Genomic DNA, 288,358 nt, shown 5'->3' with positions numbered 1-288,358 from the left:
TAGGATATGATCTATGCAGAAGACTAAGGTTCTTCGCAATAAATATATAAAAGGCTCTGGAGGGTGTATAATATGGAGTGATTGAAGGCTGTCCAATATGATCAATTAATAACGTTAAAAAAAATGTGGGAACCATGCAAAGTGTGGGATGCAGTAACACATTCTATGTTATGAAGGTGGGGAAGGGGACAGATAGTATAACAGGTTTAAAGAGTCACTGCTGGAAAAATGTCAATAAAGATTAAATTAAAAAACGTGTTCATAAATTGGCTTGTATTCACCTAAAAAACATCATTGCTGAAAAGACTGACAGCTCACTCCATGAATTAATATGCATGAGAAATCTGCTTGCACTGCCTTCAATGTATATAAATATCAACAGTAAGAAAGTTTCTTGATTGTGGGGAAAGCTAAGCAACAACCCATGGAAGTCTAACTACAACTATCACCAACTGGTAAAAAAAAATGACAAAACACCAAACAGCGCAAACTGCAACAAAAACATTAAAAAAAAAATTTCTGCGACTAGTTCACAATGGCAGAAACAGAAAAAAAAACTATCAAGAACATGAAGGCCGACAAAATCACCGGTCTCAACGACATCCACACTCAACCGATTAGACAATTCAGATCAGTAACAAGGGATTGGCCTTTCAAACTGTTCAATTTCTACACAAAAATAGATCATATACCCTGTAGGGGCAGAGGAGAAATGGACCATAGGAAGGCTTTAAACCACTTCCCTAACCTGTCAGTAGGTCAAGAACAGACATGGCAAAATCATCCATTGCCAAGAGTCTTTCTAGATCCCACCCTTCCTCCCCATCTCACCAAGAGGTTCGCCTTTTCCAGCGGTGGGAAGACGGAGCCCTGACAGCTCTTGCACCAGGGTCGCAAGGAAGCTCAGGGAGAAGACAAAGTCCTCGGAGGGGGGGGGGGGGATCGGGGGGCACGAAAGGAAAGAGACAGCCATTTCCCCACCAAGGCTTGGGGGGTGAGCCCGGGAGACTTCGCCTTAACCGACTACTACTGCCCAACGCTGCCTCACCTGCTCCACATCATCCGCCATCTTTCAAATCAGCTGACATCAGCCCGCGTTTACCAAAACCTCGCGAGATTTGTAGACCAAGACTTTCACGTCTTCCTGTGCGCCATGCCTGATTCCAAGCCTCGCTCCGAGTTTCAAATCAACTCCACCCCTTCTGATGTAAGAGGTTACAACCAGAGCGAGGCGTGGAACACACTAGACTTTGTTTTGGGTGGGGAGAGTAAGTGGTGGGATGGATTTTCTTTGAAAGTGATTTGTTAAATTCCAGTATTTGCGGTGTTAGGTAGCCTCTATTCTTTATCCATATTAGATTAATGCCCTCCTCGCAGTCTGGAAAATTGTTTACATTGAAGAGGAGGCGGTAGGAAGCGCAGCATATGACGTAATCTGGGAGGCAGGCTGTCTTCTTTTATGTTATGGTTGTGCACGGACTTCCTGTGAATGAGAGTTACACAACTCCTTAAAGAGAGAAAGCATGCAATGAGTCTGGGCAGATCCTCTGTAATTGTCCTGTGGTACTGCATGCATCCTTTTCTTTTTCTTGCTGCTGTGAACTTCAGCAACCTGCAACACTTCCTCTTTAAAACAGGAGTACCCAGCCCTCCTCTTCTGTGACACTACATGAACTCTGCAACACTCCTCTTCCCCTTCTCTAAGACTGCATGCAGCCTGTAGCTCCTAGGCCCTCTCACCTTTGGCACCAGCAGTAAATCTGCATGGCAAAGCGCAAAGCATCTGTGGATGCTTCTGCAAAAACAGAAAGCAAGAAAGCCAAGAATGGAATCAGTGCTCAGGGCAAGGCTAAGGCTGCTGTCAAACGAGAAATAAACGGTGAGTAGTAACCCTTTAGTACTGAACTCTACTAAATCATAAACTTTATCTGGAAAAGATACAAAAGTGCATCTCTAAATAGTTATTGGGTCACCGATGTCCATGTTTGGAACGAATTTTTTGTATTAGTTAATAGTAAACCCACAAAGTAGTCGAGTAGAAATGGTACATCTAAGTGTAACGAACCCTCTGGCCATTACTTTTATGCCCTAGGTGAACCCTTAGCGAGTTATAGCAGTATAGGTTAGTGAATGGGGGAGGTTACTATTGAAATGCAGCCCCTTCCTTTGAGGGTACTGGAATGACCATCCCTCTGGGAAGGTTTCTTAAGCAACTCTCTCCAGAGATAGACCCTTATGATTTGCTAGCAGTTAGGAAGTAGTGAGGAGATTTCTGTTGATTTTTCAGGCCTCATTAGAGAAGTCAGGCACATCCTGTCTGGGGATCCTGATCAGGATGGAGAGGGTATTCCTTCTAGTCCACTTGCTGGCTGTTTGGGATTTCCCTCTAGGTTGATTTTTCAGGTTGTGAAAGTTTTTCATAATAGGAGCTTTGTGAGATCTTGGGTATCATCTGGATTCAGGGCATGGGGAACCCTATATCTGGGGCTGCCAAGGTTAGGGGAGACCTGCCCTCCATATCCTCAACAAGGAAGGAGGTAGTGGTGACCTTCTGCAAGGAGGAACTCCCTGTGTTAAATTTTGTTGAAAGGGAAAGGATTTGCCAGGTTCTTATGGCCTGGACACTGTTAGAAACAGGATGCTGGGCTTGATGGATCCTTGGTCTGATCCAGTATGGCATGTTCTTAGTTTGAGATCTAGGTGGAAGATTTTTGGCTTCCTGCATTGGAGCAGGGTGAGCTGCCTTTTTCTAGGGACTCCAAAAGAGAGAGAGAGAAACCAGAGAAATAATAGATCACCTAAGTAAGAGCAAAGGAGAGATCACCGATGACACCCATCTGGAGTCTTCACCTCCTGGGAAGAGAGAGGGTTTGACTCTCTATGCCAAAGACTGTTTCCTATTCATACTCTAGATCAGGCCAGACATGTAGGTTTTGCATCCCTACCAGCAGATGGTGGCAGAGAATAAAAACTTTTCAGACTTAATAGAGAGTGCCACCTGCAGCCCCTCAGTATTTCTGTCTCCAGCAGATGGTAGAGGTGCACACCTGCAGTCTGAACTTAGTTCAAATAACTTATGTTATTTATTTTTATTTTTATCTTTATTTTATCTTTTTATTCTGTGAATAGGTATTCTTTTAAGAATGTTAGATACTATTTTATAGACAAAGTATTTTAGAAATATTAATAGTTAACGTTTGAATGTTTTATTTATTGTGATTATTTTGGTACAATTGTATTTTAACTGAGAAGTTTGGCACTTGATAAATTTTTATTATTTTTATTTTGTTTATATTATGTGCCTGTTGAAAATCTTTGTGATGGAACTGCTCTAAATGACGGTATACAAAATCTAATAAATAGTTAAAAAAAAGAAAAAAGTAATTGTTAAATTTAGATTAGATTTAGAAAAGAAGACAGATGAGGTGAAGACGGTGCTCCTAGAGATGTTGGGTTCCTTCGTGGGCCATCCCCTTGGTTGAGTAGGGTGAGCGGGGGTTTGGAAATCCCCAGCTAGGCTCGACCCTCAGTTCCAGGGGGAGGGAAAACCAGGGGCCCTTCTCACCCAGTCCAGCTGTCTGCAGCAGCCAGGAGCACCCAGAAGCAGGAGGCCTTTTTCTTTTGGCAGCAGCAGTTGGCATTCAACTCCTTCAGGGTGAAGAGGAAGGCGCACGACTCGTGCGATTTCAGCACCCGGGGCTGGGACAGTGTCGGCAGCGGCATCGGAGCTGCTTTTCTCTCACGCAGTTTATTTTTAACCGCAGGCCGCATCTCTCTTCATGCCGCCTCCTGCGGAGAGAGGGAAATTCTGTCAGGCCTGTGGGGAGAGGCAGTTGTGCCTCAGTGCAGCCCTTCTCTGCAGTAGCTGTGCCTCTGGAGGCGAAGGGGCCTCGACAGAGCGGGTATGCCAGGAATTCCCACAGGTGAAGAGAGGTCCTCAGGGTGCAGCTCCAGTAGTGGGCTCCGCCGAGGAGTCTGCGTTGGTAGAAGGCTGAGGAAATAACCCGAGGAAGCTGTAGCAAGGTGTAGCAGGAACAGCTGCGCAGAGCGATGAGAAAGCTTGGCTGTAGATGTGCGGTAGTGGCCCGACGAGCGGGGTACACCGCAGTAGAATCCAGCAAGTGTAGAAGTAGTAAACGATGAAGTACTCACAGAGAAATCCAGCGAACTCCGAGATGGTGGTTAGGCAGGAGACGCAGGCAGGAAGGTCCTCCAAGGAGCGGATAGCCGGATGTGCAGGTGAGCCCCCGAGAAGCGGATACTCAGTGTCTGGAACCACGGAGACAGGAGGTCCAAGTAGAGCGGAATTAGGTAGGTTGGTAGACCTTGCTAACTCTTCTTAGCCAAGGGCCGATCGGGTTAAGTACAGAAGGTATCTGACGTCATTGGGAGGGGATGCCCCTGAGGTTCCCTCCACGACATGTACTTAGGAGGTCCTTGCATGCGCGCCTTAGGTAATCCCTGCTTGGAAATGGCAGTTAGCCACACCCACGCTGCTCGGAGGACGCTGCGGAGGTCGGCGTACACTGACCGAGGCTGCTACTTGTCCCAATGAGGCAGATACAGGGAAAAAAGAGGTGAGCATCAACGGTCACAGTTTTCTGCAACCGAGGGGTGCGACATCTGGAAGTAATAAGGGACAGCTACCCCTTAGAATTTTCTCGCCCCCCCCTCAAAGAGGCTTTTGTGGTGTTCCATTGCGCTTTGCCTGTCAAGTGGGCAGCGGTGCAGGACACCCTTCTACGACTGCAGCAATTGGAATCCTCCCGGTGCCACAGGAGGAGCAGGGGCGAGGAAGGTATTCTGTGAACTTCGTTGTCCTCAAGAAGGAGGACTCCTTTTGGCTCATTCTAGATATGCAAAAGGTCAATGCAGCCTTGTGGGTGCCGCGTTTTCGGATGGAGACGAAACAGATAGTGATTGCAGCGGTGCGCAAGGGGGAGTTTCTCACATCCATGGATCTAACGGAGGCATATCTTCATATTCCCATCTGGGCAGACTACCAAATGTTTCTGCACTTCATGGCATTTTCAGTTTCCCTCTCTTCCTTTCGGGCTGGCTACTCACCAAGAACATTCACAAAGGTGATGGTGGCTGTAGCGGTGGCCCTCAGAAGGGAAGGGATACTAGTGCATCTGTACCTGGATGATTGGCTCATTCGGGCAAAGTCAGAGGTGGACTGTCACTGTTCCGTTTGATGAGTGACGGAGTGTCTAAAGTCCCTGGGCTGGGTGATAAACCTGATGAAGAGCCATCTGGAGCCGTCCCGGTTGTTGGATTATCTGGGAGCGCAATTCGACATCCAGTTAGGCAGGGTGTTTCTTACCCCAGAAAGGGTGAGCAAGTTGCAGTCACAGGTGATTTGTTTGCAGGATCTGGTGGTCCCCAAGGTTTGGGATTATTTACAAGTGCTAGGTTCTATGGCCTCTATACTGGATTTGGTGCCATGGGCCTTTGTTCACATGCGACCTCTTCAGAAAGCGCCTCTGTCCTATTGGAATCTGTTGTTCCCTGTATGTACTGGATCAGTCCAGACTCCTGGGTTTTGCCTCCGCACCAGCAGATGGAAACAGAGCAAGATTTGACTGGCTCTCCCCTATATACCAGGGTGCCACCCACAGTCAGTCAGTATTACTCTGTCTCCAGTAGATGGTCCGGGTGCTCCATTCACAGTCTGGAAAAAAAAAAAAAAAGGGGAGATAGGTAGTTTTGTTTTTGGTTTTATTGCTAATTTTGAATTAAGTTCTTCCTATTTAAAAAAAACAAAACCAAAACTTACTGAAGTAAGTCGGGCTCCCGCTTGTCAGTCTTCGACTCCCAGGGGTTGGCAGGTCCTGAGGGGACCATCCCCCCTGGTTGTGCAGGCGGCTGTGGCTAAGGGTCGAGGGCCCTAACTGTGCCTCGTAGGCAGCCCAGCATCAGGTGATACCGGAGAGTCCGGATCACTCATCCCAACCAGACCACTTCAGGACTCATCGGTGGACAGCGGAGCAGGTCAGGCGGCATTTTTTTCCTGTTAAAAAAAAACAAACAAAAAAAACGGCTTGATTTCTTTTGCGGTTTCTTTTCCCTTGTTGCTGCGGCGATCTGTTTGGGAGTATTTCTTTTTCCTTCTTAATCTTTTTTTTTTTTTCCTTAGTTTTTGCGGCGACCCGATGTCACGCGGTCCGGCCTGCATCGCGTGTGGGGTGGATCGTGCGCACCTCTCGCGAGATGGGCTTTTCTCGGCCTGCATCCCCGGAGACGAAGGGACATCCTCTCGCAGATGGGGGCCGGTGAGCGTGGGAAAAGCCGCCATTTTGGGAGCTGCTTCAATCGCAGCTCCGATCGCGGGAGAGGACACTGATTTTCCGCCCTCCCCTCTCCCCACAGCAGTCAGCTGCGAGGCTCGACCCGCCGGCAGCGGCTACAGGGGGAGGACTGAATGGCGATGTTGGAACGGATTCTGAAGATTCCTCTTCATCTTTTTCCTCAGATTTCATTTTAGCCATGCACAGAGCCTTTAAGGCTTGCAAGGCCTTAAAGAGACAGGCTCCTAAGTCAGGGGGATTCGAGGCACCCCCTTCCCCACCTAAGAGGCAGAACCAGACACTGGACCCCAGGAAATTTTCCAAGGCTCAACGGCCATTACGGGTTATTCCACCCCAGGAGGAATCGGACTTGGCTTCGGAGTCCCCAGATTCGGAGGATCCAGAGGAGACTGCCCTTCCCCCGCGGGAGGTTGAAGGAGTCGGCGACCACGCTCAGGGCTCTACATGGCAGAGTCAAGTCACTGGGGGTGACTATCCTAAGGTGGTTCGCCTGTTCCATAGGGAGGAACTGGGTCCACTAATTCCGGCAATCCTGGAGATTGTTGGGATTGCGGCGCCACCGGAGGAGTCTCGATTGGGCTCAATGGACCCGGTATTATTGGGCCTGAGTGGTCCTCCTACAGCCTTTCCCTTTCATTTTTCGGCTACGGATTTGCTTTTTCATGAATGGGATACCCCAGATCTGGGGTTGAAGGTCTTGAAGGCTATGGATAAGCTGTATCCTCTTCCGGAGGATGCTTTAGATATACTTCGGGTTCCGAAGGTGGATTCTGCGGTTTCAGCGGTGACAAAACGGAATACCATTCCAGTTACAGGGGCTACAGCTCTTAAGGACCTTCAAGATCGGAAATTAGAAGTACAGCTTAAGAAGATTTTTTAAGTCTCCGCCCTAGGGGTTCGGGCGGCGATGTGTAGTAATTTTGCCCTGAGAGCAGGGCTTCACTGGATGCAACAGTTGTTAGCCAATGAGGGCCTTTCAGAAGAAGAAGCGAAACAGGCGGGCTGTCTGGAAGCGGTGGTGGCCTATAGTACTGATGCCCTTCATGATCTTCTCCGTACTTCCGCTCGCTCCATGGTCTCGGCAGTTTCACCACGCCAGCTGTTGTGGTTGCGAAATTGGGCGGCGGATGGGGCATTCAAATCCCGTTTAGGTTCCTTGCCCTTTAAGGGGAAGCTTCTTTTTGGGAAGGAACTGGAGGATATGATTCAGTCGCTGGGCAAGAATAAGGTTCATCGCCTGCCGGAGGACAGGACGCGATCCAGGGGGTCCTTCTCTGCGCGATCTTGATTTCGAGAGGCTCGCAAGTCTCACCCAACTCGTCCCAACGTTTCTTCCTTTTGTCCCGCGCCAACACGCCAGCAGTTTTGGTCCCAGCCCTCTCGTGGCCGACGCTCTGGTAGACCTGGAGTTTCCCAGCCATCTTCCAGGGGGAAGCCTGCGCAATGATGGCTGGCAGGTCCTTTCCTCGGTGCCAGAGGTAGGGGGCAGATTGTCTCTGTTTTACGAGGAATGGACCACAATCACGTCGGACCAGTGGGTGCTGTCAGTGATAAGACACGGCTACGCTTTAGATTTTGCACACCGTCCCAGCCCGAGGTTCCTAATTTCCCAGTGCGGATATGCTGAAAAACAGCAAGTGGTCAGACTCACCTTGCATTGTCTCCTAGGCCTGGGGGCATAAGAACATAAGAACATAAGAAAATGCCATACTGGGTCAGACCAAGGGTCCATCAAGCCCAGCATCCTGTTTCCAACAGTGGCCAATCCAGGCCATAAGAACCTGGCAAGAACCTGGCAAGTACCCAAAAACTAAATCGTTCCGGTACCTCCACAGAACAGTGAAAGGGCCGTTATTCCATATACTTCGTAGTTCCAAAAAAGGAGGGTTTCTTTCGACCCATCCTCGACCTCAAGCAAGTCAACAAATGTCTGTGGATATCCCACTTTCGCATGGAGACGTTACGGTCGGTCATCGCTTCCATTCGACCAGGAGAGTTTCTGGCTTCTCTAGACCTGACAGAGGCGTACCTAAACATAGGGATCCGACAGGACCACCAGAAATATCCGAGATTTTTCGTCCTAGGGAACCACTACCAGTTTCAAGCGCTACCCTTCGGTCTTGCGACGGCCCCCAGAACGTTTACCAAGATCATGGTGGTGGTGGCAGCTTATCTTCGTCAGGAAGGCTTGCTAGTGCATCCATATTTGGACGATTGGCTGATTCGGGTGAAGTCTGAAAGTCTGTGTCACCGGCAATCCAACGGGTGCTACAGGTACTGAAGTCTCTTGGTTGGGTGGTCAACTTCGCCAAAAGTCACCTAGTCCCATCCCAGTCGTTGGAGTTTTTGGGAGCTTTGTTTGACACAAGTCAAGGCAGAGTTTACCTTTCCTTGGACCGCGGTCTCAAGCTGCAGCACCAGGTATCGTCTTTGCTTCAACCCGTCTCGACGGTTTGGGATTACTTACAGGTAATTGGTTCCATGGCTTCTACGCTGGAGTTGGTCCCGTGGTCAGTCGCGCACATGCGACCTTTACAGTCGGTCCTGCTTTCCCATTGGAGTCTCTTTTCCAAGCAGTTCCACCTTCCCCTGCCCTTGATGGAGTCTGCCTGTTCCAGTCTAGGGTGTTGGCTGTGTTCAAACCAACCTGTAAAAGGGTGATCCACTGACAGTGCCTGAATGGACATTGGTCACTGCGGATGCCAGCCTGTCCGGTTGGGGAGCCATTTGTTTGTGTCAGTCGGTTCAGGGGCGTTGGTCCCCAGCGGAGTCTCGGTGCTCGATCAACCGCTTGGAAACCATAGCGATTAATTCTATTCAGCCAGTTCAACCACTTCCCCATGTAAAAATGTTATTGCTAATGTAAATATCTATATCTAATGTTATCCTCTCCCTTTCTTCTCTTCTCCCAGTTCTATTACCTTGTTATTTGTAACTGCTTCCTTCCACACTAATAGGTTACTCAATTGTTCTTTGTACACCCCTGTTTTATGTAAACTGGCATGATGTGATTGTATCATGAATGCCGGTATATAAAAATTTTAAATAAATAAAATAAATAGCAGTTCGCCTAGCTCTGCAGGCCTTTCTTCCTCTCATTCACAGGAAGTCAGTAAGAGTGCTGTCCAACAATGCGACCACAGTAGCCTACATCAATTGGCAGGGCGGAACCAGGAGTCAGCCGGTGGCGTTGGAAGCTTGGCTTTTGATCCAGTGGGCGGAACTTCACCTATCAAGCATAGCTGCATCCCACATAGCAGGGGTCGACAATGTTCCCGGAGATTTTCTAAGTCGAAATCAGCTCGACCCCGGAGAGTGGGAGCTAGCGGACAGGGCTTATCAACTCATCTGCGACAGGTGGGGCACGCCATGCATGGATCTCATGGCGACTTTCAAGAATGCCAAGGTTCCTCACTTCTTTGCTCATCACAGGGACATAGGGGCAGAGGGCGTGGATGCTCTGGCGTTGGCCTGGCCGACAACGATTCTACTATACGTACTTCCACCTTGGCCTCTGATTGGAAGGGTGCTTCGTCGCATAGAGACTCACCCGTCAGATGAGATCCTGGTGGCTCCAGAATGGTCCCGTCAACCGTGGTTTGCGGATCTACTCAATCTGGTAGTCAACGGCCCACTTCGCTTCCCGCTTCTTCCGAACCTTCTTCATCAGGATCCCGTTTGTTTCGATCAGGTGGATCACTTTTGTCTAGCGGCATGGAGTTTGAGAGGAGGCATCTAAAAGGTAAAGGTTACTCGGACGCGGTCGTGACCGCTCTCCTGAGATCACGCAAGGTGTCGACTTCCCTATCTTTCGTACGTGTTTGGAGGATTTTCGAGTCCTGATGCGTCCAATGTTGGATTGTTTCCACTCAGGCGTCGGTTTCCAACGTTCTAGCTTTCCTCCAGGACTGTTTGTCTAAGGGCTTGTCCTGTAGTTCCTTACGGGTGCAAGTGGCAGCCGTGGGCTGTTTACGTGGCTCTATAGATGGGGTGGCATTGGCAGCGCATCCTGATGTTTCTCGATTTCTTCGCGGGGCCAAACATTTGCGTCCACTGGTGCGGCTTCCATGTCCATCCTGGAACTTGAATGTTGTCCTTAAAGCTTTGTGTGCACGTCCTTTCGAACCATTGAAGAGGGCGACTATGAAAGATCTCACGTTGAAAGTGGTATTTTTAATAGCAATTTCCTCGGCATGTCGGGTCTCTGAATTGCAGGCGTTATCATGCCGGGAGCCTTTCTTGCGGATCTCTGATTCAGGGGTTAGTTTACGAACTGTGCCATCGTTTCTTCCGAAAGTGGTGTCCTCTTTTCATTTGAATCAGTCTGTGGAACTTCCTTCATTTTCCGATTTGGATCGGTTGGGTCCTCTTTCCCAGGACTTGAAAAAATTGGATGTTCGAAGGACACTTCTGCATTATCTGGAAGTTACTAACACCTTTAGGACTTCGGATCACCTCTTTGTTCTTTGGAATGGGCCATGGCGGGGTAATATGGGCTTCAAGACCACGATCGCACGGTGGCTGAAAGAGGCCATTAACTCCGTTTACTTGCTGTCTGGAAAGCCATTACCGGTGGGGCTCAAGGCACATTCCACTCGGTCCCAGACGGCTTCCTGGGCTGAGTGTCATCAAATCTCACCACAAGAGATTTGCCGAGCAGCAACTTGGAAGTCGTTGCATACTTTTGCACGTCATTATAGACTCGATGTACAAGATCCACGCGGAAGGAATTTCGGGGAAGGCGTGTTGAGAGCGGGCCTCTCCGGTTCCCATCCCACGTAAGTACAAGCTCTGGTATATCCCAGGAGTCTGGACTAATCCGGTACATACAGGGAAAAGAAAATTAGGTCTTACCTTCGATAATTTTCGTTCCTGTAGTACCAAGGATCAGTCCAGAGCCCCGCCTGCTATGTGAATACAAGTTCAGGAGAGTCCGCTACTGCTATTTGTTGTGTTCTCCTCTGATCTGCGGATTTTTCCTGCTGTTTGTACCCTTCTTTGCGGGTCTGATTTTTTTTTGTTGGGGTCAGTGATCCATAGGTTAAGTTCCATTTCCTGTAGATAGTTAGTTTGGTTTGAGAATCATTCTGCTTTGACATGACGTAATACTGACTGACTGTGGGTGGCACCCTGGTATATAGGGCAGAGGCAGTCAAATCTTGCTCTGTCTCCATCTGCTGGTGTGGAGGCAAAACCCAGGAGTCTGGACTGATCCTTGGTACTACAGGAACGAAAGTTATCGAAGGTAAGACCTAATTTTCTTTCAGAGGAATTTCAGCTATCGTTACTGCTCCAGGAAGAATCCAGGTCCAGTCTCTTGTGGTGGCTGTTACATCTCAATTTGGAGAAAGGAGTGGATCTGGAAATTCCAGACTGGGTGGTAGTGACCACAGATGCCAGCCTCAGAGGTTGGGGAGCAGGAATCTACAGCCAATGGCAGTGGTCACTGGTGGAGGCATCCTGGTCAATCAACAGTTTGGAAACAAGAGCCAGCAAAAGTACGCCTATTCGCGTTTTTTGAAAATCTACCCCATAGTTACATTATAAATACTTCAATCAAGCATTATAAAAAACTTTTTATTGCAAATTATCAATACACCACGTAATATAGTACCACAAAAATGTATAAGCATGTAACTCTTAAGAGCTATCTATAAATGAGATTATAAAACCTCCAAAAAGACATGCTTATACAGACATAATCCCACGCATTCACAATCTCATACTTTCACATCTAACCCAATCACAAAAATTCAAATACAAAAGATAAATAATCAAAAATAATGCAATCGAAGCTTGTTATTGCATAATGTTAAACAGGTCGTATAATCTTCCAGTTTTCAGTAATACTTTTATAATCTTCATATATATGATTACCTCTTCAGACTTGTTTTGCAAATCTTGCCCTTGATCTTGCTCTTAGCATCTACCCATTTTTTCATGAAGATTACAGCTGCGACCTTGCTCATGAATCATACCCTCAAACTTGCTTTCAGCACTTTACCTGACAAGAGTTCCCTTGTTTCACCCGGACTGAGCAAATAATAGCACTAAAAATACATGTAAATAACAATCAATTTTATAAATTCTTAATTATGAATTACTATTATCTGAATGTTAGGAATTATTAGGTAGGGAATGGTTAATAAAACGGAAAATGTCATAATGCCTCTGTATCGCTCCATGGTGAGACCGCACCTTGAATACTGTGTACAATTCTGGTCGCCGCATCTCAAAAAAGATATAGTTGCGATGGAAAAGGTACAGAGAAGGGCAACCAAAATGATAAAAGGGATGGAACAGCTCCCCTATGAGGAAAGGCTGAAGAGGTTAGGGCTGTTCAGCTTGGAGAAGAGACAGCTGAGGGGGGGATATGATAGAGGTCTTTAAGATCATGAGAGGTCTTGAACGAGTAGATGTGAATCGGTTATTTACACTTCGAATAATAGAAGGACTTAGGGGGCATTCCATGAAGTTAGCAAGTAGCACATTTGAGACTAATCGGAGAGAAATTCTTTTTCACTCAGCGCACAATTAAGCTCTGGAATTTGTTGCCAGAGGATATGGTTAGTGCAGTTAGTGTAGCTGGATTCAAAAAAGGTTTGGATAAGTTCTTGGAGGAGGAGTCCATTAACAGCTATTAATCAAATTTACTTAGGGAATAGCCACTGCTATTAATTGCATCAGTAGCATGGGATCTTCTTAGTGTTTGGATAATTGCCAGGTTTCTTGTGGCCTGGTTTTGGCCTCTGTTGGAAACAGGATGCTGGGTTTGATGGACCCTTGGTCTGACCCAGCATGGCAATTTCTTATGTTCTTATGTTCTTAATTTCAAATATAGCAATCCAACTTTCACTGGTTCACTTCAAACTGCTGCATACAGAATGTCTCATTAATCTTAAATCTTACACAAAGGGGTACTTGGGGTGAGGGTGCCGTGAGGGGCGGGGGGGGGGGGGGGGGTTGAGGCCAGGTCTCTTTTTCTTTTTTTTTTTTTTTTTACTTGGGGAACTGGGTATTGGAAGGAGGCCAGGACCCTATTGTCGACTTGGGGGTTGGATATTGTAACATGGTGTCTAGGTCCCCTGTACCTCTAAAACACAGATTTATGAAAATCAGTAACCCCTGAACCATTTTGAACCTCTGAAATGACCTGTGCTCTGTCATTTTACTGCTGTTTTAAGTTTCATTTCATACCATTTTAAATTTTTTTCTCTTCTTTACTTATCTCTCCCATGGAACACCTGCAGTTGTTAGAACTGGGAAAATAGCCAGCACTTTTTTAAGATAAGAAACAGAGAATAGCCTTCATTACTGATGTATTCTAGCTTGGCAAAGTTCCTAGAATTTGTGTCTTAATTAACACCAAGCTCTAGACAAATGATGATGTCTTTTGACCTTCTGCAATTAGTATAGATAAAGGCCTATTTCAATTAATATTTCAAATATTTAATCATTAGGAGTTTTAGATGCTCGATATCTGTGGTACTTTGACATTTCTTTATCTGTACTCAGGTGCTCTTCTGTCAATTAGATAGATTGATGAAGTAAGATCAAGGCACACAAGTGTCTCGACAAAGCACAACTGATGTAAAGATCAAAGAATTGTTATAGCTAAATTTTCCTGGACATGTAACCTAACTTATATATGTAAATTGTTAAGTAATTAGATCACATGAGGTCAGATGTCTCTGAGATAGTTTAACTTGACTTATATTGAAATAGAATTAGTATAAGCTATAAAGGTCAGCAAGAGAAAGGGAATATATAACGTGAAATCCAGATGCTCAGGGTTGCTGTCCTATCCAGAGTTTGGCATGTCTGAGACCCTAGCAGATAGAGTACCATCGCATTTGGGAAGAAAACATTTACATTTTTCAGTATCGATAGCATGACTTGATCAATTAAATATTTTCCTCATGTAAAATAAAAATTATATTCTTTTTGAAGAATATATCTGAGTGATTAAGTGGCTCTGATCTCATAAATAATTAACTGAGCTCAATATATACTCAATATATGCTCAATATATACTCAAGACATGGCTGTTCACGCAGGCCTTTCCTAACTCCAACATTACTTAACTTCCTCCAATCAACATTCTTCGCTAGTAATAGCATTAATAGCCACCTCTTATAATGTTATTATATATATATATATAATTATCTGATCTTCATTTTCCTTCTTACTCCAAGTTATTGATTCCCTGTTACATGTAACTGCTTTTCTGCACCATTGTTCAAATTGTAAAGTTTATTGCACCCCTGTTTCTTGTGAACCAGCATGATGGGACTACCGTCTTGAATGTTGGTATATAAAAAAAACTTAAATAAATAAATAAAAATAAATGATGCATCGACTCTAAGGAGCACTGACGTGTTAACTATATGTGACATGGAGTTCTAAGATAAAGAGAGTAAACTTTAAGGGAGCTACTTACTAACGTCTCCCTTACTTAGAATTACCTATCAGAGCAGAACCGAGACATTGGAAGGAGGTCAGGACCCTAACTTTTATGTTTTAAGCTCTTATGGGGGAGGAGGGGGTTGGGGCCATGATGGTCTTTAGGAGGGAGGGGGGAGAACTGTTTCCACGTGCCTATAATTTTATATTTTAGGGGTATTGGGGCTATCTCGACTGGTGATCCTGTTTTGAGATGGAGGTCAGCACTGATCCCTGCTAAACTTCCCTATTTTGCTAGGTTTTTTTGGGGGGGGAGGGGAGTAGTGGCCCTTTAAGGTGATGGCAGTCCTGTAAGGTTGGGGCTGCCATCACGTTAAAGGACCACGTGCTGCTTTCCTTTGTCCTGCTGTGTTTAGCTGCAAGTCAAAAGAATGCGTCATACAGCCACAATGCTTTTTCGGGGGAGGGGGCCTCACTATCACGGGGAGGTGTCACTGTGATTGTGGAACCCCTCCAGTGAAAAAACGTTGCGGCTTGATGCATCTAAGGGTTAGATAGTGAGCCCTCTGGGGCCAGGGAAGATACCCACAGTACCTGAATGTATCTGACCTTGAGCTACAATGAAAAGGTGTGAGCTAAATACCCTAAAATAAAATAAATAAATAGAACTTATGAGCACAAATACTTAATATTTTTCCTGTTACCAAAGATGATCCTGATGATGTGTTTGAAGACAAAAAGCCCCCTGTGAAAAAGAATCCCCGCCAAGTTCCTGGGGAGAAAAGTGTGAAACGAGCTGGTAAGCCTGGGGATCTAGCATCGGGAGTGGAAGCCGTGGGGCAGAAAAAGGTAAAGGTGAAGTCCAGAGGCAAAAAAGGAGAGTCTGGAAAAAATGAAGGAAGCCAGAAGTCAGGAGAAAAGTCACAGTAAGTAGAAAAGAAAATGTTGCGTTGGCTGACAGATATATGTGCCCTGGTTCCACTGTTTTAAATAATCAGAAGCGTCCTTATTTGAAGTGAAGGGGCAGAGCATGGTTTGCTTTTAAGGGGAAAGCTACAAAAAAAAAGCAGGTAGCAGTCCGCTATGAATACCATGCAGATAAAGTACATTGTGATATCAGAAAATGTTATCAAAGTTCCACTGCCATTGACTAATGCAGTGCTTTTCAACCTAGTCTTCAGGGTACATCTACCCAGTCAGGTTTTCAGGATACCCACAATGAATATGCATGAGATAGATTTGCATACAATGGAGATTGTGTATGCAAATCTCTCTCATGCATATTCATTGTGGATATCCTGAAACCTGACTGGGTAGATGTACCCTGAAGACTAGATTCTGTGTTGTCTAGAGGGAGTATTAGTTTTCAAGGCTATTTTGTGGATTACTTTAGAGTAATGAAAATGAGCAAGCACAGAGCAATTTGTATTTAAACTGTTAATGTTACTGACCTTCAACTTGTAAGATACCAAACATTTTGGAAATTTGAAAGTTTGATCTAATTCGTCTCTGACTAAATGTATGAAAAAAAGGGTGTCTAAAACCTGTGACATTTTTAAACTGCTTTTTCTGCATATGATGTCTGTATCAGTGCATGCCACATTCCTCAGGAGACAAAGTCTGGAAATGATCCTGCTGCCTCCGGAGACTCTGAGGATGAAAGTGAAGATGACTGGGAAGAGGTAGAAGGTATTGCACCATCACTGCTGCAGTTTTAATTCTGGGTTCTGTCCTAATCGCCTCATGGCCAAGACAGAGCTCCTTATCTTTCCCCACAAGCCTACCTCTCCTCTTCCTCTTTTCTGTATTTTTGTGGATTTATACGGTCATCCTCCTGGTCCTCCAGTCTGTAACCTAGGATTCATCTTCGACTCTGCTCCCTCCTTCTTCACACACATCCAAACTCTGCTAAAACTTGCTTCTTTCTCTAAAACATCACCCAAATCCAACCCTTCCTTTCTGACACACTACCAGAACCCTTGTCCACTCTCTCATCTCCTCCCGCTTTAGACTATTGTAGCCTGCTCCTCACAGGTCTCCTGGCAAGCCAGTTCTCTCCACTACAATCAGTCCTAAATTCAGCTGTGTGACTTATCTTTCGCTAAAGTTGCTACAGTCACATAACATCTCTTCTGAAGTCACTTCATTGGCTCCCTGTTCCCACATACATTTCAAGGTCCTCTTTCTCACTGCCTTCACTCTGCAGCTCCTCACTACCTCTCCTATCTTATCTCTCTCTGCACCCCTCCTCACGTACTCTGCTCATCAGACAAGTCACTCCATCTGTGCCCTTCTCCTCTTCCACCAATTTCTGACTTCATGCTTTCCTCTGGCGCCATGTGTGTGGAATAAACTTCCTGAACTGGTGCATCCTGCTCCCTCCCTTGCTGTATTTAAATCTTATCTAAAGACCCACCTTTTTGAGGCAGCTTTTAAATCTTAGGTCTGATTGTCTGCTTTTAGCCTCGTTAACCAACTTTCTTTTTCTTTTTCTTTTCTTTTTTAATATTGTCTTACATTATGAAATGCCCCGAGTCTCTTGTCCTATATGTTTGTCTTATTAGATTATAAGCTCTGTTAAGTAGGTACTGCCTTTTTTGTGTATTGTTTGTACAGCACTATAGAAGTGTTTAGTACTAGTAGTATTTGCTGCTGTCCCATTGCACCTCATCTCTTCATACTGGATGCAACCTTGGTGGTTCTCTGATTTTGTACTTTTGCTTGCTCTAAGTATATAATGGTGATACAGTGTCCCTGCTTGTTGTCTGTAGACACAAGCTGGGAGTTCTTTGCCATTTTCCAGTAGGGTTAATATGGTCAGGGACACATGATGTGCTTGGCTTGCTCCGCCTTCCAATGGCTGATTCTCAAATAGCTGACATCACATTTCTGTTGAATTGTTCTCACTAGTAGCCTGGACTCAGACAGCAGAGTGTACAGCTGCCATCAATGTGAACTATTTTGAATTAGGCCACTGGTAACATTTAGAGCAGGGCAAGAATTATGAATTACATTACCTGAGGGAAAAGGACCATTTCCACTTTCACTACCTGAGCATATTATTTTACTGGATTTTATTTCTAGAGTTCATGATAGTCATTTTTATTTTCTGATGCTAGAACTTAATATGTCGGCACCCAATGGGTTAGGAGTTGCTGCCCTTCCTGAGCTACTGTTACCCACTAATCCAGTGGAAATAGAAATTGAAACCCCAGAACAGGCAAAGAAGAGAGAGAGAAGGTGAGACTGGTTTCCCTCTCTTGCAAGTACCCTTGCTCATCCCAGAAAATGAAAATTTCCTAATTTTGCCGTGGAACTCCCTGTCCTTTGCCATTTCAGAGAGAAGAGGAAAGCAGAGTTTGAAGCGTATCTCCGCAGAATGATGAATCGTTTCAATAAGGGATGTGCGCGAGGACACACACAAGGTGGGGAATCCCAGTCCTGCCGCAGACATTTCAGTACATCTTATCCCATGTATGTCTGTCTCTTGTAGTAGAGTGCCACTGTGGAAGGTTAATTATGCATGTTGGTGTCCATGCCTCCTGTAGATAGAGGGAAACAGCCCCAGTATGGAATTGGCTTCCCCTCGCTTTTTCTTATAGCAAAGGCACCTATAAATAGGCACCTGTATCAGTCCTTGACCCCTTATGGGTTTTCTCCCCTTCTCCAGGTGCACCTGCTGTGCTTGCTTGGAAATGGCTTCTATCAGAACGGGGTGTGCAGCCTTCCCGACCTTCAAGCCGTTGCCCTTTCAATTGTCCCCGCTCACTTCACCAAAGTGCCGGTCAGTCGTTGTGGATGTTTTCTGCCTCTCGAATCTGCTCAAGTGGTGAGATCTTCAGCCTTCCCTCTGAGGCTGCCATTCATTAGCTTCAGACGTGTTGAGTTTGGGGGATGAAAACCTTTCCTATAACTGCAGCCCAAAGCACTTTGTAATTCATGGGGATGTTCCTTGTTTAAATAAAGTGGAGGTGGAAAGGTTAAGAATAATGAGGTTGAGTGCTTTGGAAGTAAGGGACACTACTGGGATTTGAAGAAGGATCTTGGTCTTCAAATATTTACATTATAGTAATTGTACAAGAATACAAAAAAATGCCAAATCCCATTCCTCGGCAGTAGCAGAATGCTATGTCTCCTGGGTCACATGAACTGTATTTGGAACAAGGACACAAAACTGATTTTCTGGCTCGACAAATGGTCAGTAGAGCAAGGCAAGAATCCAGATTGAGCCCTTACTTACAGGAAGTCTGTGGCAGAACTTTTTAAGACTATGACTTTTTAAATGAACCCAGTTATTACTTACTAGAAGTGGCTCTGATATTGGTAAAGGAATTTGCATATTTAGTAATTAAGCTTCCAATAGCATAGTACCACATTTCAGATGAAAAAGAGAATTGGCTTTTCCCTGAACATAACCAGATCAGTCCAGGACTTCTGGGTTTTTCCCTCCCTGCCAGTAGATGGAGACAGAGAAAGTTTACTGATACTGTACATAACCCTGTGTGCCACCTGCAGTCCCTCAGTATTTCTCTGTTTCCAGCAGATGGTAGATGGTGCAAAACCTGCAGTCTGAGAGAGAAATTTTGGAAAATTAAAAAAAAAAAAAAAAAAGTTTCGGAAAGACTTGATCTTATCTTCCCAGGGGACTGTCAGGTCCTGGTGGGGCAATCCCCCCCTGGTTTGAGGCAGACAAGCAGGGGGTTGGTGACCCTGCTGCAGACTCGACCAAGAGTGCGTGGGGCGGAAATTTTTACCCCGCGAAGTAGCAGTAAAGACCGCCCTGTCAACTCTGAACGTGAATCCTGGTAGCAAGAAAGTATATTTGCTTGTTGTTTGGCACTGGCTCTTTTAAACCCCCAAACCGCAGCGACGTTTTATTAGAGCAAGTGTGTTGCAGAGGCAGCCAGCGGTTTTCAGCCCTCTTTTATTTCTTACTGCCTTTGTTCTCTGGTCTGCTTGGCTGGCTCGCGGTCCATGTGCGCGGTTCATGCTTCAGGGGCTATGGCGTGAAGCCGTTCCTGCAACACATGTGGGGACCTTTGCAGGTCTGACTGAATCAGGAGGGCCCTTTGCTTGGGCTGAGTTGCTGGTGATGAAGGCGCTTCAGAGGCACTATCGTCATGTTGCAAACGCTCGCTGCCTATGGGTCGCAGAAAATGGTATAGTAGTCTTTTACGGTGAGTGCGAAAATGATGAGCATTTTGAGCCACGTGGTGGGCTTGGTGGCTGTAACGATGGGGGCAGGGAAGTCTCCTCCAATGCTTTCCCCGGTGCTGCCAGATATTTCCACAAGCCAGGAGGATGGCAAATTTGTGGATTTTTTCTGAATCAGGATTGTGAGTAAGGGAAGATGTTCCCCTGGACCAGATTAGATGAATCTCTATCTTTTTCTATAGACTTTGTCCTTCTCATGCATAAGGCCTATTTGGCTCATAAGTCTTGCAGGGGGGGGGGGTTAAGGCCAGTTCCAAGAGGTGGTCTACCTCTAAACTGGTGGCCAAGAAGGTCCATCGGGACAGTGTTCACAAGGCTTTAGGTCTTTTTGCCTCGTCTATGGAGGATATGGGAGGTTCTGATGACTCTGAGGATCCTGGGGAGGTTCTGGAGGGATCCTCGCTTAGGACACCTGTCCCAGGTGCAGATGCGGGGGCCGACCTGGATATTACGGAGGACCAGGAAGAGGTTCCTTTGGCTGAGGGCGATGATCCAAGAGTGATGCATCTCTTCCTCAGGGAAGATCTTTGGCCTTTGATTCCGCAGGTGCTTCAGGAACTCGGAATCAAGATGACTCAGGAGGACTCGGATTTGGAGGGAGCTGATCCTGTTTTGGACGACCTGCATGGTCCAACAAAGGCCTTTCCATTCCACAAGTCGGTGAAGAAGCTAATTCATAGGGAATGGGATACGCCAGAATCCAGATTAAGAGTTGGCAGAGCTATGGTCCAAGGTCATTCAGTCAGAATTTTGTTGGACATTGCGACAACCGTGGCTTATATCAGTCGACAAGGCGGTACCAAGAGCCGGATGGTAGCTCAAGAGGCTCAGGAGTTAATGATCTGGGCGGAGGCACACTTGGCCCAGATAGCAGCCTCTCATGTTGCGGGCAACGAGAATGTCCAGGTGGATTTTCTAAGTCGTAGACTTCTAGATCCGGGCGAATGGGAACTGTCAGAGTCTGTGATGCAGCTCATTCGCGAGAAGTGGAGTTGTCCACATGTAGATCTGATGGCGTCTCGCCACAATGCAAAAGCCCCACGATTTTTCAGCCGCAGACGAGACTACGGAGCAGACACTCTAGTGATTCCTTGGCCTCAGGGAGTTCTACTTTACGTGTGGCCTTTGGTGGGCAGGGTTTTGCACAGAATAGAGAGATTCCCAGGGAATGTCATACTGGTGGTTCTGGATTGGCCACGTCGCCCGTGTTTTGCGGATCTCGTCAACTTGGCCGTGGATGGTCCAATACGGTTCAGTCACCTCTCTCATCTGCTCCATCAAGGTTCCATATTTTTCGATCAGTCAGATCACTTCTGTCTAGTGGCTTGGTTTTTGAGAGGCAACTTTTAAGACGTAGGGGGTACCCAGAGCTGGTTATTACTATCCTTTGGCATGCGAGGCGAACATCTACCTCGTTGTCTTACGTCCGAGTCTGGAAGGTTTTTGAGGCTTGGTGTGTTGCCAAAGGTGTTGCTGCTTTGCGGGCTTCGGTGTCCCAGATGGTTTGGGCAAAGGCTTGGCATTTAACTCTCTCCGAGTTCAGGTAGCAGCTCTGATATCTTTGCGAGGGACAGGTGACGGAAGATCTTTGTCCTCTCATCCTGATGTTGTACGGTTTCTTCAAAGGATCAAGAATTTACGTCCTCCGGTACAAAAGGTCTGTCCTTCTTAGAATCTTAATCTGGTCCTTTGAGCTTTGTGTGAACCACCTTTTGAGCCTCTTCGTAGGGCGACTCTTAAGGATTTGACCTTGAAAGTTGTTTTCCTGGTAGCCATTTGTTCGGCACGGAGAATATCTGAGTTGCAGACTTTCGGATTCAGGGGTGTCCTTACGGACAGTTCCATCTTGCCTTCCCAAGGTGGTCTCAGCTTTTCATGTTAATCAGATGGTCGAACTTCCAGCTTTTCCCAATTTGAATGCTTCTTCTACTTATGCAAGGGAACTCAGACGTTTGGATGTTCGGAGGGCCTTACTGAGATATCTGGAGGTGACCAATGCCTTTCGGAGATCTGATCACCTATTTTTTTTGTGGAGCGGCTCGAAGAAAGGGCTCCAGGCTTCCAAAGCTACCATTGCAAAGTGGTTCAAGGAGGCTATTGGGTCAGCCTATATTCTTAAGGGCAGCCAGCTGCCGGATGGTTTACGGGCTCATTCTACTCGATCGCAAGCAGCCTTGTGGGCGAAGGCTCAGTTGGTGTCGCCACAAGAGATTTGTTGGTCAGCTATATGGAAGTCGCTGCATACTTTTTTGAGACATTATCACCTAGACGTCCGGGATCCGGAAACTCATTCTTTCGGTGAGAATGTTTTGTGAGCGGGACTCTCCAGGTCTGTCCCCGGCTAGGGGGCTTTGGTACATCCCAGAAGTTTGGAATGATCCTGCTAACCTGCTAACTTTCATTCCTGTAGTACCACGGATCATTCCAGAGCCTGCCCGCTTGATGGAGGTGGAGAGTCTTCCACTCAGCTGTGCTCTTTTTGCTATGCAGATTTTTCTTCAGAGCTTTAACAAGTGTTTTCAAGTTTTTTGCAAGTGAGTTTTTGTGCTTGTGTACATATCAATACTGAGGAACTGTAGGGTGGTACCAGTGCTTATCAAGCAGTGTCGGTTAAAATTTCTCTGTCACCATCTGCTGGCGTGGATGCATAAACCCAGGAGTTTCGAATGATCTGTGGTACTACAGGAACAAAAAAAAAAGTTCTGAAGATTGCCCCTTAGTGCATTGCGGAGCCTTTTTAGTTGACCATGAAAGAAAGGTCTCACAGTTGCATTGGATATGATGTGCTGTGAAGGACTTCAGCCTGGAACTGAGTTTATCTACAAAGTTAAGGGACAGAGTAGTGTGCGCCTGAAGGTTGTTTAAAAAACAGATTTTGACAGGCGAGAAGGTAAAAGAAAGTTTTGTCCCTCCAGGTTTCTTGCCACCTTCACCTTGAATCCAGAGCTGTCCCTAGATGATATGGAATCCCTGCAGTCCACGTTAGAGAGAAGGTTTGGGATCTACTCTGTGAGAGATGAGGGAGAGATGGTCCAGGTAGGTGCCTTTGGGATTCACCCATTCGTGGGCCACTGACTGGATTTAGTTGCTGGGTCAGCATGATGGCACTGGTCCAAGACCTCAATTCAGCAGAGGGACCTGGGATTATAGTAGCATTAACATAGATACTCCATTTCATTCTTCAAGGCACAGCAGAAGGCTACATGTACTTAATTTGTTATTTGTATTGATTGGATAAGTATGAACAGCAACAGCCAGTCAGGATTCATAGCTACTGCTCAAAACATGACATTGGGGGTTTTTTTCGCAATTATTATTGTGCTGTTTAACAAGTGACAGAGGTATACCTATGTAACAGATGTAGGGAATGCAGCCTACAGAAAATATATTGTCAAGCAAAGAAAAGAAAGCACAGAAACTAGAAGCTAAAAAAGCATAGTATACCAAGAAGAACCAAACTCAATGTATTTATATTTTTTTGGTCTAGCCTTTTGAGTTTCTAGCTCATTTGGAACTGGCCTCATCTGGGGCGACAGGCCATGAGCCTTCATTTCCACCTACCCAGGGTTTTTCTCAGTTTTTCGCCCTTCCCATCCTCAAATCTAATGCAATCATTGCAGCAACACTTTTTGGCCAGGGGCCACAGCTCCCTCTCTAACCTGGAATACATGCACCCTGAATTTGGAGCTCTAGGTCTCACCCCACTGTCCTGGTTGAGAACTCTGTCCCCATTGTTGGCATTGAATAGTGGCCTCCTCAGCCCTAGACCTTAGACCCAGGTCTCCTACATGGCAGAATGCAGCATTGAAATAGAGCCTTTAGGCCAGCCCATGGTTACAAAGGAAAACAAAACTCGGACCTGGCTGAGAGGTAGAATTTAATGTGAGCGAATGGGTGTTGTGTGATGCTTGGCTCTTTCTGGGAAGGTGGATATAAACTGTGCAGTGCCTTGTAGCACTGGGATAGTAGGGTGAGTGTCAGGTTATGATTCTGAGTCCTGTATGTTTTGGGAGGTTTCTGGTCTCATTTGACTTTATCTGTATTACAGATGTTTCTGATTATCCTACGAGCATTGCAGCTGGTGTGCCGCCTGGTGCTGTCTCTACAACCTATTCCCCTCAAAGAGCCTGCAGGAAAGGTACAATTCCCAGGACATGAGCAATGCTAGAATGTGTGGATCCACAAAATACCATTTACTTTAATGGTGTAACATTGTGAGACCATTTTATTGGCCTGTTTTCAATGTTCTGTGACATGGCTCAAATAAGGCTTTCTCAAGAGAAGCTTAAGGTGTGAATGTTTGTCAACGCCTCTTATAATAACAACAAAAATGGTATGGGGTCTGATTTCATTTCATGTTGGTAAGGCAGTAATTTCCTCTTGGCAATAAAAATACATGTACCACAAAAAAACCTATGATCAGCTAACAAAGGCCTCCTAATCATCCCGTCAGTGCGATCAGCCCAACTTACGCAAGTTAGAGAACATACAATATCCATTGCTAGCCCGAAGATTTGGAATTCACTTCCCACCTAATTACGATTACAACAAAACCTAAAGAAATTTAAGAAAGAAATAAAAGCTTGGCTTTTCACGAAGGCTTACAATGAATCTAACTGACCTACCCATTTATTTATTTTATTTATTTATTGTTTTTTTGTATACCGACATTCATGTGTACATATAACATCGATTCACAGTAATGGACAAATGCCAATTAAAACATTTGCAATTCAAAATTTAAAAGGAAATTATAAATACATAATATCAAAATATTATAAAATTAGCTGAAATTAACAAATAAAATATAGTATCAAAACTTAAATTAAAATTATTAAGAAAGACTAAAAAGAAATCAGAATAAGTTATTGGAAGGCTTGATAAAACAGCCATGTTTTTACTCCTTTCTAAAAAACCTTAATATCAGATTCCATCCTAAGGTCTTGTGGCAGAGAGTTCCACAATCGGAGCCCGGCTATCAATAGTGCTCTTTCACGTACTGTATTTAGATGCGCAGCTTTTGCTGATGGAATTGGAAGCAGCCCAGTATTGGTTGATCGTGTTGTTCTTGAGAGGATATGGAAATGTAATGTTCCCTGTACGTACCCGGATCAATCCAGACTCCTGGGTTTTGCCCCCCTCTAGCAGATGGAGACAGAAGTTTACAAACAAAACTCCGCCTTATCTAGGCTGGTGCCACCTACAGTCTGGCAGTATTCTTCTGTCTCCTAGCAGGTGGAGGGGGTGCAAAACCTACAGTCTGTGCTGAGGCCTAGTTAGTTTAAAAAAAAAAAAAAAAGAAGACAAAAAGTGAAAGTGGTAGTTAGGTTAGTCTTGGGACCGCAGTGGCTTGCCTGTAGGTCCAGTCTCATGCCTCCTGGGGAGTTGTGAGGTCCTGAGGGGACCATCCCCCCCTGGTTTCAGAGGCCGCTGAAGTGTGTGGGTTGTCTCACCAGCGTATCTTTCCTCACTGGGGGTGACACCGGGGAGCCCGGCTCACTCCCCCCAGGTGGTCCCGGAGCTGGCGGCGATCGGTAATTATAGTTTAAAAAAAAAAAAAAAGTTTTTTCTTGTGGTGTTTATTTGTCGCCAAAATTCCTTGTCTTTGCTTCCCGCCGTGTTCGGGGGGGGACGACAGTGAGCCGTGGGTCAGTGCGCCTCGCGGTTTTTGTTTTTCTCTCAGCTTTTAAAGTATTAGACATGCCGCGACGGGCGGCTTGCGGCACTGTGCGAGCACGCCTCTCCTGGGATAGTCTGTGTTTGAGCTGTGTTTCGGGGGGCGAAGGTGTATCTTCGGCCCCGAATGGAACCCGGGGACGAGCGCCATTGAGAGCAGCAGCTCTGGGGAACAAGCCCGGTTCAGGGGCAGGCCCGTTCCCACGGAGCGCAGGAATGGGCGCCATTTTGGGCTCCAGAGACTCGGCATTGGCGGGAACATCCGTCATTTTGTTTCCTCCAGGACCCGCGGCTCCCGCGCCCCCTGACAGATCAGGGGGAGGATGACTCACCTTATCATTTATCGCCCCAATGCAGGGTCCTGAGGGGGACAAACCTGCGAGGCCACACTGTCCAAGAGATTCGGAGGTCCCTGAAGGGGATCCCGCGGATTGGTCCTCCGACTCTTCTTTTTCCTCAGAGTTTGTATTATTAATGTACAAGGCATTCAAGGCTTGTAGATTAGCGAGGAAAAGACCACAGGGGTCTCACGATCCAGACCCTTCGCCAGGATCGGGGAAGCGGGCTAGGCCAGTCCAGGCGTCGGATCCCGCCGAGGGGCCCCAGCCTTTCAGACTGCGGGCCCCGTGGGGAGATCCGGATACCTCTACGAACACCGATGAGCCAGAGGATCAATAGGGGGACCAGGACCCGCCGTCCCAACCCCCGAGGGGGTTGAGGGGGACGGCGAGCAGTTGTCAGGTAGCCTGAGTGGTACCCATGGGGCAGATGGGGATGACCCCAAATTGGTATGTCTCTTTAGGCGAGACAAGTTGGGGCCCCTTATCCCGGCGATTCTTGGAGAGTTAGGCATACAGTTGCCGCAGGCAGAGTCCAGGCTGGGGACTACAGACCTGGTGGTCTTGGGTCTGAGAGATTCTCCATCCACCTTTATATTGCATTTTTCAGCATTGGATTTACTCTTCAAGGAATGGGATACCCCGGATTGGGCCTTAAGGTGGCTAAAGTGATGGATAAGCTCTACCCCCTGCCTGAGAAGGTGTTGGAGCTATTGAAGGTCCCAAAGATAGATTCGGCTGTGGCGGCGGTCACAAAAAAGATCACCATCCCGGTTACCGGGGGGAGGCTCTTAAAGATTTACAAGATCGAAAGCTAGCGATACAGCTTAAAAAGATATTCGAAGTCTCCGCACTAGGGATTCGTGCGGCTATCTGCAGTAATTTCTCTTTGTGAGCGGGACTTCGGTGGTACAACAGTTGTTGGCCAACGAATCTCTTCACCAGAGGAAGTGCTTCAGGCGGGGGCGTTTAGAAGCGGGTGATTGCCTATAGTGCGGATGCCTTTATGATTACTTCGCACATCGGCTAGATTCATGGTTTTGGGGGTGTCGGCGCGACGCTTGTTGTGGCTCCGCCATTGGGCGGCGAATGTGTCGTCTAAAAGCCAGGTTGGGTTCACTGCCATTTAAGGGCAAGTTGTTGTTTGGAAAAGAATTGGAGGATCTGATTGAGTCTCTAGGCGAGAACAAGGTGCATCGCCTACCGGAGGACAGACCAAGGTCTAGAGGGGCTCCTCCGTCCCGTTCGCGTTTTCGTGGAGGTCGTGTCAAGACAGCTTGAGCCGAGGAGTACCGTTGTTGGTCCCCTCCTGGACAGTGGTCACCACGAATGCCAGCTTGTCCGGTTGAGGAGCGGTTTTGTCTCCGAAAATCAGTACAGGGGATATGGTCCCCACAGGAAGCTGGTTGGTCCATCAATCGTTTAGAGACCAGGGCGGTTTGCCTGACCCTACAGGCCTTCCTTCCGCTGGTTCGAAGCAAGTCGGTCATGGTTCTGTCAGACAATGCAACCACGGTAGCCTACATCAACCGACAGGGGGGGACGACCAAGAGTCAACCAGTGGCGTCCGAAGCCCATCAATTGATAGCGTGGGCATCACGCATCTGTCAGCATTGCAGCCTCGCATATTGCCGGGGTAGAGAACGTTCAGGCAGACTTTTTCAGTCGCAATCGCCTAGACCCCAGAGAGTGGGAACTCGCGGAGGATGCGTTTCGACTCATCTGCGCACGGTGGGGGACGCTCGCCCTGGACCTGATGGCGACATTCAAGAATACCAAAGCTCCGCGTTTCTTCGCTCGTCGCCGGGAGACGGGAGGGGGAGGGCGTGGACGCTCTGGTGTTACCTTGGCCGACGGATGTTCTACTTTGTCTTCCCTCCATGGCCCCTCATCGGCAGACTCTGCGACGCATAGAGTTACACCCGACAGAAGTGGTACTCGTAGCTCCCGAATGGCGGTGACACCCTTGGTTTGCGGACCTCTGAAACCTGGCCTTAGAGGAGCCCATTCGGTTCCCGTATGTACCGGATCTTCTCCATCAGGGACCTGTTTGTTTCGACCAGGTCGAATGCTTTTGTCTAGCGGCATGGCTTTTGAGAGGCGAAGGCTGACGTCCAGAGGGTATTCGGATGCGGTAGTAACCACCCTCCTAAGGTCCCGCAAAGTTTCTACGTCATTGTCTTATGTGCGGGTCTGGAAGGTATTTGAGACGTGGTGCCTTGATCGGGAGGTGGTGCCTACTCGTGCGTCCGTTCCGGATGGTTTGCTTTTTCTCCAGGATGGTTTGGTAAAGGGTCTCTCGTGTAGTTCCTTGCGTGTTCAGGTGGTGGCACTGGCATCGTTGTGCGGTCAAGTCCAAGCGGTGCCCTTGGCGTCTCATCCAGATGTGGTTCGATTTCTTAAAGGAGCTAAACATTTGCGTCCACCGTTGCGATGACCTTGTCCTTCCTGGAATCTGAATCTGGTATTAAAGGATTTGTGCGGCGCTCCCTTTGAGCCTCTTCGCAGGTCCATTTTGAAGGATTTGACTCTGAAGGTGGTGTTCCTGGTGGCTATTGTCTCGGCAAGGTGGGTTTCCGAGCTGCAAGCCCTGTCTTGTCGGGAGCCTTTCTTACGGATTTCGGAGACGGGGTTGTCGCTTCGTACAGTTCCTTCCTTTCTACCTAAGGTTGTGACTGCCTTTCATTTAAATCAGATGGTAGAACTTCCTTTGTTTTCAGATTTGGACAGGGCAGATCCCTTGTCCAAGGATTTGCGGAGGTTGGATGTCCGACGGACGTTGTTGCGTTACCTGGAAGTTACCAACGCCTTCCGGGTATCAGACCACCTCTTTGTGCTTTGGAGTGGGCCTCGACATGGTAATGCGGCTTCCAAGACTACCATTGCTCGCTGGTTGAAGGAGGCTATAAGTTCTGCGTATCTGTTGCAGGGTAGGTCTCTGCCAGTGGGTCTACGCGCGCATTCTACGTGCTCCCAGGCCGCGTCTTGGGCGGAATGCCAACAAATAACCCCAGAGGAGATTTGTAGGGTGGCGACGTGGAAGTCCTTACATACGTTCGCCCGACATTATCGCTTGGATGTCAAAGCTCCAGGCAGCGAGGGCTTTGGAGAAGGGGTGCTCAGAGCGGGTCTCTCCGGATCCCAACCCATTTAAAGACAGCTCTGGTACATCCCAGGAGTCTGGACTGATCCGGGTACGTACAGGGAAAAGAAAATTGGTTCTTACCTGATAATTTTCGTTCCTGTAGTACCATGGATCAGTCCAGAGTCCCGCCCATCTGTTCTTTCCTGGAAAGGGAGAGTCCGTGCTGCTTGTTTTTTTTCTCGTTCTCAGATCAATCCTGTATGTCCTGTATCGATGGCTCGGGTTCTGTTCCCATTTGGGGATTTGTTGAAGCCGGTTGCTGTTGTTAGGTTACTGTATATAGTTAGTTTGGTGTTTTTTGGAATCCATTCTACTTTGACATTAGTAATACTGCCAGACTGTAGGTGGCACCAGCTTAGATAAGGCGGAGTTTTGTTTGTAAACTTCTGTCTCCATCTGCTAGAGTGGGGGCAAAACCCAGGAGTCTGGACTGATCCGTGGTACTACAGCAACAAAAATTATCAGGTAAGAATGTAAACCATTCAACTTTGTCGTATAAAAGTGATTTATGAATTAAAGAAAGAGCCTTGTGTTGAATCTGTAACAATGGGTAACCAGTGAAGATCTTCAAGATGGGAGTAATATGTTCAGCTTTTTTTGTGTTAGTCAAGAGTCTAGTAGCGGCAGAGTTTTGGAATAGTTGAAGAGGTCTTGTAGAATAAGCAGGTAGGCCTAAAAGGAGAGCGTTACAATAGTCCAACTTGGAAAAGACAAGGGCTTGTAAAAACAGTTCTAAAATCGTTCAGTGTAATAGAGGTTTTAGCCTCTTTAAGACATTTAATTTAAAATATCCATCTTTGATTATACTATTTATCCATTTTTTGAGATTCACTTCACAGTCCAGGATGATCCCAAGGTCTCTGACATCAAAAGAAATGGGGGTAATTTTTTGCAGATTCAAAAATTTCAGCTTCCTTCTGTGGACTTAACTTGGGCATATGTATAGAATCTCAGTTTTTTAGTGTTGAGGGAGAGACTCATCTGTGTCAGAACTTTGTTAATAGCAGATAAATAAATGTCCCACAGTTTAAAGTAGAGTCTATTGAAGATTCAATTGGTAATAAAATCTGAACATGATCAGCAGAGATAAAATACATAAGGTTAAGACCAGATAAAAGTTTACATAAAGGAAGCATATAAATATTAAAAAGTGTGGCAGAAAGTGAGGATCCCTGAGGTACACCATGAAGCAAGTTGATTTGTTCGGATTCTATATTGTTTAATTTAAACTTTATATGATCGATTGTCAAAGTAGGATTTGAACAACTGTAAGGTGATATATTTTAAACCAATTTCTCTTAGTCTATTCAAAAGAGTCACGTGGTTCACCGTGTCAAAGGCTGAGGAGATATCTAACATAATCAGAAAATATGTTTAACTATTATCAGTGCCTCTCAGCACGGTGTCTTGTAGTGACACCAAAAGAGTTTCTGTTCTATTGTACTTTCGGAATGCACATTAAGATGGAAAAAGAATATTATTTGTTTCTAAATGATCAAAAAGTTGGTTATTTACCACTTTTTCTAAAATTTTAGACAGACAAGTAAATTCGAGATGGGTCTAAGATTAGCTGGATCCGAAAAGTTCAATTGAGATTTTTTCAAAATGGGTTTTACTGTCGCACACTTGAGAAGATCAGGAAAAGAACCGTGGGTTAAGGAAAGGTTAACAATATCAGCAATGGGTCGAGCAATTATATTGGGGATTGTTTTTAAGAATTTAATGGGAAACTGAAATCAATAGGATGTGTAGCTGGGTTCAATTTCTTTTATAATATTTTCAATTTCGACTGAAGAAATAGTATCAAACTGATGACCATTCAGTTTCTGGGTTGAATGGGGAGTACTGTCTGGCCTTGATTCATCTAACTGGATGTTTTCTTACTAACGTGAGGGTTTCTTCACTAAAGAAGAGAGCAATCTCATTGCATTTTTGTAACGTGATTTCCTGTGAGAGGGGTTGGCAATTCTCATGAACCCCTATGTTTTATTATCTTATGTTTTTAACAGTACTAAACACGCCTTTCTTTAAATATTATCTTTTATTATTTTAGTTTTCAATTGTTTTATTATATGCTCTTACCTGCTTTTAATTTTATTTGATTCTAAATACTATTTTATTATGATGTTTCTATGCCTATGTAATTTTATGTATTTTGGTTTTATTGTATTTATCTTATTGAATTCTTTTACTGTTGTAAACAGTTATGATGGCTACACCGAATGATGGCATATAAAACAGTAAATAAATAAATAAATGCTTTTATCCATATTTTTTCAGGGCAAAAAGTCTACCCCAGCTAAGACACCTGACAGTGTGCCAAGGAAAAGCAAAGGAATAAAACAGGAGAAGACCCTATCGGAGGATAGTGATGAGGAAGAGGCAAATGAGAAGCCCAAGAAGCAGATCCCTTTGGGGTCAAGGAGAGCTGCCATGGCAAAGAGCAATAACAGGAGCTCCAAAAAGCAAAAGGGGCCCAAGAAGGGTGAGAAGAAACCAAAAGTAAAGGAAGAGGTGTCAGAGCCCAAAACTGATCATCAGAGACGGCTGGCCTTGAAAGTGTCATATGTAGAAGAGAGTGGAAGTGACGACTCCAGTGATTCAGATTTCGAGTTTTCAGAGAGCGAGGATAGCAATTTTTCTGATGGGAAGTATGGAACGCCATCTAGGATGCAGAGGAGGTCATCGGGGAGCCAGAAGGTAAAAGCAGAAAGGAAGAGTGTTGGAAAAGTGAAGACCAGTACACCAAGGACAACGATATCCAAGGTTCCAGAGACTGCTGAATACTCCAAGGTGAAAACATTATCACAAGACTCTTCCAAGAAGAGGAACAAGATCATTTCTAGTGACGAGGAGGAGGTAGGGTTTGTAACAATTTCTGAAGGCACAGACCAGTGGTTGGAGGTTTTCCTGGAACGTGAGAAGAAGTGGGTGTGTATAGACTGCATTCATGGTGTGGTTGACCAGCCCCAGCAGTGCTATAAATTGGCCACAAAGCCAGTGACGTACATAGTGGGGATTGACAATGATGGCTGCACAAAGGACATTACGCAGAGATATGATACCGCGTGGATGACCTCCACAAGGAAACGCCGCGTTGACCCAGAATGGTGGAGAGAGACGTTAGAACCTTATAGAAGCCCATTCACCGAACAGGAGAAGAAGGAAGACTTGGAGGTAAAGTGCCAGCCCTTCTGCCTCACTTAAGAACACAGCTAATCAGCCTATGCTTTATATATATCAAGGGTTTATATAGAATGGGAGGAAAAGGTCTCGGACATTGGTGTGATTAAGGCAACTGCAGTCACATTCCCAGTTGCTGAAAACTGGAAGAAAATGAACAATAAGAAAATGAAACAATCCTATTCTTTTGCTTTTATTATTTGCATTTTTCTAAAAAGGAAAAGATACAACAAGCATTAACTTGAAAAGAAAAATACAGAATTTCTGTTCATACCCAGATCAGTCCAGACTCCTGGGTTTTGCATCCCTGCCAGCAGATGGGAGACAGAGAAAGTTTTACTGGACACTGCTACATAACCAAGACTGCCATGTGCAGGCCCTCAGCATTTCTCTGTCTTCAGCAGATGATAGATGGTGTAAAACCTGCAGTCTGGAGTGAAAAAAAAATAAAATTAAGAGGAAGATTAGAAGATTCCTGGATCCTCCCTGGGGGTTCTGAGGTCCTGGTGGGGCCATCCCCTGTGGTATGAGGCAGACGAGCAGGAGGTTGGTTACCCTCCAGAAAGCTCGATCCGGAGGTCTGTGGGATGGACATCTGATGGGCCAGATCTCTCATCCCCCATGAGGCAGCATTGGGACCTGTTGGCAACTCTGCACATCAAGCCCATAGGAGCAGGGAAGTATCCTTTTTAGGCTGTTGTCCTGGGCTGGCTCGCTAAAGTTTATTGGGGAAAAAAAGACAGATTTGTTTATTTTGTTTAATTGCTGTGCAGAGGCCGTTTGCTTGTAGCGTTTGGATGTGCGGGGCTGGCATCCGGCATCCCTCCCTGAGGCAGGCAGGTCTCCCAAGGTAGGCGCGTTAGTCAGTGGCGGTGCGTGGCTCTGAGCCACATGATGATGGTGTGCAGCAAGACCTGCCTTGCTTTTGGAGGCTTGTGTTTACGTTTGAATCATGCAAGCCTGTGTTCCAGGTGTGTCTGGTGGAGAAGGCACTTCGGGAGTGCCTGCCGCATGCTCTAAGCCTGTTAGTGCATCGTGAATGGTCGGGCCTGCCACTGAGAGTTGCCTTTTTGGCGTGGGATCAGCAGTCATGTTTATTTCTAGTGCAGGACTGTCAATGTCCATGGAGGAGGCCAGGGATCCTCGCCGTGGCTGTCACCTGCTATGGCCAGCACCAGGGAGGACTAAAGAGATTCAGATTTAGAAGATTCTCCCCTGCATCATAGGGGAGGGGGCTCCGATGTAGAAGATTTTCCCCTAGATCAGGATTCTGATAAATCCCAGCCTTTCTCAGTTTTTCCTTATGCACAAGACATATTTGGCCAGAAAAGCATCAGGGGATCACTCTAGGTCCCAATCTCAGTCCATGGTTGGTTCCCAGTCAATGAAGGGGCCTGGCAGGCCAAGAGAAAATGTTCAGAGAGCGTTTGCCATGTTTTGGGCTTTTCCTCGCTGGTTGGTGACACAGAGGGGGACACTGATGACTCAGAAAATCCCGATGCAGTGACGGGGGAGTTTCCAGGTGCAGGAACATTATCGGATACAGCAAACTCGGATGGGGACCCAGTGGAGGGTTCCGGTGGCTGAGGGAGATGATCCCAAGGTAGTGCACCTCTTTCACAGAGAAGAGCTTTGGTCTTTCATTCCACATGTGCTTCAGGAGCTTGGAATTAAGGTTTCTCCGGAGGAGATGGACCTGGAGGAGCGGCTCCTCTGTTGGATTTTGTTGATTTAATTAATTTATTTATTTAAAATTATTTATACCGCTTTTAAAACTGGAGTTGGCCAAAACGATTTACAGAGAATACATACATAGTAATAAAAGAAATAAACATAAGATAAATTGCAGATTAAACGAATACAATACTAAAGATAAATAATCAAAACAAAAATAATAATACTAAAATAAAATAAAGCCTCGACATGCCTGTGATTACTTAAGTGGCTGGGTCGAAACTGAAGGCAATGAAGAACAGGTAGGTTTTAAAATTTTTCTTGAAATCTTTTGAATTAGTTATCTGCCTTAAAGACTCTGGGATAGAGTTCCAAAGAGAAGTTTTGCAAGGACCAGCGAAAGTCTTTCCCTTCATAAATTGGTGAAGAAGGTAGTAGTTCAGGAGTGGGACACTCCGGATCCCGGCTTAAGAGTTGGCAGAGCTATGGCAAAGTTTTATCAGTTGCCGGAAGAGGTGTTGGAACTTTTAGCACTCCCTAAGGTCAACGCTTCTATGTTGGCAGTCAGTAAGAAGTCCATCATTCCAGTAGTAGAATTGGCCGCTCTAAGGGTTGTACAAGATCGCAAGTTGGAGCTTTATCTTGAGGATTTTTGAGGTGTCGGCCTTGAGCATATGTTTTATGCAGAGGGCTTCACTGCAGTGGGTCCAGCAGCTGCAGGAGATGCATGCTGTGTCGAGGCTAGCAGCACAGCAGACTGAGCGCTTAGAGGCAGCTATGGCACACGGTGTGGAAGCTCTGTTTGACCTGATCAGAACATCTTCCAGGATTATGATGTCTGCGGTTTCGGCTAGGAGGTTACTGTGGTTACGGAATTGGTCGGCAGATGTTTGGTCCAAATCTCAGCTGGGGGCTCTTTCATTTAAGAGAAAACTCTTGTTCGGAGAGGACTTGGAGCATCTAGAAAGTCCAAAGTTTAAAAGTTACCGGAAGACAAGCCCAAAGGCAGATTCTGTTCTTGCACATTTTTGAGATAAATAAAAGATTTAGCCAAGTTAAAGGTTCTTCGGGCCCTCCAAGGCAAACCACAGTCAGACCTCAATCCTGGGGTCAGTCCATTTGAAATGGTCAGAAGCCATCCGGAGACAACCCTGATATAAGTGCAGGAGGTGTGAAGTTTTTGCAATGAAGCAAGAACGGTCAGTCTTCAGTTCCGGCAGTCAGAGGATGCTTGACGACTTTTATGAGAAGTGGACCAAAATTAAAACAGATCAGTGGATCCTAAGTGTGACAAGAGGTGGTTTATCTTAGAGAAAACTAGACCCCGGGGAGTGGGAGCTGTTGGAGGCAGCGATGCATCTCAGTCACAGGAAATTGGGATATCCCCATATGGACTTAATGGCGTCCAGACAGAACACCAAGGTATCTTTTTTTTTTTTTTTACAGCCGCCAAAGAGAACACGGTGCAGAAGGAATCAGTGCTTTGGTTTTGCCATGGCCTTGAGGAATTCTTCTTTACGCTTTCCCTCCATGGTCACTGGTGGGCAAGGTGTTGGGCAGATAGAGAAATATCCGGGCAACTTGATTCTGGTAGCTCCAGACTGGCCACATTGGCCATGGTTCACAGATCAATATGCTCGTAGACTGGCCGCTGAAGCTGAATATTCTCCACCAAGGCCCAATATTTTTGGATCAGGTGACTCACTTCTGTCTTGCGGCCTGGCTTTTAAGAGGAGACGACTGAGATGGAGGGGATATTCCACGGCAATTATTACCACCTTATTTCAGGCCAGGCAACCTTCCACATCCTTGGCATATGTGAGAATATTGAGAATCTTCGAGTCCTGATGTGCTGTTAATGGAGTGCAGCCTGTTCAGGCTATGGTGTCGCGTATTTCGGCTTTTCTTCAGGAGGGTTTGGTCAAGGTCCAGGAAGTAGCCTTGGGCTGTCTCTGGGGTAAGGTGCAGGGGTATCCTCTGTCTGCGTATCCAGATTTCATACGGTTCCTTTGGGAGTAAAGAATTTGCATCCTCTGGTATAAAAGATCTGTCCATCTTGGAATCTTTTTTTTTTCAACATACTTTTTATTAAAGTGAACACAGCAAACATGAGCAAAGGAAACAACACATCCACCAAAGAATACAGTTGCAGAGGCATAGAGCGAAAAGTGAAAAGTTCATATACATTATCCAATGAGCGTTGCTGCATACCATATTTTCTTTTTATGTCCCCCATAGAAAAGAGCCCCAGACACACACCCAGGACACCCTCCCCCATCCACCCCTAACCCTAGACCATGCACACTCTATTCATACCCAATCACACCAATCAAGCAACCAAAACAGTACCATATCTGACCGCTAGAGATATAGCCACGTGCAAAATCCCTCAGCAAGCTACCAACGTAAAACTTTTTCCCAGAACTGGAAATAACCCCTCAGATGCAAAGCAACTCGTTTATTGCTAGATTCCCTTTTTCTTAGATGCTCCATCTGAGCATGTTGGATCATGGCTTCCCTCCATTCCCGATAAGCAGCTATCTCATTGTTATGGCAACAAGATAGAATCACTTTTTTCGCTAAGGTTAACGAGACTACTACAAACCTCTGTCATCCACCAGGCAAAACAGGAGCATCAGTAAACAAATGCAAATAGAGAAGCCCACACTCCCAAGGAATCGTACATCCTAGCGTCTTCTCAATGGCACAATCTTTATGCCAAAAAAAGGCTCAATTTGGAACATTCTGTGAACATGTGGCAGAAATCCCCTCTAAGATGCAAACATTTTAGACATTCATCAGATTCCCAAAGCCTCATACGCTCCCCTTTATCTCTAGATATATGTGTGATGTAAAATTTTAAACTGAATTTCTCGGAGAGTAACTGGTACCAATCATCTGTATATCATTTCAAATGCTCTCTGGTTATCAGACTCCTCAAACTCAAGTCTCGGATCCCTACGCCATAGTTTGGCCAACGGAGCCATACGAGAGGAAGGCAGATATTCAGAGAGGAAGTGAACCCAGAGACCCACTTTATTAAATGTGGAGTAGTTTCCAAAAATGGCTCTTCTGCCTCTGAAAAAGAAGGGAGTACCACATTACCATTGCAGACCGTCAAAGCATAGTGGCGACACTGCAAATAAGCAAAGTAGTTTTCCATGGGAAGATCCAGGGACTCCTGAAGCTGCTAAAATGACCATAGCTTACATTCGTCAGAGTCTACCAAGAGTCCAAGGTAAGACAGACCCCTCTCTCTCCAAGCATAAAAAACCAGAGTGATCAAAACTGGCACGGAAGGCCGAATTGCCAGTGAGAGGTAAAAAGAGTAATCGAAGTGGATTTATGTCCAAGAGACCTCCACGCCTTGTGTAAAGCCCTCATCCAAAAAATGTCAAGAGTGAGACCCCAAAGGGAGGATTTTGGAAGATGGAGCACATACGTCCCCTGATATGGGCTTGCCATTCTGACAATAGCCCTTCCTCATCAAATTTATTATGATGCGAAGCCCAACCCTGAATATACTGCAGAAGACATGAGGCATCATATAAATGTATATCAGGTACTGCCAGACCTCCCTTTCCTTTATCCTGCATAAGCATATCTAAGCATATTCTAGTCCCTCTCTCCTTTGAAATGAAAGAGGAGATCATAGACCTAAATTGGGAAACATCAGATCTTTTAAACCAGAGAGGAAGCATCTAGAGAAGATAAAGCATCTTGGGGAGAATAATGGAAAAGATCTCCATCGTTCTAATAACCCTTGAACTTTCCGGAGAGTGGCACTTATATTCTGTATATATAAGCCGCATACAGTGCAATTAATATAAACACCTAAATACTTCATGCCCTCCATACTCCAAAGGAAAAACACCCCTCCACCTCATGATCGACTGGGAACACCGTAGACTTATCATAGTTAATTTTAAGTCTTGAAAAAGAGAAATACTTATTAATGTAGTCCATGATGTCGCTCAAGCATGTTTGCAAATACTGTATAAAAGCATATCATCTGCAAACATGCTTAGCTGCACCTGTTTCTTACCAATCTGTAGCCCCTGAAAAGAGACCAAATCACAAAGCAAAATAGCTAAGAGTTCTATCGCCAGAACATACAGCAATGGGGATAAAAAAGGAAAGGGGAGGACAATGTTCCATTAAACAGAAGTTGTGTACTCTGAGAACCATAGAAAGTTTTAACCCAGTTAATGAATAAGTCCCCAAAATTAAACCGTTCCATTACCCACCACATATGAGACCACTCTACCCAATCAAACACTTTCTCAGCATCTAGCCCTACTAAAAGGTCATCTTTTCCAGACTGGGCCTTTAAGTAGATGTCATCAGGGCTTTAAGTAGGTTCAAGGTAGAATGTCTATGAGAAATGAAATCTCTTTGATCCCTATATACCACTGTATGTATAACCCGATTAACCCAAGCAGCCAAGAAAGCTGAGACAATTTTAACATGATGATTTAATAAAGAAATAGGCCGATAAGAACCCAGGTGCATTGGATTCCTATCAGGTTTTAAAAGGAGGACCATGGTAGCCAAGGTTATTTTCGGGGGGCCATGAAGCCTGTAGTCAAAGCCTCTGAAAAAGAACACCTACAAAGGTTCAAAGACCCTTACCCCTAAAAGTTTAAAAAATTCAGGGCCTAGACCATCGGGTCCTGGAGATTTACCCAAAGAGAGCTTGTGCACCACTGCTCTGATTTGCCCCACAAAAATTGGCTCTTCCATCTTAAGTTTATCTTTGTGTGAGAGTTGAGGAAAAAGCCGACGAGAATAAGTGATGTCTATGAGAGAAATTATCAGGGTCACTCTTATAAAACTCCTGAAAAAAACTCTTAAAAACCCTGAGCACTGCCTCGGTACCCCCAAGCTCCTGATTGCCAAAATGAAACCTAGGGGCAAAAGTTTGAGCAAGTGAGCTAATAGCTTACCCGATTTGTTTCCCCATTGAAAAAGTTGTATTTATAATACAAAAGATTCTGTCTTGCCTTGGACTCCAGCAGCATATCTAATTCCTTGTGGGCCTCCCGTAACTGTTATTTAACATCAAGTGCTATGGAATTGACATGCATACACCTGAGTTGAGCCACCCGTTTAGATAAGGCTAATTCTTTTTGAGCAAACTGCTGCCTTTTCTGCACTTGATGGGCCAAAATATGCCCTTGAAATATGGCCTTAGCGGCATTCCAAAAAGTAACAGCTGACACATCAGGTGAGAAATTAAAGCTACAAAATTATCCCATCGCAATTTGAGATATTGAAGAAACTCCTTGTCGTGATAAAGCAAAGGAAACATTCTCCACCTCGAAGTATGTCTCCTCATATCAACAAAAGCTAATTTACAAGCAATAAGAGAGTGATCAGAGAAAGGCACATCATACATTTCACATGATTGTAACCGAGCAAAACAGGACTCTGATAATAGTATGTAGTCGATTCTGAAATAGACTTGATGAGCATGGGAAAAAAAAGAATACTTTCTATTCTGAAGGTGCTGCATATGCCAGCTGTCTATGACCCCCAGTTCTTGGCACAGAAAACCGATGCCAATATCCCACTTGTATCTGTTTGGGGGTTTTGAGAGGAGAGCAGTCCATAAGAGGATTGTCTGTCCACATTAAAGTCACCACCCACCATATACACATAATCTTCCCAATGAAGAATTTTGGCAACCAGAGAAGAGAAAAATGATGGGAATATTTATTGGGGGCGTAAACATTAACGAAGACTACTTTGATACCATATAACATGCCAGCTAAGAGCAGAAACCTGCCCTTGGGATCCGAGACCTGTTTTTTAAGGGTAAAAGGAATATTTTTACTGAAAAGAATAGCTACCCCCCTCTGCCTGGAGGAATAATAAGAAGAGTAACATTGCCCAACCCATTCCCTGTACAGTTTAGCATGCTCAAGATCATCCAGATGCATTTCCTGGAGGAAAGCTATGGATATTCTGCGCTTTTTAAAGTAATTTAGCCCATCAACGTTGAGTGAAGATATTAAGATATAAAACATTAGAGCTAACCTCCAGATCACAGACACTGATCAGAGAGAAAACCCAGAAGTGAGTCCCTCTATCAAAATCAGGTATAACAAAACCCCATTTCAGCAACTGAGAGGTCTAGCATTCAAATGCCCAGGGAAGCAGAATTAAATGCACAACTCCAAGCCAAGCACACAAACTCCACAGCCACACCCATGCATACACACAGCCATACCCACACACACTCTTCCAAGTAAATTCAAATGAAACAATAAACCCAAAAGAAACACAGACCCATGTACCCAACCATTACCCACCTTTGACGTTCCCATATAACTCTGAGTCCATAGCAAGAAAGTTGCCACACAGTCCATTGACACCGAGGGTGACTCTTCTCTCCACGGCGAATTCCCGCATGTCTCTCGGGACTGCCAAGATCTTGTCAATGCGGCCAAAGCCTGACTGGATATCCTCGCCAACTCTTACTCAAACGCGCTCACCTTGATCAGTACTAGGACAGGATAACATAGTATGCAAAGTAACTGGAATAGCGCCACACAAGGAAGAGCTGGAGCTCCGCAAAACTTGATGCTCAAAAGGAAAAAACAACACTAGCACAACAGCTCAAGTCCACGCCAGGGAGAGTGATAAGGGGGGTGAACAGACAGGCCGCCTCCATGGCTAGAAAAATGAAAAAGGGGTTGACAGGTCTCGCAAGCCAAAGTACACAAAAGTAGAGTCAAAAATAAAGTCAAGGCACTGTAAATGCAACTAGAGGCTCAACGTGATCAGAATCGCAATGCAAGGGGGAAGGAGGGACAAAGATAAAAATTATCCTCCAAAAAAATAATTCTGGTAAAAGACAACAGATTGCAAATAACCCAAAAACCGGGCATCACGGAAAGGACCCCCATCAGGCACAAATAAAACATTAGCGTTGTAAGGATTCCACGAACAATTTCGCTTCAGAAGCAGAGGTCAGCAGCTTGGTTTATTTATTATTATTTATTTATTTTATAACTTTTATATACCGGCATTCGTAAAAAAAAACATCATGTCGGTTTACATGTAACTGAGAAAGGAAATTACAATGATAGGTGGAGGAAAGATAGATAGTTAAGAGGTAAGTTAACTTTACTGTGGTGCCAACGTGCGTCACAGTTTAAACGAGATTACATGTAATAAACCATATTAGACAAAATTAGACATATACTAAATATAATAAACCATATAATAAACCATATAATAAACCATATTAGACATGTTAGACATATTAGACATATTAGACAGTATATATACATATAATAAACCATATTAGACAAAATTAGACAGTATTAGACAAAGTTAGACAGAAATTAATTATGTACAAGGGGAGGTGGTGCGAGGGGGTGGGGGGTGAAGCGCAGTGGGGAGGTGGGGAGGAGGGGTTGAGGGAGGCGAAGGGTGGCAGGGGAATAAAGGGGCAAGATGGGGGAGGGGGGATGGAGGGTAGGGTGGTGTAGGAGGGGGGTGTCATATACGTGATATGGCGATCATATGAGTAATTGTACAAGAGGCGAGGGAGAGGGGAAGAAAGTAAGAGGGGGAGGAGGAGGGGGTGGAAACTGTACAAGGGAGCTGTGGGTAGAGGTGGGAAAAGGTGCGTTGGTAACTGTAAGGAAGCTGCTTAGAGGAAGGAAGGTGGTGGAGGTGGGTGGGGGGGAGGAGTATGGGGGGGCAGGGGGCAGGGGGGAAACTGAGGGGGGGTGGGGAGGTAAAAGTGTTGCGATAGAGTCACAGTGTTGTGATAGAGTCACAGTGCTAGGGTTGTGAAGTGTTGGGATAGGTCTGTTTAAATAACAGGTCTTGATTCCTTTTTTGAATTGATTAAGTGATGGTTCTAGTCGGAGCTCAGTGGGGAGGGAGTTCCAGAGGGTGGGGCCGGCGCAATGGAGAAGGCTCTCTCTCTGGTGGATGTGAGGTGAGCAATTGAGGAAGGGGTGTAGAGGGTTGCCAGCAAGGGAGTTTCTGGTGGGGCGGTTTGGTCTGATGGAAGTGTGGCATACTCTTCGATCATGGGGAATTATTTTGTAAAGTGTGTTATGTATGATAGTGAGTGTTTTTGTATTGAGAGCGATAGGTGATTGGGAGCCAGTGGAGGTCTTGAAGTATGGGAGTGATATGATCCGTCTTTCTTGAGTTTGTGAGGACGCGGGCCATGGTGTTTGTAAGATTTTGGAGGGAGTTTGATTGTGGAGGAGGGAAGGCCTATTAGCAGTGAGTTGCATAAGCAAGTCTTGATAGCATGGTGGTTTGCATAACGGTACGAAGCTCGTGTGCGTGGAGGAGAGGCCTTCAGTTTTTTGAGGGTTTGAAGTTTATAGAAGCCCCCTTTTAGGAGCGATTTGATGTGGGATTTGAAGCTAGTTGTGTATCTAGGGAAACTCCTAGATCTCTGACAGTGGGCGGGATGCGTGAGATTTTGTGAGGTGTTTTTGATGCGTTTGGTGGTTGGAAACGCTGGGTTGATTAGTAATAATAAGAATTTCGGTTTTGAGGTATTTAGTGCAAGGTTGTAGGTTGGAAAGGAGGGAGTTGATAGATGCAAGGCATGTCTCCAGAAGTGCAGGGTTTTCGTTGAGGGATTTTGGATGGGGATAAGTATCTTGTACGTCGTCAGCGTACAAGAAGAATTTTAGTTCCAGTTTAGAAAGTAGGTGGCAAAGAGGGAGTAGATAGATGTTTTAAAGAGGGTGGAGGAAAGGGAGGGAGCCCTGGGGAACGCCTTGTGCAAGAGGAATGTGTGTAGATTCGGATTTATCGAGTTTGATTAAATACTTTTCTGTGGTCAAGGTAAGAGGAGAACCACGATAGGGCTGTGTTTGAGATGCCTATTTCTGCTAAGCGAGATATTAAGATTTTGTGGTTCACCGTATCGAAGCTGCTGAGATATCTAGGAGGGCTAGAATGTATGATTGGCCGTGGTCCATGCCTTTTAGGATGGTATCTGTTAATGCAAGTAGGAGCTTTTCAGTGCTTCGGTTTTTACGAAAGCCATACTGGGCGGGGTGGAGGATATTGTTGTCTTCTAGGAAGTCGGTAAGTTGTGTGTTGACCACTTTCTCCAGGATTTTAGAAATAAAAGGCAGGTTGGAAATTGGCCTGTAGTTTGCAGGGTCGTTTTGGTCGAGGGTGGGCTTTTTCAGTAGGGGCTTTACAATGGCGAGTTTATAGCGGGTCAGGAACCGTCCCGAAGGTGAGGGAGCAGTTTATGATATCCGCTAAAGGTCTTGCTATGACGGAAGGAATAGTGAGGAGGAGTTTAGATGGGATGTTGTCGGCGATGTGGGTGGCTGGCCGCATCTTTTTTAAGATGGATTCGACTTCCATCGTGGTAGTGAGATCAAGGGATGTAAGGTTAATGTTGTTGGTGGCGGGTGGAAGATCGATGGGAGTGGGGTTAGGGGGGAAACGAATGAGAATGTTGGAAATTTTGTTTTTAAAGTAATCTGCTAGTTTATTGCATTTCTCTATGCTATTATCTTCCTGGGGGGATGGAGTAGTGGATTTTGTGAGTTCTGCTACATAGGAGAATAGGGCGGTAGGATTGAATTTGTAGTTGTGGAATTTTTGCTGCATAGAAGTCACGTTTGGCGTGTAGTGTTGCTTGTCGGTATAGGTGTAGGGTGTGTTTGTAGACTGTTTTGAGTGTAGGGGTGGGTTGCTTAGGCCAGGAGCGTTCTTTGGATCTAAGGTCTTGTTTTAATTTTTTAAGTTCACTGGTGTACCACTGGTGTACCAGTGGTTTCTCCCCTGTGAAAGATTTTCAGCCGCACAGGAAATTGGAGCATAAAACACACCCCTCATTGAAATAGAGTACAATAAGGAGAAAATTCCCTTTGAGCCGCCCTTGCACCTTCGCTGAGAAATCAGGGAACAGCAGGAGCTTAGCATTACCATATTTCAAACTCAGATATCTTCCAGTAAGCCATAAGTATTTTGCTTTTGTCAATAAAGTTCAAATATTTGACGATGACTTGCTGCGGCCCATTGCCATCAGGGCCTCCCGCACCGAGCCTGTGGGCACGTTCAGCAATGAGAGATTTATTCGCAGTGGGAATATTGAGGGCCCTCAGGTAGCCATTGTTCACAAAAGTAAGTAATTCCTCTCCCTGAACAGATTCTGGAATGCCCACAATATGCAGATTATTACAACCGCTGCGATTTTCTAAGTAATCGAGTTTATCTTCATGTTACTTGTTCTTTCCCCTAAGCTCAGCAACGGTATTAGTGAGGGAGTCCAGGCGGTCACTATGATCACTCACCCGGTTTTCAGTCTCAGCTAAGGACACATTATAATCGCCCACCTTGTCCCGCAGCTCTTCAGCCAAAGCTTGTAGCTTCTATAGCTGATCAGGTATAGCTGTAGAGACAGCGTGGGTGAGGTTTTTAAGGTTGGCTTGAGAGAGACTCTCCACAGGAATCCCGGCTTCAGGATATATAAGGTCTCTGAAAACGCTAACTAATCGAGTTAGCAAGGATAAAGATTTGTTCTAAGCTACTCTGCCTCCTCGGACTTACCAGGGGTACCTGCTCCTCGGGGGCCTTGCTCTCTCTTTGTTTTCAGGTCACAGTCTGGAACCGGTACTCGCACCTCGAGGGCCCATGTTCCCAGACTGGTTGCTGAATACCTCTTCTGCCTGGAAGTCATTGCTGTCTACTACACCAGTGAGTCACCATCTCTCTCTCAGAGCTTTCCCTGGAACCAGGTACTCGCTCCTCGAGGGCCTAACTCATTCCAACACCTGGACTACTATGAGACTACTGTGTGAGTGTTACTATCAAGGTTCGGTACCGGAACTCTGCCTATTCACTATATTTAGTTTCTCTTCAGCCCAGCCATCCTGGGATCGCTGTTCCAGTATCTGAGGGACTTCAGCCCAGCCGGGCGCTTCCAGCTCACTACTGCCACCTCTGGTGGTTCAATATACTGTTTAATAAAAGAAACTAGTGTGTGTTTGTCTCCAACCTCTGAGCCCTGACCGGTGGTCCCTCTCGGGATGTTCCCCCGGGAGCGTGGTCATCTGCCACCGGCCCAAGGATCCACCCACAACTGCCACAAATAATAACAATTGATTATTTACTGTTTCAGATAATAGGATTAGGGGGCACTGCAATGAAGTTAGCAAGTAGCACATTTAAAACTAATCGGAGAAAATTCTTTTTCACTCTGCACAATTAAGCTCTGGACTTTGTTGCCAGAGGATTTGCTTAGTGCCTTTAATGTAGCTGGGTTTAAAAAGGTTTGGATAAGTTCTTGGAGAAGTCCATTAACTGCTATCAATCAAGTTGACTTTAGGAATAACCTCTGCTGATACTGGCATCAGTAGCATGGGATCTACTTAGTGTCTGGGTACGTACCAGCCTGGATTAGCCACTATTGGAAACAGGATGCTGGACTTGATGGATCCTTGGTCTGAACCAGTATGGCAGTTTCTTCTTAAAGAAAGGAACCAAGGTTTCTAAAGCTCCATTGCTCGGTAGTTGAAAGAGACAATTTTTTCAATCTATCTCTTTAAGGTTTGGACTGTCCCATTGGGTTATGGGCTCATTTCACAAGCAACTTCCTGGGTGGTGAGTCTGTTGGTGTCACCACAGGAGATGTGTAGAGCGGCCATGTGGTCGTCTGCCCACTTTCACTAAGCATTATTGCCTAGATGTGCAGGCGCTGGAGGAGATGAGTTTTGGTGAGTGTGTTCTGCAAGCAGGTCTTTCGGGTTCCTGCCCAGTATAGGGGAGCTTGGGTACATCCCACTTGTCTGGACTGATCTGAGGTATGAACAGGAAAGGAAAATTGGTTCTTATTTGCTAAGTTTCATTCCTGGAATACCCCAGATCAATTCAAAGACCTGTCCCCTAGATTCCGAAAGACTGTATTGTTGGAGTTAGTTCCTTGGAGCAGAAATTAATTTTGTATATAGTTGGGACCTTGGACCTAATTGTACTTGTGTTTTCGGTGTCCTTGGATGTGAGGGCTTCAGTTCAGTGGGCTCCAACCTTTCAGTGGGCTTCAACCTTTGTTCGCCCTATTAGGGGAATTTGTTATTTGAGGTAATTGATGACTCTATATTGGCTTGGGTACAAGTCAATACTGAGGGACTGCAGGTGGCACTCTTGGTTAAGCAGCAGTGCCTGAAAAGCTTTTTAGTTCTCTGTCTCCATCTGCTGGTAGGGAAGCAAACCTACTTGTCTAGACTGATCTGTGGTATCTAGAAATGAAAATAAGCAGGTAAGAACCAATTTTCCTTCGGTTTGTCAGCAAGGACAGGGATAGGGTTATAGCTGGGGAAAGAATTAGGGTTAGCCTTCCTTGCTAAAATGCATCAGCCGTCACAAATAAACACAAGTGGCTAGTTAATATCAGTACTAAGAGCCCAAGAGCCAAGCCCAAGTTGGCTGTAGTCCACTCTGTCCCTAAGGACATACCTAGCTGGATGCTTCCTTAAAATTAACTTTAGCTTATATTGCAGTAAATCTTAGTTCAGTTCTGTTCTGTGATCTAAGCTCTAAATTAATTATAGCTTCAAGCTAAGCTCCTGGACCAGCCACTACCAACGTCCATCACTGAGTTCAAGAATCACCCACTTTATGCACTAAAGAGGCATCTACTGAAGTATGAAGCTATCTATCCTGATACTGCTGCAATACTGGGATACTGCAGAGGAGAGGCTGTGTACTCCAGGTGAGGGCACTTCAGGGGACAGGGTGGGTTCCATGGATGAGGGACGCCACAGGGGAGGGCCAGGTATCGTGCACGAGGGATACTGAATGGAGGAGGTGCGGTAGAAAGAAATTGGGGTTAGAACAGATGAAATGCTATCAATAAAATAAACGAAACATTTTCTGGTGGTTCAGGTAACTTCTTAGTTTGTTAGGAGGGAGCTGCAATCTTTCATATTGATTTCTTGCTTCTCACTGGTTACTCTTACAGTAATTTCCTGTCTTATGTTGGCTGCTCCTAACTCAGCCTCGGAATGTGTTCTTATCTCTCATTGGCCACAGTTGCCCTGCCTCTCGGTGATTCCTTATTTCTCATTGGCTTCTTTAGGGACTGGCGTGCACACACTGCACTCCAGGGACACCTGGTTGAAGGATGCCCGTGTGGTGCGGATTGGGGAAGTGCCATATAAGGTAAAGAAAACAACAAAAATCAAATACTTTCCTAATATAGGAGCCCGGACTTAAGTCCAAGAAATGATCTTGTTACCTTCTCATCAGAAACAGCCAGGAGCCAGGGAGTGGCTTTCACTGAGTCACACAGTGCTTTTTGGGGGAGTTTTCACACACACCCCCAGCAGTTTTCTTCTGCTCCTTTGGGCTTCCATCTCCGTCGGGAACCCAATGGCCGGAATCTGGTGCCATGAGCCTTCATTTGCAACAACCCAGGAATTTTCCCCCTTTTTTAATATCTCCCTCCAATTTGCTCAGCACAGTTGTTGCAATGATGATCCAGGGCTGGGGGTCATGCACTGGGGCTCTTTCTGGAACCCTGCAGTCATGTGCCCTAAATCCAGCCCCATTGCACAATGACTGAGACTCCCCTCCACAGGGGCTGGAAACGCTGCCTCCAATCCCCGCTGACCCTGGGAAGCGAAAGATTTGCTTTAGATCTTCCCCTGGACCAGTCCTTGCCTTTCTAATGGTCCTAACTTTGAAACATTCTGGTGCATATTTTAAAGGAGTCTACACCCCTAGTGGATGCTGGTTATATCAGTCTACACTTTTAGTAACAATTCTAAATCATAAGACAACCATTAAAGGCCAAATTTAAGGATTAAGCAAAAAAGTGCAGGATGTCTTCAAATCAATTTGCCTGCACAGTTTTTAAATACTGCAGCTTTTTCTAAAAAAAAAAAAATAATAATTTTCTGCAATTTGACAGTTATGTGTAGAAAACACAATCGCAGATACAGATGTGTACATCTCTAGATCATGTTTTTATAGTTTAAAAGTGGCAGTGAACTCTGCTAGATGTCTAAAGTGAGATCTGAGATGCAGGATTTGTCTTGGTGCAGATGGTGAAGGGCCAGTCTAACCGGGCACGGAAGGCACGCCTAAGTGATCCAGAAAAGCAAGATTGCAATGACTTGGCGCTGTTTGGACTCTGGCAGACAGAGGACTACCAGCCACCAGTGGCAGTGGATGGGAAGGTACATGGAATGCCATGTTTTTCTCTGAGGGATTCCTTATACTTCCCTCTTTTGCAACTTATCCAACTATTTATACATTCGGGCCAGAAATGAAAATGGTAAAATGCCTGTGAAACCTTTGAGCTCTCTGAGGAGTTTGATTTAGATTGCATGGGTTACGTCACTTGTTTGCTTGTTTTTTTCCCCCCAGTTGCTTTTCACCTTCTGTTGAGACTTTCCAGACCTCAGTTCTTGCTCAGTAATTCTGTTCTTTCCCGTTTGTGTTGTCCTGATTCTGCTCTCTTCTGTCACAGGTCCCTCGGAACGAGTATGGGAACGTATATTTGTTCAAGCCCAGTATGTTGCCCATTGGATGTTCCCATCTGCAGGTCTCCAACCTGCACAGGGTTGCTAGGAAATTGGACATCGATTGTGTCCCAGCCATCACCGGATTTGACTTCCACTGTGGCTTCTCACACCCAGTGTATGCAAAATGTGTTGTATTATTTATGTTTTACACACTGGGACCTACATCCTAAAGGCTTTCTCTCATTTTGGGTCTGTGGGGAAAAATGCTTAATCCACTGGGCCCAAATCTGCTTCGGCTGGGGAGAGGCCAAGAAGGTAGTGGGAAGTCGAGGTGACTCCTGGGACCCTTTCCACATTTCTGACTCTAAACAAACATGTGCTTGACCATCAGTTTCTATACAGACCAAAAGTTGCCTACTTTTAGATCCTGTGCCTACCTAGATCCAGGTGTTTTATTCCTGGCTTTATATAGTGGAGCTGTGAGGTTCAGGAAGCCCCCTTTGGTTTCCTAGCATAGGGTGGCCTTCAAAAGCCACAAACAGGTCTGGTTTTCAGGATCTTCATAATAAATATGCATGAGCTAGATTGGCATACAGTGTAGGCAGTGCATACAAATCTATCTCATGCATATTCAGTGTGGATATCCTGTTTGTGGCTTTTGAGGACTGGAGTTGGCCATCCCTGTCCTAGTGGATTTCTCTTCCCTCTTTGCTAAGTTTTCCTGTCACTTGTATTGGGAGCTGTAGTCCAGGGCTTTCCAAACCTGTCCCCACAGCCAGTCGGGTTTTCAGGATATCCACAATGAATATGCATGAGATACATTTGCATATACTGAGTCTCCATGGTGTAGTCATTTCTTGAAGTGAGGCTGCAAACTACAGCTGTTTGGATGAGGCAAGGGTGGTCAACTCCGCTCCTTGAGCCACAAACAGGCTGGGTTTTCAGGCTATCCACAATGAATATGTATGAGATGGATTTCCATGCACTGCCACCATTGTATGCAAATCTATCTCATGAATATCCTGAAGACCAGACCTGTTTGTGACTCTTGAGGAACATTGCTGGCCACCCTTGGGATAAGGCTAGTACAATGGCGCCTATGAACATGATGTCACAGAGCTGTCGCTAAGACATTTCACCTACAGCAAAGTTTCTCAAACCTGTCCTAGGGGACCTCCAGCCAGTCAGGTTTTCAGGGTATCAACAATGAGTACATAGATAAAATCTGCATCCTATGGAGACAGTGCAAGCAAATTACTTATATATATTCATTGTAGATATCTTTAACACCTGACTGGCTGAGGGTCCTCCAGGAAGAGTTTGGGAACCATTGACTTAGACAGTGTGGTAGTATTTTCTAGAAGATCATTTTTATTTATATGCCCTGAAAGTTACTCGGGGTGCAAGGGGAAGCGCTGAGCGACTTTCTCAGAGTCTTTGCATGGGCCCAGCACGGCTATCGTCAGGTAAGGCCTGCTGCTGTCTCTTTTTTTTATCTTCTTCCTCCTCACGCATATGGTCACTCTTATTTGTGTCTGCCCTCCAGCACAGATGGCTATGTCGTGTGTGAAGAGCACAAGGAGGTACTCTTGGCTGCCTGGGAGAATGAACAAGCAGATATAGAAAGGAAGGAAAAAGAGGTAACCCACCCTTTCGTAGTCACTCATAAAGGAGCAAGGCACTCAGTTGTCTTTGCTCTGATACTTGAATAGTGGGTATTGTACTGTAAAGGGTTTTCCTTCGTTTCATGTAGAAACGAGAGAAGAGAGCGCTGGCTCATTGGAAACTGCTGGTGAAGGGACTTCTCATCCGAGAGAGGCTGAAGCAGCGGTACGGCAGTAAGGTAACTAAACGCTGGCTTTTTTTGTACCGTTGAGTCAATAGGGAGGATGCTGAATCACCTTCTGTGCAAAAGAGTGAGGGGGAAGGAGTGCTAAGACAGAATAGGCAGTGCCAGTCTTTGGATAGGATGCTATGAGCACTGCTGGCATCACCCATGAAGCTGAACAGCCAGGAGAGGCTGATTTTTGCCCAGGACCCCATTTGCCTAAGAGCCAGCCTGGAGAGCATGGCCCACTGTAAGAGCATCTCTTTGTACTTGATTGTTTTCAGCAGGAGGTGGCGGCATCTGCATCGACTGGAGGAGCTGGATTTTCTTCAGATGAAGAGGAAGCCAGCCTAGAGACCATGGCTGGCGATCTGACTGTATCCTGGCCCCAAAACCGTCAGGCTGAAGAACGGAAAGAGGTCAAACCACAAAAAAAGAGCAGGCGGGAGAAAAGAGGAGAAGCCAACCATTTGTTCCCATTTGAGAAGTTGTGACTGGATCAACAATTGATTCAGAGTCGATGTGTGTTTAGCAGTGTAATGAACCAGAAACGTTTCTAACATAACTTGTGCATAGTCTGAGAGATGTAATACTTGCATTTTTGTATATGTGCCAGCAGGCTACTGCGATTTAGCAGGAAGGTCTCAGAAAGAAGGCACATGCAGGGTGCTGCCTGTTGTACATAGCACAGACCTAGAGGCCCTTGCAGCAGAAGGGAGGCAATGGCAACCTAGTGCTAATAATTGGGGCTTTAGTTTGTTTTTTTTAATGGTCAACAGTGGCCACCTGCAATCTGGATTTCTGCCACCCTGCTTATGCTTGTTAGATTGAGAGAAAAATTCTGGTTCTAGAGGATGCAGCATTTCACACAATGCACAGCTCGTAAAATAGTCACTATAGCAGCGAAAACTAGCAATTCATGTAAAAGTGATTATAATGGTATCAAAGCAGGGCCGAGAAGTGCAGCTGTAGTGGACATTTAAACCACCGAAACAATGGTTTAGCACTTATTAGAGATAGATCTAAACAAAAAAATTATTTTTACACCTTTTTTTTTTTGGATAGAGAAAAAAATAAAACTCTTTAGAAAGTGCGGTCTCCCATGTGTTTTTTTGTGGCAGGTGCTCCCAGCAAGAAATAAGCTGGCATTAAACAAGGCAGGGCTTTGAATATGCTGTCTAATATCGATTTTTACAGAAGAGAGCAGTGGGCTTCTTATATTATGGAGTGAGCACCTACAATGCTTCAGTATTGTTTTTCCACTTGTTACAACACATTCAACCCCAGGTGTTGTGTCAAGTCTGCTGGCACTTAGCGATTTCATTATATCAGATATTTTTCCAGTGCTGTCTGTTACTGGATGAAGGAAGCTTTTTTTTTTGTTTTTTAGACTTTTTCCAGTCTGAAGGGTGGGCTCATGGTAGCAGTCAACGCTCTTGAAAGGGGTGGTGAGTGCACCGGGCCAGCCTCTTTCCCCCACCCCATCAGATTTGGGAGAATGCACAGCTCCCTTTACATCCCCTAACCCTGCCCTCTGTAGACGAGGTGAAGGGAACGTCCCTCCTAGAACTAACTTTCTGCCTCAGTTACAAACCTTCTCCCCACCGCGTCGGTGAAGCAGAACTTGGCTGGGACACAATTTCCAAAATGAAGGCTCCCTCTGCTTCCACCTTTGCCTTTGGTTTCTGAGGCCGTGCTCCACGTGCTGCAGCCTCGTCAGGTGTGGGGAGCAGTGGGAGAAGCCCCACTCTTACTTGCTTTCTAATCGTGGAATTTACACTAGAATGGGAGGTGGTGACGGGCCCATGGACCTGGGGGGGGGCAGGCTCCTCGCCGTTCTCACTGCTTGTAACCCAGACCTATGCAATGGAAGATTTCTTTTGGGGAGATGCTGTTGTCCAAATCAGCACCCTGCTCTTTCAAGGTTATAAACGCAGCTGCAATCTTTCCGTTTGGTTACAGCATACCCAATCTGGGGCCTGCTGTGGACAGTTATTTTGCTTCCAGCCGGACCCATTTTTGTAAAATTGCTTGATATTATAAGGACAATTTTCAGCGCTGTTTAACCAGGTCACTTATCCTTATCCTTATTGAAAAATAGTTCCCTTCAGAGTATGTGCCTATTTTTAGCCAGACTAAAAGGCAGGGTTGGTGCGTGTTGGGGGGGGGGGGGAGGTATGTTTTATTTATTGGAATTTATATGCTGCTAATACTAAAGCCCACAGTCGTTCACATTGTAAACACACAATGTAGTACATCAAAGATAAGACAAAACAAATCCATGGCTAAAAAATGTATAATAAAAAAAAAAAAATCACACTATAGCTCACGGAAGGGAAACAGCAGATGTAGGTTTGATGTTCACAGGAAACCAGCTGATCATCCACCCACAGCAACAGTTGAGGCAAAGCCTGCAGCTACTTTATGCACACATTTCATAGACAATCTTCAGCGGAAAATAGCCCCACTGATTCCCTTTAAAAAGCAGCTAGGAGGTGCATATGGACTTTAATATAGGGGGGTGTTTTTAATAAATTCCACAGTTATATTGCACCTGCTGAGACCACACCATACAATTACTAATCCTAAAATTGTTTAAAAAGAAATATTAAATAAATAATTCTTAGCATCCAGTCAGATGAATCCAGAACAAGTGAGTTATGCACGCCAACCAGCAGATGGAGACAGAGCAAGCTGACATCACAGTACATATACCCCTGCAATAAATTCAGCCCACCAGTATTCTCCATCTGCAGCAGATGGTTGACATGCATCTACCCACTGGGGATTGCTTCAATTTTAAGGTGAATTCAAGAAAGAAAATTAATACGCCGTTATCCTGCAGTGATACCAAATAGTCCCTCCCCCAGCTGATACTTCCTGAGGTTATTTCCATAGGCCCTCAGCAGTCCTTGGTCCAGTAGCTAGGTTTGCTGGCGTGGACTTAGCTGCTCAAGCACCTGAAAGGCAGCAGGTACAGGAAGCTAAGCACAACCGTGACGCCACATGCTCTTTCCCCCCTCAGCCTAAGAGCGCCTCTGCTCAGCCAGGTAAGGGTGAGCTCCAGTAAGTTTAAAACAAAAAAAACCTACACCCATACACAGAAACTTAGCTGGAGGTTTTACTGTGCCGGACTTTCTCCCGTCTGGTCTCTGAGTTGGCACGCTGTTCCAACAAGATCACATTGGATCAGGGGTCCTGGAGGTGATGAGAGAAGGTATGAGATGGAGTTTCGCAGTATTCCTCGGGCCATGTTCATGGCATCTTCCTGTCACTCCCCACAGAAAGCAGGCGGTGGAGGTTATATTGACAAGGCTCCTCAATCTAAGGGCTGCGGTGCCACTGCCTGCATCTCAAGAAAATACGGGACGATATTTCATTTATTTTGTTATGCCAAAGAAGGAGCACTACTTTCCTCCCATCCTGGACCTCAAAGGCGACAACCATCATATCCCAGTGAAGCATTTTCACATGGAAACATTGGGCTCAGTGATAATGACTGTTAAATCGGGGGAATTTCTGACCTCTCTGGATCTGGCCGAGGCATATCTTCACATTCCCATTGGACTAGAGCATCAACACTTCCTGTGGTACACAGTTCTGGGATGCCACTTTCAGTTTTGGGCTCTGCCCTTTAGTCTGGCTACCATTCCCAGACTCTTTTCCAAGGTAATGATGGTAGTTGCGGCAGCATTGAAAAAGGATGGAATCATCATACACCCACACCTGGACGACTGGCTGATTCAGGCCAAGTCGCTGGAAGAGAGCCAGCTGGTAACGCTCAAGGTGATTTCCCTTTTGCACGAGCTCAACTGGGTAGTGATCCTAGCCAAGAGCAGTCTTTAGCCTCCTCAGTCACTGGAATACGTGGGAGTTCGGTTCAACACACATCAAAGCAAGGTGCTCCTGCCGGAAGCTCGAAAACAGAAGTTGCTAGCTCAAATGCATCTATTGAACACTCTATGCCTGATGTATGGTCTTACCTGCAGGTCTTTGCCTTAATAGCAGCGACCTTGGAAGTGGTACCGTGGGCGAGGGGGCCATATGCGCCATCTTCAGTGCTCCCTGCTGTCTCTGTGAAATACACAGTCTCAGGATTATTCGGTTCAGCTCCACCTGCCGATGGAGGTCTCCTCCCAACTGCAGTGGTGGCCGCAGGCAGATCATCTATGGAAGGAAGTCTCCTTGTCCTCACAGGACTGGCTAGTACTGACAACAGATGCGAGTCTCTAAGGTTGGGGAGCTCACAGCGCTGGAGTGTAGAAGAGTCTCTCTGGCACGGTTGGAAGCTTGGGCTGTGTGGTTAGCATGTTTGCAATTCGGCAACAGGCTGCAAGGTCGATCAGTCCGAATAATGTCAGACAATGCAACGACCATGGCTTACATCAATCGGCAGGGAGGTACCAAGAGCCAGCAGGTGTCACTGGAAATAGATCAACTTATGGAATGGGTGGAGATGCATCTCCAGATGATCTGAGCCTCATACAGTGCAGGAAAAGACAATGTCAATGCAGACTCTCAGCAGAGAGAGTCTGGATCTAGAAGTGTGAGCGTTGACAGACAAGGCATTGCAGCTGATTCGGGATCATTGGGGTCTCCTATTCCTGGACCTGTTGGTGACTCTGCGCAACGCGAAAATTCCACAATTCTTCAGCCGCAGAAGAAATCTGAAGTCATTGGGGATCGATGCCCTGGTGCAGGAGTGACTGGAAAAAAGTTGGGGTATGCTTATCCTCCATGGCCCATGTTGGGCAGCAGATTGATGGTGCTCTTGGTCACTCCAGATTAGCCCAGGAAGCTATGGAATGTAGATCTGTGGAGGCTTCTGGTGGATTTGCCTCACATCAGAGACCTGTCCTTCACGAAGATCTGACACAATTTTATCTTATTGTATAGCCCTCGAAAGGGCTTGCTTGCTGAAACGTGGATACTCTGTGGCAGTGATTTCCACCTTACTAAGAGCTAGAAAGTTCTCCACTTCCTTGGCCTATGTGCGAGTTTGGAGAGTGTTTGAAGCCTGGTGGGCGGATCGAGGTGCTCTTCCTTCCGTGATCAAGATTCCACTTATTTTGGAATTTTTGCAGGATGGCTTGAACAAAGGCTTGGCTCTTAATTCCTTAAAGGTACAAGTAGCGACTCTCGCCTATTTAGGTATCAGGTAAATGGTGGATCTTTGTCAGCTCATCCTAATGTGGCCCATTTTCTGAAAGGAGTGAAACATCTTCATCTTCCCTGGAAGTTTCCGGTGCCCCTATAGAGTCTTAATTTGGTCTTGTATTTTTTGGCAGACCCTTCGTTTAGACCACTACATACTCTATCCTGGCGGTTGCTAACTTTGAAAACGATGTTTCTTGTGGCAATTTGTTCAGTGCATAGGGTTTCCGAAGTGCAGGCCTGGTCTTGTTGGGAGCCATGTCTCCAGGTGACTCCAGAGGTGGTACAACTGCATACTGTTCTTTCCTTTTTACTGAAGGTGGTCACTGAGTTTCACTTGAATCAGACCATCTCCCTGCCATTTATGGATAAAGAGAGAAATGGAGATAAGTATCATCTGTTGCGATCCTTGGATGTCAAGAGACATATTGTCAGGTATCTGGAAGTTACTGAGCCTTTTCGAAGTCAGAATGCCTGTTTGTCTTTCAAGTCAGTACTAAACAAAGAGAACCAGCCTCATGGGCTACAATAGCTCGCTGGATTAAGGAGGTAATCACAGCTGCATACGTGGATGCTGAGAAGCTGTTACCTAGTCAGGTTTGGACTCATTCCACTCTCTCCCATCAACATTTGTCAAGCTGCGACGTGGTCTTCCTTAAACACCTTTTCCAAGTTTTATCACCTGGATGTTCTGTCCTGGGAGGACACGGTCTTTTCACAGGCAGTTTTGTCTGGACTGCGGGCAGCCTCCCACCCTATTCAGGAGTAGCTTGGGTACATCGCACTTGTTCTGGATTCATCTGACTGGATGCTAGGAAATGAGAAATTACTACTTACCTGATAATCTCCTTTTCTTTAGGACAGTCAGATGAATACACCTTCCCTCCCTTGGCAGCCTTGTGGTTGCATTTTACTTCTCCTGTGTGCCTACATGTTACAGAGATTACTGGTAAGTGTAACTCCAGTCCCTAGTCTAGTTCTTATATGAGCTCAGTGTTGGCTGAGTATTGACATGGTTATCTGTTTTTAAATCAAGTTTTTGGACTAGTCTGTCCACAATTGCTTTTGCAGAGAATACTGGTGGGCTGAGGTGACTTCAGGGGTATATATATTGTGATGTCAGCTTGCTCCGTCTCCATCTGCTGGAAGGAGTGCATAACCCACTTGTTCTGGATTCATCTGATTGTCCTAAGGAAAAGAAAATTATCAGGTAAGTAGTAATTTCTCACTTAACAAGAAAAATTATTTCAAGTATCTTATCACTGCTTAAACATTACAAATATGATCATTGCTATAGGAAAAAAAATGTAACATCCACTCTCTCTCTCTCTCTCTATATATATATATATATATATATATATTTTTTTTTTTTTTAGAAAACCCATGCTGGATGGGTGAGGTCCTTATCCCTCTGAAGGGGTCTCACCCATCCAGCATGGATTTTGAAGGGAAGGCAGCTGCTGTTTTCTGGTCAGTCCAGACTTCTGAGTTTTGCCTCTCTACCAGCAGAAAGAGACAGAGAAAAAAAGTTTCACTGATACTACCATCTAATAACCTAGTGTGCCACCTGCAGTCTCTCAGTATTTCTCTGGCTCCAGCATATGGCAGAGGTGTAAAACCTGCAGTCTGCAATATAGATTAAAAAAAAAATTTTAGGTTTGCAGTATTCATGCCAAGGGGTTGTCAGGTCCTGGTGGGGCCATCCCCTCTGGTTTGAAGTGGATAAGCAGGGGGTTGGTGACCCTTGAAGGAAGTTCAATCCTTGACTCCATGGGGGTTGGACAACTGGTGGTCCAGTTCCTTCATTCTCCAGGAAACCCTTGATTCCTGTGGCAGCTCTGCATCTTTACATCCCAGCTCTTTTAAAGGGAAGTATCTCTGCCTGAACTTTTAGGGCCATTAAAGTTTTTACAAAAAAAAAAAAAAAAAGGTTTTTTTTATTGCTCAGGAAAGAACAGTTATCCGTGGCAGGCCAGGTCTCTGGCTGTGCCATTAAATGATTGCAGAGCCAGCCCCCTTTGTTTTACCTGAGGGTTCCAGTGCAGATGTGACCACAGTGGCGCGTGGCTCCGTGTGGCTAAAATGACGCATGGGAAGAACTGCCGTTCCTGTGGTTAGTCACGTTTGTGCCTGTGTAGGAGCGGCTTGTTTATCCGCAGCATTGACTATATATATTCAGAGACACAAGGGCCGCACCCATCCAGCATGGGCTTTGAGGGGGAGAAGTCGCCTGTACCCCTTATGAAGGACAATCTCTTATTTTAATGTGAAAAAAATTATCGTTACACTCCTACTCCTGACCATCTTTAAAACCTGGCAAGTGCCATAATTGCAATCCATGGATCTCCCCAAAAAATCCTGCCGGCCTTCTTTTAAGTCTAGATTCAGAGAAAGCTTTTGATCAGGTGGGCTGGCATTATTTATGGCATACTACGCACGACTTCGGTTTCTCCGCCTCCTTTACTGGCTGGGTGAAGTTGCTATAGGAGGGTCCTGAGGCCCAGATTCAAGTAAATGGATCATTGTCAGAATCCTTTCCAATTCAGCAGGAAACGAGGGAAGGTTGCCCAATATCCCCCTTTGTGTGTTAACGTTGGAACCCCTAGCCATTTATTTACGGGGTCTGCAGGGATTCTCTGGTATCAGAGTTGGATGTAAAGAACTAAAGCTTGGTTTATACGCCGATGATGTGTTGCTATTTACCAGCAATCTGGCACAAAGCGTGCCTCTTGATTACTGCAGCAAAGCTTTGGGCCTTTTTCCGGTCTGAAAATTATGGAAAAGTCAGAAGCATTCCTGCTCGCTGCATCTTTAAAAGATTCGTGGAAGACACCTTTTCCTTTTAAATAGAATTTACAGAGTTTAAAATATTTGGAAGTTTACTTAACGCATACAGAAGCAGAACTATACAGACTTAATATACTCCGGGTGTTAAAACGATTGTCCGCAACTTTTGATTAAATGGGCAGATTATCCTTTATCGTTTCGTGGAAGATGTGCGGTTATTAAAATGGTGATTTTACCTAAAATGTTGTATGTCCTCCAGATGCTTCCTCTATGGTTGAAAGCAAAGGGCATTAGGTTATTTCGATCAGCTGTCACTTCCTTCATTTGGAGAGGGAAACCTGCTTGTATTGCATATCCTTGTTTAATGTTTTAAAAAGACAGATGGGTGGACAAGCCTTGCCAGATTTAAGAGCCTATAATGTGGCTGCCCTATTAAGGCATATTCAAGGCTGGGTTTCCGGAAATTTCAAATTTGATCCCGATAAACTTTTGCCTGAACTAGCTGCCCCGTGGAATCCAGTTAATTAAGTTGCAATGTTCCCTCCCTTCCAAATTGCTTCCTCATACATGGGGTTTTTGTTTCAAAGCCATCCATAAATCCTGGAAACGGGGAGATTTTTGAACAAATGATCGCCCTTTATATCTCCTTTTTTTGAGTTTGACTGGAAATCCTGAATTTCCTGGTGGAAGTGATTCCAAACTGTTCCAAAAAAATGGAAATCTAGGGGCTTACATTGTTTAGGCCAGTTGATGGATTCAGAAACCATGGCATCATATTCTTTTGAACAAGTTGCTACTGATTGGGACCTCCCCAAACAGGATTTTTATGCCTATCTGCAATCCAGGCATTATTGGATGTCGATAGAAAAAGCGAACTTAGCAGTACTCTCCCTTTGCTGATCCACACCAAAATTTAATAGACTTCGCTCCTGGATGTCACAAATAACTGAAGAGAAACTAGCTAAATTGGCAGCATTGGGGAGTGACGACCTAGGGCTGATTGTAAATGATACAGATATAAAATCTGCTTTTTCCATTCTTTATCAGCTGCTAACTTGGAGGAAGCTCAGTTCAAGATTCTCCACTAGGCTTCTATCACCAGGACCCTGGGGGATCAGATGAAAATTCGGGCGAGGGACACTTGCTTAAAATGTGGTACAATGTACGGTGTGATCTGTGTCATATGTTTACCGACTGCTCCGAATACATTGTTTTCTGGACCAATATATTTACTTTCTTAAAGCAGTTATTACAGGTCTGGCAAATGGTTGTATCTTTACCTTTTTGATGATTCTGTGAAATTACCGGCAGGGGGTGCTAAATTGCTGTGCATTGCCTTAACATTGGCAAAGAAAATCCTTTTACTGACATGGAATGACGACAGGCTACCTAGTCTGGATATTTGGAGACAGGAAATGAGAAATTATGCCACTCTAGAACAATTCCATCTGCATAATTTTAGCTGCCCTGATTAAACAAAAAAAATGTTTTCTTATTATGGTCAAAAGCTTTACGTATGTTGTAAATCTTGGTTTGATTTGGCATTTAACCATAACCACAATTTTCTTTTCTTTGATTTGAATGCATGGTTGTGAGAGTGGGATTGTATGAATGTGATGTAATAGTTGGAAGAAAGTAGAAAGATACTTTGAACCTATTGGTTAAAAATCCACTAGCCAATGCATTCTTTCATCTACCAGAACTACCTTCAGCATTGTGTTATCGTTATTTTACTTGGAAGATTGTGTAAAACTTTGTTTTTATTACATGTGATTTGCATGATTCTGCCCATTCTGTTTGTTAATTGATCTCCAATAAAAGATATGGTCCAATTAAAAAAAAAACCAAAACAAAAAAATCTGGCAAGCACTTTCCCTTTGAGCCCAGGCAGAATCTGGTGAAGTAAAAGAGGAGGCAGAGAAGCCAATGGGAACAGAAAGGCAGCTTTGTATTTGCAAAAACTATATAAACAATTTTGAAAACTTCACTATTTTACATAGAAAAATAGTCATATGGCATTGGTTCTATCAAATTGCTTTATTTTGCTGTATCTGTATTCAAAATAAAAAAATACACAAGAAACCACATTTGTAATAGACATTTTACAAGCAGATCTGTGCTATAAAAAAAAACAAACCACCTTTCATTCATACAAAACTAGGAATTTAAAGGTGACAGATTGCTGGTGGCTCTGCAGGGGAATCTTTCACATCTGTCCTTTAGCAGTGTAAGCACTGTAAACCAGTTTTGCACAGCTCATGTCAATAAAACCTTGTCCATCCCACCCCCCCCCCCCCACATAGCTTTTTTTTTTTTTTTTTTTTTTTAAACTACAGTTAAAGCACCATGCCAGTCTTAGCTGGCCAGGGCAGAAGAGTTTCCCCACCACTGTACTGTGTTATAAAATGCTGAGTTTCAGGCTGAAAAGCGTAGGTATCGTTTTCTGCGACAGCTCCAATTCTGGTTCCGTTTTCTAGACCCTGCTGGTACCAGGGATGAAATAGCAACTGCCCGCCACACACACACACGGCCCAAAATTTACCTCATGGGACACAAATATGTAAGCAAAGGTTGATGCTTAAAAAAAAATCAGCAGTTCCAGCTTCTAGGATAAAAGCAGCTCAAAATAACATCCCCCAAAATGGATTTAAAAAGAGTACTTCTCCATGACTTGATGCAAGAGCTGGTTGTATGGAAATGCTTTGCCCAAGCTTCCTATTGTTAACGCACTCTGAGAAGCCAATGTCAAAGTACGTTCTTTGTTTTTTCTTTAAGGGGGTAAAGGGTGCTTCACTGGACAGCCCACGCTCCAGGGAGGCCTCGAGGAGGGCTGTCTGGGCACAGCCTCAGCACCCGAACACTTGCAAAAAGACCATTTTCATTATTTTCTCCTTGAAACATGTATTATGATTATCTTTTGTGATAGTTATAGCAGAATGCTGCTCTGAATGTGAAAAACATTTGTAATCAAAAATTATTTTGGATAATAAAGCTTAATAGAGCTTCCACGGAGCTTTTTAAAAATCTATAAATGTTCAAGCAATTTTTTTTCACACCCTTCCCTTTTATATTTGCAGAACTATAACAAAAAGTCTCAATAGTTTACCACAAGAAACAAAACACTTATCAGTACTGAACACTGAATAAAGTGGCTCTCTCTACAATTTTGTTGAACAGAGGAAGAGCAAAAGTAGATGAATACAAGTCCCTAGTGAACAAAAATGTTCAGTTCTGGCCAGAGAGAGAGACACTGAACTTCATGACATCACTTTACCAGGGGAAGGCAAAAATTTCATTTGGCAGACTGATCACAGTTTGCTAATCCCATCCATCTAGAAGCAAGCACGTGGGACTGCTAGTCTTAAATGCAGCCTCACAGGCCAAGTACCATAAGTTTAGGGCCAACATAATAAGAAAGATATGTTGAGCTGAAGTCCATGTATAGAAAGTAATGCACGCTTCAGCCTGAATTTTCAAAGCAAACTTATGCACACAAGTCCACTGTGAAAATTAGCAGGTGTGCGCGGAAAACTGTGAGACATAGGTGCACATGTATGCCTGTTTGAAAGCCGGTGTAAAGGTGCACATGAACATCTATGTGCATGCTTCTAAAATCAAAAGATTTCCCTTCCCTAACTCACCCCCAGCATACCTCTTTCAAGTACACATAGAAGCACATGCGAGATCTCGTCTGCACGTACTTTTACCTGCACAGTCCCAGGTGCAATTTTCAAAAATCTCGTTTACATGCTTAGAACCACATCACATGCACAGATGCTTTAGAAAATCGGTCCAACGTATTTTGGGAGGTGCCCATGGGTCTGCAGATCGCTACCATTTATTCTGCTGAAATGTAGTCACTTTTGGTGTCACTTTCAAAGAGTCCATACAGCGCTTAAAATCTGCGAAGGATGAGGAGATCTGCCCGGGTGCCTGATCTCTCACTTGCACTGTGTTCGGCTTCTCACACCAGTCCAGCACAATAAAGACAGCCTAGCCAGCCAGCAGAAGTCAAGTGTACAGTATATGGAGTGTGGAAGAATGCTATAGGTATGTAAAAATGCCACCGCTTGGAGAACTTTTTCAATTGATGCATTTACCCCCAACTCTCCCCTTTCCCATTTGCTACTATTACAGACAGAACATAAGAAGTTGACGGCACCGATTCTTATGTTCTATACCTAGTGGGGGAAAAAAGCTTTAATGAAAAGGTCCATACTATATCAGGGATCTTGCCCACACTGACTCGATTTTCAAGTGAAACATATGCATGTAACATTTAGGCCAAGAACCAGGTTAATTTGCAGAGTCTGCTTACCAGGAAACCAGATCTGTTTGGCCTCGAGGTCTATAGCCGAACTCAGTCTTAAAAACAGACAAAATTTTCCTGTCCAGGGGCACAACGTGCTCATTTTTAGTTGGTCTACTTAAATTTCTCATATTCAGAACACAGAGCTAAGTATAATTAAATTATCAGAAAGCAAATGACCAGGAGAAATACATTTCAGCAGAAGGCGCATTTACCACACTCGCAGAGGCTGGAATTAGAAGTAAAACCACCATGGTGCCGGATTTGAAAAATCCAAGACTCTACAACATACCTAGGCTGAACCCAAAGTGTAAAGCAAGCAGAATCTGAATGCAAACAAGTGGAAGATAAAATCCAGACAAAACAGTGCTAAGGGCCTTACTCTAAAAAGATCTCCTCTATTTTGTGCCCAGAGGAAAAAACTCAAATAAGGCCCTATATGTTGGCAAGATGTCTGTAGCTGGGAGTTGCTAGGTTACTCCATCCTTAAATAAGGTGCCTGAAACAGAGTCTGGCCTTCCTACCAGCACACAAAGTGCTGTTCAACTACAGAATCTTGCTGTTGACATTCTGTAGTTATGTTCACTTCTGAATTACTTCAACAAAACCCTTTTTAACACAAGTAATTATGGCTGATTTATCAAAATCCAGTTGGGCCCCACTTGGCTTAGCAAAGTGTTTGACCTTTTTTTTTTTTTTTTTAAACTTTATGGTTCCCCAGTCAACATGGCCACAGGACCCCGTTTTCAAAAGCACAGGCTGCAACTCTTGTCTTCTGAATTCCCAATATGCCACACACCAGAGTTTACATTTTTGTGGAAGGAAAGCTATTCACGGGAAAAAAAGAAATATAATCTTACACCAGTCCTTTTGATTCTGCAACTCCCAATCTCCTGATGGGACATGGCACTTGTGGAAGAATTTCTAGACCCAAGTGGCCCCCAGCAGGTGAGCTTGGGTCTGAATGCAAAAATCAGTCTTCAATGGCGCTTCTTTGGTGGCACCCGGAATTTGGCGAGCAAGATCGGAACCATAGCAAGGACCACAAGGAGCAGAGCCCAGAGGGGACGGTAGAACATCCAGCCAACCGCTACAGTTAGAAGGGACAGGGAGGTTGCCATGCAGACAGCAAATACTTTTAGCCCAAGCTTGACCAGGTCTCGAACAATAGGAAGCCAGTCCACTGAAAGAAAAATAAAGCAAACTCCTGGATAAAACGTATTTGCATAGATACATGATTAATTGCAACACTGTTTTGCCTTTGGAAGCCATCGTGCAGCTCAGACAACAACAATATTCCCTGTAAGGTGCACAGGACACTTTCCTCTCTCCCAGCAGGTGCAGCCCAGCTGCCTGCTGTTTAAACCATGTGGTGCACCGTAGTCTGTGGGAACTGCTGGCCATGTAAACTACCTGACAGGGAGGGGGAAAAGGTGACTGATCTCCCACACACCTTTGAGGGAAAGCTGTCAGGCACACCAAAGGTGAAATGTCTGAAACAGCAGCAATAATACACTTGACTGCAATAAGACCATTTGCTGACAATGCACGTAATATGAGCACATAGACATCAGCAATTTACACAGTGGAAAATACAGTTTCTTTGGCTGTGTTCAAATAGGATGTCACTGGACACATTTCTTGATTTCATGACACAGAAACATCTTTGGACAGTGCAGACGCTGGGCCAGGCTAAGACCACATGATGCCCCCAACGATCACCATCTAGTCCAACCGTTATTGGCTCTGGACAACTGGCCAAACTCCTGCAGTACCATATTGTGAGTAGTACCACCAACATGTCACTAAGAAACCAGCGCCCTCCTGTGACCCAGCCAGTGCTTCGGATGCAGCCAAAAGCATTTCAGTTGCATGTTCTCTGCTAGTAACTGAATACAATATCCGCAACGTAGGCATGGCCGGTGAAGGACTTACCCAAAGTATGAAAGATCTTGATCACGAGACTGATGCCAACAAACATCATTAGCCAGCCTCCTGCTCGGAGAGCCCAGGTCTTCATGCTGTTACTCTGGTGTTCTCTCTGAAAGAGCTCCTGAAACACAGGCACAGGATGCAGGGTCAGCTCTCTGGAGGGGAGGGGGAAGGGAAGGAACAGAGCTATAGGCAAGCACTTTGGCACCTATTGCCAAGTGAAAACGTGCACCCTCACCCTGAACACAAATTCATGAGCTGGGAGACTTTGTTAAATATGTGGTTTTCTTTAACTTAAAACATCACACTATTATTTATAACCTATAAAGTTGTCACAAGTGTGACCCTTTGGTGTGTATGGATGAGATCCCTAGCCTCTATCCAACCGATTAATGAAACTGGTATTGTGCCTTTCAAATCATAATGTCAAGCCTTATTTGTTTCTACTGAATTATATGATTTATGAATATTAAACTAATTAGGGTCTAGATTTCCTTAACAGCAAAGCAATCTCCCTCTACTACAAAGCACACTGTGATGCACCACAAAACCCGGCCAAAAACACAGTTGCAACCTTTGTAGGAAGCCTGCCAGACTCACACAGTAACAACTTTACTTCAGGCTTATGGGTCCGGTTAGCTAAAGCCCTCTGCACAACAGGCTCGCACACCTGGCTGACCCCACTTTCTAAACTTTTCAGTACATTTCTCAGTTTGCCACAAGTCCAGCATGTCTTGTCAGCTCTAAGCATCTCCTTCACGGCTGGGTGGTTTTCTAATCCAATCTTTTTCTTTTTATGAATGAGATCAGCACCTCCCCAACTTCAGAAGACCTTGCCAGGCACATTTGCAGCTCATGGTGGTTCTATGTACTTTCAAAGAGCAAACCCTCTCCTCTACTCCCTTCCCCCACCTCTCTGTAAAGTCAAACCTGGAAACATTTGCACTGTGGATGTTTAGCGCTATGTCGTGTAGCGCTATAGAAATGTTAAGTAGTAGTAAGAGGAGGAGTTTTGTGCGCACAACTTTTTCCTCCTCCAATCCCCACTATTTATTTATTTATTTTTTTTATTTAACTTTCTCTCTCTCACACATTTTCTCTCTCTCACATTTTCTCTCTCTCACATTTTCTCTCTTCCCTTTCCTCCCAGCTTCCTCCCCTTCTCTAACTATAAGTGCACAGGGCTTGTGCAAGGATTCTCACTCAGCAGGGAACAGCCCTCTGCTGCCTGCTCCAGTCCCACCCCTACCTGCAAGGCAGAAAAGGGGCTGGCGGTGAGGCAGAGTCTAGAACAGGCAGCAGAGAAGAAAAACGCCACACTGCTCCCTAATCCTGTCTCTACTATCCTCTCACAGGGAACAGGAAGGGAGGGTGAAATTTTGGAGTAAATGGAGCAGAACAAACCAAAGAAGAGCTATTCTGCACTCTAATCCAACCCCTTTGTGCTGCAGAGCAGTAATGTAGGTGTCCCTTCTGGGAGTTGTGACCAGGCTATAGCTACGGCTCTGGGAGAGACCATATGCTCCAATAGTTACAACACTGGACTAAGACTCCACTGACATTACAAGACCTAAGGCACTGTTTCTCAAGCCGGACCCTGAAGGTCTCCCTAGCCAGTCTGGTTTTCAGGATATCCACAATGAATATGCATGAGACAGGATTCGCATGCACTGTCAACTGTAAACCTCTTGCATATTCATCGTGGATATGCTGAAAAACAGACTGGCTAATGGGTACCACAGGGACCGACCTACAGTGAGCACCAGTGTCCTGTCATGGCTTGTTTCACTACTCTGATCTGAAATCAATGGTTCCTGTGCTATGCAGTGTAAGGGAGCGATGAGATATGCCTCTTAGAAACCTGGAAGCAAGTCAGAAAGGAAAATTGGTTCTTACCTGCTAATTTTCGTTCCTGTAATACCACAGATCAGACCAGACTTCTGGGTTTTGCATCCCTGTCAGCAGATGGAGTCAGAGACAGTTTTACTGACACTGTACATAACCTAGTGTGCCACCTGCAGTCCTTCAGTATTGACTTGTACCCAAGCCAAGATGACAGCAACTATAAGAATCCTAAATGCAAACACCTCTCTCCTACGAGCAGGAGGAAGGTGAAGTAGCAACAAATGGAAAAATGTGTTTCCCAAAAAATACCATGAGTAAACAGCCTTGAAAATCTCCAATACCTGCACTATATGCAAACCCACAGTGTGAGCGGCAGACTCTCCCTCCCCCCTTTAATGGGTAAATCTCTGGAATGATTTGCGGTATTTCAGGAACAAAAATTAGCAGGTAAGAACCAAATTTTCCTTCCTGTTCATAACCAGATCAGTCCAGACTCCTGGGATGTACCTAAGCTTTCTTAAACAGGGTAGGACCTGGAGAGTCCCACTGTGACCAAAACTTACTTCATTTTTTTTTTTTTCAAAACAAGGAGAAATTACTACTTACCTGATAATTTCCTTTTCTTTAGGTCAGACAGATGAATCCAGACCCAATGAGTTATGGACCTCTACCAGCAGATGGAGACAGAGCAAACTGACATCACAGTATATATACTCCTGCCAGTATTCTCTGCAAAAGCCAACTGTGAACAAACTAACAGAACTTGATTATTAACAGATAAACATTCCAGCACTCAGCCAACAGGAAAACACTGAACTCAAATAAAAAGTGTAATAACTTCAACATTAATCTAGGGACTGGATTGACACTTACCAGTACTGCCTGGAACACATAGCCACGCAGGAAGACCATAGCACAATGATTCAGCAGCCAAAGGTGGAAAACTGGATTCATCTGTCCTAAAGAAAAGGAAATTATCAGATAAGTAGTAATTTCTCATTTCTTAGCATTCAGATGAATCCAGAACCAGTACCCAAGCTACTCCCAAATAGGGTGGGAGACTGCTCGCGATCCAGTCAAAACCACATGTGCAAAGGCTGTGTCCTCCTGGGCCTGCACATCCAGATGACAATGCCTGGAAAAGGTGTGTAAGGAGGACTATACTGCAGCTCAGCAGATGTTTGACGGGAAACAAGAAACTAACCTCCGCCCATGACACTGCCTGAGCCCCAGTGGAATGAATCCTAACCTTACTAGGGAACGGCTGCTCAGCATCCAGAGACACAGCCGTGACTACCTCCTTAATTCAGCGGGCTATTGCAGCTCACAACGCCAGTTCTTCCTGGTTACTCCCACCAGGAGAACAAACTGCTGGTCGGATTTCTGAGAGGTTCAGACGCCTCTAAATATTGCAAGCTATGCCTTTCTATATCCAAAGGACACAATAGGTGATACTCCTCCACATCTCTCGCCTTGTCCAGAAATGGCAGGGAAAATATTTATTTATTTTTAACTTTTATATACCGACATTCTTGCATTAAATGCAAATCATGCCGGTTTACAGTGAAACAGAAAAAGCAGGAAAAAATTCCTTAGTCGAATACAATGAAACAGCTTAGTTAACAAAGGAAACATAAAAATAAATTTTTATATATACATAAAGGTTTGCACGAAGGGGTGCACAAAGGGGAGAGCCTGATTCAAGTGAAAATCCGAGACCACCTTTGGTTAAAAAGGAAGGAACAGCAGCACACAGCTGAAATCACCCCCAGAGTCACTCATAGAAACAGCTCCTGGCAAGATAAGGCCTGTAGCTCAGATCCTGGATGCGCTGAATAAACTGCCACAAGAACACCTTTTTCAAGGTCACTAACTTCGAGGAAGGTTATGCATCAGTCAGAAAGTAGGGCCTGCTAAACATCCACAAAGACACTGGAAACCAGAAAGGAGGACGAAGAAGCTTCACTCCTTTCAAGAAACAGGCCACAACTGGGCGAGCCAAAAAGGCCCACTATTCATGTGGAAGAACTCCAAATTAAGCGGGATCTGAACCGAGCGAGGAAGAACCCCCTCAATCTTCACACCAAGCCTCAAAACACTCGCCTAACCCTTACAAATGCTAAGGAAGTAGAGAACTTTCTTGCTCATAGCAAGATGATAATCACAGGAGAATATCCATGCTTCAGCAACTAAGTCCTCGCCAGGACTATACCGTAAGACAATATAGAGTCGCATCTTTGTGAAGAAGAGGTCCCTGTCGCAGTAAATCCTAGAGTACCGAAAAAACGGAGGGAAGAGAGCACCAGGCATCTTCGTAAGTCTGTATACTATGGCCTTCTGGACCAACCTGGTGCCACCAGAAGCACCATCCACCCGTGACTCTCAGTCTTCCGAATCACTCTGCCCAACATGGGCCTCTGGGGAAAGGCATGAGGGCCACTCCAGCATGAGGGCATCAATGCCTGTGACTGAAGAATCAAGGAATCTTCGCAATGTGATCCACTACTAGCTAAAATGCCTTGTTGACAATTCCCATTATCCTGTCTGCTGAGAAAATCTACTCTCACATTGTCTTTTCCTGCAATGTGTGAGGCTGAGATATCCTAAAGATGCACTTCCGCACATTCCATCGACACTTGCTGGCTCTTGGCTCCTTCTTACCAATTGATGTACGCCATTGTCTTTGCATTGTCCAACATTATCTGGACCTCTCAACTCTGCGATCTGTCTCTGAACTGCAAGCATGCCAGGTGAACCACATGGGCTTCCAGCCAATAGATGTTCCAAAGAAACCCTTCTGCATTCCAGCGCCCTTGCGCTGTCAGTTCCTGACAATGAGTACCCCAACTCTGGAGGTTCACATCTGTCGAGAGTACTAGCCAGTCTGGTGGTCTTAGGGAAATGTCTTTCCTTAGATGATCCATTTTGAACCACCACTGTAGTTGAGAGCAGACCTCTATCGGCAGGAGAAGCAAAATCAAATAATCTTGAGACTAGCTCCCACGAGCCAGCAAAGTGCACTGAAGAGGACGTAAATGCACCCTCACCCTTGGCACTACCTCCATGTTGGCCACCATCGATCCGAGCATCTGAAGAAAGGACTATACTGTTGGTCGATTCGTGTTTGTCAATATCCACACCTGTGCCACCAGCTTCTGAATATGGCTCTCCAGCAGGGGACACCCTGCCCTCTTTTTCGAGTCATACTGAACTCCAAGATACTCCAGTGACTGTGTTGGCTGAAGATTGCTCTTGGTTAGGTTCATGACCCAACCTAGCTTCTGCAACAAGATCACCTTGTTGCAAGACTCCTGGTCCAAAGCAGTCAGTCGTCTAAATACAGGTATACCAGGATCCCATGTTTTTCTCAAACCCGCCACCACCACCATAACCTTGGAAAAAGTCCTCAGGGCGGTGGCCAAACCAAAAGGTTGTGCTTGAAACTACCAAGCACTACCTTTTGTTTTCTGTGTTTCGCATCCCAAAAACGCGAAACACAGAAAACGCTGGTGCTCTAGTTGAAAGGGTATATGTAGGTATGCCTCAGACAGAACCAGAGACTTCAGTAAACTCCCCCAGCTGTACTACCATTATCACTGAGCGCAAAGTTACCATGCAAAAATGAGTTGCACATAAATGATATTTGACGCCTTAGAGATCCAGAATGGGCCGAAAAGATCCCTCCATCTTGGACACAATGAAATAAATGTAATAGTGGCTCGTATTATTATTATTTTATTTTTTGAGAAGTGAGTATGGGAACCACAGCCCGCAGGCTGAGAAGTCTCAATGTACATTCCAGTGCTTATCTCTTCTGCAGAGAGTTGAAGGAGACACAATATATATATATATATATATATATATATACTCCAGCATATAGTCTTCTCGTATCACTTCCAGAACCCACTGATCTGTTGTGATCTCGACCCACCTCCAATAAAAACCCAGAGGAAGGTTGGCACACTTTCATTGGGAAGCTACTACTACTATTACTACTAAACATTTCTATAGCACTACACGACACACTGTACAAATATAAAAAAAGACAGTCCCCTGCTCAATAGAGCTTACAATCTAATAAAACAAACATATAGGACAAGAGACTTGGTGAAAAGAAAAAGTTAGTCAAGACTAAAAGCAGACAGTCAGGCATAAGATTTAAAAGTGGTTTCAAAAAGGTGGATCTTTAGATGGGATTTAAACATGGCAAGAAGGGAGCATAACGCACCAGTTCAGGAAGACTATTCCAAGAACACGTCACAGCCAGTTGGACAGCAGAGAATCTGGAATTGATAGTACCGTGTTTCCCCGATAGTAAGACACCCCTGATAGTAAGACGTAGTGGGAATTTTAGGGGGGTAGGCTAATGTAACACATCCCCCGAAAGTAAGACGTAGTAAAGTAAAAGGTAGCCACGGCATAGCGCGGAGGAGGACGGTGGCGCCGGCTTCATTGAATTGTGTAGCAGAGCAGGAGGTCACATGGGCACAGCCAATGAGAGCTGTCAGAGACATAGCGTCATGTGTCTCCGGCAGCTCTCATTGGATGTGCCCCGCGCGATCTCCCGCACTGATATCGCGCTGTCTGCGAAGACACAGGATAGAGAGGTACGGTAGCTGTTGCAGCGGTGAGATACCGCCATACAGTACTTGTTCTGTGTCCTGTGTGCATAGCAGGGGGTAATATTGCCCCCTGTTGTTCACATAACACCTATAGTATATTGCCTATGTCCCCTGTTCGCATAACACATATACTATCCCTGTTTGGGATACTGTATGAGGCTGTAACCCTATGGGAGACTGTGATATGGAACCATAAGCAGTGCTTTTACCGTACGCTATATTTTTGCCCCTAGACATGAGCGCTTCCGGTTCCAGTGGTAAAAGGAAGAGCTACACCGTTAAAACCAAATTCGACTTTTTTTCCAATATAAGACATACCCTGAAAGTAAGACATAGTGGGACTTTTGGGGGTAAAAAGAAAGTAAGACGCTGTCTTATTTTCGGGGAAACACGGTAGTAGAGAAGGGCATGGATAGAAGTGACATATGACGAGCGGCGTGCACAAAAAGAGGTGTAGAAAGAGATAAGCAAGGAGAGGTAGTGAGATATTGCAGAATGAAGGCATTTGTGGGTGAGAAAGAAGAGCTTGAACTGTATGCGGGAGCAGATAGGGAGCCAATGCAGTGACTTCAGAAGAGGAGTTATGTGAGTCTAGCGACTGGCAAAAGATAAGTTGTGCAGCTGAATTTAGGACAGATTGCAATAGAGAAAGATGGCTTGCTGGGAGACCTGTGAGGAGCAGGTTACAATAGTCTAAGACAGTGGTTCTCAATCCTGTCCTGGGGACCCCCCCAGCCAGTCGGGTTTTCAGGATATCCACAATGAATATGCATGAGAGAAAATTTGCATACACTGCCTCCATAACATGCAAATTTTCTCTCATGCATATTCATTGTGGATATCCTGAAAACCCGACTGGCTGGGGGGGTCCCCAGGACAGGGTTGAGAACCACTGGTCTAAGAGAAAGGAGATGAGAGAATGGATAAGAGTTCTGGTAGTGTGTTATAAAGAAAGAAAACAACATGTTTTAGCAGTGTTTTGGGTATGCGTAGAGAAGAGGACTCAAAGGTTACAAAGTGATGGGACAGGGAAGACAACCGTGTTATCCACAGAAACAGAGAAAGGAGGAAGAGGGGAGCGGAAGATAAGTAACTCCGCTTTGGCCACATTGAGTTTAAGGTGGTGACAAGACATCCACTCCCGGAGCTTGCACCTTTCTCTGGGTGGTCTGAGATGAAGGACTGGGATCTACCCAAAAGCAGAGTAGTCTGAAAAGTTGCTCCTCTGTAGGGTCGAAAACAAATGAATTCCCTTGTGTGACCCCTCGTACTGAAGGCTCATGGCACCTGTTTCTCATCCTCTGGTAATCAAGAAACCGGAGATGCCCACTTATTGGCCATCTCCTCCAGTTCACTCCCAAACAAGAGGGAACCTTTAAAAGGCAACTTCATAAGGTTACACACTGAGGTTGCATTGGCTGACCTATTTCTCAGCCATAGCTGACGCCTAGCAGCTATCACCGAAGTCACTCCTGTGACTGAGGTGTGGACCAATCACAGTCTGCAGCTGCCAAAAAAGGCAGCTGCTGGTTCTAACACTGCCCAAGGTCTAGCGACTTCCTGGGAAAGCAATAAGCAAGAGCGAGCAACCAGGGAACAACAGGAAGCTGTCTGCAAACTCATTGCTATCGCTTCAAAGGCCTGCTTAAGGATAGCCTCAATTCTCCCACTGTGAGCATCCTTTAAGGCCATTCCTCCTACTGCGAGAATAGTCGTCTGCTTGGTGACAACACACACACACAAGTGCTTCCATCTTTGGAAAACATAATTGCTCTCACACAGCCGGGTACAGGGGGTACAGGCCTGCCAAGACCCGTCCCACTTTGAAATTAGCTTCGGGGCGCCCCACTCAAGATCAATTAATTTTTGAATGGCTTCCATAATGTGAGATCTTTCTTCGGCTCAGACACTGATTCAATCCCACCATCCTCAATGTCTGGGAATCAGGGCCGGAAACTCATCTTTATGAAAGACCTGCAACATAGTTCTAAACTGTTCCAATCTCAGAGGAATTTCCATCCTTCAGGGAAAAATGATCGGTTTCATCACTCATGCCATCAGGATCCTCATCGGAAAGACCGTCAGCTGATCCAGGCATGCTCCAAAGCTTACCCGCAACACGCGTGCGGAGTTTCACCGCCTACGACCCAGATCAGATAATAAAGGTTGGGACAGAGGACTGCGCCTGAAGAAGGCAGAGGGATCCGTGCCAAAACCAGGGGCACCTATTCTGAACACACTGAACTACCATCCCCCGCTGACAAACCAGTTAGGGGAGGTCCAAGTTATGCAACTTTTCTGGCATCTCTTTTTCCAGTCCTACACCAGGCTGGAAACAACTGGGTTTAGTAAAATCAGAGGTAGGCAATTCCTCCTGAGCCACCAAGCAACGCTGGCTCAATTATAGGGAACGCCCGGCTGAAACGCCTGAATATGACAAGCAGCACAGAGGGTAAGGCACTTAGATTTCTTGTCATAAGCGCCATCTGTCTATCAGTATGCTGAACAAGCATCTGAAAAGTGTGTGTTCAGTTGAAGCCGCCACAAAAAAATCTAGGCGTCCAAAATTTAGTATATGTGCTGCCAAAGCGAGCACCAAGCTTCCAAAATATAGGCATCCAAAAATTTTGGGACTCCACACCGTAAATCGAAGAGCACCAATGCTGCACCGCTTGGGTGCAGATATAAGTGCGTACTTAGTGTTTGGGTAATTGCCAGGTTCTTGTGGCCTGGTTTGGCCTCTGTTGGATACAGGAGGCTGGGCTTGATGGACCCTTGGTCTGACCCAGCATGGCAATTTCTTATGTACAAAATTAGGCGCACATATGGACGCTCCCAACCAACTGGCCGTCCAACAAAACATCCAGCTAGGCATCCGATTAAGCTCGCTATTGGAAGCACTCGCACAATCCAACGGAACTGAAGAGGGCAGCCTAATGATCAAGGAAAAAGTGTGTGAATGCCGCCACAGCCTACCAGACGGCAAACAAGAGAGAAGCCTGAGAGCGGGATGTAGGCCAAAGAGACGCTCAACCCGCCAGCTGCCTACGTCCCCCAACTCCCACAGAAGTGGGAAGGCATGTTGGATATGCACACTGAGCACAGAGAACAAAGGAGAGGGGAGCTCTACACAAAACTCACTCTCTGCTTACAACAACAACATTATTATTTATTTATTTATTTATTTATTTTTACTTGAGCTCGGTCCATCCCGGCCAAGAACAGAATCGGTCTCCATCTGCGAGGGGGAGAGGGCATATACTTTCACCGCTGCGCTTGGCTTCCTGCACCCGCTGCCTTTCAGGTGTTTCAACTGCCAAGTCTACGCCGGCTGAAAACCAGCTACCGACCAAGGCACTCCTCTGAGGGACCCCAGAAATCACCTCAGGAATTCTCAACTGGGACCATTTGGTATCACCACGGGAGAGCGGGGCGAATTAAATTTCCTTCTTCTTTCTCCTTCTAAAACTTGAAGCAATCCCCAGTACATAAGAATATAACATAAGATAATAAGATATGCCATACTGGGTCAGACCAAGGGTCCATCAAGCCCAGTATCCTGTTTCCAACAGAGGCCAAACCAGGCTACAAGAACCTGGCAAGTACCCAAACATTAGATAGATCACAAGCTACTGATGCTTATTCATTACCGTAATAGCAGTTTATGGATTTTTTTCCTCTAGGAACTTATCCAAACCTTTTTTAAACCCAGTTACACTAACTGCTGTAACCACATCCTCTGCTGAGTGAAAAAGAATTTTCTTTGATTTGTTTTAAATGAGCTACTTGCTAACTTCATGGAGTGCCCCCTGGTCCTTCTATTATCTGAGAAAGTAAATAACCGATTTACATTAACTTGCTCATGTCCTTTCATTATTTTGTAACTTCTATCATATCCCCCCCTCAGTCATCTCTTCTCCAAATTGAACAGCCCTAACTTCTTTAGCCTTTCCTCATATGGCAGTCATTCCATGCCCCTTATCATTATCATTTTGGTCACCTTTCTCTGCACTTTCTCCAGTGCAGCTATATCCTTTTTGAGATGCGGTGACCAGAACTGCACACAGTATTCAAGGTGTGGTCTCATGGAGCAAATCAGAGGCATTATGACATCCTCCATTTTATTTGCCATTCCCTTCCTAATATTCTGTATGGTTTTTTTTGATCGCCACAGCACACTGAGCTGACGATTTCAATGTAGAGAGATGCACATCCACCATCTGCTGGAGATGGAGAATACTGGCGGGCTGATGTCAATGCAGAAGTATATATATACACACTGTGATGACAGCTTTGCTCCGTCTATATCTACTGGCAGAGGTGAATAACCCACCGATTCTGAATTCATCTGTCTGAGCGCTAAGAAACTATACATTCACCAATAACCTAACCCTGGCTATAGGAAATAAAATGTATACTTCCCTGCTCCTCTGGGCTGATAGTACAGAACTATTGGCAGGTCCCAAGGCTACCTCATGAGAGATGAAGGATCTGGACCACAAGGTTTCTACCCCATGGATTCTAGGATTGAGGTACAGAAGGGTCACCAACCCCCCTTCTCGTCTACCTCAAAGAAGGTAGGATGGCCCCATCAGGACCTCACAGCCCTTTGGAAGGATCCAACAATCTTTTCTTCCTTCATATTTTTCCAACGCTCCAGCCTACAGGTTTTACATCATCTACTGGAGAAGAGAACCACTAGGGGACTGCGGGTGGCACACTAGGTTATGCACAGTGTCAGTAAAACTCGTTTGCCTCCATCTCCAGGTAGGGATGCAAACTCCAGGAGTCTGGACTGATCTGGGTATGAATAGGAACACTACTTCCTGCCTTGCAGCCAGTCACTTGCTCCACTGTACTTTCCTTAAAATTTTCTTTCCTTGGCCTTGTAGATTATGCCGATAGCTCCTAGACTGGTAACTGTCTGTCTTATTCAATCGAGATGCAGAATTCTGGTCCTGGAAAAGGTTGCAACACCTTTCATTGGAGTAACCCAGGAGTCAACCAAAGATGCTGCTACTCGTGAATTTTCCAGGCCACACAGGTCAAGTCTCACTTGAAGAAGTGGCCCTGGCAGTCTCTAAAGCTCAGGTAGAAATGCACACACCCCAGAGACTAAGGAAAAAAAAATGCCTGGCAAGAAAGTTCTCTTTAAAATCTGACTGAAGTATCATGGCAGCCTGGGGCATTGCTTACCTCGGGAGAGAAAGCCCCAAAGTACAGGATCTCCAGAGTATCTCCAGAATTGGTCTGGTAAGAAACCAGTTGATCATGACTCAGGCGAGCAATCACGCTGACCTTGCACAAGCAAAGGGAAGAAGGTTTGAGTGCCCTGTTTTGTTCACTGCAGCTGCTGAATCAAGCAGAGCGGCGTTAGCTGCATCCCCCACTTACAAAAGGCTCCAGCCTCAAGAACACTAGCAGAAAACACATGCAGGTACCAGAACATCATTATCCAGCATGCACCACTCCTAGAGGAAAATCTAACTCTTAAGTTTATTAAAAGTAAGCTTGTGGAGATCAAAGTAGTAAGTAGTAATTCCAGACTGGATTTCGAGCATCTTTTTCTTTTCCTTAAAAGAACTTTTGAAACAACTACTTTATTTATTTATTTATTGCTTTTGTATACCATCATTCTGTGACTAATCATAACAGTTTACAATAAGTAAAATAAAAATAAAATAACAAAATCATAAATTAAATTTTCAACATATATCATGACAAAGTAAAAACATTTCAAAACATTAAGAAAATGATATAAAATATAAAACCAACAAGCCGTAAAGCCCGTTAAAACGGGCTACATCCCTCTGTCTCTCACCTCCCCCCTCATTCTCTCTCCCCTCACTCTTCACCACCCCCCTCCCCCACCCACTCCTCTCCTCTCACTCAGTCCCCCCTCTCCCTCACTCCCTCCCACTCAGTCCCCCCCCCTCTCCCTCCCTCCCACTCACTCAGTCCCCCTCTCCCTCCCTCCCTCCCACTCACTCAGTCCCCCTCTCCCTCCCACTCACTCAGTCCCCCTCTCCCTCCCACTCACTCAGTCCCCCTCTCCCTCCCTCCCACTCAGTCCCCCTCTCCCTCCCACTCACTCAGTCCCCCTCTCCCTCCCTCCCTCCCTTCACCCCCCTCCATTTCCTCCCGGCGCCGTAAGCGCGACTTCCCGCAACCCTCACCCGGCTCCATTAACTCCTCCCGCTCCTGCCGGCAGATCTCGGGGGGGGGGGCGGGAGTGACACCCCCCCCCCCGAGATCTGCCGGCAGATCTCGGTGGGGGGGGGCGCGGGAGTGACCCCCTCCCCCCCCGAGATCTGCCGGCAGATCTGGGGAGGAGAAGCAGCGGCACTGCGCGCGCGGCGCCGCTGCTTCTCCTCCCGCTCCTGCGGCCCCACCGCCATTTTTTTTTTCTGATCGACATCCTTGCCCGCACATGCGCAGTAGAGCTGCGCTCTACTGCGCATTTGCGGGCCGTCGGTCACAGGCCATTTATAAGGTAGATAATTATAAGATAAATCATAAGTAAATAAAACAGATAAAAAGGTGCATGCCTCAATCAGAAATCTATTTAGCTTCCTTGCCTTAATAGTTGATAGCCAATTAATCAGATCCTTCAAAAGCCTTTTTAAAAAACCATGTTTTTAGATTTTTTTTTTTAACACTACATTTATCTGCTGCCATTTCTTCTGACTCAAGCAAAATGAATTCTGTTCTATGCTCTGAAAATGCTCCCAAGATAAATTATTTATCTTAAAGAAATACATTAGTTTCAGCAGGGCAAAAAAACCTTTACAAATGAACAGATGAAATTTGCACCACAACAGCCATTTCAATGCCAAGAAAGTCAAAGAGTTACCACATCTGGAGTGCCCAGGGGTGATGAATCTCCACTTAGACCCGCATAGAAGAAGGAGACCCGCAGATCTCCCACCTGCAGGGGAAACAACACAGTCCAAATCAGTCCGTGGCAAACAATTTTCTTAAGATTATTAGATGGAGTTAAGCTAATAGCATTACTAGGTTTCTTTAAAATGCTATTTTTTATCTCCCCTGCACAAACTCTCTCCTTATCATCAGGGAATCATCCTGCCGAACCTCTTTGCTCCTTCATATCCAGCTCGCATCAGAGTTTCACTGTATGCAGCCTCTCTCCTTAAAATGATAGCATGGGTGAGAGAGAAAGATGGATGGGAGCAGCACATGAAATCCAGCGATCAAACAGCTAACAAGGCTTCCCAAACCTGTCCTGGGGTCCCCACATCCAGTCAGGTTTTCAGGATATCCACAATAAATATGCATGAGAGAAATCTGTGTACACTGAAGAGCCAGCATATACAAACATCTCAAGCATATTCACTGTAGATATCCTGAAAACCGGACTGGCTGTGGGGTCCCCTAGACAGGTTTGGGAAGCCCTGAGCTAATAGAAATGAAAAATGGTGGCCAATCATTATGCAGCATCAAGTCTTTGAAGGTTTCCGTCACCAGATCAGAGGCTACATAATCCAAGGGAGCCATAAAAACTGATTCTGGTTACTGAATCTGATCACTTGTTCAGGATATGGCCACTAGGTTTCGAAGGGCTTTCTGGGATATGTGGCGCAAACACCGGACTATCAGCACACATCAGCCAGCATCTCAGTTTTTTATATTCCTGCTCGTTGCTGTGTTTTCAAGACTGAGGTCTTACTTGAGGACTCTTGTGATTCAAGCTGTGATAGAAATAATCTTCATAGCTGGTTACATCTGCATGAGGGCCCTGCAGTTTGGACAGGCTCATCTTCTTAAAATTGACAATCTTTCCTATAAGACCTAAAACAAACATGCATTAGGAGGATATCAAATTATCAAAGATACGTGCCTGCAACGCCATAAAGAAAGAAAAAAAAAAAAGAGTTTGTAACTGGATTTTCCCTCAACATCTATAGGTCTGTAAAATCATTAGGTGCAGCACGGGGGAACCTGTTCTGACATCTCCCTCTGTAAAGGAACCAGGAGCATCTTAACATTGCAGACTTACCTTACACCAGGTCAAATAAACTGAAGCCAGCTCACAAGGGATTTCAGCTCTGCATGAGGGGCCTGAGAGCGAGATTTCAATGCCGGGTCCTTTACTGAATATATGCCAGAGTCTACCAAAGGAATTCCCTCACTGGCGCCTATGTCAGGCCTCCAACTATCTGCCCCCACCCTCCCCCCTTCCTTCCACTCAGCCCCTGAACGTTTTGGCAGCACGACAAGCCGTTTTACCTAAAAGAACAGTCACCTCCCATTAATGACAACTTGGGGATTCCTGTCCAAGGAAGTGGCTGCTTATGGAGGCAGAATTGTTATTATTAAATGGAAGTTATTTCCAAATTTGTAAACTGCCTCTACTGAGGACGCTACAGGGCGGTGTACAACACAAAATATAATCAAATCATAAATAAAACTGGAAATGATAAAAATAAAACCCCACTATTTGGTACTTAAATACAGCCATCATGAAGTTTTGTTTTAAAATTAGCTGAATCAGCAGAGCTCAACCAGTGAGGGTGCCCCCGATGCATGTATTCTAGAATCAGGATTGGCTTATAGGAAAATTTATTCTTACCTGCTAATTTTCATTCCTGGAATACCACAGATCAGTCTAGACAAGTAGGTTTTGCATCCCTACCAGCAGATGGAGGCAGAGAATAAAAACTTTTCAGGCACTTTTCAGGCACTTTTCAGGCACTTTGAGGGCTCCCCCTGAACTGGGAGCTCTCAAATCCAGGGTAAAACTGAAAACGTCAACCTATATATACAATCCATACCTTCTGCAATACACACATACCGAATCAACAACGGTCTTTCGAAAATCAGGGGATGGGATTCTGGACTGATCTGTGGTATTCCAAGAACGAAAATTAGCAGGTAAGAACCAATTTTCCTTTCCTGTTCGTACCCCAGATCAGTCCAGACAAGTGAGAAGAACCCAAACTCCCCTATACTGGGCGGGAACCTGAAAGAACTGCTCCTTACACCCTCTCCCCAAACACAGCCTCCTCTGGAGCTCAAACATTAATCTGTAAGGCTTGGTAAAAGTGAAGCAAGGACCATGTCACTGCCCTACAGATCGCCTGTGGAGATACCAACCGACACTCCGCCCAAGAGGTAGCCTGCGCCCTCAAAAAGTGGACCCGCAAACCCTCTGGGGCCATCTGTCCATTACACAGGCTGAAAAAAAAGTCTCCTTTCACCATCATGCACCGGTTGCCTTAGAAGCTTTGTTTCCTTTCTTTGCGCCACTGAAAAGAACAAACAAATGATTTATTTACATCTTTTTATTATACCGACGTTCAAGACGAAGATTCTTATCACACCGGTTTACATCGAACCAAACCTTGGAAAAAGTTACAAACAACAAGTATCTTCGAACCAAATTTAGGAAAAAATTACATATAAGTAATAGATAATAAAGTAGAACATAACATATCAAGTGGTAATCAAGATAAGTACAGTAAAACCTCTAAAAGAGTATAGCTAACTTCGAACATAAACTCTGCACTTAGCTCGGATATTAAGGAAGGACAGGGCTATCAGGGAGGAGGTGGGGGGGGGGGGGAAGTAACTTGGGGTCGGGGAAGGGAAAGAAAATTAAACGTTATTACAGCAAGTTTTGCACGATAACTGCATCAGTAGTCCGTATTTGTGTCGCAGGATATTAAGGAAAGGCTTGTATGAATAACCAGGTCTTCAGTTTCTTTCTAAAGGTAAGCGGGCATTGTTCCTGGCGAAAGTCTGGGGGTAAATCTGAACGTCAAACACTTTTAGTGACTTTAATATACCGTGACAGAGTCCGATGCACATCCAACAAATAAAAACCCCATGTATGCTATTCCTTCAAGCCTTCCCTTAACTTTCTAAACCTTGCAAATGCCACCTAGTCAGACTTCGCTATTACTCGGCTAAGCGCCCTGCCTAACTACAGATTGTTATGCATTTATTTTTTATTTAACTCTTCTGTCCTTTGCTTCCGGCTATCTTAGCCCCCAAGTTCATCTCACCCTGTTTATTGTAACTTTGCCTCTCGTTAAATGATCTGTTAAGTTATACCCTCTCGTTACCTGTAAACCGATGTGATATGATACTGTTCATGAATGTCGGTATAGAAAAGATTTAAATAAATAAAAATAAATATTTCAGACGACAAATTCAGAAACACAAGAAGTTCCACCAACTGGTTAATTTGGAATGCGGCAACGTTGTTCAGCACAAATGAAGGCACTGTACGCAGTGACACATCGTTGTCTGTTATTCACAAGAAAGGCTCTCAACATGACAACGCCTGCCACTCCAAAATCCATCTGGCCGAACAAATTGCAACCAGAAACATAGCTGAGATCCTTTAAAGATGTCCTTTGTAAAGGCTAAAAGGGAGGGCCACAAAGTACTCTCAGAACCAAATTAAGGATCCAGGACGGACAGATCCTACGAACTGGAGGACACAAATGCTTTGCCCCCTTCAGAAATTGCACAACATCTGGATGGGAGGCCAATGGCTTTCTATGTACCTTACCTCGAAAACAAGCTAATGCCACTATCTGCACTTGTAGCGAGTTGTAGGCCAAGGCCTTCTCCAATCCCCGTTTCAAAAAGGCCAGTATCTGAGGACTATTCACCTGCAACATATCTAGGCATTCCTCCAAGCACGAAGCCTCAAATATTCTCCACACTCGAACGTAAGCAAGCAAAGTGGATGGTCTCCTAGCCTGAAGTAAAGTAGTGATAGCCGACTTCGAGTAGCCCTTCAAAAACCAGGCCGCGAAACAAAAGCAATATACCCGCTCTGAGAATATGGGCCCTTGCCACCGTAACCCTGACAGGTGAGCCAACCTGATAGGACCGTCTATTGTGAATTGAACGAGATCCACAAACCACAGATAAACGCGGCCACTCTGGCGACACGAGAGCCACCCTTCCTGGGTGTTTCCCTATGCACCACAACATTCGACCAACAAGAGTCCACTGCGGGAACACATACAACAGGATTTCTAATGGCCATGGCTGAACCAGCACATTTATTTCTTCTGAATCGACCTCCCACCTGCAGCTGAAGAACCGTGCCACCTTGGCATTGCTTCCCAAAGCCATCAGACCCAGCTGTGGACTGTCCCACTTGGACTGAATGAGGGTCAGGGCCTGCTAAGGTAATCTACCTGCACATTGTCTATCCCAGCTATGTGAGATACAGCTAGCCCAGCCAGAAACTGCTCTGCCCACGCAAACAGCACCCGAGTCTCTTGAGCCACCGTGTGACTCTTCATCCTGCCCTGGCGATTGATACAGGCCACCATCGTCACATTGTCCAAGAACATTCTTACCATCTGACCGCACACCTGTTGCAGGAAATAACACAACACTCTGAGCATTGCCCTTATTTCCAATTGATTGATAGACCAGGACACTTCTATTGGAGACCAAAGACCTTGGGCCATCAACCTTGTCAGACCACCCTCCAGCCCTTGAGGATGGCATCGGTGGTTACCACTACTAGCCCGGAGTCTCCTGCTCCACCCCTCTTTCCAAATTGTGGTGTGACAGCCACCATGAAAGACTGGATGTGGAGTCTCCATGTAGTGGCAAGGAGCGATGAAACTCCTCTGATAGTGGATTCCATCTGGAGAAAAGCACCTTCTCTAGAGGACACATGAGCGCAAACGCCCATGGCACATGTTCCAGCATAGATGCCATAGAACCCAGGATCTGCAAATAATCCCAGGCACTGGGCACCACTAACCGAACCACCTGTGCCTGCAGCGTCATAATTCTCTCTGAGGTAAAAAAACAACTTTGCCAAGATGGGTATCTAACCTCGCTCCCAGGTATTTCAATGACTGGGATGGAACTAGGTGACTGCTCGCTAGATTTATTATCCAGCCCAGCGTTTGCAACATCTCCATGGCCCGCCGAATTGACCAACTGCACCCAAATGAGCCAGTCATCCAGATAAGAGTGGACCAAAATCCCCTCTCTCAGAGCGGCTACCACCACAACCATCACCTTTGTGAACATTTGCGGTGCTGTCGCTAACCTGAAAGGGCTCGAAACTGGAACTGCTGCCCTAACACCACAAACTGTAGAAAACTCTGATGATGTGAACATATGGGAATGTGGAGATACACTTCTGTTAAATCTAAGGATGTGAGAAAGTCTCCTTTGCATACCACTGCTACTACCATCCTCAAAGTCTCCATATGGAAATGCAGCACAAGCAGTGCCACATTGACCTTCTGGAAATCCAGAATTGGACAAAAAGTGCCCTCCTTTTTTGGCATCACGAAGTAAACAGAATATCTTCCTTGTCCTTCCAGCGGCCCCAACACAATTGCGTCTAACCTTTGTAGCCGCTACAATGTATCCCGAATCACCTCCCGTTTGACATGGAAGGCACAATGGGACACTATGAAGGCATCTGAGAGCGGTCGAGAAAATTCTAAAGCATACCGTAGCCGACTCTTAAGTAGTCTTGATCCACCCCTCATAAAAAAAAAAAAAAGAGAGCGCTAGTCTCCCTGCAACTGCCTCCACAGAAGAGTGGACCAACCTGATCTCATTGTGAGGATTTAGCTCCTCTGGCCTCCTGAATGGAGCTATCTCAAGTTGTTTCCACGTCACCACAAAAAGACTGCTGCCTTCCTGAGCTCTGCTTCCCTGCTAACGAAGTAGCCTTGTTAAGAAGAATCTCCTCATATCTCTGAAGCATGAATGTGAAGGGAAGGTTTTCGTGCCGCTCATCTCTTTGATTCCCCCAAATGCTTCATCGACTGCTCCAACCTTTCCCCAAACAGTTTTCCTTTAAATGGAAGATTACACAGCTGTGACTTGGACCAACCATCCACTAACCAATTACGCTGAGACCATGCTTTGGGCAGACGTCCAGACCAAATCATACAGCGCATCTGCCACAGACTACTCGACTTCCAACCGGGCAGCCTCTCTGGAACTGGCTATCGGGATGGCACCCATATCTTGTGCCTTCTGCACCCAATGAGGACAGGCTCTTTGCATAAGGTTACCACAGATCACCACTCGAAAACTTAGAGCTGAGAGTTCAAACATCCTCTTCTTTTCTGTTAACTAAATTTATTGATTCTTCTAATTTTAAGTGTTCCTTTTTAGTACGTTTTGATTTATATTTTTATCTATTTATTAGCTCTATTAATTTGTTTTTATTTTTATCTCTGATTTTATTTATTGCCTTTTATATATTTATGTAATCACTATTGTTCTCTTTTACTTATGTAAACAGTTGTGATGGTTCCCTCCAAATGACTGTATATAAAAATCAATAAATAAATAAAATAAAATTTCCAACTTTCTATCCTGGGCAACCTTCGGTGCGGCCAATTCCCCCACCAGAATGGTCATCTTCTTGGTCACCGCCAACATCGAAGCATCCATCTTGGATAAAACCAACAGCTCCAAAAGTATCCTCCATCAAAAGAAATAGCTTTGCCAGTGCCCTGGCTATTTTGAGGCCTGCCTCTGAAGTATCCCATTCCCAGCTCACCAACTTCTTTGGCAATGGAAGGCCTTTGGCAGACCCTGAAGATCATCCAGGAGCGGATCTACTCCATTATCAGATTCCTCCTAGATAAATTTAATTCCCTGCACTTCCAGAACCTGGGGCTTAAGCAGTCTCAATCTCTCTTGGCAGAACAGGTGGACCACTCAAGGGTCATCCCCCTTCTGTGACTGGGACCTCCTCAGGATCATTTCCATCTTTGTTATCATCTGGGTCGACATCCACGGGTCTGTTCCCTGGATCTTCCCACAGATCATCACCCAGATCATTGTGCGGGTCATCAGAAACATCCAAATCCATAGACCTGTCATCTCCCGCCGCAAAGTCCAGGCCCAGCCGGCAGAGCAGACCCCCGACCCTCTGACCGAAGGTACCTTAGATCTCTTCAAGGTCTCCTGAGGTGTCAGGCCTAGATGCCGCTTACCTCCTGCTCCTCCTTTGGCCAGACAGACTTTGAGCAAGAGCTAAACAAATTCCTTCCGTAGAGAAATCCTCCACCACTGCTGCCGTCACCTGCCGAGGACTGTTCAGGCTCCTCTTCCTGCTCCTTTTAGTGTTAGGCGATTAATAAATTTTAATAAATGAAAAATGAAATGAAATGATCCCTTAGCCCCAAGTGAACTGCTGGAGACAGCACGGGAGGGGAATCCCAGGACACCCTGGGAGCTGGATGCTTCTTACAGTGCGTCCCTCTCTCGCCAGACACGATTCCAGCCTCTGCAAGGGCAAGAAGGCTTCAGGCAGACTAAGGGAAACATGACCCCTGGCTTTCAGTCCCCTGGGTGCTGCAGGCTAAAGCATTTTAGGAATCCCCAATGCTCCGTTTGTCCGGCTGAACCTGAGGGATGTCCAACAAGGATGCCTAACACCTCGGGGAGCACGTCTTCTAGATCTTCTTCCTCTTTTTTCTCCTATCTTTTTTTTTGTCAGACTGCAGTTTTGCACCTTTATCATCTGCTTTATCATCTGCTGGAGGCAGAGAAATACTGAGGGACTGCAGGTGGCTGTGCCTGAAAAGCTTTTATTCTCTGCCTCCATCTGCTGGGTAGGGATGCAAAACCCACTTGTCTGGACTAATCTGGGGGTATGAACAGGATGAGTCCCTGACTTGCCCACTAGTCAGTTTAAGAGCGGTATAAATCAGCCAGAGTGCAGTTACAATATTCAGACTCTCTTCCCAGTTTTGTAATAAGTTTCACCTTACAGGACATGAAGAGAATGTCTTACCTTTCGAAAGCGAAAATCTGCCCACCTTCACGTCAGCAGCAACAGCAGTGAAGGAATCCACAGCCATGGCACTTGGAAACAGAAGAAATCAGAAACTCATTTAACTCAATTAACCCACACTATACACCACCACAACAAATGGATAGGCTGCAGCACTGGTATGTGGCGGGTTTCATCTTTTCAGGCCATTTTGTTTGGCGACGCACTGTCCCGACTGAGTGACACACTTGCTTCTATAATCACTTTGCTCGATCAAAGAAAAGAGCCCAGTGTCCCTTAGAAGGAGCATTTAAAATTTACTTCTATTCACAGTATACTCCAGAGGACACAGGGTCGAAAGAGAAATCCTCACACTGGCTCCAACTCTGTATGGCTCCATGGTGAGACCGCACCTTGAATACTGTGTACAATTCTGATCGCCGCATCTCAAAAAAGATATAATTGCGATGGAGAAGGTACAGAGAAGGGCTACCAAAATAAGGGGAATGGAACAACTCCCCTATGAGGAAAGACTAAAGAGGTTAGGACTTTTCAGCTTGGAGAAGAGACGACTGAGGGGGGATATGATAGAGGTGTTTAAAATCATGAGAGGTCTAGAACGGGTAGATGTGAATCGGTTATTTACTCTTTCGGAAGGTAGAAAGACTAGGGGGCACTCCATGAAGTTAGCATGGGGCACATTTAAAACTAATCGGAGAAAGTTCTTTTTTACTCAACGCACAATTAAACTCTGGAATTTGTTGCCACAGGATGTGGTTAGTGCAGTTAGTATAGCTGTGTTTAAAAAAGGATTGGATAAGTTCTTGGAGGAGAAGTCCATTACCTGCTATTAAGTTCACTTAGAGAATAGCCACTGCCATTAGCAACGGTAACATGGAATAGACTTAGTTTTTGGGTACTTGCCAGGTTCTTATGGCCTGGATTGGCCACTGTTGGAAACAGGATGCTGGGCTTGATAGACCCTTGGTCTGACCCAGTATGGCATTTTCTTATGTTCTTAACTCATAGCTCCTGTTGTCTAGGAATTACCTGGGGTTTTGATGAGCAATCTCTCGATCAAAGTGCCTGCTGTTTATAACTTCCGATCTCCACTCAGTGTCTGAGGAAAACGGGAGACGTCTCTTAGCAATAATACCACTTTATGTTGCCCAAAGCTCATTCCACTGTACCACAAAGAACTTACTGTACGAGTATGTGGTTTCCTTCTTCATTTCACCTTTCTCCTCATACTCCCTGCAGTTGAGGAAAGACAGAAGACCGCAATCTCAGGACAGGATCAAATCTCACAGCAGCAGCACCCACCAGTGCGTGAGCCTTTTAGACAAAGAGGCAGTGTTTTTTCCACAGCAAGTCTCATGCATGCTGTAACCCAAGCTTGGCCCCGGCATCTCAAAATGTGCGGTGCAAGATTAAGAAAAAAAAGAGAATAGAAACGGAGAGAGGGAGAGATTGGTGGTGAAAGAAAAAAAAAATCCCTCCCCTTCTCCACGTCCCAGTCTCCATTGCTCACCTCTACCTTCCTCCTCCATCCCCAGCCCTCATCACTCATGGTCTCCGAAGCATCTGTTCCCTGTCGCTCAGTCATTTTCAGCCACGGTGCCTTCCTCTCAGGCTTCTCAGCCCTCATCACGAGAGCAACGCTGAACATACGGGCACCATGCGACTCTCAGAAGTTTCAGCCATGCAGTGCTGTTCTCGCGATGACAGCCGACAAGCCCGGAGAACACAGGCGCCGCAAAGTTCAGTAACCGAACCACATTAAGCAGGTGCGTCGGGAACAGGCTAGGACCCAGTGCTGAGACCCTGTACTGGGTCGTGAGCCTCAAAGTTATAAATCCACTGGTCAAGAGATACTCTGTGGTCCCAGAAAGATGTAGACATAGGAAGAAAGAGAAAATTCAGAAGATGCCATCATTTATCAAAACTCAGTATATCATCTGCAAGGGTCTGCTTGTTCCAAAGAGCCTTCGCTGACCCATTTGTAGATTCCTCAATAGAGACTGTCGTGTTGACGTGACCTCAGAACTTTGAGCAATGAGTATTACTTAAACAGCACTGGATTCTCACTCGCCTGCATCAGACATTAACCTTACTGTTAAAGGTACCTATGCTCCTACTCCAGATCCTTTATACTTCTGCAGGTACTACTCTTCCTAAACCTCCCTTCCCTCCTGCTCTATGTTCCAGGAAGAAGGAAAATATTATATTGATACTGTAACCCTCACAATATTCTGTACTGTTTGATTAAATTTGACTGCAATCCAATTTAAGGCCGTTCTTGGTAAAATGCATATAAATAGATAAAGGAAGATTCACTGTCTATCTTTTTTTTTTTTTTTTTTTTCAATTTATACTTTATTCAATTTCTTGATACATTTTCAATGAAAAAGAAATAACAGGAAATATTTTTGGAAAACAAACCAAAAAAGACTTTTACAAATCAATAAAGGAAATTTTTCATTATGGGGTAGATTTTAAAAGAAGCGCGATCAGCCTACTTTTGCTTGCGCATCAGACTCAAGCAAAAGTACGCTGGATTTTAGTAGATACGCGCGGAGCCGCGCGTATCCACTAAAATCCTGGATCGGCGCGCGCAAGGCTATCGATTTTGTATAGCCTGCGCGCGCCGAGCCGCGCTGCCTCCCCCCGTTCCCTCCAAGGCCGCTCCGAAATCGGAGCGGCCTCGGAGGGAACTTTCCTTTGCCCTCCCCTCACCTTACCCTCCCTTCCCCTACCTAACCCACCCACCCGGCCCTGTCTACACCCCCCCCTTACCTTTGTCGGGGGATTTACGCCTCCCGGAGGGAGACGTAAATCCCCGCGCGCCAGCGGGCCTGCTGCGCGCCGGGCCGCGACCTGGGGGCGGGTACGGAGGGCGCGGCCACGCCCCCGGGCCGTAGCCACGCCCTCGTACCCGCCCCCAAAACGCTGCCGACACGCCCCCGGAACGCCGTGACGACCGGGCCCGCCCCCGACACGCCCCCGACACGCCCCCCTCCGAGAACCCTGGGACTTACGCGAGTCCCGGGGCTCTGCGCGCGCCGGGAGGCCTATGTAAAATAGGCTTCCCGGCGCGCAGGGCCCTGCTCGCGTAAATCCGCCCGGTTTTGGGCGGATTTACGCGAGCAGGGCTCTGAAAATCCGCCCCTATATGTTTTACCAACTTTTAAGTCCACAAAATGGGAAGCCAATATAAGAAAAGACTTAGGAAAATTCAAACAATTTGAAAATTAGGGCCATTTTTCCATTTAGACCTATACATTATCCATTAAAGCTGTTACATTCCCTTCATCCACCCTTATCTAAAAGAAAAACTTCCAAATGTGCAGGGTCAAGAAAGACAAACTTATTCTTTTGGTGAATAATAATACATTTGCAAGGGAATTTGAGAAAGAAGGTGGCTCCAAGAGAAACCACCCTCTGTCTCATTGTTAGGAATTGTTTTCTTCTTGACTGCGTAGCCCTTGAGACGTCCGGAAAAACCTGTACTATTTGGCCACAGAATTTAAAGCCTCTATTTTTAAAATATTTCTGCATGACCAGATTTTTCTCTTGTTCCAACCCAAAAGCCACAATCAATGTGGCTCTTGTTTGGATATCATCCTCAGATGCCTCCAAAAAAGATGTTAAATTTGGACTTTGTGCAATTAATGGATCTATTCCCCCTTCAGGTTCTCCCCCCGCTCTTTTCATATTGGAAATATAATATATCTTAGAAATCAATAAATCATTTGGAATACCCAAAGTTTCTTTAGTATATTTCTTAAACAGTTCTTGTGCTGACAATAGCCTTGTAAAGGGGAAATTTAAGAACCGTAGATTTTTATTTCTCAAACTATTCTCTAAACCCTCAATTTGCTTATACATTATCAAGGTATCTTTAATAAATGTAGCACCATTTGTCTGCAAGGATGTAATTTGTACTGTTGAGGCAGACCCAATTTGTTCCAGCTGTTCAATGCGATTTCCATAGTCCTTCAGCGTTTCCTTGGTCTGGGCAAAGAAATTTGTGGATTGGGTCATAGATAAAGAGAGATTCCTCTCTATCTTGATAACAGCTCTCCATAAATCTAGGAGAGTAATATTGTCTGGATCCGGTACTGGGGGCAACAACATATCAGTTGTATTCACAGCTGTAATATTCCCACCTTCCACAGTAGCAACAGGACCCTGATCAGTTTGTTCATTCTTACTTTCCTTAATAGATCTTAAATCAATCAGACCCGGGGGAGTAGTAACATCACTAACCCCTTCTCTGACTGATAGTATGTTGGATAGTTGGTCTGGGGGGGGGGACTAGCTGTCGCACCCGACGAAAAGGAAATATCAGACACGACTTCCCTCGAAGTCTGACTCACCCTTCTCGCTAGATGAAAATCCATAGGTCCCTTTACTTCTTTTGATACCGGTGTTGATGCAGCCAGCTTCATTTTTCTTTTTTTCCCCATCCGTTCCGATTTAATATGGATGACACTCGGGCAGTTTTTCTTCCCAGGGGCGCGCCCCTTTGGCGCGCGGCTTCGGCAGCGTGCCAGCGGCTGCGCGCTGCTGCGGCTGGATTTTAATAGTCGCAGGAGTCCCTCCCTGATGACGTCGGGGGGGGGGGAAGGCAGAAGTCGGCTCGGTATCTCCCAGGCTCAGTCCCTTGTGCCCCTCTCCACTCGGGCAACTCCTCACAAGGCTTCCACTGACCTGGCGCTGCGGCTGGATTTTAATAGTCGCAGGAGTCCCTCCCTGATGACGTCGGGGGGGGAAGGCGGAAGTCGGCTCGGTATCTCCCAGGCTCAGTCCCTTGTGCCCCTCTCCACTCGGGCAACTCCTCACAAGGCTTCCCGATTCACTGTCTATCTTATCATGAAGGAAGCCATATTACAGATAATTTCAGTTTAGCAGTTAAAGTACTCACAAATACCCACTTTGACAGAAAATGTTTTTCTTCCAAAATACTATTGCTTGCGGAATCTCTGGCCACCAAGCAATACCTGGGAATTCTTATTACTGAATATACAGCAATGTGAGTGCTTTATTCGTAGGAGAACAAGTGCTGCAGATCTTCATTGCAAGGGGGGAGAGAGCACAGGTAGAACCTAGGATTTCAGGTTTTAAAGCTCCTAGCAATAATCGCTGGTATCAACGTAATTTGTTTCTCTTTTCAAATTAAAATTAAACCATTAAGCTTGCTTTCAGAATTCTTTAACAGGCTGCTAAACAATTCTGCTATATTTCTGGGAGGAGACATTTGGAGAAAGCATCAGACTGACATCAAGAACGAGGAATTTGATTGGCTCATACTGACCACGGTGTCACAAGCAACATCACATGCTGAAAGCAGCGGACACCAGAGATATCTATTTCAGCACTATCACTGGAATCACAGAATGGCAGTGGGGCCGCTGAAGAATTTCAAAATTAAGTTACGAATATTAGTTTGCCAAACGTATTTTTGTATATTGCGAAGCACACGGTATCTGCAGTTTTAGTTTTTTGGTTCAGCATTTTCCTCTTTGGGATTCCAGTGCAATCGGAGCTGGTTACTATGGGGGTAACAGTGTCATCAGCCTCCAGGCACAAACTACCCAGAGTTTCCCTCCACCTCCCAGCTCAGTCCACTGCAATGACTGTCTTCATTTTGAAAACCACAAACTGTGGCTCCCTCCAGAACTCGGTTAATGTAGACCCTAAGTCTGGCCTCTAGGTGTTGCCACTAAGCGATGAATACAACTTTTTCCCCATAGCTGGACCAGTGTTATGGAACACCCTCCCTTTATCTATACACATTCTAAAGGAACCCGAAAAACATTCAAAAAAAGCATTAAAAACTCAGCTTTTCAAAGCAGCTTTTCCTGCTGTCAATTAGATCCTTTCCCCTCCTCTTTCAGGTCAAGCTGACCAGCAGGCCCCACTGCTCTCTTGTACTCCCTATCTTGCTGCAGACTAGGATTGCTTATTGATGTTATATGTCCATGTCTTAATCTGTACATTTTGACCATTTTATTATGTATATTTTCATGTACTCCGCCCTGAGCTGTGGTGGGAGCAGGAAATATGTACTTTTAAATAAATAAAGTATCAACACTGGACATGAAGTAAAAAAGTCAAGCATCTGATCATCACCCAATACGCTGGTTTTGTCTTTTGCACTCAATAAGCCACAAATCACAATTTCCATCACTTACTTTGTGTCCTCGTACTCTATCCACTGGTACATTTCCACGTGACGCTTCAACTTCACACACTGAACAGATATCTTGTAATTTGGATCATTCAGGGGCTACGTCACACAGAAAAAAAAAAAAAAGATTACAGGAAAAGAATCTCAACCAGTTAGTTAACAGAACTCCAAAACTAGCCTAACAGCATGCACCAATCATCCTAAGAGTGTCAAAATACAGGCAGCAAGAGACAACTGTGCTGTTACAGAGTGGTAATGATGTACACCGAGCGTCAAGACCAACCAAAGGCAGAGATGAGAGAAATAAGAAAACAATAAGATCTGGTGTGTGCACGCGCGCGCATGTTCATTTTAACGTGGTCACGGGCAATAAAATTCAAAAATCAGTTACTGTGGTTTGTAGTTTTGATGTGAAATTCGCCTTGTACCACTCACCACGGAATTCTGTTCTAGTAAGACGACAGAACCGTATTTACCTTTGATGTCTTGAGCGGACCAGATAAATACACCAACTTTCCCTCATTCTGTGAAGCTGCACGGTTGATGTTATCCAGGGAAACCACAATGGAAAGACCCTCGTCCAAAGAGGCAGCTGTCTTCACGGCTCTTCCCTACAAGATATTTAAATAAAATCCTTTCATAAAAGACAATTGTGATTAATATCATGTACTGCATCCAGAAAGGACCACCATGAGCTTTGTGAACTCAATACTTCAAAACATCTATCCACAGCCACTATTACTGTTGCTCACTAAGAATAAGAGCCATCCAGAAAGGGAGACAGTGACATGGGTAGGAGAGGGACCGGCAGATAAAGTGACACACACAGTCCGCGACAGAGGCAGTGGCAAGGGCGTGGATTAGAGCTGAGGCACAGGGAGATAAAAGTGACTTGCCCAGGGTCACACAGACGGGCCGATACAGTAAGGTGTGATAGAAAGAGGTGCGTTAGTGCCGGGCGCACCCGCGTTTGCCACACGCACAGTTCGGATCACATACCGCTCAATACTGTATTTAAATGGCATGCAAATGCAAGCTGCGTCCAACGCGCGTCCATGAAGCGCAATCCATTTTACTGTATAGATGCTATACAGCGCCTATACAGTATCCTGGGTGCGCTGGTACCTGTCATTTCAAAGGACATTTGAAATGACAGGTACCAGGAAGTGGATCCCAACTTTAAGCAAAAGAAAACCTAAGGCGAAGCAAGGCACAGGGCGAAAAGCGACTCGACATGCTATTAAAGTATTGTAAATAAAGTGTAACAAAAGTTAACTTACTTTTTCTTACAGTGCTCTCTGCCCTCCTCCGGAGGCGCGCACCGCGGCTCCCCTGCCTCCCGGGGGCAGCCGGCGGCGAAAGCGGCTTCCAGCGGCCCCCCCCCCGGCGAAGATGGATGAATGCACGCCCATACTGCACGGGCGCTCAAGGTAGCAAAGACGCATGAACGGGCGTGCGTGACGTCACGGCGTACGTTCATACGCTTTCGCTGACTTGGGCGCCCGTGCACTACGGGCGTGCGTTCATCCATCTTCGCCAGCAGGGGCCGCTGGAAGCCGCTTTCGCCACCGGCTGCCCCCGGGAGGCAGGGGAGCCGCGGTGCGCGCCTCCGGAGGAGGGCAGAGAGCACTGTAAGAAAAAGTAAGTTAACTTTTGTTACACTTTATTTACAATACTTTAATAGCATGTCGAGTCGCTTTTCGCCCTGCGCCTTGCTTCAGGAGGAGGGGAGAGAGACCGGCAGCCAGGGCAGGTGTGCGGGGGCTGGGGGAAAGTTTGCCGCCTACCCTTACCCCTGCCTCTAACGCAGGGGTAAGGGTAGGTGGTAATTTAGCAGGTTAAAGACGCGGCTAAACTGCAGGTTAAAAAGGCGATAGTCGGGGCGTATGTTACTGAATGGGAGGGCATAGCTAATCGGATCGTTTATATACATATACGTGCCGCGGGCGGAAAGGGATACGCGTCGAGTAAATGAAGCGGTAAGGATCAGTAAAAACAGATAGTGAATCGTGGGTTAGACTTACGCGGCCAAATTGTGAGTACACAGCGGGTTAGAAACAGGGTAACTGCGGCCGCGCTTTACTGTATCGGCAGCTATTGCAGTTTTGTGGGCAGCTTCACAGAACTACAGCAACTTGCCGGGCAGAGAGAACTCACGTGGTGCTGCCAGAATTTGAAAGCTGCACTGGGCAGATAAAAGGATCAGGTAATGTCTCACTGCATCGCCCGCTCATTCAGCTGAGATAAAACCCTTCAGCATTCTATCCCAGGCCAGCACTTACCTCATTAGTAAAGAGGAGGTAGAAGGAGAGAGCAAAGGCCAAGAGTCCAATGAGCATTCCCCCTGTGGTCTCACTGAGACGCTCCAGGAATCCCGGCTTCGGCTTGCTTGTGACCTTAACATGTTCTTTTTTGCCCCCCGGCTCAGAAAGCTGAAAGGATAAAAACAAAACACTCACGTGGAACATTGTACAGCCGTTTCCATTCTGAAATGATTTAATGGCGGAGGAAGTAAGATGCGCATGGCTTCTTATAAACATCTTAATCATTTAAATAAAATATCTTCCATGGAGCCAGCACCACCCAAATTCTAAGAACTTGAATACCTGAAAACATGTTCTGTAATTTTGCTCACGAAAAGATAAAATTTCTGTATACGGCAAGAATTCCCATGGGCGGTCCCCTGCCCAATAACGAATTCAAACCTTCACTAAAAAACAACGAAATACTGAGCTACAAAGTAGCAACTGGGCCCCTCTACCTTAGCTCAGCAGTGGGGGAGAGAGGCACAGAACCTGATCAGGGATACGCCAGCAGATCAGGGGAGGAAGAAGCCACCAAGCCTGCCCAGCAGGGCTGCAAGATAGCAAAAACTTTTACTATATCTTTTAGAGATGTGCATTGTTTTGGGGTTTTTTTTTTAATCGTTTCGGGCTTTTCAAGGCCCCCCCCGCAGGAAATTCCGTTTTTCCCAGCGGTTCGGGGGCGGTGGGGGGCCCCCGATTTTCAGGTTAGTGCCACTAACGGATCAAAGTTAGTGCGCACTAACCCGAAAAACTAAATTCTTCCAAAATTTTGGAAAATTCCATTTGTTTTTCGGTTCCCCCCCGAACCATACCGAATTAGGAAATCGAACGCACATCTCGAATATCTTTGGAAACAGGCCCTAAAGTCAGCTAGCAAATAAATAAGACTTTGCTTGGGAGGGGAAAGAATGCCCAGAAAGCCATGCCTACGACTGATTTTCCTCACTTTCAGGCGGGCGGGCGGGCGAGCAGAGACACGCTGGAATTTCAAACCATGCATGCACTTGCGTGCGTTCGATTTAAAATACGCCTACCACGTGCAAGCATGCTCCTAATTTTAAGAGGTTATTCGAGCAAACCTACTTTGCATACCTTCCACAGGACTTCGCTGGCTTTCACTCGTGTATGTAGGCGGATTTTTAAAATCTGCTCATGCAAGGTACACTCCCAATTTTTCCAATTAGCCCATCAGTTTGCTCAGTCAATATTGAGGTCTTTCATGACCCCCTCTGGTTCTTCTCCCTGCATGCTCCCCCCCCCAAATTGACTCAGACCCCTCACCCTGTCCTGTAAGCCCTAAAACACAAGATTTACAGATTTGCTCCTCTACAGGAGCAGCAGTAAAGTTTCCGGCTAACAGACACCACGCGCTGCGGCCTTCGGTTTTAAAATACCGAGTTACAGGCGCAACAGCTGGCCCCCCACGCTGGAACGCCAATACCCCTGTCCCTTTTCCACCTCCTTAGTTTTGGCATGTGCACACACAGGTATATATATCTACGCATAAATCTCGGCTTTTAAAATCTGCATTCTTCACGCACAGCCCACATACGTGCATATGTGGGCAATTTTACACGAGCAACACTTTTAAAATCGATTTCTTTGTGTTTTAATAATGTCACATGTATTCTCTAATCGGAGGTAAAGAAAGAATGTCAGTATTTCTGGACTCCTTATCAGAACCCCAAAAGCGGACGTGGTCTCAAGAAAAGTGTTTCGGCATCTGAGGTTAGTTACGCAGCTGTGTCCTTTGAGAGCTCAAGACTTCTGCTTGGTGATGCATGCTGCTGCTCCTAGTCATTTGCACTATTGCATCTCTAATTATTTTAGGGATCCCAAAAAAAAAAAAAAAAAAAGACAGTCACCAGGTTACAGATGGCTCAAAATGCTGCAGATGGAAGAGTAAATTGCAGTTAAGATGGCACAGTGCCTTGCCTCTCTTGTATTCCCTGCATTGGCTCCCCATAGAGGTACATATTAGATGTAAAATCTTATGCCTGGTTTTTTGGGTTCTTCATGATCTGGGCCCGATTTATTTTAGGGAGTAAGTCCTCCTGACCACATTTAAACTCAAAACAGTCAAACAAAGCATACACAGCATCGGAACAGGAATTATAAATCTCTAATCTTCTCATGCAGTAAAATCAATAAAAACAAAGTTCAAATATCCAGATAATGTCCATACAAATCACCCTCCATAAGAAGGAACTTAATTCCTCAGTGACACACAGGTTACATCTAAAGGCAGCAAACGCCAAGTATTTCCTTTTTAATTTACATTGGACTATTCCTCCAGCGCTTTTTATTTCAAAGGGAACTGATACCAGGAGCTAGCCAGTGCTCCTGAAAAAAAGTCCCAAGACTTGTTTTTGTTAAAGAGAAGCATATTCGTTTAGCACGTTTTATGATATAAAAACATGAACGATGCTGGAATCCGCCTTGTACAAGCCATCGCTTGAAAAGGCGGAGTTCTTGAATTAAAATTAATAGGACTAAAACAGCAACCACAATACTTTGCTCAATAAACAAATCATGCGCTCCGAATCTCCGGTACTCTGCTAGGACTCCAGCAGAATTTTGTTCGACTCGTTCTGAATCTGAATGGAGCCGGTAGCAGCAACCGAAAATCCAGGCAAGTGAGTCACCAGCAAACTTCCTGAAGACCCCCCAGTAGAGCTGGGTGTGACAACCAGTTTACGGGTAAAGAAGCCTACAAAAGGCACAGGATTACCCATGCAAACTGTATTATATAAAATAAATACAATGTATGATTTCAGTGAAACTTATTCTCTGCGGCCACTCCCACTGCCGGGAGAGGCACAGAGTTCTTAAACCAGTATCTGCAGCTAGGCCATTACCGAGGGGAATAAGACTTACAGTTCTTGGCATCGTGCAGATCGGCTGCCTTCCTGTGTTTGATTTTAATCCCAGACCCGCTTAGAAAGTACCGCAATTTCCTACAGCAATGCCAAGACGAATCCTGACCTATCGAGAAACAATCGACACTGAGCCACTAACACTATAACTCCACGGGCATCACCTCCGCCTGCAATAGTTACCTCCCTGCCACGGAGTTTCTCCAGGCGCCTGCGCACAGCCGCCTACAGCGTGCATCCTGGGAGATGTAGTTTATTTGTAGGAAGAGGCACATGTGGATATCCACACGACAACAGCGTCTGTTACTTAGAAGCAAGGGGTAAGTCTGCTCTTTAACAGGCAATGGAATATGAGGAATTGTTTTACAGTGTTGCCGCGATTAAAACTTTTACTCAGGGAAACAGATGAAAAAGAAGATGTACAGTTCTATTCTCAAATATAGATTGAAACGCAAGCTGCGAGAGCAGGGACGGTGCAAGGTTATTAGGCGCCCTAGGCGAAACTTAGTCTCCCCCTCCCCCAATAAAATTATGCATTTATAATTTAACATAAGGCATTCAAAGTACAGTCTTCAGATGTAAAAATATCACTTATAACATTATATTTACATGCAATGCTGTGGTGCCAACTAGAAAAACCTGCAGAAAAAAGTAAAAAGGACACTTGGAATTGATATTAGGCCTATTGTAATGTTTGTTGGGTGTAGGCTTGGCTCTCAGAAAGTCATGAATAAACTACATTATGATTATTGTGAATCTCCCATACCAAACCAGTACTAATTTCCAGCACTCAAACAGTAATAACTCTTTCTATGAAAAAGCAACACTGCAAATATTACACCAGGCCCTAAAACACAATACAACTCCTTTTAGGAAATAGAACAAGCCAGGTTTCTATAAATCCTTATACAGAAACTACAAGCTAGCAGAATACCTCCCTTTAATCATACATGCAGAACTCAGATAGGTCTTCACCAAATACAATATAAAGCCACCATAAACTATAAACAGAAAGGGGTAGATTTTATAAATTTGCGCGAGCGTGTACTTTTGTTCGCGCACCAGGTGCAAACAAAAGTACGCTGGATTTTATAAGATACGCGTGTAGCCGCGCGTATCTTATAAAATCCGGGGTCAGCGCGCGCAAGGGGGTGCACATTTGTGCAACTTGCGCGAGCCGAGCCCGGTGTGCGCTGCCTGTTCCCTCCGAGACCGCTCCGAAATCGGAGCGGCCTCGGAGGGAACTTTCTTTCCACCCCCCGCACTTCCCCTCCCTAACCCACTCCCCCGGCCCTATCTAAACCCCCCTCCTACCTTTGTTGCCAGATTTACGCCTGCCCCCAGCCCCACCCCAACTGCCCCCTGACCCCAGACACGCCCCGGACACGCCCCCTCCCCCGCCCCTCTTACGCGCGTCCCGGGGCTCTGTGCGCGCCGGCAGCCTATGCAAAATAGGCGCGCGTAAATCCGGCCAGATTTACGCGCGCAGGTCTTTTAAAATCCGGCCCAAAGTGTAGACAAAAACTGAATTGGAAACCACAAGCCAGACTCATTATGTAGTGCAACAATGGAAAAACAGAAACTTTCTTCATTAAAGAAACAAAATCAAGAAATATAAATTATCAATAGAGTAAAACCATACTAATAAGAATAAATATTTCATAACAGCTGACAAATAGAACATCCAGTAATTAAAAGTTATACAAATTTTACAAATACCAATAAACTATTTAAAAACAGACATCAGACAGCCCCCAATAATTAAAATTAATAAAGAAAAAAAAATATCCTGCTGTTGTCCATATCTGGGATCTTTTGAATTCCAGATGCCTTGAGATTGTTGTGGATTAGCAGGGGGAGAGAAGATCGGTTGCTCATAAACTTTATCCTCTCTCTCATGTACACACATGCTTCCTCTCATAAATACACACAACAAACGGACATGCTCTCTCCCTCACTGCTTCTCCTCTGGCAGCACAAGGCCAACAACCTCATCCTTCATCCCCTGCAGCTCACGGTGCTCTTCCTCTTTCTTCAGGCCTCTGGGGGCTGACGCTTCTCTGCCTCCTGCGCAGCTACAGCTGAGCAGGGATCGGGGCTGACATTACGGTTTCCTGAGTGGGCATGGCCACGCTGCTTGGCTGCTGCTGCTCCACCTGCTCTTCATTGCAGTACCGCTTCTTCTTGCAGAGAGGACACGCTGTTCTTCTTCCCGCCCACATTGGCATCAGCCTGGTCTCTCCTTCTCCCACCCGTGCGGGACAGCACCATGGCACTTTCTCTTCCAGTCGCATGGGCAGGAAGGAGAGACTGCTGATGCTGCCCCCCCCTATTGGTGGCACGCTAGACGGTCGTCTAGTCCGCCTAGTGCTTCCGCCGGCTCTGTGAGAGAGGAAGAAAACTATTGTGTCCTTGTTTTGAAAGTCCCTTATGAAGACTTTTGTAATAATAACATCATTAGATTTCACACACAAGCAGCAGACTACTTTGATTCCAAGCACAGTGCTTTATTTTCTTTTCTTGCTCAGTTACAGATAACTCTTGCCTTCTCCTTGGCCTTATTCTTCCCCAAAAACATGGGATGGCTGTTCTGGCAACAAAAGTCTCATTGAAGACATAGACAAGATTTTATCTGAACACTATACCAACTGACTGCATTCTCTGGGGCCCTCTGTACTAAAGATTTTTCTCATAAAACTTAAAATGGGAGATACAGCATCCCAGGGAGGGGGGTTGCCAGGTACCTACAAGATCCGGAATGTAGACCCATAATTCCCTTCCCACCACCTGATCTCTGTTCTTCATTCCCATGCAGCTGTCATCAGGGAGTTTTCCCATGACCTGCAACAGGGAAACCACCCAGTTAATTCGATCCCAGCAAGGGTCCCATGACTCTCTCCACTCCCATCTCTTACCCAATTGCTCATGTGCAGAAGGGAAACCCCCACTCATACAGCAGGTGGCACCGCTACAAACATTTTGCACCATTGCCATAAAGTGCTGGGCATGTGTGCCAGTGGCATCTCTAGACAGAATGACCTTCTGTGCAGCAAACCCCTGTCCAGTTTCAACCATCTAGTAAAACTACCACTAAAAAATTATTTGATAGCATCTATCTCTTCCCTATGGGAGTGAAGTCTAGGGTTTATACAGAGTAGAACAGAAGACCAATATTTATTTGATGTGTATTCTGCTTTTCAGGCATTTCAAAGTGGATTATATTCAGGTACTGGAGGTTTTTCCCTGCCCCAGAGGGCTCACAATCTAACTGGGTCATTCATCAAAATACATTAGGGCCCTAACGCGCATGGCGTGTGTGATAAATAGTGCAATGCAAGCTAGCATGCAAATTTTAATCTTGGTATACAAGTGGGAGGAGTTAATGCAAATTAAGGTGTCCTACCACATTCCGTGATAGATTCACAAACAGTAATGCAGGATTTAATGTCGGAAATAACTGAACCTTTTTTTTTTGTGGTAGAAGAGAAAAAAGGTTTTATTGTGCGCTCACTGCCATTATCACAGATCAAGCCTGTTATCGTGCACGCGAAAATGAGGCCTTTTATCAGACATACCTTCTATGCCCTTCTGGGCCAATAAAAACACCTTTTCTTATCTGGGCTGACTTCCTAAATCTGTTATGTTTGTGACAGGTTTACTTGTTGGGGGATACTGCCTGCTTCAGGATGTTAATCGCAGACAACCACCACCACCACAGGAACAGGCAAGGGAAGTTTCCAACCCCCTCCTAGGGAAGTCCCTGCACCAGAGCCCAAGCCACTAGCCCTGCAAGGAAAGAGTTATGGCCCATGGCAACACTTAGCACACAGGTGGCCAAGGCGGATGAGATGCAAGGAACTCATCTTTCCTTCACGAGCTTCGTTGCTGGGCATGCCAGAAGATTATGTGATTAGCAGGTATCGCCTCACCTCTCAGGCTATCCTAGAATTATATGAAGAAATCTGAGGGGATCTGGATGCTATACCAAGCTGTGCCAGGCCTCACCAAACTATTGGCCACCCTGCATTTCCTGGCATCTGGCTCATTTCAGACGACAGTAGGGGGTCGTAGAGGGAATGTTCCAAACCACTTTTTCCTGCTGTCTGGGCCAGATCACAACAGCTGTATCTGACCGCATTAATCACTACATAGTATTTCCTCAGGTCAGGCAGAACTTGATGGAATTGAAGAGAGGCTAGTACTATAGTGTTCATATAGTGTCACAGAAAATGGTCGCATGGACTTAGGGTAAGGAAATAGGCTTTTAAGGCTCATGCTAAGCTAGAGGTTAGCTTCTACTGTCTTATAGCATGCTGTGGTCTGGCAGCCATATTTCAGAGTGATGATGGTGTGAATGATGCTCTCGTTCTGTCTTTGCCGCAGGTGATTCGGGATATGGTTGCAGGACCTGGCTTCTCACCCTCATTACTTTTCCCAACACGCCGGCAGAGACGAGGCCAAACTAGACCTTATGTTCTACCCGCTGTATCATAGAATACACCTTTGGAGTTCTCAAAAGTAGATTTTGGTGTTTGGAGAAAACGGGTGGAGCTTTAATTTATGCCCCACCCAGAGTAGCAGATATAGTGCCGCTCTGCTGTGTATTCCATAATCTCGCTCTTCGCCATGGGATACCAATGGAGATACATCTGGATCTACCTCCAGATCCCCCATGTGCACCCGTTCAAGCCGAGGACACCATGCTGAGTAGCAGCCAGCTTCGGCAAAGCCTAATAGAATGCTACTTTGCCTGTTAGGCCTCAACTACCCCTTCCCCTTTCATAGAAGGGAGGCTAGTGGAGTGCAGCTGCTCTCCTCTATGTCATCTTTCTGTGAGTCACTGCTCCTCTGTGTCAGTGTGTAATGGAAACCTTAATTTATGTGCCTATTTGTAAACCGTTGCGATGGTATATAACTTAGCGACGGTATAGAAAAGATTTTAAATAAATAAAAAAATAAATAAACCGCATATGCCTAGTTACGCTTCATCTTGACAATGGAGCAGTAGATTGTAGTTGAAAAATTGTCAAAGTAAAGATAACAATCTCAAAATAATGAAGCCTAAAAGTGATCCTCAGTCACCCATATCCTATAAAACAACCCTACTAAGAGGATCTATAGAGACCCCATGGGTGTAGGTATGTCTGGTAAGGTGTAAATAGCGAGGGCAGTGGTAGTGCACTCTCGCTAAAATAACACTGCACCATTTTATTCTTTTTTATGAATTTTTAGATTATTGAAAGAGAGTGCACAGCTGGAGGAAGGCTTAGCCACGGTAAATACGTTTTCAATCATGATCCTTACCGCATGGCAGCCTGAAGAGACTGTATCCCGCATTTTCAGACACAGTGGATTTTTATTGAGATGCGTGTTTCTCTCTTGCCTGTCACATTCCTTCAGCGTGTTAAGTCTGCTTCTGTTTTCTCTGCACACTAATTGGCCACCTGATGTCGAGTGACCTTTCTACTCAATTTATATTTGAAACTTCTACACCAATCTAGTATCAGAGCCTTTCATCTTAGCCCATATAACTCTTGGTTTCTCTCCCTGTTTGATGAGAAGCCTACCAAAGATAATTGGGTGATCTTTATATCAGGGGCTCCCCCCTAAGGGGGCTGCTTTTGGCGAAACAAGGGCCTTGTCTGGGCAATTGATACCACACCCAGGAGGAATACCTTACCTATTTTTTTTCTGATTTATTGCAAGCACTTTTTGGATAAGACATTGGCTACTCATTTTATGTACTTTCCAACATTGTCATTGAATTTGTCAAGGTAACACATATCTCGGCTTAGTTTTTGTGTTCATTATTGTTGTAACATACTTAGGTCTGCTTGAAAGTAATTGTGCCATGATGGCCAAGCGTTGACAACAAATGTATTAGCACTCACACCATAGGTGTGCAGTCTGCAATTGATCAATGTTTAAGTTATCAATACTTATTTGTATAAGAGTCACATGATTATTTGTTTGTGCCACATTTGTTAACGTTAAGGTGTAAATTTATTTTAATTTAATTTTTCTGTGAATGATTAATAAAGATTTCTGTTTTAATTAATACCCTATCAACAACACTAATGTTCTTTTGTCCATTCCTTTGGAATGTTTTTCTGCTTGTTTACTGAGCACCTTATATTACCTGGTCTTTTGATTCTATATAGGTGTGTGTGTGCGTGTATATACACACACTATGTATATATATATATATAGTCTGATCTCGACTTTCCATTTTCATAATATCTGGTAATGACATTTCTTGATTTCCTGCAAACTCTTCTTGGAGCAGGTGAGCATCCTGGACACTATGATACTCATACCTTTAGGCCCCTGTGGAGATGGATTTTCAAATCAGTCTGTAAGCTGTTACCCTACTATGATTGAGAAAAGGGGAGGGGGGGAGAGATGGCTGATCCTTCCCTATGTGAGTTCCCTTTTCAAGTTAAGGGAATCTGTGATATTGACTACTCAGAAGAACTTGCAGAGAGAGCATAAGGTAGCTTTCGTTCCTAAATCCCTTCTTGACAAGCAGAGACTGACGCTGTCCTATTTTCTTTCTTTTGTTCTTCCACTTTTCAGCACTTGAAGCGGCCTACCTCCAGGTTCTGTGAGCACCTCCCTATCTCCCAAGGCCCCAGAATCCAAGTCTGTACCTGAGGCCCGGAGGGAGACTTCCACACCGTGGGGGGGGGGGGGGGGGGGGGAAGGGAATGAAAAATGACTCGTTCAAGGCCATAGGGGGTGGCCGTGATCTGGACCCTGATCTGTAGCCTGCTGCACTAGCTACTAGGTTACCTCTCCGCCTTGTGAACCTTGCCCATCATGCCTGCTCTCTTGTAAGCCAACCTTGCAAAAACCCCAAAGCCCTTAGGCTTGCTAAATGTCCCACCTTTGCAAACTGCCTTATGCAGCTGCTGCTCTTCATAGCCTTAGCCATGAAAGAGCAGACATGGCTCTTCTAGGGAAGGCTTATTTGCCTAAGGTGAAAAAGACACCCTTGTGTGCACCTCCTGGCCTAATTCAGGGAATGTGTGGACTTCTGGCTGATCCACCCTCCAAAAACTAGAAGTCAGCTATGAACCTTCCAGACTATTTGAACCCCCTAGTTCCTGCTTTTTTTCCTAAGCCTGGGAACTTATTAGTCTACGAGCTTATTGGAGTCAAACCAAAGGGAACACTTCTAGAAGCCCCTTACTTGACTCTTAGTAGGGAAAAAGGTCCCTTCTGCCAGACCTTACCCTTCCAGGTCTCCAGTCTGTCAACTCCCGAGTTCTTATGTATGATAATCTTGTTTGTCATGTAATTAGCTGCTCAGCTTTGTAAGGGAGACTCCCTCATAGATGCAATCTGACCGATTTACCAGGGTATGTGATAGCTTCCTGTTCCTATTTCCTAGGCTGCTCATTTTGAGCGAGCCGACATTTTTTTTTTTTTTGGCTTTTACATCCATCGGGGGAAACTCTGGTTGTCCTTTGCTTGGAACTGACCACTTTAGTTCTCCCCTAGTGTTGCCCAGATTAGTCTTACTCATATCTTAGGAACCACCAACACTCTGAAGGGGAGTTTCTATCCACTCCCTCCTAGAGATAATAGTGCAAACTTCTATAACCAGACACTCGGGACTCGTTACTCTTGAGATCCTCACCTGAAAGCATAGGACTTCACCCATCCCTGCTTTTAATGGCTCCCTATTTTGGACAGTGTTTAGCATTGAATTTTCCAGATAAGTAATATATAAGTGCTTTTAAACAAATAGTGTTGCAGCTGCCGACCGCAAAACTCCGCAGCCGTTCCCCGTCCCATCTGCCGCCGCGGGACTCTCTCAGCGAGGGCTTCTCCTCCCTGATGGCTCCAGGACTTGCCTTTGCGGCAGGGAGCTGCCACCGCTGATGCCGTCCTCCCTGCTGGGCCCTCTAGGCACGTGCGCCTTCCCCCAGCTTAAAGGGCCAGCGCTTGGGAGGCTGCCAGCATCCCTATCTGATGACGCGGAATAAGGACCCTATTTAAGGCCAACCTTACCGCTCCTTCCCTGCCTCAGCAACAGGTCCCGCTCTGATCTGAGCTGCTGGTTGTTCCGTGTGTTCCTAGTCCTGCTCCGTGTGCTCCTGTCCCTGTTCCGGCTCCTCGTTCCCTCGGCTTGCTCTTCTGGTTGACTCGGCTCGTCCCTGAATTCTGTGCTGTCTGCCACCTGCCCTGACCACTTGCCTGTTCACTGTATCTTGCCCGTTCCTGGATTCTCCTGCTCGCTGCCAGCACCAACCCCTGGTAAGTCTGACCTCACTTCCGCCTTCCTCCTTCAGGATTGTCTTCGTCCGGAGACCCACTCCAGGCCTGCCGGCTCCGGCACCCAAGGGCTCAACCTCCAGAGAACGAGGGCTGGTATAGGTGAAGGTCCGGTTGGGTCTCCACCACCTATGTTCGCCTCCCGATGACAAGGACCTATAGGAGCCCCTCTTCTATAGGTGGCACCAACCTTGTCTCGGTCCAGGGGTCCACCACTCCACATAACAAGGCACTTAAAGGCAGAACTATTTTTCCTCCAGGTCTTGGGAGGCTTCTCTGCTTCTTGCGCCCCTCAGGTATCTGGAGTCCCAGCTACCCCTTGTTGCTATCCTTGAAAGCTCCAGGAGCAGGCATCTGAACCACATTTGGCCATAGGGTTCTCCTGGTACTGGAATTCCCCATATAGTGTTAACTCACCCAGATGGGATGCTCCCTGAGCTTCTATAATTGAATATCCTGGTACCTGAGAGTCCTTACTAAGGGCGATGGATGCTCGCCCTATCTCATGTCTTCTTCTACTTTCCAAGGAAGAGAGAGAGAGAGAAAGAAAATACTTCCGGACCAGCTCTCTTCTCCCTAACCAGGATTTGGTTGGTGGAGAAAGCAGAGGGAGGATCCGATAAGGGCCCATCTACTTCGGATCAATCCTTCTCTTTCCATCCTACTCCCACCCCTCTGTCTCTTCTACCCTCTATACAACACCAGTATCCCTCCACCCAACCCTTTCTGCTCTTTCCCATGATACTTAACATCCTCTTTCTCCCTTAACTCCCTTTCTTCCCCTCACCTATTTCACAGTATCACTCTATCTTTTCTCTCCTCCCCCAGAAGCCTAATCCTGTTACCACCAGGCTAAAAAAAGCCTCTTTCCCTAGACTTGTGTATTATCTTCTGTGGTGGTCTGCAAAACTTTTAGGTTGAATGTCAGCAGGGTAAAATGGATACTTCAGCAGCTTCCTGTTTTGAGGCCAAGATGGAGGAAGAATTCAGGAGTGACACGGATTTCGAAGAATGGGCAGACAGGCTACGCTGTGCAGGCTGGCTTACTCTGTTTTCTCACAAGCAGCACCAATCAGGCAACAAGCTGATTCAGATCAATTTATTGGCATGGCAATTTTACATGTGTTGCCAAACTAATATAAACAAAAATAATTAAAAGAAAAGGGAATGAAAAGAAAGGAATAAAGTTACAAAATCATAACAGTAAAAGTAAAATTATAAGATACAGAAATTACAACACATAGTGTCTTACGATCTGAAGATGGTGAAGTAATGTGACAAGGCGATAGCTAAAACCAGAAGAATGCTGGGCTGCATAGAGGAATAACCAGTAAGAAAAAGGAGGCGATAATGCCTTTGTACAAGTCCTTGGTGAGGCCTCACCTGGAATCTTGTATTCAGTTCTGGAGACCATATCTCAAGAGGGACAGAGACAGGATGGAGGCAGTCCAGAGAAGAGCAACAAAAATGGTGGGGGGTCGCCATCAAATAACTTACGAGGAGAGGTTGAGGGACCTAAATATGTATACCTTGGAGGAGAGGAGGTGCAGGAGAGATGTTGCAGACCGTCAGATACCCAAAAGGCTTTAATGATGCAAAATCAACAAACCTTCTCCATTTGAAAGAAATTAGAAGAACTAGGGGTCACAAAATGATACTCCAGGGAGGAAGACTCAGAACCAACATCAGGAAATATTTCTTCACAGAGAGGATGGTGGACGCCTGGAATGCCCTTCTGGAGGAGGTGGTAAAGACAAAAACAGTGAAAGATTTCAAAGGGGCATGGGGTAAACACTGTGGATCCCTAAAGACTAAAGGATGGAAATGAAGACAAAAGTGCATGAGGGTAACTTGCTGGTGTGGTGGTTACTACCCGTAACCAATAAGCCTGATACCTTTGATGCTACCATAAGCTTGCTGGGCAGACTGGATGGACCGTTTGGTTCTTTTCTGACGTCATTTCAATGTTTCTGTGTTCTGCAGTGATTAGAAGTAATATTATTGGTGTGAGTTAAACAACACTTTTCTCATTCTATGCTTTCTCCCCCCCCCCCCCCCAAATATATGGACTGTGAATTGAGTACTTTTTTTTTCTTACTATATTTTCTTTTATATGTGTCCAATTTGTTGCTCAGTAAAAAAAAACAACTTTCCATGTTTGAGTTGTATTTACAAAATTAATTGCTTTATGAGGATGGTGCTGCAAGAAGAAGCACACATACACAAGTGCTATAGCTCTCCCCCACGTGACCACATGTACGCTGCTTTCTTCCCACCATAAACGTCAGATCTATGGGCGCTGAGCCGAGAGCCTGACGGCAAATGGGTAAACACCAGTCGCATTCTGATGCAGTCGACCTTGTCGTGTCGTCTCTGATTGGCTGCTACCTGTGGGTCATTACTCTATGACTGACAGATTGTATGGTGGAGGGACGTCCTGCTCAGACAAAGAAAAATGGTGTGGTTGCTATAGAACTCAACCAGCCAGTCGCCGAGCCCAAAACTAACCCAACCTGAGGACTTTTCTCGCACAACGGCAAAAAAAAAAAATATAGCCCAGCTGGGCATGAAATACCCCAATCTGGCAACATTGCTTTGCTTCTATTAGTAATGTTCACATGAGAGTTGTTTCCTGGCAGAACGCCCTCTTCCTGCGACTCTGCCTCCGTCAGGCATTATCTAATGCACACCCAGGTGGAGGTCCTTGCGGTTCTCCCCCCTCCTTTTCTCAGGCTGCGGACGGAACAGCACTGAGCAGTGATTGGAAGGGGGCCTTGCATTCAGGGACGCAGACTGTGAGGTCATCGCCTGCGCCGAACGCTATCGCTGGACGCTGTGCATGGGGAGGTTGGAGACGGCCTGGAGGGCGCAGTGACGGGGGAGCCACGTGTGGACAGCGCCGAAGCATTGTAGGCCATCGCCGGGCCGGGCCCAGCCATGTCCTACTGCCGGCAGGAAGGTGCGGGGCGGTGGTTACACAGTGCCAATGTCATGGGGACAGGGAAGGGCAGAGCATGAAAGTACTGCTCGCGGCTTAGGCTAGAAATGCTTTTGGTTCTATTAGTTAATGTGCTTGCCAGATTTTAATGTACTTTATCAGTGAATATGCTTGTTAATTATTTTTAGATTTTTTTTAATTGAATTGTGTTAATATGTGTTGTAAACTGCTTTCGGTCCTTTTCTGGAAAGGTATAGGGCCCAGGCTGAATCAATTGCAGTGGGACCGGCTGAAATGATAGTATAGGATTGGGACTACCATGGTGGTGCGGGATCCCTCAAAATGCACGGCCCTAGGGCGGTCACAACTATTCACTCCCCCCCACCCAAAGAATGGCCCTGTCTGAAGTAAAGTTGTCTGTAAATAATAGAATAGAGATGAGGGAGATTCCTGGTTTGAAGTATGTGACTACTGTCTTCTGTTTTGTAGAGAAGTCAGTACAAAGGATGATAAAAAAGAATCTGAATTCGAGAAAGCATAGGACAAGCACAGGGGATCTCAGAGGGAGTGGTAAGAATTGCAGAGCTGAGCAGTTGATATGACTGGGCAGACTAGATAGGCAGTATGGTATTTTTCTGCCATCAGGTTTTCATATGTGATGTTTTCAGCACTGCATCATAAACAGTGTTGCAGTGCTCCCCTTGAGGAGGGGAAATCTATTGCTTAAGAGCTATGAGCAAGTTAAGAACATAAGAACATAAGAAAATGCCATACTGGGTCAGACCAAGGGTCCATCAAGCCCAGCATCCTGTTTCCAACAGTGGCCAATCCAGGCCATAAGAACCTGGCAAGTACCCAAAAACTAAGTCTATTCCATGTAACCATTGCTAATGGCAGTGGCTATTCTCTAAGTGAACCTAATAGCAGGTAATGGACTTCTCCTCCAAGAACTTATCCAATCCTTTTTTAAACACAGCTATACTACCTGCACGAACCACATTCTCTGGCAACAAATTCCAGAGTTTAATTGTGCGTTGAGTAAAAAAGAACTTTCTCCGATTAGTTTTAAATGTGCCCCATGCTAACTTCATGGAGTGTCCCCTAGTCCTTCTACTATCTGAAAGAGTAAATAACCGATTCACATCTACCCGTTCTAGACCTCTCATGATTTTAAACACCTCTATCATATCCCCCCTCAGTCGTCTCTTCTCCAAGCTGAAAAGTCCTAATCTCTTTAGTCTTTCCTCATAGGGGAGTTGTTCCATTCCCCTTATCATTTTGGTAGCCCTTCTCTGTACCTTCTCCATCGCAATTATATCTTTTTTGAGATGCGGCGACCAGAATTGTACACAGTATTCAAGGTGCGGTCTCACCATGGACCTGGGTTTCAACTTCAGTTTGTACCAAGAGCCTCATGGGCTGGGTTTCAACTTCAGTTTGTACCAAGAGCCTCATGGGCTGCTCTGATGCATTCTTTGGCAACCAGGACAGACACCTTTGCTCCTTTTGACCTGGAGCATGGCTGACCCATAAGGTTTGCAAAATGGTCTGTTATTTTACTAACCAAACATCTTTGTGGATATCCTGAAATCCAGAGTTTATTGCAGCCCGTAAGGACCAGCCTTGGTCACATTAATCTGAGGAATCTTTGAGGACTACTTGATCCAAGAGGTGGGGTGAGGGCTTAATGAATGAAGGAGAAGTGAATTTTGGGGCCAAGGGATTCAGAATTATAGTAGCAGTTTTTGTTTTTATGCTGACTGTTTTTGTACCTCTCAGCCCCTGAATTAAATATATGTAAAGAATTGCTCAGAGGAGTTTTTTTTTTTTGTTTTGTTTTTTTTTTTTGCATATTGACAGCTGCTGAATCCAAATTTTATTTTTGTTCCCTTATCATGCTAGGAAAGGACAAAATTATATTTGTGACCAAAGAGGATCATGAAACACCAAGTAGTGCTGAGCTAATTGCAGATGACCCTAATGACCCTTATGAAGACCAAGGTCAGTGATAATGTTGTAATAATAAGTTTGAACTACTAAGAAGTATAAAAAGAAAAAAAAAACTTGTTTTCAGTGTACTTTCTTGTCTATACATTAATATTCTTGTTATGGTTAAGCGGTGTTTTGGTGGATTCTTGGGTACTGAGGCAGATGACCACGCTCACGGGGAGTAACCCCGTGAGGTGCCACAGTACTTGGCTAAACGCAGACACACAAACACAGAGTTAGTTCTTTTATTAAACAGCTTGAAGTGTACCACCAGAGGTGGCAGTAGTGAAGTAGTCTGGATATAATAGTCTTAGGACCCTTCTCACCCCTTTGGTATAGGGGGATTCCGGTGTAGGTTTCCCAGCATGGATATGAGAGACTGAGAGTTAGATTACTCACTAGATGGTTGCTGTTGGTATGCAATTCCACCAGGTTGAAAAAGTTGGTAGCGGCACCGAGGCAGGGAGAGCAGGCTCTCAAGGAGCGAGAACCTGATCCCTGTAAGGCACCTGAAATAAAGCAGAGGGCCCCTGAGGAGCGGGTATCCAAGGTTAGCAATACCCCGAAGGGCAGAGAGAGAGAGCTTCCAGCAGAGTAGCTTAGACTGGCCGAAACCAATCGTTTGCTAACTCAACGAGCTAGCAACTTAGTACAGGCTATATACCCGGGTGGCGTGACGTCAGTAGAGGGGAATGCCCCCGAGGTTCACGCCAATGCTGGAATAGACATGGGTGGCGTGCACGTGCACATCCTGGTAGGCCCTTGGGAGGAGCATGGCGGGATTCAGCACCATAGCCGTTCCGGGGACGCCGAAGAGGTTGGCTTGTAGACGCGGTGGCAGCCATTTTCCCAAGGGAAGCGAGAGGAGCCGTGAACAAGGTGAGGCAAACGGGGCGAAGCCATCTAGCACCAAAGGACGCAACTATTCTAAAGAATCAATTATGTGCTTTTTGCCAAAAATTGCCTAATCCCTGGTCTATTATAGTGATTTTGGTGTAACATTTTGAATGCTTTAAAATATTCCTTGTGCCCTTCTTTCTTATATCTTATAAATGGAAAAGGTGACTCTAAATGGAGAAATATGTTTTAAGTAACCTCCTTCATAACCCCCAAAGGCCACTTTTATATAGATTTCTCTGGATTAGACTAAAAGGTTTGCTAATTTGCTTACTCCTGTGTGGAAGCTAAATATTTTTTTACTTAAAGCATTGATATACAGCTTACACAACATTCATAGCAGTTTCCTTTTTGTCCTGCAGATCAATCCACATCTGCAGGATTCCCCTACTTGCCAGTAGATGGAGGCAGAGAACTTTTTCCACATTGGGATAGCTGGGAGGTCCCTCAGTAGTTCTCTGCCTCCAATTAGGTGGGGGGTGTATACTGGGATAGCTAGGAACTATCAAAAAGAAAAAGAGAGAAGTAACAGGGCATGGTAGTTAGACTCCAGGGAGAACCTCTCTCACCTTTCAAAACAAAAACCCAGAGTAGTCCTAAGCAAGCTGCGGTCTGCAGAGGGCAGTTCCAGGAGGGGGAGGCACACGCTCATAGGGAGCGGTTTGGTGTCCTTAGCCATAGTGGCAGCAACATAGTGTTCTCCCTCTTCCAGCAGCAAGACTCATGGCCGAGAGGGACAGGAAATGCTCGCAATGTGGGACAAGAAGGAGGAGCTCCATCACAGGCTCCTTTTGCCCCCACTGTGATTGTAATCTGCTGGACGTAGACTGGAGAATCTCTTCTGTGGAATCTACCAGAAGGAGAGAGAGAGTGGGTGCCCTGCAAGGGGCTCTATTCAAACAAATGGTAATGGAATCCACAAGGGAAGGAGTTATTCGCAACCTAGTGCTCACTAATGGGGATAATGTCTCTAATATCTAGGTGGGTGCCCATCTCAGCACCAGTGATCATCAAACGGTATGGTTTGACATCGCAAACAGGATACGGAGAAGTCACACGAAGACCCGAGTTTTGCATTTCAGAAATACAGACTTTGTTGAAATTGGGATGTACCTGGAGGTAGAACTAGAAGACTGGGAGAAAATGAGAGAGGTGGAACAACAGTGGGCCAAACTAAAAGGAGCAATTACAAGGGCAACTAATCTATTTGTTAGAAAAGTAAACAAAAGTAAAAGAAATAAGAAACCAATCTGGTTCTCCAAGGAGGTGGCTGACAAAAGCAAAAAGAACAGCGTTCAAGAAATATAAAGGATCCCAAAAAGAGGAACACAGGGAAAAATATCTGGTGAAACTGAGGGAGATGAAAGAAATCAAAGCAAAAAGTCAGGCAGAAGAAAGGATTGCCAAAGAGGTACCGTGAGGTGAGAGAACCTTTTTCAGATACATCAGAGAAAGAAAGGTCTGAAGTGGTATAGTGAAATTGAAAGGTGAGAAATGGCTGAAATATTAAACAAATAATTCAGTTCTGTTTTCATTAAAGAAGACACCAGAGAAGGACCGTTGCTAGTTAACAAGATTGTGGATAGGGATGGAGTAGACAAAACTCTGTTTACAGAAGAGAATGCATGGGAAGAGCTAGGAAAACTGAAAGTGGATAAGTCCATGGGGCCGGATGAGGTGCATCCCAGAATACCGAGGGAGCTCAGAGATGTACTAGCGGGTCCACTGAAGGACCTATTCAATAGATCCCTGGAAATGGGAGTGGTGCCACAAGATTGGAGAAGAGTGGTGGTGGTCCCACTTCACAAGAGTGGTAGAGAGGAGGCTGGGAACTACAGGCTGGTTAGTCTCACCTTAGTGGTAGGAAAATTAATGGAGACTCTGCTGAAGGAAAGGATAGTGAACTATCTACAATCAGGGGGGTTGCTTGACCCGAGGCAGCATGGATTCACCAGAGGAAGATCCTGTCAGACAAATCTGATTTTTTTTTTATTGGGTGACTAGAGAATTGGATCATGGAAGAGCGCTCACTGTGATTATTTTGATTGTAGTAAAGCTTTTGATGCGGTCCCATGTAGAAGACTCGTGAATAAATTGAGAAACTTGGGAGTGGGTGCCAAGGTGGTAGCATGGATTGCAAACTGGTTGACTGACAGGAGACAGCATGTAATGGTAAATGGAACCTACACTGAAGAAAGATCCCTAGAGTGCCAGAGGGATCAGTTTTGGGACTGATTCTGTTCAATATTTTTGCGAGCGATTTGGCGGAAGGGATAGAAGGTAAAGTTTGTCTATTTGCTGATGATACGAAGACCTGCAATAGAGTGGACACGTCTGAAGGGGTAGAGAGAAAGTGATTTAAGAGAGCTTGAAGAGTGGTCAAAGATTTGGTAGCTGGGAACCGAAGCGACGGCGCACGTGCCCACAGAGAGGGCTCTGAGTGCCCCCTCTGGCACACGTGCCATAGGTTCGTCACCACTGCCCTAGAGGGAAGAAGGCGAGGCTCAGTGTTGAAAACTGAGTTTTCCACAGAATTTATCTTGCTAATGCACTAGGCCTGTAAGGAAATAATAGCCAAAGGGTCTGCATTAGAAGGTGTTCTGGGAGGTGGTTCCCCTATGGGGTCTCAACACACTCCAGGTTTAAAGAAACTGAGGTCAGAGGGAACTCCCCTCTTGCCCCCCCCCCCCCCCGCCCCCTCCTTCCCTCTGGTTTGGGGAGTGAGACGGGGGATTTAGAACTCTCAAGGGAAGCTCCTGTGGTGGAGGAGGGGAGTGATGGAGGAGATGTAGCAGTGAGACTTTGTAGGAAGGAAAAACTGAGCCGCCTCATAGTAAAGGTTATGTAAACCAACAGGAGTCAGGCAAGGAAACTTTTTTTTATTATATTTATTTAGACATTTTATATTCTGTCGTTCTGTATATAGATCACACCGGTTTACAAAGTGACATTCATACTTATAGCTCAACCAACAATGATTTGTTACAGAGGTGTTATTCATAGACACACATTTATCAAGTGAAATTTCTAGTATATATTAATAACAGGTCTGGTACTTAAGGCAAAGAGTATTTAATATAAATTGAAATCAAAGTTTTCCCATCTTATTCAGTGGGTTGTTTTTGAGAATCTTACATTTTCTCGTTTTGATTTATTCTTCATGATTCGATTTATCTTGTGTCCTTCTTGACTTCGTAGTTTTGTATATTCTGAGGTTTTTAAGTTGATTTTGTATGTGTTTTTTGAATAGCCAATCCCAAAAGGTAAAAGGAAACCAGCAAAAGCCTTTCCCTTCCACCCTGCTATAGAGGAGATGATTGAGGGAAACTAGGTAGCACCCAATTCAGCCCTGAAAGCAAGATCCTTAATGACCTCCCTCTACCCGCTACAACTGGGGGAGGTAGATAGGTTACTGAAAGTCCCAAAGGTAGACTCCCCAGTGACAGCAGTGTCAGAAAAGACAACTATACCAGTAGAAGGGGGTCGCCTCCATAAGAGATGCACAGGATAGAAAGAAGCCTTCTTGAAGAAAGCCTTTGAGACAGCCAGTTTCTTTACAAGCAGTGGTATGTGGGGGCTATGTAGCTAGAGCGTTGGTCAAATGGCTTCAGCAGTTCCAGGAAGAAATGCTAGGGATAGGAGAGAGCCCAGGAGATATGGCCCGAATAGAGTCGGGGACTGCCTTTCTGGCAGACACACTGTATGATCTCAGCAGAACCTCAGCCAAGTAGATGGCATTGGCATTGGTGGTGGTGGCAAAGAGATTTTTGTAGCTCAGACAGTGGGTGGCAGATGCACTCTCGAAAGCAAGGTTAAGTGTCCTGCCCTTCAAAGTGCGTTTCCTCTTTGGGGAAGAATTAGATTCTCCAGTGAAGAGCCTGGTAGATTGATAGCCACAGAGACTCCTGGAGATAGACCCAAAGGTCCCTTGAGGCTCTTTAAACAAAAAGAAAAATCAAAGAATGTAGAGGGTTTAGGCAAGTAGTGAGAGTCCCAGCTAGTCAAGGATTTAGACCCCAACTGAGACAGCCCTTTTGAGTAGCATAGGGCTGGGTTAGAGATAAAGCCTCCAGAACTCCTGGGGAGTTTAAAGGGGCTAAGCAGGGGCGGCTCTATAATGAGGTAGGGTGAGGCGGTCGCTTCAGGCGGCAGAATTTTGAAGCGGCAAAAAATGCCTCTCTCAGAAGGTCGCTGTGGCATCCACCTTACCCTACCGCGGCTGCCTCAGCTCAGGCCGGCAGTGGCTGGGAAGAACGGAGAGAGGCTGGGGTCTCTGCCAGAGCTCAGGCCAGCGGCGACTGAAGAAGAACGGCGAGAAGCTGGGGCTGCCACTGGAGCTCAGGCCGGAGGTGGCTGAAGCAGTGGTGTAGCCTCGGGTGGGCTGTGGGCCACCCAAACAGCGTTGCCCGACAGCCCAAGAAGAGAGGCCCTGTCACAGGGCCACAGTGAACACACTGAGCAAGAGGAGGAACAGGTCCACAATACTGCCGAGAAGAGGAGGAGGCCCGTGGCGCTGTCGGTCTAAGAAAAAAAAAAACAACACTGGAAGGCGCCCAGTCTTCTGCTCCTCCACTTGTGCTGGCCCTGCACATTCGAAACCCATGCAGCCAGTAAGTTATCTATGCTGATCTCGTGCATCGCGAGATCAGCATAGAGGAGTGCTAGTCGCGTGAGTTTAGAATACCGCAGGCAGACGCACGAGGAGCAGCAGCAGAACAGGCTGCCTCTTTTGCTACTATTTGTGTTTTGTGTGTTTATATGTGAATGGGAGCCTGCCTAGGGGTGGGAGTGGTGGTGGTGGGGGGGAGGAGGGGTGTGTGTGTGTGAATGGGAGCCTTCCTGGAAGTGGGGGTACCGGGGGGGGGTGTGTGAATGGGAGCCTGCCTGGAAGTGGAGGTGCGGGAGTGTATGTGAATGTGGGAGCCTGCCTGAATAAGAGTGTGTTTGTGGATGGTAGCCTGCCTGTGGAGGGGTGTGTGTGTGTGTGAATGCGACACTGCCTGGGGGGCTGGAGTGTGTGAATGAGAGCCTACCTGAAGGGGGGTGTTTAAGAGAGAGCATATAGAAATGAGAACTTATGATATGGGAGTGGGAGCCTGCATATAAGAGTGAGAGCCTGTGTGTGTACGTATTTATCGAAGTGTGAGCAGGCTCCTGCATGTGAGAATGAGAGCCTGTGTGTGAGAGAGAGCATGGAAGAGTGAGATCCTGTGTAAGAAAGCATGTGTGTGTGAAAGAACATGTGAGAGAATGTGTGTGTGGGTGTGTGTGTGTATATGAAGGAGGAAGACAGAATAAAAGAGACCCTGGAAAAGGAAAAGATAGACAAGGGGATAAAAGCCTGGGACCAACTGATTAGAAAAATAAAATTAGACGACAAAGGTAAAAAAAATATATTTTGCTTTTCAGCAATTGGAATATACCATCTTTTTGGGAATTTGCATTTCTTATATATTTGCTTTTACTTCAGTATTCCAGTGCTCACAAAGTATGGTTTCACAGGCTGTCCATTTGTCTCTAATTTGTAGTACCTTATTCTGTCTTAGGTAAGGGTCTGTCTGTGTTGTGCATGTGTGACAGAAATGCAGTATAGTTTCTCTGTAGGGATTTGTAGCAGTCTGGTTTGTTCTGTTTGCCCATTAGGTAGTGTATTAGTGTTCTAGGGCCTGGTGTAATGTTTGCCTTGCTGCCTTTTCATAGATAAGGCTGCTGCTGTTTGAGTCCTGAGAGTTACTGCTGTTATGGTATGGTAAAGTTTGTTTGTTTATTTGCAGGGTTGGCGTTACTTTACAAACAGGCCGATACAATATGGATGCGCTAACAAAAAAATGTATCCGCTTTGGTGCCTGCTTTTTAAACGTGCGCACGCAATACATAATGCAAATGAGGGGTCGTGCTAAAAGGAGGCGCCAGGGGCAATTACGTGCCCCTAGCGCCTCCTTGGCCCAGGAGAAGTGGCTGTCAGCGGGTTTTGACGAAAACAATCGCTCAGTTTTACGAGCATCTGTTTTCCTAACCTGACCTGCTGGCACAATTTTTTTTTTTTTTTTTTTTTTTTAACTTTTTTGGTTCCTTCGACTTAATATCGCTAGGATATTAAGACTGAGGATTACAGAAAAGAGTATTTTCTGCTTTTCTGTACACTTCTTCTGGCTGCTCAGAAATTAACACCTGCCCTTAGGGAAGCGCTAATTTTTTAGCGTAAAATGTGCAGATTGGCCGCACATATTTTTTTTCCAGTAACCCTGGCGAATAACTTATAGCCTCATCAACATGCATTTGCATATGATGAGCACTGTTAGTTTCCGGGAGGGTTGGACACGCATTTTTGATATGCTAAACTGGGGTAGTGGAGATGTGTGTGTGTGTGTGTGGGAAAACACATGTCCAAATCGTAAAACGGCGCACTAGCCTGGGCGCGCTTTACTGAATCAGCCTGAAAGTATTTGGCATTGAAGGGAATGTGTTTTGCTGTCATTGAGGTGACACCGGAATTTGAATTTTTTTTTTTTTTGCTTGTCCTAGTTCTCTTCTGCACTTGTTGCAAATCGTATGATGATTATTATTATTGCTGTTTTGTAGTTTTTATGCATTTTTAGAAAGCAGATTCATAACAATATATTTGTTTTATTACATGATTGGATTAAATGTTTCTGAAATATTTTTTGTTTATTTTTTACATGATATTGTGTATTTATAAACTGCAATAAATTATACAATATGTTAATATAAATAAGGTATTTTTAATGTTGGTAAGTGCTTGAAGTAATAGAATTAAAATATTTTAAAATGTCACTCATGCATGATGGCTGTTGCAGACTACTCAGAAATCCATTATAAAGTGCATGCTACGACATTTATTAATAAGAGTACAATTAGTAGGGCCTAGCTCTTTATGTCTGCTGCCCACCCATGTTAACCTTGGGCCCTCCCAAAAAAATCAGTTCTGGCTACGCCACTGGGCTGAAGAAGAACAGAGAGAGCCCCCACATGAGAGAGAGGCAGCTTGCGTGCGTGCGTGTGTGTGTGAGAGATTGCGAGCCTGGTGGGGGGGTGTGAGAGCATGTTTGAGGGTGCTTTTGTGTGGGTGCCAGAGAGAGGGGGCCAGCGGGGGTGCCATCTCATCCTTGAGCCACCCCTGGGGCTAAGTGATGGTCGGGGGGGGGGGGGGGGGGGGGCCACCCTGAACCTCCTCCAGTGAGCAGTCGCCTAACACTATTTTTCAAGGAGTGGGCCCAAGTCACAGGTGGACACTGGAGGTGATCTGCTTAGGGTACTCTCTGGAGTTGGCTACCACAGTACCAGATACTTTTTGGAGTCCACCTGCAGATCGCAGGAGAAAAGCGAGGCAATAAGTTTGACCCTAGACAAACTGGTGGCACTAGAAGCGATAGTACCAGTTCCAGTCCCCATACTTTGTAGTACCCAAAGAAGAAGGGGCGTTTCGCTCAGTATTAGACTTGGAAAAAAGACAATTGAGATGACATAAGATAGAGGTTTATAAAATCAAGAGTGGGGTGGAATGTGTAAACAGGGGACAGTTATTTACCCTTCCAAATAGTATTAAAATACTAAAATTAACAAGCATTAGATTTAAAACAAATCACAAAGTGTTTTTTTTTTTCACACAATGCACAATCAAGCTGTGGAGTCTGCTGCTGGAGGAAGTAATCAAGGCACCTAGCATAGTAGGGTTTAAAAGACAATTGGATATGTTCCTGGAGGAAAAGTCCATAATAAACATTTAATGACTCTGAAGATGGCTCTGTGGCACTGGAATGAATGGGAATCAAAGCCTAAGACTGAAGCTACAAATTGAGTGAGCCACAAGTACCTGGGATCCGTCGGGTACTAGTGACCTGCATTGGCCACTGTTAGAAGGGATGCTGGGCTCAATGGATCTTGGTCTGACCCAGCCTGGCATTGGTGTTCAGGTCTGATATCCCTAATAGATCAACTTCCTTAGTTTGTTTGACTCTTCTCTACTCACTAAATCAGAGGTCATAAGCCCCTCTCAGTTGAACTGAATGTTGGGAATCAAATCACTCACACAAAGGAGCAGTATCTAAGTTACAGAAAATGTTATGACCTGCACTTGCTATTACTCATTTGCTTTCAAATAAACTATACAGGGGATGATAGCTCCTGTGATGTAATAGTTAACAATAAAGGCCAGGTAATACTTTTTCAGGGACTGATCTGGTTGAATTTTTAAAATTCTTTGCAGATCAGGGACTGATCTGCAAAGAATTTAAAAGGCCTCAGCATTACCATAGACCAGTACATCTTGATAACCCAGCACTCCGTAGTGGTATCACTCGGTCTTAACACAGAGTACCACCGAGTCCTGAATACATCATGTGGCAAAACTTCAGTGGTCAAGTAATTATAAAATACAATCTGTCCACCAGTTTTCATCAGTAAGTTGCCAAATGACTTCTAAATTTTGAAAGCGATTAACTAGCTAAAAGACAAAAATGTGCTTAGAATATATTATAAACTTAGAATACTGGAGCTGTGCCACTTACACTTATTCCCTAAACAAATATCTATTATTTCAGTGAGAAGCAGATCTGTAGCTATATAGAATAGTTTAACTTTTTGTTTCTTTACATTTGATTATTTGCATTTGATTGCAGATTCAAGACAAATTACAATATTATACTTATATCTTGTAAGAGCTAATCTTCTTATATACATATCAAATCAAATCATATATATATATATATATATATATATATTAATTACATCAAGCCAGTGTCCTGTCTCTAACAGTGGCCAGTCTGGATCACAAGTACCTGGTAGATTCCAAAGAATAGGTCCATTCCTTGTTGCTCATTACTACAGATAAGGAATGTCATTTTTAAGGTCTTTCAGAACTGTTGTTGAAATATAGTATGACCATAATGCAATAACTCTGGACACCAGTTTTCTGGGAGATCCTGTCTCTTACCAGTAATTAATAAATAACAGACTCTGGTGCAATTGAACTTTCTCATCTTCTTTTTTTTTTTCCCACCTGTTCAGGACTGATTTTACCAAATGGAGACATCAACTGGAACTGCCCCTGCCTTGGTGGAATGGCCAGTGGTCCCTGTGGGGAACAATTTAAGTCAGCCTTCTCCTGTTTCCACTATAGCAGCGAGGAAATAAAGGGATCAGACTGTGTGGAGCAGTTTCGAGCCATGCAAGAGTGCATGCAAAAATTCCCAGACCTGTACCCCCAGGAAGAGGAGGAGGAGGAGGTGAAAGACCAGGAAGGCAACGAGGCAGAGATGCTATCACCACCCACAGAGGCCATCCCAGTTGAAGAAAAGGCACTGAGCTAATGAAGAGGCGGGGATTCCACTCATCCCCAAATCTTACAGAAAATGTTAGTCGTCAAGAACTGCCTAGTTTCCCCCCCCCCCCCCCTTGATCGTTCTATACACTGTATCTTACAAAGTAATGGATTAAGTGGGGCATACATGTTGGCCTTCTGAGTCAGCCTAAAATAAGTCTTCACTAGAGGTTCAAAAGGAAAGGGATTCCAAACCGTCATCAAGAATAGATGTATATTTTTTTTAGAGGCATTGGTGAGCCCTTCACTCATATTTATCTTTTATCAACACCGTGTGCTGAAATGTAGAAGGTGGTTTATACACGCAAGAATATCTCAAGACCACAAGAAATAAACAGCTAAGACAAATTAACATTAGTTTTAATGAATTCTGATTAGTTGCCTTGAGGTTTTTCACTCTGACGGAAGCTGGATGCAGTGTTTTTTTATTTTTAAATATTGGGGGGGGGGGGGGGGGGAGTCAGATTACAAATAGTTCAGGTCTACATAAGCAAAATTCCTTAGAAATAAACCTATACTATTTAGAATAAGTAAGTTGGAAACTGGAAGCTTGAGTGGACTGGGACAGGAATGTCAGGCCTTTAACCTCTAGGTCACTTGAGGTCAGTGGTGATCAAAACCTGCTTCCAGTGAGTGGACCAGACAAAATGAGTTGTTTGGTCTTCATCCAGGTTCCAGTGGTCAGGTTTCCACGCTGCTGAAAACCACTATGCGGACTGGCTGCATAGCTGGCATTCTTGGCATAGATGCTAAGGATTGAGCGGGGCATGAGCACTGAACTCGCTCCTCTCCCCCCGGAGGGGATCTTTCGGAGCAGGCTTTTGGAGCCCGTTGGCAGGGCAGCCTGTGGGGGAAGCATGCACTGAACTGCCCATGCTGGACCTGCTCTGAGGATTTCAGATTCTAGTGCTGTCAGTCTCAAAACGTTTTGGTAAAGATTTAAAAATAAATGAATATATATATATATATAAAGCAAATCTTTTGTACCTTTTTTGTTTCTTGATGAGACAGAAGAACATATCTTGAAAATTGATGTAATTATGAATTTAGTCTTTTAAATTGGCTTCTTTTATTTTTTTGGGGGGGACCCTTTATCTGAAATACATGATCCTTGAGGTATAACTAGTGAGAAAGTAGAGTCCATTATGCTCCCTGTCCTGAATGTCCTATTCATGTGCTCCTGTTAGGGCCTATTCACCAGTAATACCCTCTTGTTTGGACCATCTACTGGAGCTTCCCCTTGAAACGTGAGACACAGCCGTGACCTGGAGTAATGGGCAAAGAAGAGAGAAAAGGGCTGGTTATACTCGGCATTTTTCCTACAGCCACAAATGGGCGAAACTCCCCTCAAATCCTCATTATGCCTTTAGTGTGTGTTTATTAAAGATGGTTTTACCTGTTGTTTGATGTCTCTTATTTGTTTTGTTATGAAGTAGGTGAGATTAATGTTGCATCTTGTTCTGTATTTATGATGGAACATTAGTCTTGGTGAACGAGTCAAGTTTAATGTTTCCAGGCGAAGTTAAAACAATTTGGATAATTGCTCTAGGGCTTGGGGGGACAGGGAAGTTCTTGGTTTCTCAAGAAGTGAGCCCCAGCTTATCGGGAGCCCTGCTGGCGACCAGAAAGGTGAATGATATGCATTTATAAGGAGTGGGTCCGTCCTACACATAGGAAACAGGCTTTGAAGGTTCTGGCATTGATTCTGTAAGTTTTCACGCACGACTATAGGTGAGGGCCAGCAGCAAAAGTAAAAAAAATGGTGTTAGCAAGGGATAAAAAGGTCTTGGATTGCTAACCAAGGACTTCATTGACTGTATTGTAAGAGAAAATACTGTGCGCTATGCCTGATGTTGCCATGATGAGGGAAAGGGACAACAGCGACCTTTCAGGGGAAAAGAGAATGGGTTATGGAAGTAACCCAGGACTTCATTCCCAGTCTAGATTCATCTCTTGCAGGGCTGAGCAAGCTTGTTTCACTCGGCTGATTGCACGAAGCCACAGGAAATCTGGTCTCTGTGAGGTACTTTACTAGCATGATGGTGTTACAGAGAAAACAAGGGGGAGACATTCTTTTTCTGGCCTTGGGTTGCCTCTTCAGTGATAGGCTGAGGGTGTACATTTTAAAACACTTCTCCTGGGAACCAGATTTAGAGGGCCCAATTGTGCTTGCTGTGCATCTGCAATAAATCTCAATGTGGTTTGGCCTTTCAGCCTCATGTGTGGTAACTTTTGTCAGTTATAGGGGTTTGAATTGTTGCATTTCTTTTTTTTTTTTAATTTTAAATATGCCTTTGATTCCCAGATATTTTATTTATTTATTTAACACTTTTTTATACCGACCTTCATAGTAAAACCATGAACAAGGGGATAACTGAGACAATAACTGAAGAGAATAACAATAGAGATGAATAAGGCAAAGTTACAATTAACAAGGAGTAAAAAACTTGGAAGCTTACAGCTGGAAAAAAAGAACAGATAGGAAAAACAAGTAGGAAGTGATTGCAACATGGTACAAAAGTACAATACGGATTATTGTGCATAGTACAAAAACTAAGTGGGTTAAAGCTTGAGATGCTTTAAACTGGATAACTCATGCTTAAAGCTTAAGAAGCTTTAAACCGGAGGTGTCAGGGTCCATCGTTTTAAAGGTTAGAGAACCAAATTGTCCAAGTGAGTGAAGGCGATTACTGATTGTCTGGGGGATCAGGGAAGGCTTGGTGAAAGAGCCACGTCTTGAGTTTTTTTCTGAAGGTTAAGAGGCAGGGTTCCAATCTGAGGTTTGAGGGGATGTTATTCCAAATGGATGGTCCTGCTATTGAAAATGCTCGGTCTTTGGTAGAAGAAAGGCGTGTGGCTTTCATGGGGGGGAAGTTCAGAGTGCCTTTATGGATATCTCTGATAGGTCTGTTGGAGGAGTATAGAGTTAAGGGAATTTCGAGGTCGAGTTGGAGTTGATGATGAATGGATTTTTGTATAAGAGTGATTGATTTGTAGAGGATTCTAAAGTTCACTGGTAACCAATGAAGTTTTCCGAGGATGGGAGAGATGTGTTCTCCGCGGCTGGTGTTGGTTAGTAGTCTCGCTGCAGCATTTTGTATCATCTGCAGTGGTTTGATGGTGGATTTAGGGAGGCCTAGAAGAAGGGCACTGCAGTAGTCTATCTTGGCAAATAGCAACACTTGGAGGACTGTCCTCTAGTCTTGGAAAAATAGTAGTGGTTTGAGTCGTTTCAGGATCTGGAGTCTGTAAAAGCAGTCTTTAGCTGTGGTGTTAACTGTTTTCTTTAGGTTTAATCTGTTATCCAGAAAAACTCCAAGGTCTCTTACATGCTTGTGGGTGATGTAAGAGTTGTAAGGAGATGATGAGGGAATATTTTCTTCGTTTGAAGAGATGAGGAGGATCTCTGTCTTTGCGGCGTTCAAGACCAAATTTAATCTATTGAGTAGGTTGGTGATAGATAAAAAGCAGTTATTCCAGTGGGTGAGCGCTTTTGAAATAGAATCTGTGATAGGAATTAAAATCTGCAAGTCGTCTGCATACAAATAGTGAATTAGATTGAGATCAGTTAGCAGTTGGCAGAGGGGAAGGAGGTAAATATTAAAGAGAGTTGGAGATAGGGAGGAACCCTGAGGGACACCAAGATTGGATTTAGTTAAGGGTGATTCTTTATTATTGATTTTGACCCTCAGCCTATCACTGAAGAGGCAACCCAAGGCCAGATATGAAAAAACTGCAAAGATTTTAGCACATTGATCAGAGAGTTTGTAGCTGTTGGGAGAATTTGGGGTTGTCTTCTTGGAACCATTGTCTTGTAGCAGTGTTAGAGGTGTTCTGAGCCCTGGCTGATTGTAATTTAGAACAGATAATGCTGATAGAGGGAAATAGTTACATTAGTGCATTCACGAATATTTGTTTTTTTAAGATGTAACTCGGACTTTTCAGTATGCTGTGCTCTATATTTTTGGGAGTCATTTTTGAAAAGTTAAAGCTATTTTATGCTGTATTATCACGGGGTTTTCTGGTTTTGCAAGTAATTTGGGTTGCATGCTTGGTACTGGCTCCTTGAGCCGGGGTCAGGAGTGCGGTCGGCCTACTGCGCACAGGCCCAGGGTGAGGCTAAAAGTGAAGCACTTCTCCCCATGGTGACACCTAGTTTTACCCGTCAGAAGTCACTCTCATTGGAAGCTGCCTTCTCGTTGCTGCAGTACTTTGTGCATATATGGGAGAAAATGCTAGAAGGGCAGAAGGAAGTAAACACCAAAGCAGCGTCACGTGGCAACTGAAGTTGGACACATGTTCATGGTACCAGGAAATTCACAAGTAGCAAAACTCCTGCTCTGTGTGCTAGGTGGTGCACATATTTCACTTTGTTTTGAAGCTCTGGCATTAAAAGCACTTAGATGGCATTTGTTAAAAGCATGTGGCACAGCAAAAGTGTGAAAGCCTGGGTAAGGTTTTCAGCCTCTGCTCAGAGTAGCTGATAAGTTAATCAGCAGACTAAGTGGGCACAAAGCTGCTGAAGCGATGAAACCTGGCACCCAGTGCCCTTCCATGGAAATTTAAATCCCGGGCAGTCAGAACAACACATTGCAGGCAAGGAATTGGGCCTCTAAACAGAGCCGTGTTGTTTTCAAACAGAAGCAGAAATTCAGCATTCATTAAAAGCAATGGACTGCTTAACATTGGGAATCTTGTTCCAAATGCTTCATGAGTGCTGAAATGGGGTCACCACCTGTTCCCCACTGGCCTGATGCATCAGCAATGAGATTTTGTGTTTATGAAAGCCAAAAGGGATTGTGGCTACTGTACCTTTTGTGACTGTAGTAAGGAGTTAGCCATTTGTGGTAATGAGCAGGGTTAAGGGATTTTTTTTTGTTTGTCTTAAAGATCAGTGCAAATGTTTCTGACAGGTAAAGACCCGGCCTCGTTACTTCCGTCAGCCTCTCCTGCGTGTGCATAGGCAGCTCACGGCACTCGGCATTCCTCATGACTGATGAGTGAACGCTTAACAAGTTGAAGTCTTCATGTGCTGGTACCAGCTCACAAGTTTCAAAGTCATGTACCCACTTTTCTCTGCGTTACCAAAATCCCATGTACTTTTGAGAGGCTAAGTTAAAGGTAAAATTTCCTTTTAAATCTTATCCAGTGCTCGATGGCAAGTGGAGAGGGAAATCTGAAACATGTCGTCAGTGTTTCATGAACTACAAAGCAGTGGAACTCCGCAGGGATGTGCTACTTATCATGGAGACTCTCACCAAGTCTGCTCCACTCGGTATAAAACTTGGCATTCATAAAATTATTTAACATGGGACTGCAGCACACGTGGGTGATTTCAGTAGCATATACAAAATATAACATTTGCTAATCTGGAGGGTGAGGGGAATCTTTCTATGATTTGTGGAACTTGGTTTTTCAGAGCATGTTGCTTAGATCAGAGTATCCCCCAAAACCATATTCCACATTCTCCATGTTCACAGTTTTGGGGGGGGGGGGGGGGGGGGGTTTACCTTTTCTGGAACTATTCTGTAATGAAAATTTCAACTATGTTTTTCTGCTTGCATGGTGTCATTTTGCATCCTGATTTCTCTGCTTGCATGGAAGGTTATTTTGCACACTGGTTTTTCTGCTTGCATGTGGTATCGTTTTGCACTTTCCCCTCAATATTATTAATAGGACAGTTTTCAGACTGCCTGCATTGCCCTAAATTCCACAAGAGTCTGCACCAATGTTCAAAGTGAATGTACACATCTACTTGCATTTTGAAAACTGCTGTGGTTAGGAAGTAGTTGCTGACACAGCACCTGCTTAATTCTGCGGGTGCCTTTATTCATAGAAAATTATGCATGCGGATTTTAAAATGCAATCTGAAGGCATTCTTTTCCTCCCCTGATCTAAAAGTGCCCCAGGAATGCCATCTCCTAATGTGGCTAAAAGTCCACACATTGTGGAGCCCCCACACATATTTTGTAAGGTTAAGAGTGGACAGCTTTTGAAAATTACCCTTCCCAAGTGCAAATCCTAACTCCCTGAAATAGAAAGAAACATTCCTATACCACAGGGACTCTAGCCTTGTCCTTCAGTAGATGCTTGTTGTAATGAATATGATTCTCAGGATTGTTCCCAGTGTCCCTATCTGTGTAGGTTAGCACAGGGTTTTATAGTCATTTTAAACCTTTCTTCCTTGTACAGAAATTCCCATTTAGGTTCCTTTCTCTGTCTCAATGGACATGTCCTCATATATACACCCACCTCCCATGAATCTCACAGCAATGTATTTCTAACATTAATGGTGTTAGTCCTATTTTTAATACTGTAAACTTAAGGTGGGAGAAACGAAAGGCCGTAAGTGCCATTTAACCCATCTGGCACTATGAGACATTGGGGGAAGATCAGTTGGTTAGTGTTGAAAGGATACGTCTGTGATAAACCCATAAAGATGGGCATGTTTAAGTAATCATGGGAATGTCTATGTTCTGAACACTCTGCCTTTTCTTGCCGTGTGGAAGTGAGTCATTCTGAATCACTTGGGAATGTAGTGATTGTTCTAAGTAATTTTTACCTCTCCCCGGTGGTGATGGTGGAAAGTACCTTTCCCCACCATAGTGAGACTGTTTTTCTTGGCAGGCTCCTGCAATAGGTTGCTGTTGCCTTCTGCAGCCCACAGCAGCTGATCTCCCAGGTACTAGCCAGGCCTGCTCTGCTTACTTTCCAAGAGCTGATGAGATTGGGTGTTCCCAGTTCACTTTGTCAAATTGTAGCTAGATTAAAGCAATCACATGTGATGCTTATATAGCGGAAGCATTTAGGTTATTGGCTTTCCCTACAGTGGTTAACTAGGGCTATTTGTACAACCAAGGACTTTCCAATCAGAAAAGAGTAGTTTTCCATTCTAAGAAGATGCACAAGGCTTATCTTCACAGCTTTGGTTCATTCAGCAAGCTACTGAAATGAGATTAACACACGAGGTCTGGCATGGGTGCTAGAAACGCAAGGAATGTTATTTTATTTCTTGTTTGGTGATCTAATTGAAATCATCAAATAATGGACCTTTTGTCCCATTTGTTAGGGTGAGGGTAGGCCGATTCTTTTCTTTCCTTCTTCAAGCAATTCAAAGAAGCTGGAATCAAACCCGGCAGCATTTCCATCCTCTCTGTTAGTAAATAACATGTTATGAGAGGAATCTTGATGGAAAATGCTCCATTTTCCTTTTTCATAATACACATTCTCTCTAGTTTTTTGCCTCTTTCTGTCAGGAACAGGTCAGAATATTTGTGTTACTGAGGCTTAGATGCAGAACAAAGACAGCAAAGGACTTTTCTTAAGAAAATGCTGCGTAGTTTGAGGATTCAGTGAGGTCCAAAGGAGATGGCATTAAGAAGCTATGCACGCATTTAAAGAAACAGGTTGATACCTGAATTAGCCCCTACTCATCTGTCCTTTCCTAACTGCTTCTGAAAACTTGATGTTGCAGGAGTCGGTTGTCCCTCTGAGCACACAATGAAGCCTTGGCTGTACTTTGAACACTAAAGATCCTAGAGGCACCTTTCTCAAGAGTAGCAATGTCAATCCCAGTCTGACACTGGCCAAGTGTCCTATATGGGTTGCAGCTAACTCGACTATTTTCCACAGGCATCGCTGCCCCTGAGTAGTCAGAGCCAACTATCTGACAACAAAGTGACCAAAATTGGAGATGGTCTCTGTGCAAAGTACACTGTTCCCTTAGGGGTCCCTCAAGGATCCTCGCTTTCAGCTGTACTGTTTAACATTCTTACTTCTGCTCTGTCGTGTTTTAGATGACTTAGGTGTCCAGTTTTTCATCCCTTATAGTATTTCTTGGTCTAACACTGTCCATCGTGAGCCTCTGTATTAGGTCTATTAACACTTGGCTTTCCCACAAACCATCTGAAACTTAACACATCCAAAACTGAAATCTTACATTTATCCACTATTCCCCAGTCCTCATGTCATCCATCATCTCATTTAATTCTCAATAGTCTCTCCATTCCCATAACTACTAAAGCTCGCAATCTGGGAATTATTTTAGATTCTGAATATCCATGTCTCAACATATCTCATCAGTGGTAAAAAAAAAACAAAACCCTCATTTTAGAAGATTCACCTGTTGAAACGTTTAAAGCCTCTGTTATACCCCAATGATTTTCACACAGTGCTACAAGCCCTGATCCTCACAGGTTTGGATTATTGTAACGCATTATATTTAGGACTCCCAGATTCTGCCTTATGCCCTTTACACTTGGTACAAAATGCTGCTGCTTGTATCCTTACAAGTACAAAACTCAGAGACCACATCACTTCTATACTTTGCTCTTTACACTGGCTTCCAGTCTTATCAACAAATACAATACAAAATTCTATTGATCATTGATAACCAGATTGCTGATTTCTTGTGGATGAGATTATATTCTTTTCTTTGTATCAACCTACCAGACATGTACACTCCATGAATAAAAGTCTTCTTGAGATCCCCTCAATCAGAACAGCCAGGCTTGACCTTACTTGAAGATGTGCCTTCTCGGTTGCTGGCCCTATTCCCTGGAATTCCATCCCAGATTCCCTTAGGCTGTTAACGAATTTAAAGGAATTTAAGAAAAACCTAAAAACTTAGCTATGTTCCATTGTTTACAAACAGTCAATAGTGGACTGAGCTCCATCTAGTCTACCCCCTGAGGCTTGATACTCTTACTGTTGTTATGACATTTTGTTATGATTTACCATCTTTGATTTGTCTTCATATACTATTTTATGAGTGATTTTTATGTTTTTATTATGCATGTGCTCCTGTAAACCGCCTTGATCTAATTCCATTGTATAAGCGGTATATAAAACTTTTTAAATAAGTAACAGATGGAAGCTTGAAGCTGGATGCCAACCTTTTTGTTGAACAAAGTAAACCGACAGAACTGAGCTAGTCATTCAGAGTCTGAGCCTTTCTGTTGAGTGGTGGATTTGAGACTTGGTGATGCCAGCTCTTGGCAAGGTAAGACCATTTGGATCAGAATCATGGAGATGTGTACTGCCTGTGGTACTGGACTGTTTGTAATCCTCATGGCTCCAAACCCTCTTACGGTCTGACTGTAAATACTTTACAATCCTTTAATGTATAAAATACTACATGTTGCAAATAATAGCCATCCAGATTCTATGGCACGTGAGATGTCAATCTTGTGCTGGCGTGCTGCATCCCAGCCCAATGAACTGTGGTCCTGTCTCACTTCAGCCAGAATACATAGAGTATGAGCATAAAGAATAAAATGGGATTAATTATGTATTTGTTCTGGAACAGAAGCCCAAGCTGTAGACTCAACAACCACTGCACTTGGGAAGTGGTGGTTGGTGGCTCTTTTCCTAGGGGCATGGAGGTATCCCATCTGCTGACCACATATGTGCTGGGAGGTGTGCTGTCTGCCAGGCCAAGCTTCGAGACAGAATGGAGTGTTGACTGAGAGTCATCAAGCCTACTGACTACAAGGGATATGCAGGGAAAAAAACATATGTGTTTTTCCCTCCGCCTGCCCCACTCCAGCATCACTTCATTTAATGTTTACTTTGTTTCTGTAGTTTGCAGAAATGAAATAACCCCCCCCCCTCCAAAAAACCCCAAACCTAAACAAAATGACTCCTCAGGCCCTGCTGTGCTACATCTCTCCCAACCCCCTAAAAATTGCCAGGGCCAGGAACCCAGAGGCCTGTGTCCTGTTGGTGTGACCTCAGCCTAGGGCCCAGGCTGATGCCAGGGCCTGGCACAGAATCTGGGTCCTGTCACTGGGGCCTCAGCCCAAGCCCAGATGCCAATAACCAGGGCTCCAGACATAATCTGTCAATGTCTTCTTTAAAATGGTGCCCTCTGCTTGGAGGATGCAGCAGAGTGAAATCTCTCCAGCACCTTTCTCCTGAGCAGAGGGCACCATTTTGATGTATGACTATTTATTTTAATGGCCATACATTAAAAGGGTGCTCTCCTCTCAGGAGGATGTCACCGGAGAGATGTTGCTACGGAGCATCCTCCAAGCGGAGGGCACCATTTTGAAGAGGACATCGACAGAAGATGTCTGATAGTCTGGTCCTTGGCCTCAGGGCTGAAGCTGAGGACCTGGTGATGGGATCTGACCTCTAGCGTGGGCTCCAGTGTTGGGCCTGGGCTGAGGCATCAAAATCTGGCCTCTGGGTAGGTCCTGGTGTCAGGCCTGGGCCGACGTCCTGTGCCCCAGCATTGGGCCTGGGCCTGAGCTTCAGCCAAGGCCTTGCTGTCAGGACCCAGCTTTGAGTGAGCCAAGACCTTGCTGTTGGGACCAGGACACAGCCTCTGGACCAAGGCTAGGCCCCAGCATTGGGCCTCGACCTGAGGTTAGCTAAGGCCTCAGTGACAGGTGCCGACCTCTGGGCACGGTACCAGGCTTCAGGCCTAGACTCTTGTTGGTTTTTCTATTGTTTTGTTTTGAAAACATTATAAAATGAAATAGGAACTGCTGTTTCATTTCTTATTTCATTTCAAAGGAATGCACATCACTTTTGACTACTGTCCACTGCTGCTCATCCATGTTGGCATAAATGAATTCCGCTCAGCACGAAGAGCACATTAAATGCGACTTCCCTGTACGTACCAGGATCAGTCCAGACCATGGGTTATGTCCCCCTTCCAGCAGATGGAGTCAGAGCAAAAACTGAGAGGGCGTACCTTATGACTGGTGCGCCCTCTGTAAACCTGACTCCAGCAGATTCGGGTTGCACCTTCGGTTCTCCCATTTTCTTTCTGTGAGAATAGTCTTTGTTGATGTATTTCTCCTGTTTTCTTGTTAACACTTTTTACTTGGATGGATCTTATTTAAAAAAAAAAAAAAAAAGCTAAGGCTTTTCATTGTAGCTTTGCTCTACTTTCTATGGGCTGTCCTGCTGCAGGCTTGCAGGCAGAGCTTTCATTCAGTGGCAGACCTGTCATCTTTTTTATTTATTGCTGTATCGTTTTGGGAGTAAGTTTGTTAACTTTCCTTTTACAGGGCTGTCATTTGCTGCCTTTAGGGATGAAGTTGGTGGTCCAACCTCTCCCCCTCGATATCGACCCGCTGCTCTGAGAGGTCGTTTCCTCAGGGCAGCCCCTAAGCTTCAGAGACGCGACATCCCTCTGGCTTAAAAAAAACCAAAAACGGAACAGGTCGTTAAAGTTAGTCAGGCAGCGCAGGACTTTGATTTCATTCCTGCTATCGAAGGTTTTCGGAGGTCTGGGTTCCAAGCCCTTCTTTACTTGCCTCCATGCCGCAGCTGACGTGATGCAGTGCCTTGGGGGAGCCTGGATTGCGGCTCTCCCGGGAAGGCCTGCGTGCTTGGTACCTCCCTGGCGGGGAGGGCACCTCGAGCCCTAGAGGGCGGTCTGTTTCGCGCGCAAATGCACACCAGGCTCTGAGAAGGTTGGCCCCGTTCCCGTCCAACGTGGGAACAGCGGCCATCTTGGATCCACTACTTGCTGCTCCAGCGCTGCCTCCCGGGGATTCCGACCTGGACGGACCTCATGCTCCGGTTCTCTTTCCAGTGCACCTCCCCGACACAGAGCCGCCCTCAGAGGACCCTCCGGCCCCCCCCCCCCCCACCAGCCATCCCTCCCCCCGGAGCCTTTTTCCACAGAATTTATTCTGTTGATGCATGGGGTTTATTTGGCAAGGCTCAGCCAGCAGGAGGATGCGGTTTTGGCTCCCCCTCCTCCTAAAGTGGTCAGTCTGGAGAAACTCTCGGACATGGCAGGGGGGCCTCGGGGATTGGTACCGTCTCGGCCCGGTATAGCACCAGTATTCTGGCCCTGCTGTTCCAGTGGCCCCTTCGGGATCCTCTAGGGTTCAGCCGGTTGCCCATCCAACCGGTCCTGACCCTCCACCCCCAACGGACCCTGCAGTGGATCCTGATCTAGGTGACCCGATGCCTTCTGCGCAAGTCGAAGGGGATGTTCCTCGGGTTCTACGCCTTTTCCAGAGCAATGAGATGGTTCCGCTTATCACACATGTCCTGGCTGGATTAGATATTGAGGCCCCCCAGGAGGCTCCTGCCGCCAGCACTGCACGGAAGAGAAGGGATCCCGTCCTACCAGGGCTCAAGCCACCTTCGAAGACTTTCCTTTTCATCCTATGCTCCTCCAGTTGCTGTCCAGGGGGTGGGAGACTCTGGAGGCCTCTCTGTGGGTTGGCAGAGTGATGGACAGACTGTATCCACTCCCCGAGGAGTCCCTGGAACTACTTAAGGTACCGAAGGTGGATGCATCGGTATCCGCAGTCACGGCTAGGACACCTATCCCTGTGACTGGAGAAGCAGCCCTCAGGGATTTGCAGGACCGCAAACTTGAGGTGTATTTGAAGAGAGTGTTTGAGGCATCCGCCTTGGGAGTTCAGGCTGCTGGTTGTAGCTCCCTGATGCAGTGTGCATGACTCCGGTGGGTCCAACAACTTCTCGGGACTCAGGACCTGCCTCCAGGGGAGGCACAACAGGCAGAAAGGCTAGAAGCCATCATAGCGTATGGTGCGGACGCGCTGTATGATCTTCTCCTGGTGCTGGCCAGATCTATGGTTTCCGTAGCCTCAGCTCGGCGCCTCCTCTGGCTCAGGACCTGGTCTGCGGATTCCTCATCCTAGTCTCAACTCGGCTTCCTTCCCTTCAAGGGTAAATTGTTGTTTGGAGAGGAGATGGAGCAACTTATTAAGTTGCCCCAGGAGCATAAGGTGCTTAAGTTACCGGAAGATCGTCCTCTGAGATGCAGAACGTATAGCTCCAGGCGGAACTGTTTCAGAGGACAGTGGCGCTTTCGCCAGGTGCGGCCAGTGTCCCACAGGCCTCCCTCATCCAGATCGCAGTCCTGGTCTCATTCCTTTTGGGGATGAAGATCAGCTCGAGACACCCTCGCCCAAGGGACTGCCACTACATCTTCACAAGGAAACATTGCCGCCTCACTCTTCGATTCCTCGGATAGGAGGATGCCTGTCGGTCTTCTACGAGGAGTAGGTCACAATCACCTCAGACCAGGGCGTCCTGGATATTCTACAGCACGGTTACGCTTTAGAATTTGCTCAACCTCTCAGAGACAGGTTTGTCATTTTTCTGTGTGGACTAAGGAAACAGGGCGCAGTACGTTGGACGCTAGACCGCCTCCTGGATGTGGGAGCCATTCTTCCGGTGCCACTACTGGAACAAGAACTCACCATTATTCCGTCTACTTCGTAGCCCCCAAGCAAGAAGGCTCCTTCTGGCCAAACCTGGATCTCAAGATGGTCTACAGGACGCTCAAGATACCACACTTCAGGATGGAAACTGCGCTCAGGGATTGCTGCGGTGCACCAGGGACAGTTCCTGGCATCCTTGGACTTGATGAGGCTTATCTTTATATCCCCATTCTGAAGGAGCATCAGCGCCTCCTTCGCTTCAAGATTTTCAGGCAGCACTTACAGTTCCAAGCCCTACCATTCGGCCTGGCAACTGCTCCTCGCACCTTTACCAAGGTGATGGTAGTGGTGGTGGCGGCCCTGAGGAAGGAACGGATCCTGGTTCCTCGACTTTCTGGGAGATCATTTCGACATCAAAGTAGGCACAGGCTCTCTTCGTCTGGAGCGGGCCCAATCGCTCCTTGCTCAGGTTCAGCGTTTCGGGACCTCCGACTTCCCACAACCTGGGACTATCTCCAGTTGCTAGGTTCCATGGCCTCCACGACAGATGTTGTGCCTTGAGCCTTTGTCCACATGCGTCCCTTACAAGGAGCATTACTCTCCTGTTGGAAGCCGGTATCTCAGGAATTTCAGGGTCCTCTGCTGATACTGCCCCTACCCAAGGGCAGCCTGACCTCGTGGCTCGACCTGGATCATTTGCTTCGAGGAGTAGAGCTGGAGGTTCCACAATGGGTACTCATTACAACAGATGCCAGCCTTACCGGCTGGGGCCAGTGTGCGGTCGGCACTCGACGCAGGGTCAGTGGACACCAGAACAGGCAACTTGGCCAATCCATCGTTTAGAGACAAGAGTGGTCTGTCTTGCGCTGCAGCATTTTCTGCCCTTAGCACAAGGCCGAGCAGTCCGGATCCTCTCCGACAATGCCACGACTGTGGCATACATCAATCGTCAGGGAGGAACAAGAAGTCTCCATGTGACTCGGGAGATGAACAATCTGATGCCATGGGCGGAACTCCACCTGTCTATCTGGCGGCGTCTCACATTGCAGGGGTGAACAATGTTCAGGCGGCTTTTTTAAGTCGCCAGCGCTTAGATCCCAGAGAATGGGAACTGTCCCAGGAGGCAGTGGCACCACTCGTCACGCGATGGGGGACTCCCCATCTGGATCTGATGGGAACGCAAAGGCTCCGTGCTTTTTCAGCCGCAGAAGGGAGCACGGAGCAAAAGGCATCTATGCCCTAGCCCTCCCTTGGCCGAGGAACATCCTACGTTCCGTGTTCCCGCCTTGGTCCCTGGTGGGAAGAGTGCTCCAAAGAATAGAGGGTCACCAGGAGACCATGATCCTTGTGGCTCCGGAGTGGCCTCGTCGGCCGTGGTTCGCAGACTTAGTCAACCTAGCGGTGGACAGCCTGCTGCGCCTGGGGCATCTGTCGAATCTCCTACATCAGGGACCAGTATTTTTCGACCAGGTAGATTGCTTCTGTCTAGTGGCCTGGCTTTTGGAACGGCGCCAGCTGAGGAGACGAGGGTATCCAGCGGCGGTTATCTTCACTCTTCTCAAGGCTAGGAAGCCTTCCACCTCCAGGTCCTATGTCCGAGCTTGGAAAGTTTTTGAGGCTTGCTGCCTGTCCTCACGTCTCTCTCCATGGCATGCGACCATAGCCCTGATCTTGTCATTCTTACAGCGAGGGCTGGAGAGGGGATTAGCCTAAAATTTTCTCCGAGTTCAGGTGGCAGCCTAAGGTGCTGTAGTTCATCATTGGGATGGCCCTCCTCTTGCGACATACCCGGACACGGTCCGATTCTTGCAGGGAGTAAAGCATGTGAAACACAGATTCGCAATTTATGCCCCTCGGCGAGTTTTGATTTTGATCCTTCATATTCTTGGCGGGCCACCCTTTGAACTGCTATAGAGTGCTACCCTCAAGGACATGACTCTTAAGACAGTCTCCTTGGTTGCCATCTGTTCTGCTCGCGAAATCTTGGAGCTGCAGGCCTTGTCATGTAGAGAGCCTTTTCTACGCTCTACAGATCCTGGAGTATCCTCGAGTATCGTACCATCTTTCCTTCCAAAGGTGGTCTCGTCTTTTCATCTGAATCAGTTGGTGGAACTGCCATCATTCCAGGATGAGGATTCCAAGGAGCTCAGGTGCCTAGATGTCAAGTGAGTCCTCCTTCTATATCTGGAGGTTACTAACGACTTCCGCTTATCAGATCATCTTTTTGTCTTCTGAAGTGGTCCCAAGAAGGGGAACTAGGCTTCAAGGTCCACCATTGCCCGATGGATGAAGAAAGCAACCTCTACCGCGTACATTGGCGCGAGGCATTAGCCCCCAGATGATATTAAAGCTCATTCTCTCCGAGCTCAAGCAGCTTCCTGGGCAGAAAGCTGAGCGGTCTCTCTGCAGGCGTTTTGCCGAGTGGCCACTTGGAAGTCTTTGCACACTTTTGTGCATCACTATTGCTTGTATCTGCAATCAACGATCTCGGGTTCTTTTGGGGCTCAGGTCATTCCAGCTGAGATATCAGTAGCCCACCCTATTTAAGGGAAGCTTTGGTACATCCCACGGTCTGGACTGATCCTGGTACATACAGGGAAAAGAAAATTATTTCCTTACCTGCTAATTTTCGTTCCTGTAGTACCATGGATCAGTCCAGATGCTCACCCTAAGGATTTTGGGGTTTTTTCTTTGGGTTAATCCTTCAGCTCAACTGTGTAATCATTTCAGGACCTGTTTGGGACTGACTAAGAGTTCACATTGCAAGTTTGCCTATTCAGATTTACATCAAACTGTAAATTTGAATAGGCAAACTTGAGCAGACGACTCTCCACCTCTATAAGTCAACTGTGTAATCATTTCAGGACCTGTTTGGGACTGACTGAGAGTTCACTTTGCAAGTTTGCCTATTCAGATTTACATCAAACTGTAAATTTGAATAGGCAAACTTGCAATGTAAACTCTCAGTCAGTCCCAAACAAGTCCTGAAATGATTACACAGTTGACTTATAGAGGTGGAGAGTCGTCTGCTCAGCTGTTGTATTTTTGACATAGCAGAATATTTATATTCCAAGTTTTTTTTATACAAGTTTTTATACCAGTTTTGTTATACATAGTTTTGAATGCCGATTTTGGTATGGCACTTAGCTTGGGCACAGGTCATTGCTGAGGAACTGCAGGTGGCACCAGGGTGTATGAGGCGGTGTCAGTTGTGCTTTCTCTGTCTCCATCTGCTGACACGGATGAGTGAACCCAGGAGTCTGGACTGATCCGAGGTACTACAGGAACGGAAATTAGCAAGAACCAATTTTCCTATGTAGTGTATTTGGTTTTTCAGAAGGCGTTCGACAAAGTCCCGCATGAGAGACTTCTAAGAAAACTAAAAAGACATGGGATAGGAGGTGATGTCCTTTTGTGGATTGTAAAATGGTTAAAAGACAGGAAACAGAGAGTAGGATTAAATAGTCAGTTTTGACAGTGGATAAAGGTAAACAGTGAAGTGCCTCAGGGATCTGTACTTGGACCGGTGCTGTTCAGTTTGGAGAAGAGACGACTAAGGGGCGATATGATAGAAGTCTACAGAATCATGAAAGGACTTGAACAAGTTAATGTAAATAGGTTATTTACTCTCTCATATAATAGAAGGACCAGGGGGCAGTCCATGAATTAGCAAGTAGTTAATTTAAAACAAATTGGAGAAAATTCTTTTTCACTCAGCGCATAGTTAAGCTCGGGAATTCATTGTCAGAGGATGTGGCTACAGCAGTTAGTGTAACTGGGTTTAAAAAAGGTTTGGATAAGTTCCTATAGGAAAAATTCATAAACTGCTATGATGGTAATAATTAATAAGCAATAGTATCTTGGGATCTATCTAATGTTTGGGTACTTGCCAGGTACTTGTGACTTGGATTAGCGACTGTTGGAAACAGGATGCTGGGCTTGATGGACCTTTGGTCTGACCCAGTATGGCATATCTTATGTTCAATTTAGTTGATATTCATTTTTGTATTGATCCATCCAAGGGGTTTTTCTTTGTTGCTTGGATATTCTTAATACTGAAGGTTTACAGAGGGCGCACCATTCATAAGGTACGCCCTCTCAGTTTTTGCTCTGACTCCATCTGCTGGAAGGGGGACATAACCCACAGTCTGGACTGATCCATGGTACTACAGGAATGAAAATTAGCAGGTAAGGAAATAATTTTCTTTTCCTGCCTCTGGGAGAGAGAGTAAAGCAGAATGTACTTGGGTGCACATTCCTCCCAGACAGGAAAACTTGCATTCTGAAGATGAATGAATGGCTGCATATGTGTTGTCAGAGACAGAATTTCGGCTTCCTAGTGCATAGAATGATGTTTCAAGGACTGCATATAGCAATGGGGTTTACCTGTCAAAGGGGTGTAGCACAATTCAGAACATACTGGCAAACTCACTGAGGAGGGCTCTAAACTAGAGATGTGAATCGGAACCGGAATCGGTTCGGTTCCGATTCAAATTGTGCTTTTTTTTTTCGTCCGGCTTGATCGTTTTTTTTTTTTTTATCGGCTGCGCCCGATCCGATAAACAAAAAACCCACCCCGACCCTTTAAAACCGCTCCCTTAGCCTCCACCACCCTCCCGACCCCCCCAAAAAACGTTTTAAAATTACCTGGTGGTCCAGCGGGGGTCCCAGGAGCGTTCTCTCGTGCTCAGGCCATCCAGTGGACGGCCGGCGCCATCTTTAAAAATGGCGCCGGCCATCAGGTGCTCCTACCATGTGACAGGGGCCGGCCAATGGCACAGTTACCCTGTCACATGGTAAGAGCAAAGGGCCATCGGCACCATTTTTATTAGTGGCAGCCGACAGCCCGAGAACGGGAGATCGCTCCCAGGGCCCACTGGACCACCAGGTAATTTTAAAACATTTTGGGGGGGGGGGGAGGTCGGGAGGGTGGTGGAGGCTAAGGGAGCGGTTTTAAAGGGTCGGGGTGGGTTTTTTGTTTATCGGCCGACAGCCCGAGCACGAGAGAACGCTCCCGGGACCCCCGCTGGACCACCAGGTAATTTTAAAACATTTTTGGGGGGGTCGGGAGGGTGGTGGAGGCTAAAGGAGCGGTTTTAAAGGGTCGGGGTGGGTTTTTAGGTTGTGTCCTAACTCCCATTAGTGTGCACTAACCCAATTAACGATTTTTTCACGATAAATCGGTGGAATTTCTATTGTATCGTACTCTTTAACAATTAATGACGATTTAAAAAATATCGGACGATATTTTAAATCGTCAAAAAACGATTCACATCCCTACTTCTAAACTAGGATCAGCAGGGGTGGGTGGGCAAAACCCTAAGGGAAGTTAAAACACTCGGATAAGTAAATCTCTGAACACATTAGAAAAATGGGAAAAAAGGACAACATCAGGAAAGCTATGAACACAAATGCAATTAGTATGGGAAATAGTCACAGATCTAGAGGCAGTCATGGAAGAGGCTGACTTGGATATAGTGGTGGTCTCAGATGCACAGTGCACACAACTATGGCCGAGATACAGTTATGAAAAAAACTAATAAAATACTAAGAAATATATACCTTGGATATTACAACATATTGGGGGGGGGGGGGGTTAATATGGCAGCAGAGGTCTGATATGTGTATGTGTGCTGCTTCTACTCTTTTTACTCTGTAATGTTCTATTTTCTGTTTGTTTTTCTTTTCTGAGGTGGTTAAGTGTAAGGACTTGGATAAGGTGAAGCCCATGGAGCCCTCCAAACCTCAGCTTCGCCTGATGACCATTTTTTTTTTTTTTTTTTTTTAGCACGCACCTGGTTTACCAGTGGACTGTCAAAGTCTGATGTTTCTTGGTGTGGGAGCATCCGTTTTGCTGGTGCTGCGGGTCTCTCCTGATGTTCCTGTACTTCCATCACTTCCTGCGTGAGGTCCAATGATTTGGATGGGAGTGGAGGAGTCAGCAGAGGCTCAGGCCATCATACGAGGGTGCCTGTGAGCTGGACCCCACGGGAGGAGGAGGAAGAGGAGAAATTCTTGTGAAAGTGCCACGTGCAATGGTGCACATTCAAGAGGCTGCCTGGAGACAGAGCACAAGACTCCCTTGAGGTTCAGGCAGCCATCACTGGCCTCAAGGTGGCTAAGCCTTCCAGTTACCTTAGAGACAATATGGAATGCCTTTTTCTTCAGTGGTTTTGTTGACTGCAGGTATTCATTCCTGGTTTCAATCTCAGAAAGCCAAAACAGTAGTCAAAAAAGAGAAGACTGGGAAAACTGAAGCTGTGTTGGAACAACTGAAGCCAGTTCAAGCCAATGTGATTCAGGAGCAGAGGGTGATAGGTCATAAGCTGGGGAATTTAAAAAAATGCAGCTAGAAGTTTGAATCTATGTTTATTACATTTTTATTATTGTTTCCCTTATTTCACTTTTGGCACTTTATAAATCCTATCCCAGGGAGGTTTTACATATCCCTGAGGCGCGTCTGCCGCCTATTAGTAAAAATCTTTTACCTTTCTACTGCGAAGAAACTGGAGAAAGAGACAGCATTTGGGAGCCCTGAGAATGTATCTACGGCTAGCCTGGACCTTTCTGGCATCTTGGAGAAGTCTGCTGCTGGAATTTCCTGTAAAGTTATTCCTTGTCAGTACATTCCAAGGAATAAATGCACAAAAGGAGAGTGTCGTTCAGTGGAAAGGAGGCATGGGATGAGGCTGAAAGGGGGTAGACTCCGGAGTAACCTAAGGCAATAGTTCTTTACATAAAGGGTGATGGACGCATGGAACAGCCCCCCTGGGGAAGTGGAGATGAGGACAGTATCCAAATTGAAGAAAGTATGGGATAACCATAGAGGATCTCTGAGGGAGAGGAAGGGACTAGAAAGCTGAGCAGGAAATGTGGATAGGCTTTTATCTGCCATCATGTTCTATGTTTTTGGGGTTTTTTTATATCTGTACATGGCCTTATCAAGTCGTAACTTCTGTTGTGCTGACAATTTTAAAATGAATGAAATATAATGTTGCCATGCACTGGGATGCTGTTTTAACTAACTAGCGGTGAAAGAACTGGAATCATGAATTGAAGGAAAGCTGACACCACCCACCAGTACCAGCAGCGTCGGTTGTATAGTCTCAAAGATGACACTTCTCCAACTTTGGTTCTTCTACTTAGTCTCTTTTCTTTTAATGTGCTCACTTTGCTTTCCCCTAGAACCCTGATGTAAAAAGGTAAAGGATGCAGAAGCCACGTTTTTTAAATTAGTGGTTTGTGCCCCGCAATCCTGTTTATACCTCAATGTCCTGAAGATCTAAAACTACTCTCGGTGTGTTCCTCTCCTGTGGTTTTCCTTGGGGTGCTCGGCTAATTCTGCAGGGTGACAATGCTGTGACTTTAAAGAAACTTTAGTTGACTCTGATTGACCACACTTTCTTTTTTTTTTTTTTTTTACTATTCTTCCACTGATACGTTATAATATACTTAGTTCCTTTTTTATCTCTGTTAAATTTAATTCTCCCTTTCAACAGTCTTAATTGCATTCCATGCTCAACTCTTTTGAACAAGTGCAGTCATTGCGAACCTTTATCTTCAGCTATGTGCCATTAGCTCTGTTTTCAAAAGAACTTTAGACTGTGGTGATAATATGGGAGAAAGCGACTGGAACCCTATTTTCCTGTACTGCTGAGTATGGATAATAGATTATTTGCTACATGCAAAAGCTTTTTCACTTGGAATTCTGTCCATCAAATTTGTAATTTCTTCCCAAGGCTGCCCTGAGATTTGGCTCCCCGCCTCCGCCTTTGTCTTCTGCTTTATCAAGGACTGGACCAATACTAGTCTTCCCTGCAGAAAAACCAAGCAATGTGCAGTTGAGACAACAGCTGAGGGCTTTGCTAACCTTATTGTGCAGAAAATGCTCAAAAGAAGATTATGGATGTCTTCAAATTGTTTGCCTTTCATTTTCCTTTATCTGATTTTATTTTTATTTTAGAAAAACTCAAAATCAACTGAAATAGTGAAAAAAAAGTTGGGTCTTGGTATTCTGAGCTCCCCATCTGAACATAGAAAAATGTTTGACTTTCAGAAAAAAATGAAACCAGATGTCAGATTTGTCTTTAATGCTAATGAGATGTGTTTGGCTGCTGGGATGGGAGAGGGATTTTATTTTGCAGTCTTCACATGCCATCACATTTTGTGTTTCTGTATGCGAGTTATTGGGTGGCCAGCTTATTTTATGGGCATTAAAAGTGCAAATTCTCTAATTAGCCTCTTGTGCGTTTCTTCCAAATTCTCATAGTATGTCTGCTTAACAGATTCACAATATCTATGAGAACAAGCACGTGTTACATGTGTTCCCAGTCCTTGGCAAAATCTTCATTGTAATGCTAACAGCTAGGCAGCCAGCTTAAAAGAAGCATGTGCCCAAAGGGATGTGTCTGAGAAGACAATAGGTGACTATGTTAGCTTCTACAGGACTTCCCACAGCTTTCTGTCCCTCTGCATGGGACTGGACTGTAATTCAGCAAGCATAAATACTATCAAGAGGCATATGACTGCCCAACCTGATATGTATCAGTGTGGGGCTTTCCAACATCTGCCAGAGGCCTAGCCTGGCTGCTGGGTTGACTTTAGCTTAGAGGCATGGACAAGAACTATCCAATAGCTATAGTGAGGACCTTCTGCAGCTCTTCTTCCTCAGCTGAAATCCACTATTCTGGTGAAGTCAAGGTGCCAGGATGACTATCCAGTCCTTTAGTACATTCTGGTAAGGAGCTTGCCAAATTATCTTAAGTTAACTTGTCTCTTTAATAAAACAAAGTGGTATTGCCCACATATCTGGTCAGCACAGCATATAATACAATGTTCTGTTGCTTGTTTTGGCCAGGGAAATGCTGATCCATATGCATGATTAAACTAAATGAAGTGCTCTTTGATATATTATCTTTTAGCAGCTCAGCAATAGGAGAACACATGGCCCTGTGGAGGACCTTGGAGTCTGCACGTGTGGCTTTCCATAATCTGCTAGAGTGAAGGGGCTGTCCTCCCTAACTGAACTAGTATTAGCCTTTCATTATTTTAGCCTGGTTGCTGTTATCCTTCTCCCTATAACTTCAGCATGCTACAGACCCAAAAGATTGTGGATAGAAATAATACATATTATTTATTTTTTATTATATTGCTTTTTTGCAAATGTGACCATAACAGTTAAATAATGGCCCATTGTTGCTAAGATGGCCATTGGCTCAGAACATTTTATTTCATGGATCTTCTGGTTTTGCAGCAATCCAACAGCTAAAAGGCCATCTGATGTGTTTCAGTCTCCAGCAAAATTCTTGAACAGCTTTGGCAGAGCTGCAAAAGGGCACAGGGAGCATGGCTTTCATCTATGGCCTGCGCAGGCTTGGTTTGTAATCAATAAACTGATAGCTGCAAGTTTGCTTTTTTTTAAATGATGGGGACTCTCTTTGCTGAGAGAAATTTTTTTTTCTAAGAGGCAAGCACCTGTTGGAAAGGGGTTTTTTTTGGGGTCTGGAAGGGGTAAGCCTTCCTTCATTGCTTGGTTATGCAAAACTCCTTTAAATGGTGAAGAAGTAAGCACATTCTGTTGTTCAGTGGGCCATGTTTCATTGGTTGCTTCATCATCTGTGCTATTGAAAATATAAAAATCCCTCCCTTTTGCACAAGGCAAGAATTATCTGCACCCAGTCTGCAGAATGTCTGCTGCTTGCTTTCCCAGAACTACTTTCCACGGCTTTACGAGGCTGTTCATGTTGACTAACAGCTTCTTGCTGTGCGGCTCTTCCTGTCCTGCTATCAGATAGTCCGTACCTAAAAAAAAATAAATGCACATAAACTAAATGTGATATATAATTAAAACATCAGCATTAAGATCTCTGGGTGTAATCCCCACTTTAGGCAAGTCACTTTTCTTTCTCCAGGCCGCAGTCCATGTAACACCCGCCAGTAATCACAGAATAAGGACATTAACACTTTTCCCTCTTTCCTTCAAAAACCCAAATGTAAGGCAGCCCCTTAGAAGAAAGATCCTAAGCAGGGGCGGATTGTAGGAAAATATCAGCCCGGGGGATTTTTTCAAAACAGGCCCATGTGATTCAATGACTCTCAAAAACACACCAAGCTGACCCTTGAGAGCTACACTATGTGACCTGGAACACAAATGCCTTAACTGTCAGACCTGAGCCAAAAAATCTTCAACACAAATTTCACATTTTTCACAAATAACCAAGAAGTGAAGCACATTCTGGCCCCTTTTCTGTACCTACCCTATTTTAAGGTGTTAAATTTAAGCACCTTCTGAATTTAGTTAATACATTTAGGTGCTCTAATAGGATATAAATTTGCTTTTCCAAATTTTAAAAAAATCAGCCTCACAGCTACCATTTTAAATGTCTTTATCATGTGATCACACGGGTGAGCCAGCAGTTACGGTCCTTGGATCAGCCACATAGCTACTGCTTTGCATGATGTTATCATATTACACAGGGTTGAGCCAGCAATTATAGTCCATAGTCAATTTAGGAGAAATCATCCAAAATCACTGTGGCCTACAGAGAAACTGGAATTAACTTCTAACAAAGTGAGGTGGTAATTCACACAGAACATCATCACATGACATCAGTCATGACTGATAGCATTATTATCATGCAGACTGGTGTGGGAAATTATTTTAAGCAGTTATTTAGTTTACATGAAGAAATTTGTACTGCGATAGAAAGTAGTGGAGCAGAGAATCGCTAATATTACTAGTGCAATTATTTGATATAAAGCCTATAAGTTATGAGAATAAATATGCCATTTTTCTTAGCCTGCTTGTAACAAACAAGAAATGAGATCGGATATATTAAAGAGTAGTTACACAGGAGGCTAACTGTGCAGATATCAGAAGAAAACAGGACAGTAACCACTTGGCCACACCTAAATGTTTGCTGATGTGATAAGGACTGACAGTTGGGGCAACAAGAATACATGAGAGTAGTCCAGAGAAAGACTGAAACTAGGACAAAAGTCAGCAGAATCAACATAAAAAAAGACCAACTTCAAGCTGTTTGAAATCAGAGAAAGAATGGATCAGAGGAAAAGCTTTTGAACATTACAGTGGTTAATGAAGTGTCTGATGAACTGTTCCTGGTTTTCCAATGTTGTGTTTCTGTCTTTCCAAATATATATAAGACTCACATTGGAAACTGTGTGGGAAATATCTTACTGATGCTAGTAATAGCAGTGGCTATTTTTTAAGTGTATTCTATGACAAAATAATCAATAATTTTCCTACCCATTACAGCTGGTGCATCAGCCAGTGGAAGGTATGAAAAGGGACTCATGTTACATGGTGATTTTTCTCTAGTTGTGGAGCCTTCAGTAAAACAGTAACACAAGGACCACTTCTTTCCTGTGATCAGTGAATTTTACCTTCATATTCTCCGCTTAAATCCCTCCAGGCCCAGAACTTACCAGGGTTAAGTATGGGACAGGTGCAGCCTCTGTTGGTCCAGGACTCTGGGGTAGATGCTTCTATTGCCGCGTGTGATCTTTACTTTGCCTGATTTCAGAATCTTCTTAACCTTCACTACAACTTCTGCATGGGTTCCTTTGTCATGGGCAGACAGAATGCTTGCTTTTATCACTGCCAGATAGGGACAGAGAAGGTTATAAGTGAATGTGAGATCATTTAAACCAGACTGGTGTGGCAAAAGAGCATGGAAGATTAACCAAGTCTCTGGAGTTCTTAAAAAAATAAGGCAATGGGAGAAATTGATGTCCAAAAATTATTCATTGATATTCCTATAATTTATTGACTTTTAAAAATGAAAATGTTACTGAACTCCTAAGAGTCTTCAAAGTACTGTTTACTGAAAGAATGCAAGTGTGTGTTGGTTTCTGCAAGCTGACTGGTAGGTGATGGGGACATTGCCAATACAACCTATACCTCCAAACAAAAACTAATTGGTCATGGAGCGCTATCCTACAAATGGCCAAGCTACAGCTGGCAGTTGGATATTTCCTTAGCAGGAATAGCTGGGCAGACTGGATGGACCAATTGATTTTCTCCTGCCATCATCTACTAATGTTTCTATGTCAATCTCTCTGCCACTCACCGTATGCATACTTCATTCGGCAGAAGTCAGCCACGCTTCCCAGCAGCCGCTCCTTGCAGACACACTTCTCTAGCACAGGGCATCGTGACACAGCAGGGTTGGAGGAGAATTGAGATCATGGAAAAAGAGGAAAGGAAAAGGAGGCCTGATTACTCCCAGCGCCAAATGCCTCTCAGCATTCTCTCACTGAAGGATCCTCCTCTTCCTTCTCTAGCCACCTGACCTTGCTTCATGGTTTCATATTTGCTGCTGGGACACTTTGTCCATGACACAGTTACCTCCAGAGTTCCTGATGATGCCCTTCTACAGCAAAGGAGCGGGCAGAGATGAGCTGCCTGATGGTCCTTTTTCACTGTAGTACTTCACCTTCTAAGCCACTGAGATTTCATGTATCCAAATCTCAGTTTATCATTCATGAATAATATCCAAGGAGCCCTCTGTCTCATGAATGAATCCCATACAGCACTGGGAAGGTGAGAAATGGTGCATGATAATGTTATTTTGTGCAGTAATTATTAGTGGGGTATAAGCATTCAGAGATATTGTTCCTGAAAGCTACATTCACATTTTTACAAACCAGAATCTGCCTGTGGCAGGGTCACTGCTCGCATTAAGGGAGCTGGGTTTGGCTGCTTTCTAGTAATGAGTGCTGTATTTTCTCAAAAGATAGGGAATGGGGAAAGCCCTTCTGTACAGCTAACCGTATGTGTCAACAGATAAGATCCAAGGTGGAAGCAATACATTTGTTTGTTAGTACTGGGAGATGTTTGTCCCCAGATGTTTTTGAACTGATGCACACATGGATTTGCTGGCAGGACAGGTGTACAGCGAATGGACGTACACCCAGCAGCTTCTCTGTATATGATAGATTTCTTCTTACAGCCGAGAGGCACCAAGGCCTTCCATACGGCAACATTAGGTCACTGCATATGGGGGCGGGATCAGGGTGTTATTAGGACATGAACTCTTAAAGCAGCACCATTAGATACCCAGAGGAACATTTATTTCAGCTAACATGATTTCTTATTTCCCTGCTCAAGCTGGATTTTTCCTTAAGTTTATATTAAGTTGAATTGCTCTTTCATTGGATACCTGGGTGCCTCATTGCAGAAAATCCCTGCTCACTGCTCCACTTCCATTCTTCTTCACTCTCATTGGCTGATGTTTCAGTGAGCTCAGGGATTCGCCCACCAACAGGGATGCTGAAAGAATGTGGAGCCTCATAGCTGAAGGGACAGAGAGGAGATAGATACAGGCACCTTTCCATTAGTAGTGATTCATCCTTAAAATGACCCTGAGGTTGGGGGAAAGGGGGGGGGGGAGGATCGGGGACATTGGAACTTAACTCTGTCCTATGAAACATTACAGCCCTGGAGGTAACGTCTACTCTTCCCACCCCCCTGCCTGCCAGTCCCAGCAGATCTGACCCTGGCTATGTAACTTTCCAAAATTTCCTGTGAAGCAAATGTATGTTATCTGCATGCACACTGTTACTACACTGCCACATATCAACTGCTCAGTGCAGCACACCTTCATTACCTTCGTTGCTCAGTATTTTATAATGCTGCAGTTACCACACAAGACCATGGTCACAGTTCAGGCAATAAGAAGGCAATGTTCAAACTTTCCGCCTTGGTTCAAGGTCCGAGGGGATTTCTTACCTCTGAACTTTGGGGTGGCCCTAAATGATGTCACTTTCTGACGGGGGGGGGGGGGGGTGTGGAAAGAGTACCACTTTTGTGACAAGAGGGTAGGGAGGTTTGAACGTATCGTGACATCACAAAGTCAAAGTTGTCAGATTACTTTGCTATCATGGAAGCGAGGGTCTCCAGTGCCCAGGGGCCAATGCATTTGTGCACCTTTCCCCCCCCCCCCCCCCCAACAACCAATTTTGGGAGCCCCAACCAATTGCACAAATAGAATATAGAGCGATAGGATATGCAAGACGTCATCAATATTTGCTTCTATGATGATGCTGCAGAGCCACACAGCAAAGCACAAACGCTGGGCAGTTCCAACCACAATTGTCAGACCACTAAGAGTGGTTGCCTGTCAACAACATGAGCTGATGGTAATCATCACCAGGGATCTATACAGGGGCAATATCATCTCCCTTTTTCTGCTGACCATTCCTCTCCCTATGCAGTCAAGCATCTTTCTGGATTTTTCCATCACTATATCCACCTGTTTAAAATCAAGTAGTTTTGTAAGGCAAGACTTTCTTTTACTAAAACCATGTTGACTCTTCCCCATTAAACTGTGTCTATCTAAATGGCCAGAATTTTGAGGTCCATATTTAATTGATGGCTGAGTTTGAAAGTTACCTGGCTAACATGGGCAACCACTGGATAAGTTTATCCAGCTAACTTTAGGACTGCTCTTCACCTCTCCTAAAGTTATATGGCTACCTTAGTTTACCATGTTTTTAACTTTTGATGCATTAGCATACTATTAGCTTATTGCACTGGGAATTCAATTTGTTTATAAATCTGGGTTCAGAAAATGTGTGCTGAATTTCAGCACAGCTTATTGCATGACCCTTTTAGGAGTTAGGCTCCTAAATTGTCCCATTTGAAAATAAATTGTCTAGCACTAAGTGCCATCCTAAATTTAGTTTTTAAAAGTGAGCAGTGAAAGGGGAAGATTTAGGGATGGGAAAAATTAGACACTTAGCACTGATTTTCAGCACTAGGCATCTAACTTAGGACCCTACATCTAGGAAAATGAACAGTTACATTTATATGTCTATGTTTAAAGCTCCTAAATTTAGGTGAATTTTCAGCTGAAAACCTTGGCTTCTAAACTTGACTGAAAATAGGTGCCTAATTTAGAGACCCAACTTAAGTGTTTAATTGTAGAAGCTCAGCTTTTTTATTTGAATACCAGCCTCCTCGTAGCCCAGCTGATCCCATGTGCTTTTTTCTTCAAATGAACTTGAAAAAATATTTTCATTAGTTTTTGCCTCTTTGGCAAGTTTCTTTTAAATTCTCTCTTGCCTGTCTTACTATTGTTTTACATCTAACTTGCCAGTGCTTATGCTCTTGTCTATTTTCCTCATTTGGGTCTGCTTTCCATTTTTTTACCATTGCCCTTTTAGCTTTAACTGCCTCTTTCACCTCACTAGTAAACCATGCTAGCAATCATTTGGTCTTCTTTTGACCTATTCTAATGTATAGAATATATTTTATCTGGGCTTCCCAGATGGTATGTTTAAACAACGTCCAGGCCTCATGCACATTGTTAACCTTGGCAACTGCTCCTTTTAGTTTCTTTCTAGCTGATTTCCTCATGCTGTGATAGTTTCACTTTTTTAAGTTGTATGCTACTGCAGTAGTTTTATGTAATGTCCTCCCTCCAATGATTATGTCAAATATGATTGCATTATGATTACTATTGCTAAGCAGCCCCACCACAGTAATCCCTTGCACCAGGTCCTGCATTCCACTGAGGACTAGATCTAAAGTAGCGCTCTCTCTCATCAATTCTAGGTCTAGATGCTCCATGGAACAATTATTTATGGTATCTAGAAACTTAGCTTCTCTAGCATATCTGGATAAGACATTGAACCAATCAATAATGGTTTAATTAGAATCAGAGCTCTCAGTTTCTTGTGGCTGACTTTTCCAGATTCTGCAGCAAGAGTTGGCAAATTCTGTGGCAGATTTTTCAAAATTCTGTAGCAACTATGTGAAAAATTTGCATAATTTTGTATATATTTGCAATTGAAAACAATGTAATTTTTTTTTTACTTTATGAATGAAGTCTCTATCCAGTTAATTTATTTGGTTCTTTGTTAGAGGAAAAGGAATATTAGTGATTGGAGCAGGGGAGGAAGGAGTGGAAGGGAGCAGGAATGGGGAAGAGAAGAGAAAGAGAATGGGAAGAGAGGTGGGAAATAAAGAAGGAATCATAGGCAGTAGGGGTTGAAGGATAGAGAAGGAGGAGAGGATAGGAATATTCAGGGAGACAAGGAAAAGAAAGGAAAGGAGGGAGTAAGGGGGAGGATAGGAAAGAGGGATAGATAGTGAGGAGGTGGGAAGAAAGGGAGAATTGGGGATAAGAGCGGAAGAGGAGGAGGAAAGAGAGAGGACTAGGGATAGGGGTGGAGGAGAAGGAGAAGGAGGTGGAAAGACTTGGATTGAATGAACAAGGAAGGAAGCCACAGGGCTCCCCCAAATCACACCCCATCCCCTCTCTCCCTTATTTTCACTTCCAAAGCCTCTTTGATCCTCTCACTCTCCTTCTTTTAATTCCATTCTCCACCATCCCCTCACTCTCTGTTATTCACTTCCTCCCCCTCACAAATCCTGGTTCCCTCCCTCCCTCCACCCCCCCCCCCCCAACTCCCTCCACCTCCCACAACCTTCACAAACCCTGTTCCCTCCCTCTTCCCCCAACTCTCCTCCCTCACTCACCCTGGTTCCCTCTCCCAACTCACCCTGGTTCACTCCCTCCCCTACCCCACAAACCCCAGTTCATTCATTCCCTTGTCCTTATACCCCAGTGATCGCTGGTTCATTCACTTCCTCCCTCCATGCCCCACAGTGATCCCCAGTTCATTTATTCCCTTTCTCCCTCCCTTCACCCCCATGATGATCCCAGGTTCATTCACTCCCTCCCTCCCTCCCAAGGTTATCCTCGGTTCATTCACTCCCTCCCTCCTTTTCTTCCTCCACAGCAAACCCTGGTTCATTTACTCCCTCCCTCCCCTCCTCCACGATGATCCCCGGTTCATTCACACTGCCTCCATCTCCAAATCTCCTTATTCATCCATTCATATTGTAAAACAGGTGGAATGAAGGCCTTGCAATTCCTCCTGCACTTCCTCTCTCCTCCCCTGCTGGGGTCTGAGCATCATGCTTTAAACCATGTGGTTCAAAGCATGACATATAGGCCCTGGCAGGGGTGGAGAGAGGAAGCATCAAAGGAGCTGCAAGGCCTCCATCCTTCTCCACCTGTTTTACAATAAGAGTGGATGAGTGAAAGGTTCCGGGGGGGGGGGGGGGGGGGGTGGTGGAGCAGACTAAAAACATTGTGATGTCACACTGCCACCAATGCTTTTTATTTTGTGGGAAGGAAGAGGGGCCACTTAGGAGGAGCCATATGCAATCCCACCACCACCAAAGCTTCTCTCCCTGCTAGCATTTCACAGTCTGTTTCTTCATCTCGGCTAGTAGTTTGCACCCACTACTATACTCTTACCTTTCACATGTAGTGCTGCCTGCCCCTCTAACAATTTGATCTGCTTGTCATATTGATATAATTTATACCCTGAAATCTCAGTGTACCTTTATTTACTTATTTCAATTTTTCTCCCACCATTTTCCACACAGCTCTCAAGGTTACACTCTAATAATATGATTTAACATATTGGTTACCCTCCTTACTCCATGTCTCTGAGGTTATTTCAGATTTCACAAGCAGATTAAGTCCTGACTATGCCCTAAGGCAGGGCTTCCCAAACCTGTCCTGGGGACCCCACAGCCAATCGGGTTTTCAGGAGATCCACAATGAATATGCATGAAATACATTTGCATACCATGGAGACTCCGTATATGCAAATTTAACTCATGCATATTTATTGTGGATCTCCTGAAAATCCGACTGGCTGTGGGGTCCCCAGGACAGGTTTGGGAAGACCTGCCCTAAGGTGTATGGAGTTTCTTTTGGTTGCCATTTCTGGGTGGTGGCCTCTCCACTTCATGAGCTTTCAGCAGTGTTTTCAATTTGTTTTGTGCTGTATTGTTTTATGATTATGGAGGTTCAATTAAGTAAATTTCCTTTATTGTTTTTTTTTTTAATTTTACTGATTATGTGATATGTAAATTTGTTAAATAAAAATAAAATGTCTATATCCTCATAAAATACCACGCATTCTAACTCTCCAATCCTACTGTTCCAATTTCTCATATTCACATGCAGATAATTAAAATGATGTTTTTTAAATTTATATTTCCAATTTGATTTGTATTCACAACCTATTTATTAGCAGATGGATTCAGGCAGTTTGGCATCATTCATATATATGTGCTATTTATTTAAATTTAGCTGGACTACTCCAGGCTTTACCACAGCCACTCTCTTGAGATATTCTAACTTCTTTGTTTTGCAAGTATCCTTTTAAGATACCCCTCTCTGAACCATGCACTTCTAAGTGATTACTGGCTTTCCAGCATAGTGAAATGAAGTATGAACAGTGTGACAACTTTACAATATTGTTAAATACGGACCAGTGTACCTGCAATACAGTTCTAATATCATTAATGTATCTGTGTGTCCAGAACATTTAATCTTACCACTAATCTGCTTTTTTTTTTTTTATTACTTTGACTAGAAATACATGAAAAAATCTCAGTGAATTCCACACTATCTCCATTTGAAGGGTTGTCACTTTACCTGAAATAAGTTAGTGACACAAAAAGAGCACGTCTGAGCCATCTAGTAAAGATCTACCCTTTCATCACAGTGGCTCCTTCCCTCCCCCTGCAAGAAAGCAATCTGGTCTCTGGAAGGCCTTTACCTGTTAAGACATTCTCCGGTTTGCCGGTTACAGTCCATAGCACAGTCACAGGGGAGGCAACCGTTCACTCCAAACCCCCAGTAGCCCATCATGCATCTGTCACAGCGTGGGCCAGCTACACCAGGTTTGCAGTAACAGAATCCTGTCTTGGGGTGGCACCTCCAGTTTCTGTGGAAGGTTGCATTGGTGGTTCCCATGGGGTGACACAAGCAAGCTAAAAATAAAAAAATACCACAGGAGTAACTATGGCTGAGATCAATACAATGTACGACACAGGCCAACTGATTAAGGTACTCTAAATGCTTTAAATATTGCCTATTTATAACAACCTTCAATTTTGATCAGAAACTACACTAGCTTGAATCTCACAAACAGTTTTGAAATATATACTTTGTGTGAAAAATTCTCAAGGACATATTTGAGTGATTCAGGTACCAGGGTAGTAGAATGGGTAACTGAGATTTAGCAGGCAGGTAGAGCATGCATGGGTGCTTACAACTGAAAGCTTGGACGCATGTGGTACTTTAATGTAGGAGAAAGGGAAACTGCATGCAATGGAATAGAATTGCTAATTGACTTCATCCAAAATAAAAAGTTAACTTGAATGCTATAAAAGTGAAGTCAGCCCCTTTTTTAAACTGTGACTTGGAGACTGATTTCTTGCTTTCTTCTTTCATTCCTAAGAACATAGAGCTAGAAGACAAGGGGCTATTCCTCAATGTATCCTGGAAATTAGATCAGAGTATGTGTGGAATTTTTTTTTTCCACCTAAAATGATTAAATATTAGTATCAGCAAATATTTCTTTTGAGAGCATTTTTGTACTCTGACCTAGAATAACTGGCCTCTACTACAACCAATATCAAAATGTTGCTGTTTCTGGCTGGCTATAGCGTAGGATGAAGAGAAATGGAAAAATCTCAAAGCTAACAACAAAGCATTCCTAATGTGCGTTTCACCGGCACCAGCAATGAGAACTATTTCCATTGGAATGGGACCTGCAGTTGTCTAATTAGAACACCATTACTTGTCTATAAGGGGATAGGATAACCCCCAAGGAAGGAAGCAAAGGTGTAGGAAGCCCCATTTGTGGGTGCTGAGGCTGAAGTTGGAAATCATGATTAGGAAGTAAAATGGGAATACTCTGGGATAAAGAATACAGCAAACAGATTAATGAGGATCCGTATGTAAGAGACCAACGAATGTACTGATCCTCCATTCAACGTCCCTGCATGTCACTTCCTGTACTCCTTCTATTCTATTTCCTATTAGATATTCAGGATTATAATGCTCTGAGACCACTAGTTTAACCTCTGCATTCACTGCCAGAATTATTTTAAAGTATGTCCTCAGAAATGCGGAGGTTTGTAGAGGGTGCTCTGCTCTTTGTGATTGATCCACCCACTCCCTCCCAGCTGTACACCTCAGGCCTCTCAAACCATCTGGCTGATGCTCCATTTACTGCCTAGAGATTTCACTTAGAAACAGAGGTCAGGTCAGCTGAGTCCTTTTAATCAGACCAACCTCATAACATTTCTAGTTTTCAAGGATTATACATCCTTCATCAGGTCAGTGCAAAATGAGCTATCAATGATGGTTAGTGAATACACAATTAAACTGCCAGCCAGGCTACAGCATCAGGTTTGTTTGAAGGCTGTAAATAGATGTAGTGAAAGGATGGTGTAGGCAAGGGAAGGTGATCCTGAACTGGACACTTTGCAGAGAGATAATGCAGCCTCAGCTTCCAATGAATAACACCATTTTTCTTCCTTCTGGTTCTGATCCATTCTGTAGGAAACAAAGCCCAGAATTACAGCTGTAGTTCTCTAGTGCTGCACTCTCAAAGTGCGAGATGCCCTCTCAGACTTGATTCCCAATAAATAGATGGGGTTCAGTACCAAGCACCTGGCTCCATTTTGTGACTGACAGGAAAGTTCTTCACTGTCACTGGTATGAAGCTTGCTCCTTCCTCCCTTAGGGAAGGAGGAAAGTCATAGAGCAGTGGGCCTGTTTTCCTGGATCATCCATCTGGTTTTCACATGCACAAGGGATTACTGCACTGAAGAGGAGGCCAGTTTAATAAACATATTCTTTCAAGTCAGTATGTGCCAGATCTGTGGCTTTACCTCCCGCTCTCCCACATTGACTGGGCATTAAAGCACTGTCGAGAGGTACAACAACAAAGGAATCCAAAGTTATTCCAGTCTAATCATATCTCACACCATATCAAAACTGTTTAATCCTTTGCAGTCAACCTAACAATGAGTAGGTGTGTGCTGAACTGGGTCGTCCATTTCAGCCTTCTGCTGAGTGGTGCCATAACAAGCATGTGGCCTTGATTTCATTCCTGGCAGCTAAGAAAGTGAAAGCCACTGGCCTGGTGGCCACAGCACAGCTGCAGAGGAGAAGGCCTGGATGATCTAGCTTTATAATAGGCTGAGTCCCAGCTGGTTTTGGTTTGTTTTTACAGTTTCACAAATGGGAAATGACTTTTCTTGTTTTAAAAAAAAGAAAGTGAGGTGAGCCTTGATACTACAGGGAGACTCTGCTCTTACTTCAGAATTACTCCGAATTACTTGTATTTTCAGATTTTTGCTCACTTGGAGAAATGTTTATGTTCGAGAAGATAAAATGATGTTCCTCTGTTTTTCAGAGCCTACTTTTGGAAATCCATTTAAAAAAAAATAATAATTTTCTTCTATTTTTCAAAGCCAGTTTTTCTGTTAAGCTAAATGTTTGTGCATCTATAGGCCCAGGCTGTATTACTGACATGTAAGAATAACGGCCAGGACTGACTGGCATATTAGTGCTGGAATCTTCTTTGGGTATTTTAAAGCTGAATCACAAGTTTACAACCAATGCTTTGTGGTTTTCAGCTTTAGAGCACTTTACATTAAATAAACCTCTCCACCAGGTTAGGCGTCCCTTCTACAGAGAATGAGGCCTCTAAAACTGAGCCTATGATTGCTAACAAGGACAGGAGGAAAGCCCTGGCTCAGTACATGAGCTTATGGCTGATAACAGAGGGCTGGCATGTTCTGCTCTTCTCCACAGAAAGTGTCAAATGAAGCAGGTTGTATGATGGTTATTGGCATTTAGAGAAAATTGGTATAATAATGATGAAGGAAACCTGGCATGGGCACAAATGCCCCAAAACACCCCAGAAAATCAAGCATAAATATAAGCAACAATTGTTTCTGGCTTGTAAAGATCCATTGCTGAGTGTTCCTCCAACCTGCAGGTGGCACTGTGGGCTGCTTGGGCTATCTGGCTTATTCTAACTCTGTGATGCCTGTGGCTCCCTGGCAGCCATCTTGTTTCCTGTATACATTTGTATTTATACTGAGGCATTTTCACCAGTCAGTTGCCAGAGCTTGGTCCTACCTTCCAGTTTTCATACTCTGGCTCCATTCCTGCATCTGGAATACTACTTTGCCTTCAGATTCTATTTTCTGTGCTCCTGCTTGTTCTCCCTTCTGGGTTCCTGGTCTCCTGGTTTGTTCCTGCTCCCCACCGTGCTCCAGGCCTCTCGCTCCCTGCTTTTGCTGGAGTCTAATCCCGCTCTTCATACCTCACTGGCCACCAGCACCGAAGGAAAGGTGGCTAGCCTAGGCAGAAGTCCCTCTAACATTGGTGGCCTGGTTTGGACTCTACAGCAGTGGTTCCCAAACTTGTCCTGGAGGACCCCCAGCTAGTTGGGTTTTCAGGATAACCATGCAAAGTTTATCTCTTGCATATGCCTTGTGGACATCCTGAATACCCGATTGGCTGGGGGTCCCCCAGGACAGGTTTGGAACCTCTGCTCTATAGCACTTGGCTGCTTGTTTCTGAGGCACGTCACGGATGACAACCATCACAATATTAATGTAAACTCTGATTCTCAGGTAGATGTGAAATACCTGCATGATCCCCTCTCATCGTGTACAGTTGCACATGTTCCAATACACAATCATATGCGCTTTGCTCTATCAATTATATATTTTCTTACCTATTAAGTGCATGCCTTCATATGATATCATACTTGCACTGAAGAACCAGTGGTTTACGTTCTTCTACACAAGCGTGCGAGATTTTGCACACACTGGTTATGCATTCTCATTCACTGCATGCTGTCATCCACCAGTCATCCAAGCTTCCATACACAGGCATGCATGCTTGCATCCTCTCATGCAGTTTCCCTGGGAAATTGCCTTTCTGATCCATTGACACCATATGAACTGCGCCACATTCTAGGATTAATTCTTTTAGTTCAAATGTTTCTGATGGCTTCCAGACATCATCAAATGCTTTCTGTATTTAATATCAAATGGAAGCCACAGAAAAATGGAGCAAAGGATTTTTTTTTTTTTAGAATAGTCCTTTTGTCTTTGTTACAACAACTGTATCACTTTCAAAAGTATTCTTTTAAGGCTTGTGGCCAATGCACGCAAGGGTATAATTTATTTAGCCTTAACAAAAGGCTGCTTAGAAGGAGAGAGATGACTTTCTAAGGTTTCACCTGAAACCCACTGTCCTTTAAACAGTGTTTGCTCTGGCTCTCAGCTAGTGTTTCTGGCTTTCTGCATTAGTGGGACATGGCCGACTAGGGTAGGAAACACCAAGGCTCACACACTGGCTCAAGGGACAGCAAGAATAGGCATTTACCATTAGCATCTTGCTCTTTAGTTTAGTTTATTAACTTAATAAGCAACTTTTCTTCACATAATCAAAGTGGCCTGCTCTTAGAAAAGGAAAGTCTAAAGAAAACCATTCCACATTATAATATTGCGCAATAATATTGAGAAGACGTGATGTCACAGCAAGCAAACAAGCCTGTCCAAATGTGAGGCAGCTGAGCATTTTCTCTGACAAGGTATTGCTGCAATGTGAAAAGAAAAGTGACTTTACAAAATTTCCCCCAGAGGGTAAGGAGCAAGGAGAGTGTTTGCATGTCACATGTTGGAGGGACGTGGCAGCAGAGCGCGCAATGAATATTGTGCTTTAAGACAGACACCTCTTTGGGATTCATTTCTGATCTCCCCTTTCAGGAGGACCTTGAAAATCTGATCTCATGCTAACGGGGTCCCTTCTCCTTTGAAAAAAAAATGGACCCTGGCCATAGTTTTAAAACAGACAACTGGTTTTCAAATATAAATTTTAAAGTTATCCAATGTCCTGGCAGTCCTACAGGCAGCTGCTTTTACTTCTGCTTTGAAGGCACATAACAAGACTGTGCTAGGGTGTCCCATTCAACTAGTGGGACTGATGAACTCTCCTTGGGGATCCTTCCATTTGTTTTTTCTTTCCCTGGAAGAGGCTTGATTAGAAGAAGCATTATGAGGGCATTTCACAGGCTCAAAGACATGAGAAGCATCTCTTTGTTTTATATATTGCCATTTTTTTAATCCTGTATTTTTCTTTTTATAGGAGTGGCTTTTTATAGGAGTGGGAATCCAGATCAAGCAATAACTTGAGGAGAACCCCAGGGTGTTGGGCCCTGCAAACATCTGCAAATGCCACTGACATCTGGCCACTAGAGTGTGCTCACTGAGTGCCAAATCCTGCATCTGCATCCTCCCCATTCTAACAGAGGCTGAGAATGCCACCTCTGATGCAAAGGCAGAAGGAGAGAGCCGGGGACAGAGAGGGGAGGGGGGGGGGGGGTGGTCAATGAAGGTAAGAGACAAAGATTGGAAAGGGGAAAATGGTTTGAAAGAATAGAATAAAGATGGAGTGGCTGAGTGAAACAAGTAGAGGACACTGGGAGAGAAGGAGAGGAGTGATGGAAGGGAAGAGATGATGATAGACATGATGTAAAGTGAGAGAACAAATATCAGAGAAAGCTGGATGTGAGGAAGAGATGAAAACACCAATAACATTTTTTTTTCATTTTGTGTGGTTTTCTATCTGAAATAACAAAAAAAAAAAATGTTTTGTTTTATTTAATGTGCATGGGCAAGGCAAACATATAAATTTACAAGCACATCGGAGAGGCGATCCCGAGGACAGGGCTGGCCTGTGCTGCTGAAATCTCAAACGTGCTCATGTATATTTTACCGGAAGAAGCATGCACACACATAGCAAGGGTGAAGGTCTGTGCACCTACATTTTCCAAGCCAATTTTCAGAGGGAACTTTATCCCTTTGAAAATCGGTGTGAAGGATGCAGGTAAAAAGTTCCCGCAGGCTTTACACTTCTGCACATAATCTGAAAGTTTTCCCGGTGCTAAAATGCAGAAATCAAATGAAAAAAAAAAAAAAGATAAAAAAATAGTAAATGAGAAGAAACAAAAGCTTTCCCCATGCGCATCCCTACCTGGGAGACACTTGGAAGGGCAGGAGAGCCAGGCAAAGGAATCAGAAGACTGAGAAAAGAACAGCAAAGGGGAGGCAGAACAGTCTGATGAAAAACAGGGAAAAAAGATGGAAAACAAATGTCCTTTCAGTTTAAATACTGAGCTATGTAAGTTAGGGAAGTTTTGAATTCTATAATGTATATAAATACTTTTTGAAAATCCAGGTGTAGTGAGGTGGCAGTGCTCAGCTCCTATTCACATGCATTCTCTTTCTCTGTGCACCATTTAGTAAATGCGAGTTTTGATATCGGCAGCGGGAAGGGGATATTGTATGCGATGTCATTTTCACTTCCTTTCCTCCATCTCCATCCCCATCCCAGTCTCCCGGAAACTTTAGCTGCCTGCCGAAATCATGCTGCAAATCACTTTCCCACTTACGTTTGCAGATGGCCGGGGAAGAGGAGGGATTGCCCCGGTCCCTGTAAAATCCAGAGGTGCACCGCTGGCACCGATGCCCCTCCGTGTGGTGCTTGCAGTGGTCACACACTCCACCACTGCGGTTCCCCGAGCCCAGCCAGACGCTCAGGTCAAAGTGACAGCTCTCAGCATGATTGTGACACCGGCATTCTGCAAGAGGGGGGCAAAACATAGTCCAAATAATTGGCATAAACCCTAATGTAATCCCTGCACTGCCCCCTCTTCCATGAAGAAGGTTGCTTTCCTCCACTTCTCAGGAGTGATGAGGTCTCACCTCTCTCTGCTCCCCAGTGCTGCTGCTGCTGATGGCGGAGGTAGTAGTGGGCAGGGAGAGGCAAGCGAGAAGTTGTTTTTGTTAGTGAAGTTGTGCCAGTGGTGGTGTTTTGTTTGTGTTATTACATTTTTGTTTCTGATGAATTTAAGGGTTGCTCAAAACGAGCCAGCTGGACAGCACTGGAAACTGAAGTCTGGAGCAGGTAAAGGCAGAGGCAGCGTAAACTTCACACACAGAGACCTCTAGAACATGATGTTTTGGTATGAGACCCCAGGGATGTGGACACAGGAGCAACATTGAACAATGTTTTTTTCATGGAAAGGCTGATGAATATACAGAATGAACTCCCAGAGGTGGTGGAGGCATGAGATGAGCACACAGGATCACTAAGGGCATGCAGCTGCAGTTACAGCCCAAAACAGCAGTGGTGTGACTGCACTGGGCTTCCAAAGTGACTGGGATAACTTGCATACAGGGTCCATAGTTAAATGCCAACTTTAATGGGCATGGGGAGACTGGATTTTCTTTTCTGACCAACAGCCTCTTTAATTTTGGTGACTGTGAGGGTTTGTTGCAGAGCTTGGTAAGAAGACATGGAAGGGTCTGGGTGCTGGATTAAATACTGGTCTTGAAAGAATCAAAGCTGAAAATGATCAGGCCTGAAAATGCCTACCTATGTTGGTGGTGGAGGTTAGCACTTTTAATATATTCTAGGGAATACGCTAGGACTGATATGGAAGGCAACAGTGAGTAAAGGGTTAAGATAGTGAGGGGAAGGAGGAGTTGGTGTGGGTTACATATGAGAATTCATATGTTCATCTAACAAAAGTGGAAGAATCTCATCTGGGCAGACTGGCTGGGCAAATCTGGTCTTTATCTGCCATCATTTATTATATTATCATGTTACAGCCACAGTGATGGAAACACATCCCCAAAGATACATAGACATATACATACCAGCATGCACACACTCAGTCAAACCAGCACTCACATCCACCCAAATACTGGAATCCACACACACACACACACACACACACACACACATAAACACACACATACACACACTCAAACCCATCCAAACACTGGCATCCACAAACACATACACACACACTCACTCACTCAAACCAGCACTCACATCCACCCAAATACTGGAATCCACACACACACACACACACACACACACACACATACATACACATACACACATAAACACACACATACACACACTCAAACCCATCCAAACACTGGCATCCACAAACACATACACACACACTCACTCACTCAAACCAGCACTCACATCCACCCAAATACTGGCATCTACACACACACACACACACACACACACAAACCCATCCAAACACTGGCATCCACATAACACACACACACACACACACACACACACACATACATTCAAACCAGCACTCACATCCACCCAAACACTGGCATCCACAAACACATACACACACACTCACTCACTCAAACCCATCCAAATACTGGCATCCACACATATATATATATATATATATATATATATACACACACATACACACACACTCAACCCATCCAAATACTGGCATCCACATAACACACACACACACACATTCAAACCAGCAACTCACATCCACCCAAACACTGGCATACACACACACACACTCAAACCCATCCAAATACTGGCATCCACATAACACACACACTTACATTCAAACCAGCAACTCACATCCACCCAAACACTGGCATCCACATACACACTCAAACCAGCACTCACATCCACCCAGATACTGGCATCCACATCCACATACAAACACAAACTCAAACCAGCACTCACTTCCACCCAAAACACTGGCATCCACACACACACACACTCAAACCCATCCAAACACTGGCATCCACATACAAACACACTCAAACCAGCACTCACATCCACCCAAACATTGGCATCCACATACACACACACACATTCAAACCAGCACTCACATCCACCCAAACACTGGCATTCTCCCCCCCCCCCCCAACACACACACATACTGAAACCAGCACTCACATCCACCCAAACACTAACACTATCCCACACGTAAACATATACATGTCCACAAACATTTACATCCACATCCAGCCACAATCATACATCTAAAAATATTTGAGAAAATCACCAGACCCCAGATCAATCCCCTTAACCACCACTCACAGTATGACTGGACTGAGTTTCTGTGCACATATTTTGGGGAAAGGGAACTTGTGACCTGGTACATGATCTTGCATAGTGCTGTCTACGTTTATGGTGCTTTCTAAATCCTCATTATCTTTTTTTTCTTTGCTGTGTTGCCTTTTCTTTCTCCATCCATATCACATTTTGTTGAAGAAAGTACCTGTGGAACATTTCAGTGGGGAAGATAGCTTGTATCCAGGTACAGAGGGCTTGGCTGAGCAGCAGGAAAGCTGCTGAGTGATCTGTTGCAGCATTGTGTTGCAGAACTGTAACATATTGTTACATTGTAATGGATTTTTATTCTTCTGTCCTTCTCTCTGTAACTGCAGACATGGTGCACTGTGCAGCCTATGGCAGAGTGTGGAAATAACATTATAATCCTAAATCTAACATTGAGAGGAGCAACAACTGAGAAATATTTCAGTAAAGCTCACAAAGCGCCCAGACCACAGCTAGAAGTTTGGGGTATCGGAGGGGGGGGGGGGGGGGGGTGTCTACATTTTCTGGACCTAGTCTTGCATTGGACATAATAATAATAATAATGTTTTTAACACTATTATGCTGTTTGTGCTGTTATTTTTTTTTATTGTTGTTACTCACTGGAGTGGGCTAAAAATTGAAAATACATAAATATAAGCAGTGGTGGTTCAGGGTGGATTAGCTTTGAAGGAACACAATGCTTCCTCTGGCCCTGTGTATATAGGGAAGATGCCTTCTTGAAAGGCTTTGGCTGTATCTGGATGCAAAAGGTATTGAAATCCTTTCCATGTATCATATTCTTTTGCCCACTAAGAGGTCATTCGGCGCTATTTAATTGGATAAGTTTAACTTATTCAGCTAACTAGTGACCACTGAATATGCGCCTAGGTTCAGCAGTTGCCACTTAGCCGCAAAAGTCACTTATACGGCTAAAAAGTTAGCCAGATAAATTGTGGGCATGTAATGGGCAGATCAGAGCAGAGTGACTTAGCTGCATAATTTGTGCGGCTATGTAGCGATATGCGGTCTCAGATGCATAGCGTTATAACTTATGTGGCTAAGCAGGAATATATATGCATATATTCAACAACATCGCCTTGTTGCTGAATATACCTTGTAACTTAGCTGGATAAAATGATATCTGGCTAAGTTACTTAAACAGGCAGCTTTGAATATTGACCTCTAAAGGGATAAAACAAATCTGAATCTAATAACTGTTTTTCCAGTGACAGATATCATCAGCCATGCCTTCTGGGGGCGGTAGCAGTGGAGGGTGGTCAAGGAGAGGGGACTGTGAATCCCTTTCATGGACGCTGGCTTCTCTGATTCTCAGACTCCTTCTTGCTAAGTGCAATTGATGCTTTCTCAGGAAAATCAATCTAGGATTGCAAGATACTTACAAATACTGTCGTAGGCATTCCCCATTGGAAAATCAGTCACTCATTGGAAGTTCACCTCCCACCCTCTGGCCTACCGAGTGGCAATAGCACAATACACGGAGGCTCCAGTGATGGGCTCAGAAGTGGAGATCCAGCAGACCTTTAGGGGGGGTGAATCTTCTCTGTGGGGGGGGGGGGGGATCTGAACTGCTCCCAGATATTATCCCAAGACTATTTCATTCGACACATCTCTTCTCACACTCCAGATGTTTCTCTGAAGTTCTACAACACAAGTCAGCCGAGGGACCACCGTTATGGTTGACCTCATTATGTTGATCTTTCAGGGGCTGATTTGTGGTGTTCGCCATTGCAGGAAAAGCTGAACAGATTGACTGAGCTCAGCTTTTGTTCTCAAGATAGCACTAAGCAGACCCTTAGAGGTAGATTTTAAAAGCCCGGTGAGTGCATCAAGTAGGGGGATGCGCGCGCAAGTCAGGCTGGCGTGCGCCCACCTAATTTTAAAAGCCACCCAGATGCACGCGCATCTCTCGCTGCGCGCACACATCTTAAAAGTTTTCAAAAAGGGGTGGGGTGCGGGCAAGGTCTGGGCGGGACATGGGCATTTTGGGGCATGGCCGAGAGATGTGCACATGAATACTTACGCGCTTGGGTGCACACCCAGATCCCCTGCCACATAAGGTAACTTCTGCTAGGGGGGAGATGTAAGTTTAAAAAGAAAAAGAAAGAGCCATTTCTCAGGAGTTTAAAGGGTCTGAATTAACTGGGGGGAGTGCAGACTATCAAACCAAGGGGTTTGGAAGACTTAACTCAACACTGGGCCAACTGGTGCATGAACTGATGAAACTGGCAATGGCATGGGAAAACAGCCCTTTTAAAATTCCCTGACTTGTGCGATAGAAGAGGGATTTACGCACACAGACGCTCGTCCACTTAAATTTGAGCACATGTGCCTGCAGTCAGGTTATTTTATAACACGTGCAAGTTAAAAAGTGGCTGCATATCTGGGCATGCGCCACAGTGCACCTGCGTGCTGGTTTGAAAGTTGCTGTCCCTTTGTATACCCCTTTTTACTGACCTGTGCTTACTTGCTACAATGCTGTGTACACTGTCATCACTACATATACAAAATAAAATTAATTGTAACATAGTAAGAAAATAGATGATGACAGATAAAGAATAATTAGCCCATCCAGTCTGCCAGGTATACCTGTCCAGTCCACACTGCTAAGGATATATCCCAGTGGCCAGCCATAGAGTACAGCCTCTTGTAAGATTTCTCCTCCTTCTTCAGGACATCTTGGGCAGATGAGTGTATAAAATCCCTAGCTTAGGTCACACTGAACATGATGCCCCCCTCCTCCCCACCTTCCTATTGCCAGTCAGACTCAAGTGTTGATGGATTCTTCCATCATAGCCTAATCTAAATAGTTAACCATACTAGTGTGGTTGTTGGAAATATGCATACATCAAATTGCTAATGCTTCATGTGCCTTTTGAAACAGCAATACCTTAATTACAAGTTCTGGTTCTGGTGGCTCAAATAACTCACCTAAGATTTGCAAAAAATCCCCAATCACCCACCTCCTACACCCCAACAACAACCCCACACTGAGCGGAAAGTTAGGCACAAATGTTCGTTCTGCTCCAGTGTTTCAGAAACTAAAATTGTTGCCTGAAGATGCTAGGAAATGCTGCTTACTTCTGCATTCATTTGGTGCACCTGTTTTGCCGTCTCCTGGCCTCCAGGGCTGGTCATTGTACAGCGATGCGCACCTCTCACAGTGGTCTCCTGCTGTGTGATGTCTGCACTCACACTTTCCATCAACCTGGCAGAGGAGGGAAATTCACAGACAGGAACAGGTTCATGCTGCATCGTCTTAATTGCATGGCTTTGGATTACAGATGCTGAGGGAGAACCTTCCATGCTTAGGGGGGCTTGGAAGGTTAGAGGCATCAGCCATATATTCAGCCTAATATTTTGTAATTATTTTGCATGCAACTTTATCCAAGCTTTTCTAACTTCCAAAAATATTCTGATACCAATCGTTGGACTATGCTGAAAATGTACAGACCTGTTCGATCCCTTAGATCTGATGATAAGAATCTCTTAGAAATTCCCCAGGTGACTGAACTCTAGGAGCTGGAAATTTCTGATAATTTACTAAGATCTGCATTCCACTATGAATTTCAAAGAGTTTATAACAGCGATGTCCTGTGAGCGTGGGCTGGGAAAGTCCCCAGCTGCAGGGCTGGTGCTTCCATTAGGCAAACTAGGCACTCACTAGAGTGCCAAGGTTTTGGGGGCAGCAAAATCCTACCAGCGCAAGGTCCCGAGGGGCACTGTGCCAAAGCCAAGGAAGGGAGCACTGTGCCGGAGCTAATGCCACCAGCAGGAGGGAGCGCTGTGCATGAGCTGCTGCCAGTAGGTAAGATGGGGGTGAGGGACGCATGACCGAAGGTTCGCCTAGGGCGCCAAATACTCTCAAACTGGCTCTGCTCAACTGGCACCGTCCAGTCTACAGAATGCAGATCAGGAAAAGCACCACAGCAGGCAAATAAAACCAAAGCGGAAATGTTATGTGCAGTGATGTCACAAGTGTGTCAAAGATGGGGCGGTCGGTTCTCGCTGGGCTTTAACCTTTCCCCATAGCTTGTTGGCTTCAGTGCCTAGAATCATTTCTCAGAAAAATACATATGCACAGAGGATTCCCAATAACACCCATAAACAAAAAAAAGAGAAGCTAAACTGGCGAAGATTACAGCTGAAGAGCAGTAGTGCCAATCTCGCACATTTCAAGGTTGTACCAATTCAAGCATTTAATCACTATAAACTGGACATAGCTGGATGCATTCATACTCTGGCTGGTGCTCGCTCTTTTCTGCTGCTGACAGCCTCTGAAGGTTGGACTTATAGAGGTTCATATTCAGTAGGCTGGTTAGTGGACAAGATATCCGGCTAAAGTTAGCAGAGTAACTTGTCCTATCTATTCAGCGGGAGAAATATTCTACTCACTATGCCAGTTTGAGGTTATCCGGCTTTACCTAAGCTGCCATGTTTGAATATAGCTGGGTAGGTTTTTAATTATCTGGCCTCATATGGCTGGGTGATGTACTACACTTAATAGGATATCTTTAAAAGATATCCAGCTAAGTAGCGCTGGCATTACTTAACAAAATACAGGTTGAGAGGACCATCCCTTCTCCCTCTTCCAAAGTTTGATAGCAAAGCCCTGTCAGGCCATTCTCTCCTAAACCTCCCCCAATCCTTTTTAAACATTTCTGAAGTTTACGCTTCCAGCACTGCCTCTGTCAGAGCAGCGCTGGAGGCGCAGTGAGTGGGGCAGAGGGTCCCCCACTGCCATCTCATTTAAAAAAGGTATCGGGGCATGGGGAGAGGCAGGCACAAGGATTCTGCTTTGTGGGTGGTGAGAAGGTGAGAAAGCAGCCCGATCTCCAATTTAACTGATAATCGGGACCGGGGACCCGGGCCAGTGTACAATGCCGGCCACTTCAGAAATGTTTAAAAAGGATTGGAGGGAGGGAGGTTAGGAGTGTATGACCTGACAGGGCCTTGCTATCACACTTTGGGGGAGATGGGAAAGGGAGGGGATTGGCCCTCTCAACCTGTATTTTGTTAGGTAATGTCAGAGCTACTTAGCTGGATATATGTTAAAGATATCCAGTTAAGTAGCTAGTTATCCAGCTAAACTAGCCAAATATACCTGATATTTGATTAGGTTAGCTGGATCTCTCAGCCTCTCCCTGGAATGCCCCTGAAATGCCTCTTTTTATCTGGCTAAATTATAGCTGGATAACTACCGTACTTATCCGGCTATAATTTAGCTGAATAAGTGGCTGAATATGCTACATTTGCCATTTAGACGGATAACTTTATCCATCTAAATGGCTTTTGAATATGAACCTCATAGTAAAGAGATCATGAAGAAGGGAAACTTCAAACAACAGAAATGTATTCTTATAGAAAAATTCAGAAGATTAGCTGGAAAAACATATCTCAAATGGATGGGTGCATGAGATGGTAGGAGATGGAAGGACCTGGCAAAGGCACATGAGATTTGCTGGTCATGTATTCAAAGGTCCTGGTGGCAAATTAACTAAATAAGGGACCTATTTATTTAGCCACAATAGTGTGTCAATGCATGCACTAAATGACAAATTCGGCATTTACCATGTGCTAAAACCAGGTTATTGGTAATGCTTGTGCAAGTGTTATAACCACAAATCAAGCCCAATGCAAGGAAAATGTTAATGAGCTGCATCAAATGCAAATTTAGGTAAAGCAGTTCATTAATATTAAAAAGGCTTGAGGGGAATTTTTAAAGAGTTACTTGTAAAAATTAGTATATATGCAAGTAAGTAGGTTGTACTCACATAATCTGTACTTTATAAACCTCAAAAGTATGTAGGTAATTTAGGTTTCATGTGCACATATATGCATGAAAAAAAGGGGCTGCTTAGGATACTGTGGGACAGGGCAGGCAGGCACAAGCAGGTGTGCAGACTGTGCTTTGCACGGGATGGCACACCTGGGGGGTGGCAGGCTGACGGCAGCAGGAGAGGCTGCTTGGCTGCTGGTGGAGCCTAGGGATGTGAATCGTTTTTCAACAATTAAAATGATCGTCCGATAATGTTAATATCATCTTAAATCGTTATAGAACACAATACAATAGAAATTCTAATGATTTATCGTTAAAAATCGTTAAATCGTGTTAGTGCGCACTAACGGGAGTTAGTGCGCACTAACAGAAAATGATACAAATTGACACTTTCCAGGTCACTGAAGGTCAGTTAGGAATGAATATGTATTCCTATTGGCTGGCTGCCCTCTTATCTATTGATGTTACCAAGGTTCACACTGAGGTGATGATTGGGGGGATGGGAAATGGAACTGGAAACTCACGAACACCAACAGAAAATGATACAAATTGCTGACACTTCCCAGGTCAGTAAAGATCACTTAGGAATGAATATGTATTCCTATTGGCTGGCTGTGCTCTTATCTATTGATGTTACCAAGGTTCCCACTGAGGTAATGGTTGGGGGGATGTGAAATGGAAACAGTTGGAAGCTTGACAAAAAAAGTAACGTGATGATCATCACTCATGTACTAGAACTTGTTTGTTTATTATTTTTGTTAGCAGGCATGTGAAATGCTAGTGCATGTTGAATTTGCCAATCACTGTGCATTTTAGAAAGGTGGTCCTGGCTGGAACTACACAGTTCAAATATATGTGGTAATTGATTGTTGGTAAGTGTATTTTTTAAGTAGCCACACTGGCCACCAGATCACGGATCATGGAGAGCTGCATCCCTGCTCCCAGCCAGTCTGGGGCTGCCTGTCCCAGTCATCCATGGAGGGCTGCAGCCCTGCTCCCAGCCAGTCTGGGGCTGCCTGTCCCTGTAATCCATGCAGCGCTGCATCCCTGCTCCCAGCCAGTCTGGGGCTGCCTGTCCCAGTAATCCATGCAGAGCTGCATCCCTGCTCCCAGGCAGTCCGGGGCTGCCTGTCCCAGTAATCCATGGAGAGCTGCATCCCTGCTCCCAGCCAGTCTGGGGCTGCCTATCCCAGTAATCCATGCAGAGCTGCATCCCTGCTCCCAGCCAGTCTGGAGATCACAACACTCCTGGTATTAATAGGGATAGGGCACTGTGTGCAAGAAGATCACAACACTCCTGGTATTGATAGGGATAGGGCACTGTGTGCAGGAAGATCACAACACCCCTGGTATCAGGGTTAGGGCACTGTGTGCAGGAAGATCACAACACTCCTGGTATTAATAGGGATAGGGCACTGTGTGCAGGAAGATCACAACACCCCTGGTGCCAGGGTTAGGGCACTGTGTGCAGGAAGATCACAACACTCCTGGTATTACTAGGGATAGGGCACTGTGTGTACATCAAGATCACAACACCCCTGGTGCCAGGGTTAGGGCACTGTGTGCAGGAAGATCACAACACCACTGGTATCAGGTTTAGGGCACTGTGTGTAGGAAGATCACAACACCCCTGGTATCAGGGTTAGGGCACTGTGTGCAGGAAGATCACAACACCCCTGGTATCAGGGTTAGGGCACTGTGTGCAGGAAGATCACAACACTCCTGGTATTAATAGGGATAGGGCACTGTGTGCAGGAAGATCACAACACCCCTGGTGCCAGGGTTAGGGCACTGTGTGCAGGAAGATCACAACACTCCTGGTATTAATAGGGATAGGGCACTGTGTGTACATGAAGATCACAACACCCCTGGTGCCAGGGTTAGGGCACTGTGTGCAGGAAGATCACAACACCACTGTTATCAGGGTTAGGGCACTGTGTGCAGGAAGATCACAACACTCCTGGTATTAATAGGGATAGAGCACTGTGTGCAGGAAGATCACAACACCCCTGGTGCCAGGGTTAGGGCACTGTGTGCAGGAAGATCACAACACTCCTGGTATTAATAGGGATAGAGCACTGTGTGCAGGAAGATCACAACACCCCTGGTGCCAGGGTTAGGGCACTGTGTGCAGGAAGATCACAACACTCCTGGTATTAATAGGGATAGGGCACTGTGTGCATGAAGATCACAACACCCCTGTTGCCAGGGTTAGGGCACTGTGTGCAGGAAGATCACAACACCCCTGGTATCAGGATTAGGGCACAAGTTCTAGTCACATTGACTGATCACATTACTTTTTTTGTCAAGCTACCAACTGTTTCCATTTCCCATCCCCCATATGGGGGGATGGGAAATGGAACTGTTTCCATTTCCCATCCCCCATATGGGGGGTGGGAACCTTGGTAACATGAATAAATAAGAGGGCAGCCAATAGGAATACATATTCATTCCTAAACTGACCTTAACTGACCTGAAAAGTGTCAAATTGTATCAATTTCTGTTAGTGCGCACTAACTCCCGTTAGTGCGCACTAATCGGAAAAAACGATTTTTAACGATTTTACAACGAAATAATCGTGCCAAACACGATTTTCTTCTCCTGCCACACGATTTCAATCGTTAAGACGATATGGCACACGATTCACATCCCTAGTGGAGCCTAACCCACGAGTGGCAGAAGAAGGAGAAAGGCTGCAGGCCACCATCACTCAATCCCCCAGTGGCCGAAGGAGAGAGGGGCCGATGCAATAAAGGCGCGTAGAAAGCGGGCGCTGAACAGTCAGCACCTGCTCTCTTAATGTGCGCATGGCAGCCCCAAAGGGGGGCGCCATGCAATATTTAAATTAGGGGGCTCACGTTAGCAAATGCAAACCCAGACGGTTTTCGTGACTGCCGTACGCCGGTCACGAAAACCGACGCCGATAAACCTGGCAAGTGTCCCGCACAGATGGCCGGATGGGTGGGGGTGTGCACTGAGAGAAAAAGAAAGGCGGGGCAGGAAGCAGAGATGCTGCCAGGGAGACCCGCAGTGGTGGGAGTGGAGTTCCCGGGCTGTGGTGGGCGGTCCCCAGGAGAAAAGGCGGCGAGACACCCCCTTAGCAGGGACCCGGGAGAGGGGGGGGGGGGGCAAAGCAGCCGCTGCTGCTTCTCTGTCATTCTTAAACAGGAAGCTCCAGACAGCAGGAAATCGCCGTTTGAAAGCAGAAACTGTCACGAGAAGACGGGGAGGGCAGGTGCCGCTGCTCTGGAAGGAGCGAGGTAGGAGGAAGTGACATACGGCAGTCACGAAAACCGACGCCGGGTTTATTGGCGGCGGTTTTCGTGGCTGTCCGCCAGTAACAAAAACCGACGCTGTTAAACTCGGCGTCGGTTTTTGTGATGGGCCCGATCGTCAATTTTTTTTTTTTAATTTAATTTTATTTTTCTTCTTTTTTCGATGCGCACATCTATTAACGCCTGCTCCTGGTAACGCACATTTTTCTTTTTGCATCGGGAGTGAATGCCCCCCCTAATAGCCCCATTCACATGCATTTGCATGTGAAGAGCGCAGTTACATTCACTCCGCGTTAGACGCACGTTGAATAGGCGCTAATCCCCTATTTTACCCGCGTCCAACTTCACGTTAACAGTGAGCTCAGCTCAGCGCACCATATTGCATCAGCCCCAGAGGTTGCAGGCCACCAGTGCTCAACCCGCTGGCAGCTGAAGACTGAGGGGCCTGTCTTCCATGTATATGCATACTTGTGCTCCCACACACAGCTTTTGCTCCACCCTCCCCAAGCAGGAAGATCAGTAGGCCGCGGTGGAGCTCATCCCGCTATGACCTGATGACAACAGGAGACCATGGGGTAGATTTTCAAAGGGTTACGTGCGTAATATACACACGTAACCCTTTAAAAACCCTCCTGCGCGCGCCAAGCCTATTTTGCATAGGCTCGGCGGCACACGCAAGCCCTGGGACATGTGTATGTCCCAGAGCTTTGAAAAAGGGTTGGGAAGGAGGCGGTCCCGAGTCCTCCGGCACAGCAGCCGTGCCGGGGACGGCGCGCCGGCAGCTGGCCGGAGCGCGCAAGTTACGCCTGCCTTGGGCAGGCGTAACTTAGAGAACAAAGGTAATGGGGGGATTTATATAGGGGAAGGGAGAGGAAGGTGGGGGGAGTGAAAGGAAAGTTCCCTCCGAGGCTGCTCCGATTTTGGAACGGCATTGGAGGGAACGGGGAAAGCCATCGGGTCTCCTCTCGGGCTCGGTGCCGCAAGGTACACAAGTGTGCACCCCCTTGCATGCGCCGACCCTGGATTTTATAACATGCTCGCAGCAGCGCACACATGTTATAAAATCGGGTGTACATTTGTGCGTGCCGGGTAGCACACACAAATGTACCCTGAGCGCGCTCCTTTAAAAATCTGCCCCCATGTGCATATGTGTGTGAGCTTGTATGTGTGTGTGCATCTGTGTGGGAGCCTGTGTGCTTATGAATGTGTCTGTGTGTTTGTGTATGTTTGTGTGCCTGTGTGTCACATATAGGCTCTCACAAGTGTGCACACACACACACACAAACAAATAATGTATCTGTGAAGGTGAGGGAGAGAGAGCTTATGTATGTAGAGAGAGGGAGTGTGTGAGAGAATGAATACATTATTGTCCATATGTGTGAGAGGGAAGATAAAAAATTTGTGCGGCCCTACTCAGGGTGACTGGAAATCAGATCCCAGGGATGGAGAGCAGGAGATATTTTAATCCTTATTAGTTTTAATTGTTGGGTGTAATTTGATGTTTCTGCTCTTTCGAAATATTTAATTTTTTTGTGGGGGAATAGAACATTTTTTAATTATTGTATTTTGTATTCATCAGATGTTTTGAAATATTTTATTGGTGTTTGGGAAATTTTGGATATTCTGTTCATTAACTGGTTTGAAATGTTCTTTTTATGAATATGACTTTACTATTATGATTGATGTTTTATATGTCTTGATTTTATTATTTAATGTTTTTCCATTGTTGATCTACATACAGAGGCTGGCTTCTTGTGGGTTCCAGTTCAGTTCTTCTCAGCACATTTCTGTTGATACTTTCTGATCTCTTTATGGTGAGGGTCTCTCTGTGTTCTGGATGTGAGACTGAGGTGAGGCATTTTGCTGGCATGTAATTTCTGTGTAGAGATCTATAGCAGCCTGGTTTCCTAATAAGACTGTTATTGATGTTCTTCGGCCTGGTATAATATGTGCATTGTTGCCATAGGAGTTGGAAGTTTATTTTTTGCAGAGTTTTCTGGTTGGCACCTCAGAAGTGCATGTAAATATAATGGGGTAGATTTTAATAAAGTACACCCGCGCGTACTTTTGTTCGCACACCAGGCACAAACAAGAGTGCGCCAGATTTTAATAGATACGCGCGTAGCCGTGCTTATCCTTTAAAATCTGGGGTCGGCGTATACAAGGCTGTGCAAAATCGGCAGCCAGCACGCGTCGAGCCGCGTAGCCTGCCTCCGTTCCCTCCACCCCCCGCACCTTCCCCTCCCTTCCCCTACCTAACCCCCCCCCGCCTTTGTTTGAAGAGTTATGCCTGCCCGAGGCAGGCGTAACTCGATCGCGCCGGCTGCGCGATTCCCCAGCCCGGGAGCAGTTTCGGAGGTCTCGTCTATGCCCCCGGGCCGGAACCATGACCATGGCCCGCCCCCAGATGCCACGCCGCCGCGACATGCCCCCGACACGCCCCCTAGCAAAGCCACGGGACTTACACGTGTCCCGGGGCTTGTGCGTGCCGCCGAGCCTATTCAACATAGGCTCGGCGCGCACAGGGAGAGGTTGGGGCAGGTTTTTGGGGGTACACACGTACCCCTTTGAAAATCTGCCCCAATATGCATGTTGTATGTGATATTTTTGCCTCGGAAGACTGTAATCTTGAATGTTCTTTTTCATGTAAAATTCGTTATAAATGCATAATTTAATTGTGTGTGCCTGTAAAAGGTGTGGGTGTGTGTGTGTGTGCAAGGCTGAAGGTTTGCCTAGGGTACCTCATACCTTTCCCTATCCATGGGTTCTGGGGGAGGGGGCAAATCAGTTTTTAAAAATATAGATTGCAGGATGGAGCTGGGCTTTATTTGATGGGCCTGGGACAGACACTGAATGAATCGGCGAGGAGGGAGGTGGGGGTGGGGGTGGGGAGGGGGAGGGGGCAGCACAGTACTTTTCGCACAGGGCAGAAAAAAAAGCTAGCACCAGTCCTGGGGCAGTGCTAACAGTTATGTGCATAAATTGCTATTTTAGAAGAGACACGCGTACATTTGGCAACTTCCTCATAATTTTACACCTGCTAATTAATTTGTGCAACCGATGTTCTTGTTTATTGTGTATTATGGGCTGGGTGAGAGATATGGGTGAACTGAGGGGAGTTTAGGCTGAAGAACGGGGAGGATCTCGATGACCCGGAGAAGGACTGGGTGAAAGAGTGGAGATTTCTCTGCTTAGTAAGTTTCCTCTGCACAATATACCATCATATCTGTCCTTCGAAGACCACATCATCTCGGTCAGTCAGCATACCCTAACCTACGCGTGACTACTGACTCCAAGCTGATTTTAACCCCTCATATAAAGGCTATAATTAAGTCATCACTTTACAAACGTCACCTGATTAAGACCTTTTTTAGAACCAGACAAGTTTCGAATGGTGGTACAGGCACTAGTACTCAGCTTTCTAGACTACTGAAATGCACTTTATATTGGACTTCTGGCTATCTTACACCCACTTCAGTTTGTGCACGCATCCTAACTGGCACTCCCTTGCGTGAACAACATTTCACCTTCATTAGTTGAACTCCATTTGTTACCTATTAAATGGTGAGCCCAATACAAAGTTGCAAATTTAATCCATAGATTCATTCATTCTGATACCGATCGTTGGACTATGCTGAAATTTTACAGACCTGTTTGATCCCTTAGATCTGATGATAAGAATCTCTTAGAAATTCCCTCTGTGAAAGTAGCATGTCTAGATTTAACAAGAGACAGAGCGTTCTCTCTTGTTGGACCCCAAATCTGGAACTCATTACCGGATTATATCAGAATTGATTGTCACAGCACCTTCAAAAAGACACTTAAATACCTGCTTAAATAAAAATGTATTAACCTGGAACGAGCAGCTGAGAACTCTAAAACACTGACTTTTGGCTCCTCTGTTAAACTGATTTCAGTCCACGCTGTTCTTTGGAGCAGCATTATTTACCTTTGTTGTTTTCTACCATACTGTATGTTTATGATATTATGAATGTTTTTATTCAGAATTTGCTTTGAATTTCTTGTGACAAATGTGGAATATAAATTGTACTAAATTCAAATATGAAAACATTTTCAATTAAGTGCACATTTTGAAATATATTGATTTATGCATGTAAACTGGGTTTTACACAAGTAAGTCCTATTTTGTGTTGCCCTTGGAGGTGGACCCTTGTCCTGGAGCAGTGGAGAACGGCTCCCTGGTAGGGACCAGGAAGCACCTGCTCCCAGGGGGTGGAGCACAGGAGGAGACAGAGGCTAGGATGAGCTTCACCACTGGAAGCCCACAGTCCCCCCGGGTGGAGCCCGTAGGGACCTGGGCTGCTTGGACTTAGGTGGGCCTCGCAGGGTCTCCTGGAAAGGTATTAAAGAGGCGTGCCCACGAACAGCAAGGGAGTGCGGTTGGACTCTAGGCTGTAGGTCTGGAGGAGCAAGGAAGGCCAGTGCAGCATAGGCAATGACAAAGCAAGGGACAAAGCCAGAATCAGGAGACATGGTCAATGGCAGCCGGGGTCAGAATCTGAGGATCAGTCCGAGGAGTAGTCAACGAAGCAGGGGTCAGGTTCCAGAGGTCAGATGAGGTCACAAGGAAGGCAGAGGTCAGGATCCAGGCAGCGAACAGAATGGTCAAGGAGCAGGCCGAGGTCAGTACCAGAGAGACAGTCCGAGGGTACTACCTGGGGAGACAGGACAGACAGATGCTGGAACAGAAGGACACTTGAACAGAAGGACGCTGGACAAGGCTGGAACAGTAGGATGCTGGAACAAGACTGTGAACGCAGAGGCAAACTTGTACACATGCGTGAATGTGGTATCAATGGCTCTGTTCTTGCCTGGTTTGCCAACTACTTTGAAGGTTGTTCGCAATCCATTAGTTTCAATAATCAGCAGTCATCAAACTTTCTCTTAACATCTGGAGTGCCGCAAGGTTTGGCGTTGTCCGTTACGCTGTTTAATATCTACCTTGCGCCTATTACTAAATTACTGACCAATGTTACAGATGGTTTCAAATTATATGCAGATGACATACAGTTTATCAAAATCAGACCTTCTTGGCAAGAAACACTTGATCACCTACATCTATGTTTAACTACTATCAAACAATGGCTAAATCAAAACAAGCTCTCTCTCAATACAAAAAAGACAGAGTTTTTACTCATACATCGTCCTCATTCTACACCTTACATAGACACCATTAGGTTGGATAATTCATCTTTTGCTTTGAACAAACCTATTAAAAGTCTTGGCGTCTTTCTTGATGCTACGCTTTCATTCAAACCTCAGATTAAAGCCATTGTTAAATCTGGGTTTTTCAAATTATGTTTGCTTTCTGGTCTACGCAATTTGTTGTTTAATTCTGATTTTCTTACCATAGTGCGAGCTATTATCTTTCCGCATTTAGACTATTGTAATAGTTTATTGTTAGGTCTACTTAAATTAATCTGCAGCCATTACAATTACTACTTAACGCTGCCGCTAGACTACTATCTTGTACTAAACGATTCGAACGTATTACCCCTGTCCTGATTCACTTAAAATGGCTTTCAATTTCTGAACGTATTCATTATAAAATTGCAATGACTGTATATAAACTACTCAGTCCGGATTTTCCTCCCTGGGCAAATGCCCTTCTCAGGATTTACCAACCTACTCGGCAATTAAGATCATCACAACATGGTTTACTAGATTTATTTATTTATTTAAAGACTTTTATATACCGGTATTAGTGGGGACATCATACCGGTTTACATTTGAACAGCAGACGGAAATTACATGTTAACAGGGAGTTACAACTGGGAGGGGGAGTCACACAAGTGCAGAGTAGAAAAGTGACTTAACTTAAACAACAAGAGAATAAATGAGTCCTTAACAAAAGGGAGCATGGGAGTCCTTAATAAACGGAGGGGATGGGGTAGTTTATGAGAGGGATAAAGAGTGCAATTATGGTTGCTTATGAGGGGATAAAAAGTGCAATCATTAAGGGGAGGAGAAGGGGACGACAACTAGAATATGCCTTCCGTCCGTCAATGTCGTCAACGTCCTTGACCGTCAATGTCCATCCGTGACAACTAGATGTGCCTTCCGTCCGTCATGCCCATCTTGCTTTTACATGGGAAACTCCTTTTGCTGTAGCTGCTCCCTCTATCTGGAACTCTTTACATTTCGAGGTTTGAATGCAGGAAAATCTGAAGAAATCTAGACTTTCCCTAAAAATCTTCCTCCTTCAATGCTCTTGATGCAAGGTCTGAATTACTATATGCTGGTAGTTTGTTTTGTTTTAGAATCCAATGCTGTTGTATGTGATATTTTTGGTGTTGGTTTTTGATACTATTTTATGTATGTTCTATTGTAAATCGCCTAGGCCATAATTTTGTTGTGTTAAGCGATTAATACATTTTAATAAATGAAATGAAACTTACAGTGCCGACCCAATTGCCAATGCAAGGAAGTGCAGGCAGGGACTTCCTCAAATCATACGTTCAATCAGGGTGTGCCACAGAGGTAGGACCCACCCCTGGCCCTACAAGAGGCCGGGCGGTCAGCGCGTGCATGCGTAGGGGCGTGGCCAATGCCACTGGGGACGCCGATCTCCGGCGTGAGGCCTGGTGTGCAGTGGAAGGCCTGGCAACCGCTGCCGTGGGACGCTAAGGCCTGGAGAAGCTTGCGGCTGCTGCTGGGGAGGCTGACCCATGACCTGCAGAGGAGCTAGCGAGGTGAGCAGGCCCGTGCGCAGGCCGGGTGCGGATGGGGCACGCAACATTTTGTCTTCGCGTGAAAAATAAATGTGCATATATTTTTTGAATTGGTAGGAAAAGTATGTGCATTCAGTGCTTTGAAATACTCGCTTTCAAAGCATTGCAGGTATTCATGCATATTTTACAATATTTATTATTTATTTATGTATTTATTTTAGAAATCTTATTAGCCACAAATCCAAATGTTCAATGTAGATTACACATAATACATTAAAAAATATAAAACACAGAAATATAAAATAAAAACATAACAGTACAAATAACAAACAAAATAATCAATACAGCATATCATAACACAAGTATCTGATATACCAGGTTATAAAATACTATCGTAGATTTCTGTGCAGCCATTTACACACATATATGTGGCTGTGTGGAGTTGTTTGAAAGTTATCCTCCCAACGCTAACATGGATCCAGTGCCATGGGATTGGAGAAGAGCGGTGGTGGTCCCGCTTCATAAGAGTGGTAGCAGAGAAGAGGCTAGGCTGGTAACTACAGGCCAGTTAGCCTCACCTCTGTGGTGGGAAAATTAATAGAGATGCTGCTGAAGGAAGGGATAGTGAATTATCTACAATCAAGTGGGTTGGTGGACCCAAGGCAGTATGATTGGGTGACTAAAGTATTGGATTGAGGAAGAGTGCTCAATGTGATCGACTTGGATTTCAGCAAAGCTTTTGATACTGTCCCACATAGAAGGCTTGTGAATAAAATGAGAAGCTTGGGCGTGAGTGACAAGGTGGTGGTATAGATTACAAACTGGTTGACTGATAAATGGAACCTACTCTGAAGAGAGAGCCGTGTTAAGTGTAGTGCCACAGGGATCAGTGTTGGGACCGGTTCTGTTCAATATCTTTGTGAGCGACCTGGTGGAAGGGTTAGAAGGTAAAGTTTGTCTATTTGCAGATGATGCTAAGAGCTACAACAGAGTGGACATGCCTGAAGGAGTAGAGAGAATGAAAAGTGATTTAAAAAAACTTGAAGAGTGGTCGAAGATTTGGCAGCTGGGATTCAATGCCAAGAAATGCAGTCATGCATCTGGGGTGCAGTAATCCAAAAGGGCGGTATATAATGGGGGGTGGAAGACTGATATACAAGGACCAAGAGAAGGATCATGGAGTAATAATGTCTGGCGATCTGAAGATGGAGAATTAATGGGACAAGGTGATAGCTAAAGCTAGAAGAATGCTGGGCTTCATAGAGAGAGGAATAACCAGTAAGAAAAAGGAGGGGATAATGCCCTTGTACAGGTCCTTGGTGAGGCCTCTGCTGGAGTACTATGCTCAGTTCTAGAAACTGTATCTCAAAAAGGATAGAGACAGAATGGAGGTGGTCCAGAGAAGGGTGACCAAAATGGTGTGGCATCAGTATTGGAAGACTTATGAGAGGCTGAAGGATCTAAATATGTATACCCTGGAGGAGAGGAGGTGCAGGGGAGAGATGATCAGACCTTCAGATACCTGAAAGGTTTGAATGATGCACAAACTTCAAACCTTTGTCATTGGAAAGGAAACAGTAGAATTAGGGGTCATGAAATGAAACTCCAGAGGGGGTGACTCAGAACCAACATCAGGAAATATTTCTTCATGGAGAGGTTGGTGGATGCCTGTAATGCCTTTCCATTGGAGGTGGTGAAGAAGAAAACTATCAAATAATTCAAAGAGGCATGGGATAAACACTGATGATCCCCAAAGCCTAGAGGATGGAACTGAAGTAAAGGGTGCATGGGGGTAAGTCGCTGGTGTGGCGGTTACTACCCTTAACCAATAAACCTTAATGCTTTTGATGTAACTGCATCATTACTCTCTGCTTCAGTAGCTGGGGAAAAGGGGAATTGGATTTAGAAAACAACCAATGAGGGCCCTGGTTCTTACCATCTGGGAACTTTAAGTATGGGGATAACCTGCATGGAGCAGCAGTTAATACCCTTAACAGAAAGCATGGGATTATTACCCTTAACAAATAAGCCTTGATGCTTTTGACAAAACTGCAACATCGCTCCCCTCTTTGTTTTATGTATGTATTTATTTTAAAACTTTTATATTCCACTTATTCCATGGTTCATAGCAGAGTACAAATTAACATACAAATCAGAAATCATATAAAAACATTAAAGATATAGACAGGAGGAAGTAAACACAATAAAACAATAAAAGCAATAAAATAAATGAGATAAAAGTTAAGTACAATAGATAAAATATTAGAAGCAATTTTAAATAGATAAAAGTTTTAAGTGCCTTTATGAATGTTTTTCTGCAAGCTATTAAGCAAATATTTTCTGGGATCGCATTCCCAATAACGGTACCTGCACTTTGACGGTGGGAGAGGGGAGGGAAGAGGAATTGGATTCAGACAACTACCAACAAGGGCCCTGTCTTATGGTTACTTATACACAGACCTAAAGGAAAAAGCACAGGACTGCTTCTACAGTCAAATCCATAAGAAAAGCACGTCTAGCAGCACTATCTGAATTTTCAAGAAGGCTCATCAGTAAAAATGTTGCTAGCAGGACATTTTTTATGGGTCATCATAAGGCTTGGGGATAACTGCACAGAGCTGCCACGTCTGCCGCGCGCTTCTTTTAAAAAAATCGATCCCATTTTGTTTTTGAATTATCATACAAGAATGTTTCCAGATGTCTCCAGAGCTACTCAGCAGAGGAGGAAACAGTTTCTTTTTCTGAAAACAAAGGACATCATTTTAAGACCTGCACGCAGGCGTAGATTTGTGCATGCAACCCAGCGCGCACAAATCTACGCCCGATTTTATAACATGCGCATCCAGCCGCGCGCATGTGTTAAAATCCGGGGGTCGGCGTGCACAAGGGGGTGAACACTTGTGCACCTTGTACGTGCCGAGCCCTAGGGGAGCCCCGATGGCTTTCCCCGTTCCCTCCTTCTTTCCTTCTGCCTCCCCCCACCTTCCCCTCCCTAACCCGCCCCCCAGCCCTACCTAAACCACCTTACCTTTGTTAAATAAGTTGCACCTGCCTCCGAGCAGGCGTAGGTTGTACGCACCGGCCGAGTGCCGGTCTGCGATCCCCTGGCACGGCCGCTGTGCCGGAGGCCTCGGTCCCACCCCCGCCCCCAGACCACCCCGCCTCGCCCACTCCCCGCCCCTTTTTTCAAGCCCCGGAACACATGCGCGTCGCCAGGCCTATGCAAAATAGGCTCGGCATGCGCAGAAGCGGGTTTTCGGGGTTATGCGCGTAGCCCTTTGAAAATCCACCCCAAAATGTTACAATTGGGAAGTCTTTTTACCTTAAGGTTTCCATGCAAATGTTTGGTGAAATTTCAAGGTATTAGATTATATATTTTTTATCCCCCTCAGCTGAGTGCCTTTCCCTACAACAAGGCCAGGGACCGGACAATCACTAGCAGAGGTTAGATCTATTGTAGGATCCTGTCCCGACCTTACAGTTGACTGGTAGCCTTGTTTGGTCAGGGAGATTGTCTTATTGTTTCTTGTGTTTTGAGTCTTGCATCTCTGTTCTTTTGGTAATTCCTACAGTTCCAAAAGTAAGTGTTATTTTCCTTTATTATTTTCCTTTCTTATGGTTTTCCTATTTCTGTCAAACGAAACAAACCAAAAACATCAAAAACTCTGCAGGCACACGAGGAGGTCAGGAACGAGTATCCAAGATTTCTGTCATCAGTTGAAGAGCTGCCACTTGAGATGTACTCATGTACAATGATTCCACATCTAGGGTGACCAACAGACACTTGATATTCATGGAGTATTTTCAACATCTATGAAGTGTTTTGAAAGTAAGATTTGGAAAGAAAAATAAAACGCTTCAGAAAGATTTCCAGGAAAATTTACGATGGCTCAAGAACCGATCCCTTAGCTGATAAAATGGGGGATCCTGGTGGTGATTGATTTGATTTGTGGACCATATAGATAATAGGAAATCTGGGATATTTAATAGTTAAAAAATGAGCCTCCCTGGATGTTAAGAAACCTTCCTGTATATCCTTGATCATTAGAATATCACCACATTGCTGTAAAAATTGTATAGGATCCTCCTCCAAAAGCTTGTAATGCATACTACTTGATAATTGCCATACTACCTCTGTAATATACTGGTCATACCTCTGAATAACAATTCCTCTACCCCTGTCTGTGAGTTTTATGACTAACTCTGGCTAGACAATGTTTTCATGGCAGATTTTTCCTGCGCTATGTTAGAACAAATACGGTTTATTTATTTAAAAGCTTTTCTATACCGTCGTTAAGCGGGTGCCATCACAGCGGTTCACAATCGGGCACAAAAACTATATGTTAAATACAGTATCTGGAATTCTAAACTCTTAAACAGGTGCCGTTAATTTACTGTAACATAATTTCATAAAAAATATTATTTGGTGAGTGTTATAAGTCACGTCCAGTTTCCTCTTACTCGGCTATAAGATATCGTACTACTTTATTTTGGTTCTTTGTTGTTTAAAAAAATAAAAGGAATAGTTTAGGATACAGAAATGAGAAGCACACACTTAAAGAAACAAGGTGTGTGAGTGGGAGCTTGACTGACTGCAACCAACATTTCCCTGTTTTCTGCTCTCAATTCGCTCTGTGGTACGCTTGCTTAAATAGCCATGTTTTTAAACTTTTTTTGAAGGTTTTGATGTTACTTTGTAGTCTGATTTCTAACGGCATATTGTTCCATATTGTGGGTCCTGCTAGAGATAGGGCCCTATCCTTTACCTGGGTTAGTCTGGCCGTCTTTACTGAGGGAATAGTTAGTAGTGCTTTGTTTGCTGATCTCAGATTTCTGGGGGGGGGGGGGGGGGGGGGGTATGTACGCGTAGGGCTGTGTTGAGCCACTCCGTTTTTTCGTCGTGTGTTAATTTATGTATGGTGCATAAAGTCTTGAATTGTATTCTTTGTTCAACGGGTAACCAGTGTAGTTCTATTAAGGTTTTGGTGATATGGTCTCTGGTGATATGGTCTCTGGTTCCCAGAAACTTCATGTTGTGCGTCCCAGCCGTGCTACTGTCGCGACCAGGCCTGCTCACCTTGGGCATCCCTTCACGAGCTCCGTTCTGTCCTCTCCAGCAGCAGCAGCAGCTAGCTCTTGGCGCCCTCAGCACCTACCCCGAAAGTCTCCACAGGCCTCTCAGAGGAGCTCTCGCAGGGGCTCCTCGTCCTCGGCCCTGCCCCTAGGTGTGTGAGCGGCCGGCGCTTCCCCTTTTAAAGGGCCCAGGGTGGGAACCTCGGGCCGGATACATCCTGATGACATCACTTGAGCCTCCTATATAAAGCGAGGGCCTTCCCCCAGTTCCTCGCTTTCTGTGAAGCTAGTTGCTGTCCAGTGTTCCTTGTTCCTGTGCTTGTTCCAGTGTTCCTGCGTTCCCATGGTTCTCCTGTGTCTCAGTGTCTGTTCCTGATTCCTGTTCCATGTTCTGCTATCCAGGTTGTACCTTCTTGCACTGATACATGGTACTGACCTCGGCTTGCCTCTGACTTTGTCTGGACCGCTGTGTGGAACTGACTTCTGCTTGACACTGACCATGCTCGGACTGATACCTGGAACTGACCTCTGCTTGCTACTGACCACTGCTTGCTACTGACCATGCTTGGACTGATACCTGGAACTGACCCTTGCTTTGGCTGACCACCCTAGGATGGATACCTGGAAATGACCCTTGCTTTGGCTGACTACCCTCAGATGGATACCCTGGGTGCGCTTCACTCGGACACTCTCTTCACTTCTCCCGTGACCACCAGGCCTGCCTGCTCTGACACTGCCCATGGCCTTCTACAAGCTAGACCACTAGGTGCTGCCTATCCTGCTCGGAGGACCTTCAGTTCCTGTTCCCTTCCAGTGGTATCTGGTACTCTCTGTTCCGGTCTAGCTCACCTATTCTCCACAAGCCATGCATCCTTGCTCTTGGTGGGCACACCTCTCTGCTACCTCTCCGGGAGACCCTCCGAGGCCCACCTAAGCCCAGGCAGTCCAGGTATCCAAGGGCTCAACCTACAGAATCCCTGGACTGTTATTGGTGAAGCTCCAGCTTGCCTCTGTCTCGTGTGCTCCGCCTCCTGGCGGCAGGTGCCCTCTGCAACTTCCCTGAGGGCTGTACCAATCCTGCGCCAGGCCAAGGGTCCACCTCCAGTGTAACACTTCATTGGTTTGAAGATCGTGTAAAATTAAACTTTTGAAGGGAGATAGATGAGAATCCATTGGTCTGCATGGAGTCCAATTAGATTTAGGTGCTATCATTGAAGAATCCACACTAGTGGCATTTTGAGAAACAAAATAGCCATGATGCAAAGACTAAAGAAATCTATTTAGTTTAATATGGGTTTTAAACTGATACTCTGAACTATCTTAAAATCTTTTAGGTGCTATTGACAAATGAATGTTTCACATCATTTGTCTGCTCTGTCTACTGAAAAAGAGGAAAGTGGTTGTCGATTGAAATTTTGATATTCATCGCCACAGCTGGATTCTTCTGATAAAATATCAAACACCACTGATTTCTTATTTGATATATCACCTTGATTGTATTTATTGTCAAAACATAAATGTGTTTTAACCTGTAATCTTTCTCATCTCATCGAAAACTTTTAAATTTTTGCTTAATTTTGCACGAATTTGGTCCATAGTAGTATGAAAATCCTTTAGGAATTATCAAAAATTTCCATAAACATTTCAGCTTTAAGATGTTTTTCTATTTTGTTACATTCACGTACGTTCAATTATTAACAAAAGAAGATCAAGGGAGAACTTATTTAGGATGGAAATCCATCTATCTATAAAAGCAGGATCATCTGCAAACATTTTAGGTTCCTTGTTCATTCTCAGACCTTGTGGAATGATTTATTTCTTCACATATTCAGTTATAGCCACATTTCAGATCTTATCAAAAGTTTGGTGGTATTATATAATAGAGACCATGATTCCCAGGAATTTCTTGGTTCATTTTTTTAAACAAAGAGGTCCCTTTCAAAATGGACGCCACATGTTCTCCCAAATAACTGAAAATCTGTTTCTAGTTTGCCTATAATTGTGCCGCGTTCATGGTGGGAAAAAATAGTAAAATACTAAGATACAAAAAACCCCAACTCTATTAAGTTTGGAGAAATATAAAATAGAAAAACAAAACATCAAACTTGTTTACACTGAATATAAATTTTGAAAATGGACCATCATATGCTGGACCCAGGAACAAGAACTGACTGTGTAAGGGTCAAAGCTGTTGTAATCAAAGCTCCTTATTTACAAAGTCCCAATTCCTCAGTAGAAATTCAAAACTTATATCATTCAAATGCAATGCGAACTTAACACAAAATCTGCAGACCTAACCACACAGATGAACCCATTACTTATCTAGTTCAAAGACAATCCAGACATGAATTTATATTTTGACATCTGCTTCAGGGGAGTCACTGGTGTCCTAGGTCTTTTAATGCCATGTCTGTGTGCTGATCTTAAGTAAATGGGTCTAGATGCAAAGGCACCCATGCTGTATAAAAGCTTACGGGGAAACAAGTCAATTAATATCAGAGAAAAAGGTGTGTTCTGTGGTTTTGAACTTGGGTCTGCCTAGTGCAGGGCTGGAGGTTTGCTCACTGAGCCACAGAATGGCTTAGGCAAAGCCAATGCCACATTAAAGATAGCCTGTTATTCGGCCCCACAGCTGAGAATCTGGATTGGTCCTCATGTGACTCAAATGAAGTGCTGGGATACCTTACAGGTGTTCCCAGCATTTAGACAGCACAGTGACCAAGAAAGAGAATTGTGGGATCCTGCAGGAGACCCATCCGATATTAAATTGTGGAAGTCTTGTCCCTTGTCTACAAACTGTTTTCTGCTGTTACAAAAGGACCTACTATGTTGAGACCTGGACTCTTTGACTGAAGTACAAGCCTGTTCCTACCGATTATGTACCATTGAGTACCTGGAGTGCTGTAAGACAGGAGCTGATTGTGTTTACATCTCTAAATAATTCCTTGCAATCTTATCCTGTGCCCATGTGCTGCAGGGATCTTTGGGCCTGTCAGTTAACCATAGACACATAAGAACTTTACATCTATATAGATCTCTCAATGGAATAATGCCAAAAATGCCCTAAGAGAAATCTGGTTCATATAGGTGAAAGAACAGAAATTACACAAATTTTATTTATTTATTTAATAGTTTTTTATATACCGGGGCACGTTAAAAACATCACCCCGGTTCACAATGTAACGTAACGTAGCAACAGGCTTTACAATGATTTAGGATAGAAAACATAGACATTATTTAGCTTTACAATAAATTAGAATATATAAACATTATAACAATTAATTCAACTTGAGACTGGTGGTTATATGATAAACTCTTAAGGAGAGTAAAAGAGAATAGGTTCATTAACTATTCACAAGGCAACTATTCACAAGGCAACAAAGTATATGGGCGGTAGTGGAAAGGTAGAAGGACGTTGGGGAAGGTTGGGACGAGAGGGGAAGAGGGGAGGGTGGAAGGAAGGGCAAGGGTGGAGGAAGGAAGGGGAGCAGGGAAGAAGGGGGGGCGGGGATGAGGGGGGTCGCTAAGCTTAGTAGAGGCGTGTCAGTCAGGAGGGGTGTGAGGGTCGGGTATGTATCTTTGGGCGTGGTTGGTTAGTCGGGGTATGCTGATTTGAAGAGCCAGGTTTTCAGATTCTGTTTGAATTTTTTATGGCAAGGTTCCTGGCGTAGGAGGGGTGGCATTTTGTTCCAGTGGGAAGTGCCTGCTATAATGAATGATCTTTCTCTGATCGTGGCATGTTTGATGAATTTAGGGGAGGGTGTCAGGAGTTTGGCTTGGTGCTGTTTTCTAGTTGGTCTGGTTGTGTTGTGGAGGTGGAGATGTTCAGGGAACCAGTGCATGTTTTGGTTGTGAATGGCTTTGTGTATGAGGGTGAGGGATTTATAGATTATCCTGGAGTTTACTGGGAGCCAGTGTAGGGATTGAAGAACTGGGGTGATGTGGTCATGACGTTGAGTATTTGTGAGAATGCGTGCGGCAGCATTCTGTAGGAGCTGTAACGGTTGTAGGGTGTTTTTTGGGAGGCCTAGTAGGATAGCGTTGCAGTAGTCCAGTTTGGACAGGATCATGGCCTGCAGCACTGTTCGGAAGTCAGAAGTGTGTAAAAGTGGTTTGATTCTCTTCAATGTGTGGAGTTTGAAGAATCTGCTCTTTATAGTGTTAGATATGAATTTTTTGAGGTTAAAGTGGTTGTCTATCCATATGCCTAGGCTGCGGACAAATTGGGTGGGAGGGCAGCCTGGTGGCGAGGGGGAGGAAAGGCTGAGTGTGGGAATGTTGGGGGGAGAGAGGATGAGTAGTTCGGTTTTGTTGGTGTTGAGTGCCAGAAAGTTGTCAGTGAGTAATTTGTTTATTTCAGACAGAGCAGATTTCCAAGTTTTCATTGCGTTAGTGATTGAGTCTGTTATAGGTATGAGTATCTGGACGTCGTCAGCATATATGAAGTGCTGGATGCCCAGATTGGAGAGCAGTATGCAGAGGGATATGAGGTAGATATTGAAAAGGGTTGAGGAGAGGGATGAGCCTTGTGGTACTCCTTGTGATAGCTTGACCGGTTTGGATTCATTGCGGCCAATTTTTACTCTATAGCTCCTGTCGTGTAGGTAAGACTGCAACCAAAGAAGGGCGTTGTCCGTGATGCCAATTTCCTTGAGACGTTTAATGAGTATGTTATGGTTAACTGTGTTGAATGCCGCCAATATATCTAGAAGTGCGAGTATGTGGGGCTGTCCTTTGTCCAGGGCTTTGAGTATGGTTTCCGAGAGGGAGATAAGTAGGGTTTCTGTGCTATGGTGTTTACGGAAACCAAACTGAGAAGATGAGAGAATATTGTGGTCTTCTATGTATTCTGTGAGTTGTCTATTAATTATTTTTTCGAGTATTTTGGAGAGGAACGGGAGGTTTGACACTGGGTGATAGTTGGCTGGATCAGTGGTGTCTAAGTCTGGTTTTTTGAGGATGGGTTTTATAATGGCTTGCTTGAGTTCGGTTGGGACCTGGCCCAGTGAGATAGATTTATTCAGGACATTTGCGATGTGTTTGGCAATTGATGTAGGGTTTGAGAGTAGTGTTTTGGTGGGCAGATTGTCTGAGGGATGATAGGCGGGTCTGAGTTTTTTGATAGTGTTTTCAATTTCTAGTGCAGATGTGTTTTCGAAATTTGAGAGGGTGGTGTTTGAGGTTTGTATGGGTGTGATAGGATTATCAAGGTCATTGGGAGTATTGCTGGGAGTTGTTAAGTTGGGGAGATTGGGGTGAGGTGAGAAACGAGCCATAATGGTCTGTACCTTAGTGTTGAAGTATGATGCTAATTTTTCACATTTTGTTTCATTGTCATAGTCAAGGTTGTGTCTGTCCGGTGCTGTGATGAGGCTGGTAACGTATTGGAAAAGGGCTTGTGGGTTGAACTGGAACTGATGGATTTTTGCGGCATAGAAGTCTTTCTTTGCTTTTTCGGTGGCTTTTCGGTAGGTGTGTAGTAGGGCGCAAAACTGTGCTAGGATGGTGGGTATTTGATTCCTCCGCCAGGATTTTTCTATTTTACGAAGGTCGAGTTTCATGGTTTTGAGTTCATTTGTGTACCATGGTTTCTTATTATTTTTGTTTGCTTTGATTTCTTTGGTGTGGGATGGGCAGAGTCTATCTGCTATGTTTGTGGTGATTTGAAACCATGAGGCTGTGGCTGTGTTTGCGTCAGTGAGGTTTATGTTGGGGAGTTCTTTTGAAAGGGCCTCAAGGATGTCTTCAGTCTTGCCTTGTTTGCGAAATGTTATTGTTTTTTTGGGTTGCGAGGGGGTGTGTGTGTCTTTGATTGTGCATCGTGTGTCTATTCGGAAGTGGTCTGACCAAGGGATGGGTGTGCATCTGGGTTGGTCAGTTTGGATTGAGGAGTTGGTAAAGATGAGGTCGAGTGTATGCCCCGCCTTGTGCGTGAGTTCTGAGACATTTTGTTTGAAACCGAGTGCTGTCATAGCTGTCAGGATAGCTTCACAAGAAGGGGAAAGGGGGTCGCGGTCTACATGAATATTCAGGTCTCCCAGAATTATGGCAGGTTTGGTATTGTTTATGTGTCTAGAGATGTATTCTATGAGTGGGGAGGGATTTTTTTCGAGAAGGCCAGGGGGGGCATAGATTAAGCAGAATTGGAGGGAATTAGATTTGAATATGTTGATTTCCAGTTTGGGGGGTGGTGGAATGTTTTGGAGTGTGAGGTTGAAGTTCTTTTTGGCGGCCAGGAATAGTCCACCTCCTTTTTTTTTGCTTCTAGGTATGGAAAATAAGCTGTATGCATCTGAGGAGAGTTGGTTGATTAAGGCAGAGTCGGTATCCTTTAACCAGGATTCCGTGATGGCGCATATGTCAGGGGCTTCGTCTGTAAGGATGTCCTGTAGTAGAATGGTCTTTTTTAGAATGGATTGAGCATTGAGTAGTAGAATGGAAAATGATAGCATACCCAGGATTTGTGTGAGGGGGGATGCCATAATGGGGATGAGTGATCTGTGTTGTTGTGTTATGTATGTGTGATTGGTCATTTTGTAGGGGGTGTAGAAGTGTTTTATGGTGGGAATGGGTTGTGGACTCATTATTGTAAAGAATGTGGGGTTCTGCTATTGTTTGGTTGGTGTATGTAAGGTAGGGTGTTGTTTACTGCAGGGGGTAGGTTAGTAGAGGGTGGATATGAGGATGGTTAAGGGTCTTAGCGAGGGGGATAGAAGGGTGGGTCATATGCTACGTAGGTATATGTTCAGAGAGACTTGTTGATAATAGAGGCTTTACTATGGTAGGGAGGAGAGGCTGTGGGTGGAATGCAGGGGAAGGGGTGGTGTGGGTAAGGCGGGCGTGATATCTGGTTTCTGAGATATGGCAGGTTGTGTGGACTCTAGGGGGATAGGGGGTTGTGTAGAGGCAAATTATCGTGATTGTACAAGCACTGTCATAAGAGGCAGGCACATTAACGTGGTTATACAGGCAATGTCAGAAGAGGCAGGTACATTAACGTGGTTATACAGGCAGTGTCAGGAGAGGCAGGCACATTAACGTGGTTATACAAGCAATGTCAGGAGAGGCAGGCACATTAACGTGGTTATACAGGCAATGTCAGGAGAGGCAGGCACATTAACGTGGTTATACAGGCAGTGTCAGATGAGGCAGGCACTTATATAGGTAATTCAAATAAAGTAGGTGGAATCAGGCAGTTATCGTAATAATTATAACAGGCTTTAGAGCATAGTAGTTAGTGACGGCAATCTGTTACCTGCTATGGGAGAATAGGAGAGCAAGCACCTGAGGGGGTAGTTAATACGTCTTACAGTTGGTGGGGACCTGCTGGTCTCAGGATTTGTAGTCGGGTTATGAGATGTGGAGTTGATGTAAACGGAGCCGGGGCGGCGTCGGAGTCCCATGGCAGCAGGCAAGATGAGACTGAAGGTTGGTCGTTGGTTTGGAGGAGATTGCAGGGATTTGGTAGCTGCGGCAGCGGCTGCGAAAGGCGCACGAAGGGGCGCACAAAGGGGCGGGCCCCTTTGTCACGCTCCTTCGGCGCGCGACGCCGTGGAGTGCAGGGCCTTTTAAATCCTGCAGGTCCCGGCTCGATGACGTCACCCCTGCGCCCGGCGGGGCGGACCTCATTGCGGCGTGGGGGCTCACAGCCGGGCGGGCAGAGGAGGCCGGTTCCCGGAGGAGGCTGGCCGGATCGAGTCGGAGGTAGGCCGTATCGAGGCGGAGGCGGGCCGGATCGCGGCGAGCGTTCAGGGCGTTCAGGTAAGTCAGGCCGGAGTAAACGAAGGCTGGTGGCTGGCGTGGGAGCCCGATTGGGGAAGGCGGAACAGAGAGGCCTTACCCCGACGGGCTTTCAGCGCCGGCTGCGCAGGCCCAGTTCACCGCCGATCCCGTGTAGAAGAGGAAGACGCCGGGGAGAGCAGGGCCTTTTAAATCCTGCAGGTCCCGGCTCGATGACGTCACCCCTGCGCCTGGCGGGGCGGACCTCGTTGCGGCGTGTCTGGTGGGGGTGGGGGCTCGCAGCCGGGCGGGCGGAGGAGGCCGGTTCCCAGAGGAGGCAGGCCGGATCAAGTCGGAGGTAGGCCGTATCGAGGCGGAGGCGGGCCGGATCGCGGCGAGCGTTCAGGGCGTTCAGGTAAGTCAGGCCGGAGTAAACGAAGGCTGGTGGCCGGCGTGGGAGCCCGATTGGGGAAGGCGGAACAGAGAGGCCTTACCCCGACGGGCTTTCAGCGCCGGCTGCGCAGGCCCAGTTCACCGCCGATCCTGTGTAGAAGAGGAAGACGCCGGGGAGTGCAGGGCCTTTTAAATCCTGCAGGTCCCGGCTCGATGACGTCACCCCTGCGCCCGGCGGGGCGGACCTCGTTGCAGCGTGTCTGGTGGGGGTGGGGGCTCGCAGCCGGGCGGGCGGAGGAGGCCGGTTCCCGGAGGAGGCCTGCCATGAACTTATGGACCAATTGCGTGCAACAATGCCATGAACTGCCATGAACTTATGGACCAATTGCGTGCAACAATTAAGCAACCAAAAATAAATACATTTTGATGACAAGAGAATGATTATAGGTTATAAGTTTATTTGATGCCAATAAAAACAAACAAACAATCTAGGAAATGTGCCAAAGAAGAAATCAGTTGCATTTGATTGGTCATTGGAGGAATCATTCAGCAGAGGCTATGCATATCAAAGTTTTGATTGACAACCACCTTTCTCTTTTTTCAGGCAGACAAAAGATGAAACAGCAGGACTGAGCAAGGAGTGATGCACAGTCTTATTTGGGCACCAGTTGGAATTGGCCAATCACATGTTCTCAAGCACAACGGAATCTGTCATAATAAATATTTCAGGTATGAATATAACAATTGCACAGTGTTCCCTTTTGGACAAAGGATTGTCATTTGTCCCATGTGTGAAACATGATCCTTTTCAAACCTGTTATGATGGTGTGACCTTGTTTTCCTCCTTTTTGTGTATGCAGGACCAGGTCAGAGGCCTGGTCCACCTTAAATCCCACAGAGCTCTGTGGGTGGGACCTAGCAGGGCAGGGGACAGTCCATAGGGTGGGACCACCTGGGATAGGATATGAGTGTAAGCCCAGCTGGGTTCAGGAGGCCACTGCATCTCCAGGAGAAGCAGCTCTTGTAGATTTATTCTGACCAAACCCAAGGCAGTGGGATTTGTACCGCAAAGTTAGGTAGTCATTCTTATTGTTGAAGTGCTGATAAAATGAATAAAATGAAAGTGCATTTGAAAAGGCTGGAGTCAATGTGGCTTTCTGCTCCAGCCTAGGTGATTTGCTCGGTCGCCCTCACATATGGTGTCAGGTCGAGGATTTTTTTCTAAAGCTTGGCACAGAAAAAAAACCCAAGTGTCAAAGGGAGGACTGTGATTTGAAGTCTTTTGTATGGCCTGCCAAGAGGTTGGAGGCAAAGCGCTGCTCAAGGAGTAGGCAACAAAGTCAGCATGGCTTTACCCAAGGCAACGCTTGCCTCACAAATCTGCTTCACTTTTTTGAAGGGCTTAATAAACATGTGGATAAAGGTGAACCGGTAGATATAGTATACTTGGATTTTCAGAAGGCATTTGACAAAGTCCCTCATGAGAGGCTTCTAGGAAAAGTAAAAAGTCATGGGATAGGTGGCGATGTCCTTTCGTGGATTACAAACTGGCTAAAAGACAGGAAACAGAGAGTAGGATTAAATGGACAATTTTCTCAGTGAGTGGAAGGGAGTGAACAGTGGAGTGCCTCAGGGATCTGTATTGGGACCCTTACTTTTCAATATATTTATAAATGATCTGGAAAGAAATACGATGAGTGAGATAATCAAATGTGGAGATGATACAAAATTGTTCAGAGTAGTTAATTCACAAGCAGATTGTGATAAATTGCAGGAAGACCTTGTGAGACTGGAAAATTGGGCATCAAAATGGCAGATGAAATTTAATGTGAATAAGTGCAAGGTGATGCATATAGGGAAAAATAACCCATGCTATAGTTACACAATGTTAGGTTCCATATTAGGTGTTACAACCCAAGAAAGAGATCTAGGCGTCATAGTAGATAACACATTGAAATTGTTGGTTCAGTGTGCTGCAGCAGTCAAAAAAGCAAACAGAAGGTTGGGAATTATTAGAACGGGAATGGTGAATAAAACGGAAAATGTCATAATGCCTCTGTATCGCTCCATGGTGAGACCGCACCTTGAATACTGTGTACAATTCTGGTCGCCGCATCTCAAAAAAGATATAATTGCGATGGAGAAGGTACAGAGAAGGGCTACCAAAATGATAAGGGGAATGGAACAGCTCCCCTATGAAGAAAGACTAAAGAGGTTAGGACTTTTCAACTTGGAGAAGAGATGGCTGAGGGGGGATATGATAGAGGTGTTTAAAATCATGAGCAGTCTAGAACAGGTAGATATGAATCGGTTATTTACTCTTTCAGATAATAAAAGGACTAGGAGGCACTCCATGAAGTTAGCATGTGGCACATTCAAAACTAATCGGAGAAAGTTCTTTTTTAACCAACGCACAATTAAACTCTGGAATTTGTTGCCAGAGGATGTGGTTAGTGCAGTTAGTATAGCTGTGTTTAAAAAAGTATTGGATAAGTTCTTGGAGGAGAAGTCCATTACCTGCTATTAAGTTGATTTAGAAAATAGCCACTGCTATTACTAGCAACGGTAACATGGAATAGACTTAGTTTTTGGGTACTTGCCAGGTCTTATGGCCTGGATTGGCCACTGTTGGAAACAGTATGCTGGGCTTGATGGATCCTTGGTCTGACCCAGTATGGCTTGTTCTTAGGTAAGGCAGTCTCATTGGCCTATCAATGAGTCTTGTATAAAGTTGCCCCCAGCTCCAGTATCTATTAAAGCTTCAGTTTGAACTGCATATTTCCCAAAGGTGAGGGACACTGGTACCATCAATTGTGGAAGAGAATCAGGATAGTGAAGAACTACTTTCCCAACTAGACTTGTTTCTTTGGAGTTTCTCAGTTTCTTGGGGCACTAGTCTGACAAAATGTCCCTGGGCTGCACAGTAGAGGCAGAGGTTATGTCATCTTTGCATTTGTTTTTCATCAACTGAAAGTCAGATGTTGGCCAATTACATGGGTTCTTCAAAAGCAACAACCCTCAGCGGTTCTGAGGTGGATTCCAAGCAACTTAGGGGCTTGGGAGTTATGGGAGTAGCCTGATGAGAGAGAAAGAGCTCCTATGTTTGTTCCAAAATCTCAAACCTATTCGATTAGCCAAGGCAATAAATGCTTCTAGGGTCAGGGGAAGATCTCGAGTGGCTAGTTTGTCTTTTATTCTCCCAGATAAACCTTGCCAAAAAATTGTGGTTTGGCTATTTTCACCTCAACCAAGTTCAGGAGCTAGTGTATGAAATTCTACAGCATACTCGCCGAACTGTGCGAGTGCCTTGATGAATATGAAGAAGTTTTGTGGCAGCGGATGAGACATGCCCGGGTTGGTCAAAGATCATGTGAAATTGTTATGTGAAGTTATCCAAGTTCCTCAGGAGTAAATCATCATGTTCCTACAAAGGAGAAGCCCAGGCGAGAGCAGGACCGTCCAACAGGGAAATGATATATGTAATCTTGACACGATCAGAAAAAACATGCCGGCTGTAACTCGAAATGCATCTTACAGACATTGACAACCCTATGCATCCCTTGGGGTCCCCACAATACCTCGGAGGCGGTGGAAGCTGTATCATGGATTCCACAGTTCAAATGAGTGCTGGTGCAGGATTCACCAGAGCTGATACTGGGACTGAAGCCAGATGTTGGGCTTATATCATATCTAAACCTGAGACAAGGCCTGTAGTAACCCATTTACTTAATCAAGTTGCTGCTGGGCCTGTTGTATGAACCTGTTCAGGTGACCATTCAGTTTGGTCTTTTGTTTCTGCATCTGGATGGCCAACGCAGTGAATGCCCGTCATGGGGATGCATTCACCAAATTCATGGCCTCAGCATTCAGCCATGAAGTGCAGCTGAAGACTTGGATGAAGGCTGCAGCTGAAGATAAGGCTGCACCTGGAGCTGAAGACAAAGGTGAGGCTGAAGACTGGATCAAGGCTTGGCTGAAGACAAGGCAAGGGACCTGTTTGCTGAGGCAATCCTGTGTTGCACAGCCAGGGTTTAAATACCAGGCTGTGTGACATCATCGATGGGTGCCGAGAGCATGGGTTCCCACCATGGGGCCATTATCGCTTGGCATGCGCCAAGCATGAGCGCCTAAGAGCGAAGCAGGAGCAGTGGCATTTCCTTGCTGCATGGGCCCTAACCCACAGCTAGCGGCATTGGGGTGAATGAAACCACTCGCAAGGTTGTCTCAAGAGCAGTAATTTAACATATTGAAAAGTATTTGCAACAATCTATTGTTTGGCTCAATTCTCTGGATGCAAATTTACATTTTATGATGCATTACCATCATTCTGTTTTGGATATTATGGTCATCAAGCAAGGATGTTCCTTTTATACTAACTTATAATACAGACCTAGTGACTGTAAAAATCTACTTTCCCCGCTTGATTAACTTGCTTTTCCATTTGGTTAACATGCTTTACAAGCAGCATATAAAATTTTAATAATAACAATAATACTACTACTTTGTTTTAAAAGTTTTCACCCAGTATAATTTTAAATACTTTATAGCGGGTTTCCTAGCGACTGATGCAAAGTTTTACAATGTCCCACTACTTTTGTTTTAATAGCTGGGGGGGAGGGGGGTATGGATGGTGTGGTTTGAGCTTTCTTTATGCTTTGTATTGTGATCTGCTTCTTGAGTGTATAAGAACAAAGCACTTGAGCTGTAGTTGATGTGGAAAATTATATTGCAAGCCTTTTGTATTGTTGGGAGATAAGCCATTTGTTATTGAACGTTTTCTTCCTACTTCTGTTATGATCTATTTCCTGCTGATGTTAAATAAACAGATTTACACTAAAGGTTTTCACCCACAGAGTTTAAAAATGGGGCTGCTAAAGAACATAGATTAAAAGCCCCAGATATGGTCAAGTGATTTTTAGATAGGGTTTATCCTATGGGAGCTATACAAAGGGCTTGCAAACGAGCATTACATGCAAATCATGAACTTTTATTTTCTTATAAATCCTAAACTAGTTCCCTGAGTTTAGTTTAGTGTGTGCCTTGAGCTATACAAGCAAAATCAGATAGTGGTCTCCCTTCATTGACCCTGGCATGTACTAGCATTGCATGAGATTTGAAGACCCCACATGTGATTGCTTACAAGTGAAATAAAAATATCAGAGAAATGGTAGTATCAAATGAAACCACCATGGATGCCACTCATACAGCATGTGGTTCATCTCAATTTTGTTCTCTCACTCTTTTCTGGTAACTCATGGCATAACCCAAGGACAAAGAGAACATACCAATATACAAAATCATACAAATTGTTTGTCCAATTAGATAGTGTGCATTATATTTTTCCCATGTAATCTAGCCTGTATTGGCCATGCTAAACATGCCATTAAGACATGTCTGATAGACTATAAGAGCTGTCTCATGACCAACAAAGTACAAGCACCAACGGCGGTACATTGCTTAGAGAAAGCACACTTGGTTTTTGATCTGTGGTGGACTATTTATACTATAGATCAATTTTGGGCCTCACCTCAGGGAGGAGATTTATTGGCATTTTTAAATTACTGAGAGAAACAGTACATTTTCTTTTTAGACACCATGTCTCCTTGTGGCCTCAGTGAAATGATTGATTGGAAATCATTACTTCAATAATACAACTTCATGGCAGTACTTTTATTTGAATAATGTTCTGTTCAGGCAGATTTATCTTAGGGCATTCATACATGTAAAGTTCTTATTGGTGCATGGTTACTTGACCTGTTTCCCAGTAAGCTTTTATACAGCATGTTTGCCTTTTCCTCTAGACCTATTTACTTAAGAAGACCGGCACATAGACATGGCATTAAGAGACCGAGGACACCAGTGGCTCCCCTGAAGCAGATGCTGAAACATGAATTCATGTCGGGATTGCCTTTGATCTAGATAAGTGATGGGTTCATCTATGTGGTTGGGTCTACACATTTGTTTTGACGTTTGCATTGCATTTGAATGATTTAAGTTTTGCAACTCGAGAGTTTGCACCTAAACAGAGGAGTAGGGACTCTGTAAATTAGGACCTTGGCTTACAACTGCTCTGACTCTTACACTGTCAGTTCTAGTTCCTGGGTCTGGCGTATGATGGTCCGTTTTCAAAATTCATATTTCATTTAAACAAGTTTGGAGTTTTGCCTTGATATTTCCTATTTTTGTCAAAAGTACATTACTTGCATTTTTAATTTAAAATTCATAATTAGAAAGTAACAAAAATAGTGCTAAGGCTATCATGTTCCCCTTTGCATGTAACAGCCAAAGTGTGCAAAGAAAAGAGGGGACTGTCACTGGAGATGGACTTCTTTGGCAATATCCGCAATGCAGTTTCAGCGACTCTTGCATACTCCGGGAGTCCAGGGATAGATGTTGCTTCTCCTGAGGCTTTTCTCCGGAAGCAGGGGATAAATGCAGCAGGTGAGAACACAAGAAAGCAGGTTTTCCACCGACAGGTCTTTACCGCAATAGAGCAAGAAAACGAGAGCGACAGAGAGCCCAAGGAAAGGAATTCAAGAGATTACAGAGGTGTAAAATCAATCCAGAGAGAGAAAGAAAAAATCAAACTAGAAATGGCAAGAAAGAAAGGATATAGAGTAAGAGTGAAAGTTACCAGACGCACAAACATTTGGGAACCAGATGTGTTATCGGATCCAGGTTTCCAGTGCATCTGCACCTCGTTCTTTCACCTTCCTCCTTTATCACAGCCAGTGTCTACTTTATTTGTGAAAAAAGTTAGAAATTGTTCATGTAAAACCCTGATTTTTATGTGGCAGTAGATATATTTTTTAAAATTTGCTCATAAATTAAAACACCAATTCGTCGATACATCTACCAGTTTACCCAGTCTGTCTCCAGTTCATTGAGACCATCCTAGTATGTCACTCTGAATTCTCCCTAGTTCACTCAGACCTCCCACCTAGCAACAGCAGACAGACGAGTCAAGTGCGCAAGATAATTAGTGTTGCGTATCCCGGCCGTGGCAGGCCCACAACCGGCTCTACTCACCCTTGACGCCCGGCTCCTGGACCTGACCCTTTCTCTTGGCAATGGTAGGCAATCGCCTATGCACTCATGCTCCTGCTACGCTCCCAGGTTCCTTGGCAACTCCGCGGCCTCCTCCACTCCAGTAGGGTCTCTCCACATGCATCGAGGGGAGACGCCGCCATCACGTAGTTCCAGTTTGTCTGCCTTAGGCGTGCACGCCTTCCCCAACTTTAAAGGGGCTGCGGCGGGAAACCTTCCCGCAGCCCCAGATGACGTCATCTCCGGGCCTTGCTACTTCAGGCAGGCTCCGCCATCTGGTCTTTGCCTTGGCAACAGGTCTGCTTGTTCGTGTTAGTGTTCCTGTTCCAGTCCTTGTGCTTCAGTTCCAGTTTCCTGTTTCTGGCCCTCGCTTGTTCCGGATTACCCTTTGGACGGATTCCTGGCTTTGACCCTTGCTCGTTCCTGACCACGCTTTGGACAGATTCCTGGCTTTGACCCTTGCTTGGACCTGACCTTGTCTCCAGCCACTGCCCTGACTCCAGCTTGAACTTAACTTTGCCTCCAGCCGCCTGCCCTGACTCCAGATTGAACCTGACCTTGTCTCCAGCCGCCGGTCCTGATTCCAGCTTGAACCTGACCTTGTCTCCAGCCGCCTGCCCTGACTCCAGCTTGAACCTGACCTTGTCTCCAGCCGCCTGCCCTGACTCCAGCTTGAACCTGACCTTGTCTCCAGCCGCCTGCCCTGACTCCAGCTTGAACCTGACCTTGTCTCCAGCCGCCTGCCCTGATTCCAGCTTGAACCTGACTTTGCCGCCAGCTGACTACTTGGACTTGGCCTTTCTTAGGCTTTTGCCTATTTACTAGCCCAGACTTAACGTGTCACTGACTCCTAGCCTGCTTCAGCTTGTCCGGGCTTCTGGATCCAGGCCCTGTCTTGAACCCAGCTTCATTGGACCCTGTGTCTCCATGGCTTCCTGGTTCCCTGCCTTGAGCACCCTCCATGGGATCAACCACACAGAGGCCCGCCTAAGATCAGCCGGCCCTGGTACCCAAGGGCTCAACCTGCAGGGAATGAGGGCTGGTCTTGGCGAAGCTCCAGTTGGCCTCCGCTTCCCGTTCTACGCTGCCTGCCAACGGTGGGGATCTGTGGGGGCTTCCCCATGGGTAGCGTCAACTCTACCTTGGGCTAAGGGTCCACCTCTGCAACAATTAGTAGGTGTAAAACCTTGCAAATAAGTTGCCAAATTAATTTGCATAAAATAGCAAATTGCATGCATTCCTCTTAGCCTCGCCATAAAACTGCTCGTTTTTTGCACAGGTAAACATTCGTGCAAAACCAGAAATACACACATACTTTTGATTTTTATAAAATAGCATTTATGTGAATACAAGATATGTGTAATTTTATGCACATAACTCCTTTGAAAATTAACTTGTAAGTTTGTACCTGAGGCAATGGTGGGTGATGTGACTTGCCCTCGGTCACAAGGAGTGTCAGTGCTCTAACTATTAGGCTACTCCTCCACTTGTGGAGTTCAGTGAGTGTAATATGTACGGCAATGTGTCAAGGTGCATTTGGAAGTTCCTTTTAACAGGCCAGTACCACCTAAGATAACTGGAATTATTTCTGTATTTTACTGCCACATCTGCTTGGTCTCTGATTGCATGTCTTGGTACGTGCTGTCATAGTTATACCTGCTATGCAGCCTCCCTGACCCATAGTTCCTCCTGCTATGCAGCCTGCCCTCCACCAGGGGTCCTCAGTGAGCCCCACTCCTAGATGCACATTACCTCCTTCCTGATCACCTAATGCTTCAGCCCCAGCCCTATTTAAATAAGCCTGTCCAGTCTCTCAGCGTCTTTTCATTGAGTCACCTTGGCTCCTTATCTTGGCCACCTCCTTCTAACTATTCTGTTTTGCCTTCTGGCCTACCCAGGCCTCCTGCCAAGCCTTATGGCCTCTCGCCTTGCTCTGTGGCCTATCTTAGCTCCCTGTCTTACTCTGTAGTCTTCCAGATTTCTTTGCCTTGCTCTGTTGTCTCCTGGGCCTCTCTGTCCTGCCTTGTGGCCTCCGGGCATACTAGAGTTATCTTGTCCACTCTTTGCCCCATTGGTCTTTCTTGCTCCCTGTTGCCTGTCTAGTCCAGTCTCTTGTATGTCTTTCCAGGCATTGCCCTTGCCTCTGGTCCTGCCCTCAATTCCAGCCTTGTCTCCAGCCCAATCTGCACTTATTCCCAGCTCCCAGCCAATACCTAAACCCTGCTTCCAGCCTGTGCCTGCATCCAATTCGCAGCCTGTGCCTGACCCTAGCTTCCAGCCTGTGCCTGACCCCAGTCCCTAGCCTACACACAGGTGTGCATGCTCCAGCCATGGTGTTCTGCAGAAATCAAGTCCCAGCGGCCCCCAGAACCCAAGAGCTCAAGCTGTTGGGGAGGGGGCTGGTCAGACAGAAGACCAGGTCCAGTCCTACATGCGGTCCTGTGCTGCTTCTGCAGGGGTGGACCCTGGCTCCAGCCTGCTATTCTGTGACACATGATGATTTTCTGTCTCTCCATACACTAGAACAAAATAATCCCTTGCTGCTGACACTTCTGTTAGCAAAGATTTCATGTTCTCTAGTTTTCTGATTTGTCTCTTTAAAGCCATTATATGAATCGGACCCTTCAAATTTAACAGAAAAGTACATTATTATAACCCGTTGCAGTTTCCGACTTTCTCCCAAGAAGCTCTCTTAACATGTTCTTGCTTTATCTGAGGCTCAGCTCACTGGGAACAGAGAGAAAGTTTTCTCTCCCCATTTGTGGAATACTTTACTTTGATGAAATACAGTTGTACTAAGATTTCTGGGATTTTAAAAAAGGGTCTAAAAATGGCTTTTTAGAAAGGCCTTTGATCTCAGGCAAAATGTCCAGGTGCTTTATAACATTTATTGCTCGTTGTTTTAGACAGAAGAGGGATTGGAGGGTTAGACAAGAGTTGGAGCAGATTGTGGATTTTGGATATTGTAAGATTTACTGTGTTAGGTATATATTATATTTTGATTATATGTTGTACATCATATAGAGCATCAGTAATGCTGATGAAGCAACAATAAATATAAAACAGTAATTAATTAATTAATAGCATAATAAGCAGTGATAGCTGATGGGTCAAAAGTAGGTGGCACAATTAGCACTGTTGCCAGTCCCACCTCCCATTCTCCCCCTCCTCTGTCACCTGGAACCTCTCTCCCTCCTTCCCTCTTCCAGCTCCTTTCTGTCATCTTTTCTCATCGTCCTTTTCTGTTACCTTTTTGCATCTTCGGTCTCTTCGTCTATTTCTGGTGGGGTCGTGCTGCCCATGAGCTGCCTCTGCAAATATATCAAATCTCAAAAAAAAAAAAAAAAATCTGTCTTTGAACCGAGAGATGTCTGTGCAGTGGGCCCGTGTTAATGTGTAACAGAGTATGTGGCTAAATGCACACAGCTGTGAGTCAAGAGAATTCCTCAGACATGAATTGGACTCTTCACCCTCCCCCTGACTCTCTGTGTGACTGTGATTCAGCTGAGACAGCCTGAAGGGAGTCAGCAGAAATAAATGCATCCTCTTTCTTCTCCTCTTCACCCTCTGGAAGCTTGAACTCCGTCCAGGAGTCAGCAATATGCTAAATCGGGCCAAGCTCCAGCGAGGTGGCCGCAGGTATGCTCCTGAAATGCTCTAATTACAAAGTGGGCTGGCCAGCTCCTGTGCCTCTTCACAGTCACCTGCAGAACCTCTGCTGGAATCACACAGACTGAATCAGCCCCCATGCCCCTGGAAATAAAGTCACAGAAATCTCACAGAATATACAGCAATTTGGGCGTTTTAAAGGCTCTGTTTGGATTCTTTTTGATACACTGGAAATTTAAAAAAGAAAAAAAAAATCACCTCCTCAAGAAAGAAGAGGCAGGCAAGAATCATTTTAAGTGCGTGACTGCTGTTTGCAATCCAAGGTTAAACTCCCACGATGAACGAGGCCATTCATTGCATATAAAGTTACAGCAAGCAGTAGTTATGAGATTAAACAATAAAACCACACAAAGCAGTCATTAAAATGAATCTGCATTTGAGTGGTTTTGGACTCCTACCAAAATCTAGATCATTTGTTTTTAAAATATATTTGGGAGTTAATTTCTGTTCTTCTTAACATTCGTGTGGCAAATGGACAGATTCACTTATTAGTGAGAAGGACACTTACTAGGATGGTGGATACCATAAAAAAAAAAGGGAAGTGGGTGGAGCCAGGGTCACCCAGGTCAGACAGAAAATAAGAACATGAGATACGACAAACTGTGTCAGACCAAGGGTCCATCAAGCTCAATATCCTAGTGGCCAATCCAAGTTACAAGTACTTGGCAAGTACCTAAACATTAAATAGATGCCATGCTACCAATGCCGGCCACAAGCAGTGACTATTCCCTATTGATTAATAGCAGTTTATGGACTTCTCCTCCAGGAACTTATCCAAACCTTTTTTTAAATCCAGCTATACTAACTACCTTCATCACATCCTCTGGCAATTAATTCCTGCGCTTAATTGTGCGTTGAGTGAAAAAAAGTTTTTTCTCCAATTTGTTTTAAATGTGCTACTTTCTAACTTCACAGAGTGCCCCCTAGTTCTTGTATCATCCGACAGAGTAAATAACAGATTCACATTTATCCATTCAAGTCCTTTCATGGCACTGGGCCACAGAAATCCAAGCTGGAATGGAGCAGTCTCCCTGATTCAGATGCCAAAACCGGTCACAGCTGGCTCCCCACCATCTTAGTGCCAACATCTTCCCATATTTTTCCCACCTCTAGCATGTCTAACATGTCCTCCTTTCTGCACCTCTCGGATGCCTCTGGTTCTTTTCAAGCACGAGCCCTTTCACTTCTGGTCTCAGGAGTGGTTCTTTCATTAGTCGCCTGGGGCAGCAGCAAGGGCCTCCCAAAATGCTCCTGCAGTGGCTGCCTCACTTTCCATCCCCGGGGAGCCACCAGTGAAGCCCGGTGCCCGTCAGTAGCCAAAGAGAAGAAAAGGCCTGAGGCCATCGGTGACGCCCACTCCAGTGGTGGTCAGAAGAGGTGAGGTCCTGCTGGGAGCTGGAGGTGAGAGAGGCCCAGCATGGCCATTGCTCAAGCCCATCCTACCAACAGCTGAAAAGGAGAGGCCTGCTAAAAAGGAAGAATGTCCAAGGGAGACAGAGAGGAGGAGGAGGAGGAGGAGGGTCGGAAAGGGGAAAGGGAGGTGGTGAGTGAGAGGGGAGGGAATGAAAAGGGATGTGAGAGGAAAAGATGGGAGAAGGGCGTGAGGGAGCGTAAAGAGCAGGGAGAGAAGTAGAGAGAGGGAGCAAGAGTGTATTTGGGGGAAGAGAAGGCATCACACACACATGCACCCCCCCCCCCTTCACCCGCTTTCCTCTTCCCCAAGGTCAAGATGATGAGGCAGGGTGGGAGGCAGGAGGTGAGGTTCCCCAGAAGTGTGGCGGGATTGACAGCTTTGCAGAAATGTCGTCACTGACACTCAGTCGCTCCTCCGGGACCCTTGACCCCTGCGCCTCCCTCCATCCCCAGCATTTCAAATCACCAAAAAGGCCAGACTTCGAGGGACGCCCACTCAGCAAACCTCCAAGGGGAACCCTCGCCTCCCCCTCTAGCACTACTTGGACTATTTTGGTGATTTGACCTGTGCTGTGCCTTGGGGGGTGGGGACTGGGGAGGGAGAGCACCAGCTTCTCTCTCACCTCGAGCAGCAGATTGCCTTGAGTTGCCCCATCTGCTCTTAAATAAACAAATTTAAAAAAAAGGGGGGGGGGAATAGAAACTATTTTCTCAGATAAATAAATGAGTGATGATGATAAAATAAAATACATTTGTAAGGAACCCTTGGGTGAACCTCAAGAAATACTGATTTTCATGGTTCCCGATTGTCTCGTTATTCAAAGCGATCTGGTGAGAGCAACCAGAGTTTGATTCTCTCTGTCCAGCTGGGGGACCCCCCCTGGGTGTCTTCCCCCTCTCCTCCCTTCTGTTGCTCTTTGAATTATGGAGCAGCTCCCGGTTGTCCTGAGCCCCAGAGGTCACAGACACACTGGTTTAGCTTACAGCAGACGGCGTGAGGGACTGGCAATAGACCAGTGCAAGATGTTTGGACACAGGGTAACTTTGCATGTGGGTGCTGGGTGGGGGGCACAGGAAAAATGCCAGCAGAGCCGTAGGAAAACAAGTTTCGTCTCACGTGATCCACCGCAGGAACTGGGGTTAAGGAGCAGGTTCTTCTTCTCCCCCTGCACATCCCATCTTATAAATACAGGCAGTAGATCTACTCCTAATTGTGGGCCTGGTATCAAATCAGTATGTATGGTTACACTCATGACCGTCCCAGACGGAGGAAACGGGGCCTGTTCCAACCCGATTACATTTCTGCTGTACATAGAGACGGTAAGCAGCGCAGAACAGATGGAGGTGATGGAGGGATGGATCAACAGCTAGATCAATACTGTAGAATAGAGATAACTGACTGATAGAGATCACTACTAAAGAGCAGACATAGGTACATAGAGTCCAATATTTAGCAATATTTGGCTGGATAAGTAGCGACTTATCCGGTTAAATGTCAGCCACTGAATATCAAGCTATATTCAGTGGCTGCCACTTTGCCAGATATTTATCCAGCTAAGTGGATAAACAGATATCTTGGGGGCAGGCAATGGGCGGATTGGGGCAGGGCTACTTATCTAGTTATTTTAACCAGATCAGTGCTGATATTTGGACTTATCCGGTTAAGCGGATAAGTTAGACCTACCATAGACCAGGTCTAACTTAGCTGGATTTAACGGATTTCATATGGGATATTCAGCTGCAAAGCCATGCTGCTGAATATCCCATGTAAGTAAGATGGATAAATCTTATCTCGTGAACTTACTTAGATGACCAGCTTTGAATATTGAGGCCATGCTGTCCATTGACAAACAGTGATAAATTGACAGATTATAATACTGACAGCTAATACAGACCCCCAGAACGTCTCTGGTGAGACCTCATTTGGAGTACTGTGTGTACAATGCTGGAGACTGCACCTTCAAAGGGATATATTATAAACCAGGTGGAGTTGGTCAAGAAGGCAGCTACTGCAATGGTCAGTGGTCTTCGGCATAAAGCACATGGGGACAGACTTATAGATTTAAACATGTATACCTTGGAGGAAAGGAAGGAAAGGGGAGAGATGACAGAGACACTTAAATACCTCCCAGGAATAAACACACAGGAGTTGAGCCTCTTTCAAGGGAGAGGAGCAGGGATGGTGCAAGGGTATTAGACATCCAAGGCAAACCTCCGATCTTGAGCCCCCACCCCAAGAATTACCTATTGGTGGCAGCTCCACCACAGTGCTCCCTTCTTTGGTGGCTTTGGCTCTCGCACATCACCTCCCTCCCCCCTTTAATCTCTTCCTTCACCCTCTGCCCATAGAACCCAGCATCCACACTCTCTCTCCCTTCCCAGTATCTTTCCTATCTCCCCTCCACACCTAGCATGCCAGCATCACCCCAGTCTTGTTGCCCTCTTTCCTCTCTCTCTCTCCATCCACTGCCCAGTACACTTTCTCTCTCCACCCTGCCAGCTGCTCAGTACATTTTCTCCCTCTCCACCCCCACCTCACAGCAGCTTTTTGCTTCCTGTGCCCCACCACCTGTTCTACACACTCTCTCTCCACTCTGCACCCATTCTTTCTCTACACCCCACCTGCTCAGCATCTACTCTTGCTAACCCGCCTCATCAGCACATTCACTCTCTCCACCCCCACCAACCCAGTACCCTTTCTTTCCTCCCACTCTATATCCCACCCACCTTGAACTCCTCCCTCTCCACCTCTCCCCCAGCATTCATTTCCCCTCTCTCTCACCTCCTAAGGGCCAGGCCTCCTGCTGCTTCTGCCACCGGCAGCCCTGGACTCTCCTTCTTCACCCACCAGTGGTCTGGGCTCCACTGGCGGACAAGCCTCTCTGTCTTTTTCCACCGCTGGAGGGATTTTGCTGCCTCCCCCCCCACACTCCCACCTAGTGGACGCATCGGATCTGGAGCGGAGGTTCTGGAATTACGAGACACGGGACGGTGAAAACGGTAGACTTAGGAGTAATCTAAGGAAATACTGCTTTATAGGGAGGGTAGAGGATGCATGAAACGGACTCCCGCGGGAGGTGGTGATGACCAGGACAGTATCTGACTTCAAGAAAACAGGGAACAAGCACAGGGGATCTCTGAGGAAGAGGAATGGACTACAGCACTGAGCAGGAAGTGTGGGGAGGCGGACTGGATGCTGCACGGCCTTTATCTGCCGTCGTGTTCTCTGTTCCTGGAGTGCTTATCAGACTGAATTTGCCTACGGCTCAGACTTTGTTCTCCGACCATCAGCTAAAGCCTGAGGAGTCTGCTCATAGTTTTACCAGAACCTTTGCCAGGCATTGTCTTTTTCCCTTTAGATAGGCAAAAGGTTTATTCTCCCACCAGCTGGATTCATTTAAAGCTGAATGATTTCACTGTCATCATGTTATATCTGAGGCAGCAGTTATAACCAGCCATGACATTTAACGCAGTACGTCTTGTAAGTCAGGAAAGTATTCTGAAGTCAAAAACGTCCAACAGGAATTCAGGAGGTGAGCAGTATGAAAACACATTTAAAGCCTCTTCTCTCATACGTGAGGAGTGAAGACAAAATATGCCCCTGCCCACGTTATAAATACTATGGCAAGGCTGCTGTCCTCCCCAGGCTGAGGCAGTACCCACCCTACCCAAAGCTGCCTACGATTGCCCAGTTGTAGAAGGCAACTTGAATCTTGTAAACCATTATGATGGCTTCACCGAATGACGGTATATAAAACTCAACAAATAAAAAAATAAATAAATGGACCAAGCAAGAATTTCTTTCCCCTGAATCATGAATCAATGCATGCAACTCACTTAAGGACTGTAGCTTACTCGCAGGTATATAGGTCACTGGATGTGATTGTAGAGATACAATGTACACACCACAGGGCCGGATTAAGGCCAACTGATGCCCTAAGCACTGCCCAACAGTGGTGCCCCCTCGGCCCTTCCATTGCTTAACTGACGAGACATTAAAAGGGTAGATATTCAGAAGTAGATATTCAAAAGCCATTTAGACGGTTAACTGAAAAGTTATCTGTCTAAATGGCTAAATTGCTATTTTAAAAAGCTTACCCAGCTATATTCTAGCCAGATAATGAGTGATCCGGCTAGAATATAGCCGATTACGTAGGGGCATTCCAGGGGCAGGCAATAGGCACTCCTAGGAGAAGTGGAGTTAGCCAGTTAGGTTAACTGGATAACTCCAATATTCAGAATTATCCGGTTAACTTAACTGAATAACTCTAGTCATGCCATAGAGCTGGTCTAAAGTTAGCTGGATACACCTATCCAATTAACTTTAAAATATCCAGGTATACTCAGTGGCACTGCTGCACCACTGAATTACCTGCTTAAGTTAGCCAGATAGGTGTATCTGACTTAACTAGCCACTCAGCAGCTGAATATGGACCCCTCACATACATACTACTTAGCCAGATAAATCAGATTTATCCAGTTAAGTGGCTCCCACTGAATATCCGACTATAGTATTTAGCTAGATATGAGACTAAATAGTTAACCATATATTCAGTGGTTAGGGAGTAGGTATAATTGGGCAGCGCTACCTATCCAGTTAACTTAGCCGGATATGTAGCAATATTGAGCCTTATCCGGTTAAGTTAACAGATAAGTTAGACATGTCCTTGGCAGGTCTAAAGTTAGGTGGATAAGCTTATCCACCTAACTTTAGTACTTATCTGGGTATATTCATCGGCATTGCTGTGCTGCTGAATATCCCATGTAAGTTGGCCAAATAAGTCTTATCTGGCTAACTTACATAGCCAGATATAATTTTAATATTGGCCCCAAAGACTCAATAAGTGCTGAAGATGACATAAAAGATTAAAAATTCAGTTTTCTTCCAGGCCATCTCCCACAACTATATTAAATATAAAAACTTTGTTTTAATTTTATTTTTTAACACTAAATAGCAGTAAGCAATATAAGCAATTTAATTTACTTATAACTAGGGAGAAACAGAAAAAATACTAATTTTCAACACCCCTTGGTGCCCTATACATGTGCTTATTTTGCTTAATGGTTAATCCAGGACTGACACACCATGTACGGTTTCCTACAGTAGCAATTTGTTTCTATTCTGAGTAAGTTATCTAATTCTTCTGCAGTTTAGCTAATTAACTTCCATCATTTTCCAGTACATGCATAGGCTGAACTGGATGAATGTGAATGGGGGAATAATTGCAGAAGAATTTCAGAAGGGTTAAGCATCAGGAGTCATAGAAGCATGGGCAGATCCACCTGTGTGTAACCTTGAGATACTCACTGCGTTCCCTGAGCTCCCGGGCCCACTGACAAGCTGGCACTCCTCTGCATGGCCGTTACAGACGCAGCTGCCCCGCACAATAAGGTCGTAAATGGCATAGTGTGCCAATTTTTGCGGTTTCCCAAGCAGTTCCAGCCTTTGGCATGGGCACTCCTGTCTTTTTAACAGAACAAGACGTAGGTTGGTCAGTTTCAGAAGGTCTTGAGCTTCAGGACTATATGGGTCTTCAATTTTATTGGCTGGAGTCATGGCACGATAAATGACCTGTGAAGGGAAGACATGCCCAGTGAATTAGATACCCCCAAGCAATGGAGCCTCAAACTCTTTAATACACACAGCAACTGCAGTGCTTCCATTTTTTTTCCCTATCGTTTAACTTCTTTGGAACTGAACTATCACCAAACGCTTTGGAATTTTAGCCTCTGCCTGACCAATATTGATGAATAAAGTCAGTTTAGCTGTGTGGTGAGCACGGCAGTGCTCTTTGGCTTCTCTGCCTGAAGGGCATATAAATGTGAACAGCGCACCAGAGATGGCAGTGGACTCAGTGCTCTTTGGCGTGGCCTCGCTTGAAATATAATCATTTGGGTAGCACTTGGAGCTTCTTCTTCCCAGGTTGAAACAAGTTTGATCTATTGTGGAGGGCCAGGCTTGTCTGTTGTGTGTCACTGTTAGTTTTTCTTCAAGCTTACTTCATTTTTATATTAGCCTGCCAGCAAGGCTGGCTCTAGGCTAATTGGCACCCTGCGCGAAAACTGAAATTGGTGCCATCACCCCCCCACCCCCACCAACCACACACGCATCCCTTTGAAAAATACCAGCTTCACTCCCAGGCACTACCATAGTGTTTGCTCTTATCTTGCATCCTATCCTCCTCGCTCTTACCTTCCATAGCTGCCCCAGTAGGACAGCAGCACTGGAGTTCTAGTGCTTCTAATCGCTGCTTCCTTCCGCCGGCCTTTCTACCTCCCTCTCCCCATGCAAAAGAGAGAGAGAGAGAGAGAGAGAGAGAAGCGCCTATGACAGGAAGCAGCATTTAGAAGCGCCAGGCCCCCAGGGCTGCACTCCTGTTGGCAGGCACAGCAGCTGCGGCATTTCGGCCTTGTGGCCCGCGGGGAAGAGGGTGGCACTTGGCAGCAACACTTCTTTGTTCTGGGTGCCATTTCAGAAGAGGGTGGCTCGTCTTTAGCCCAGTAGCTGCATCAGGAGGGGGTGCAGGCAGGCAATGCCCTAGTGCTGGGCACCCTGTGCGACCACACAGGTTGCACACCCCAAAAGCCCACTCTGCAAGGATTAAAAATGGCCGGTTCTCTTAATGGGTTTTTATGCTGCCAAGGCCTTAATTTCAGGTTTGCCTCTCTGCTGGGGCTTAGAGACTTTCCCCGTGGTTGTAGTCTTGAATAGAGGTGATCCTGAATGGGAGTTTCCAACTGGAAATGTCACCGTGTGCTTGCTCTAGGCAGCAGCTGGGCCTCAGGAGGGTCTTGAACTAATGTACAAAAGTGAAATTTAGACAACTGGATGCCTGCACTGGACAAGTCCAAGTCTTCTGGATCGTTGGTCACCCTCGGGTTTGTTTTAGCCAACTTTTCCTGCAGATGCTCAGCTCTGCTATGTCACAAGATTCTTCCAACAAACGGCTTTTAACCAAGCACCATTCATAAAATCAGTTGAGATCTAAACCTTCACAAAAACTAACAAGCAAAGGTCTGGAGCCTCCCTCGTTATGAATAAGATTGATTTTTATGTGGCCAAAATACTGGATATCTTTTTACATCTACCTCATAAAACTTCTTGCACTCAAAATGTTTTTTTGTTGGGTTTTTTTTTTTTTTTTACTGTGGATCGAGGCATCTCCAGCAAAGCCTCCTCTTAAGATCTTTGAAACAATAGCATGTATGAACAAGACGGTACATTATGAGCTCTCTCAGGTCATCACCTGAGATAACACCATGGTGATTAATCTTCTCTTGGCTAGAAGGAGATATTCAAGGCACACGGCCTCAGCTGCTTGATTTTCGGCATCTTCGTGAGCCCATCTTTCACAATCTCTGAAGCACAGCATGTTTAGGGACCTTTGTCGGTTTTTATTGTTCTTTATTTTTCCCGGGAATTCATCAGGGTTTATTATGATAAGAACAGAAGAAAATCAGTTGAGAAAAAAATGACTCATTTTTCTGGGTAAATAGAGTTTATTTTGGTGGACAGAAGCCAGGATAATAAAACAACATTATCCGATTCTCCCACCCACTCAGCAGCATTCCCATCTCTACCCTCATCCCCTGCCTAACATGCCCTGCTCTCTCTCCTCCTACCCCACTGAGAATCTCCCTCCCTCCCCATCCATTTCCCCTCCGCACACACTGTAACAGCATTCATGCTTAGGGATGCTGGCTCCAGGCTTCTTCTCTCTCCCTCGGCAGCAGCTTGCTGACGCTCCCACTCTCTATAACATTGCACTTGTGCTTCTGTGCAGGGCCAGGGAGTCGGCTGGAAAGTGCTTCTGCTGGACAGAGCCTGCCTGAAATGCATTGGAGGATGAGCACTTTCACTGGTGGAGGCTGGGACTTGACACACAGAAGGCACTTTGGCCCACTCTGGCTTCCACCAGTGTCTGGAGACCTTGAAGTGCTGCATCTGCAGCTCTGGAGCAGCTTTTTAATCAGCCTAAAATTAGGGTAGATATCGGTTTAAAGCAAACGTCACCTTTGGAATAATCTTGGAATTTATGGGTGAAAATCATTTAAACTGAAAGCAAAGGATCCTAATCATGTTGCTATCTCCTAGCCTTTGGTGGTTGGCAAGGACTGTGACACAACAAGGGCTTTTCCTAGGGTGGGCTGGTACTGAGGCATAGAAGTGTGAGTCATGAAGGCAGACAAATGCTAGTGAATGATCATTTACTAAAGAAGATCCTGAAGGTCACTATGTGGGAGATTGCCTTGCAAATGACCCTGCTGCATATATACTACTCTGTGCGTGTCTCTCACAGCCTTGAGACAAACTGGGCCGGCCCTACAGCCTACTGGAGTACAAAGCAGGAAGGATCTGCACAGCTCTGTATTCTTGTACTACTTCTGCCAGGTCACCAGAGCAATGACCGAATCAGTGCCAGTGCAAAGTGCAGTGCAGTGTGAAGCTTGGTAACACCTGCTAATTTCCTCTTCTAACATAAGAAATTGCCATGCTGGGTCAGACCAAGGGTCCATCAAGCCCAGCATCCTGTTTCCAACAGAGGCCAAACCAGGCCACAAGAACCTGGCAATTACCCAAACTCCAAGAAGAACCCATGCTACTGATGCAATTAATAGCAGTGGCTATTCCCTAAGTAAACTTGATTAATAGCTGTTAATGGACTTCTCCTCCAAACCTTTTTTGAACCCAGCTACCCTAATTGCACTAACCACATCCTTTGGAAACAAATTCCAGAGCTTTATTGTGTGTTAAGTGAAAAATAATTTTCTCCAATTAGTCTTAAATGTGCTACTTGCTAACTTCATGGAGTGCCCCCTAGTCCTTCTATTATTCAAAAGTATAGATAACCAATTCACATCTACTCGTTCAAGACCTCTCATGATCTTAAAGACCTCTATCATATCCCCCCTCAGCTGTTTCTCCTCCAAGCTGAACAGCCCTAACCTCTTCAGAATGTCACTTACTCACTAAATGCCAAAAATGTAACTGAAAATTCCTTAGGCAGAGACTTTGGGATTGATATTCAAAAGATGCACCCAATTAAAATCAGAATTTTGCTGGGCGAATGTTGCCTGCTAAAAGTATGGCTCCCCTAGCTAAATTGTGCAGCGATACAGAGGTATCATGACATTCTCTGTTTTATTCTCCATTCCTTTCCTAATGATTTCTTCTAACATTGTTTGCTTTTTGACCACCACTGCACACTGAGCCAAGGATTTCCCAGTATTGTCACAATACTTTTCCCAGAGCCTTTTCCTAGGTGGTAACTCCCAATATAGAACCCAACATCATGAAACTACAGTTTGGATAACTTTTCCCTCTATTCATAACTTTGTCCACGTTAAATCTAATCTGCCATTTGGATGCCTTGTGACTTTGGATAAGCGACTTCACCTTCCATTACCTCAGGTACAGACTTACCCCTAACTTCATCAAATTGCAATGTGTCTTTGCAGGAAGTGTCCCACTATCGCAGCACTGGTGGTGGTGGTGGTGGGGTAGCTGCGATACTGGGGATCCTTCCCCAAAAAAACACATTGTAGCTCCATGGCACGTTCTTTTATGTCAGGACCAAAAAAAGCACGACTGAAAAAAATGTGGCAAGCGGCCCTTTAACACGATGGTGGCCCAATCTCATGGGACCGCCAGCTGCTGGCCACCCTAAAAATAATGGGTGGGGTAAGGTGAAGTCTGTGCTATTTTGGAAGATGGCGCCGAGCAGGATGGGTACAAGAGCGCACCCGACCCTGATGCGGGATCCATTACAAGGTAAGGGATGTCTCTGGAGGGGGGCTTGATCATTCAGGAGGGTGAGTGATGGGGAAATTGCTCATATGGGGGGGGGGGGGGGGGGGGGGGAGGGCCAGTGCCTCTGCAGCAGCCGCATGCTTACTTATACCTTTATTTTTAGTTTTGGGGAGTCAAGGCCAACTTGACCTTTTCATTATTAATGGTGCATTGTAGGTTAATTTTGGTAAATTATCTTTTTAGTGCTTACATAATAACATAGTAGATGTTGGTATGTAAGGACCAGAGGTGTAGTTATTTTATCTTAGCTGACCACCTTCTCAGTCAGCGGTGATAAATATTACATTAGAATTGACTAGTAATGGCCGTCTTTGCATGCATTTGCATTATTCATGCATGCAAATTACATGCAAAGAAGATCATTGTAATAGGGAAGGGTATCTGGACAGGGACATACAAAATATCACATGTAGCATGCAATATACGTGCATTAGAACCATTTAACGTGTATTCCGGACTTAAAGTGCTTTGATGAATGACCCAGATGGAGCCTGATTTACTAAGATTTTTTCCCATAAATACAGAATTGGAAAAAAGTCTTAGTAAATTAGGCCCCTAGATTGTAAGCCCTTTGGAGCAGGGACCTGAATTGTAACTCATCTTGAACTCAGATTTGGAAGAGCAAGTCATTAAATCTAAATCCAAATCCATACACAATACATGCTGCTGACACGCACAGTCAATCCCACCAATTTATTCTCCCCCTACCCCAGCCTCCCACTTCCCCCTGCACACACAATTTCATACTCCCTTCCTATCTGTTTGGATAAAAAAAAAAAAAACCTTTTTCCTACAATGTGTTTGTTCTATTATGGGTTTGTGTCCACTTGGCTTAATTGTTAAGAGATTTAAAGTGATTTCATATCAATTGCATTAAAAGAATTTAGGAATGAGTATAAACTGCTGCAAAAAAAAAAAAAAAATTTTTTTAAATGTTTTGCTTTTTGACACTTGAAAGGAGATTACATTCAGGCACTGTAGGTATTTTCCTAACCCCAGAGAAGCTTGCGATCTACATTTGTACCGGAGGCAATGGAGGGTAAAGTCACAAGAAGCAGCAGCAGGATTTGAACCCTGGTTGGTAGCCCACTGCTCTAACCATTAGGCTACTCCTCCACTTGACTTAATTAGGATGGTTTTGAGCTTTTCTAGCAAATTTGTGAAGGTCTGCAAATGGCGTCCATGCGATGAACTCTGTGCAAGCTAAACAATTGCCTCTGCTTCCTTTATAAACTCTCATAAAACGCACATGGCACTGATAACACTAAAAAGATATTGCTTTACCAGAGAAGCCTGCACAGCCTGGCATGTAAACATGCTTGTGACAGATAGAGGGCCGTAGTAAGAACAGGATTGCAAAGCTGAGTAACAGACAGGGGGTGGAGGGGATCCTGAGCTTTGGCTTAGGTGTGGGAACCTTTATGCTTATAATCAACAAAAACCTACCCCACTCTTCCTTCCCACTTGACTTATAACAATGTAAACTGTAAATGGCACCATTCAGCACTTATATATAATTTAGAGAGAGATCCTCATCGATCCAGCAGACTGCACTCTATTGGATCTATGAGAATGTCTCTAAATTATATATACTTACCGATTATTTTTTTTTGTTTAACGTGATTACTGTTTTGGGTGGATAAGCATAAAATTGTCTATAAAGGACCAAAGATGGCAGCCACTGAAACTGACTTTGATACAGAGCAATATCCTGCAGGAAGTTAAGCTTGTAAGGCTGACGGTTGCGAGATATCCTTAGTAAGAGAACTGTAGGCAGAGACAACTGAGCAGATTGGGTGTGCCAACTGGTCCTTATATACCAACATCTACTATGTTATTATGTCAACACTAAGAAGATGATAATTTACCAAAATTAACCCACAATGCACCGTTAATTCTAAAAAGGTGCTGATTTACCATTGCTTCACTACAGGCCACAGTCAACAATATTAAGAACATAAGTGCCAGGCTGGGTCCATCAAACCCAGCATTCTGTCTCTGACAGTGGACAGACTGACTCCCAAGTAGCCAGCAGATCCACAATAGTTGATCTATTTATTACTTGTATCTCACTCCAAGGGATAAGCCCTGGCTTTTCCAAGTTTACCTGGCTAGTAACCGTTTATGGACTTTTCCTTCAGGAACTTGTCCATTAACTGCTATTAATCAAGTTGACTTAGGGAATAGCCACTGCTATTAATTGCATCAGTAGCATGGGATCTTCTTGGTGTTTGGGTACTTGCCAGGTTCTTGTAGCCTGGTTTGGCCTCTGTTGGAAACAGGATGCTGGGCTTGATGAACCCTTGGTCTGACCCAGCATGGCATGTTCTTATGTTCTTAACCCTCCTTTGAGCCCTACTATGTTAGTTGCCTTGATGGCATCTTCTGGCAACAGATTCCATAGCTTGATTGTACACTGAATGAACAAATATGATTTGTTTTAAATCTGCTGCTTGCTAATTTCATGGAGTGTCCCCTATTTACCCATTCACCTCACTCATAGTTTTATACATTTCAGTCATTTCCTCCAAGCTAAAGAGATCTAATCTATTTAGCTTTTCTCCATAAGGGAGCTTTTCCCTTCCCCTTTATCATCTTTGTCACCCTTCTTTCTACCTTTTCTATGTCCATTGTATCTTTTTTGAGATGGGGTGATCAGAACTGCACACAGTACTCAAGGTGTGGTCACATCATGGATCTATACAAAGGCACTCTATTTGCCTTTTTGACTGCCACTGCACACTGAACTGAAGATTTCAAGGTATTGTCCATGAGGATTCTGAGCTCTATTCACTGGGTGGAGACTACTCCCAACACTGAATCCAGCATTGTGAACCTGTAGTTAGGATTATTTTTCCCTACCTGCATTACTTTGCACTTGTCATATTGAACTGCATCTGCCACTTAAATGCCCAGTCTCCTAGTTTCACAAGGTCCTTCTGCAATTCCTCACAATCTTCTGCTGTTTTAAGGAATTGCAGAAGGACCTTATGAGTCTAGGAGACTGGGTTTCTAAATGGCAGATGCAGTTTAATCTAGACAAGTCACTCATTTATGCTTTGCTCTGAGATTCATCCCTTACCTCTCCCCTTGTGCAGGGCCATGCCTTTGAGTACCTAGATGTACACATTGAGCCTTCATCCATGAGATCATCTTGTACTCCAAACGTGGCCGTACAGTTAGTAGCAAAATACTTATAGGGCCTCCAGGTGTGTCCGTGATCTTGGGACCTCTCCAGCACCATAGCAGCTGGGCGAGGGGACCTAAACACCACAATGACGTGCGTCAAATAGAATTCTGTGCCAAAGTCCAGTCTGACCTCTTCTCTGTGGATCCCTTGTGCAGACTGCCACCAGGAGGCAGGGTTCAGGAAGAAGTCATCTGTCATGTCAGAAGGTAAATGAGCATTATCTGGTTGGTTGGCATTGCACTTGGTGCATTTAGGAAATCCACACTCTGTGGGGCTGGAAGAAGGAGAGGTCTGCTCTGAGTAGAAACAGTAAAGCTCTGAGTTGTTTTGCCCACATGTTGTAAGAGTGCTCGGGGTCCTGCCTGCTGCTAGATTTCCCACTGGAGGGTTGCAGGAATGACCATTGCAGCGTAAATTATGCATTTTCACTGGATCTGCAAAACACAGGACAAGGAAAACAGCAGGTTTTGTAAGGCAGTTAACATAACATAGTAGATATCAGCAGATACAGACCATTTCACCGTACCTATTTGTCCAGCTGCCCCTGGCTACACTATACTAGTTCTAGTTATAACCCTTATTTTTATCATCAACCTCTGTGCTAAAGACATGTCTTAGATGTCAGCCATGGAAATTTGACCACCTGCAGGAGATTGCTACTAGTACTTATCCTCCCATTAGCTAAGAAGCAACGTCTACTCATCTTGCTGCCAGGATAGGCAAACTACAACCTTCCCAATTGATTCTAAGAACATACCAGTCCTCCTCCTGCTCTATGCTGGTCAAATTTACAACCTTTTCCAGGGACATTGATGCATACCTACAGAGCCGTAGCATGCCTATGGCCAATATGGCCACAGCCATAGGCACCGCTACCAAAAGGCGCCAAGGAGAGCAGTGCAGCCAGTGGGTCTTCAGCAAAAGAAAAAGCAGTGCGGTCCCACTGGCAAGGCTGCCGATTCTGGTGGGGCTGCGCTGCTTCAGAAGAGGAGGAGGCACGTGCCCTGCCAGAAGTAGTCCAATGCCAGGTGGACGGAAGTCGTTTCCTTGGTCATGGGTGTTGAAGAAGAAGGCTATTGCTGCCTGCTAAGTCAATGAGGATGGGACTGAGAGAAAGCATGTGTGCTTGTGTGTGGGAAAGTGAGAGAGAGCATGTGTGCATATATGTGGGAGAATGAGAGAGGATGTGTGCTTGTGTGTAGGACAGTGAGAACATGTGTGTGGGAGAGTGAGACACAGCATGTGTGTGTATGAGAGGGAGCATGTGTGTGCACAACTACCCCAGTTACTCTCTGCCTGCTAATCCTTGACAATTTCGGGGCATCTGGAAATCAAAAGTTCTAAGATATGGATAACAAGTAATTTTTTAAAAATCCTTATTTTAATTGTTGGGTGTTATTTAATGTGTCTGTTTTGAAATATTTTATTGATGTTTGGAAGATTTTTATATGAATGTTATTCTATTCATTAATTGTATTGAATTATTCTTTTTATTGGTATGGTTTTACTAATTTTGTTTGATGAGGAATGGTAATGTTTCTGTTTTTTACATTGTTGCAGTGCATACAGAATTTGGTATGTTGCAGTTTCCAGATCAGTTTTTGTCTGTACATTTCTATTTATACTGTATGGTCTCTTTATTATGTATTTGAAGGTCTATCTGTGTTTTGCATGTGTAACTGAAGGGAGTTATTCTTTTAGTGTGTAGTTTCTATGTAGGGATCTATAGCAGCTTGGCTTTTTCTGTTTTCATGTTGTAATATTTATAGTATTAACTTGGTATTTCCTTCCCTCTGCAGGCATATGGGCTCTGCCCCCAGATCTCCCCTGCCTATCTCTTCTGTCTTCAGCCATTCCCAGGCTCCTCTCTCTCTTTTCTGCTGCGGACAGGATGGGTTCCACCCATGGCCTTGCTGGTACAAATCTTAGACTGCAAGCAGGATGGGCTCTGCTCATGGCCTGTCAAGTCTCTTCTCTTCTTGTCCACAAGCTAGATAGGATCCACTAGTGGAACAGCTAGTCGTCTTCTCCTGACCATGAGCAGGATGGGCTCCACTCACGGTCTGCAGAGTCTCTTCTCCTTTTGGCTATGAATGGGATGGGCTCCATTTTGTGGCCCGCCAAATACCTGCTCCTCGCGGCCGCAAGCGGGATGGGCTCTGCTTGTGGCCCATTGAGTACTGGCTCCGCTCGCGACCCCATATGACTGCTTTTTGCCGCCCCTAATGGTTGGTGCCCTAGGCGCAAATGCCTAGTTCACCCAGTGGACGTGCTGTTCCTGACTGGATGATATCCTAGTTTTCTCAAAATCATTGTCAGAGCACTGTCATCATGTGAAACAGGTCCTCCAGAGATTCTGTGAACACCGCAATTTATCCATGATTACTCCTCCTTAGCGGCCCCACTCACAGCCTTAACTAAGAAAGGTTCAAATGCCAAGAACTGGACCACAGCTGTTATCCAAGCTTTCGAGCATCTCAAAGAAGAGAGTTTACCCTTGATCCGTGCCTACACCATCCAGATCCATCCAAGCCATTCATCCTGGAGACAGATGAGTCTACTCTCGAGGTAGGCGCTGTCCTCCTACAACATAACCATAATGGTACACTCGTGACCTACTCCTACTTGTCAAAGAAATTCTCTCCGGCAAAGAAGAATTATACCATTGGAGATTGTGAGCTACTAGCGGTCAAGCTAGCCTTGGAAGAACGGCGACACCTGCTGGAAGGAGCCAAACACCCAGTAACTATCTATACGGATAACTAGAAACTAGAGCATCTAGTGCAAGTGCAGAAACTGAACCCTTAGCAAGCCAGCTGGCAGCTGTCTTTTCAATCAGTTTGACTTTGAACTGTGGTACCGTCCCACTGAGAAGAAACAATGAGCTGATGCCCTCTCACAATCTTTTGATACTGAGGGACATAGCTGGGAACTTTTAATTTCAAGATGTTCTGAAATTGTTGTGGGTTAGTAGATGGGGTGGGGAAGTGGGTTTGTTACACACACACACAGGCTCTCTCTCCCACCTAAACCTAACTCTTTTCTCTACCCACTTAAGTAATTGGTATACTCCTTTAGTAGAGACTTAGTAGAGCTCTCTACAACAGGATTTTTACCAAAGGGACAATCAACTGGATGTCATCAACATATAAATACCTGATGAAACCAAATTACCAAATCAGTTGTCCCAAGGATATAAAATATGTTAAATAAGAGGAGAGATAGGGAGGAACCCCCAAACAGACACTTAACACTGATTTTCACCCTGAAAGTTCTTCCAGTGAGAAACAATTTAATTTATCTGATAACAACCATCAAACAGACTCAACTGTCCCCACCTGTCCAGGAAGATGTTATGGTCAACCAAATCAAAAGCAGTTGAGAGATCTAACAAAATTAAAAGCATTGACTCTTCTTGATCCTATCTATAAAAGCACTCCACCCATCATTGCTACCAGAGCTAGCTCCGTGCTGCAGCCTAAGCAAAATCCTAATGGACTATAACCAAAACCATCCATGGCCTCCGGGAAATTGATCACATAACACTGGACTGAATTGGTGGCCCAGCATTATGGCAGGAGAGGAGACAGTTAAATTATATTAAACTTCTGAAGCGCTGGAACTAAGTACTTTCTCTTTAGAGCCTTCCAGGCTATGCGTGCACTTCATTTGGAAAGAAAAATCTTTCCATCTGAGAAGTGTTTCTCCTGTTACGTGACCGAATAGAGAATCACGGCAACACTGAGGCCTTGATTCCCTGAGGCTTTTCCTCCCTTTTCTGTGCCTGTGAGAAAGACCTCGATGAATCAAGCTCTCTTTGTCCAGTCTGGACACTTTGACGTCACATCACCATTTTCAAAGCTGTCCTTCCTCAAAGAAAGGCGGAGATCCACCTCCACTTCCACCACAGCCTATGCTGTAGGGAAAAATACCTTTTTCGTTTTTAAGTCAGTGATCACTGCAAAGTACACTGCTGGGAACACCAAAGGGATGACAAATCTTAGAAGAGTCAACTCAATACCGATCTTGATGAATTGATTGTAATCAGCGAATACAAATATAGCACAATAAACATGCTTGTACTTCTGACCTACTCTCCTTTGTTAATCACGACTGATTTGTGTTAATGCTAAGGGCTGTTGAGAATACAAAGATACGTACAAAGCAATGCAGCAACACACACACACACATATATGCACACACTAAGAGTCAGATAAGGGGGTTTCCTCATTTTGTTTCTATGGGAAAATTGCTTCCTACATCAGGTTCAGGCAGGGCCAGCTTAACTATTAAACAAACTAGGTGGTCACCTAGGATGACAGCTTCTGGGGGGAGCGCACTGAAGAGCGGCTGTAGTTACAGAAAAATATTGAGGTTTTGGTATGGCAGGTTTGCTATATAGGTTCTACGTGACATTTTTGCAAGGATTTGTGTCTGATAATGGATGGCATCTTTGTCACTAAGGTGACTTTTTTTTTGTTTTGTTTGTGAGTAGTCGGGGGAAAATATCCTAGTTAAACTCAGCCAGCCATGTCAGAGAGTACCTTTAGCCAATGTGATATGGATTTCTTTTAATTTACACAGTTAAGTATTTCTTGAATTTTATTTGCAGTCTACCCCCAAAAATCAGATGAATGCAATGCGGCTGCACTATTGAATATACCTTCAAAGTTAGCCGGATAAGTGTGACCCGCTAACTTTGCTATCCAGATACTGACTGAATATGTAACACCCCCCCCCCCCCCCATGTCAATTATGTGGCTTTTTTACAGGATTGTTCTGGTAGTGAGGTGATCATGAGTGTCATAAATAATTATCAGAATCTCAGGGGGCAGCCTAAGGTCCTGAAAATTAATTTGGGGGTGGGTGTGGTACAGGGCTGTAGGGCATGTAAGACCATTGCAACAGCCCTGGATTCAGGATTGCCAACTGTCAGAAAATAAAAAGCAAACAAAAAATGGCATGTCCGTAAAAATAATTTCCCATCAGTAAAAATGTTGTGAGTGACAGGGCCAGTGTCTCTAATGCCACAGGCTCATGCTCTGTGGCAAGTCAGGGGCAGCACCTTGTTGCTTAAGGTGGGGGTGACACTTGGCACAATAAGTCCAACTGTACACAAAATAGTAATGGTAAGATGGATGTCTTCAAAAAAGAAGGCTGTCAGTAGAAAAATATTTTCATGGGCTGGCCACCCTAATCTGGTCCTACGTAGCTTGGCAGCTGGGTAGATAGAAAAGTCTATAGGCCCAACCCTTCGGGCTCACCTTTGAGACAGAGAAACCTGTGAGTGACACACTAGGACACAACAGGATAAACCCAGAGTCATGACCAAGTATTTGCCCTGGAAAATGAGCTTTGCCTGTTTCACCATCCCCATCATGTGGTCAGCCTATTTGCTTAGGCGCTCAGTGACTGGGAACATGATTGTATTCATTTATTTATCGAGTTTTATATACCGTCGTTCGGTTTTGCCATCACAACAGTTTACAAAAGATTCGAAGTTTAACAGCGTGTTCAAAATGATGCATTTTTTTCTTGCTTATGGTTTCCCTGATCAGGGACCAAGAGGTGATTTATCACAAAGGGTCTAGGTTTTCTTAGCAAAAAAAAAAAATCCTCATTAAATTATCTCAACAGATAAGCTCTCCCCCCCATCCAATAGACAAAGAATAGGAGAAAAGCCTTAGTAAATCAAGCCCTATTTTCTACGAGTACTGTACTACAGTCTTGCAAGCTCTCATCACTACAGTGGGCACAACCCCAGGACTTTGATGAAAACCAACATAAGAGAATGAAAGACCGATTCAATGGGCAGTACCGTCATGTGACCATTTACTAAAAGCATTTTATCCACCGTCGGAATATCACAGGCAAGGAAGCTCCCCGACGACATCGGAATACATCAAGACCAATGCTGAGGTCCACAAGAGGACAAAATAAAGACTGGCAGAGCAATAAGTTATCTGAAGATGCCGTCCAAGGAAATATTCCATCCATAAGTCACCAGGCCCTCCTGAAGAGTCAGTATTATGGATCGCTGTTTGGAGAGAGATGCAGGACTGCAGCATTAGGAAGCTTCCGATCTCATTATTGATAGAGTTTAATGGGTCATAGAGATGTGAATCGTGTCCTCGATCGTCTTAACGATCGATTTCGGCTGGGAGGGGGAGGGAATCGTATTGTTGCCGTTTGGGTGTGTAAACTATCGTGAAAATCGTTAAAATCGTGAGCCGGCACACTAAAACCCCCTAAAACCCACCCCCGACCCTTTAAATTAAATCCCCCACCCTCCCGAACCCCCCCCCCCCCCATGCTTTAAATTACCTGGGGATCCAGCGGTGGTCCAGAACGGCGGCGGTCCGGAACAGCCCCCTCAATTGAATCCTGTTGTCTTCAGCCGGCACCATTTTGCAAAATGGCCACCGCAAAATGGCGGCGGCCATAGACCAAAACGATTCGACGCAGGAGGTCGTTCCGGACCCCCGCTGGACTTTTGGCAAGTCTTGTGGGGGTCAGGAGGCCCCCCCAAGCTGGCCAAAAGTTCCTGGGAGTCCAGCGGGGTTCAGGAAGCGATTTCTTGCCACGAATCGTTTTCCGTACGGAAAATGGCACCGGCAGGAGATCGACTGCAGGAGGTCGTTCAGCAGCGGTAACCCCCGCTGAACGACCTCCTGCAGTCGATCTCCTGCCGGCGGCATTTCCATACGGAAAACGATTTGCGGCAAGAAATCGCTTCCTGAACCCCGCTGGACTCCCAGGAACTTTTGGCCAGCTTGGGGGGGCCTCCTGACCCCCACAAGACTTGCCAAAAGTCCAGCGGGGGTCCGGAATGACCTCCTGCGTCGAATTGTTTTGGTCTATGGCCGCCGCCATTTTGCAAAATGGCGCCGGCTGAAGACAACAGGATTCAATTGAGGGGGCCGTTCCGGACCGCCGCCGTTCTGGACCACCGCTGGATCCCCAGGTAATTTAAAGCATTTGGGGGGGGGTTCGGGAGGGTGGGGGATTTAATTTTAAGGGTCAGGGTGGGTTTTAGGGGGTTTTAGTGTGCCGGTTTTCCTGCCCTCCCCCTTCCCCCTGATTTTTTAACGATAAATCGGGGGAATTGGTATTGTATCGTGGCCCTAACGATTTTTGATGATTTAAAATATATCGGACGATATTTTAAATCGTCAAAAAACGATTCACATCCCTAATGGGTCACTTAGCTAGAAAACTGTTGCTGGTAGGGGGAAAAGGAAACAGATTTTGACTCATGTAAGATGGAGGGAGGGGGCAGTGCTGCAGCCTAGTTTTTCAGTCCCTATGCATTTGATGCTGGGTTTGTAGGTGCCACTATGTGGCTGCTTGAGCTTCCTGCCCCCTGTGCCCAGGGAGGGGTAATTTGTGTTGGGTTTGGTAACCCCAATCATTTTGAAAAAGTTGGCTTCTGTGGGATACACGATTGCCTCTGACCCAAAAGATCACTAGACCCAGTATTTTTTTTTTATTAATTTAAATTTTTTAAAATTTATATTTCACCTTTTGTGACTGCTCAGCCTCTTCAAAGCAGATTACATTCAGGTACTGCAGGTAATTTCCCTGTCCCAGAGGGCTTATTATTTAAATATTATTTATTTAACAACAGTATTCATCATGGATTACAAATCACATAACATTTTTATGTACAGATTATACATCACAGTTTAAAACAACTGAACTAAAATACCTAAAAATGTCACTCCCCAAATACTTGTACTAGTCTGATTACAAAATTTTAGATAATTTTGTTCAAGATCAATAAACTCTATTTGTTATCCATTGGTAGCCAATAGGTTTTATTTACTAAGCATTTTTCTCGTAGACACAGAATGAGAGGGAAGCTTTAGTAATGTAGGGTCCTATGCTTGTACCTGAAGCAACAGAGGTTACAAGGAACGGCTTCCAAGGGGGCTCAGCCTAGTGCTCTAATCACTCAGCTACTCCTCTGCTCCACTAGAAATCTGGCTATATAAACTGGAGTTTGAAAATTAAGGGATGTTCCCTGTGCACAATTCATAGTTTAAAGAATAAGAAATACAAACAGCAGTTTTAGAACTGAAATATTGCCAAGTTTGGGAGGGGTTTTTTTTTCCATGCCAAAAGGACATCTCAATGTACTTACCTAGAGAAGGCACATTTGGGCTGTTTGTAGGTCAGCTGCTTTGGTAAGCTTTCTCCTTTTAAATTAAGATACACTTTTCTACACATTTGAGGTTTTGATAATCAAAAGGCAAAATATTACTTAGAAGGCACTTCTGAGAGGGTTTGCTACTTATTTACCTTACAAATCTCCTATAGCTGACAAGGTTTGTTTTATTAGGTTTTTTTCCCTCTAATTTTACAAGACTAGACTTTTAGCACTCTACTTTTCACTTTCTTTCTCTCCCTCTTTCACCCCACCTCTCTCCCCTCTATTCTGGAATCTCTCTCTTTGCCCCAACCCCACCCCCCACCATCTACCACCCATCGCTCTCTCTCCCTCTCACATTTCTACAGTGCCATCATATGCTAGTGCAAGCATTTAGAGTGGAGGAGCAGCCTAGTGCTTAGAGCAGTGAGCTGAGACCAGGGAAGCCAGGGTTCCAGTCCTGCTCCTCCCACTGACTGCTCCTTGTTATCTTGGGCAAGTTACTTCACCTTCCATTGTCTCAGGTATAAAACTTGGGTCATTTATTAAGGCTTTCCTCCCATTCTGTGTCTATGTGGGGAAAATACCTAGTTAATCAGGCCTCTAAATTGTAGGGATGTGCATTTGTTTTGCGATGAAATAGAAAATAGAGATGATATTTCCTATTTTGTCATGGTTCGGGGGCGACGAAACGATAAGAAAACCCACGAAATTTCATGGGTTTTTTTTTTTTTTTTTATCGTTTTTGGGGAGGGGAGAAAGGGCACATTAAAAAAAACCAAACCCTAAACCCAACCCTTCAAATTAATTAATTGCAACCCCCCAACCCTCCTGACCCCCCAAGACTTGCCCAACCTCCCCCCCCCAAGACTTACCAAAAGCTCCTGGTGGTCCAGTGGGATCCCGAGAGCAATCTCCCCCTCTCGGGCCGTCGGCTGCCACTAATCAAAATGGCGCCGATGGCCCTTTGCCCTTAGCATGTGACAGGGCTATCGGCGCCATTTTGATTAGTGGAAGCCGACGGCCCGAGAGGGGAAGATTGCTCCTGGGACCCCGCTGGACCACCAGGGACTTTCGGTAAGTCTTGGTGGTAGGGGGGGGGGGGGGGTTGAGGTTTGGTTTTTTTTTTAATCTGAAGGGTTGGGGTGGGTTTTGGGCATTGTTTCAGGGGGGCAGATGAAATAAAATCGCCCTGAACCGCAGGAAAATGAAATTTCCCACAGAGGGCCAATAACGAAGGCTGAACCAAAAGGTTCGGCAGAATCACATCTCTACTAAATTCTAAGTTTTCATAGGCAAATGTAACTCACCTTGAGCTTGGGTTTGAAAAGGTGAGTAATTAAATCCAAATTCACTTCCTGTGAGGAGAACTCAGAGCTGTAGCCAGGCAATGTGGTGCCTATGGCCAAGTGAAAAACTGCGCCCTCACCCATTACACAACACATGATACCACGAGTTGGGAGACTGTTCAATGTTTGTACAGCAATGCACATGGCCAGTGCAAGGGGATTAGATACCCTAAGAAAAAAAAACTTTACAGCCTTGCATCCCCCACACCATCACACCCGCCTCACACACAATTAAAATGTATGCATTTATAATAAAAGATTTTACATGAAAAAGAATATCAAAGCAGAGTCTTCAGAGGTAAAAATATCACAATATGTATATTATATTTACATGCACTGCTGAGGTGCCAACCAGAAAATCCTGCAAAAAAAAAAAAAGAGAGAGATACTTGGAACCTATATGGTATTAGGCCTACTGTAATGCATCTTGGGCATGGGCATGACCTTCAGAGAACCTCGAGAAAAATATTTCTATATAAAAACAGAACTAACTACCAGCACTCAAACAACAACAACAACAACAACAACCCTTCCTATGAAAGTTAATACTACAAATATTACACCAGGCCTAAAATAGTAATAAACCCCCTATTAGGAAAACAAAACAAGCCAAGCTGCTATAGATTGATACATAGTAACTACACAATAATGGAATAATTCACTTCAGTCACACATGCAAAACACAGATAGACCTCCAAATACATAATAAAGAGGCCATACAGTATAAATAGAAATGTACATCAAAAACTGATCTGGAAACTGCAACAAGCCAAATTCTGTATGTACTGCAACAATGTAAAAAACAGAAACATTATCATTCCTCATCAAACAAAATTAGTAAAACCATACTAATAAAATGAATAATTCAAAACAATTAATAAATAGAATAACTCAAAACAATTAATAAATAGAATAACTTTCATATAAAAATCTTCCAAACATCACTAAAATATTTCAAAACAGACACATCAAATAACATCCAACAATTAAAATAAGGATTTTTAAAAATTTCCCCGTTATCCATACCTTGGAACTTTTAATTTCTAGATGCCCTGAAATTGTCAAGAATTAGCAGGCAGAGAGTAACTGGGGTAGATGTGTACCCACATGCTTTCTCTCTCAATCACGTCCTCCTTGTCTTAGCAGGCAGCAGTAGTCTCCTTCAGCCTCTGTGGCCAAGGGAACAACTTCTGGCCACGGCATATTTGACTACTTCCGGTAGGACGCGCTCTTCCTCCTCCTGCTCAGCAGCGCAGCCCCGCCAAAATCAACAAAGTGGTAAGCGCGGCCTTAGTAAGTGGAAAAGGAGCACAGTCCCGCTGGGGGCCGTACTGCTTTCTCGTTTGCTGAGGACCCGCCAGCACTCCTTGGCACAGAGCTGCGGTAGTGGCGCCTTTTAGTAGCAACGCCTATTGCCGTGGGCATATTGGCCATAGGCACTCTACAACTCTGGGAGAGCTTATTAAGAATGAGGGACTAAAAGAGGAGGCAGCTCCTGAATATTGTGAGATGTCCAAGAGTCTTTCCATACAATGAGGAGTCTCCCATCCAAGGGTGATCTAAAAGTCACAGCAGAATCTACTCAGTAGTGATTCAGTTCTGTGAATTTCTTCAAAAGCATTCATACCAGTGAGGGCTAATATTGTGATTGGTTTTGTTGTGAAATGTTACAAGTTCCAAAAAAAGACTAGGCTGTGGCGGTCAACAACTTGGGATTGGGCGTTTCAGTGTAAAAGAAGCAAATAGCTGCCTGGAAGCTGCTGTAGGGCAGATAATATATGTGGGCAGTGGTGAGTTCCTGCAAGGTCACCAATCTGGAACCTTTCGGAGCTTGCTTCCTGTTCCCAATTGGGAAAAAAGTGGAGGCTGTCACTGGCCCAGAACCCAAAATAGAAAAGTATCACTATGTGTGGGCACAATTTGCAGATGCTGTAGTGGGTATCATCCAGTTGACATCCCTTTCCATTTCTCTTAGTTCCTCTGTATTTTTAGGACTGCTACCCGACCACATCAGGAAAAGCCCCTATCCTTTCTAGCAGTTTAGTTCTCTGCTCAGTAAAAAGCATTTTGGTAAATTTTCCCCAGACACAGTAAAACCCAAATAGAAAAAAAAAAAAGACAGCCAGCTCCTAGGTGTTGTTCCTATCCACTAAACACAATAAATGGAGCCTGTCAACTGTTTGGTTAGTAAAATCAAAGACATCAAGGAACAGTGAACATATTAAACTGTAACCCCTTGAATATGAAAAAACCCAACAACTTATCTTCAGCCTTTAAATGTTCAAAATAAATATTTAAAACTGGTATCATACATGTTGAACATTAGGAACTATTGAATATCTGCTTAGGGTGGGACCTATACTGTTCAAATGTAAATCTACAGCCCCATTTGTCCGTCATTCACCAATTTTTAATCATCACCAGCAGGCCCTCTTAATATTTTTTTTTTAGTCTTTTGACCTCGGGTAACCCCATCAGCTCTGCTAGAGGTTTACCAGCCTCTTCAATCACAGCCTTAATGGCAGGGAAGATATGAGGGGGGGGGGGGGCAAGTGAATAAATCTTCTCTTTTAAGGCTGATTCACTCTCTGCATCCAAATATAAGGTTTCACCTTAGAATAAGTAATTTCACAAATTAGAACATCAAACTCCCCAGTGATGCCAGGCGCGACTGACAGCTGATCACTTGTCCCAGCTGTGGAGGCTGTTCACTTTTCCCTCAATGCACATTAGGAACATGCACACACGCAGTATTTGTATTATTTGTGTTTCATATATTCGACAATCAAATAGGACACCCCACCTTACTGAAAAAAATGGTTTTAATGGGATGATACTGCCTGTGAGAGGCACATAATAAGGCATGGCTCTAATTATTTAACAAGCAAGAGGCAGATAAAGGATCCCCAATCTCTCCTTACAATCTGGATTACTAATGCCAGTAATAGCAGTGGCTATTCCCTAAATCAGCTTGATTAACAGCAGTTTATGGACTTCTCCAGGAACTCATCCAAACATTTTTTTAAACCCATCTACACTAATTGCCCTAACCACAGCCTCCGGCAATGAATTCTAGAGCTTAATTGTGCTTACCTGCCCCATGCGCAGAGATAATCAGATACTGCAGGAAGATAACCAGCGCCATCCCTTTGTGCTGCATGAGAAAACGTTCTGGGTCCGGAGGAGAGTCCTCCGCAGGGCAGATCCTATACCCCCAACGCCAAGATCTCAGGGAAAGACACACTTAGCTCTCCTCCCAAATCTGGCATCCTCCTTCCCGCAGACATTCAGCAGGGTCCGCTCCAGCCCAAAAGGATCCGAAGGGTTAAATAAGTCTATGAAATCAATACTTGGGGGGGAGGGGCTCCTTGGATCGGCTCCCACCTTACTGGACTTTCTTATTTCACTGCAATAGCCCCATTTTATCCCTGAACATGACTGCGCCCCCTTATTGTCGTTGTCTTGGTCCTTTACTCCCAGGCTCAGAAGAAGTCAGACGAATTTGGAGATGTGTAGATTTCTCGCTAGTTATTTTCTGTTTCTCTTTTTGGTTTTGTACTAGCTAAGAATGAAAAATTAAAAACCAACCATACTGATCCCGGGAAAGATAAATAGCAAATAATCCCAATCGTTGTTACTCTCCTTCCTACAGTGTCTCTCTTGACGTCCTTTCTTTTTCAGCTGTTCGCATCCGATATCTTGGACGCAATGAATAAAACTAGTTCTTCTCTCCAATGCGCTTCTTTTTATATCTCTTATTAATTCGCTGCGCTGCCTGTGCTTGGGATGGCACCTTCGCTTTGGTCTCTGATCCTTTCTTCACAAGCATGGGGAAGGGGATCTCCTTCCTTTCTCCTACTCTCAGCTGCTCCAGGCTGTCACTTTCGCTCCTGGGCGCTCAGCTGGCTGCGGTCCCTTTAAATGAATTGCTCAGCCTGTGGGCGGTGGCTTCGCAGCGCCATCTGCCGGACGCGGCGATCGCCCGCGAGCGGGACTCGGTTCCACGTGCGGTGAAACCGGACTGTACCTCATGTAGGGAAAAGTGACCACCACCCCATGGTCCAGAATACAGCACGGCAACACATATTGAGAAACGGGGCTCCGCTTCTGCAGAAAGCTTCGCTACAAAAAAAAAAAAACCAGGCCAAAAAATTCTCATTGCCTTATAATAAATTATTGCCCGGATACAGATTTCGCCAATGTCCATTGCTTCGGTACGATCTTGCTAAACCTCCCCCGGATGAGACTTGGAGATGGCTGGAAAGGTAGTGCGATTGTTAGCTGTAGTTTTTGACTTGGGGGAGGAGGACTGGCTGGGCTAAACCTGCATCATCTGCACGGTTTTACCATGAAGATTAAAGCCGCTTGGAGTTGTTCTGCTGTGCAAGGCAGGACAAAAAGGGCTGTCGCCCTTTTTTTGAGTGAAGTGTGAGCATAGGGAGTCAAAAGGGAAGCTGGGGATGATGGGTGCAGAAATGGCATGGGGTGGCTTGCTCTGAACTGCTGCCTGAATACATCCCCACTCCTGAATGTTTTGACCTGTTCTATAGGCAGTTTGTGCATAGTTTTAAACCTAACTGAAGGCCCTGGACTGGCCCAAGCAGCTTTTTACAAAATGCAGCACATGCAAATGAAAGCTGCTATACCAGTTTTCACGCAGACAGGCCAGACCTTTTCATTGCACTAACTCAGTAGGTGTGTCCCTCGCTCTCTAGAGCTGGGCTGTTCTTCATCAACTAGTGCAGTCCCACTGGGTATAAATAGGCCAGAGCATGCCAGCCATGAGCTGTCGTTACAGCTCAGTAGTGGGGAGCTAAGAGAGGGTAGTAAAATTGCAGGGCCTATCCAGTAATGGGTCAGTAAATTCGCAATGATGGACTGAGTGGGGAGGGAGATGGGACATCTGGGCTGGATTTAAGGGGACAGTGCACAAAGAGAGGAAAAGCCATTGCTTTTCCCTGGCTAGGAGCAGGAAGGATTGGCTCTATTCTTTGGGATTCTGCCAGGTACTTGTGACCCGGACTGTCAGTCAGGACGTAGGTCTCGATGGACCTTGGTCTGACCCAGCATGGCACTTCTTATGTTCTTAAGTGAAAGGATTGTAATTTAAAAACAGAGAAGGCCTTAACCTGGCTCAGCAATAATCCAGAGCATTGATCTTGGAATAAAAGTTTTGGAAGGCTTGCAAGAATAAATCTGCTTTAACAAGTTTACGAAAATGCATGAAGACTGTTCCAGTGGGAATTTCTACCATGCTGAGGGTATAAGTGAATGCACGTTTTCTGGTGGTGCTGACAAGCTGAACAGCCTTTAATGAGGGTTCCATTAATTATTAATTTTGCCTAGGAATGATGTAACGGGCTATCTGGCAAAAAAAGTTGAAAAGCACTGCCCTGAAACATGAAAATATAATGCAATAAGTTTTACATGTCACCTGGCTCTAGGGGTGTACAAGGTTTGTTTTCATTTTGTTTTGTTGGTGGAGGAATGGGGGTGGGGGAAGTTCATTCCATTTCGGGGTTGGGTTTTTTTTTTTTTTTATGTTTTGTTTATTTAAAAAAAGGCAGTAGCAGCTTCACCCTTCCCCTGCTGTAAAAATCACGAGCCTAAAGGATAAAACAAAATCCCACTGGGCCTTTTCCCCATCCTCCCTTACCCACCTGGACCCTCCCCATCAGCTTACCCAGAATTGTAAGCGGATTCATGGGCAGGAGGCATCCCCAGATGCGCCTGCCCCGGGGGTGCTCTATTCAAAACAACGCCAGAGCGCCACCGTTGAAATTTCTTGTTCAATTTCACACAAAAGCACATCCTTACTTGGCATTGATCCCTTTGGGGGAAAATAAAGTGCTACTGGCAGAGGTGAGAACAGTCGTTCCTGGATTCCAGAGCCCCCAGTCCAGCTTCCCAACTACATTCCCACAGAGTCTAACACTGATCTGTGCACATGAGGCAGGCAGGCAGGCGAAGGGGTTTGGGGACTTTAGAAGGCAACCTGGCTGCAGCATGGGATGTGACCTGCCAGCGCAGCCGCAGCACCACAGATTAGGAATGGCCATTGATTGCTCCACGGGGCACAGGCGTCATTTTGGGCCTGACCAAAATCGGGTCTTTCCCGCAGAATCGCTGCAAGAGATGCGGGCCGGGTTGGGCAGCAGCTGTTCGGCAACAGGAGAAGGAGAGCAGTGGTGTGCCTGCTGTGCCTTCCTCCTCGGCAGATCTGGGCCCCACTGCTACTTTGAACTGCATGGGACGCAGGTCAATGCAGCAGTCAGGCCAGGTAGCAGAGGAGGAAGAGGATGCAGCCCAAGGCACCAGTGCTCTTCTCCTCCTCCTGCCAGTGATCATTATTGGAGGAGGGGGAAGGAGGATGGTGAGGGGGAAGAAATTAAGAGAGTGAAGGGTGGGGATTGGGCAGTGGGGGTGGGACAGGGAAGAGGGAAGAGAGAGGCATGTGGAGGAGAAAAAGAGGGGGTATAGAGGCAGAGGGAAGGGGTGGAGCTTGATTGACTTGGCCCTTCTCAAACCCCCCCCCCCCCACACACACACACACACACACAAAAAAAGGTATTCTGCTGCTCCTGCCACTGGGGCATTCTGTTGATGGACTTTGGAACTCAAGTAGTGGCCTTCGGAACTGGCAGACAAGTTAAATGTGATATTTTGGAAGCATGATGGGTTCGGGGATCCCATCTGAGAAGGAGTCCTACCTGACTCTGATCTAGACAGGCAGGCACTGTGGGAGCAGCCAGTCAGCAGAGCCCTTCTGGGAGGATCTGGGACCCTGTGTCCTGCCAGCAGAAAGGAAGCGCCATGCCATAGTGAGGGGTTAAAGAACATTGTTGGATGGTAACCATGGGGAAAGCAGAGGTGGGTATTCCGGAAAATGAGACTGGCAAGAGCAGCTGGAGCCGAGGCAGAGGGTCAGCCTTAGCTTCGGCAGCCAAACGTGAATTCAGCAAACTAATTATCGCCAAACAAGACGGCATGCAGTATGAACGGAGAATAAAACAAGGGGTTTAGCTTGTCTGTGGTTTGATTGTCCTTGTTTCTGCTTCTTCCTTTAGCTTTCTTGATTGCCACCTCAGATCTCCATTTCATAATGGTGCTGATCGGCTTGAAGCTGGCACCATTTTGTTGTATGGAGATAGGGAGGTACAGAGAGTAGCACTGGCCTTTGGATTGGCCGGCAGAGCCGGGACAAGGTGAGGGGGGGGGGGGGGGGGGGGGCGAGGGAGCAGCTGCCCCGGGTGTCAAGTCCAAGGGAGCCTCATCATCAAGGCTGCTTTTACCTATGGGCATAAGCGCACAAAGCTCTGCCCCAATGACTCTATTGGCCAATGCCGTGAATCTCAGGCAGCAGAGATCAGCCCTCTGCTTCCTACTCCAGCCCCTCCCAGGCAGCATGCAAGGAACTGGATGCGGTGGATGTGAGCCTGGAGTAGTCAGAGCAGAGTGCAAAGCAAAGAAGAACCCATCCTATTCTAGCCCCTTCTCCTCTCTTGTCCTCCCCCCTTCTCAGGGAACAGATGGGAGGGGAGGGGATTGGAGAGGACAGCAGAACAAAGAAGAATTTGGTTTTTAACTGTATATTTCTTTTTCTAATGTGATCCCTTGTTCTGCATTTGGTGAGGGTCTGCCTGTGTTCTGTATGTGTGAGGGAGGTAAAGTAATCTGCTAGCATATGTAGCAGCCCAGCTTCTTCTGTTTTCCCACTAGAAGGTGTATTGGTGTTTTAGGCCCAGGTGAAATACTTGCAGTGTTGCCTTTTCATGCAGGGTTATTGCTGTTTGAGTTCTGGGAGTTAATGCTGTGTTGATTGATATGGCAGGCTCGCTATACAGTTTCTGAATGACATTTTGCAGGGTTTTGTGTTACCTACATACCTGAATGAAATCCGCTTTGAAGTGCTGAAAAAAGTGTGAAAAGTGGAATATAAAAATCAAAAAGTGTGAAAAGTGGAATATAAAAATCTAAAATAAATAAATAAATAGATGAAACAAACTAAAATAAACAAAAAAAGATAATAATGAACTGAAAAACAAAACAAAATGAAAAAATGTTCAGTGCAGGCCCCTCTGGTTACAGCTCTGTCTCCTCACCTCCTTTTCCCTTTAGTAAATGTTTCTCTTTTGCCAGTCATCATCACATTTTGGGCTTTTCTGCAGCCTCAGTTTTGTCCCCTTTCTATTTTTCTCTTTCATTCAACTCATCTGTTTTGTGCCTCTTTTTCTCCCAAGCTGCCTTACCATCATTCTCCTCTTCTGCTTTGTCCTCTTCTCCAACCTTTCAATTCCCCTCCATTCTTTCCCCAGTCCTGCTCCTCTTCCCTAATTCTTTTCTACTCATCTCTCTCTCCTGTCTCTCCTCCTCTTCCTCACTCTCTGTCTAGCCCACATCTTCCTCTGCCTCCACCTTGATATTTCTCTTCCTCTGCTCTTAGCCTGATCTGGCTCCCCCTACCCTCCCTCTTACCCTCATTTCTGCCACACACTTCAGTAAGTTTGAGCTGTGCTGGTTTGTTCTGGTGATCCCCACTGACATGATCCCATCTGCTGACATGACATGATCCCAGTGCGGGGCTGAGCTGCGTGGTGCAGGTAGGCTGCAGGAGAGGAGAGTGGTGCCAACCCCTGTGGAAGTTTACAGGGGTCCAGGGTGGGGACCAGCATCTTGGAAAGGGGCTGAGAATGGTAGGAAGGATGTGAACAGCAGACTGGGGCGAGTGTCAGATCGAGCTCAGCAACAGCAGTCTGAGTTCTGGACTCCCTGGGATGGAGGAGGATGTATGCTGCTATGTACATTAACCCAGTGGGGCTCGTCCTCTGAATCAGACACATGTATTTGCTATTTTTTTCTAATTATAAAGTTTATTATAAAACAAACAAGCACAACAAGTGAGCTGAGCCTCAGCATTCCCCAGTAAGAAGAAAATCACAGGTGCTGTCAGCTCCACAGCGGAGCCCAGGCTGCTGCAATATGGGTGGGGATTTGGGGAGGTGTTTTATATATGGCAGCCTAGTGAGGGAGGGGGGAATCACATGACCTCAGAATAAAAATAAATCTCTTTTCATATTCTCTGTTTTTGCACCAAAACCAACTTCCCTCCTCACCTAGGAGTGCACAGTCCTCACATTCACTTTATATATCACAGACACATTCAGGCCAATGCAATATCAGGTTGCAAAAAACGGGTGCTCATGATTGAGCGCTCGCTTCCCTAAAGCAAGCCCAGCCACCTATCCTGGGCACACCATGCATTATTTAAATGAGGGGTTGTGCTAAAAGGACGCACTAGGGATAAATTGTTTGTGCCTGGCACGTCCATGGTATATCAGGTGCCCAGGAGCAGTGACTGTGCACTGGTTAGGAAAATGGATGCTGAATTAATGAGAGTCTGTTTTCCTAACCTGCTCACGGCCATGGGTCTGTTTCCCTATCCTGACCACCAGCCAGATTTTCATTTTCATGCTGCTTCCTGTGGTTCCTCATATTTAGTATCGGGATGATACTAAGTAGGAGGAACCACAGAAAAGCAGTATTTTGGGCTTTTTTGTGGCTTTGTAGGGGGCTTTTGGATGGCTCGGAGTGTGTAAAGACTTAACGCCAGCCCTGGGGATGGCATTAAGTTTTTCATGTTAAAATGTGTGCTTCGGATGCACAGTGATTTTTTTTTGCATGGGGTGGGAGGTAATAGCTAATAACCTCATCTGAATGCATTTACATGTGATGAGCACTATTAGCTACGCACATATTGGACGTGATAATCCCCTTATTGTATCAGGTGTTAGCCTAGCGCTTCCAAAACACATGTCCATGAGCTCATTAGCTTGTGCGCTAGGCTCAGTGCATGATATAGCATCGGCCTGATTGTGTTGTGGTGGAAAGAGACACCTCTAAAATAATTGCCCATTCCAGTAACGCCTGGATCCTGAGGCAAGAAGCTCAGCTCTGAGCCACTGATCCGCATTTTTAATAAACTTAATATCTTCAAAAACGATCCTTACCTGATTGGAAATGGAAAGCCAAATGGGAGCATCCCATATTTGGACATTTTTTCATTAACCTAAATTGCAGGAAGTCCATATGTGGTCACAGGAATGACATATATGGGCAAAAGCCAACCAGACCTGGGAGCTGCCTTCCTCTGGGGGGGGCGGAGCCAACTCACCATATGTATATATATATATATATATGCCAGGAGGGGTGGGGACCCTGGAACATGAGAACTGCTGAAGCTGAGAGGGAAGTGACTCAGAAACTGCATTTCTGGCCAGAAGGATGTTTATCTTGTGGACTGTTATTGCAATGCTTTTCAGAAATTAAAAGTGGATATAATCTATGAGCATATGTTTTAAACCCCAGGCCACTGCAGTTGAGTGTGGGGAATATATAGATTTGTCATTGAGTCAGAATCCCGTAGTTTCCTGTTTCTCCTTATTGCTGCAGCCAGATTTGTGCCTTTTTATGGCCACATCCATTTGGGGACGGGGGTTGTCACCACGATTGAATGCAACTTACTAGAGTTGGCAGATAAAACAAAGAAGAGAAGGCCGTGCTTTCTCAGTAGTGACTGCAGGACCCAGTTTCGAACCGGGCAGAGAGAGAGAGGAAGAGTGCTTGGCTCTGCCATTTTGTTTCCACCTGGAGCAAAAGAAAAGGGATGGGAAACAGATGTGCCCCCCCCCCCCCCTCTTTCCTGGTCCTCATTTGCTAGCTCCGTCTTTCAGGGACTCAACAAACAGCAAAAGTTTGGTTTGGAAATCATTTGAACCGTGCCAAATTCCTTTCTCTCAGTAAGTCTACTACAGGAACAGAAACAGAAATGTAAAACACTGCTGGGGGCAGGAGAGCCCTCGCCTCACCAACCCCTAGGTACCCACCACCATCCAGCCAGACCCTGAGGGGCACTTCCAAGCTGTCAGGGCTTCTGCAAGGGGAGGGCAAAGAGGGTGACCACCCTGGGTGCCAAGCCGGAAAGGGGGGGGGGGCGGCACATCACCCTTTGGTGTGAGTCTCTCAACGTGGGAGCCTGATACAGCTCTTGCCCGGGATGCCATATTGTCCAGCAACTGCCTTGCAAGTGGCAAATTACAGTTCATGTACAGAGACCTTTCCCGAGCCAAAAAGCGGAGTGGTGCTCTTCCAGGCACAGGGAGAATGTGGCTGGGCTTAGGCACAGTTAATCATTGAAGAAGAAGGCAAACAACAACATTTTGTAAAACATTAATTTGGGGACCTGTGTCCAGCCAATAGGATCGTGGGGTAAGAGCAGGCGGACCCCTCTTGCCTGCACTGGGCTTTTCTGCAGGTCCATATCCCAGCTGGGTCCTGTGGGTGCCCGTTTCTTGCAGGAGTTGGAAGTGGCTGCGGAAGGAGTGTGGCCAGACAGGCTGTTTAAGCCTCAGTCGGTGTGTTCATGAACTCTGGTTGTTTGCTGGCAGTTTACTGTGTGTAGCAGACATGGCAAATCTGAAGGAGCTGTGTAGGGGACTTCCCTTGGATCCTCTGCCAGAGAACAGAGGTAGAGACAGCAAGGTGCCCCATGCACCAGCCAGGACGCCAAAGCTCAGCTTGGAGGAAGAGAAGGTAAAGCAGGAGACCTGCTCTCCAACATTGCGGGTCATACTTTTTCAGGGCTGTTTGCATGATGCACATTGTACGATCTGTAAAAATACTGGGCTAAACAGTGCAATTTAGTACTGCAGACTACATACAGGCGCGCCCCCCCCCCCCCCCCCCTCAGTCTTCTCGCAGCAGCACCATGCAGCTCTGCTGAGTGGGTTTGAGCAGTGCATTGATCTTTGTTCTCATGGTGCCAGGTGGAATAAGCAAGGGGGAGGGTGGAAAGCGGGAAAGAGCTCGGAGTGGCTGGGTTCTGTGGCATTACACGGGGTGTGGTATTGGCAGGCTGGGCACTCTCTTCCCAGCATCCCCTTCCCCTCAATATGTGTAAATACTTAAGCCCCCATGCCTGGCTCCAAACCCCATGAAAAATGCCAACCCCCTCAAACCACCTCTCCCTTCCCCCCACCAGGAGCTCTCCTCATTACCCCATCCCATGATCGATAATGAGGCAGGATCAATTCCCATTTGCTCCAGTAATATCTCTGTCACATTAGAGATTAATTTTTCAACATTTTCAGTTCCTGTACAAGTTAAAACCCGTCTTCTTTTCGGTAGCAGCTTATTTTTGCCTGAAGGAATATTAAGGAAACATTTAGAAAGTGTATACAGAGTTGTAGTAGCCATCCTAGTCCTGGAGAAAACTTGGTTCTGATTTGGGCCGTGAATCCTTTTTACTGGCCCAACAGAAGAACAGTGAGAGATACCGTAACATTTCCGGATAATTCTGAGGTCGGTTCAAAGAAAGGCTGACACAACCCACAAGGAATTCATATGGAGTTTGACAGGACCAGCACTTGAGTTTCCACCATCCCTTTTCAGATCAGGTCTGCATTTATTCTCGGGGGGGGGTCCCTTTATTGCTTCCCCACCTTTCTTGGCAGATAAGTGGGCGTGCATGGATTAAGTTGCTACCCGTGGTCATTGCAAGAGACTGAATCCTCTCCCCCTCTCTGCAGCTGGCTTTGCGGAATTCCCTGCGCTATTTCCCACCCGAGTTCCATAAGCAGCTGGCGCAAGAATTTGCCGATGAGCTTAGAGTCTACGGCCACATTTACATGTACAGGTTCTGCCCAGCCATTGAGATGAGGTAAGATGCAGGGGGTGCCTTCTAGGTGAGAACCTCTACAGTGGTGGATGTTACTTCCATTATGGGGTATCCAGACGTTGTAGCTTCAGGAAAGGACAAGCTTCAGAAAAAGACATTCAAATATTCTCTTTTATTCATGATATTGAAAAGAAAATTGTTCCCCCCATGCACAATATAATGTTGCAAACAGCTGTATGGTAAGCAACAATGCTCTTCCTGATAATTAAGACACACATCAAGAAAAGAGCTATATTTATATAGTTTCAGCACTTTTATTGTATAATCACATATGTTCCAACTATCTAGACATTTAAAATCTATCTAACACACACATACCCATATGGGTAAATGTCTAGATAGTTGGAACAAATGTGATTATACAATAAAAGTGCTGAAACTATATAAATATAGCTCTTCTCTTGATGTGTGTCTTAGTAAAGTATTAGAGAAGATTTTTTGAACATTACCCCTAGTGTTATTATACTTCCTGATAATTAATCATTGTGCTTTCACTTGCAGTATTTCTTTAAGCACCTGCACCGCAAAAGCAGAAAGCCCCAGGTGCAGCCGCCCATGGCATGCTATAGGGTGATGGTATGGCATTAGCTCATGTGGTGTGTGATGTCATTTGTGACCTCATATCCAAACATGGACAGTTCCAGTGGGCTAATGTGGGCATTCTTCATTTAAGAAAGTATCTGTCAGATGTTCAGTGGGTGGCCCCAAATTTCCCTCATTAAAATGACAGCTCCTTTTGATGTATGTACATTGTATGGTGTGTTAACTGCACACTGCATTCACTCTTACTCTGAAGAGAACCTGAAAGGAAACGTGAGTGGGTTCTGTCGCTGTAGAGCTGTGATCTCTTGCGCTGAAGCTCCTTAAGAATAATCAATCAATGCTGCAGTACACGAGCTCTGCAGACGGCAGAGATCCCATCTTCAGAAGTCATTGTAAGAGGGCTTGTCCTTATCGTAGCCTGCGCTGCTCCCAGGGATCCATCAGCAGGTCATATATCTCACCAGAGCAAGGAGGGAGGGAGATGATCCCACTGGTTTTAATGTTAGAAACCCTCCTTGAAGTAACTTGCATTTCCTGCTTCACCTGTAAAAGTGCTGTGCACTTTGGAAAATGAAAGCATCTAATTGGTTCCTGCTAATTATGTTCAATATTCACAGCCTGAGTGATTTTAGCTCATTATTCCCAAATGGAAGAAATCATGCATTGAGCAGGATCTGTGATCAATGCTGCTGCTTTGCATTAATTGGTGGGGGAGGGGTCGTGGAGAGAAAAATTGTTTAAACTACTTGTAGATGTGAAGGAGATGATGGGCATGAACCAAGGGTGGGCATGAACCAGGCTTGTGCAGATAGCCTGACTCTGGCATCTGAAGGCAAATGGTCACGCTTATTCTGCGGGAAAGCTTTCCTTGGAGCTGTATTTCAGCTTGTTTCAGTATTGCATTCTATTCTTAATGTTCAGTTTCTTTTAATGCCCAGCAGCGTCCTCCTGCCCCCCTGTGAGCTTCCTGCTCACTTGGCATTGGCTCCCGTTGGGCCATGGGGCCACGAGCTGTCCTTTCACAGCCACACAGGGTTTTCCCTCATCCCAACGAAAGTTTAGCATCACATAACGCGCTCTGTTTGTTCATTGGTAAAGATCTGATCATCTTTGTAAGCTTGTGCCTCTCCGCATGTTACAGAGCTTATCCCATTGGCAAGTACCCCTGCAAGACCAGGCAAGCTGCGGCTCTCATGCATATGATCATGAACAACTTGGATCCCTCCGTGGCGCAGGTAGTGTACACTGAAATCCTCTGCGAACCTATCAGGCATGCTCAGGAGTTATTTGGGCTTCCGGCGCAATCAGAACCCGGGAGGGGATCTGATGTCGTGAGCCTTCATCGTAAACTGCCCGGGGATTTTCTCTTGCCAGCTCAGCCCAGTCATAACAGTCCTCCACAGGGGTAGGGCGCCCACAACAGAGAGGCCCAGAGCTTTCTAGTGTTTCCCCGGAGACCTGGCATTTGATACAAATTTCCTGAGCCTTCCAGGTGAAACCCGGACAGTTCCCAGGTATGGCCAGTGGGCCGGTCCGCACTAAGAAGTTATTGTTGCACAAAGTTTTACGCCTACCAGAAATAAGCACATTAATTCCATTTCTCATTATATCATTAAATTCACAATAGCTGAAAATAAACAGAAGCAGTCATTTTTAGCATATCAATTAACTTGCTTAATAATTTTATTATTGCATACTAACTTGCTTAATATGACTTTCAAGAAAGTTGGCATTTGAGGCTTTATATTACTATTGATGCCTCTGGAAATCACTTCTGTAATGTGTTTCCATATATTCAAGTGAGCTTTAAACCCGCTCCATGTCTGTTAACTGGATAGAGGGACCTGACATCTTGGGGAAAGACATCTGCACACAAATTAGGGATGTGCTTTTATTTTATTTTGTTTCAAAAACGAAACAAAAGAAAAACAAATTACATTTTGTTCATTTTTATTTCATTTGGTTTTCCAAGGCAGTCATCAGCCCGCCGCCCCCCCCAACACGCACACACAGACAGAAAACAAAATGCCAGAACCGCAAAATGTTGAAAATTAAAGTCACCCTCCCCAAATGGGACAGGTATGATCCTGCCTTGCCAGGTCTCTGTTTCAAAATAGTGCTGGCCGGCCTTTGAAGCTGGCATCATATTGTTGTATGGCCAAACGGTGCCCATCTCAGGGCCATTCGGTGCTGGTTTTAATAAGGATCTGTTGTGGCAGGTGGGCCTGGGGATTGCTCCTGCATCATTTGCATTTCTTAAGGGACAGGGTAAGATGGGAGGAGGGGGCTTTTTTTTAAATTTGTTTTTGGTTTATTTCATTTCAAATAAACACAATGAATCAAAATAAACCAGAAATGAAATGAAAGAGAAAACAAAAACAAAAGCAATGAAAAAAAATTTAAGTGCACGCCCAGGCTTGAAGCTGCTCAATAAATAAGATTGTTGTTGTTTTGAGCAATAATCTTTATCCTGATGGAATGCTTACAGCCTCTTCCAAAACGCGCTGCTGCTGACACGGTGTAGTGCCAGTGTGCGGTGCCAATGCATCATGGTGCCAACTTTGTCAACAATGAGTCATTAATGTTGTAAATATGCTGAAGGAAGCTGTGGCTTCTTGCTGAACATCCTCCTGAAGCTCACCGTGTGCAAGTTAGTGCTTTTTCTTGAAGTTGACTTCCCATGCTGGGAATTCTGAATGCACGTTTAGAAACGTTCTGTACCATTTTATGTTCACTTCAGTTTCCTCAAGAGCTTGTAACGTATGGAGGAAATGGACAGGTCTTCAGCAATTGGGCGCAGGTAAGCTGAAACACCTCTGGAGCCCCACTCTCCGCCTGCCCCATCCTATTCCTCGGCCAAGACAAAATGCTGATGTGAATGGCTAAATGGTTGCCAATCTCACCATTCTAATAACTTGGGCTGCTACTGTGCTGTTTACTATCAGAAACCTGGCTTCAAGCATATGAAAATATTGTGTGAACCTTAACAATATTGCTTCCAATTTTAGCATTAAAAATGTGAATTCCACGTTTCTCTTTCACTGCATCTTTATGATGGCAATCTTCTTTACTCCAGGGTTCAGTGCTACATTTATACAATTTAAATAAAATCTATTTTGAAAACGAAAACTCAAAGGCATTTCCACGAGTAAAACAGTGTTTTACTCGTGGAAATGGGCTTTTAAAAAATTGCCCACCCTCAATGTGGAGAAAAATACACGTTCTCGAGCACACATATATTTCCCCGCATTGTATACAAGCATTCCCAGGGCTGGGAAGGCACGGGATCCAAAATGCACATAGGTTCGATTATTCTGATTATGTGTTTTAGGAAAAGAAATGACCCACAGAGAAAGCAGGTACAACTCTCTGTGGATAATATTTGAGGGGGAAATGATCAAAGTAAAATTACAATGTAATTATGTTTTGATTCTTGGTGCAAACCCAATGGTTATGCACAGAAATGTTTTTGTTTGTTTTGGAAGAGATTTGTTCATTCAGGTTTTGGTTTGTTTAATGTTTATTTCAGTTGGCTTCATTGCTGAACGGAAATGAACGTTACATTTTAAAAAACCCTCAAAATAAAAAAAAAAAAGAGATGGTCCCCCTAGACCCCGGCTCATGCTTAGCCCTTCCATGGTGGTCTCCGGCATAGAACGGCGAAGGAGCAAGATCCCCAGTTACTCCTTCCCCACTGGGTTTGAAAATGGCATTGGCCGGACCTGAGGCCTGTGCCACTTGGTTGTATGACCTCATGCTTCTCTTAATTTTTGGTTTTTTTTTTCCATTGACTTTTTCAAACGAAAGTCAATGAACCCCTGAATTTGCCCCTGAATTTCGAGGGGGAGGGGAGGGGGAGGGGAGGCTTCATTGCGCTTCCTGGATGGCGCAGACTAACTTCCATGGAAGCAGGAGTTGCAACCCTAAAGGAGACACAGCGGGATTGGAAGTAGAGTTCCATGCGAGAATTTGATCTTCTTTGGGTAGATGCTGGGCAGACTAGATGGTCCTTTTTGGTCTTTGTCTGCCATCATTCATTATGTTACTGTGTGAACATAATAATACTTCCGATGAGGTCTCAGCAATGATATTTTCCAAGAGGTGGATGGGATATGGATGACTGGATGGGCAGAGTCCTTGCTGAAGTGCAGTCCCATGCATACAAAAGCAGCAGGCAGATTTCTCATGTCTGACCTGCTGTTTTATGAATGGAATAATCAAAGATAAGCATTCTGAAATTTATTTATGCTGTCGTGGGATAAGGCTTCTTGGTGAGGTTTATAGAGCTTGATTAATGTAAACGTTGTGAAATATCTAGCGCACCTTTCACAGCTTGGTCACTTTGCTGTGAGCTTTCTAGTTCTCTTTGCTTACTCTTCAGTTTTGGTTGGTCATGCATTACTTATCCGAGATGACAGAAGAACAGACATTGGTGATGTACAGTGGACACCCAATGGGACTCTTCCCCAGCCACTCTAACGCGCCTCGCGTTGTCATCACAAACGGGATGGTGAGTGTCGTCTGATGCATTTATTTCCCTTTCGGCTCAGTGACCCAGTGGTAGTGTGTTGCCAGTTGGGAGACCCAGCTTCGCTTCCTGGATCTAACCCCTGGTTCATGGTGCAGGGGGTAGGGATCCTGCCTCTATAGCACTCATGCTCCCCCCAGCCTTCATATAATGACATCTCAAGAGTGCCTATGCACAAGTTGGGATGGGAGTCACGATCTGTGCCTCACGGCTAGAGAATTGTTACTACACAGACAGATGGATATTCCTGGAACCAGCCAAGATATTCCTGCTATTTATTTCTGTAGTGCTATTAAACATACGCACTTACAGTATAAAAAGCAATGCCACAGAGCGAGTATCTTCGGGTAACACCTCATTTGTGCAGGCCAGAAATCTTATTAATGTCAAGTCATAGTCACCTGCAGAAATGTAATTATAACTTGAGTATTTGAAAACCACTTTCTGAGTTGAAGGGTATTGTTCTTTCTTTAGGTGATTCCTAACTACTCTTCACGAGAAGAATATGAGAAATTGTTTGCGATGGGCGTCACAATGTAAGATCTGCTCCAGTACATCTCTTCAGCCTGTCAGTCTGCACTTCTGAAATGGTTCCACGTTCCTGCTTAAGTATTTCATAAACATAAAATGCTTTGGGACCATCTCTTCCGTTTTGAGGGGCAATTGCAGCTTGGTATAGTAAGAACATTCATACTGATGCTGAAAAAGCAATGCCAGTGTTCCACGTAACTTGCTCAGTTACAAGCCCCCGACCACAAACTTTTTAGGAATCTGTGATCTGATGTTGGAATTGTAACCCCAGGCTCCAGCTTTCACTGTGAGGGGGCGCTGCAGGGTGTTAGTAGCACTATAAACTCTGATCTGAGGTGGAGCCGGACCATGATCAAGCTCAGTTGCCCAGAAGCCCAATCTCATTTTTGTGAATATCATTACTGAGACATTTGCCTTTATTCCTGTTATTAGGTATGGACAGATGACTGCAGGGAGCTATTGTTACATTGGGCCACAGGGAATAGTGCATGGCACAGTGGTAAGCTACTGAGCATAAGACACCTATTGCACAGTGAAAAATGCTGGACACACTTTTTACAAGATGCGTTTAAGAATCTGAAGTAATTGTAGGTGCTTTGAGCACAACACAGATCTAATATTGTACCTTTTGAAGGCGATTTTCAAAAGCCATTTCCAAGGATAAATGGCTATTTATTCACGGAAATGGTGTTTTTTTGTTGTTGTTGAAAATTATTCAGCCTATGTGCAGGTAAAGTGCCACTATACCCGTAACTTTATCTACAATGAGGGGAGGCATTTCTGGGGGTGGGACTGAGGGAAGGGTTTGCCCTTACGTGTGTGTGTTTGTATTTCCAAACATATGGGAAATTTACCCAGAAAAAGCACCCACATAAAAAGCAAGAGCAAAGCTGTGGATGTACTTTTATTGTAGGGCAAGTCCACAGATAAAAAGTACTGGTGCACTTTGCAGTTCTGCAGGCAGTCTGCAAATGTAATCGGTTCTCAGCTTTGCATTCAGATGTAAAGCAGCATGTTTATTTTGCATAGATGCACATGTTCCCCAGTGCATTGAAATATACCACATGCAAAAATTTGAACTATAGAACAGAACAGGGTGTGTCTCTTCCTCCAAGACCTGATGACACCTGCTGTGTTCAGGCATGAGGCCCGTGCAGTCTGCACTGACCCAGGCATAAACATCTATCCTGGCATGGGTTATTGCACAAAGAATTTGCCTCTCACAAACTTGTTCTCTTGCCAAGCAGCCACGGGATTTTGGGCCCATGTGTTTGGGCTGTCATATTTATACAGGCTCAATGAAAGAGAATTCCCAGTCAGAAAATTCAAGTTTATTGTCCAGCTGGGTGAAACATTCCCTGGATGAACAACAAATGTTTGAATAAGACAGATTGTTGCAGCATCCCTTATCTTACCTTGAAAAGTACTTGTCCCCTTTTGCTGTTGTTGGAAGCATCCATTTTGGAGAGCAGTGATGTGAGTCAGAGCTAGACCTCCTCATTTTGAGAAATTGCGAGGGGGGAGGTGAGCTGTGGCATCATCAAAAGTGCAGCTGCTGCAGGCACACAGTGCATGCCCCCACCTAGCACTAGTAGGGAACCCTCTCCTATGTAAGGTAGCTGACAGTTCACTTGGGTCTAAAACCAGGTTTCCAGTCAAAGGGATATTCTCCCCTGACTGGCCAATAACTTGCCTTGAGTATTGTGAATGGGAATTTTTGTTTAACCAATCAGATCACTTCCAGAAACAGAAATTCATTATCTGATATAAGAAAGCAAAATATCTCTACTAGAGGGTCCTCAGAATTTTTTTGTAATATAAATTGTAAAAAGAGAGCTTCTGTTATGATGGATTTTATTTTTATATAGCGTATAACATTTGCAGCTTGTACTCACTGTACAAGACAGATAAGATGTTGCACTTCAGAAGACCTATAAGGGGTGCATATGCTTGGGAGACAAGGTAGATGAATGAAATCCTGACAACCCCACCGCCACCTGGCTGATATAATGATGTTCTCTCAGTTCTAGAATGTTCTAAAACTCATCTCAGTCCTTCACTTTCTGTATGTTTTACTCAGAAAGCCTAATCAGACATCAGCTTTGTGGCAGCTCTGTGCACTTGCACCTGGTGGGACCAGGGTTCAATTCTTGACTCTGTTCTTCTTAGATTGCTCAGGGCTGGGGTTGCTGCAAAAGCCAGAGGGAGTCATAGTCATTATATAACAGTGACACCTAGTGGCTGGATTTAGGGCCCACGATTGCAGGGTTCTTGAAGGAGCCCTGGTGCATGGACCCTTGTTGCAATGACTGGACTAAAGTTAGTTGGGAGGGGATATAAAATAGGGGGAAAAATCCCCCGGCAAGTTGCAAAAGAAGACTCATGATGCCAGATTCCAACTCTGATTCTGATTTAGCTGGAAACCCAAGAAACAGTGGATTCTTTCGTGGATTGCAAACTGGCTAAAAGACAGGAAACAGAGAGTAGGATTAAATGGACAATTTTCTCAGTGGAAGGGAGTGGGCAGTGGAGTGCCTCAGGGATCTGTATTGGGACCCATACTTTTCAATATATTTATAAATGATCTGGAAAGAAATACGACGAGTGAGGTTATCAAATTTGCAGATGATACAAAATTGTTCAGAGTAGTTAAATCACAAGCAGATTGTGATAAATTGCAGGAAGACCTTGTGAGACTGGAAAACTGGGCATCAAAATGGCAGATGAAATTTATTGTGGATAAGTGCAAGGTGATGCATATAGGGAAAAATAACCCATGCTGTAGTTACACAATGTTGGGTTCCATATTAGGTGCTACAACCCAAGAAAGAGATCTAGGCGTCAGGGTGGATAATACATTGAAATCGTCGGCCCAGTGAGCTGTGGCAGTCAAAAAACAAACATTCTGTTGGGAATTATTAGAAAGGGAATGGTGAATAAAACGGAAAATGTCATAATGCCTCTGTATCGCTCCATGGTGAGACCACACCTTGAATACTGTGTACAATTCTGGTCGCCGCATCTCAAAAAAGATATAATTGCGATGGAGAAGGTACAGAGAAGGGCAACCAAAATATAAGGGGAATGGAACAGCTCCCCTATGAGGAAAGACTAAAGAGGTTAGGACTTTTCAGCTTGGAGAAGAGACGACTGAGGGGGGATATGATAGAGATGTTTAAAATCATGAGAGGTCTAGAATGGGTAGATGTGAATTGGTTATTTACTCTTTCGGATAATAGAAAGACTAGGGGGCACTCCATGAAGTTAGCATGTGGCACATTTAAAACTAATTGGAGAAAGTTCTTTTTTACTCAACGCACAATTAAACTCTGGAATTTATTGCCAGAGGATGTGGTTAGTGCAGTTAGTATAGCTGTGTTTAAAAAAGGATTGGATAAGTTCTTGGAGGAGAAGTCCATTATCTGCTATTAATTAAGTTGACTTAGAAAATAGCCACTGCTATTACTAGCAACGGTAACATGGAATAGACTTAGTTTTTGGGTACTTGCCAGGTTCTTATGGCCTGGATTGGCCACTGTTGGAAACAGGATGCTGGGCTTGAAGAACCCTTGGTCTGACCCAGTATGGCATGTTCTTATGTTCTTATGTAACAGTTGGAAACTGCCAACAATTCCCCCTTCCCCAACCACCCCCCCCTCCCCGAAAAAAAAAAAAAAAGCTTGAACAGTTCTACTTATGAATAATGTTATTAGAAGTGTTCAAGAGATTGTGTTTTTATCTTGGGAGTGATGGCTAGCCCTTGCACTTCCTTCAGTTCCTTTGAGCCTCCAGCTCAGGTAGAACCAGGTTTTGGATCTTGAACTTTCATTCACAATTGCCTGGGATATTTCCTTTATTTTATATCTCCCCCTCCCAACTGAGACATAGCAGCGACAATCCTGGGCCAGGGACCAAACCTCATGGTTCCTTCCAGAACCCTGCAATCATGAACCCTGATTCTGACCACCAGATATTTTCATTGCATGATGACAGACTCCTGCCCTACCCATGGTTTGCGAGCACTACCCCTGCAGCATTCCCAGCCCTCGCCGACCCAGGGAGTGGAAGATCTAAGATGGAAATCAAGCCCAAGTCCCTCCACATGGTGCTGCCACTGAGTTACTGGTCTGGCTCTGCGCTCTGGATTTCTTTGGGTTGACCCAACATGAAAATCCTACAGAGATGTTTCACTTGAACTTTAGAGATGGCCAGAGTCCCTGATGGGGCCCATCTGAAGACAGTATCTAGTCATCTCTATAAATCATGTACAACGTCTCTGTAGCATTTTCCTGTTGGCGTCACAGCTTGCAAAAAATCAGTAAGTCTTCTATAAGTTCCGAGTGCTAACTACCTGCTAAGACGACCCGTTCTGGTCTCTTGTCTGTTACCTCAGCTGACCGTGCTGAATGCTGGGCGTCGATACTTGGGGCAGGATGACCTGGCTGGAAAGGTCTTTGTCACCGCTGGCCTTGGAGGAATGAGTGGCGCCCAGGCGAAGGCAGCAGTCATTGCTGGCTGTGTCGGAGTTATCGCTGAGGTAGGACCACCTTCCTTTCTATGGAAGCTGTTATGAAATGTCGCATATTTTCAGATTCCCAAGTGAAATGCAGCAAAGGCGTTTGCTCCCTAGAAACACTGTGACGGAGCACAGATGAAGAATTTAATTTTTTTCTATAAAGCGGGTTTAGCTTGAGATAAGAAAGAGGGAGATTTCAGGAACAAACCAATCTATAACCATTTGAAGAGGCTGGCGTTTCAGGACATGGATCATGTTAAGGGAAAGCATTCTGAGGGCACAGCATGGCAGCAGGCAGTAATAATGTGTGAGCTCGGTCTAGGGGAATTTAAGTCATTTATCTGCAACCTGTTTAATACGCCCGTATTAAAAGAGCTTCACTGGCTCCCAGTTGTCTACAGATCTAAAACACAAATCCCTCTACAAGGATAAGGCTGAATGGCTCAATGCAGCCTTACATTTTCACATACCAGCTCAAATAACGAGATCAGCTAATACTGGTCTACTACCAATTCTGACACTGAAATCTGCCCATATGAACACTGTCCAAGAAAGAGCATTATCCATTGCCAGACCTAATTTATGGAACTCCCTGCCACCACACTTGAGGATGATATCCAACATTAAAGCCTTTAAAAAAGGAGTCAAAACATGGCTATTTAACCAAGCATTTAACAACAATAGAGGAATTTGATTGTACTTATTTTTATTGCTACAGGTTTCTATGATTTTATGATTTTATTTTGAAGCATAGTTTTTAGTTTCTTATTTTAGAGATTTTATGAAAAACTGATATTATATATTTAGATTTTAAATGGTTAATTTTGAAATGAAAATTTATGTATTTGTTTGTTTGTTTGTTTTTATATACCGACATTCACCCAGGGTATCACATCGGTTTACATGATAGTGTGATTATATGCCACACTATTTTATATTACAGAAGATAGAGTAATTACATCGAGGTGAGGTTTTGTTACCTATACATACATATAAATAAACATTTAGTGTACTTATAGGTCACACTATTTTACAGAGTAATTACAGTGAGGTATGGTTTCGTTACATAAATATATAATAATAATAAAGCAAGATAGAAGCAAACTATTGTTTATCTTGTCTATTATAGTGAAAGGTTTAAAAGGTTAAAAATGTTTAGAGAGCGTTATACCATTTGGGTTTCAAAAAGATTGTAACAATATAAAGTGGACTAATTAATGTAAGCTAACTAATGTAAGCGTTATATAATCAATATAAAGTTATATAATCTTTATATTGTTATATAAAAATATATATAGGCAATATACGTACTAAACTAGTGTAAGCATTATAAAAATATAGAGTAAACTAAACTACTGTAAGCGTTATTTCATTTGGATAGTCGGCTGATTTTAAAAGATTAATGAGGGCGGGCTGAGGTACGGTTTTGTAGAGGTTGTAGTGGATGTCATGGTGTTAGCTGTCGGCTGGGTAGGCTTTTTTGAATAGCCATGTTTTTAGTGATTTCTTGAAGTTCTGTGATGAGGGTTCTGTTCTGAGATCTTCTGGTAGTTTGTTCCATAAAGTGGGGCCAGCTATTGAGATTGCTTGTTCTTGGGTGGAGACGAGGTGGGCCATTTTGTTGGAGGAGATGGAGAGTAATCCAGTGTTACTGGAGCGTAGGTTTCGTTGGGAGGTGTATGGGTGAAGGGTGTCTTTTAGTCAGTCTGTCTTTTCGTTGTTGAGGGACTTGTGTATAAGGGTGAGGGCTTTATATTGAATTCTGTGTGTGATGGGGAGCCAGTGAAGTTCTTTTAGTATGGGGGTGATGTATGTGGAGCGTTTGCTGTTCGTGAGGGATCTGGCTGCAGCATTTTAGAGTAGTTGGAGGGGCTTGAGGGAGGAGGATGGGAGTCCAAGGAGGATGGAGTTGCAGTAGTCAAGTTTGGAGAAAATGAGGGCTTGGAGTATGGATCGATAATCCTGTATGAGTAGTAGCGGTTTGATTTTTTTGAGGATTTGTAGTTTGTAGTAGCCTTCCTTTATTATGGTATTAATGTAGGTTTTAAGGCTTAGCTGGAAGTCTAGGGTGACACCAAGGTTTCTTGCTGATGTGATGAGGTTGGTCGAGCTTTGTGTGGATGGTCCATTCCGCTTGATTTGTTCTGAGGTTTTGTTTGAGATGTGTAAGATTTCTGTTTTTGAGTGGTTAAGGGTGAGTGCTATTTGAGATAGGAGGTTTTGTATTTGTGAGAGGATGGCATTCCATTGAATAAGGGTGTTTTGTATGTTGTCATTCTTAGGGATGAGAATCTGGACATCATCGGCGTAGATGAAGTATTGGAGGCCCAGATTGGTGAGGAGTTTGCAGAGTGGGAGCATGTAGATGTTGAATAGGGTGGAGGAGAGTGATGATCCTTGAGGTACGCCGTGTGAAAGAGGGAGTTTTTTTGATTCCTTGTTGTTGAGGATTACTTTGTAGGTTCTGTTCGATAGGTATGAGTTAAACCATTTGATTGTGGTGCCGCCTAGTCCAATTTCACATAGTCTGGTGATGAGGGTGTTGTGGTTGACAGTGTCGAATGCGGCGGATATGTCAAGAAGTATAAGAAGGTAGGATTGGCCAGCATAAAGATCTCTGAGTGCTGAGTCGTTGAGGGTAAGCAGGAGTGTTTTGGTGCTGAGTGTTTTTCTGAATCCGTGTTGGGATGGGTAGAGTATTTTATGGTTTTCCAGATGTTCGGAGAGTTGGTGGTTTACTGTTTTTTCGAGGATTTTTGAGATAAAGAAGAGGTTTGATATGGGTCTGAAGTTGGTGGGGTTGGCGGGGTCCAGATGTGTTTTTTTGAGTATTGGTTTGATAATGCCGCATTTAAGGGCATCTGGGAAGCTTCCTTATTGTAGAGATATGTTGATGATATCAGCTATGATTTCCGGGATTAGTTTCATGATTTTGATTAGAATAGGGTCAAGGGGGTGAGAAGCTGGGTTGATTTTTTTATGATGGTTTTTATCTCGGTGGAGGCTATGGGTTCAAAGATGTTCCAAGTGGGGACAGTGTTGGGTTGGGGGTTCCGTGTTTCCTTGGAAACTTGGGGGTTGTCATTTATTAGTTTGGAGGTTTTGTCCAGAAAGAACTGTGCTAGCATGTCACATGTTAGTGAGTTGTTTTCATTGGCTTGTTAATTGATATTTGCCCAGGGATGTAAACTGACGTGATATGTTTTTACATGAATGCCAGTATACAAAAACTAATAAATAAATAAATATAACTATCAGAAGAAAAATCTTTCAAAGATTTTATATAGTTACATTTTTTCAAGGAAACTTCTTACCCTGCCTTGCTCAGCTCAAATGTAATTTGGTATTTATGTAACTCATTCTAGTCTGTATTTGATGTATTTATGAGCTTTAAGCTCTCTTGATGGAAAGGTGTGATATAAAGAAATGATGATGAAAACTGCATGGCTAGGTTAAAGATCCAGATTCTAGAGATGTGACCTCCTAAAGCATTGCACATTTCTCTCTCCTTTCCTCTGGTCATGAGAGAAGGTTAGCTCATAATAACATGTCTGGTGCACCATTGTCTCTCCCCATGTTTTCTGTCAGCAGAAAAGAAACACTTGGTTTATCCAGTCTGCATGGGTTCAGTTTATTTGGGAACCAGGTTAGAGGGACAACTCTGACAGTGTAAGGGGATCAGTGACAGAGCAGTTGATCTGGGACAGTGAGAGTGGTGGAGAAAGAGGAGGTAAGTTCAGAGAAAAGGGGAGGGGGAGAGGAGTTGGCTGAGCAGGCTCTTTTCTGAGATTTGCTTTGGAAGCTTTCAAGAATTGTATTCTGTCTTCAGTTTTTCCTTAAGGAAGGGCATATACTCTAGAGCTGCGGGGTGTTAGCTGCAGGCACTTCATCAGATGCTTGGAGGAATGGCGCGAGGCCTTTACCTGCTTACCTCTCCAGAGGGACTGAAGAATAAAACAGTGATGGTGGTTCAGATTGCTTTCCGACCTGTTGGCTGTTGTCTGTGCAGAACAAGAGCTGATGCGTAATTATCAAACGCTGCGTCATTCAACTCGGCAGTGGAAGAGAGGACTGAGAAACTCAGCGCAAGGCCCCTTACCCCACTGAGCAGGGAAGAGCTGCCTCCTAGTACTGCTGTGATGACCTAAAGAGGCAGGCACATACCCACCCAGTAACGACTGAGATATCACAGCTCTAAATGCCTCTTTCCAGGTGGCTTGATCAGAATTTTAAATCTGTTCTGTGTCAATGTTTTATCCTATTTCATTTGAAATGAAAGGGAAAGGAAACCTTAGCATAACCAGCCAGCTGATTCTGCTTTTAAATCTTAATCCCTGATTCTCCTGATCACACTCTTCTCGGTTTTAACCATTTTCCATAATAAATGAATCGCCCTAAGTTTATCTGCCCCATTTGTCAACCTTGAATAGACTGTAAGCTCTATGTAGCAGGAACTGTCTCTTATGTATCATTGTACAGTGCTGTGTACATTGACCAGCACTATAGAAATGATAAGCAGTAGCAGTAGAAGACTGTCAGGCCAATACAGTAAAGGTCGCGGGAGAGCAGGCGAGTGCCCGCTCTCCCAGCGCGTGCACAGGCCATTCTCCTGTGCACGCGATTCAGGGGGGACAAACATGCAAATTAGGGACCGCGGTAAAAAGAGGCACTAGGAACACTAGCGCGTCCCTAGCACCTCTTTTTTGACGGAAGCAGCGGCTGTCAGCGAGTTTGACAGCCGACGCTCAATTTTGCCGGTGTCGGTTCTCAAACCCACTGACAGCCACGGGTTCAGAAACTGGACGCTGGAAAAATTGAGCATCTGGTTTTCAACCCGCGAGCCGCGGGCCGATTTAAAAATTTTTTTTTTAATTATTTTAAACTTTTAGGACCTTCGACTTAATATTGTCATGATATTAATTCGGAGGGTGTACAGAAAAGCAGTTTTTACTGCTTTTCTGTACACTTCCCCGGCACGGCGGAAATTAACACCTACCTTTGGCCTGTGTGGTAGGTAAACCATAAATAAGCAAAGCAATGATACAATCAGTGATCGGGTGCAGTGTGTGAAAGAATCCCCTGACCTAAGGAGTTTCCTAGTAAAATGGAAGGAGGGAGTGGTGTCTTGGTAGACCCCAGCAACTGAAGCAGATGGAAGCTGAATTTAAGTGTAGAATAAGGAGATTACTAAATGGTCTGCTCTCCCTGCCTTAATCCATATGGAATACTTGGTAGGATGTTCTGAACAGAGCAGAACTCATCCACACTGCTCAGACATGCTCCAGCACTTCCCTGACGATAAGAGCTCGGATCCCACAGTTCTCTGTCATTTACCTTTTTTGTAAACCTGGATATTTCTGTGAAACATTTTGTATTCACCCGTAAAAGTAACTTTTTCACCTGTTTTAGTACTAATGAATTTGTTGAAATGCCCAATGGTGGTGTGTAGTGGTGATATAATACAGCGCTGCAGGTGGAAAACCCAGCTTTCAAAAGCAGTCATTTTGCTCTATAGTTTGGAAGTCCTGCCTCTCCCTCTGCTGGCCCTTCCCAGATGCTGAGGGACACTCGGGCTGATGCTATACCGTGCGCTGGTTGCAGCGCATGATTAACCCGCGATTGGACGTGCGACCACATCCCCCATTGCAAAACAGGGATTAGCGCGTCCAAAATGCGTGTCCTATCACATGCGTAGGTAATAGCAGTCATCATATGCAAATACATGTTGATGAGGTTATTGTCGATTTCCCCTCCATGCAAAAAATAATTGTGCACCAGAGGCACACATTTTATTCTCAAAAATTAACACCAGCTCTGGAGCTGGCATTAAGTCTTAAGAAGCCCAAAAAGTATACAGAAAAGCAGAAAATACTGCTTTTCTGTACTTCCTCTGACTTAATATCGTGGTGATATTAAGTCGGAGGAAATAAAAAGCTAGAAATGTCCCAAAAAAAAAAATTAAAGAAAAAAAGTGTGCCGGTGGCCAGGTAAGGAAAATGGACGCTCAATCTTAGAGTGTCCATTTTTTTAACCTGTGGCTGACAGCCACCTCAGTCATGAGTGCCCCTTTAACGCGCACCAATATTGCATTGGCCCAACTGTCTGAGAGAGGCTTCTGTATTTGTATTTGCTGTCCTGATGTGCCGTATCTCTCTAATGGCATGGGAGGTCTGAAACCAATGACCTTGTACAAACGTCTTAAAATTTAAAGTTAAAGAATTGTAATTGCTATTCTTCTACACTGAGCCATAGAATGATCCAGTCTTATTGTTCAGAATAATTAGCACAGGAAAGTAACTGCCCTCAGCCTCATCAGCACTAGGGATCTGCCTAGCCAAACAGGTTGCTTGTTTCCAATAAGTCTTTTTGATAACTCTGTGCAGGCATTGCAGATGGGAGATATGATAGAGACATTTAAATACCTCCAAGGATTAAATGCACCAGAGGCAGTCCTCTTTCAACAGGGAGGAGGCTCTAGAACGAGGGGTCATGGGATGAGGGAGAAAGGGGGTAGGCCCAGGAGTGTTCTAAGGAAATATTTCTTTACAGAGAGGGTGGTGGATGCATGGAGCAGCCTCCCAGAGGAAGTGGTGGAGATGAGGGCAATATGTGAATTCAAGAAAGAATGGGATAAGTACAGGGGGTCTCTGAGGGAGTGGTAAGGATTGAAAAGATAAATAGTTGATGTGGATAGGCAGACTAAACAGACCATATTGTCTATTTATGCTGCGCTTTGCACCAAGGGCCTGATTCACTAAAGCATTTTCCCCACAGATTGAGAATAGAAGAAAAGCCTCAGTGAATCGGACCCATAGTGTCTCAGTTTTGTTGCTCTGGACAAAAGTCATATCTGAAGTGGGTATGGTCTTATTAAAGCCACTAGGCTTTCAGTTTCCTTTGTCTGCTTATCCATTTTCTGTACCACATCTGGTGAAGATCCGTTATTGTTTAGAGTACAGCCTGCATATGTGGAACTGTGCGCAGAATAAATCACAAGGTCACAGCATACTAATCGTGAGCCTAAGGGTTTTAAAGCAAAACAAACATAGTTAGAGCCTGATTTTCTAAGCTTTTTCATACAGAATGGGAAAAAAAACTTTAACAAATCAGTCCTGGAATTTGTTGCCTGGGAAAGCCAGTTTAAGACAAATACCTTGCTTTCAGCTGGGTCCCTGAGGCACAGGGACATAAGTCATTGGCCCAAGATAGCAGAGGCATCTCTGAACTCCTGAATCATGGTGCACTGTAACCCTCCATCACTTCCTGCCCTCATGATCAGTTGAGAGTTAAAGTCCCAACTTTGGGTACCAGGATACATTCCTTCACAGCTTTCTCGGCATATCACAGTACATACAAGAATGAAAGTAATGTGCCTTGTTTCTCCTCAGAGCTGATCATGGTAGGATATAAATAAGGGGAAAGGTGTGCAGAGTGCCTAAGAAGGGAAGCACTGTATAGACCAGGAGTGGGGGCTCAGGTAATGGACTTTCAGTCTGTCTGCTGTGGATTTCTGAAGGACAGATGATAGGGTTTGTGCATTTTCAACAGCAGAAAACACCATGAGCTCCATCTTCAGTACCAATTGTCTGACTAAGTTTGGACTTAACCGGACAAATGGTGGGATTTGAAAATCCTGTCACATTGACCCACCCCAAGATGGCTGGGTATCAGGTTGTCTGGCTGATAGTGGCTGCGATCGTGGGGCCCCCTCTCCCAAAAAAAAACATCACAGCTCTCTGGCACATTCTTTTGTCTCACGGCCAAACACTGCGGGCCAAAAGGACTTGCCCAGGGGCCCTTTAACCTGATGCTGGCCCCAGCCTCATGAGACCACCATCGCCTTAAAGGGCTGCTAGCCCAAAAATTAAAAAATAACGTCAAAACAGGAAGGTTGAGCAAGGTTCAGGGCTGACCCCATGTCAACCTGAGGCAGCCACTTGAGGTGACCATGACTCCCCCCAAACTGTAAAAGTAAAAAAAAAAAATGCACCTGCAGGGTGACAGCCCCATCCCCCATCCATCAAATAAAATAGACTCTCTAGCTATGGTCCCCCATCCCATCCTCACCCCCACCCCAAGTGAAAAATATTGTCCCAACACCCTCCCAAGTCAAACATTAAGTCCCCCACCACCATCCTCAAGAGAAAAAAAATGATCCTGGCTCCCCACCCCCCCCGAAACTTAAAACAGAGCCTCTATTTTATTTGATGGATTTGGGAGCCTGGGGCCGTCACCGCACAGGTACATTTTTTAAATTTTTACACTTTGGAGGTGTTGGGGTCAATCCTGACTCCAGCTCAACCTTTCCATTTTGTTGCAATTTTTTTTTGGTTTTTTGGTCGCCACTTTAAATGTGAGGCGGGAGCCTCAGGAACCGTATTAGGGTTCTGAGCCTCCCACCTCACAGTTAATGGTTTTGAAATAGGTGTCGTTATTTTATCATGGCTGACCACCTTCTTGGTCGGCTGCAATAAAATATTTGCATAGGATTACCTTTGCATGACCTTCTTTGCATGCATTTGCATTATTCATGCATGCAAATTGTATGCAAAGACGGTCATTGTAATAGGGAAGGGAACCTGGGCAGGGATATTCAAGATATTGTGTATGTTGCAGCTATCACTGCAATAGTGCTCTATCATCCGATATACAGTGTATATCACGAGATATATATGCTGTTTAAAGTGCATTAGTTTAGTTTAGTTTATTGTAGTTTTATATACCGTTACATCAGACGTGCTTTCACAACGGTTTACAAAAGTCAAAACATATAATAAATACAATACATTGTAAAATAGTAATAACTAACTCTATTAAAAGTATGGAATATGTTAGCTATTAAGAACAGTAAAAGCAAAATAAAGTCAATTAAAATATAAGAGTAGGCGGCTGCGTGAGTGGTGGGAGCTTTACCTGGGATACAGAGGAGTCATCGTGCCAGAGTCGGAGCAGCTGGGCCTGACCTGAGACCTCTTTGCCTGCAAACCCGAGACGTGATCTGAACTCCGCCCCCCGACGCCTCTGACGTGAGCGGAAGTCCCACGCGCCCATAAAATCGGCCTTGGAGCGGCGCACCGCCAAGCCACGCGCCCTAAGGGGCGCGCCGGCTTGTTCCGGCTTAGTCCGGAGAAGGCCGGGAGGACGGAAGACTCTAAGCGACTCACAACAGTCCGCCACAGAGGTGAGAAATAACACAACTTGCTGACATAAGTGGCTTCCTGTTTATTGAATTACTAATGACTATGCCGTCAAAAAGGAAGGGTAAGGTCAGGGTTTATCCCTCGGCTTCTTTTGCCTCTCCTATCCAACAGGAAATAGTCAGGTTTATGACAGCTTCTGTACCCAAAACTCCGGCGGCCAAGGATCCTGCGGATTCATGTCTAGTGGGAGAGAGACATGCATATATGGAGGAGGCATCGCTGAGCCCAAATCCGGATATACCACCAATGCAAAGGGTGATTGAGATATCACCAGGGGAAACATCAGCCCAAATAGACTCCTTTAATGGGTCGGGAGTTAACACAGACCAGAATTTAGAGCATGAGGGAGGTGGCACCTCTGGGTCTGTGAGTATAAGGGAGAGAACAGAAGCCACCGCTGGGTCCATGGAGATAACGACACGCCCTGCTGTGGTAACTTTGGACTTAGTGTGGGACTTGATGGTATCAATGTCAAAAGATATTAAAGGTCTAGAGAAAAAGATAGATGTTGTTTCAGTGAAAAATCAGCAAGATATAGTACAAATTCAAAGTCAGATAAAAAAGTCTGAAGATAGAATCGAGATATTAGAAGATCTTGGTAAGAGGAATATTGAATTACAAGCAGCTTTAGGGCTAGATAGAGAGTGCCTATCTAGACGTATGGAGTTATTTGAGAATAACTCCAAACGTTTAAATTTACGTGTACTTAATTTCCCTAGGGTAGCAGGGGAAATTGTTATAGAAACTTTAAAGAGATTTTTCTTGGAAGTATTACTATTTACAGAACAAGAATTTCCAAATATAAGCTATTGCTATTTCCTACCCAAGAAAAACTCAAATTTGAATGCTATGGAGCTACCTTTTCAGGGAAACTTAACAGATTTCTTGGAGGACTCTAACAACCCTATAATAGACAGGGGTATTCTTTTAGTATCTTTTATTAATTTTTCAGACCTGAATAAAGTCATGAAAAAATATTTCTCAAAATACCCTGTCTTATTTCATGATAATCCTGTTAAGATATTTCCGGATCTCATTCACTACTCAGCTAAGAAGAAAACAATTCTTGATTCATCGACAGGACATAATAGATTTAGGTTACTCATATAATCTGAGATTCCCTTGTAAATGTGTGGTAAGGAAAGATCAAGATGTTTTTATTTTTTTCTCACCAGACCAACTAAAATTATTTGTAGATCAGAGGAAAGTAACCACCTCTTCCCCACTATCCAGAGAAGAGCAATATTAATTTAGGGAACAGGTTGTGTTTTCTTGGTTAAAAAATTTTTGTGTTTGGAATTCTCCCATGTGTTTAATAAAGCCTCTACAAAAGGTTGACAAAAGTACAATTTTCCAATATGATGTATAATTTTTCTATAATGAAGATAGGGAAGGATTTTCAACCCTATCGTGATTTCATATTTTGGTTTTGTAACTGTTGATAAATATGTAAAGTTATGAAAAAGCAAATAAAATATAAATTATTAAAAAAAAAAAAAATAAGAGTAAAATCAAAATAATCAAAAACCACAAACGGCAGACAAACAATAAAAGGAACGGTAGAGTCAGTTCAAAGTGCTGTTATAACTAGAACACTACCTTGGCTTGATGAGTCCCAGTTATATTGTAAGCCCTCTGGAGAAAGGGACATACCTACAGTACCTGAATATAATCTGCTGTGAAGTGTCAAAAAGCAGAAAATAAATATATAAATAGCTGAAGAGAGCAAGGACCACAACAGGCAAGGAACAAGACAGATAAGGCACAAGAAGCACAAACAGTGAGGCAAACACAGGGAAAGCAACACACACTGCAGCAAAGGAAAGAGGACCTGTTGCTGAGTTGTCAGGGCATAGGGAGGCAGGGGTTTAAGTACTCCGCCGCGTGACATCATCAGTTGCACCGAATCGGGGCTTTCTCGCCAGGGAGCCGCCACATGTGCGCCTAAGGGACCTCGGGCTGACTCAGCAGGATGGCATCTCAGCAGCATGTAAGCTGTATCTGTGAGGCCATGGCCGGCCAAATGTTTCAGGGCTCAGGCCCTGGGAAGGGTAGAGACTGTGTGTAAGAGCTAGCCTGAGTGAACCAGACCCAAGAGAGACTACAGATCCTATTATGGCCCCATCGGTGTGCAGCCAGCATCTACAATGGGGTTACACATCTGTACACTTCCTCGAACATATAGCACTTCCAACTTGCTTTGCGTTGTAGATACTATGTATTCTTGCACAGTCTCTTTCATGCACAGAAACTTAGAACAGGCCAATGGGATTAGCCGATCAGGTCTTGTATATGTGTAGAGTGCATTATTTGGGGTCTGATACCTACTGTTGAATGGGACCATCAGTGAACACAAGAAAATTGGCAGGGTTTCCCTAGCATAATGATTAAATATGTTCACCATACATGTGAAAAGTCTCTGGTTAATAATGGGGCAGAAAATGCTTTACAGATCTGTGCATGCGTAGTATTGCTGTAAAAATGTTACATAGTAGTAAAGTCTCGATGTATGAAATTTTAAACTTTTATCTCTTTTGTCTCAGGTGGATGAGACAGCACTGTTGAAGCGTTACAAGCAAGGCTGGTTGATGGAAATCACTGATAGCCTGGATCGCTGTATCCGACAGCTCAGGTAGGAGCTCTTGAAATATGCTTGACACCAGCCAGTGCAAGATCCAATAGCTATGATCTGAAGAAAAATGAATATAGATCCCGTCTTCTTATGTCATCAGTGGTTCTTAAAGATTATTTTGCCTAGTAACAGCGAACTGGAGAAAATCCCATGCAATAAGGGAACAAAAGTCTGAACTGTCTTTTCTGAATAGTTGAATATACTTTGATCCTCACGTAGTGTAAGGGGCATCATCATTAAAACCCTCAAAATGCAGAAGCCTTCTCTGAGTCCTTCTAGACCATTCTGGATACTTTAGGATTTGCTTCCTTTGTCTTCTCTGAATAGAGCTGGGTTGGTTCGTTTTGGGGGTGTAATGTTTTGGCCGGTCACAGGATATCCCAGAATGCTGCTGACGCAGCTGACACACTGCCATGCTGCCCCTCTTTCAGTTCCCCACCCAGTTTGCCTGCTCTTGAGGCCCCTGTGGTGGTAAACTGGCCTGCTGGCGCCCATTGATGATATCATGTGCCTGGGTATTTAAACCCCAGCTGCACTCCATATCGTATCTCAGCAACATCTCCTCCTGCATTGCAGTGCGTGTTGATACTTGTCTCTGTGCCTTTTTCCTTGTCTTGCCTCCATGTCATCCTGCCTTGCTGTTATCTTAATTTGCCTTGCCCTGCTGGTCCCAGCCATGCCTTGTTCCTGCCAGGGTCTTGTCCTTGTCTTGTCTGTCCATCTCTGACTGATTCCTGGTTTTGACCCTGGCCTCGCACCCTGACAATTCTGCTGGATTGTCACCTGGACCTCGATACTGCCTGATCGCCGCCTGCCCTAACCTTGGTCTGGTCCTCGACACTGTTTGCTCACTGCCTGCCCTGACTTCTGCCTACTATTCAACATCCTTTGACTGCTCCTGACCTGCCGGCCCCTGGAATCCAAGGGCTTAACCTGCCGGGAACTGGGCTGGTACAGGTGAAGTCCCAGTCCCAGTCCTAGTGAGAGCAAGTCCACCTCTAGTTGCTGTACTTGCCTGCTAGACTGTGTCAACCACGCCACAGCTTACATCCCTGACAGGGGGTTTGCCTCCCTTCTATTCTCTAAATAGAGCAGGGTTGGTTCCTTGGGGGGGGGGGGGGTGAGTGCCTCCCTTCTTATTATTAAATAGAGCAGGGTTGGTTATTTCCAAGGCAATTAATACATCACCATTCTGTTTGCTGGTGATGTTCAATCTGTGAAAATAATGAAACTGTCCAGGGGGTATCTAAAGAAAGTCATAAGACTGGAGTCAAAAGAATGTTTATTATCATGCTTCTGCAGCCAAGGTGTGTGCAAACATACCAGACTAGTTTGCCTCTAGTCTGAGCAATTGTTTTCCTGCAGCTTCCTTTATAACGAAAAAGCTTCATCCAGAGATGTGGTTGTTCAGGACATTAGATTTCATGACAGGCGTAAGGTGCCATTTTTCTGCTGGTTTTGCACATTTGCCTTTAACTTTTTAAGCCATAACATTATCATATATGTGATCTGAAGACTAAAGCTGGACTCAAACAGTTGTATCTCTGCTGACCTTATCATTGATTTTTCTGACTTGCTTCTCATACACTCTGATAAGCAGCGATGTTGTCAGGAACATACAGAGAGCCTGGTGTACTAAGGATATTTTCCCCCAATTCATTCTCAATGGGAAAAAGAGCTTGGCAAATCAGACCCAAAATGTGCTCCTTTTATTAGTGCACAAGAGTGAGGTCATTTTAATTGGAAATAAAGTGTGAATTTATAGCTCTGCAAAGGGTAATAGAATCCATAAAGGAGAGAAGGTTTCCTGCTCTAAGGAGCAGATCTGTCTTAAGCTCATTTAGTTCTCTGATTATTGTGTTGCAGAGAAGCCAGGAGGAATAAAGTGGTCCTGAGTTTGGGGTATCATGGAAACGTGGTAGATCTCTGGTAAGTCTCTTCCTTGGCTCCCAGTTTGGGTTAAACAGTCCTTCTGAACCTCAGAATTGTATGTGCACATCCCCAGATTTATCTCAAAGCTGTCTGCTGAAGGGCTGACTTCCTCCGCTCAAACCTACGGTGAGCGGCCCGCTTAGAGCCAGCTGGGCTCTGGCATATCATGGAGGTGATGAAGAGGTCCTAGCTCCAGCAAGGAAGGGAAGGTGACTGACCCTACTGCAGCGACCCCTGTTTAAGTTCAAGAGTAGCGATAGCGGAGGGGGTGGTTCGACAGCTAATGAGGGAACTTGGGTTACCAGGGCAGGCTGCCTCGGGAGGGGGTTATAAAAAGTGAAAGAAAATGAGGTGGAGGAAAAAAAAATCTGCTGGATTTCTTGAGCAGCTAAAATAAGGTAAGGTGAGCTGATTTGCACAGATAGAAATAGCCAAAGCCAGTCCCGTAATAAAAGGGATGTGACGTGATTGGTTACACAGGGAGAGACTGGTCAGAGAATACGACAGCACAGGAGACCTGCTCGTGGACCTGGGCTCTGATCAGACGTCCTGCCACAATCCCTTCAGTGGAGGATATTACCCCGTGCAGCTCACCTTCCCAGAGGCGAACCAGCTGATGTCCAGGGAGCCGGAGAAGTTCCGTGACCTGGTGCGGGAAAGGTAAGAGCTGCACTGTGTGCAGTCAACCTCCCTTTAGAGGGAGGGTTTGGCCTCTGAAGTCTTTCCGAAATAGCAACCGGGAAGCAATTGCTTCCCACGAATTGCAAGAGCATTAGTAAGACATGGGAACACTTTAAAATGTAGATGCTTGGAATATTTTAATGTCCGTAAAATGTGTATCTAACTGAATGACTGCCTGCCTGCAAGAGAGACTCCAAATGAAGCTTCACAATGGAAGCAGAGCAAAGGCCATGGAAAACAAAGCTTGAAAGCAACAGAAGATGATGGGCTTTGGAAAGACAATTTTTAAGACCACAAAATGTATTTCTGTTGTAATTGTGCCCCAGAGTTCTCTAGTGAACCTCATATGGAAAGGTTTTGGGAGCTACAGACCACATCTGAATAAACTGTTATACCACATAATATATTGTCCTTCTCTCTCTATCCCTGTCCTCCCGCTGCCCCCCAGTCTGAGACGGCAGGTAGCAGCCATAAACAGATTGTCAGAGAAGGGCATGTTTTTCTGGGATTATGGAAACGCTTTTCTTCTAGAGGCCAAGAGAGCTGGTGAGTGGATGTCTTGTTTTACTAGACAGGCAGCTGCAATAAAGTGCGCTCGGCCTAGTGCACAGGTTTATGTGTGGTTGGTCGCATGTTTTGGTTGCGCTAGACTAGCACCCGATACAATAAGGAGATTAGCGTGTCCAAAACATGCGCCCAAACAAATGCATAGTCGATAGTGCTCATCACATGTAAATTCCATGTAGATGAGGCTTGTAGCTATTACCCCCCACTGCAGAAAATTGCTGGGCACCCAACACGCACTTTTTAACGCGACAAATCTAACTCCAGCCCTGGAGTTGGTGTTAAATCAATCTGCGAGTCAAGGGCTCAGGAGAAATTTAAAAAATAGTGTCCTGTACTGCTTGCGATGTTTAAGAATAAACGTATAATGTAACTGCTTGATGAAAAAAAATTTTGGACGCATAATATACCCGCACAATAGACACGCTCTAGGCTGATTTCATCCCTTGCTATTGCGCGTGTATATTTGGCGTCCAGAAATTGACCTGAAGTGGGATAAAATGGATGCTCGTATTGAGCACCCGTTGCAAGTGTGGGCGCACAGCCAGGTCTCCTGGGTACCCAATGCATCTGAGTGCTAGGGACGCACAAATCTTCCCTAGCGCCTCCTTTTTAATGCAGCAGCTCATTAAAATATAGCATGGGGCACCCAGGAGAGGTGACTGTGTGCTTACAATTGCAATGGGCGCTCAATACCAGCGCCCATTTTAACGTGTGCCTTGTTGCATCAGCCTGGGAATGTGCAAAAGTGCGCCAGCTGGGATTTGTCTTATGCACACGCTGCCTGGGACTTTTCAGTGCTGCTCCTACATGAGAAATTGCACAACTCTAGACTCTGTTTCATTAACTTCAATGTGCATTTTATCCTATGAGAGCTGTATAATTAGTCTTAATCTGAAGTCTTGCATGATCAAAAACCTGAGAGAGCCCCATTTTCATGTCAGCCCATGAGTGCAATCAGTCTGGTAATCTCTGAAGTGGTGTGGCATTTATGGATGGGTCACTGGTTTATCCAGGGAAGTGAGGGGTCTCAGCTGACTGTACTAGTTTTGGCCAGAAAGAATCTGAATTGTCCAGGGGGTGTAGGGCACTTGCTGAATCTTGTGCCGCTGTTCCACTGATACCCTGTAATGTCGCACTTAATGTACCTAATGCAGATTTCTAGTATTTATGAAATATTGCCAGCAACGTGGTGCCTTTTCATGTCAGAAATACTCTGCTTTTCATCGTGAGTGAAGGTTTTACGCTTCCTCCTCCACAACAAAATTTGTCAAATTTTTTTAAAATCATAGTTGCTTTTCCATTATCATCATGAAACTTGAGCTTCTCCATTTGTTGTCTTTTCTTTTGGGCTTTCTTTATTTGGTGCTTCTAAATCATTTGCAGGTGCTGATGTGGAGAAGAAAGGAGCCACGAACATGGAGTTCCGGTATCCTTCCTATGTACAACACATAATGGGGTACGTACTGGGCTCTAGACCAGGAGACATCCCCGGATTTGTCACCCATTATGCCTGTGCCTAGGGCGGCAAACGTTTAGGGGCCGCAGGCTGACTGCGATTTGCTGCCTTCCAGCTCTGCTGAACTCATTCAGCAGAGAACAGCCCTCTGGTATCCTGTAAAAGACCCTTACAGGAACTGGGGGCTGAAAGCATCATAAGTGCCTAGGGGTGACAAAATCCTAAATCCATCCCTGCAAGAGAGTAGTGAGAAACCCCATCCTGCCCGAGACAGGTCATGCACAGGTTCAGAGCATGTTCTGTGTTCGGCAGTCAAACCGGGCTGTGGCACTAAGTGTGATTTGGGTCTTGTTTTCACACCTTTGGTTTACTTTTGATTATGGGAATGCCCTATAGGCTTCCTGCCCGCTTCTACAGGTGCACACACACACACACACACACACACACACACACGCATGCTCGCTCCTCCACAAACACACACACACTCATGCTCGCACACACAAACACACAATCACACGCATGCTCCCTCACAAACACACACACACACGCATGCATGCGCACGCACAAGCATACACACAAACTCCCTCACACATACGAACACACTCATGCACGCTCACACGAACACATAAACACATACACACACATGCATGCATGTGAATACACACGTACACACATGCTGTGCTGGGTTTCAGGAAGGCTCAACCAGGGTAGCTGATGAAGTTATTTGAAACAAAATGCAGAGCAACTGGGAAAAAGTTCTTCTTTAAGGGGACAATTGTCAAATAGTGCACATAATTGTGGAAAATGTCATGTCCGTTCACTATTTTCCTCTCCCTGAGCTAAACCCACCCCCAGTAGTGTTTCCTCGTAACTCAGCTAAAAGGACGCACACTGTAGAAGCCCGTGCGCACTTTTACCAGGCCAGAGGGGAACAAGTTTTACCCAGGTAAATGATTTTCAAAATTGTCTTCTCCATGCAAAGCTATTTAAAAGGAACAAAACCTAAGTTTGGGAGCTATTAGAGTTTAGTGATGGCACACACATGCCCTTATTGAAAACGACTATTTACAAAGGCACCCATAAAAGTAAATGCCAACAAACTATTTCTACATATTCAAGCAAATTAACACAGCAAACAACCAACTTCATTCTGTAAGCCTTTTTAGGTAAGGCCCATTGGATACTTTGCAGACAGGATTTTTTGCCTGGTGGGTTCTAAATCTGTGTTCTAATAATTCTGCACAATATTGTTGGCTTAGAAATGCTTGTGACTGGATAATAAATCAATAAGTGACACAAGCTGTGTCAGATTTTATGCAGAATGCTTGGTGTTTAGACATGGACATCGGCATCTGTGCTGGTGCAAACGGAAAATTCCCTCTGGATAGGGACCTAAAATGACTTTTGCAAAAGAGTCAGTGCATGACTTTGTACGTGTACGTCTATGGCGCGGGCTGCCTCTGGAAGAGAAAGTCAATAATCTTGGAAGACATTCCGATAGAATATTATAGAGCAGAGCGTTAGAAGTAATATTGATCCTGCAAAAACTGGAGGCTTTGTAGGTTGTGAGACCTGATAACAGACCAGATGGGCAGATGTTGTATTAGGAGAGCTTCAGAGGACATCTGGAAGAGAAGGCTTTACGATCTGGAAAGCTCGTGCACTGGAATCTCAATTTGTTTGCTCTGGAGAAGACAATTTACAGTGTTTTACCTGCTTCGGGCAGGAATCTGAAGTCTTCCCTCCCTCTAAAAGAACAACGTGTGCCGCATTGGGAGGAGACTTTCGTGGAGATGTGTTGAACTCGGGGGGAGGGAGCATATGTGCCCAGTTGGCATTTCCAGATCTGCACACCTTCTTTTCCAGCAAAAGCTTACCTGCAGAAAAAGCAGGTACAAGTGACCGCACGGATTCTGTACCCACGGCACTTGTCGACAGGGCGCCATGCTCGTGCGTTCCCTTTGGAAACTGGTGCAAAGACCACCTAAGCTCTCGCGGACTTTGTCCCAGAGTGAGCACTGCAAGTTGCCCCTTTACAACCTACAAAGAGCCTGACTAGGTTATTAGGAAGCCAAACTATCTGAGCAGCCTGTTACATATGAGAAACTTGGCTTAATCCATAGAAATAACTGGCAACAAAACGCCTTTCAAGCAGCTCTGCATTTCAAGATATTGAATTATTGAAACCCAACGGACATGCTGGATATCATATTATACTGTAGCACTAACACATATAATCAAACACAGAACAAACTACAGGGTGGCTTTGCTTTTGGCTGCATCTGATTCATAATCCATGGGCGTAGGCCCTTTTTGACTAATTCCATTTTGAATCTGAAAAGCTCCGTTTCACAGTTGTGCTGATGCAAACTTGACCCTGCAAACTTCTGGCTCCAGAGGAAGGAGCCCGAAGGAGATCCCTCACTGCCTATGACACGTTGCTCATGTCCCTCCCCTTCTCAATCCACACTCTCACAGCTGGATATAAGAATTTAAGTTAGAAAGGGACTTCAGTGGCTCATTTCTTTTTTAGCTTTCTCTTTATTGAGTTTAAATACATAACAAGCAAACCTTATCAGATTACATCACCAGTGGCAAACATACAACTTGACATATGTCTATCCCATACGTATTCACATGTCCTCCATCACTTACAAAAACCAGATATGACATCTTCACTTAATCTGCTTTGCACCCCTCTTGCATATGATACAAACCAGCACCCGACCACTGGCTCGTTTTATTGGAAGTACTATAAGCCTTGGATGGCTGGGATGGGGAAACAAAGCATCATCTACACAGAGGTGAAAGTTAGGGGAAGCATGCAGAGAAGATGGCTGTCAGAAACCGAGTGCAGGGATGATCATCGAGTCATGATCGCCAATCAAAATGAGTGGTGATGGGAGCAATAGGTGCAACTGAAGGATATTAAATCTATAATGCTCTTCTTTTGGGTTTGAGTTATAGCATGTTTTAAGCCAAACCTCTGTCACAGTGGTCAGGGTGGTCCACAGAGAATACGTTCCACTCAGCTTAGCCACCATGTCCCAAAAGTGTTTCAAATTCTTCTTTGCTCAGTTAATGAAAGAAAAGCAATGCTAACTGCCAGGATAAATAAGGAAGGAATCTCAAACATCCTTTAATTAAATGCATATTTTACTTCTAGGGATATTTTTTCCCTGGGATTTGGGCCATTCCGCTGGGTCTGTACCTCTGGTGACCCACAAGATTTGGCCATCACAGATTTAATCGCCGCAGCAGAGCTGGAAGACATTATAAAAAAAGGAGGTAGGATGCCATCTCAGTCTACAATCTCAGGGATAAGAAAATAAATATTTAGAACAAAATGTAGACTCTTGTTTGGAAAGTCATAGTTGCCCTTGTTCCCTAAACTCATGGTGAAACATGTCTCTGCTAGAAAGGATGGTGAAGGAAGATGCTTTAGCTTTGATCACCTGGGACTGAAATGCTAGAAGCAGCTCATCTCCTTTGCATAGTTTATAGTTGATTGAATATTGGATCTGAACTATAAAACTAGTTGTAGTTATCAATCTATCAGCCTTCCTCCGGTGGGTGTTGAGTACAGCAATGCATATGAAGGCTCAGTTAAGATTATGCTCCTGATATGCTAAATGATTTCTCCAGTTTTGTGTCTGTGGGGAAAATGTTGAGTATATAGGACTCCTATATTTGTTTCTCTGCATTGATGGCTGGGTGGGGGAATTAGTCCATTTCTCCTCCCAGGCGACTGCGCTGGGGTAGTGTCCCTTGGGGATAGCTATGAAGGAGCTAGCTTTTATCTCAGTAAAGATCACTGTTGTAGTCAGGGCTGACCTTGGCAGGGTGCGGGGCCCAGGGAAAATCAACCACAATGGGGGCCCTGGATTGCTGAAATTATAATGTTGGGTATGAAGCCCCTCAAAGTGTGGGGTCCAGGGCACGTGCCTCTATTCTCCCTGGTAAGGATGGTCCTGATTTTAGTAGGGACTTAGCTCATGTCTCTTCTCACATGGCTGTTATAGCAGATATCTATTCACATCTTCCCCAAGGACAGCTGAGGTAGATGAGTTAGCTTAGCTGAAGTTTCTGCGCTTTATGTTGGCAAGGGAAGAAATGGGTTAGCTGATGTATTCAGTTGCAATTGTCTTCTCAGACTACTTTCTGTAGGGTTTGCATTTTGTATTTCTCTTCGCTTTGGGTGCATTTGAATTAGTTGAGAATGTTCTCGGCACATTGTGTTCCACTGGATTATACTCTTGGATGCTGTCTCTTGTTGGTTTGCAGTGGCGGTCTCAGTGAAGCAACAGTATCATGACAATATCCACTGGATCCGTGAGGCTGGAAAGCACAACCTGGTAACTGCACAGACATGAAATGTGTAAAGCTCATGTCTGCAGGACACTTGAAAGGATGGATGAAAGTTGCTATATCTACTCAACGGAATTGTAGATATTTTTACATTCCCCTCTCTGGTATCTCCTTAATGAGGACATGTGCATGGATGGAAGTTTTTTGGCTCTTGCAGGGGGGAGGGGAAGGAGGTCTGTAGCCCTCTCAGGGTTTTTAACTGGTCATGTGCCGAAGAGCCCAGTGTTTGAAATCAGATATGCTCTAGTTAGTTAATGCACCTGCACTGTACAAGGAAAATTGCATACATTAGGCTTTTTGAGATAAACCTGAATGCACATGGAGTCTTACCTCTTTGGGATTCTTTGTTTTTAGGTGGTTGGATCCCAAGCTCGAATTTTGTATTCTGACCAGAAAGGCCGTATGGCTATTGCTGTAGCAATTAACCAGGCAGTTGCTGATGGCAGGATTAAGGTAAGGAACTTCTGGCTGCAGCTACATTCCAAACTGGAGAGCAGGAACTGTCTAAAAGGAAGGAAGATCACGGGTATGTCCTTACATTTGAGAATGTTTCTGGCACTGCAGGGGACAGACACCAAAGGGCTAGATTTAGCACAAGCTTGAAACTTATGATCAGTAGTGCCAGTCAAGTCTTGGAGGTTTGAAGCCTTGATAATTGCTGCTGCTGGTCACAAGTTTCAAATTTGTGCTATTTCAGCCTCTTTTTGTGTTTGTGAATGTGCCCAATGGGCATGGATTTTTCTGTGGAGCTGTAGGGTAATGTGAGGATTCCTGCATCCTTGCAGATTCTGGTTTGCTTTTATCTACCATATCAACTCTACAGTACTGAAACATGGAAACTTGGCAGCATGCATTATAAGAGGAAATAGGCCTTAAAGCAATTCCTACAGTGTAACATGCTTTTCTTAAATCTGTAAAAGCAGCAGTATATGCTATTCAAAATTCCAACATCCAAATGCTTTAATGTCCATTTCAGATCTAAATCTATGGTAGCACCCCTGCATATAGGCAAAGCTGGATTTTCTTCAGCCTTATGCAATAGTTATCTTACCTTAATATGAACTAATACTAACACTCTGCATAGTGTAACAACCTGAAATTTCCATTTAAGTGTTATTGATGCATAATCTTTCTGAGCTGGTGGCAGAAATGTGTTGGCATCTGTTCTTTTGCTTGGCCTTTGCAGGCACCAGTGGTCATTAGTAGGGATCACCATGATGTGAGTGGGACGGACAGCCCCTACAGAGAGACATCCAATATTTACGATGGATCAGCTTTTTGTGCAGGTCAGCAAAGCTGCTAATACTTGTTGGGCAAGACAATTGAGACCTTCATAATACGATAGATGTAAAATATAAGGCATCTGGATGGCTTGGAGGCCTGACATGTAGTGACTGAATTTCCCTCCAGGACTGAATGGGTCAATGGATTGGTGCATTGGCTCTAGATGTGGATAGTTTTTAGTGAATGGGTGCTGGCATATACAACCTTTCACCTCTTGGTGTATTGGCATTACAGATGTTGATCCTTTCACTGTAGGGCTTGAATGGCTTACTAGATTGGTAGATAATTTGAATTCTATCCAAATTCATGAACAATTTAACATCCTTACTGTTTGGTAGCCAGTAGGTACTGATCAAAATGTATTTGTGGAAACTTCCTGGGGTCCCAGTTTGTCTCTTCCCCCTCCAGCACATCTACTTGAAATATTCTTCATAAACTGTGGTGCTTAAATCTTCAAATATTTAAATAATTAGTGTTTTAATTCATTTGGAAGATTATCGAAGGGAAAATATTCAGTAAGCTGGTTAGGTGCAAGGTGTGCAAGCACTTTTTAATTTTCTCTTTAAAAATTCACTCAACACTTCCACGGGTAGAGAAGGGCCTCAAACTTTGCACTGCTGTTGATGTGTGCAGAGGAATGAGGGTGAGCAGTGTGTGTATATTTAAAATACAATTCTATGCATGTAATTTACTTCCCTGACCTAATGCACACAGGAGTGCTGTCTTTTTATTGTGGTTAAATGTACCTGCACTGGGAGAATGCATGCAGATTATTTGTCATTCTGAGAGGTGCAGTTCTTTCCCTGGGGTATGCAGCTAGCCAGCTCGATATGTGCTAGTTTTGCCAACATTCAAGAACAGACAAACTGGCCGCCTGTCCTTCCCCTCCATAACCAGCACCCTCCCCAACCTCCCCTCTACAATTAAAAAACCCTTCCTCTGTCCCTGATCTCCCCTGCCCTGCAGACATTATCTTGTTAAAGTAGGGACTGGTCTGAGCAATAGTAGTGGTGGCAGTAACATGTTGTAAAGGTACACAGGCTCAGCTCCCAGATCCCACCTTCCATCTAGAAACCAGGAGAGATGAGAGCTGTGGATGGAGAAGTGCAGGCTTACTCAGTCCCTGGCCCGAGTGACTTTACAACATACTTCTGCTGCCATTAGTTCACTATAGGGCCTTGGACCAGCCTCTGCAGTAGTCTGTAGAGGAGGAGAGAGTCTCTGCTAGACTGGAGGCTGGAGATTTGGCAGAAAATCAGCACTTACATTGGCTAGTTTAAAGATCCTGCTGGCCTCCCTTAATGAAAGCTGGCCAGGTCAACCAAATACTGTTTGCTTGGCAACCCTAGAATGTGCATTTAGAGACATTTTTATAGGCATAAGCAGTGCCACCAGGCTCTGACAATTCTGCGGCCATTACTGTGCTCTGTCTCAACCACCTGCAACTAATCTCTCTGCTTCCTGCCTCAACCCCTCCCCTCCCAGGCAGCTTGCAAGGAACAGCAGATAAGGCTGAGGCTAGAGCAGACAAGAGAACAGAGGAGAAGGGGGTGAAGTTAGAGTGGACAAAGCAAGCAGCCATTGTTTGATCCCTCAGAAATCTTTTTTTTTTTTAAAGCCAAATCAAAGATGATTTTTATATAATTCCTAGATGGAGTGGTGTCCCTTTAGAACAATTTCATCTTTATACAAAGGTTCTTGTACCTGCATATCTGGTCAGCCATAAACCTGTTTCAAAGACATGGATGTGCATTGGAAGTCTGCAGCTGCTAATGCCCCACATGATGACATCCATTTCAATTAACAATACAACAAACTCTGCTTATACTGAGCACAGCTCAGGGAGGAATAACCTAGTGGTTAGAGCAGTGGACTATGAACCAGGAGACCTGGGTTTGAGTCCTGCTGTCGCTCCTTGTGACCTTGGGCAAGTCACTTTACCCTCCAGTGCCTCAGGTACAAACTTAGATTGTAAGCCCTGTGGGGATAGGGAAATACCTACAGTACCTGAATGTAAACCGGTGTGATATCTCAATTGAGATCAAATGTCGGTATATAAAAATAATAAATAAATAAATAAAATAAATAAATAAACAGCTACAGCACACATAAATTCAAATGATGAGGACTTTCTCAAGAAAATATAAAAAGGCCGAATGTACTATGTCAATCCAAAAGAAAAGTGACATTTCATGGGGCTTGCCTCCACTCTGGTTCCCGGCTTCATCAGGCACTGCTGTGGACACTCCAGGCTTGGTTCTTTGAGAGCCCTATTTCATCGGATGGCCAGCAGCATGCCCCTAATAACTTTCTTTCCCCCCCTATTGTTTTTTGGTATGGGAAAGAAGAGTAAGGGGAAAATTGGGTTTCCAGCAATTGCCTCAACTCCGGTGACCGGCCCTCTAGATTCTCATTTTCCTCGCTTGAATATGCCAACTACAGTGGATTTTGCTGAGATTTCTAGTGAAACCACATTAAGTTCCAGAGCTCCCTCTCCTCCCCCTCCCCCGGGGCAATTCCTCCCCGAGGATTAATGAAAGATCATACCTCCTCCCTACCCAGGATAGTTACTTTGGGGGCAACAGAGGCCAAACCCTCTGGAGGAATTGGTTTGGACAATAAAGTTCCTTAAGTAATTCTGAACTACCTATACCTGTTATTGTTTGGTGTGGTTGTGGACCCCTGGGTTGTAGTGAGAGTTGGCTCCACCCACAGGGAGGAGCCCTGTGGGGACTCACTACGACTGACAATAGCCTCAAGAGACAGACAATAGGAAATATACTTTATTAAGCAGGAATGTAGATATCCTACTAGGTGGGCAAAGTCTCAGTCCAGAATGAAGTGGTGCAATACTGGTACTCCTGGTAGTGGTCCGCAGAGCGGGGTACGCCAGGGCAGCTCCTCTGGAGTGGAGATGCTTCTAGTTGTGATCCGGTAGTGGCCCGCAACGCAGGATACGCTGTGAATCAGGTGGAGATGAGAGAGAAGCACTCGTAGCAGAGGAGCAGGAAAGATGATAGCACTCACTACCGTAGTGATGGCAGGTAACAGAGAGAACTCGGTCAGGTAACAGAGAGAACTCGGTAGTGGCCCGAGGAGCGGGGTACACCAGAGGTCTTGTCACTGACATGGTAGAGATGGTACTCACAGACTGAAGTGAAGATTCCTGTAGGCAGGATGGCCCTCCGAGGAGTGGATAGCCAGAGCACAATAGGCCCCCAAGGAGCGGGTACCTTAGTCCAGTATCAGTAGTCAGGAACGAGTACTGAGAATTGAAGAGAATTCTCCGTAGGAGTGGAATCAGGCAAGATGGAAGTCCTTGCTAACTCGCTGGATGTTAGGAAGCTCAGGGTTTAAATACCTTTTGGCGGATGACATTACAGGTGGGAACGCCCCTGAAGTTCCTGCCTTGATGGAGACAAGAGGGAGGCTGATGCGCACACGCGCGCCCTAGGTAACTCAGTCATCAAGATGTAAAGCACTGTTGCATATGTTTGTTCTAGTTCGCACAGCTGCAATGTTTGTTATCTGTGAACCGATGTGAGGTTACTAAACAAATGTCGGTATATAAAAACTGCAAATAAATAAATAAGATGGCATCCGGGATCACTCATGCTGACCTGGGGATGCCGGGAAGAGCGGTGTTTGCAGGTTAGGTCCGAAAGACTTCTCGAAATCACTGGAGCTGGCAAAAGAGAGGTGAGCAACAGAGGTCGCAGCTGTCTACGACTGACGGGCACAACAGTACCCCCCTTCTTAGGGCCCCTCCCAGGTGGTTTTGGCTTCCTTGGATGAGTCAGGTGGAATTGTCGAAGAAGATCCTTGTCAAGGTATTCTCTTCAGGTCCATAACCAGGTATTCTCTTCAGGTCCATAACCTTTCCATGATATGAGGTATTCCCATACCTTTCCTCTCTTGCAGACATCCAGGATAGCCTCAACTGTGTAAGCGATGTCCTCTTCAGCTGAAAGAGGCTGTGGATCTGGAGTCTTTTTAGAGAATTTGGAGAGGATGAATGGTTTTAGAAGTGATACATGAAAGGCATTGTGTATCTTCATTGATGAAAGGAGCTTTAGGCTGTACATTACTGGTCCCAGGCGGTGGATGACAGTAAAAGGGCCAATGTAGCAAGGAGCAAATCGGACAGATGGTAATTTGAGACATATGTATCTGGGTTGTAACATTTCTTGGCCCATTGTCCTGCCTTCTCCAGAAGGCCTTTGGTCTGTCTCCATAGTTGATGAAGTTGATAACTCCGTCATCAAGATGGCGTCAGGGATCACCCACGCCAACCTGGGGATGCCGGGGAGAGCGGCGTTTGCAGGCTAGGGCCGAAAGACTTCTTGAAATCACTGGAGCAGGCCAAAGAGAGGTGAGCATAGAGGTCGCAGCCGTCTTGCCTGGAGGTGTGCTAATGTCCCCTTTCCATAGGCTTTAGAGCTCTCACGATCTGCTGATAGCTCTTCTGAGCCTAATGAAGTCTCCTTAAAAGACATTTGGAAAGTAGTAACCAGTACAGAGTCATCACTGGTTTCTACAGTAAAACAGCTGTGTAATGTTTCTGTCCAAACCACTGCTAAATTGGTGGATTTGGATAGCAAAATTAACATCATGACTAACAATTTGACATCTGTTTCAGAGATGGTTACAACATTGCAAGCTTCAACTGTACCTAATTTGAAAGATTTTTTAATGATCCACAATAAATTAGAATTATTGGAGAACAATCTTAGGGCAAAGAATTTGCATACAGTGAATTTTCTTAAAACTCATTTGTTGTCACCTGAAGAGATATTCAGAAAATATACTAAGGAAAATTTGCAGATAGTAGAAGATAAAACTATATCTTTGCCTAAATGTTATTATGTTCCTGAGTTTAAAAGGGAAGTTAGAGATGAAGGATCTTTTAAGTCTCTAAGATAGTGTAAATCTAACTGCCTTTCTTCAAGACTCATTTGAGAACATCCCTACTAGGGCCACTTTGATTTTTTCTTTTGTGTTAGAACACGATAAAGAGTTTATTCTTATACAATATTTCAAGGACAGAAATTCCCTTTATTGTGGGCACACGGCTCAGATGTTTCCTGACGTATCTTGTGAGACCCAGTTGCGCATGATAGCCTTTTTGAGCTTAAAGGCATGCGTTATCTCTTTGGGTGCATCTTATTTTTTTTAATTTCCTTGCAAATGTGTAGTCACCCTCTCAGGTAACCAATATGTCTTTGCAGATCTGATACATCTTGAGACTTTCATAGCTGACAAATCTGCTGTTTAATTTGTAAGGGGATGGAGTTATAGGGGAGATGATTCATGGCTACATTTGCCTTGGGATCCAGTAGGTTGGTTTTTTTCCTCCTTAATTGTTTTCCTGTGTATGGCTATCCTCTGATAGTAAGCCCCATTGAGGTGGACTTGGATTTGCTGATTGTTACCCATTTTATTTTGTTTTCCTACAGCTGATATAGCATATGTATTTGCCTTTTGTTATTTCTCATGTAATTGTAAACATTCAATTAAAAAAATGACATTTTGCAGTAAAAGCTTTGTAATTTATGGCAGTAATTTTCAAAGCCATGTAACATAGAAACCTGACGGCAGAAAAAGACCGTATGGCCCATCTAGTCTGCCCATCCGTCCAATTTATGTAGCCCTTATAATTCCCATCACTCCCTCAGAGATCCCCTGTTTTTTTATCTCATGCTTTCTTGAATTCAGATACTGTTTTCATCTCCATCACATCCACTGGGAGACCGCTCCATGCATCCACTACTCTCTCTGTAAAGAAATATTTCCTAAGAATACTCCTGAGTCTACCCCCTTTCGCCATCATCCCACGACCCCTCGTTCTAGAGCCTTCTTTCCACTGATAGAGGCTAACCTAGTTTTAAGCACATAAATAACTCTACTAAGATAGCCCGGGGCTGAGGGGTAGATTTTCAAAGGGGTACGCGCGTAAGATACGCACGTACCCCCCGAAAATCTACCCCAAACCCCCCCTGTGCGTGCCTATTTTGCATAGGCTCGGCGGCGCGCACAAGCCCCTGGATCAGCCCCCGGACAGGAACATGGAGCGTGCGCAAAGTTACGCCTGCTTCGAGCAGGCGTAACTTTCGTGATAGAGGTAGGGGGGAGGTTTAGATAGGGCCGGGGGAGTGGGTTAAGTAGGGGAAGGGAGGGGAAGGTGGGGGGAGGGCGAAGGAAAGTTCCCTCCGAGGCCGCTCCGATTTCAGAGCGGCCTCGGAGGGAACGGAGGCAGGCTGTGCGGCTCGGCGCGTGCAGGCTGCCAATTTTGGGCAGCCTTGCGCGCGCTGACCCCAGATTTTAATGGATACTCGCAGCTACGCACGTATCTATTGAAATCCCATGTACTCTTGTTCGCGCCTGATGCACGAACAAAAGCACGCGTGTGCGCAGATTTATAAAATCTGCCCCTGAGTGCGCGTCAAATATGTGCATGAACCGGTTGTGTGCGTACTTTCATGCAAACTGAGAAGAGGCATTTCAGGGGGTGGAGATGGCACCTACGTGCATACCATTTTATTTTGTGTGCGTACATAAGTCTCACCCTCTAAAGAGGAGGCGCAGCTTCACGTGAGTGAATGTGTGTGCGTGCTCAACCCATTACCCAAGGAGCTTATGTGCGTATATTCACTTGGAAAATCCTTCGTAAAGTCTGCGAGTCAGTGCGCCCGTTGGCTTTATCACTATGCAGCTGTTTGAAAATGTCTTTACTTGATATATAGTTGATGTTTGCACATGGTAAATCTGTTATTTGTGATTAGTTTAAAGGTTGTTTAAAGGCAATGGGAAAGGTTATCAACAAAAAAATAATAATTTCTAACATAGTGAGAGATGTGACACTTTATGCAAAATCATGCAAATTTGCCACATAATGGCAGCAGAATCTTGAACAAGCTGCTACATGAAACCGGGGCTGTGCTTGTAAGAGTCGCTCCAGTCCAATGCTGAGCTGATATGATTTGCCAGATCTTGATTCTTTTTAATTGCATATCCAAAGCTTCTGAGCACTTTGAAGGAAGTGCACTATCCAAACCAGTCCTGACTTCCCTAAACTGGCCCAAATCTGAGATTCTGGAAGGAGGCCTTCTTCCCTCCAGCCCTCCCCCTCCCTCCTTCTTTTCTCCGTGGCACCACCAGATCTTTTCAGCTACTTACGCTACTGCTGACATGAGGTTAATTCACGACCTGGGCCACGCTCTCGGCGTGCAGGTGCCCGTGTTACTAAAGCTGCTATCGGAGATGAAACTAACTAGTGTCTGTCACCTCAGTAAGACCCCTTCACGGTCCGTGTCCTTATTAAAAGCAGCACCACGTGTCCAGCCCCCTGCCTCGGCACTCCTAAGGTATCTCTGTGCTCTCCTGTGCTTTTCAGACATGGCCGTGCAGAACTTTGTGGGGGACGCCTTTCGAGGAGCCACCTGGGTCGCCGTGCACAATGGCGGTGGTGTAGGCTGGTGAGTGAAACTCATTTCCCCCCCACAGTAGCAAAAGGTTGACTGCGAAGGTCGGCAGCGTGTGGTTTCCGTTCCGCTCCAGTTTATCTTCAGTGTTTCAAGACAAAGGGATTAATTACTAGATGATTCCAGGAATAAGAAACATGGGATTACCAAATAGCAGAATATTTGTTAGGGACGAACCATCTGTTCTGGCAACCTCCCAAAGTCTGAATCTGCCAGTCTTGATTGGGCAGTTTGGGCATTTCTGGCATGTGCATCCCCTTTATGCCTGCTACAGTGTGACCCGGGCCTGGTCCAGGATTCCATTGCTGTAATCTACAATGTCCTTACTGTAATCCACAAGTCAGCATCAAGCCTGTAAGCCAGAGATACTTCAGTCTGGGTGACTCTAAAGCCAATGTGGTCAGAATGGCCTCGCTGCTGAGCTAGAGTGGCATAATTATTAGTTCTGGGTCGGCAGAAGCACTAGGCAAACTAGGCCTGGGCCTAGGGTGCCGACCATTAGGGGGCGCGAGCCACGTGGGGCCGCGTCCGGCGGCGGCAAAGAGGAGTGGAGATTCGGCGGGCCGCAAGCAGCGCCCAAACTGCTCGCAGCCCAGAAAACCACACACTCGGCGGGCGCAATTGAGAACGAGGTAGGAGTCAGGGCCTAGACCAGAGGGTTGGTGGCATGACAAGGGGGGGGGGGGGGGGAGGGGTCGGGCGCAAGGCAGAAGGTGCCTAATCCCCTTGCATCGGCCCTGTGTCAGAGTGTGCGGCACTGCAACCTCTACCTGAATCCACACACTCGTCTCTAAATGGCTTCCGTGGCACGTTGGGCCTCAGCCTGGTTGTGAACTGCCCCCCCCATGGTGCACACTGAGCCCCAAACTATGGAAATAATGATTTTCTGTTCTAAAGTTAGTTCCTCCTCTTGAGGTAGGTTTATATGGCAAGTGTTGTGTGGGGAAGGGGAAGTTGCAGTGGACAAAATGAAGTGCTTCATTCATTATCTTTGTTCTAGGGACCCTTTAATCCCAGGTGTTAGCAGCACTGCAGACCTCTAGTTGCTGCAGGTTGGGTTCTCTGCAGGCTGTGAGCCACCTTATTATACCAACATAAGAATGCTCTAAAGAGGAGAGGTTTACAAGCTTTCCTGACCACGTCCATCCCCTTCTTCAGACGGTTTAATAAATGACCCCTGCTGGGTGCTGTTGGGAACATACGATGTCATACTGAGTGGCTCATACCTAGCTTATTTACTGGTGTCTTTTCCCAAGGAATCCAAAGGACAGCAAGAGTAATGGGCTCATCATTGTGCAGGGATGGGACAGTAACAGTGCATGAACAAGAAAACGACAAAGCACAAGCACTAGGCTAATTGCAGGGGACTTGCAGAAAGCAACAATTGCTAGTGGTTTCTATGCAGCAGCGTGTCTGCAATGACACCTCCAGCACCCAACTTTCCCATGCCTAATCATGAAGCTCTGTAATTTTCTAAATATCCAGCAATAATAGCATGGCCGCTGCCCAAGTCTCCAGCTTCCTACGTGCCCTGCATTGCCTGCCAGACAGACCTAGCTTCCTGAGCACCTGCATTTCCGTTAGAAGCTGTATTTACAGAACATACAGCCTACCAGATAGACCCAGCCTAGAGTCATCTCTATCATTACAGCATGTCAGACAAACCCACTCACGTGGATGGCTATGTTACCTAACGTTTCACATTAACCACTTTGCTATTCATTCTGGCAGCCCCAACATTCATTGCTTGAATCAGGAAGGCATGGTGGTTAACCTTCCAGCGCTGCTGTGCCAGCACCTAACATTTTTTTTTTAAGTCTTTTCTGCTTCTCTGCCACTTAGCCAAATAAGTTTATACTTACCTGGGTAAGAAGCGGTGGCGGCTAACAGCGCTGATTGGCCTGTCAGGTATGCAGCCCTCCCATTCTTCTAAGTTAAAATGTGCATTCGGCTTGTGCCAAAAGCACATCTTACACTCAATGTGCTTTTTTAAACTCCCAATACATTTGCATAGCATTAGCTTTAATTACTACATCGGGAGTTTAAAAAATGTTTATCTGGGCGTTAAAAATGTGCGCAGAAATCCAGAGCAGTTTCTTAATGCCCTTACTGCATCAGCCTGTCAGTATGTAAGGACCATCTTAACCTCTGTTACTCTTTTGGCTGCCACCACACACCTAGGGAAGGCGTTCCATGCTTCCAACTTCCTTTCCATGAACAGATATTTCTGCATCTCATACCACATTTTAATTTGCTAATTGGCTCCTCTTTATGTGCCATCTTGGTTTTCCTAGCACTGTTGTTTTCCGTTATGTCTCAATGGGAAGAACATTTGTAAAATCAGACTTCCACGTGCTCTGGGGTTGCCTGTTTAAATAAGAAAGGTTTGCACTGCTTGTAGGGAATTATTTTGTCTGCAGTTATTTCTCTAGCATTCCCTGATGTCACTTCAGTGTTTTGCCAGCTCTGGATCCTCCCAGCCTCCAGAACACTAACAAAGTCCATAAAAGCACACCGAGTTCACTAGAAACCGAACTTCTGCCCATTGCTGCCAGAGGAAGAATTGTATTGATCCCACTGCACTCCAGAGATTTACAATAACTCTTTCTTCTGGCACTGGATGATGAGGGGGAGTGCCAGTTGTCTCTGGGGAGACTGTTGGTGGGGTGTGGTGGGAAAAAACCTAAGTTATTCTTTTCCTGTGAACTAGCAAAAAGTTTTGCTTTCCAAACCTGATAACTCCGTTCCCATAAAGTGTAAATATTCTCTAGCCTTGTGCTATCTCCAGCTTCCAAACTGTTTTTGGGTGATCCTGTTCATCGTATTACATTTCTGTATATTGACGAAGACTTGACTTTTTTTTTTTTAAAGAACAAGCTTTAAAAATAATTATTTGATTTTTAAGGGGTGAAGTCATAAATGGAGGATTCGGTCTTGTGCTGGATGGATCTGAAGAAGCCCAGAATCGAGCAAAAATGATGCTTAGCTGGGATGTTTCCAATGGCGTGAGTGTAAATCTGCTCTTAGCTTTGGTGCACAGCATGCGCTATGTGACCTTGTTATCTCTCTGCGGCAGCTTATGAAAGAAACGGATTTCAAAACAGCAACCTGCCAGCACTGGACTGCATCCTTTTTCAGGCTTTTGTATAATCCTGTTTATTTTATCCCACACAGTATTGTTTTATGCTTTTACATGTTTAGAAATAAAAAGTATGCCCCTTATTAGAGCTTCAGCCATCATTTCAATAACCTTCTTTGAGCCAGCTCTCCCTATTCCTACTTTTATAAGGTCAGATTTCAAAGGGATTTAGCTGGTTAATTAACTAACCTTTGAAACTTGGCAGCTAGATTTGGCCATGGGGGGAATTATTAGCCCCAGGGATTTACCCAGGTAAGTAGGTAGTGAATCTCTGGGGATGAAAAATCAAATTTCCCCCTCTCCCATGATTAAATCGAATCACCAAGTTTCAAAGGTGGCTAGATTGACTGTGGGAAAAACTGTTGGCCCTGGGGTGGGGGACTGGAATTTTCAATCCCCTGCTTATTTTCCTGTGCATAATTAATTTTCAAAGAGAAACTACAGAAGTGACTGTGGACCTTCAAACTGCTTTGAAAATGGTCTCCTGTATGTAACAGTGTGACACCTGCAGGGAGCTTTGGTGTGAATCTGCTTTTCAGCTATCTGTGCTGTATTCATGCTGTAACATGAATCAGTGTGACAGCTGCATGGGCTTTGATGAAGATCTATTCTTCAGCTGTCCATGCTGTGCTCATGCTTTATGGCAGGGGTCAGGAACCTTTTTGGCTGAGAGAGCCATAAACGCCACATATTTTAAAATGTAATTCCATGAGAGCCATACAATATGTTTAAAACTAAATACAAGTAAATGTGTGCATTTTATGTAAGATCCCACTTTTAATGTACAATAAGTCTCTGAAAATATTACACCAGGCCTTAAGACACCAATACATCTCCTATTAGGAAAACGGACCAAGTCAGGCTGCTATAGAGTCCTACACAGAAACAACACGCCAGCAGAAAACCTCACCTGAATCACGTGCTGTCCCTCACCTAACATAGAATAAAGAGACCAAAACACATAACAAGAAGCATGCAGAAAAAACTGAATTGGAAACTGCAACAAGCCAGAGTCTCTGTATGCAGTGTAACAAAGGAAAAAAGAAACATCACCCATCCTTATAAAACAAATCAAGAAATATAAAATCATCAGCAGTAAAACTGTACTAACAAAAAGAACATATTTCGAAACAGCTGATGAGAGGAATATCCAATAATTAAAACTCATATAAAACATTTCCAGATACCAACAAAATATTTCAAAATAGCAGACACAAAGATCCAGTAATGAAAAATAATAAGGATACAAAAATTTTTTTGCTCTGCATACCTGGGAACGTTTGATATCCAGGTGTCCTGAGATTGTTCTGAATTAGCAGGAGGTGGGGTGGTTTGCTTGGAACTTTCTCCTCTCTCAGTCACATACCAGCGCTCTCTCTCACACTGGCTCTCAATGACACACCTATACACACATGCTCTCAGTACTCACATATACACATGTTTTTTCTCACTCACTTATATAGGCTCTTAATTACACATTTACACACATGCTGTCTATCTTTTCACGCTTACACACACACACAGGCTTTCAATCACATAAATACATGCTGTCTTTTTCTCTCACACACAGACTCTCATTCACATGCTTACAAACATGTCCTCTCTTTCTCTCATTTACACACAGGCTCTCAATCACATACTCACATGCTCCCTCACCTAAATCAGCTCTCAATCACACACAGACACACATGGTCTCTCTCTCTCATTTAAACACAGGCTCTCAATCACATACTCACATGCTCCATCACCTAAACCAGCTGTCAATCAGACACAGACACACATGATCTCTCTCTTACTTATACACACAGGCTCTTAATCATACATACACATGATTTCTCTCACACACAAAGGATCTCAATCATACACACATACTCTTTCACACAAACAGGTTTTCAATCACAAACTTACACATACAGGTTCCCAATGGTAAACTTACATTCATGCTCTCTCTCTCACAGGCAGGCTCTCAATCACAGACATACTCTCTTTCACATACACAGGCTCTCAATCATTCACATACATGCAATCTCACTCACACACACAGGATCTCAAACACACACGCTTGCTCGCTCATTCACTCTCTCTCTCCCCCACCCCAGGAACTCGCGGCAGCAGCAGCCTCCTCCCAACACTAACCTCCTTCATTTTCAGCCCTCGCGGAGGCGGAGTCCCATCGGCCGCGGTTGAAACTCTTCATTTTCCTCCGAGCCGCGCTGCAGTCTTCTTCCCACAAGCGTGGCCTCTTCTTCTCGCGCAGGCACCCGATGCTCACCACTTCCTCTTCCGGGCCGCGGGAAGAAGAGAGCACGCCGGTGCCGCTCAGCACCGGCGTGCTCTCTTCTTCCCGCGGCCCGGAAGAGGAAGTGGTGAGCATCGGGTGTCTGCGCGGGAAGACTCCCGCGCAGGCACCCGATGACTCCAGCGCTGGCACCCGGCTGACTCCAGTCGTGCCGCTGCCGGCGTGCTCTCTCCTCCTCCTCCTCCCCCCCCCCCCGCGGCCCGGAAGAGGAAGTGGAGAGCATCGGGTGCCTGCGCGGGAAGAAGAGACCACACTAGCGTGGTCTCTTCTTCCGCGCAGGCACCCGATGCCCACCACTTCCTCTTCCGGGCCGCGGGGGGGGGGGGGGAGGAGGAGAAGAGAGCACGCCGGTGCCGCTGACTCCAGCTGTCCCGCCGCGTTCCGCCCGGGCTGACAGCATTTTAAGCCCGGGCGGCAGAGGACCGGGGAGCAGCTGGGTCAGCGGGGAACCGCGAAGTGTGGCGACACTTGTCTGCGAGCCAGATGCAGCCCTCAAAAGAGCCATATCTGGCTCGCGAGCCATGGGTTCCTGACCCCTGCTTTATGGTATCAGTATGACAGCTGCATGGGACTCTGATGAAGATCTGTTCTTCTGCCCTCTGTGCTGTCTTCATATTTTACATGTATCTGTGTGTCTCCTGCGTGGGATTCTGAGTCCCTAATTTACTGTCTCTCCAACCACAGTGAATCTAATAAGAATTTTCAGAAACTTTAAACACTAATCTTTATTTCATATAGGAACACCGGTATATAAAAATCTAAAAATAAATAAATAAATAAATAATATCTCCTAGGATTTAAATATAATCATCAAAATGAAATGGGTATTGAAAGGGTTTTTAAACATTATTTAAAACAGCTATTTTATGAAACAAACTTATAAAATGCAAACAAATGCAAATGCACAATTAAACTCTGGAATTTGTTGCCAGAGGATGTGGTTAGTGCAGTTAGTGTAGCTGGGTTTAGAAAAGGACTGGATAAGTTCTTGGAAAAGTCCATTACCTGCTATTACTTAAGTTGACTTAGAGAATAGCTACTGCTATTACTAGCAACAGTAGCGTGGAATAGACTTAGTTTTTGGGTACTTGCCAGGTTCTTATGGCCTGGGTTGGCCACTGTTGGAAACAGGATGCTGGGCTTGATGGACCCTTAGCCTGACCCAGTATGGCATGTTCTTATGTTCTTATGTTTTGTTGTTCTAATTTATATATTTTGTTTAAAGTTTCTTTTAAATCACCTTACCACTAACGTATCTTCACTAAAGCACATTAATGATTGGAACCTTTTCTCCTGCCCTGCAAACAGGTAGCAAGGCGCTGCTGGTCTGGGAACAACTATGCTTATGAAACAATTCGCAGGACAATGGAGGAGACCAGGAACCTGAGGGTGACTCTGCCATATCCTGTGGAGGATGGAAGCATCCTGGAGAGGGCCCTGCATGGTCACTGATGGGAACTGCAAGAGCACTTTTGGAGTGCGTTCTGCACGGTCTTTTCTTTTTCTCTTTGCCGCATGTGATGCTGTAGTGTCCGACCCCTTCCTTTCTTTTTCTTTCTTAATAGTTATTTATATATATGGAGCACATACATGAAGTGGTGTATACAGAAACATAAAGAGTAAAATCTAATCACTATAAAATAATCATGTTCACAAGGACATACACAAAACAGATAATCTACAACTCAGACCAATAAAAAAGAAGAATTACACTGATCACAATATTCAGACATTATACCAGGGGAACTAGTCCCAATAATGATGGTTTTACGCCGCCCCATGTTTCCCCCATATGTTATTTCCTAATCCCCCAGGAAAAAAATAACCCCAAGATGCAGCATACCCACCCTCACACCCATCCACCCATGCACTCACAGCACATACAGGATCCCTTCCTCATCACAATCAACCCCAGCTGAAAACTCTATAATATATACATACTGTCCCCCTATAGCGAGATAGTGAGCATGGTAATACAGTAAGAAAAACACATTATATTAAGTGTCAGAATAACTGTTGCAGTCTGGGAAGCTGCAGTCCAGGTGTGAACCCTTGAACCGAACTACCCTGGGTAGAGTAGCTCGGGAGGCGGAGCCACAGGCACAGATCTTCACCCGGGAACCAGGAACCCCCCAGGAGGAGCCCGTAGGGTCCTAGCACCTTGGGACTTAAGAGCCACAGGCACAGATCTTCACCCGGGAACCAGGAACCCCCAGGAGGAGCCCGTAGGGTCCTAGAACCTTGGGACTTAGGAGCACCGTAACAGTCTCTACAGAAGGGGCCTGGGCAAGAGTAATCCACAGAGTCCAGCAGCAGGGAACAGGAAAGCCCAGTGAGAGCGGGACAGTGATAGAGTCTGTAGCCTGCTGTACAAGCAGTAGAGAACAGGCCCGGAGTCTGTAGTATGCCGCGGGTGGAGCAGCCAGGTAAATGGAACAGAGTCTGTAGCATATCGTAGGCTGTGACCCGCTGAAGGCAGGACCGGAGTCAGTAGCGTGCAAAGAGCCAGACTGAGCAGAGAGTAGAAAGGAGACAAACCCAAGTCAGGCTGGCAGCCAGTCGAAGCAGTCTCAGGTGCAGGCAAAGGTCGGAGGCTGGCGGCAAGCAGGAGCGGAGTCGGGCACAAGCTGAAGTCAATGGCGGGCTGCAGGCAGAGGCGGAGTCAGGAACAAGCGGAGGTCAAGGCAGGCGGCAGGCAGAAGCGGAGTCAGGAACAAGCTGAGGTCAACCGGGAAGCAGAACAGCAGAAGCGCAACTAAGAACTACTAACAGTAGCGACCCTCGTTGCAAGGCAATGAGAAGGCAGATGAACGCCGGTTAAATCAGGCTTGGGGCGTGGCGTAGTTAGTCCAGGCGGGGCCAGACTTCCGGTGACCGTGCGTCCATAATGCGCGTCCTCGAGAGCGCGCGTGGCAGCAGCGAGATGATCCAGTAATGGCGGACGCCCCAAAGGCCCGGCAGAGCCGCGGGAGCGGCGTTCCCGGCGTCGGAGGTGAGCCCTGAGTACAACAACAAGGGGGAAAGCGGTGGAGACCGCAACAATAACCCCCTGAAATAAGTGCTTTGCGTATATTGTCTGGCATCGCTCTAAAGGTCTGTTGCCATAAATGAGCATACTCAATGGACATTTTGTCTGTCGGTAAGGAGCACATCCAAACGTTCTACCTGCATCCAGTCCACTACTTTATAATACCGCTCAACAATACTAGGACTCATTTTAATCCAATGAGCAAGAATAATGGCTTTTGCCAGGAGAGCCATAATTTGAACATATTTAACTCTATATTTAGAGTCCAATGAGAATGACATTACAAATGCAATCATGAAACAATAAAGTCATCATCAAAAATTAGAAGCAAGCAAAACAAACAAACCAAAAAAGTGAATAAAGTTCAAGGAAAAATAAAATGAAAGTCGAAAGCTTTTTTCTTGTCTTCCTCAGGAGTCGATGTTTCAACATTTCCAGCATAGGGAACAAGGAAGAGTTCCATATCATTTGCTCAAATAAACACGATACCCAGAAAACATAACCTGCTGGGAAAGATTCACCAGCCTACATAAGCACAGCTAAGCAACCAGCAGCTTCTCTGTTTCAGGCCAAAGGATTGTCTCTCGTCTCTTGTAAAATGACCCCCGACAAAAAACGACAAAACATATCTGTACTGCTGCATCCTCATGCAGATTTAATTTAAAAAAATCAACTCCTCTAGTCGAGGTCTCCTTTTATGAACCCTACAGTATATTGAGGCGTTCCAGCAGTTTCAAGGCTTGTTCCTTCATGGTAACAACTGTAGCTGTTCCCTTGTGAAACACTTTAAGCTTTGCGGGATACTGTAGCGCAAACTTGACTCCCTTCCAAAATAGTTCCGATTGGTTATCATTGCCTTCTTACATTCAGTCACTTTAGAGGAATAATCATTAAACTAAAGAATCTTGGAGCCATCATATGGAATCTGGTGTTACACACCTCATTTTTTATACACAGTAAAGTTCTTCATTTTATCACCAAAGTTCAAGATGATCTGGGGTCCCAGCGAAGTTCCGCTGCAAGAGTCTTGAATTCTATGGCAAATTCAGCCAATGATCTGTTGCCTTGCTTCAAGTCCACTAAAGCAACAGACATACCAGCAGGGTCATCAAAAATGGATTTAAACAAGTCCATACATCCTTCTATGTCCTGCAATATAAGGTCATAGTGTTCCCACAGGGTAGATGCCCACGACAAGGCTTTCCCATCTAAATACGACAGGATGTAGGTAGTCTTAGAGTGGTCCATAGGAAATAATAAAGGCTGTAAAGTGAAATGCATGCTGCACTGGTTCAAAAAGCCCCGAGTCTTCTGGAGTTCTCCTGAGAAGCGAATAGGAGCAGCCAATGGAACCGCAGTCTTTATAGTTACCTCCTGTAACTGACCTTCTTGGGTACAAGCTGTGCCCTGTATCTTCTGTGTGTGAAGCTGATGGAATGCTGCAGTAAGTTTCTCCAAGGTTTCTTGCTGTTCTGAGATGCTTTGAGCCAGGCCTGGTATAGCCTGCAAAGCGGAGAGGTGTGCCGGGTCCATAGAGTTACTGACATCTCATACCTTGAGCTGGATTCCCAGGAGTACTGCTTCTCCAAATAAGCCGGATCCACTGAAGTTAGCAATCTGTTGTAGATCTGATGCCGGATGGGCGAAGACATCAGATAGGAGTTAGGAATCTCTTATGCTACAACTCCTGAGAGGGGAGGAGTTAGCAATCTTGTTATGTGCGAGCTCCTCTGGAGGGAGGAGCTAGCACTCTGTTATGGTTAAACTCCTATGAAGAGAAGGAGTTAGCAATCTTGTTAGGAAAGCTCTGTGTTAGAGCTAGGAGTAGCAATCTGTTGTGTACTAGCTCCAGAAGGAGGTGGAGTTAGCAAGCTGTTATGAATCTGTTGCTGAAGACTCCTGGTAGGAAAGGAGTAGCCATCTGTACCAGCAGAGTGCTTGAAGACGACACTCAGCTGTAGAGGAATTTGGATAGGTGAATCCTTGGGCCGATGGCAGATGACTGCACCCCCAGGAGGATATCCTGAGAGGGACCACCGGCTAGGCTTGAGTATGGAGACAGCACAGAATTATTTTATTAGACAGGTAGTAGAACCACCAGAGGTGGCAGTAGTGAGTTGCTACGCCCGGCAGGGCTGAAGTCCCTCAGGTACTGGAACCACAATCCCAGGGTAGCTGAGCTGTAGAGAAACTATAGATACTGAGTAGACAGGTATACTATGTTCATAGCCAGAACTGGATAACAGATCTCACGATCTCACATAAGGTCTTTAGAAAGCTCAGTAGCTGGAAAGGGTTAGGCCCTTGAGGAGCGAGTACCTGGTTCCAGGGAAAGCTCTGAGAAAGCAATGGTAACTCACAATTGTCTTTATCTGTGATAGCTTCCAGCAGTAGAGAATCTTCAGAGTGTTTAGGAACA

General features: G+C 45.0%; 6 protein-coding genes across 10 annotated transcripts in view; 3 read left to right on the top strand and 3 right to left on the bottom strand.

Annotated features, from left to right (window-relative positions):
* Positions 1–1,170, bottom strand: part of LSM3 (LSM3 homolog, U6 small nuclear RNA and mRNA degradation associated) — an 8,865-nt gene extending 7,695 nt beyond the window's left edge. The window contains exon 1 of the mRNA XM_029601378.1: positions 1,049–1,170. Within this exon, the coding sequence (XP_029457238.1) occupies positions 1,049–1,069 (21 nt within the window). The 5' untranslated portion in view covers positions 1,070–1,170. The remainder of the gene's footprint in view (positions 1–1,048) is intronic.
* Positions 1,171–1,272: 102 nt separating this feature from the next.
* Positions 1,273–51,336, top strand: XPC (XPC complex subunit, DNA damage recognition and repair factor). Its single transcript, XM_029601377.1, is given in 18 exon segments — positions 1,273–1,879; positions 15,424–15,640; positions 16,306–16,403; positions 17,834–17,954; positions 18,054–18,114; positions 18,116–18,139; positions 18,385–18,504; positions 18,506–18,543; positions 22,844–22,964; positions 23,977–24,066; positions 31,368–32,264; positions 46,502–46,664; positions 47,032–47,111; positions 47,996–48,130; positions 48,424–48,593; positions 49,965–50,058; positions 50,172–50,261; positions 50,531–51,336. Coding segments are annotated over 18 exon segments (2,844 nt in total). The 5' UTR covers positions 1,273–1,764; the 3' UTR covers positions 50,741–51,336.
* An 8,873-nt stretch (positions 51,337–60,209) lies between these two features.
* On the bottom strand, positions 60,210–97,241 carry TMEM43 (transmembrane protein 43). Its single transcript, XM_029601376.1, has 12 exons — positions 97,024–97,241; positions 94,123–94,272; positions 92,317–92,451; positions 91,845–91,939; positions 86,852–86,901; positions 86,698–86,767; positions 85,669–85,739; positions 78,583–78,704; positions 77,749–77,823; positions 76,092–76,193; positions 64,432–64,549; positions 60,210–63,679 (listed from the first exon to the last, which is right to left on the bottom strand). Exons 1-12 carry the CDS (start codon positions 97,033–97,035, stop codon positions 63,477–63,479), a joined length of 1,203 nt encoding a protein of 400 aa, XP_029457236.1. The 5' UTR covers positions 97,036–97,241; the 3' UTR covers positions 60,210–63,476.
* A 10,462-nt stretch (positions 97,242–107,703) lies between these two features.
* Positions 107,704–121,867, top strand: CHCHD4 (coiled-coil-helix-coiled-coil-helix domain containing 4). 2 transcript variants are annotated; one of them, XM_029601375.1, is made up of 3 exons: positions 107,704–108,261; positions 110,143–110,241; positions 120,154–121,867. In XM_029601375.1, the coding sequence occupies exons 1-3, from the start codon at positions 108,240–108,242 to the stop codon at positions 120,453–120,455; spliced, it is 423 nt and encodes a 140-aa protein (XP_029457235.1). In that variant the 5' UTR covers positions 107,704–108,239; the 3' UTR covers positions 120,456–121,867. The 2 variants fall into 2 exon arrangements, with proteins under 2 accessions (XP_029457235.1, XP_029457234.1); XM_029601374.1 differs by lacking the exon at positions 107,704–108,261 and adding an exon at positions 108,732–108,810.
* A 19,130-nt stretch (positions 121,868–140,997) lies between these two features.
* LOC115091250 (netrin-4-like) lies at positions 140,998–228,913 on the bottom strand. Its single transcript, XM_029601373.1, is given in 11 exon segments — positions 140,998–143,427; positions 145,072–145,120; positions 145,122–145,243; positions 145,716–145,784; positions 146,808–146,941; positions 152,236–152,449; positions 158,947–159,135; positions 164,544–164,670; positions 207,831–208,094; positions 215,416–215,957; positions 228,115–228,913. Coding segments are annotated over 11 exon segments (1,914 nt in total). The 5' UTR covers positions 228,182–228,913; the 3' UTR covers positions 140,998–143,290.
* A 7,389-nt stretch (positions 228,914–236,302) lies between these two features.
* UROC1 (urocanate hydratase 1) lies at positions 236,303–284,534 on the top strand. Of its 4 annotated transcripts, XM_029601369.1 has the most exons (21): positions 236,303–236,610; positions 237,606–237,736; positions 239,439–239,532; positions 241,038–241,097; positions 242,679–242,807; positions 243,300–243,361; positions 243,789–243,855; positions 247,750–247,893; positions 254,647–254,727; positions 259,616–259,704; positions 261,571–261,633; positions 262,117–262,296; positions 262,766–262,863; positions 264,268–264,340; positions 267,507–267,628; positions 268,625–268,695; positions 269,063–269,161; positions 269,895–269,994; positions 277,386–277,467; positions 280,379–280,478; positions 284,220–284,534. In XM_029601369.1, the coding sequence occupies exons 1-21, from the start codon at positions 236,485–236,487 to the stop codon at positions 284,361–284,363; spliced, it is 2,115 nt and encodes a 704-aa protein (XP_029457229.1). In that variant the 5' UTR covers positions 236,303–236,484; the 3' UTR covers positions 284,364–284,534. The 4 variants fall into 4 exon arrangements, with proteins under 4 accessions (XP_029457229.1, XP_029457231.1, XP_029457230.1 ...); XM_029601371.1 differs by lacking the exon at positions 237,606–237,736; XM_029601370.1 differs by lacking the exon at positions 254,647–254,727.
* The last annotated feature ends 3,824 nt before the right edge of the window (positions 284,535–288,358 follow it).

The sequence above is a fragment of the Rhinatrema bivittatum genome, chromosome 4, assembly GCF_901001135.1.
Source record: "Rhinatrema bivittatum chromosome 4, aRhiBiv1.1, whole genome shotgun sequence".
NCBI classification, from domain to species: Eukaryota; Metazoa; Chordata; class Amphibia; order Gymnophiona; family Rhinatrematidae; genus Rhinatrema; species Rhinatrema bivittatum.
The sequence above is the reverse complement of the archived record's forward strand: the minus strand, read 5'-3'. Positions and strand labels throughout refer to the sequence as shown.

What these genes read in the sequence shown, in the direction of transcription:
- TMEM43 (XM_029601376.1), bottom strand. An exon ending in ACCTCCTCTTTACTAATGAG is followed by an intron (nt 92,452 to 94,122) that starts GTAAGTGCTGGC and finishes AATATCTTGTAG; the next exon opens with GGAAGAGCCGTGAAGACAGC. An exon ending in CAAGATCTTTCATACTTTGG is followed by an intron (nt 63,680 to 64,431) that starts GTAAGTCCTTCA and finishes TTTTTCTTTCAG; the next exon opens with TGGACTGGCTTCCTATTGTT.
- CHCHD4 (XM_029601374.1), top strand. Translation starts at nt 108,747, where the DNA reads ATGATAAAAAAGAATCTGAATTCGAGAAAGCATAGGACAAGCACAGGG. An exon ending in AGGGGATCTCAGAGGGAGTG is followed by an intron (nt 108,811 to 110,142) that starts GTAAGAATTGCA and finishes TTATCATGCTAG; the next exon opens with GAAAGGACAAAATTATATTT. An exon ending in TGACCCTTATGAAGACCAAG is followed by an intron (nt 110,242 to 120,153) that starts GTCAGTGATAAT and finishes CCACCTGTTCAG; the next exon opens with GACTGATTTTACCAAATGGA.
- UROC1 (XM_029601369.1), top strand. Translation starts at nt 236,485, where the DNA reads ATGGCAAATCTGAAGGAGCTGTGTAGGGGACTTCCCTTGGATCCTCTG. An exon ending in TTTGCGATGGGCGTCACAAT is followed by an intron (nt 243,362 to 243,788) that starts GTAAGATCTGCT and finishes TCCTGTTATTAG; the next exon opens with GTATGGACAGATGACTGCAG. An exon ending in GTGTCGGAGTTATCGCTGAG is followed by an intron (nt 247,894 to 254,646) that starts GTAGGACCACCT and finishes TTTTCCCCACAG; the next exon opens with ATTGAGAATAGAAGAAAAGC.